At 43.4% G+C, this 247,862-nt stretch overlaps 1 protein-coding gene across 3 annotated transcripts; it reads left to right on the forward strand.

Annotated features, from left to right (window-relative positions):
• The first annotated feature begins 12,823 nt into the window (after positions 1–12,823).
• Positions 12,824–156,929, forward strand: RB1CC1 (RB1 inducible coiled-coil 1). 3 transcript variants are annotated; one of them, XM_074987180.1, is made up of 24 exons: positions 12,824–13,028; positions 27,460–27,579; positions 40,149–40,278; positions 48,287–48,413; positions 49,879–50,049; positions 60,609–60,811; positions 61,464–61,899; positions 68,879–69,049; positions 81,252–81,436; positions 82,980–83,166; positions 83,263–83,344; positions 86,574–86,635; positions 88,107–88,210; positions 89,904–90,030; positions 100,679–102,579; positions 111,806–111,965; positions 114,610–114,718; positions 114,850–115,090; positions 119,611–119,665; positions 121,155–121,202; positions 135,317–135,375; positions 144,303–144,439; positions 155,001–155,071; positions 155,756–156,926. In XM_074987180.1, exons 3-24 carry the CDS (start codon positions 40,208–40,210, stop codon positions 155,831–155,833), a joined length of 4,785 nt encoding a protein of 1,594 aa, XP_074843281.1. In that variant the 5' UTR covers positions 12,824–13,028; positions 27,460–27,579; positions 40,149–40,207; the 3' UTR covers positions 155,834–156,926. The 3 variants fall into 3 exon arrangements, with proteins under 3 accessions (XP_074843281.1, XP_074843282.1, XP_074843283.1); XM_074987181.1 differs by having other exon boundaries at positions 144,303–144,430; positions 155,756–156,924; XM_074987182.1 differs by lacking the exons at positions 12,824–13,028; positions 27,460–27,579; positions 40,149–40,278; positions 48,287–48,413 and adding an exon at positions 59,531–59,608 and having other exon boundaries at positions 49,930–50,049; positions 155,756–156,929.
• Positions 156,930–247,862: the final 90,933 nt, after the last annotated feature.

The raw sequence follows: 247,862 nt of genomic DNA on the forward strand, positions 1-247,862 counted from the left end.
TGTTTTCCCAAGCTTGTGCCATATGACTTTTCTGCCTCTCTCATTAAAAGTTTCTTTTCTACACTCAGACTCTGTGCTTGTGAGTGAGGAAGCACTGCCTCGATGAGGCTCCCAGGGGTGTGTGAATTTCCCAGGCTACTGGGTGGGGGCTCAAGCCAGAGCTATGTGAGTTGGATGAAAAGGAACCCCTAGATGTTGAACCCGGACCTGGTTGCTGCCTACTCCTTCTTGCAGAAGGGTTACACAAGTTTATATCGGTATCAATAATATCACAAACCCTTCCACATATTCCATACAGCACCATAGTCCTCATTTCCTCTTTTTAGATCAGCACTATCTTTACCATTTTCCAGTCCCCTGGGACATGTTTTATCTCAAGGGAGATTGGTATTAGATGCCCCCTGCCTCTGTCTTGGGCGTACCTATGTTGACTGTTAGTGGCATGCAAACTGAGATCACACATCCCTGAGGAGGTTCAAGAGGTTCTCTGGGTGTAGGTGAAGAAACTCTGTAGGATCTCTCTGGACCCACTGCCGTAATTGTGTGTCACTGCATTGAATATGGGGGACGTGCTATGTATTATGAATATCAATATTGTAGAATGGCAATGAATTATGTCAGAAATGATATGTAAGATATCTGCAAAAAACATTCTAATCTGCCAAATATGATACATTTACTTATATGTTTATGTCACAGTTGTAATTTGGCTTATGGTTAGTATGCTGTGCTTCTGGGTGACATCTACAGGCCATCTGGTAATGCATTACCTAGCAGATTTGCTGGCCCATCAAGGACCATCAGCTATTCAACTGATCCACTGAGAGAAGGCAAGGGTTATACTCATCAAGGCAAGTAGGGGCATGCCTATGGGCAGAAGGTTTAAGGTTCCAGCCTACATGATGGGTAGTTTATATATGGGACAAGGAACTAAAAGCCAAATGGCAAAAATAATGTAAAAGGCAGATGCATATTCTCCATGTTGTCTTCAGTCCTGCTTCTTATCTCTGCAGTAATCTTTTTACAACTGAAATTCTGAACAAAGAACGGAATGACCTATCCAAAGTGTGGATGTGTTCCAGAGAGACCTTCAAGCCACTAACTCATAAGTCCTGCTAGGACCTGGATGGACTTTGAAGTCTTCAGAGTTATGTGACTGTTTTACTGTTTAACATCTGTTCTTGGTTTTTTTTTCTTCTTTATAATAACCCTTTTAGTTTTAGACACTAAAGCTGTGTTTACATTACAGAGTTCTGTCGACAGAAGTCACTGCCAATAGATATTTCCTGACAGAATCTCTGTCTACAGAACACGTCCACGCCTAATACAGGCTCCCCTTGTCAACACCCTCTGTTCACAGAGAGTGTTCAGACTGCCCAGTCCTGTGTCAACAGAACAGCCGACCGAAAGCCATGCAAACAGGGCAACCCAGTGAACCAGAAGCCCCCGGAGAATTTACACCATTTTTCTGCTGACAGAATCTGTCAACAGAGGTGCTGTACCTAACATGGTCAAGACAGAACTCTGCTGGGAAACTGCTGTGCTCTTTTGACAGATTCTCAGCAGAATGCATTTGTAGTGTGGACGCTCCATAGTCTTGTCGACAGAAGGCCTATTCTGTTGACAAAACTTTGTAGTGTAGACACAGCTCAAAGGATTGACTGGCAGCATGGCATTTGGGGTAAGATCCAAGTCTAAACAGACCTGGTAATGTGGCTGGCCCTCAGGGATCAGAAGAACATGGTGTACATGTGAGCAGAGTTTCTTGAAGTCACTTGTCCCTGTACTGGACCTAGGTGTTGACTGGGAGCCAGAGAACTGGAATGCAATAAAGGGGTGCTATGATGCAGTGCGGGAGAGATAGGGCTTCTCAATAATCAATGTGGGAAATCAGAAGCACAGTTTGTGACTGGTTAGAGAATCTAACTCCGAACACTGGTGGGTAACACTGAAGTATCTGTTCTTTTGTAACCTGCCCTGACAATGCATTTCCAGTGATGCCTTCCCCCAGGCATGCTTGGTCACAGCAGAATAAAAACAGACTCGGTGTTGCAGAATGGGACAGATTCAGGATCAGGGACAGCGCTGGGGGAGTTGTAGGGGCTATAGCCACCCCAAAGTTTGCCTTAGATCAGTTTAGTTACCCTTTCTAGAACAAATGTTGACAATTATGCAGAAGTACTCGACCACAGCATGGTATGATTTTGATGCTCTTACTGCTGTGCTGGTACTGGTAGTCTTCAGAGCTGGGCACACAGTCAGCACGCTCCAGAATCCCAGTTCTGAGATCAGTGCTGTTGCCAGCAGCAAAGCATAAGTCAGAGTGATTATGTTATTGGTTCTAGGAAGTGGTTGAATGATTATTATCATGCATTAGTATAAAGAAGAGGACATGGAATGTTAAATCTATTGAAAATTCTTTTGTTAATTGGTACTGTGTTTTATATATAACATGATGCTTATAAATGCAGTTAATACGGCATCTGTTGGTGTGAACATTCTGACTGTGGCAGAATGTTTGCAAAAGGAAATGTAAAGGGCCCGTTAGCCACTTATTGAGCATGGGGAAAGGATGTGGGCATGGAAAAAACAGAAGGAGGGAGCAAGCAGGGTGAGAGATATGGAAAAGAGAGGTGGGTGAAAAATAGGGATGGGGATCACAGATGCGGGCAGAGGCGCATCAGTAAGGAGAGGGATCTATATTGTGGGAATGAGAGGATTCAAAGCAGAGCGTGCATACGGGAGGGGGATCGCAGAGGGGAGAGGAGCTACTGCAGCTAGAAGGCACAAGAAGGATGCAATATCATGGGCACACTAAGAAGAATGTTGCAAGGAGTGCAGAGGCAGTGTCACTTTCTGGGCCTCACTGGGTAGACTGGAAATGTTAAAGAGAACAGAGGACAGAAGATCCTCGGGTAACACTGCACAGGTGATAGGAATAAGGGGATTTCAATGTTGTCAGGGTCCTTTTGAAAAGGACCCCCATGTAGATGAGCTGTGGGCAAGCGAACCGCGGCATAGTAATGAGGTGCTGAATAGTCATTTCAGCTGTGCATTAGTATTCTTCGATTTGGCCATTAGCATGGCCATTTTGAAGTTTTTTGTAAGTGTAGACACAGCCTGGATGTATGGGTTTGAACATGCTGGCTCTGGCAAAATTTTAGTAACGTTACAGGACTACTGGCTTCTTACTGAAACTTAGTGGAGTTTTTCAATTTGCCATCTCCCAGTACCAAAGAAAGGGGAAGGGTCAATGAGAAATGAGGACCAGCAGACTACCAACCCACAGGCCAATGCTCCAGGTCAGACCAATTGACAGGGTAGGCAGCCCAACAATGGAGTCAGGGGTTGCAAGTCCCATCCTTATTTTTTTAAACTGGTTTCCATTTAATAGATTGCATTTGCTTTGAACTAGATGCAATAATTACTGGGTCAGGAAAGTGTCTAGTGTGGAGCAAATACCTTGTTTTAATTGGCTAATGGCAAGAATGGGGGTCAAGTCCCCAGAAATCTGGGGCCTAGTCTTGTCAGGGTTACAAGGTCTCTGCCACAAGGTCAGGAAAGCATCTGGCTAAAGGGAGTGGGAGTGAGGATTCAGATGCTTTTGCGAGCCAGTACCACTGAGGTAGTGTTTAAGACAGGAAAGTTCCCCCACAGCAGCGGGACCATTCCCTGACTTACGTATTTCTTTGCATGTAGTTGTATTGAACACATACCATTTGCTTGCACATAGTTTACTAATCAAGCCAGAAAGTTCCGTATCAGTGACTTGTATCAACCAGGCTCAGGTCCATAGAACAGAAGGTGACATTGTAGACTGAGTGCAGGCTGGGTACGCTCTCCATCTTTCCCTCATCTCCCCAGGGCTTCCTGTCCATCTAGGGCCAGGATTAGTGCTGTGGTGCCGAGATGGAGAATTATTCACCATTCCTCCAATTTTTATGCCATCCTGTTTGCCCTTTCTAACTATTAGCATAACGTAAGCTTTCTTCCAGTCTTCTGAACTTCACCAGGGTTCTATTAGTGATTTTCTTTTCTTCTTTAATAAAAAAACAGGTTGCACCTCCCTTATCTGGCATGCTTGGGACCTGACAGGCCCCAAACAAAAGAATTTGCTGGGCTGGGGGAGGCCCAGGGCTTCTGCTGTGAGACAGCCCTGTGCGCCTGGGGATGCTGCGGCTCCAGCCTGTCTCCCTTGGGACATTGGCCCCAGCCCAGCCCAGCCCAGCCTCCACAGGGCTCCAGCCCTGCCCCCCAGCTGCTGCAAGGCTATCAGGGGCTCTGGCTCTGTTCCTTGGCCCCACAAGGCGGGGGCGGGGGGAGCATGCTCCTGCTCCTACCCAGCTTCTGCAGGACAGGAGGGAGCTCCGGTTTCAGCCCCATCCTGGTACTCTCTGATCCTGGAACATCTATGGTCCTGCCAGATCATGGATGTTGCCAGAGAGAGTATCAGATTTGAGAGGCGCAAACTCCATTACGTAACAGAGGACCACAAACAGATCCCTGAGGGACCCCATTAGAAACACACCTACCCAGTGATGACTCCCCATTCACAGTTACCTTTTGAGACCTAACAAATACCCAGTGTTTATTCCATTTAACATGCCGTGTTGATTTTGGATCATTCTAGCTACTAATATAAAAGTGTCTTGCACTGCTGTTGCCTAACGAGAATGTAGGTATTACACTGATAAGAACAGAAGCTACACATGATCTTAGCCCTAAAAAGGTCACCTACACTATTATTAACCAATTTGTAATCTTATAAGAAAAAGAGACCACATTTACCATTAACTAATGATTGGCACTACTTATATTACCATCCTTTAGTTCTTTATTAAACAAATGTTGAATAAACTGCTCCATTATATTGCTCAGGATTGGGATTAGATTAGCAGATTTATATCACTATGTGGGTCATCCTGTTTACCTCTTCTAATTACTAGCATGACAAAATTTCTTCCGGTATTCTGGAACTTCATTAGGGTTCCAAGACTTATTGAAAGTCAACATTACTAGCCCAGCAAGCTCCTTAACCTACTATTTTAACATTCTTGCCTGCAAGTCATCAGGACATGCTGATTTTAAAATGTCTAGCATTACTCTTATCCTCCTGAGAAAGTGGAAGAATGAAAAGTGTTATCTTATGTTTTCCCTTCCACAAATACAGAAGAAAATATTTTTGAACACTTCTGTCTTTTTTTCTGCATTATTGTGGATAATTTTACCATTTCCAACTAATAATGGTCCAACATCATGTTTAGGATCTGAAGAAGAGGGTCTGCCCCACTGAAGCTCATCACCTAATAAAAGCGCTACATGACTGCTTGTTTGTTTAATTATGTTTAGGATTATTTTTGTTCCTAATGTAGTTCAAACACTCCTTATTCTCCTTAATTCTGCTACAATTTTCTCCTTTTCTCTTTGCTTTATCAGTTTGCTATAATCTGCAGTTTTCTATGTTACTGTCAAATTTCCCTTCTTCCACTGTGCTCCAGGTCACATCACTCCCTCAGATTTGGTCTGGCCAATCCTTTGTTGTGGCAGAATGGCAGCTAATCCCATATTGGGTGACACTGTGACTGCTTGTATCGTAGCATCCGATTACAGGCACAGGTCCATAGGACAGAAAGTGACATTGCAGACTGAGTGCAGCCTGGGAACACTCTCGACCTTTCCCTCACCTCCCTAGGGTCTCCTGTCCCTCAGTGGCTAGAATTAGGGCTATGGTGTCTGAGGTGGAGAATTCATATAGGTGATGATGGGTTGCTGATCAAATGAGTTCACTTTCTTGATATGACTAAGGATAAAATCCTCAGTGATGAATACATGGACCATATTATCCCTGGTGTACAGGGTGATACTCATGGACAGCTAATCAGGACAGAGCAAGCAGAATAGAGGGATGTCCATTTCCCACCTGGGTTTAGTCACTAATAAGGCTCCAAGAGAACATGAATTAATTATTCACCTTTCATACTCATTAGGTAGCTTTGTTAGCAATGAAGTACAGCTTCTCTGTTCCATGTATTACTTCTTCATTGGTGAAACTGTGCATGTGGTTAGGTCATATGGCCTGGGGACATTAATGGCTAAGTGTCACATGAAGTCTGCTTTTCAACTGCTCCTAGAACATATGCTGCGTTTCAAACTCTTGGAGTTTTCTTTTAGGGCACAATTTTATTTTGAGAAAGTTACGCCTATGGGCTGTCAAGTATCCTGTTTAATATTTGAAAAATATAGTACAATGTTGCACTGAGCAGTGATGCAGGCAGCTGGTCTAGACCAAATTGTGCATTAATTAGATGCTTTTTTGTTTGTGGGATGGGCAGGACTGGATGATTATGCTCACTTGTTGGACATATTTCAGTCCTTAGCTAAAACTTGTGGTACCCCTAGAGCAGGAAAAAACAGAGGAACCTTCCACTACATTGACTTACCTAGAGATTGATTTAGACCAGTGGTCGGCAATTGAAATAGCAAGAAGAGACATTTTTTTTTAAACTTGGTAAAAAGCTCAGTAACTCAAGAGCTTTAATGCATGTGAATATGAGACAGTGCCTAAAAAAAGCATCAAACAATACTTTCTGAAACCCCTAATTTTAGAACAGCACACACTCAATCATTTGTAAAGTGATATATGTTTGCTGCAGGATGTTTACAAAGTTTTCCGTTTACCAATATTTTGGTGTGGTTTTTAGCTGCTGGGTTTCTTTGGAGTATCATTCAATGTTTGGAGAGTAGGCTGTCATTTTCATTTTCAAGCAGGACTGTAGACTTTCATCATTCAGTTGGCTTTTCATTTTATTATGTATTCAAATTTGAATGTATTCACTTCATGGAAATCACCCCATGTATTTCAAATTCGTATTTGAAAATGCTTGCACAATTAAATAGATCCAAAGATGAACAGGATACCAAATACATTTCTCTTCATGTTACTATAGGATCCAAAGAATTCCAGACTTCAGACATAATTTGGTCTTGTTTTTTAAGATCAAGCATTTCAGCCCATCTTTGTTGAAGTAGCGGGATAGATTTCTGTCTTTCTAGATCTTCGAGTTCAATCACCAAGCCCCTGAATTTAGAAGTCCACATGTCTTTGTCCTGTAAATCAGCCATTTCCACTTTCAGTTCTGCTAGGTACACTCCTGGAAATGTTGAAAAGTTGAATGCAGAGATACCAATTTCAAAGGGTTTCAACACAAATGACAAAATTGCCTTTTCCCTTCTAAATTCCTAGAATCTCTCCACAAAGGCTTCTTGCATTTTTAGTATCATGTTTTTTAGATTCACTATGTTTAGCTCATACTTTGTAGCCTCTTTGAATTGCTTCAGGGACAGGAAATGAATCAGCCAATCTGTGTCAATGTCGCTCGCAAAATATGTTTTTGCTCAAATGATAGCACCTCTTCTAAAAGCAAGAGAACACTATTTCCCTTTCCTAGTAGCTTTCTGTTAAGACCATTTAAATGTGAGATGATGTCCACCATGAACTGAAATGTCTCTGGCCGCATAGGATCTATCAGCTCCGCAGAGTCAGTGGTGATATTTGCTGCTGTTTTTAGAGTTCAATCCCTCACCGTCTTTGCAGATGACAGATCTCTAATTTTCTGAACAATTTCATTTTTGTTTTTGAAATCACTGTACAGTTGTTCTGATACTTTGATAAAGCACTCCTTTATATATTCATCAGCCACAAATGGATTTGCTGCAAGCTTCCTTTTCCTTTTCAAAATCAAGACTTAATTAGCAACATGATGAAAACAGATACCGTAAAGCCAGCAAGTAAAGGACACTAATACAGCCCTAGGCTTCTCTCTTGCTTGTAATGAGTTGAGTGATGTTGATGACATTGCGCAAGTTGCCCTTCTCGGCAGATAGGTGAGTTCTGAAGGACCCCAAGAGGAGTTTATTAAGTTGTTTTTGCTCAAAGGCCAAACAGAAGAATTTTTTCAGCAGCATCGACTGCCTAAAAATAAAAGAAATAAACACCAGACACATCACCTCAGTTGCAACTGATGGGGCACCAGGTACAAAAGGGGCACACCAGAGGTTTGCTTCTCTGTTGCAGAAAACATCCCACAATGTACTGCACATATTAAAGGGCGTTATCCAACGTTTTGCGATCGCATATTGTTTGCAATTTAGATATGATCGGCTCGTTGTTGGGCTTTTATATGTTCACTGTTTATTGAAAATAATCAGGTTTTTTTTTTTTTTTAAACTTTTCAATTATAATGTCAGGAGCCACAAAGTCCTTAAAGAGCCGCACACAGCTCTGGAGCCACAGATTGCAGACCCCTTAAATTTGACACAGTGGCAGGCATATCACAACTCCTGCAGGATACACTATGGACAGCTTAAGCAGTTTAACCCAACATTTCAGAGGACTACGTTAATGATGGGCTCCGTTTGAAAGCCATCCAAAACAGCATGTAATAATGCATGTTCATTTTCATCATCTGAATCAGATGCCACCAACATAAAGATGATTTTCTTTTTTGGTGGTTCAGGTTTTATAGTTTCTGCATTGGAGTGTTTAAAAATTTTAACAGCATGTTTCATATCTCTGCATAATCATATTTTGGAAGCCACTTTAATTTTTAAATTGTGGGTCAAGTGCTGTAACTACCTTTAGAATTCTCATGTTGATATTTTATTTGCATTTTGTCAGCGAAAATGTTCTTAAATTGCTAAACATATGTGCTGGCTACCACCCAAGACTGCTATAATATGAAATATATGGTAGAGTATGGATAACAGCACAGACTCGGAAGCATATAATTCTTTCCCCACCAAAGCGTTTAGTCACAAATTTAATAGATTTGTAAGCGTCACCAGCATAGAAGCATATCGTCTTGAATGGTAGGTGAAATATGCAGGGGTATCCAAACATTTAGTAGATCTGGCCTGTAAATATCCTGCAATGCCATCTACAATACCATGTCAATGCCTCTTCTCGCTTCCAGTTGGCATTGTAAATAAGAAGTGGGGAACATGATTTCTCATAAATGTAAACAGACTCGTTTGTCTTAGTGATTGGCTGAATAAGAAATAAGACTGAGTGAACTTGTAGGGTCTAAAAATAAAATTGTATGCAATTATGTAAATATACTGTACATTTGTAAGTTGCATTGCTCTACAGAACTGAAATGGGGTGAACTGATAAATACTGCTTTGTCTTTCTTACTGTGCAAATATTTGTAAGAAATAATATAAATTGAGTGCTGTACACTTAGTATTCCATAATGTAACTGAAATTAACACATTAGAAAATGTAGAAAAAGCATTCAAAATCATTTAAATTGGTACTCCAGTATGGTTTAACAATGCTATTAATCACAATGAATATTGTAAATCAAAGAAACAGAGAGGAAGCCGAGCTAGTCTATACACTATCAAAATAAAAAGCAGTCAAGTAGCACTTTAAAGACTAGCAAAATAGTTTATTAGGTGAGCTTTCGTGGGACAGACCCACTTCTTCAGACCGTAGCCAGACCAGAACAGACTCAATATTTAAGGCACAGAGAACCAAACACAGTAAGCAAGGAGGACAAATCAGAAAAAGATAATTAAGATGAGCAAATCAGAGAGTGGAGGGGTGGGGCGGGAAGGTCAAGTCACGATAGGGGCTTGTCTGCATACTTGGCTCAATCTAATTCTTGACCTTCCCCCCCACCTCTGTCCCACGAAAGCTCACCTAATAAACTATTTTGCTAGTCTTTAAAGTGCTACTTGACTGCTTTTTGTTTTGATTGTAAATCAAGTTACTTTGTTTTGAGTTAATTGCTTGAGATGCTATTTGTCAACAGCCCTAATTTTTATTTCTGATTTTATAAGCAAGCAGTTTTTAAATGAGGTATAACTTAGAGTATGCAAAACAAATAAGACTCCTGAAAGGGGTACAGTGGTTTAAAAAGAATAAGACACACTGGTTTAATGAATAGTAAATTTAATATTAATACAGCATTACAAACTCTTCCCATAGCTGTTGGTAGGTATCCCTTACCTCTAATCTGTTATTTCCTTTTTCACAGCTATGCCAGTATAAATACCATTAACCATTAACTAATACAAAAGGTGTTACAAGTTGTTTGTAAACTTTTTCAGACAGGATCTTTAAAAAATGTCTAATGAGATGCTTCCATGCTAACCAGTCATAAGCCACCACACCCTTAGCAAGATTATGAAGTGATCCAAGAATAAACCAGATCAACCTGTTTTGCTGTTACAAAACAAAAAAGCAGTCATGTAGTACTTTTAAGACTAACAAAATAATTTATTAGGTGATGAGCTTTCATGGGACAGACCCAATTCTTCAGATCGGGAAATACTGCTGAAAGTGAACTGACACAACAAATATATAACCAAGATAGGAGATAAAAATGAAAACTGACAAATCAGCAAAATAGGACAGAAGGAGGAACAGAGGGCTAAGGATTGGGAGGAGGGGGAAGAAAACTACTTACTGCAAGTGTCTATTTAGTTAAGTGGTTTGACTGAGATCACTATCGATATCAAAGATGGGGAAGTGGTCTTTGCAATGTGTTAGGTAATTGCTATCTCTGTTAAGACCAAGATGCAAAGTGTCAAATTTGAGAGTACTGGAATTTATTAATCAAAAACTTTTTTGGGGGGGAAGCGGACACATGTAATATTACTTCCCTTTATAATTTGTTTTATTTAGGTCGGTAATCTTGACCCCATTATTGCTAATAGTCATGTCAAGGGTGAAGTTTTTCCATTAGTTACACGTAAGATGTGCTGTAACTCACCTAATGTGGTATTCTATCAATAGCCAATGTAATACTGTCATAGCGTGGCTAGAACTGACTAATGGGGTGTGCCTACACTGGGAACTAACTTCAAAGTTAGGCACTACTTCGAAGTAGCCACCAGAGTCTACACACATTTTTCCCTTACTTCAAAGTAGGGAGCTCAACTTCAAAGTCCTTACTCCATTCCCATGAATGGGGTAGTGCCCTACTTCAAAGTTTAACATTGAAGTAGGGTGTGTGTAGACTCTTGACTTCAAAGTTGCTTACTTCACAGTTGTACTTCAAAGTAAGCAACTTCTAAGTTATTTTTGTAGTGTAGACACAGCCAGCATGTTTAAAAATTAGTTTATGAATCTAATCCCAAATCCAGAAGCTATTCGTACAGACTCTTGTCTACGTGGTGATATGTACACCTGGAATGGCTGCTGCATAGCAGGAGGCAATATAAGCACTAATATCTCTGCTTTCCAGAACCCATCACTGCTTCCTGAAATGGCTTCTACCAGCAGCTATTCAATACAGGCAACCACTTCAACTTTCTCTTTATTCCCTGCCTAGAAATAGCTTGAATATGAAAAGGAAGGATGTTTTCAGCCAAGGAGTAGCCAGTCATGAAACCTTTAAAGTACATCCAACCACGTTGACCTTTAATTCAGGCACAGTCTAGTCTATGAGAGATAGTACAAAACCCATATACAATAACAAGATTGATAAGGTGGAGAATAACTACAGATCCAGGAGGGAAAAAAAAAGACTAGTGGACTAGTTACTATACTGATATTGTACTGAACTGGGTTATTTCAGAATAGTGTAGTTTTTTACAAAACAAAAGAAAAGGTGAAACAAAGGGAGAACAGTGTCAGGGCACAGAATTGGGTAGGGACAAAGATAAGGGAAATGTGGAATGGTGAGAATTTGACACAGCAAGATAGGCTCTTGTTGGAATGTGAGGGCAGGTCTAAAGCTGTATGTCCTCCTGGAACTAGGAAGGAAACTCCCAGCTTGTGTAGTCATACAGATGCATCAGTGAGCAAGAGGATTAAAAAACAGTAGTGCAGCAGGGAAAGGAGAGCCAGTGCTGAGTGTCAGGGTGGGCTAGCTGTCCTCTCCCCAGTGCGTTCAGGCAGGTTACTTGCTACAGGTAGCCAACAAGGCCACTAGCAGCTGTCGCTGCCAGCCTGGAACCCCTATTCCTTATGTCTACACAAGCTAGACATCAGACACCCAGTTCCAACTGTAGCAAGGCCACTCAGTTCCAGTGTGGCAGAGGCCAGCAGAAAAGAGTGCCACATGAGACAAAGACCACTGAATGGGCATAAGTGGTAGCAGTAGCTGGGCCCTCCCCTCAGTCTCTTCTCTCTCCCGGTTCCTCACTCGCATCCCCGCTGCCATAGACCTCGCTGCTCTCACCACAGCCCCACCCCCGCCCAGGGTCACGCAAGTTATCGGGCCCACTACAACCTGGTAACACGCCTCCCCGCCACGCCAGACTTCGAGCCTGGGCTGCCCTCCACCGGTGAGGTGTCCCCTGCCCCGGGCTGCCAGCTGGCCCTCGCGGGAGTCCTGCGCTTCCACGCCAAGTCCCGCGTTTACGCAAAAGTGCTGCGTGGGAGACCCGGGCAGCCACGCGGCTGGGGCTGCAGGTGGGGCTCCGCGTCCCGGCCGCCTCTCAGGCGCGGGGCTCCCCGGCCCCCTCCCACCAGGCCGCAGCCTCCCAGCCGTGTGGGTGCGCGCCCCGCAAACCCTCCCCCAACAACTCCAACCCTCCCCCTACCCTGGGGCTCGGGCGCACACCCCGCATCTTCCTCCGGGCACCAGCCCCGCTCACGCTCACACGCCCGGCTGCCCCGCGCTCCCGCCGCTTCAACGCTCTTCCGCGGCCCCCTCCGCCCACGCCCTCCCGCCAAGCCTCCTCCCTCCCATTCGCCCCCGGGCGGCGCTCAGTCCCGCGCCCGCCTTCTCTCGCTGGTTCCCCTCCCGGCTTCCCTTCACCCAGCATGCCCTGCGCCGGAAGAGAGTGACGACAATAACAAACAGCGGCAGCGGCTGCGCTAGGAGGGCAGCGGCGGGGCTCGAGCGGCGCCCGGACTGTCCCAGCAGCCCCGCCTGTTTCCACTCGGGTCCGACGTCTTTTCCCCCTCCCCCCCCCCCAGCGAAGCAGCGGGGCGCGGCCGCAGCGCGCCGCAGCGAGGAGCCGCTGCCGCCCGCCACCGCAGGATGGTGCGCGGGGTCGCCTCGCCGCCGAGGGTGAGTGTCATCCGGGCAAGGGACCGCGCAGCCCCCTGCTGAGTGCTGGTGGGGGAGGGAGCTAGTGGGGGAGGCTGGCGCCGCCCCTGCCCCAGGGCGGGGGCTCCTCTTGGCAGGATGGTGGGGCGCGGGGCGGGTGGCTGCTCGGGCCCGTCTCCCGCAGCGCGCCCGACTGGCAGCCACTGGGCGCGACGGAGCAGGAGCGAGTGGGGAGGAGGTGGGAGCTGGGGTCCCGGTGAAAATGAGCTGCCCTCGGTGCGAGCCGGCGAGGGCCAGGGTCTTCTGGCTGCTTGACAGAGGATGTTTGTAAACAGCTGGAGGGAGCGGGGTTGTCAGGGCAGCGGGAGTGGCGGGGCGGTGTGCTCCCGCCACTAGCGGGACGGGGATTCGCCCTGAAGTTACTACAGGGAATGACTCAGCCTGTCCACGCTTCTGTGCTCGCCTTTGAAAACAGTCAAACCCTGTAAGAAGCGTTAGGGCTCCTTAGCAAGGGTGCTAGTGTGACTTTGTCTCCAGCTTCTGCTTTTCTCCTAGGTTGTAGGAATCCTATGTTGTCTACTGCTCTTTCACCTGGCGACTCTCGTCATTACTTCTTAAGAATACTTTCAAAGCATGAAGTACTTTTCATTTTATTTCTGTCTTGTTCAGGGTTCATCTGCCTGTTTTCTTGTGATTGTTTGTTTGTGTAAATGATTGGGAACAGATTTCGCAGGGTAATGTATTTTGATATTAAGTAGTTGAGCACTTTTAAAATTAAAAGGAATAATGCATCAGATTTTCCCAAAATATCTTAGTCTTATATTTTGTAACACATTTCCACATTGGACTGCTCCATAGCATTCTACTGTGAATTTCTGGCTGAAATGTAGGATACATCCATTGCTGTTTGTTAGAAAAGGCCCTAATCCTGTGAACATTCGTAAATTTTAGTGTGCATGTTAGTAGTGTGCTCATGTTAGTGAAAATTAAGCACATGTTTAAGTAATTGTATTATTAGAACCAACTAGACAGATTACTCAGTCAGTCTCTTTCTCTTCACCATAATGCTGTTCATCCATCTGTTATATTTTCACATCCTGAAGTCTGACCTGAAAGCACCTTCTTTCCTGATCTCTGCAGTTATCAAATCAAATACATTATAGATCTCACCCTTTCATATTAAAACTTAAACCTTTTGGTTAAGTAACTTTTACCTAACAGTTGAGAACTTTTGAGACACCTTAAGTGGGAGAGTTGACTGAAAATGCTTATGTGGGAACCATATGAAGTGAATGCAGTTACAACTGAGATAATTGATATATAGTAAGACTTAAAAAGTCTTCATGCCTGTGACAGGTTATGAAGCTTTCCTTGAGGAATGTGTGTGCCTAACTTTGCTATTTATGCAGAATGTAAGCATTCTTTTAAAACTCTTCTGAGAATTATTTTTTTGTTAATCTTCCAAATATGAATTGATGGCAAACTGGATGCAGTGTGACATTCGTTAGTCTGTAGACAAACTGGGCCTGTACGCCTCCTACTTTTCATGTGACTGCTTGGGAGAAGTGGAGGAAAACCCAGAACTGAAGTTTTTAATAAAGGAGGAGGAAGACGTAGGTAGCTGAGAAGAGCAGAGTAACAGAGACACTTTCCTACTGCTGCTAATGCATACACACAGAGCAGCCAGGAAACTTTAAGAGAAGCAAGGGAGAGTAAAGAGGTTGGAGGGAGGATAAAAATCCATTTCTTTCTTTCATTAGATAGTAGCAGGTGGGCAAACATCACATCTATCTAACAGCTACCATCCAGAAGCTGATATGAAAAAAGGATTGAACCCTGGTAGAAATGCCCCTGACTTTTTCTTTCCCAGCAGTACAGACGTGGTAAGTGGGTTACTGCTCATCACTTTATTACTCTAGATTTTCCTGGTTCAGCTGACCTGCATGCACTGCAGAGAAAGCAATCTGAAGATCAGTTAGGACCATTTATAAAATACAGCTCCTTTTTTCCCCATCTCACAGTGAATATTTTGCCTTTCTGTGTACTCCTTCTAGACTGGAGTGGCAATATGAAAATGACAGTCTATCAGGCTTAATCTTTGGTGGGCTCACACTACTGTATTTTCCTGGGTCTCTGCAGTATTGGGCAATCACAGTTTTTGTTGGCTGCGCATTGTCATTCACAGCTGGTGGGGGAAGAGGGAAGTGGTGCCCTGCTTCCTGCCACTCCCATTGGCTGCGAACGGAGGCACACATAAATATAGAGTTGGGGGCTGCCAGCGACTAACCCTGGTGGACCAAATCTAGCCTGCGATCCAGTATTTGTCCATCCATTTTAGACTGGAAGGTTACAGTTACACTACAGCGCTCTGACAGAAGTCACTGTCAGAACATATTTCCCAATAAAACTTCTGTCAACAGAGCGCAGCCACACACTAAAGCCAATCAGGAGCTGACTATGCTCCATCGACAGAGGACCTGGACTGCCCGGCTGCTATCTTGACGAAACAGGCACACAGAAGCATGGTGATAAGGCTGCCCATTGTTCTGAATGTCCTGTCTGTTGAGAGAAGCCTCCCTTCCCCCCACCCCCCCCAGTGTCTACACAGCTTTTTTGTTGATGTTATTTGTCGACAACAGTGTTATGCCTGAGAGGCAGTGCAGAGTTTTGTCGACAAATTGTTGACAAAATGCATTTTGCATGTGGACATTCCACCAGTTTTGTCAACAAAACCAGGTAATTTAGACAAAGCTTTCCAGGAAATAGACTACGCTTGATAAACATAGTGTCTGCTCTTAATAAATAGCAATGAATAGAAGTTTTAGAGCATAAATCTTTCAGTGTTTGAGAACTGTTCTGGAGGGGCTGCATCTAAAAATGACGCTATTCTCCATGTCCATTTAGATTGTCTACAGCAGTTATTAAATGGATAAATTGAAATGTACACAGAAGTTAAATGAGTGGGTAGCTAGCGTATGCTCACGTAAGTCTCCAACAGTATTCATATACTCTTGGTTCCAACCAAATGGTATTCAGAGCTGTGATCTTGAGGTAAATCTACTAATAAAATTCAGCTGGTCAAATGAATTTGAAAATCGACAGGTTAAACTCAGTCTTCTTGGAAACGTGTACACTTTTGTCATACTATTTTGGCTTTTGTTTTAGATGCTAGGATGAGGCATTTTTCAATGTTATATATATTTAAAACTTTTTTGGTACATATTAGCCACGTTTTTTTTCTGCCACCCTAGGAATAAACTGGAATTGGAAACAGATACTATGTATTAGTGAAATAATACTGTTGGGTGGAAAGGAGATTCTTTTCAGAGTTGTTAAATATGGTTCTTATTTGATTAATTGGTTAATTGAAATATTGTCCATTATTGTGGAAAAATCAGTGTAAAAATATTTTTGCCCCGGTGAAGCTAGTAAGGTAAAATATGTGATGTTTTGAGCATGTTTGTGCAAGTCCTCACTGTTGTCAAAGGCTTGTCATGTATTTGGTGATGGTAATTATATATGCTAGAAAAGAACATGCACTAATGAAACAGGAAGGGATTGAGACCTTTAGAACGAGGACAATGCATAGTTTTTAATCCAGTCACCCAATTAGGCATAAATAGAAGGTAGTTGGCATTTAGAACATTATTTATAAATGTATCTGTAGAGCTCAAAAAGTTTACCATCCTTATATCAGAGATGAAGAAGGAAGTTTTGCCATGGGGGGTTAAGTAATTTTTTCAAGAAAATATAGGATGCTAGAATTAGGATGCTTTCTCTATTACATTTTGAAGTACCTTACAGTAGGCCCCTGACTTATTTGTAGGTTGCATTCCTGGGCAACCACGCATTAGTCAAATTTTGCGTAAGTTGGGGCTTGGTGAGGAAGGGGCCCTGCTACCTTTGCATCCCCTGGTCCTGGCTGCATCTGGCTCCCTGCTTCTGTGAGTGGTGGGGAGCTCAGAGCCAGGTGCAGCAGTGCTGGACAGTTTCCTAGCTCCTGGGAGTGGCAGGGAGCTGGGAACCAGGCGGCAGCCTGGATCACTTTGGCTTGCAGGAGCTGGGAAACTGACCAGCACTGCTGTACCTGATTCCCATCTCCCCTCCACTCACTGGAGCCAGGAAACTGACCAGCACCAGTCAGTTTCCCAGCTCCAGCAGGCAGAGGGAAGGCAGGAGCCGGGCTGCCGCCTGGTTCCCAGCTCCCCACAGCTCACAATTTCAACTTGTGTTACTGTGAGAAATCTGTAAATCAAAATCATGTATGTTGGGGGGCAGGGTCTACTGTACACATGTACAGCTCATGTAGATGGGTAGCGTGCTTGTTAACTCATGGTTAGCACACCGAGAGTATATTGTATTATTTTGAGCCTGTGATCTGGATCGACTATCTGTTGAATTAGGTGTAGAATGTGACCCAATACCAGAAACTTAACAAAGTTCTAAATGTCTGTATGAGACCTACTTTTTGGGCTGGAGCTCTTTGGTATTTCAAAAGGAAAGAAAAAAAAGTGTGTTCTTGGAAAAGGTTTTCTGAGGACTAGATGTATTTAAAATATATTAGGGGTGCACCTCGTTACACACGATAGTAAACAAGATTGTATAGGGATGGAAGATTTAATATTAGGAGTAAAAACACAGTTTTAAAACTGTTTCTTACTTTGAATTATTATAATAGTTAAACATGTAAGGAAAGGGGATGAATTATATAATGGGAATTATTACTACTTTTCCATGTAATGGTGGAAACTAACAGAAAGGTGAAGTATATACCCTGTTTGCCTAATTGGAAATTCTCACATCTGTAGTTATTAACATGCAGGAGCTTGGACTAGGTGATCATGAGTGGGAGTTTTAGGGCAAGCACTAAGTCTGCTTCAAAGAGAACTTCCTTTTTGCTTGAATATTATCAGGATGTTTCTCCAGGACAAAGGCCTTGGTCTGCAGTTTTTTCGGTCTGGCGGTAGGCGGTGATAGGCCGATACAGATACAATGTAAGTAATACCCGGTAATTGGGAGAGCAACTGGAAAGCAACACAGGGATTGTATCTTCCCCTTTGATTTAAAAGGGTCTATGCCTAGCCTTTTGTTCAAGGTGGTAATATAGGATTCTGGCAGGATTTCCTGCTCCTATTATATGATCTGTAAAATCTCATTAAGTTCTTTTTATTTATATATTTTTTAAAAACTTGTATTTATCACAGGAGATGTGGGGAATGGGTCCTGCTGCTAGCAGAAGTGGCAGGAAACACTGGGAATGAGTGACAAAGCAAACCCACTGCACCAGCAACTCCAGTCCTAGTGGGCTGGTCTTGCATCTTCTCCAGGCATTGCAACCTGACAGGTGGTGTTGCAGTGCCACTGACTCAGATTAAACGTGTCTACCCATCCTATCATGATAGAGGGTCAGAGAGCCAAATTTGAATGAGTGGCACTACAACACTATACACCAGACTGCAACATCTGCCATGGGGATAGGAGTTGCCCTGTGGTATAAGTTTGTTTTATCTTGTTTTTATAGTTAAATTGAGGTTCATGTATTTTAATAATGCAACATTCTGATGATCAGGGTAGCTGTCTTTTAGGGGTGTCCCGGAAGTTGCCTTTCTCTTGGGCACAGTAATTGCTGATGTCCTCCATGTATTTGTCAATTGCTGCAGTGTATTCTGCAGAAGACTTTATCTGAAATGTAGGGGGAAATTGCTGCAAAATGCCATAGCTTGGTTGTTGGTGGAATATTCCACCATAGGCATGGGGTCTTTACTTATCAGTGATCCTCACTGACTCTGTATGCTTGTAGAATGCAAGGTTTCTGGCATTACCTATAGAGCTCTTAAAGGCCTGAGACCTTCTTACATAGGGAGAGAGAAGGTCTCCCAGATATTTCTGCATTCGGGATAAGCAAAGGTGCATGAGCTGGAGCTCTGGTGTAAAATAAAGACAAGGTGAGGGAGGGAGAGAAGTGTGTTGTTTTGTAGAGTGTTTTCTGAGGGCCTTTTGATTTTTTGGAACTAGGTTTTTCACTCATATAAAAAGTGATCGTGTGGGGGTATCTCATCCAGTGTAGGATGACTTGTGTCAGAGAGGTAGCAGTGTTATTGTGTATCTTCAAAAACAAGTCCTGTGGCACCTTATAGACTAACAAAAATTTTGGAGCATAAGCTCATGCATCTAACAAAGCTGGTCTTTGCCCATGAAAGCTTATGCTCCAAATTTCTGTTAATGCGGGATGAGTTCACCCCATACATAATTCTGCCAGACTGTTCTTGGTCTCAGGACTGTAAGGCCCAGCAACCTGAATCAATAGAATCAACCTGGCTCTGAGCCATAAGGCCTAGGGGCCCATCAGGGAAGTGGGCCACAACGTAGGGGTGGGTGGTGACTATGGTAGAGTGACCCAGAGCCTCCCTGCTAGGGCCCTAGCAGTGGCACTGTTCCACCATAGAACTAGCAGCCAGCCTCTCACAGGACTATAGTCATGTCCTCCCTGCGTGCTGCTCCCCCCCTTGTTCTGGGTGTGCTTCCTACAATGTCCCTGGGAGTTGACCCCAACTATGCCTCTGATCATCTCAGCTAGTGTGGTTTCTACTGTCTCTGGTCACTCTTGGGCATCCATATGTACTCAGGTGATTGTGTGGGTCTCAATGCCTCTGGTTTCTGCAGTTGGGGATTGCAGCTGTTTCTCAGCTGGAACCAGCAAGAAGCATCCTTCTTCTTCAGCACTGAGTCCCATCCGACATGGGCTGCCCCTTTTTATACTAGTGCTGCACCTTGAACATGTCTACTGGAGACATGAGGGCGAGGCTTGCTCAGCCCACAGCAAGGAATTAACACTTCACCATCAAGTGTGATGCGAGTTTATCCCATCACATGAAGTAATGCACATGCAGCGATTTCTTTTTAGGGATTTCTGTAAAGCCATATCTCTTAGTTTAAAGAAGGGTGCAGGGAGACGTTATAATGATAGCTGATGGCTGACAAAGAAAATTGTTTCATTCTTTTAACTGCTCCTGACTTTTTTGTTGGCATGGTCAGATGAAAGTTGTGGTATTAGGAGGAGGTAATTTTAGTAATTGTGTTTTTTAAAGGCTTTTATGATACAGCTAAAATACAAAGTCAGCTCAAACTAACAGTGTTGTATTCAGATAACTCTTATCTCCACAAGGATGTGAGGCAGTTAGTCTAGGGTTCAGCGTGTAAAATTGTGCCTCACTTCCCTTTTCAATTGTGTTCTACCATTCGTTTTATAAAACTAACACTTTATATATGTAATTAGTTTGTTCAGGTTATCCAGTGCTTGTGTAAGGTTTCATGTTGTTTCATGCACTGGAACGTGTTGCCTAGAGAAGTGGTGGATTCTTCATTCCTAGAGATTTTTATGTCCTGGTTTGACAAGGTCCAGGCTGGGATGACTTAGTGAGGGTTGATCCTGCTTGAAGCAAGGGGCTGGACTAGATGACCTCCTGAGGTCCCCTCCAGCCCTGTGATTCTATGATTTTATTGTCATGTGTGTATGTATTCTATTGGAGTTTTCATCCATATGGGATTACTTACTTTATGTATGGTTTGTAAAGCATATGTCACCTGTTAGTGGCCCTATGGCAGGAGGTGGTTGAAGAGGAAATTTCTCCATGTTATTCTTTCTGAACATAGTGTTACTTCTTTCCTAACTCTTGATATATTTGTTTAATTAGCTGAATGGAAACTTGTTGATTTTAGTACAAATTAATGAGGACCATAAAATTAGCTTCTGTCTACATATTGGGTAAATGTCAATCTCTTGTGGTGGAGGGTTGGGATTAGGAGCAGGAAATGTGGTGTGTTAATAATGTGCTCACCTTCATTTTCTTTCCCCCCGTGAACCTGCATTTTAAGCAACTATTTCATCTTCCTTCCTGTCTTACTGGGAGCAAAACCGCTCTCAGTTTGGTGGTGTGAAACTGAGTAGAATTTGTTGTCATCTTTGTAAATTCATTCTACAGTCAAAACATTTCTGGTTAACTGTGTAACTACATGGTTTCTACTACTGTCTCTGCTCTGGTACAGTGTGCGTCCTATGAAACTTGTTGATCATGCCATGGATAAATACTTGAGAAGCATTTAAACAATTCCCTCCTCTCTTTTTTGTAATGGCACGTATAATAAAACCCCCATTTATGCAATTTCGACTTGTGTGTTACTTGGATTAACGTGAATCAAACTCATGAGTGACAGGGAGCTGGGAACCAGGCAGCAGCTTGGCTCCCGACTCCCGTCTACTTGCAGGAGCTGGAAAACTGACCAGCACTGCTGCGCTGGTGAGGAGCAGGGAGCCAGGTTGCTGTCTGGTTCATGCCTTCCCCCCGCCCCCACAAGTCCCAGGAGCTGAGAGCCAGGCTGCCAGCTGGTTTGCAGCTCCCTGGCAGTCCCAGGAGCTGGGAAACTGATCAGCGCATTAGCACTGGTCAATTTCAAGGCTCCCCCCGACTTGTGGAAAATTCAATTTACATATGGTTACACAGGAATACAACCTGCGTGTAAGGGGGAGTTTGCTGTGTTTGGTATTACATGTCTTGCTGTTGCAGTGTATGTTTTTAAAATAGATTTTTAGTTGCCTAAACCTTGTATAGGTCTTTGAACACATAATATGCGTGATTGCTAACCGATATCAGTCCTGAGATACTCTCCAAGCATATCCAAAGTATCTTCATAAAAACAGTGACACAGTAGAATTAAATTCCTCACTCTTACATGGGAGGGCACTATGTCCAAGTGTACTAAGCCCAGGTTTCTCCCATTAATGTAAATCTCCCATTACACTGGCTCAAGTCTCTGTTGCTTCAGATGGCTTAGTTCAAGTAATTGACCAATTACCCCCTTATGGAGTGTTCTGCAAGTGGAAAAGTAATTGTTACTCTTTGGCCAGATTCTATAAGTAAGCACACTTTAAAAAAACAAAGTTCAAGTACATCTGGACTTAGACACTTGCAGTTACCTGAGAAAGTGTGTGTGTTGGCGGGGGGGGAGTGAAAATTCCTAGAAAGGGACAAAAAATGGTACAATTTAAATTCTTGGAGAATAGTCATAGCACACTTAACTCCATAGTGCTCACTCTTACCTTAATTTTCTTTAAAATCTTCAGTGTCTAATATACTGCCCAAGATCTCCTGATAATTAAAGTCTGCTTAATCTGAGGTTTGAATGCAGTGTAGGTCATAGTCTAACTGCTGCTACGATTGAGGTGTTGCATGTACACTCCCACGCATATGTACACAAACAGTTCTGGAGCAGGAGTAAAAGGTCACATTAGTGTCACTCATCTGCAAGTCTCTCTCATTGAAGGATGAGGCTTTAGAAACTTTTTTCTCCCCTCCCCTTCTAAAAACAGTGATTGCACGAGGAGCTTCAACCAGTGTTCTCCCAGAATAAGGTTCTCATCCAAATAAAATGAAGGAAGATACAAAGATCTCAAAGGAGATGCTCACCAAAGGAGAGCATAAAATTATGTAGAAGATTATATTCTATACACTGCCAATATTTCCTGTTTCCCAGGGTGAGGATTGTCTTGGAACATTAAAGAGCCTCAACCCCTTCACTTTTATAAACTGAAGTTTAAATGGTGTATCTTGTACCATCAGGTGTTAAGTGTTAAACACACAATTGGGCATTTTACAAAGCCACATATACAAACTGCATGTTTAGGCTTTGAAATATTGTATTAGATTTTTGTCAGTAAACAGTGCTTTAGAACTCAGTGTACTGGGCTCCTTTGGCCTTGCTGGAGTGACCCTGCCCATAGTGCTGCCATGGGTGGGTGGGGCTCCAGCACCTCTGGAGCAGCCTGTATCTGTAGCTGCTTGGGTTGGAGCAATTCCTTTTCATGGCATCTGTGGGCTCACAGAAGGGCGGGGACGATCCAGCCAGGCCAGAGCAGTTGCCATCTGTGGTGGGGGGCTTCCCCAGCTGCCCCCTCCCCTGGGGCCACCACAGACAGGACTCCTTCGGCCCAGACTGCTTACCCACAATGGCCTTGTGGGTCTGCAGCAACCCTCTGTCTGTGGTAGGTGTGTGGGGGGCTGCTCAAGCCCATACCAGTTAACTGGTTACACTTTAACATCCTAACTTCAGAGGTAGGCAGCTGAATAGCTGTGGTCGTAATGTTGGCTGAGTGTTCAGCTCTGACGGCAGCAGTGCAGAAATAATGGTGGTAATACCATATCTATGTTGCCCTTACTTCTGTACTTGCTTTTCAGAACTGGGTGGCCAGAGAGTTGTGGTTGCTGACAAAGGGCCAAGCTCTACAGGCAGCAGTACCATACCATGCCATCCTTAGTGCTGTGCTGCCGCCGGTAGCTCTGCCTTCAGAGCTGGTTTCCTGGCCAGCAGCCACTGCTGTCCAGCTCTGAAGCAATGCCTCTGCCAGGAGCTATGCAGAAGTAAGGGTAGAAATACTGCAACCCCAATGCAATAATCTTGTGACCTTCATGCCACAATGACATTTCAAATTTAAGTATCTGAAATCAATAAATTTACCATTTTAAAAATCCTATGATATGAAATTGACCAAAAATGGACCATGAATTTGGTAGTACCCTACATGTTTGGCATGTCAGAGACTCCTGAAGTGTCTGCTGGTTTTAAACATGGTAGTGTGCTGAGTCCATTTCTCTCAGTCTTATCTAGGGAGTTAATTACTAGAAGAAGGAAGCCAGTGAATTGGGGAAGGAAGGAGGGAAATGGGAGGTGGTGAGGGAGGGGAGAGAGAGAGAGAACTGATCTATGCTGATAGATTTGTCCCGTTTGATTGACAACAAAGAGGAATTGGCAATTAACAGAGTGGGCATCTGTGTTTGAAGGAAACACAAAGTGAAGCTATGCAAGTAAGAAAGGTGGAAGAAGAGCTGTTGATAGAAGTTTCTGAAGAGATGCTGAATCAAAAGAAAAAATTTGTGTAGTTTGGAGGTATGCTTCGAGCTAATGTAGAGGGATGTGGAGAACTGAAAAGAGCCGAGTACACATTGGCCACAGTGAAAAAGGTGTCAGGAGTACTGTCGAATCAGCAACTAAAGTAACGTACTGAAAGGGGAAGCTTATTATTGTATTTTTGTCTCTGCCTGCTCTGTAGTTTGTAAACAGCGGGTCTTGAGGGTGTGAAAGAAAAGAAAATGTAGATAGTAGACTATATTCTAAGGAGGAGGGCAGACAAATTGGTTGGGGAAAAAAAATAAAGTGAAGATGAACTCAAGGCTCTCAGTGATGGACAGGCTGAAAAGCCCGTGTTTGAGCTAGGTTGGACATGTGACAAGAACGGGAGAAGAATGACCAGCAAAGAGAGCATGCATTAAAGAGGATAGTAAGAGAGGACACAGAAAACCAAGGATACAAAAACTTCATCAAGAGAATATTGAAGAGAAAACAACCGGAACACCAAGAGCTATGAACTCATGCTATGGATTGGAGGACATGGGGAGAAATTGTATGCTTCTCTGACACTGTGTACACAGTAAAAGGAATCCTAGGGAAGAGAGAAATTTGTGTCAAACTCTGTTTGGAGGGAAATTTGAATTTTACAATCTGACAGATTGCTGCCACACGTGAAAGGAGATTGCTCTTTCAGTCCATTCTGTAGACAGAGAATGGCCGAACTGCTTGGCTGCTCTCTTGACATAACAGCTAGCTGGAAGCACACTAGACATGGTTGCTTGGTGACCTGGAAGTCCTGTCTGTTGACAGAGGGCCCCCCCCCAAGCATCCACACGGCTGTTTTGTCAACATATTCTGTCGAGAAATGCGTTGTGCCTCATGGAGGAGAGGCAGAAGGTAGTCAAGAAAAGTGCTGAGTTCTGTCGGTGATGTGTTTAACAGAATGCATTTTTAGTGTGGACGTTCCCCGTGTTATGTCGACAAAAACCTTTTAGTGTAGAAGTAGCCAAAATGTACAAGAAAACATTATTTTATCAAATAATTCAACATTCAGTATGGTGGCTAAGAAAACAGGATTTTCATTTAAAACTGAATGACTTATTAAAGAAAGTATTATCTACGATTAGTAAATTGAACTTACTGTTTGTCACAATGTCTATCAAGATTTTAGAATCCACAGCTCTCATCCTTATACCTTCACCCTGTTTTATTCTCATGGATTGGAAGAGGGGAAACAAGCTTTCCTGCTTTTTTTTTGGAACTGACTTGAGGTTTTTTAACATTGAATAAACTAGTTGTTGAATTAAACTAGTTAAATTGAAATGAAGAAAATGGTCTGTACTTGAAGATGTAACAGGTGTCAAAAAACCCAAGTTCCATGTGCTTAGGTAGTGACGTGCACCAGTCTAGTAGTTTTACTTTACATAAGAACATCATAATGGGCATATTGGTCCAAAGCACTGGTTCATCTAGTCCAGTATACCATCCTCTGGCAGTGTCCAGTCCCAGGTGCTTCAGAGGAACTTAATGGAACAGAGCAATTATCAAGTAATCCAGCTTCTGGAAATCAGAGGTCAGGGACACCCAGAACATAGATAACCAGGGATGCAATACTGGGCAAAGGGTCAGCAACCTTTAAGAGGCAGGGTGCTGAAATTTGTCCTTGTGACTTCTACATGTGTTCCAAGTGCCGCATAAATTCAAGATGCAGAGTTTTACTATTCAGGTGGTGGTTAGTAGCATTAGCTGGTCTTTTGTTAATTGACGGGCAGCATGCTGACCCCAATGTAGGCTAATAGCCATTGATGGACCTCTTTGCCATGAACTTGTTTAATTCTTTTTTAACACCATTATAATTTTGGCCTTAATAACACTCCTTTTCAATGAATTGCATAGGTTGTCTATAGATTGTGTGAAGAAGCAGTTCCTCTTTGTTTTAAACCTGGTGCTTATTCACTTCATTGGGTGGCTTCTTTTTTTTTTTTTTTTCCTGTTATCTGAAGAGGTGTATAACTTGGCACATCCACTCACTTTGCTACATTGCAGCTCCTGCCACCACGAGTGGACAGGAATGGGTGCCCACCCTTTCCCAGGCTTTCGAGTATTCCGGGTTGGATTGCGAATATGCTCTGGCTTATAGATGGCCTGCGGGCCGTTGGTTTGAGACCTTTGATTTACATATTGCATCAGGCTTGGAATGCTATAGGGTTTATGGTGTTACAAAAAAATTGGCATTGTAAAAACATCATTGAAGGCATACATTATCTCTAAAATTGTCCCAGGTTTTCAGGGTTGTCACTAAATGACAAAAAAAAATCTTCATTTTACAATATTTTGAGATCTAAACTGATTTAGTAATTGGACTTCTATTGCAAACTCCTCACACAAAATAGTTAAAATGTGCAGGACATCAACATATAACATGGTTAACTTGTATCTGATTTTTTTTTTCTGTTAGATATTTACATATTTCTTTCTGCTGTATTGTTTTACCTTCACTGTTTTTTTAATATTTACTTTTTTCTTGTACTTAATGTTTTTCTATTGCCTGTCTGCTGTAGCAAGTTTTATGTTTAAATTGTAGATTAGCCCTTAAACTTGTATAATTTATAATTATTGTGTTTTGTTTGGAGATCTCATTTATAGAATTCCCCTGATCACATGTTAGGTTGTGACTTTCTTGTACCTTCAGAATCTGGTCTGAGACCCTTCTCTGTTTTTGTCTTTCCACTTTGTGTTGGTCACTTTTTTTGTCTCCTTTCTCTCTCTCCCTTCTCTGTCACACACGATAACCTATCTGCTCATAGGAGTGCCCCTAAAAAGTAAAATGTTAAGCAGTCAGCACTAATATTAAAAGTTGAAGTAGATTTAAAAAAATCCAAAACTGCGTCTTATTTTGTGTAGTGGGTTTTTTATACATGAGTACTCAATTAAGTATTTTAGTATGGTCTAGTAAAAACAATACTATTGGGAAGTATGTGAACAAACACTTGCATATTTTATGTTTAAACTGAAGCACTGGTTCTCAGTTTCTTTGGAATATTTCCCATTTCCTCACTTGTAGAAGAATCTGCTGGATATTGAATTTTCTCCTCCTAATGTATCTTAAGTTATAATGTAGTGGAGGTTTCTGTCTCAAGTTTAATCTAGTAGGTCTAAAAAATTTAATTACATATCTGCTTTTACAGCAATTATCTGATCTTTAGGTAGTCTGACTCTTTGTATTTAGTGAAAAAAGTTGTTGAAAATGTAATTCTTAAAACAAATATTAAGCAAAAAGGAAATTTTAACTGATTTTTAAAGGCAAAACCTCAGAGATCAAACCCTTTAATATGACAGGCTGGTGGATGAATGGAAGTATAATGAAGTTTTATATTTTATAAAGCAATAGCTTTTTATGTCACAAAATTAGAGTAGTTAAATGTTCTTTGTAACATGGATACATCAGTTTACTCTTCTGGAGTGGAGTGCTGGCAATAAAAAGTTTATTGTTCAGTTTTAACCAACGTTTTATGGATATTCATAGTTGTATCATGTCTTTTCTTTCCAGGTCTTTTACTCTCATTTTGAACAGTCATACCATTCTGTTGCCAAAATTAACTGAAGCAAATATGCACCTTATTATCCTACTGTGTTGAAAGAAGGCGGTAGCTCTGCATAGCTCCTGAAGGTAATAGTTTTCTCCTTTTGAAGCTGGTAAAGTCTACTGTGTGATAGCTATCCTATACATTGGCTTATTATTTTTGTTTTAATCCATTTTAAGAAATAGCTGTACTACTTCTGTCATTGATTATGAAAGAATTCTGAGGATGAAGTTAACCCCTGTGTTTAGGGGCATTAAAGAGCTTTTGGTCCCACTTACCCAGCAAGTCTTATTTAAATCTGTAAAACATTGCTCATTTTCCACATTAGTGCTAAAGGAGTCTTGTACGAGCTCTCTGCATAGGGATAAATTTCATCCTGAGAGACTAGATGGTGTTTAGAACCAGTAGTAGTTTCCATACCGAAACATCAGAGGATAATTCCTGCTGGGCTTTGTTTGAATGTTTTGTCAAGTAAGTTTGTGTTTGTATGTGATTTTATATAAACAGTTTTATCTTCTTCATCATTGAGATTGAAATATGATCATGAAAACAATTTACTGTAACTGTATTTATGGACACTGATTTATAACTAAAATGTGACTTTTAAGATTTGGAATTATAGCAGTGATTGCTAGTCTGTTCTTCAACTTCCACCAGCTCATTCCACAGGTTCAGTTTTGTTGCGGGTGTGCTTTTTTCTCTCTAATGAAAATTAGAATTCAATTCAATGATTTACATGGGATTCAATTAGTGGAAGTGAGAGGAGAATGGGGAGTACTGTGTGTAATGCTACTGTGTTGCTTTCCACTTAAAAACAGTGTTTTAATCTTTGAACTCCAGATGTGAAAATAGAGATGTTTGACTATTTTGTGCATTTTCTATTCTGGAAAAGCTCATGTTTCTAGATTTGAGAGGGGAGATTTTTTTTCTGGAGTTTTCAGGAGCTACCCTTTTTAGTGGTAGCTAGTTTCCTTGTTGCAGTTCTCTCTGCCACCTTCTATTTCAATTTCTGCTTATTCTGATGTCTTTCCCACACTTCCATTTGTGTTAGGCTCTCTTTTTCCCTTTGTATTTTATATTTAGTGTCTGTATACAAAAGAGAAGAGTGTTTTGTTTGGTAATAACCTGAAGTTTGAATTTAAAGAAATATAATTATATTACCATATCCCTCGGTTTGGACACACTTCAAAGTTAATATTATGCTGGAATAGGTGTGTCCAAGTTATATACTGTTATAACTAGTGAAATTCTTCCAAGTAGACAAGACCTAACTTTTCAGAAGTCCTCTAGCAGCAGAGCTCTGGCTATTTATATCACAAAATTAGAGTAGTTAAATGTGTTTTGAAATGCATTTTGAAATTACTCTTACATTGTTTACTGGCTCAAAATTGCTACTTATTTGAAAGAGGTACCTCACAAGTTCTGATTCTCCAGAGCCAAATACCAATGTGCAGCTAAAGACAGGAGAAGAGAGAAGGGGAAAAAATGTGTGTTTTGTTTAGATAATGGGATATTAGTGATTGTTTTTAACTCTGGCAAAATTTATAGTTTTTTGTAATTGTTGAATCTGTGGGAAGACCCGGATTCAACAGCAATTTTGTCTTTCTCCCAGACATGCTTAGTTTGCAAACAGAACAACCTTGAGACAATTTAGGAAGATAACAAATCCAGCTTTTAAACAAAAGCAAGAGTTCCCAGCCTGTATTTGGTGTTTTTTAGTATTACACTTGAACCTCTTTAATCCAGCAGTTTTGGGAAATAGGCTATGCCAGACTATAGAATTTTCTGGACCATGTGTGTTCACCATAATAAATGGTAAATAAAGTCTATTACTAAGGCTTTTGTAGGTACAGACCACTATAGAGTACTGTACATCTATAACATGTTATAAGAGTAAGTCCTTAGTACATTGTATTTAATTTGTTTTCTTGGGGTGGGGGTATGAGATCTGGTAAGGAGGGGGCAAGAGCTGGGGTGATGGTGCAGGGTCTGAGAGGGAGGGAGGGTGGTGTCTGGACATGATGAGGATGGGAGTGGGGCACTTCCAGGGATGTGATTTTGCATCCTCTACCACTCCCAGACACTGCCACCACCATGCCCAATGGCTGTGATTCATGGCCAATGGGAGTATTTGGGGTAGGGGGCAAAGCCTCCAGACAAGCCCTTTTCTGTACTGCCATTTTCTGGTCAGGGGAATTAAGGAAGAGTCTGTAAGGAAGAGCCTGAATACAGCTTTCCTGGATCTGGAATATGAGACTTGCGACTCCCATCCCCCTACAGTGGGAAGCCCAGACGGGTACACCAGCCTGGATCACCAACACCAAATTAAGGGGTTCAAGGACATTTTGAATGGGTGTTTAATCTTTTGTTTTTTCAGAATTTGGGGGGAGAAATTGAATTGCCCATAGGCTTTAGACACATGACTCTTTCCTGTAGATAGGACAGATCATATTGAGTATACTGTGCCAACCAAGAACACTGTTACAGACCTGGAGACATTTTTTGATTGCATGAGGTGTAGATATTGAAGGATGTGGGAAAGTGCTTGGTAGAACAAAACACACTTCCATACACTGCTGGTTTGCTGAGGCATACGGCCAATGCATGTGATGTTAAGTTGCATTATACGCCTGACTTAATTTAACTGGTTCTAAAAGGAGATTGGTGTGATTGAAGTGTGGGTATTCACATCCACTGATGCAGTATTCAGAGGTGATGCCGTGGATCAAAATGTATTCCTAAAGCTGAATGTTCTTCTTCGAGTGGTCCCCGTGGGTGCTCCACAGTAGGTGTCGGGCTCGCTCCGGCGCCGCAGCTTGGAAAATCTTCAGCAGTCTCTGTCGGGTCGCGCATGCGCCGATGCGCGTCAGCTCTTCGCGCGCTTACGGTCACGTGCGCGATCCGGTCCCCGCCAGTTCCTTCTCAACCGCCAACGGCTGCAGACGGAATCCTCTCCGGCTCCAATGCCTGAGACGCATAAATCTTATTTTTTTCTCGTGTTAATAGTTTTTAACAGTTCATAGTTAGCAGTTCTATAGTTATTATAGTTAGTTACTCTGTTAAAAGTTGTTAAAAGTTAAAGACTATCTTAAAACCTCAGCGGCTGCCTCCGGGCGGGCCCGCTGCTCTTGTTTGTCGGCCTTTAAAGGCCAACGGTTATTAACATCACCTAAGAGACTGTTAAGTGTGCTATTAGCACCTAAGGACTCAGAGTTAAGTTTTAACAATGCCATCCCCTGGCTTTAAGAAGTGTGAATCTTGCTGGGAGGCCATGCCTGCTTTGGATGGCCATAGCAGCTGCATACGGTGCTTTGGGGAGACGCACGTTCCCCAGAAGTGCCCCCACTGTTCCAAGTTGACTAATAGAGCTAGAAAAGATAGAGAAATGAGGCTGAAGATGCTGTTAGTTGACAAAGCACTTCAGCCTGCCTCATTGGAGGCAACGCATGCGGAGGGTTCTTCAGGACTGCACAAGAGGAAGGCTGCCTCTTTGACCTCCTCTGCGCAGAAGAAAAGAAGAGCCTCGCCTACTCGATCCCTGCCCCTTACTGTTGGGAGCGGGACGAGTGTAACAAAGGGCCCGCGCACGCTGGCTTCCTCCACTGGTAAAGCCGCGGCGCATGCAACCACTCAAGGCCCTGCAGCTACCGGGGAGACGGCACCGAAAGCCGTGCGGGCACTAGTCAGTCCGGCACCGGCTACTGCGGCACCGATCGAGACTTCCCCAGAGGCACCGGGATCGACGGCACCGAGGACATCGGCACCGGCGACGACGGCACCGGGAGCAGTGGAAATCAGCATGACACCTGCTCCAGTACCAAGTTCACCGACAAGACCACCCGAGAGGGTAAAGGCTAAAACGAAGACCAGGCACCACAGCCCCTCTCCTGAGGTAATTGCGCTGCCTCTGTCACCACGATCACCACTGGAGATTCGACGGGCAGCAACACCTTCAGCCTGCCACAGACGTCCTCCTCCTTTTCTTCGGAGTCCATCCCAGGGGTCTGCACGCTTTTCTCCATCATCTAGCAGAGATCCCTATGAGTCTTCTCACAGAGGCTCTCCTTGTACGTCGATATCATCTCGGAGGTCTCGACATTCCAGGCATCACCCTTACATCCTTGGGTCATGGTCCAGGTCTCCATCGCCGGTCCCCTGTCCCTGTTGCTACAACCGCCATCATTGTGCGGGGCGTCGGCATAGGAGGTTGACGTCTCACTATGGATCCCCGTCGACCACCCCTCAACGCCACAGTGTTCTGCTTCCACCTGGGGGAACACCACGAGTTCCCCAATCAGAGGCTGGGTCTAAAGGCATTGAACCCCACCTCGAAATTCCACAAAGGCAATCACATCAATACAGCCGGGATCCAGAGGAATTGGAGGAGAGATACCATAGTGATGCTTCCTCATCCTCGCCAGACGAGTCTGTGGTCCCTGGAGACATTTCTCCCCCAGATGACCTGAAACATTTCCAGGAGCTGTTCAAACGAGTAGCTCAATCCCAAGATATTCAAGTGGCGGAGGTGCAGGAGAAACACCACAGACTCCTTAAAAACCTCAGGCCTCCATCTTCTTCTAAAATTGCTATTCCTCTGGACGATGCAATCATGGAGGCAGCCACTAATATATGGCAGACTCCAGCATCCGCTCCTCCTACCAACAAAAGAGCGGACAAAAAGTACTTCGTCCCTGCGAAAGGTATGGAATTTCTATTTAGTCATCCACAGCCAAACTCGCTAGTGGCTGAATCGTCCCAACACGGGTCCAAATCGTCCCAGTACAAATCTGGGGGATTGGACAAGGACATAAAGAAGCTGGATCTTCTGGGTAGAAAAGCCTACTCCTCCTCTACTCTGTTGCTCCGCATGGCCAACTATGCCGCTCATTTGTCGAATCACAATTTCGACAACTATTCCAAGCTTACTGCCCTTATGGACTTCCTTCCGGAGGATAAAAGGCCAATTCTTAAGGCAATTGTGCAAGAGGGTTACGCGGCTTCTCAAGCGGGCATGCAGATTGCACTGGATGTGGCGGACACAGCAGCCCGCGCCGTGGCCACTGCTGTGGTAATGCGGAGAGAGTAATGGCTTCGCACATCCGGCATTCCAAAGGAGTTACAGGTCAAAATTGCAGACCTCCCCTTCGACAAAATAAAATTGTTTGTTGAATCGACCGACTCAGTCCTACACTCGAGCAAAGATTCCAGAGCAACACTTCGGACTTTGGGGATATATACCCCACTGTTCAGAAGGAAGAAATTTTATCCTCAGCAACGCCATTATGGTTACCAACAGCAATGTACCCAATTTCAACGGGGGTATGATCAGGGATGTCATCAACAAACACATTATAAGGGCCCTAGGCGCCGGCCTCAGCAGGGCAACGCCTCCGCGGGGCAAAGTGCAAGACAGCAAGTTTGACGGGTATGTCGAGGGCCGCGAAGCCAAGACTGTACCTCAGTGCCAACCTCAGTACATGTTCCATCACCGACTCAAGCCATTTTACCCACAATGGAAAAGCATCATGTCAGACAAGTGGGTATTGGAGATTGTAAACACGGGATACACGATCCCCTTCCAGTCTTTACCTCCACCAAATCCTCCCACCGCACCCCTTCTCAGAGACTCCTCTCACCTACGGGAATTAAGGCGGGAGGTGGACCACCTCCTATTCATAGGGGCAGTGGAGAGAGTACCGGAACAATTTCAAGGCAAAGGGTTCTACTCCAGGTATTTCGTGACGGAAAAGAAGACAGGAGGGTGGAGACCCATTTTGGATCTACGCGCACTGAACCAGTACCTACGCAAACAGCGCTTCAAAATGACTACGATGGCTTCAATAATCACGGTACTAGACCATGGCGATTGGTTTGCAGCCTTCGACTTACAGGATGCGTATTTTCATATCGCAATTCATCCAGCCCACAGGCGTTTCCTCTGGTTCCTTGTGGGCACAGATCATTTCCAGTACAGAGTTCTCCCATTCGGACTCTCTTCAGCACCCAGAGTCTTCACCAAGACCTTAGCGGTGGTGTCAGCATACCTACACAGACAGGGAGTTTTCATTTTCCCGTACCTGGACGATTGCCTGCTAAAGGGAACTTCCCGGGCGGAGGTATTACGGATGATACACATCACCACAAAAACATTTACCTCACTGGGCCTCATCATCAATTTCTCAAAGTCAAAGACCGACCCCACGCAAAATATAGAGTTTATAGGGGCTCGGATAGACTCAGTCACGTCAAGGGTGTATTTACCCGAGGCTCGTTTTTCATGCCATCGAATCTATCGTACAACTACTAACGTACAGCCCCACTGTTCCAGTTCTCACGTGCTTACAACTGTTGGGGCATATGTCAACCACCACGTTTGTGGTGCAAAACAGCAGGCTTCATATGCAAGGATAGCAGCATTGATTGGCAACCGTATACAAACCCTCAATCCACACCGTCCACAAGAGGGTGTCACTTACAACAGAGGCACGAAGCTCGCTAACATGGTGGGGAAACCCCAAGAATCTCCTAACAGGGGTGCCCTTCCGCCAACTGCAAATTACTGTGTTCATTACAACAGATGCCTCCCATATGGGATGGGGGGCTCACATGGACAACAAAACCACTCAAGGATTATGGTCCCCCGCGGAGAAGACACTGCACATAAACATATTAGAGCTCAGGGCAGTGTTCAATGCGTGCAGGCATTTTCACAATTATCTGCGCGGAAAAATAGTCGGCGTGAATACCGACAACACCACCACCATGTTTTATATAAACCGACGGGGGGAGCCAGGTCTCGTACGCTTTGTGCGGAGTCAGTCTGACTCTGGAACTGGTGCATCACCAACAATATAATCATAAAGGCTTCATACCTACCAGGGGTCCACAACATCAAGGCGGACCAACTCAGCAGACTCTTTGCGCCCACTCACGGGTGGCTGATCCGTTCAGACCTACTTCATCTGCGGAACACCTGGTGGGGTTTTCCCCAAATGGACTTGTTCGCCACCCGAGAAAACAAGAAATGTCCCCAGTACTGCTCCAGAGCGGGCATGGGACAGGAGTCTTTGGGGGACGCCTTCATGATCCCATGGAAGGGCCCTCTACTTTATGCGTTCCCTCCCACGACACTTATACACAAGGTCTTGGAGAAGGCCAGAAGGGAGAAAGCATGCATGATACTCATAGTCCCAACCTGGGACCGGCAACAGTGGTTCCCATTGCTTTTACGCATGGCTCAACATCAGCCATTTCCCCTACCAACAGTACTGGACATTCTCACTCAGGCTTGGGGGTCAATACTGCACCCGCACCCGAAGAGACTTCGGCTACAAGCATGGCTAATCCATGGCTAAGCGCCTTAGAGACTACATGCTCAGAGGGAGTACAACAAGTCCTTGAATGTAGTCGGAGAACTTCCACCAGAAAGACTTATCAGCACGAATGGTTGCGTTTTTCCAAATAGTGTTCCTCCAGGCAACTAATACCCCAGGACGCCACCATACCTACGATTCTGGATTATTTGCTACATCTCAAACAAAACAGACTTTCGCTATCCTCTATAAAGGTGCATCTGGCGGCTATATCAGCGTTTCGGCATGAAGAGGATGGATCAACCACATTTGCCCATCCTGTTGTCTCGCGTTTCCTAAAGGGGTTGTTGAATCTGTACCCCCCTCGGAAACCAATACCGCCGTCATGGAGTTTAGACCTAGTTCTACACACCCTCTCGGGACCGCCCTTTGAACCATTGGCTACGGTCCCCCTTTGACTACTTACTGTTAAAATGACTTTCCTGCTGGCAATCATGTCAGCTCTCAGAGTGAGCGAACTCGCGGCCATAATGTCCACACCACCCTGCACGATCTTCTCAAAAGAAGCGGTGGTCTTACGATTACACCCAGCCTTCGTTCCGAAGGTCTCTTCAGACTTTCATATCAACGAGCCAATAGTGCTGCCCTCGTTCTATCCTAAGCCTCACAACTCAAATGAAGAGGCACGGTTGCACTTACTTGACGTAAGAAGGGCACTGGCCTTCTACATCGATAGAACTAAACCTTTCTGGAAAACGGACAAACTACTGGTGTCCATTGCATCCAGGTCAAAAGGAGAAATGCTATCTTCACAGAGGATTTCAAATCACATTGTGTCTTGCATAAGACCGTGTTACGAGATTTGCAAGACTCCTCTGCCAGTTCCACCAAGAGCCCACGCTACTAGGGTGATGGCGGCGTCAACGGCCTTCTTCGAAGGCATCGCGCTGAGAGATATCTGCAGAGCAGTGACGTGGTCTTCTTATGACACCTTCGCCAAGCACTACGCCATGCACAGGATGCTTGATGAGGATACATGCCTGTCAACAGCAGTCCTTTCACGGGCAAGCTGCGCATAAATCGGGTACCCACCTCCTTTTTCGGGGGGAGGGTTACTGCTGGGTAGTCACCTACTGTGGAGCACCCACGGGGACCACTCGAAGAAGAAAGAGAAGTTACTCACCTGTGTAGTAACGATGGTTCTTCGAGATGTGTCCCCGTGGGTGCTCCACTACCCACCCGTTCCTCCCTACTTCGGAGCTCTGTTTGTGTGTTTTTCAGGGGTGTCCGGAGCGGTTGATCAGGAACTGGCGGGGACTGGATCGCGCATGTGACCGTAAGCGCGCGAAGAGCCGACGCACGTCGGCGCATGTGTGACCCGACAGAGACTGCTGAAGATTTTCCGAGCTGCGGCGCCGGGGCGAGCCTGACACCTACTGTGGAGCACCCATGGGGACACATCTCGAAGAACCATCGTTACTACACAGGTGAGTAACTTCTCTTTCTTCAGCCTGAAGAGTTCAGGGGAGGGAGACTTGTTCCCTCTGGCTATGTCTACAGTACAGCGATCTGTCAACAGAAGTTACTGTCGGAAGAGATCTTATGACAAAACATCTGTCAGTAGATCACGTCCACACACAAAAGTGGATTGAAAAAGTGATCTACTGTGTCGACAGAGTGGCCGAACTGCCCGTCCCAATCTCGACAAAATGGCCAACCAGAAGCACAGGGGACAGGAACGGCTGGTGATGCAGAAGCCCTTCCTGTCGACAGAGGGCCCACCAGAGTATTTACATGGCTTTTTTGTCCACAGATTCTGTGGAGAAAGGCATTGTGCCTCATGGGGGAGAGGCAGAAGGATGTCCACAAATGTGCTGAGTTCTTCGTCAGTATGTTGACAGAATGCATTTCTAGTGTGGATGCTCCATGGGTTTTGTTGACAAAATGCTGGTTTTGTCTACAAAACCCTCTAGTCTAGATACAGCCGGTGTGTACAAGGCAGAGAAAAAGAAATAGCTTGAAGGAAAAAGTGTTACACATTCTTTCAGTTCTGTGTCTACATTGCAGATGTACTGTTCTGGCATTGCATAAAAAGATTAGCAGCTGTTCAAAAACAAAGTGATGTATTTTTTGTTATATTTATATTACCATAGTGCTTAAGAGCCCTAGTAGTGGGTTAGGTTCCCATTGTGTTGGTGATTATATAGACGAAAAGTCCCTGCCCCAAAGAGCTTGCTTTCTCTTATTGCTCTGCCAGTGACTCTACTGTGTGAGGCATGGTTTCAGTCCAAGGAAAGACCTAGGATTCAATAGAAATACACACATTTTCATTTTAGGCTGCATTTATCCTTCTGCTAGATAGAGGAGTCAGAAGTGCAGCCCACTACAGACTCAAAAGTGAAACAAAATAAAAACAAGAATGAACAGACAGACCAGAAGGGACAGGGATTATTATAAAGAACAAAAGGTGTCAACTATAGGTATGTCCACACAGTGGAAATTGTGCATGGTTTAGCCTAACTTCATACTAGACTGAATGCTGCTAGTATGGGCAAAAGTTCTAGTGAAGACCACTGTATTGTGGGCTTCAGTGTAGGCCATTGGTTTTCAAATTGTGGTCGGTGGACCACGAGTGGTTTGTGGCCACCGTGCAGGTAGACCACAAGGCCCAGGGCTTACCCTCCCCCACCATGGGGAGCCAGTGGCGTGGCTCCATTTCCCCAGTGCCCCTTACCTCAGTGAGTTTCTTACAGCAGTTTCCTGGTGTGGGGTAGCTCCATGCCTTGTGGGCTGGATCCAGCTTGTGGGGGAAGAAGTGGTTGTATGTACTGGTGTTCACCTCCCCCTGTTTGAGGGGGGGAACGCAGTGCTGGAAATTGCATGTAGGAGGGTTTCCTTGCTGCTCCTATTGGTCCGTTACAGCCAGTGGGAGCAGCAGAGGGTGGTACCTGGGAGCGGCAGGGAGTGCAGAGTCAGGTAAGTCCCCACCTCCCCAACTCCCCTCATATCCAGCCCTATACCTCTATCCCCTGCACGTTCCCCCCCACACACACTTCCCATCCAGCTCCCTCAGCTCCTGGACCCTCCTCCCAACCAGCTCTTGAATCTCCCACCCCAACCTGCTTTTGCACCTTCTCTTGTTCCTGCACCTTCCCACTTATTCAGTCAATCTACCCCCCAGCTTGCATCTTCCCCACCTTCCAGACCTCCCACCCTCAGTCCTCTCCTGCTGGGCAGACCTCCACTCCCAGCCTGCTCCAGCACCCTGCCTCCCATCTAGACTTCCTCCTGCACCCCCATCCCTATCCCACTCCCTGAGAGCCCCCTCCTGCACATTGAATCCCTCTTATTCAATCTCACCCCAGAGCCTGGGGGGTTGGTGGGGCTCTCAAAATCTACTAACTTCAGGACTCCAAAAGAGTTAATGTGGCCTGTGGGAGGCCCTGAATCTTGGTCCTCCCTGCTGCCTTTCCCTTGCCCCTCCTGCTATGGAGCTGGATTGCCAGGGCAGTGAGTTATCTCAGTTGCAGGCCACATCATGAGGGTTAGGGGTGTGTGTGTGTTTTGTAGGGGGTCAATGCCTCTCTCTTTTTGTAGCTCTTGACAGAATTTTCTGTAGAACCCAAAAAAGGTTCTCTATCCCTGCCATAAATAAAAACAGTATTTAAACCTTTTATTGGACATACATTAATATTTTATTTTATTTAAAATAAAGTCTGGTAAACTAATATGATAAAGTTAAAGTTATTTATGCCCTCTTATGTTATAGCTCCAGTAGCCTAACAGAAATATTTTAACATATTTTGAAATAAACAAAAGCATTTTGTCATTGTGGGTGGTGACTAGTGGTCCGGGGAAAAGTTTGCGCTGAACAGGATGGTCCAGGGTCCAAAAAAGTTTGAGAACCACTTGTGTAGGTTAATGAGCTGCGTATGATCTCAGGGTGTGTGCCAGGTTTATTTTACTCACTCATACTTCATTACTGCTAGTGCTGTTGCAGCAGCACTCAAGCTAGCTCAGGTAGGTAAGCCTCTGCAACTTTTGCTGTGTAGATGTACCCTATATCAGGGCATATTACTGGAGAACTGGAGGACGCCAGGCAGCCAATCCACTGTAAGGTGAATGCCAGTAAAAATAAGAGTGGGATATACTGCCCTAACCTTTCTTGTCCATATATTTAAAATGGATTTATGACCAAATTCTGACCGACAAAAACTGGATACAAAGCTAAAGCCATTTAAAAGGTTGGTAGTTAGTCCAAGTTAGTTGTTGAGGGTTTTGTGTGCTAAAAGAGGACATGAGTAAAACATGATGATGAACTACAGATAGATATATATATATATATGCATGAGATGTAAGCAAATGTTGAGTTTGTATGATGGGCTTTTATGTTTATTATGTACAATACAGTAAAACCTTGAGATACCATAATCAAGTTGCCCATGTCTCAGGTTAATGCAACTGCTGTCCTTGACTGTAGTGGGGAAACCGCTCCTGCCAGGGGCAGCAGCCTGACTCTTGCCGTGCCTGACAGGGGCGGCAGCCACAGCTGTCGAGGGCGGCATAGCAAGTCAGGCTGCTGGCCCTGACAGGAGCAGGAAACTGCTGCTGTCAGGGACGGCAGCCTGACTTGCAACTGTTGCCCCACAGGAGTGGTTTCCTGTCGGGGGCAGCCATGTGTCACACTGCCATCCCTGACAGGAGTGGTTTCCCGGTCTCCGGAGTGGCAGGGAGCTGGGAACTAGGTGGCAGCCTGGCTTCTGGCTCCCCTTCACTTGCAGATTCAGGAAATTGAGCAGGGCAGCAGCCCTGATTAGTTTCTTGGATCCAAGGAGCTGAGGGGGGCTGGGAGCCAGGAAACTGCTCATTTTCCCCTCTCTGCAAGTGGTGGGGGGCCGGGGGCCAGGGGCCAGGCTGCCCGCTGGTTCCCGGCTCTTTACCACTCTGGGAGCCAGGAAACTGATGAGGTCCCCTCATCTTGCATGCAAATTCAAGTTATGCGAGGGATGCAGAAATGCAACTCCTGCATAACTCGAGGGTTTACTTTAACTGTATAATTTTTATTTCATACTACTAAAGCAAATAGGCACAAAAGAGTCCTACACAGTAAATGGTAGTATTCTCGCCGTCTACTGCAGATGATTTGGGAGTAATTGCATCAGTTCTTCCACAATGCAGATGTACTGACCTTAACCCATCATGAACCTTTCCAGTATCTTGTCAGTTGTAAGATTTTAAGATCTCATGAGTTGCTTTTTGTGGTTGAGCTAACTTCCCAGTTTTTTTTCTTTAAAAAAGTGAGTTTACTGTAAGTGATATGCTGTGTTTGTGTTTCTTTGCAGTTTCTAAATGATACTACCAAAGTGGAAGGTATAAACTTCAGGAACATAAATAAATCATCATGAAGTTGTATGTATTTCTGGTCAACACTGGAACTACCCTCACCTTTGATACAGAACTTGCAGTACAGAAGTAAGAAAAATGGGTGAATGACTGTATTTTTTGGTTTAAAATAAAGCCTGTTTGCTAGGCAGACTACTGATAGTATCCTTTATGTTTGAGCAGCAGCACTACAGTTTTACCTGTATGTTTTAGACTAATTAATACTCATTTTAATTATTCACTACTACAGGTTGAAACTCTCTAATCTGACACCCTGGGGCCTGCCCTGTGCTGAACTAAAGAAGTTTCCAAACCAGGGAAAGTCAATGCAGAATGTTAGAGGGTCCCCATAGGTTTGGAAAGCAGGGTTGTGTTGAGTGGGAGAATCACATGATAAATTCTCTGCTGGGTGCAAAAGTTGTGGATATCTGGAGACGTTGACAGATTTGCAGGCGGTGCTGGGGTTAAGCCAGGGGAGCTGGTGGTGTGGCAAAGGCAGGTACCAGTGATACAGGAAAAATAGGAGAGAGGCCTTGGCTGCCAAATATAGACTGCTAGACAGGAGACAAAGATTTCAGGATATCCATGGTGGTACCATTCTTTGAAGTGTTTCTAATTCTACGTGCAGGGCCAGGTAGACAGGCAGAACTGTAGAGTCTCAATGCTTGGATGGTGTAGAAAGGACAGTTTTATATTTATTAGGGAGGGAGGAGCCTGTACAGTAAGTATGGGGGTGTACCTAAACCAAAACAGAACCAGATTGCTGGCATGTGAATTGAAAATATTGTAGAGGAGTTTTTAAACTAAGGGCTGGCTGAGAGAGAGTCAGCCATTGTGGAGAAGCTCACAGTTTGGACAGATACATCCCTTGTGGGAGATCTGTTAATGGGTATTCTCTATACCCTAGTAAAGAGATGAGGGCTTAAAGTGATGATGTATAGGGGGAGTTGAAGAGAAACAGTTAGATGAAAAATACAAATTTATGTGTTCTGTGATAAGTCACAAAGCTATCTGTAAATATGTCTCTCAGATATAGCAGAGCACCAGTCACTGGAAGGGAAGACAAATAATACTGACTTTTGTAAGTGCTTGTGTATTAATTCACGAATCTGAATATTAAGACTGATGACCTTGAGTGCCTGTATTAAATGAGGTATTAAATATTGATATAATAACCATCACAGAAACTTAGTGGGACTGTGATAATCAATAGGGCATAGTAATATCAGGTTACAAAATATATATGAATGACAAAGTACCCTGTTGGACTGTGGGTGGGGGGAAAAAAGCATACAATCAAATATAGTAATATTAAATCAATCAGATTGTACCACATAATCTTTATGGATAGAAATTCCATGTGTTTCTGACTATGCTGATTATGAAATGCTCAGAGATTAGAGAGGCTAGAAAACGCACCTGTCACCATATAGCATGGATATGTGCCATTTCAGGATAGGATGTAGAAGTCAAATTTCTAGATAGCATTAATTGCTACTTTTTGAGCAGAGCTAAACAGAGTAAAATTGGCAGTTAAAGGCGAAAAAGCATTCTTTAAAAATTGGAAGTCCTGTCCTACTGAGAAAAATAGAAAGGAGCATAAACTCTATCAAGTCAAGTATTAAAATATAATTAGGCAGGCCAGAAAGCAATGTGAAAATCAAGTAGCAAGAGAGAAAAAAAAAAAAAAACAAAAGCAAAAAATTTAAGTATGTCAGAGGCAGGAAGCCTGCGATACCATCCTTGGGGCCTCTAGAGAACTGAGATGCCAGCCAAGCACTAAAGGAAGTTAAGTTTGTTGTGGAGAAGTTAAATTAATTCTTTACATCAGTTCTTCACAACATAATCATTCCCACATCTGAGCTATTTTTTCTGGGTGACAAATCTGAGCAACTGTTCCAAACTGAGTTGTCAGTGGAGGTGGTTTTGGAACAAATTAATAAATTAAACAATAATAAATTCCCAGGGACAGATGGTACTTCTACAAGAAGCACTAAAAGGACTCAAATACAAAACTTAAGAACTCCTAGCTTTGTATGTAGCCTATCATTTAAATCCGCCTCTGAATCAGATGACTGGAGCATAGCTACTGTGACACCAGTTTTTAAAAAAGGCTCCAAAGGTGATCAGGGCAATTAGAGGCCAGTGAGGCTGATTTTCAGTAACAGGCACATTGTTTGAAGCTCTAGAAAAGAACTAGAATGGTGAGCAGTAAAAATAGCAGGGTCCTTTGTGACTTTTTCAAAGGGAAATTATACCGCACCAGTCAACTAGAATTCTTTGAAAGGATCAACAAATGTGTGTTACAATTGATTTAGTGTATAGGGACTTCTTCGAAGCCTTTTGACGAGGTCTCTCACCAAGGCTCTTCAGCAAAGTAAGCAAATGTGATGAGAAGGATGGTCCTGTCATAGGCCGCTTAAGAGAGCATGGGAACTAACTGAGTTTTTAGAATGGAGAGAGGTAGAAATAGCAGGATCCTTCAAAGATCTGTACTAGGTCCAGTGTCGTTCAACATATTCATTAATAATCTAGAAAAGGGAGTAAAACAGGCTGTGGCCACGCTACACAGTGACATTGAAATGGCTTATCCCTATCCGTTATTTCGAAATAAGTGGCACGGAATCGACTACACATGAAATGCGGATTGATGTTGCGATCTGCAACATCGAAAAGACTCCCAGTCATTTTGAAATGGAGCAGCTACACAACCACAGCTTCATTTTGAAATAACAGGGCAGGAAATGCTAAGGGTAGGGTCAAGTGGCCGACAGGCCCTTCCTGGAGCACAGGAGAGCCAACCCCTTAAAGGGCTCCTCTCAAACACATCCTCCATGCACATGCTGAGGACCATGGATGCTTGCAGCATACATCCTTCAGCACAGCACTTGGAAGAGCCTTGGTTAGCCACCACACCACTTCCGGCCATGGACCCGCATCACTTCACTGACAGGGACGCCTTGAACATCATGGCCATCCTGACAGCGTGCCATATGGGGCTATGTGCTGCCCAACTCGTGGCCAACCTCCTGCAGGCTCCCCCCACGGTGCATCCGAAGCACTCCCTGTTCCAGCCCCGTCGTCGCCTCTCTCAGTACCCCACCAGTGGGGAATGGTGGGACGACATTGTCCTTGGAGAGTGGGACAATGGCCAGTGGGTCTGCAACTTCCAGATGACTCAGGCCACCTTCATGGAGCTCTGCCATTGGCTGGCACCAGCACTTCGCCACCAGGGCACCCGCATGTGGCCCGCACTCCCCCTGGAGAAAGGAGTGGCCATTGCTCTGTGGAAGCTGGCCACCCTGGACAGCACCCACTCGGTCAGCCACCGATTTGGGGTGGGGAAGGCCGCCGTCGGGGTCGTCCTCCTTGAGGTAAGGCACCCGGGGTCACACACCCATGGCGAGGTCCCTGGGAGTGGGGTCCCATGGAAGGGGTTTCCAGGGAGTGGGGCCCCGGGGAGGGGGCCCCCACATGCTACCACACACTCACAGGCACCTGTGCCCTCTACCCTACAGGTTGTTGCTGCCATCAACAGGATCCTCCTGCACCGCCTGATCCTCCTTGGGGAGGTGGATGCTGCCATGGCTGGCTTCCAGCAGCTAGGATTCCTCAACTGCATCGGTACATTGGACAGTACCCACATCGCCATCCAGGCCCCACCACACAGCCGGGAATGGTACATCAACCGAAAGGGCTGCCACTGCGTCGTCCTCCAGGCCCTCATGGATGCCCAAGGACATTTCACCGACATCTGTGTGGGCTGGCTGGGCAGGGCCCACGATGCCTGTGTCCTGCGGAGCTCGTGGCTCGGCTGTAGGATGGCAGAGGGTACCTACATTCCCCCACGGGAGTTGCTGGTGGAGGACATAACCGTGCCCCCTGTGCATCGTTGCCGATGCTGCCTACCCAATCCAGGCCTGGCTAATGCGCCCCACCCGCGACACCCAGTGAGAGCCAGGACCTCTTCAATACCCCCCTCAACTAGGTCAGGAACACTGTGGACTGGGCATTTGGCCGTCTGAAGGCTCATTTCAGGTGCCTCCTGATGCGCCTGGAGGTAGGCCTGCCCAGCGTGCTTGCGGTCGTGAGCGCCTGCTATGCACTGCATAACCTCGTGGAGAGCAAGCAGGAGCTCTTTGTGGCACACTGGGCAGCTGAGGCCATGCGGCACTATGAGCAGCGAGATGCGGTCCCGTGTCACCAGGTGCACCAGGATGGGGTGCGAGTGCGGGAGGCCCTCTGGGACACCTTTGCCTGGGGGACCCCATGACCTGGCCCGGCTCACACCACGCAACCTCCTCCCTCCCCCATTCTCACCCCTGCCCCACCAGCACCCCCCTTGCCATTCCCACCTGAGGCAGGACACATAGCACCGTTAAATAAATTGAAGTGCTATGCTTAGAACATAAAGAATGTGTGACTATTTACGGGGGAAGTTGGGGGGTTGAACTATTTACATGGGGGATGGGGGTGAACTATATACATGGGGAGGTGGGGGTCTCAATCCTCTGTCGGAGTGTCTGGTTGGATGCCACATTGGCCCCTGAAGCTACAGCCGCCCCGGGTCCTGGGACCACGGCAGGGCTGGGATGGGGCAGGTGGAACAGGGATGTAGGGCTGGACTGGGGTATCTAGGGGCTCAGATTGCGGGGAGGAGTGTGGGAGCCACAGATGGGCAGGGCTGGCCTGGCTACAGCCAGCGCACCAGCTCCCGCTGCTCGGCAGGGGACATGTTCGCTTGGAGCAGAGCTGCAGGGCTGGGAGGGGGTGAAGGGGTGCAGAGGGGCTGGGGAACAGTGAGGAGCTGAGGAAGAGGGGGGTGGTGGGGAAGGGGGGAGGCTGGGGCAGAGGGGTTGGTGGGGAAGAGGAGGGTACCAGGGAGGAAGTGGGGGCTGGGGCAGAAGAGGGTGCTGCAGGAAAGGCCATTCATGGGGCGGGTGGCTGGGTCAGGCGGTTGGTGACGGCCTGGGTCAGGGTGTCGAGATACCCAGTCCCAGGCTGCCCGCTCCAGGGAGAGCCATTCCCTCAGCAAGTGGTTTTGCTCCCGCCATGCAACCATGAGGCCTGCCGCCAGATCATCTGCCCAGCTGCGGTGGCAGTGGCTTCTCTCACCAAGGTGCCCTGTTCAGGGAGGTGTCTCCCCCCTTGCCCTCCTCTGCTGCTGCGGGGCTCCTGGGCACGGCCAGGGGGCTGGGGTGGCTGGCAGATGTTGAGGCTGTGAAGACATAAGGGGAGAGGGTGGTGCCCCGTCAGTCATGAGCCCGGATACTGTGGGCCAGCAGCCTTGTCCCCACCGCCATCCCACCCTGTTTGTGGTGAGGCGCTCTGTGGCGGCCTGTCTTCTGTGGGGTCCATCAATGCAGGGCTGTTAGAGTGGCTGCCCCAGCCCTCCCGGGCTTCTGACCCTCATGGCAGCCCATGGCCCCATGCGCCGCCCCCCAAGCCCTCCCCGGCAAGGATGACAGCCATCTCTGGGTCCCTGGCCCATGGCTGTGTGCCCAGGCCCCTACCGGCTGCATTGGGGACTGCCCCCCGACCCGGCATGACCAGGGCACCCCACACCCAGTCCTACCTGAAGGTTCGTTGGGTGGTTCAGGGGAGGCCCGGGTGGAGGTAGCCCGGCTAGGGCCCTTGGAGGGCTTGGCCATGCACAGCAGTCCCTCGCTCCCGCTGTCACTGTCCCTGGTGCCAGCAGGTACTTTGGGGCCTGCTGTAGGGGGGCCATCAAGGGTCCTGTCTGGGGCTCCTTGCCCTGCCCCTCTGGCTCTTCCGTGTCCAGGGTCTTCTCGAGTAGTGCAGCCTCTCTGGGTTCCAGCAGCTGGTGGAGCTCCCTGAAGTCGGGGCAGGTGGCCGGCGCTGCTCCTGACTGCCTGGCTGAGTCCCTTGCTCAGGCATAGCCCTGGCGCAGCTCCTTGACTTAGGAGTGGACCAGGTTGGAGTTCCGGAGGGGGTGGCCCCTTGTCGCGAGGTTGTTGGCGAGGCGGGTGAAGGCGTCCGTGTTTCTCTTCCGCCCCTCCATCCTGAGCAGGATATCATGGTCCCCCCAGAGAGCCAGCAGGTCCTGGACTTCAGCTTCCAACCAGAAGGCCCTCCCCTCCTCTTTGGGGGCTGCCCAGAGGCCTGGGAGCCCCGCCGCCCAGACCCCTTGGCTCAACAGGGATCCTGGGGGTCTTGGCTGCTGGCCATCGGTCCGGCCACGGAGGGGTTTGCTTTCTGGGGGTACTGGGGAGTGTAGTCTGGTCACCTTGTGCTCCTATGTTTGCCAGCACACTCTCAGCTTCCTGCATGGGGTTTCTGTGTCTTTAAGCTTGAAGGCATCTGCAGATGACAGCCATAGAGCTCTGGCTGCTGGTGGGAGGGGCTGGCTCTGTGGAGGACTTTTCATTTTGAAATGGCAGTCAGGGAGCGGCTACATGCATTTAATTTCAAAATTAATATCGAAAGGAGGGGAATAACAATTTTGAAATGAACGCCTTTTAATTTGCTCTCCTGCTCATTTTGAAATTGCCCCTTATTTCGAAATAATTTTCGAAATGAGCTGCTAGTGTGGTCACAGCCTAAGGGGTGAAGGTTTGCAGATGATACAGAATTACTCAAGATAGTAGTCTAAAGCAGATTGCCAGAGTTGCAATAGAATTTCACCAACTGGATGATTGGGCAACAAAAAGGGCAGAGGAAATAAAGTGTTGCTAAATGCAAAGTAATGCACTTTAGAAAACAATCTGAACTATACATACAAAATGCTGTGATATAAATAAGTTGCTGCATTCCGAGAAAAAGATCCTGTTGTAATTTGTGACTAGTTGTCCGAAAACATTTGCTCAGTGATCACTGGCAGGGAAGAAAGTGAACAGAATGATAGGAACATTTAGGAAAAGAATTGATGATAACAGAACATATCAAAACCACTATAGAACCTTGTAGTACACCTACCCCTTGAATACTGGATGTAATTCCGACCAGTTCATCTCAAAATTAATATGTTAACTTGGAAAAAGGTGCATGAAAGGGCAATGCAATGGTGAAGGATATGGAATAGCTTCCATATAAGGAGAGATTTAAAAAGATTGATACACTTCAGTCTAGAAAAGAAATAATTGGGGGGTGGGGATACTACAGAATGTGTAAAATCATGGACTAGCTGGATGAAGAGTTTGTTCCTATAGGACTATCCTTTTAACTACTCTAGTACAGTAAACTCCTATCTGGCAGCCCTGGCACCAGGAGGTTTCTAGATATCCAAACGTTCTAGTTAATAGAGAGCAGCTGAGGGGGGGCACAGATGCGGGCAGGGACATTGCCCCCCATAACAAAGTTCAACCCCTTCTCCCCCACCCCACATTCTAGTGCTGGCTCATGGTCAACTGCTGCCCTTGCCTTGTTGGTGGGGATGGTGTGGAGCTGCTTGAAGATGATGATGAGGTTGTCTGCCACTGATTTAAATGAAAATAGATCAAAGCAAGTTACTAAGCCCCTCCCCCACCCAAAAGTGCAACTACACCTAGTGTGCTAAGAGAAATTTTCACAAATCATAATTCCTCACCCTAATTTGTTACAAAAAATAATTCCTCAGGTAAAATCTTCCAAGTCAGAGCTGATATTTTCTCTGGCCTGAGTCTGACAGCTTCTCCTGTCATTAGTTTTCCAGTCTCTGGGTGTTTATGTGGGGGAGGGATAGCTCAGTGGCTTGCGCAATGGCCTGCTAAACCCAGGGTGGTGAGCTCAATCCTTGAAGAGGCCTTTTTAGGGGTCTGGGGCAAATAGATTAACACAAATACAAAAAATCTGTTAGGGGTGGTGTTTAGCCCTGCCAAAAGGGTAGGGGACTGGACTCAATGATCTCCCAAGGTCCCTTCCAGTTCCATAAGCTGCATATATTTGAGTTTTGCACATTCATATTCAAAAACAAATTTCCACTAAAAATATGGGGACAGAACATAACACTGCAATGAAGTATTTTGCCCTTACTCACAATTACATTTTTTCCCTACTATTGTTAAAAGTCAAAAATTACTTTGAATGTAGCAGTATTTTGTATCAGAGATCAGTTGTTTAAAGCTTAATACTAAAGTTCATGTTTTCTTTTTCCTTTTAGTGTGTCCGACCTTAAACATGCAATCCAAACCAAGTATAAGATTGCCATTCAGCACCAGGTGCTGGTTGTCAATGGAGGGGAGTGTATGGCAGCAGATAGAAAAGTCTGTAGTTACAGTGCTGGAACAGTAAGTGCATATTATATTCTGTCTTTGTCCCTTTAACAAGGCTGAAGTGGACCCCTCGGGCTTCTGCCATTCCTGTGCTCACAGATCAGCTAGAGACCTCTTCTGTGTTGCAGAGCTTTCTATTGAATGTGCTCATTCCCACCACCATATGTACAGAGCTTCCAATCTGCAGCCTCAGGGAGTGCTAGTTTTTTGAAGTTAGGAGTACAGCCCATGACTCCTTGGCTCCTCCCTTTTCTCTTTCCCTTTACTTTGTTCCTGCCAGCCTTATGTAGTATCCTAGTTAATGAGGCCAGCAGCTACTTTCCATAACCAGTTAGGGATTGGGCTGCTTCAACCAATTTAATTATTCTTATAAATTAGGTCTGTTATGACAGAGGTTCAGGCTGTTCCCGGCCAGCAACCTATCTCATAAATAGAATTCATGACCATGAAAAATGTCATAGACTTTTAAATCTGGATTTTTGTGTACTTTAACCCTGTGCTATGCTGATTTCACAGAGGAGACCAGAGTGTCAAATGCAAAAGAGAGTTGCCAGGGTTATTTTGAGGAGGGGGGCATTGTGGTATTGTCATCGTTACATCTGTACTGCCTTTAGAGCTCGACAGCCGGAGCGCAGCATCTGCTTGCTAGGTGCCCCGCTCTGAATGCAGCAATCTGCCATCAGCAGCACAGAGGGGAGATAATGCCATATCATGACACGCTGATTTCTGTACTGCTGCCTTCAGCGTTGGTTGGCGGGACAGTGGCGGCTATTGAGTGAGGGCCAAACTCTGCAGATAGCAGCACAGAAGTAAGGGTGACAACACCATACCTTACAGCCTTTACTTCTGCAGTGGCGGCAGCAGCTTTACTTTCAAAGATGTTGTCACTCTGCTACTCTCCACCTATCCAATTCTGAAGGCAGAGCTGTCCTTACTTGTGTGCTGCTGCTGATAGTAGTACTACAGTTCTCCTCATTCCCACACCACCACCCTAACCTTATGGCGCTCCCTGCAATGCCTTTTTGTGGTCAGGACTCCTAGAATTACAGTACCATGAAATTTCAGATTTAAATAGCTAAAATCATGAAATCTACTACTTTTAAAATGCAGCGTCCATGAAACTGACCAAAAATGAACCAAGAATTCGATAGGGCCATACTTGTAAAACAAAGTGTTGAAGAGAAGTGGGAGTTACAGTTATCTAGTGATGTGTGGGCTTTTTTGGAGGGGCGGGGGGCTGGGCGGGAGGATAGGTGTCAGGGTAGTGCTTTTTTTCCCTCTAGAGACATCATTCTTTCTTGTATTTAATATTGGAAAATTAGTGATTATCTGTCTCACATATGCAATACTCAGAAGTAATTTTCTATGTGTACTTGTGTAAGGTATGCTATTCCTAAACATGCTAGTGTAATTAGTTAATTGTACTCTAGGCATGTTTTATTTACTCAGCAATCTGTATGAGGATATTCTTATAATACAGGACACAAACCCAATTTTCCTGTTCAACAAAGAGATGATCTTATGTGAACGCCCACCTGCTATTCCTAAAACCACGTTTTCAGCAGAGAACGAGATGGAATTAAAAGTTGAAGAGTCTCTCATGATGCCTGCAGTTTTTCACACGGTAGCTTCACGGACACAGCTTGCTGTGGTAAGTTATATATGAATCCTTGAGGATTCAGTGGATTTAAAACAAATTAGAATAACTGTCACATCAGTAATAACTCGAGGTTAGTAGTCTGCTAGTAATAGTTTTTTTGGATGCTTCAATTTCAAGTTTGGATGTACTGAAGTACGCTAAGGTCTCCTGTATCTTGTTGTCACTTGAAGAATCTTAGGAGCATCTCAACATCTCCTCTCTCTTTGAGAGAGTTTCGTTGTTGGCCTATTAATAAACTCTTCCTAAACAATGGGAGCTGGGACCAACAAATTTGTTATGAGGCTTCCTCTTACCATAAAGCAAGGTAAGGGTTCGGTTGTGCCAGGAGAATGGGATGTCTCTGGAAAGGAATTGCTTCTCATACAACCAAAACAGGAACGAGACAAGATTCACAAGACAGGTGAAAGAGGCTGGGTGCCTCCCCTTTGTCCCTGAGACTGTCCCAGCCTTGAGTCTGCCCCTGGTCTCCAGGCACCCTTTATAGAGGTAAATGGGACTAAAAATCTCCCTTCTCCCTCACCCTCTGTTCATACAGAAACATTGTTGGCTGTTCCTCTTCGTCGTGGAGTGAGGGGAAAGTGCACAGTTTGCGATGTTCCTCATTCTGGCTGAGGGGCGCAGGGGGTGGATGAACCTGGGACATGCAATCCTCCATTGGCTGAGCCTTATGAAGCTGCAACAGGCATGGGCAGGTGCTTCTCACCTGACCCCATGCTACTGTGGTGAGACAGTGCTAGGGTAGTGCATCCCACCCTAAAGCAACTATTTAAATGAAGAAAAACAAAAGTTAATTGAGTTAAGAACTAGAGCGATGTTGGTTAAATCTTCTAGTAAATTATAGTTGTGATCACCTCCCCTGGGTGGACTTGAGGTATGCCTAATCTCTTAACTCTTCTGCCTGGGCGCTCTCTCACAGTGCTGTGCTAGTGACAAGCAGCAAACCTCTCCAGGAACAGCTGTCACTCAGTGCAGCAGCATATGGAGCCCCACACTTAGCTAGATTGGAAGCAGTCATACAAAGCCACTCATGAATCACACAGAGTAAAGGACAAACCAGTTTTCTGCAACTCCCCAGCCTTGCACTCCCCAACTATACTGTCTTACTCTGATCAGAAGCCTTACCAGTGTAAGTTTATTACCCTGTCTGCCTCTCTCTTTTAATGTGGAGAGGACATGCACCCACCTTTGAACTTGAGCTGAGATTTCACAGGGATTTCAACCAAATTGCACTGTTTTAGATAAATTGTAAAACAATTATTAACTGTGGAAAAATAGATTTTAATTAATACATGGTAGGCAGAAGAGGTTGGAGATGTTATGAGAAAAAAAATAGAAGATAAGCACAGGTGTAAATTTTAAACAGTATTACACAAGACAATATGTAGATTGAGCAATTTTCTCAAACCACTGGATGCTGCAGTTCTTAATGCTCAGTCCTCTCTTGAGCCTGGACCAGTTTCCTTAGTTGAAGTTTTTGTATTCCCACTGTTGTTGTTTCTAGTGTTGCCAGGGAGGTAAAAAAAGGCCAAGGGAAGATCCAAGTGTCTTTTATATCCTCAGTCCATGTACATAGAAGACAGTTACCCAGACATGTAGGCTTTGCTGAATCAATAGGTTGAGCAACCCTTCAAGTGTGGTCTGATGTAACTGAGTCATTGAATTGAGTAGGCCACATTTTGTTGTTCTTGGGCAACTGTAATTGAATTTTAAATCCTGCTACCCTGCTAATTAAGTTGTTGAACACCCTTCCTGGGTGAAGGTACCTTGTATGTCCTTAGCAAACTGGAAGCAGATTTTAACAACAACCATACAACAGCATCACAAATTAATATACATTAAATGATGCAAATATTTGCACAGGACAGCAGAAAATAACCTTTCGTATAATATCTGACATTGCATGTCTTCTGTAAAGCATCACAACCATAGATGAATGATGAATATGGGAGTCACAGGGTGCCATTTTGAGGCACAATGCATCATATAGAGCTTCCATTTTTGTGGATTCATATTTGCTATGTGTATTGTATTCTGTATCTTCATTGTACTCAGGTAATTTGTATTGCATGTAATAAACAAGTGCAGCTTGTTACATAATGGTTATACAAATTCTTCCTTTCAATAGGATTCTAGTAGAGTGTCTGTCCTAGCACTAAAATGTTCTCTCATTTCTGGTGACTGATGCAGCTGGTGCAGTTCAAAATAAAATATGTCAACATTTTTGGAATAAAAGTGCTAAATATGACACAACAGTATTAATAGGAATTGTGGTGTTCATGTTCTGAGCTTGATGCACTCTCCCATGTGGGTTTCTTCCCTTACCGTCTAATTTGTCACCCAAAGAAGAACTTTGTTACCAACCTGACTTTGATGTATCTTTAGAGAGCACATGGGGAAATCTTTGGCCTAATGAGGCCAAACTTACTCTAGTATTCTGGGGATGGAAAAAGATAAGATATAAGCCTTTTTGCCCACACCTACACTTGACTTTCTTGCACTGGCTATGTCTGCACTAGAGAATTCTGTCAACAAAGCACCACTTTTGTTGACAAAATTTGTGGAGTTCCCACACTAAAAATACATGCTTTTCTTGACAGAGCCATGTTGATGCTATGCAGGGGACCTCTGTTGACAGACAGTGCTTCAGGGTCACCAGGCAGCCTGCTGAGTTTCCGGTCGGCAGCTCTGTAGAGAGAACAGCTGGGCAGTTCAACCACTCTCTGTCAACAGAGCAGATTGACAGTGCGATCTGCTTTTGCGTGTGACCGCGATCTGTCACCAGAAGTTTTGTCAGAAGATATCTTCTGACAGTAACTTCTGTTAACAGAAGACTGTAGTGTAGACAGAGCCACTGAGTCTGTACAGGAAAGGGAATTTCCCGTCTCCCTCAGGAAGAAAGGTGGTTCAATTCAATGGCACTCCCAGCTTTTCTGAAGCTCAGCACCCACTTGTAAACCTTGATGGGCTGTTGCAATCGAGAGACTGCCCCACATACCGTGGGATCTACTGCAGTGGTATGGGCTCAGAAATGAGATTACATATGCTTTGAACAGAGCTGAATAGCTAGGGAAATGCAACTGGTGAGGGTGAGTCAATACATCCCTTCTAAAAGACCCACATCACTTCCCCTATAGCCTATGGGAACCAGAGCGTGAGGGGTGGTATTTGGGGATCATGAGTTGTAAGTAGGGTGGATTGAGTTAAATCATTGATTTAAATCACATTTCTTGCTAATATTTCTTCACTTATTTTTCAAACAATGGCGCAACTCTGACCACTAAAATATGTTAATTTACAACTCAGTACATTTTAACATCCAAAGATATGCTTTCTATAATTATTTTAGATACTTGATTTTTATTACTTTATGAAATAGTACATAATACTCGTTATCTGTGTCAAGTTTCACATGCATCAGCAATACATTAAGAATGGTAAGAACTAAATCATACACACAAACACAGTAGCACTTGTATTTTATTAAACTAAATCCTAAATGTTACATAAATGTTTCACATTTGCAGTTGTATCAGTCTCCTAAGTTGCTGGCTGATGTATCATGTCCTTTCATCAGTGCCTCTTGAAGTGCCACTAAATTTTCACAGCATCAGCATTGTTACAGCAATTTCTCTGAAGTTTAAGGTTATGTATTATAGGTTTCTGTGTACAGAGCATAGCTTCTACATTCGTCTTTAATCCAGTGTTAGATATTTTAGATGAGATACTTCATCTATTTAATTTTTTTCCGTAAAGTTTTATCAGAATAGGGGGGTATGTTTTTAATAAATTGTTTAAAACTATCAATCACAGAATTCCATTGAACATTTTGTGGGAAAATTAGTTTGTATCTTCCTACTCTCCTCAGCAAAGCTGAAGTAAATGGCTGTTATGTTGGTGTTTTCGACTTCAACAACTTTTTTTTTTCCCCTGTAGAATGTGTACTAAGTCTTTGGCTAGAAGTTGCACTCACTGCACAGACGCATACTTCTCTTTCTTTTTCTGAGTATCTTCTTATCTTTGCCATGTTTGCAGCATCGTGTGACAAAACTTCACACGTGACAGTTGATTTTTTTTTCTAACCTTTATTGCAACTTTCTTCTTCTGTCACACTTCATTAAAATATTCTGTTGTATGGGCATTTCCCAAAGTCTGAATTGTTTCTAAAAGATACTCAGCCCCATCTTCTGCTGTCACACAGGCACATATTACTGGATTATTGTGTGCCTTGTTCCACCCATTGAGACTTAAACTAGCAAATTTCGCCTCAGTATTACTTGCACGCTATTCATCTTGCAGCTTGCACATTGTATCTTGCAAGCTTCCAATAGTGTCTGCTCTACCAGGTGCAGTGTAGCTTGGTCATAAGCACTTAACCATGTCATTGAGGATGTTTATAGTTAACAATGTGAAAAAGGAGAATTTGGCTGTGTCTACACTACAAAAATAACTTCGAAGTAAGCAACTTCAAAGTAGAGCATCTACACACACCCTACTTCGAAGTTACTTTGGGATTGGAGTAAGGATTTTGAAGTTGGGCTCCCTACTTGGAAGTTAACTTCAAAGTAAGGGAAAATGGGTGGAGACTCTCTGCTGGCTGCTTCGATGTAGTGCCTATCTTCAAAGTTAACTTTGAAGTTAGTTCCTAGTGTAGATGCATCCTTTGTGGCATAAATGAACTAAGCAGTCTTTTTATCTATGGTATCTTGTTGGTATTTGGTGGTCCTCACTACAAAACTATCCATTATGTTGATTTTACTGAATGGTTGAAATCTTTTGCTTGCTACTGATACTTTGTTGTCTGAAATATGTTTAGTTGCAGCCCTGCAGCTAACAGTACCAAGGAATGACTCTGAAATCATTGCAGATAAACAGTCTGAGTCATTTATGGTTAAGTGGGATCCTGAAACAAAATTCAAAAATGATTTTTGAACAGTTGTTCTCAATTCCTCTGATTTTATTATTCAGTTAATCACTTGCATCTTTTTTCAGCAAGGGTTCTGATCCAATTCCAAGTTACCAAAAAGCTAAGACTGACTGAACTTAAATTTGGGGTAAGCCCATTGAATTCACCAGTACAGTACAAGCTTTATTACCTGGCCTCCTTGGGGTTCCGGGGATGTCAGATAATACAATGTGCCATTTTTTTGAGCTGTGGCCAGCAGCAGTGCTAATCTATGCCCCTGGCCAGGCAGTGGGAAGCCACCTCCTCTCCCTCCCTCCCTCCCTCTCTCCCAGCCAGGCAGCTAGCTTTGCTCTGCCCCCCTGGCTGGGCAGCCCACCTGGTTGGCATGCCAATTAACTGAATGTGCCGGTTATCTGAGTTTGGGATAACAGTTTTTAATGTACTTCTCTTTTTTGAGAAAAGGAATATAGGATGGGGTTCCCTTGGGAAAGCTGATGCCAAAATAAAATAGGGAAGAGACTTAAGGCATTCCTTATAAGCTTTGGCCATGATATTTCAAAATAAAGAGCACATACTACATATTGTAAAGATAAGAAAATGACAATGGCAACTGTAAACTCTACATTACTCCATACTGCAGCTTTCTGTACTGTATGCGTGGGTAAACCCAGTTAAGTAATTAAAAATGCCTTAAGGATAAGCTAAACTACACTTTTTTCCCCCCTGGGAACATGCTAGCAAACTGTCCCACAAAAGCTCATCACCTAATAAATCATTTCGTTAGTCTTTAAAGTGCTACATGACTGCTGGTTTGTTTTGTTAGAATGCAGACTAACACAGCTACCTCTCCGTTACTAAAAGATATAGTCTTGAAGAATGATGTATTGCAAAGTGAATTTTTTAAGTTACTGAGGAATTGATCCACGTTGTTCTTCAGACATAGCCACATCTTCATCCACATAATTTTCTCCCAGTAATCGCTTTTCCATATGATTTAATTCTCACAGTGGGGACCCACATCTCCTTCTTGCACTACTTACTCTTGATAGATTTTTCCTTTTCAACCCTGCGAAGGGATTTCTTTAAAATATTCCCACGTAGGATCTGTCTTAAGCCTAGATGTCATGACACATTTTCTGTGGGGGAATATAGTAAACTGCGTGTGTGCTGAATTATTTCTTCCCTTTCTTTTTTTCCCCCAGTGTGCTCCACTGTTCCTTTCTACTTTGCCTCTGTTCTTTCCTGTATTTTATCTCTGTATTATCTCTATATTATCTATTTTGTCTTTACTAACTCCTCTGCCTTGCTTGGCCCTGCTTCACCACCACATGCGCACAGAACAGCAACAGTCCTATTCAGCCTGTCTTTCTTTGCAAATATGACTTCATTCTGCTGAGAAACAGAAACTGAAAGCCCAGAACTTTCAAGAAGCAAGAGCTGATAGTTTGATTTGACAGACTAGAGTCATTGATTCATTTTTATGAGACTTTAAGTGTTGGTTTAGCATGCCAGTAACCTGTAATCTTAAATACTTTTTAAAAAGAATCCAACTTAAATAGAAAAAAAAAAATTAAATTAAAATAATTGATTTTTATACACCCTGCCCAAGAGCCTTCAGTGAGGGGCATTGTTAAAGGCTTTCTGAAAATCTGTGTGCACTGCATCCACTGGATCCTCCCGTTTGTGTGCTTGTTGACGCCCTCAAAGAATTATGGTGTATTGATAAGGTGTGATTGTTTATTTTTAAAAAAAATAGTTGATTCTTCCCCAACAAATTACATTCATTTATTTCTCTGACAATTTTGTTCTTTATTGTAGTTTCAGCCACGTTTCCTAGTACTGAAGTCAGGCTTACTGGATTGTAATTGCAAGGATCACCTCTGGAGTCCTTTTTAAAAGTTGGGGTGACAACAGCTATCTTCAGTTCTTGTAGTACAGAAGTTAATTTACAATCTGCATTTAGTAGTTCTGCAGTATCACATTTGAGTTTCTTTCTGACTCCGGAGTGAATATCATCTGGTCTTGGTAACTTAATACTGTTTAGTTAACCAGTTTGTTCCAAAAAAATCTCTAACGATACTTCAGTCTGTGACAGTTCCTCAGATTTGTCACCTAAAAAGAGTGGCTCAGGTTTGGTAATTTCCCTCACATCCTCAGCCATGAAGACCGACACAAAGAATTCGTTTTGTTTCTCTGTAATGGCCTTTTCATTCTTGAGTGCTCCTTTAGCAGCTTGACCTTCCAGTGGCCACTTTGGTGGTTTAGCAAGCTTCCTGTTTCTCATGTATGTAAACAAATGAGATTTTGGCTAGCCATTTTTCAAATTCTTTTTTGGTCTTCCAAATTATGTTTTTACACTTCATTTGCCAGAGTTTATGCTCCTTTCTATCTTCCTTGCTAGGATTTAGCATCCAGTTTTTAAAGGTTGCCTTTTTGTCTCTCTTGCGTCATCTTGTACTTTTTATCCGAGGTGGCACTTTGTTTGTTTGGTTCTCTTTTTATGTTTTTTTTTTTAATTTGTGTTATGCATTTAAGTTGAACCTCTATTTATAGTGAATTTAAAAAGTTTCTATGCAGCTTTCAGAAATTTCACTTTTGGCACTGTAGCTTTTAAATTTCTGTTTAACTTCCTCATTTTTGTGTAGTCCCTCTTTCAGAAATTAAATTCTGCAGTGCTGGGCTGCTATGGTGTTTGCTCTTCCCCAAAGATGTTATATTTGATTATATTTTAATCACTATTACCAAGCAGCCACCTCTTGGACCAGACCCTGTGTTTCACTTAGGCCTGAATTGAGATTTGCTTCTCCTCTTGTGGGTTTCAGCACTAGCTGTCATTTAAATTGTCAAGGAACTTTTTTCTGTATTCCATCCTGAGGTGACATGCACCTTGTCAAAATGGGAGAGTTGAAATCTGCTGTTAGAGTTTTTTATGTTTATAGCCTATTTACTCTCCCTCAGCATTTCACAGTCACTATCACCATTCTGGTCAGGTGGTCTGCAATATATCACTACTGCTATATTCTTGTTGTGAAATCATGGAGCCAGAAGGCTTATGATGCTTCCAGTGCATGGACTCTCGAGAAGACTGAAGCAAAATATCAGAAATGAACTCAGGACATATCCTCACCAAATGACATAAAGAGATATTGGCTGCAGTAGATACCTCCTTTCTGACAATCTAGCAGTGCTAGAATAGTTTTTGATCTCTAGTGATTTCTCCTGGGACAAACAAATTATTTACTGTTGTTATAAACAGAGGTGTATCTGGAGTACTGGAATGCAGAAAGCATCCAGCCTTTTTTCGTCCATAGTGAGAGCTGGTCTTACTCAGATGGTCATTAAGATAATAAGGGCAAATCTCTGATTTTAGACTTCTCAGCATCTTCAGTGTACCCCCATTTCATTGTTTTCAGTTGAAGGAACTGCTCTGTAAATCTTTTTGTGTTTGTGTATGTCAGATACTCATTTTGTTCTCTTTAATTATCCTTGCAATCTTGGAGATCTTTGTATAGACTCATTTTTTGGGTGAAAAGAAGAACAGAACTGCGTGATGTCAGAAGATAAATGTTTTCTTTATACACAGTTACCCTGTGGTGAGCACATTTGGGAGTTCACTGTCTTGATACCTTGTTCTTAGTTATGTTCTTTCATATATATTTTGTGGGGTGAACTATTCTTTCTTCTAGTGCCTTAGTATGACAACTGGATAGCAGCAGTTTCAGTTTTCTGCCAGACTTTTGGACAACTCCTGAAGTTTCTGATGAACAGAAATAAATTTAGAATGTATCTCCAAAATATGTTTTGTATATCTAAGTGTTTTTAACTGCTTGGTAGACACTACTAAGAAATGTTCAGGTTTTCCTACAGACCCTGTAAATAAACAGCTTTATAAACACAGGTACTACCCAAGCACTCATTTTGCTGATCGTATGAAAGATATCAATGTTCAAAAAAGTTGTCAAGTTGCATGTAGTGGGATATTGTAATGATGCTAGAGACTTGAAGAAGGATCTGAAAAGTTTCCTGTTTGTAACTCTGGAGTGACTTACTTGATGTTTTAAAGATGATTCTAACTTTTTTTTTGAGAGCCCTTCTTGTTTAAAGGCATTTAGGTCTTGCTGCTTTCAGTTTTGCAACATCTGTCTGATTTATGGGCCAGTCTCATTTTCAGAAGGAATTTAGGCAAGTAGGAGTTAAACTCTGATTTGACTATCCCTGGGAGACATGCACCTTTTTAAAAATATTAGGCTTCCAAAGCAGGTGTTACAGTACTGACTGTGGCAATTTCCACCTAACTTTAAAAGTCTTAGAAAAAATGTTAAGCAATTTGTTCTAGGAAGATTCATCTACCATTTTTTACTTCTCAAATCTTATGCCTATGTGTTTGGGTTTTAATATTGATCTCCCCATATTTGGATAACTTATAAAAAGAAAATCAATCTTATTCTAGCTTCCACACACAAAGTTGTACATGTGTACAGTTGACCATGGATGATGTGCAGTCACAGCTTATTTAAGTGTGGAATCTACAATAAGTATCACTGTTTTCTTTCCTTTCTTTTTTCATAGGTAGAGAGGTTGATATTAAAACCAAACACATAAGAAATGTCCTCCTGGTTATACTTAACAGAATATGCAACTTCAAAGGTATGTAAAGATTGGGGTTTAAACTAAAGAACTCTCTTATATGTAATTTTCTTCCCTAAATGTAAACACCTTTTTTGTTCTAAACTGTTATCTGTAAATTAGCACATTTTTATTTGTCATTACAATAGGAACATTTGCAGTTCCTGAACTTGAAATGCAAAACAAGACTAGTTGTCAGGGGACAGCATAACTTCAGTACATTGTGAATAGGATGTGGAACTTTTAATCTCTACAGTTGATTAAGCTGCATTTTGGACTAATGCTAATAAAACTGTTAAGCTCTTAAGACATGAAATCATTTGTGATAGTGTCCATTTGCCTCATGGGCATTTTTCATTGCTACTCATATTGCGTCGTGTCTGTTAAGAATTCAGTCTTCCTTTGATTAACGTCCTTTATACCCTTTTCCCAATTTGCCCTCCTACATTCTCCTTGTTTTGCTGTTTCCCAAGCTATCTTTTTACACTTAGTTCTGCCTGCTCTTTGTTATGATCCAGATAATCTTTTTTCCATCAAATGTTTTCCCTCCTTAAGTTTCCCTCTTTTGCAAAGGCCATACTTCAGTAAATATATAGCATAATACATATGTGCATAGAAGTGATATGTAGACTGCTTTCATGTTTTAATCTGATTTCTGTTGGAACAATATTGATTAATTTATGTTGTATATTTCTTGGGACCAGAAATGTTTTTCTTTCTTTGGAATTAGTATGTCATTTAATAAACAATCTGAATAAATTGAGTTTGTTATATAACACACTTTTTGTTAAAAAATAGACATATAAAGGAGGTTTGTATTATTTTCAGTGTTTTTTAGTGAGGGAGGCCAAACTGTCAATATTTAAACAGGTCCTTTTAGACTTCGTATTTAATTTTCTGTTAGGCATCACAGTCCATATTTTTTGAAGTATGAAAAACATTTGAATACTGCATGAAGGTTTGGATTGATAACTTAATTCCGTGAATTTACTGTTGTTTTTCTTCTTTCTCTTTTCCTTAGGAAATGTATGAAGTTGCCAAGAAGCTTTGTTCCTTTTGTGAAGGTCTGGTCCATGATGAACATCTTCAGCACCAAGGCTGGGCTGCCATAATGGCAAATTTGGAAGATTGCACATATTCTTATCAAAAGCTGCTTTTCAAGTTTGAAAATGCATATTCAAATTATCTGCAGTCTATAGATGATATTAAGCTGAAACTCACACAGTAGGTTTGCTGTTAGACTCTTCAATAAGAACGTGCCCTACAAAATCATATTTCAAAATAAGTTTTTAATGGTTTTGTATTTCCATAATTAATTCTTAGTAAGCCAAGAGAAGACTGAATTGTGTACATTTTTACTGCTTTTGTTGTAGCTGGTATCATGCAGCCTCAATACATTGTATCATACTTAACACATTGGAACATTCACTTCTTATAGTTTTCTTAAACTTGAGTAAACTTTAAGAGTTGAGCAAAATTTTACCGGCTGGAACTACTGCACTAACTATTAGCATGCAGACATTTTAAAGATTTTACAATTGAAATTAAGATTTTATACCAGGGCTATAATATTTTCATTGGCATTGAAAACATAGGTATGAGAGTCAACATTTTAGCAAATGGGAAAAGGCAAATAATACTTTTTTAACTATATCGTTCAGCTATGATGTTATTCAGAAAATACTTCATAACAAGTATGTAACAATATAAGCAGTGTCTCAGGGAAACATGTTGAAGAAGTAGCTTACATTATCATCAGTTAATGTTACATTAGTGATTAATATCACTAATGATTTTTGTTATTACTAACCTATCTTAAACTTATTTTGTAAGATTGGTTTCTTGATAGATGATTTGTTTGTCCTTTATTTTAAAGCTTGGGGACAGCTGTTTCTATAATGGCCAAGATCCCACTGCTGGAATGCCTAACTAGGCATAGTTACAGAGAGTGTTTAGAAAGATTGGATTCTTCTGTTGAGCGTGCAGGGGCAGAAAGTGAAGAAACTGAAGAAGAAAAGTCTCCTGAACTGGTTCTTTCTTGTGATACACCTAGAGTGAACAATATATCTCTTTTAGCCTCATTTTGCAAGTCAGTGGAACATTCAGCCCTGGAGAACACAGGTCCTGGAATTGTCAAAGAAAATAGGGAATCCGGTGAAAACACTATAATTGAGGACAGTAGAACTTCAGAGGAAGTTAACGAGAGTGATCTGCCTTCCTTCAACGTCTCTCTGTTGGACTGGATAAATGTTCAAGATAGACCTAACGATGTGGAATCGTTAGTCAGAAAATGTTTTGATTCTATGAGCAGAGTAAGTTGACACTTAAAAATGCATTACTGAAGTAATAGGAATTTCCCATTTAATCTTACTGTTTGGTTTCCAGAGACTAGTGTTCTTGGAATAAATGCTTATCTGCACCTACCCCCTCTTTTAAAAAAAAAAAAAAAAATTGTTTCTGATGCAACTTTCTGTATTTGGAACAAACAAAATGAGGAAGAAAAAGTTAGAGGGCTGCCTATTTTGAAAATTTGACTGTCCTTAAAATTGTTATAATATCATGAGAATAATTCTCTACAATATTTTTAAAAGCATGTATTTTGTGACTAGGTAACACATTTTTTGTTTCCTTCACCAAGTTTGTGATGTTACCTATCTGACAAATACACCAAAACCTGTGGTGTAATCAAGGACATTCATGGTCCCACTGATGTAGAACACATTATATGTTAAACAAAAAAGATTAAATCCTCTGGCATATTAAAACACAGGAAAAAATTGAGACCATTAAATGAGTTATGACATTTTCTACCAGCAGATGGATACACACACAGTCTCAGAGTAGCGTATATCTTGCTGGGTGCGCTATTTCTGTCTCCAGTGGGGAAGCACCTTTCTTTTAATACTCTATAGTGAATGCTGTCATATCTGGCAGCCCTGGGACTGGGAGGTTGCTGGATATTCAAATATTCTGGATAATAGAGAGATATATCTAGCAATGTATAACACTAAAGAAAAACAAGATTAGACATTAAGAAACAAACAAAAATGTATGCAGAGTACTTTATTTACAAACCACAGTAGTATTGTATGCAGTAAACGTATACTGTATTTGCTGGATTTGTATTTTTCCTTCATTATACTGTACTTATGTCAAATGTAACTAAAATGTACTTACGGTTAAAATGCCAGTTGTTTGAGAGTTCTGGATGATAGAATGCTGGGTATGAAAGAGTTTAATGTAAGTGGTTGGTTGATAGTGACTTTATCTTTTTCTTAACTTTGACTAGTGATCGTTCTAGCCTGTTACAAACCTCTTCATCATGAATCCTTCATTTCTTACTTTTCTAGTTGTGACATATAATTCTTAGTTAAAAATAGATGTTTTAAATTCTATATTTTATCTTGGGATCATAGTTATGAATTAATTATGGTTGTGCAACTCCAGTAAAATAAGCTCTGCACAAACCAGATAAAATATAAACATATGTAAAATATAAATATATCTGGTATCAACAGGAGGAGCGTGGGGGCACTCTGTATGTTTGTACAGTTGATATTTGAGCCAGCCTGAAGGAGTACAAGCTAAAGATTCTCTAGATAGAAGTTTTTCCTAGCTGGTGCCAACTAGTATCATATCAGCTGGTCTCATCATTTCAGAGGAACCAACTTTCTCCCAGTCTGGAATTGCAGAGGTTAACCCAACTGCTAAATTACCCAATTTCCTCTTGGCTGTGTCTACACGGGCACAAATCTTTGAAATAGCCATATTTAGAAGATTACTAATGAGGCGCTGAATTGAATATCCAGCGCCTCCTTAACATTAGGATGCTTCTGGCCGCGGTGCTTTGAAAGCGCTGCTTTTGAAAGCGCGTGGCTTGGTGTGGCTACACGGGGGTCCTTTTTTAAAGGACCCTGCACCTTTTGAAATCCCCTTATTCCGATCAGTGAGTGGGATAAGAGGATTTCAAAAGGTGCAGGGTCCTTTTGAAAAGGACCCCTGTGTAGCTGCATCGAGCTGTGCGCTTTCGAAAGTGCCGCTTTCAAAGCGCCGCGGCTGGAAGCGTCCTAATGCTAATGAGGCGCTGAATATTCAATTCAGCGCCTCATTAGTAATCTTTGAAATGTCCATTAGCATGGCTAGTTCGAAGATTTGTGCCCATGTAGACACACCCCTTGAGAGCTATGCAAGTGATGATATATAATTGAAGATTGGACATACTTTAGATTTAATTAGGATTGCTAAATTTTATTTGCAAAGAACCTAAGTTGCGATCCCCGCACTCCATTTGTTTGACTTTTTAGAAGAACTAATACCTTTTCAGGATGATTCTAAGGTGGGGGGGAAACTCCTACCCAATGGTCTGAATCTGGACGGGGGCTTTTCTGGATTCATCCCCCAAGTTCAGGGCTCCCCTCCCCAGCATCTGGCTCATCTGTGGTGGGTGGTATGGAGTTCCAAGCCTCATGAACAAGACCCAGGCATGTTGGGGCTGGAATCCAGCCCATGGGCTCTGCTGGGGAAGAGAGGGGCAGGAAGCGGCACCACCACCATTGTTTCTCTTCCCCCTCCCCCGGCCAGGGGAGCAGCAGTGTAGCACTGTCTGGAGAGAGGCTTCCCCTGCCTGGTCTGATTGGCTGGAATTCTGGCCAGTCAGAGTAGCGGGAGAGGGTGTTGCCTGGGAGTGTGGGAGAAAAGCCTCTCCAGGAAGCTCTTCTCTATGCTGGTCTTCCCCCAGCTGGTGGAAGGGGTGGCAGTGGTGATATTGGATGGAGATAAGTGCCCCCCCGCCCTCCCGGCTCCTGCATACTCCTCCTGCCCAGCCTGTCCTATGCCCACCCTACTCCTTCACATTCCCACCCAAACTTTGCCACCCCCACCCTCAGGTTGTTCCTGCTCACTCCCTCTCACCCAGACCTCCTACCCTTAGGCTGTTCCTGCACCCTTCCTCCTGCTCAGACCCTGCACCTGCTTCCCAGCTGCCACCTCCCACTCACTGAACCACCCCATTTTTGGTCTTACCTACATTTCCCCAGAAGCGTTAATCTGGCCTCTGTGCCCTCTTCTCTGTTATCCCCTGCCCCTCCCCCCCATCCTTTGTGGTGGAGGATGAGGAGAGTATGACTGCTCAGTCAGGGGCAATTTCGTCTCACTTATATGTCACCTGACTGATTTTTTTTTTTCCATGGCTCAGTAGCTCCTGATCTAGAAAAATTTCCCACTTGCTTTTCTAAGGCTTCTGTGGCCTGTTTTACCTTTGTGATTTCATCACAGTTGAAGAGAGGATATGTAGCAGAAGTATTGCAATGCCCCATTGTATTGTACCTGGCTTGTCATATGAAAACTTTCTGAGTCTACAGTCAGTTCAAATGTTTTCCAACTGTCCACCTTGACTGCTATGCATGATGCTTACTCCTTGCTTTCAACTGCTTATACGGAGATCTAGACATAAGATGCAGAGTGCAGCTTTTTATAAAAACAGTTGACCACAAGGAACTAGTGTAGTTCCTTGTAGAAGGGATTGGGTGCTACACAAATAAGAGCGGGGAAGGAAAGGAGCTACCACACACAAACTGTTGTCTACTGGAGGAAGAGCCACATCCTGAAAATGGAACTAAAATCAAAGGCAGTATGAGAAGTTTAAGAGTGGGCAGAGGGGAGATCACACAGCAAGGTAGTATACCTGAAGGAGTAAAACGAGAGAAACACAGACGACCTTTTGGAACAAAAATAAAAACACTGGTTTTCCTTTAGTTAAAATAATGTATTGTCCTAATACTACTTTTCCATGCAAACAGCTGTTCTGTTTGCCGCAAGGATGATATATAATTATGAATGGGATGGTGGTTGGAAGGAGGATCCAGCTGAAGACTGTTAGGAAAATCTTTGATCACCCTTAGTACAAATCTTTCATTTAGAAAGACATGACATGATTTTTACAACTGCCTTCCATGACATTTCAAAAAGCTTTAGAACAAATAATGAAATATTGTATCATTTGAAAACAACTGTACATCCTTGGTGACTCCAGTGCAAGAGTTGGACGCGACCATCGGTCCTGGTCTATCTGCCTCAATCATCACGGTATAGGGAAAATGAACGAAAATGGTCAAAGACTTCTTGAATTCAGCTCTCAGAATCAGCTCTGCAATACTAATACTTTCCTTAACTTGAAAGCGTGTCACAAGGTTTCATGGCACCAGCCCGCATCCAGTCAGTGGCATCAGCTTGATCTTGTATGCAAGGAACACCTCATTGTCATCAAATTTACATGTACGTACCCCAGCGCTGATTGAGACACTTATCGCTCCTTGATCATCAGCAGAGTGAATACCATCCCAAGGAAACTTTATGACAAAGGAATGCAGAAAACCAAAGATCCGTACTCTCAATACCAGAGACGTGCTGACATGCTCTGTCTTCACAGATGAATTCACTTGCAAAATGGAACACAAATCTGACCAACAAACTATTGATGAAACGTGGTGCGTGCTGAGAGATGCATTGTTCAAATGTGCCAAATCTGCCTTTGGAACATATAAATTCTCTAATAAAGACTAGATGGATGAAAATGCTGTCATTCTTAGGCCTCTTCTTGAAGAAAAACACAAGGCACATCTGAATAACATAAAGAACCCATCACAAAGCACAAGAGATCAACTTTGACATTCAAGATCTGCTCTTCAGAGAGAATGTAGGTGGTGTACAAACAAGTATTGGGCTGATCTTTGCTCAGATATTTAAAAGGCATCTGATTTGGGCAACCTGAAAACTGTGTGTGATGGATTGAAGAAAGCACTCGGACCAAACATTACCAAAGTCGCCCCACTCAAGTGTTCAAATGGACAGGTGATCACAGATAAAAAGATGCAGATGTCCAGGTGGGTGGAACCCTACTCAAGTCTTTATTCCCATAAGTGTACAATACAACCTGAACTTGACAGTCTCATCCCAACTCTTCCAGAAATGTCAGAGCTAGATACAGAGCCAATGGAGGAGGAACTTTCTCAAGCTTTTGATGCTCTCTCCAATGGAAAAGTGCAAGGAAACAACAGAATCCCAGCTGAAGTCCTGAAGGCAAACAAAGCTGTGCACATTTCCTTCCTCCATGACTTACTCCTAAAATGCTGGAGAGCAGATGATGTGCCAAATGACATGAAGGACACAAACAACATCACTCTCTATAAAAACTGAAGTGACAAGAGTGACTGCAACAACTGCAGGGGCATCTCTTTACTGAGCGTCACAGGAAAAGCATTTGCCCATGTCATTCTCAAACACCTGCAAAAACTCAGATTGAGTCTATCCAGAAACACAATGTGGCTTCAGGGTTGGCAGGTCAACAGTGACGTGATTTTCTCTCTTTGACAACTACAGGAAAAATTCAGAGAACAAGGAAAGCTGTTGTTTGTAGCATTTGTGGACTTAACAAAGGTATTTGACTCAGTTAGTAGACCATGGCTATGCAGAGTGTTAACCAAGATTGGCTGCCCACTGACCCAACTCAGGCTCATAACGTCCTTTCTTGAAAATGTGAAAGCAACAGTGCAATGTGATGGCTCTACATTAGAACTGTTTGTGGTGAACAGCAGAGTCAAACAAAGGTATTTGTCTACCCTCTTCGGCAAGGTCAAACAAGGGTATCCCTACCCTCTTCAGCATGTTCTTCTCAGTTCTACTAAATTGTGCATTTCAAAACTCATGCAGTGATGTATTTCTCCACTCAAGATTGGATGGCTCTCTCTACCAACATGGCAAGGCTCAAAGCCAAAACTAAGGTCAGGAAAGTCCTTATTAGGTAGCTCCTCTTTGCAGATGATACAGCTCTTGTCATTCATAATGAAGACATGCTACAGTCATTGATGGATTCTCTACCCAGAGCTTGCAAGTTGTTTTCCCTTGACATAAGTGTGAAGAAAACTGTTGTATCCACTCAAGAGATACCTCAGCGACCCAGTGTCATTCTGGATAACAGCCCATTAGATGGGGTTCAACAGTTCTGTTACATAAGATCTACTGTCACCACACACACATCTATGGACAAAGAACAGAACATCAGAATCGGGAAGGCAGCTATTATTTTTGGCAGACTCGTGAAACGAGCATGAAACAATCCTCAACTGACAGTGAAAACAAAGATACTAATCTACCAGGCATGTGTATTGAGTATCCTGCTATATGGATCTGAGACATGGAACACCTACTTGAACCAGCAGAAAAAAATTGAACAACTTCCATCTGACTGCTGCCTCCTCAGAATTATGAATATCGACTGGCAAGATAAAGTTTCAGATGTGGATGTCCTGTCAAGATCTGGCATACGCAGCCTCATAGCGGTCCTCAACAGCAGAAGACTAGGATGACTCGGTCATGTGAGAAGAATGGGTGATGAATGTCTTCCCAAAGAAATCCTCTTTGGTGAACTGTCATGTGGGTTGAGAACAAGACGAAGACCAAAGCTAAGATTCAAGGATATATGCAAAGACTCCATGAAAAAATTAAACATCGATCTCAACTCCAGGGAATCTGCATCATCAGATTACAATACCTGGCAACAATTCTGAGGAGTAAAGGGACTTTGAAGTAGCGCGGGCATTTCGGAGTACCTGTGGCTGACCCACAGCTACGTGCAAGCCAGCACTTTGAAGTTTGGCACTTTGAAGTTGTCATGGGGGAGATTTAGCTTAATGAAGTGCTTCATATGCACCACAGCACTTTATTAGTAATCTCCCAACACCCAAATGAACATGCCCCCTTTGTAGTGGCGGCTAGTCTGGGCACAGGCTAAGAGTTTTAAACTTACAAACCTATGGCCTCTGATTAACATCACTCAGTTTTTTTGTTTGTGAATATATCTGCATATTCTGTGAGAAGCTGGCACTTTACTTTTCCTTTTTTAAAAAATTAATATCTATTCCATTTTCAACTATCTGGATTGCATAGTGTAATAGTTCCCAAACTATTTCTAGTTTTATGGCATGTCGTTACCAAGGCTAAATTGTAAAACAGCTTTGAAACTTCTCTAGGCTTTCGTGTAGACATTCTGTGAGAGAGCATTTTGTTTTATATGTAACGTATTCACTCCATTTTTTAAATATATCATGTTGTGGATTTTTTTTGTTTTGTTTTGTTTTGTTTTGTTTTTGCTCCTGGACCAATTATTCAATAGTAGGGTTCTGATTATCTCTTTTTAAATGAGTTGCAGCCTATTGTATACCGTGTAAGTATCTTTTAAAAAGTCACTAAATCTATTTACAATAAATACAGTCTTTCTTTTCTTCTGTCTTTTAGCTTGATCCCAGGATCATTCAGCCCTTCTTGGTAGAATGTCGACAAACTATTGCCAAACTTGATAATCAAAACATGAAGGCAATTAAAGGGCTTGAGGACAGGCTTTATGCGTTGGATCAGATGATAGCTAGCTGCAGCAGACTGGTAAATGAACAAAAAGACCTTGCTCAGGTAACTTTTATTTTTCTTAGGGTGGGGGAACTAGGTTAATCTACAACAGTACTCTAATAAAACAATTAAATATATATTTTTTGAACAGCTTACAACATATTTAACATTATGCACAAGAGTATTACAAAATCATAACTGAGTTTTTATTATGATAGAAGGTGCATTTTCCTTAGTGGTGGGTGTTTTTTTTTGGTTACGTCTCATGTTCTAAAATATAAGCTTTTGGGCTGAAATTTCAGCCTATAGAGGCAAACTTGATAATTTTATTTGGTAGTTTTAAGTTATAGGTGAATACATAATGCTGGATCAACATATCAAGTTAAAATTTTATGGGAACTGTTATTTTGAATGTCTCACATTTTTGTATTTAAATTTTTGACTGTTTTCATTATCATTTTTAGCATCATCTGATGCCTAGTCCTGAGTAAATTGCAAATCTGTTTAATGAAGACCACTTTTCTCCTCTCTCTTTCATCAAAGTTATTTCTTCTTCGAGTGTCCCCGTGGGTGCTCCACATTAGGTGTCGGGCTTGCCCGGCGCCGCATATCGGATCTTCCAAGTAGTTTCTGCCGGACCGCGCATGCGCCGGTGCGCGCCGCTCCCCCGCGCGCTCCCGGCCATGTGCGCGATCCGGTCCCCGCCAGTTCCTCTTAACCGCCGTCGGCTGCAGACGGAATCCAACTAGGCTAAGGCCAAGTAGCGTATTCAATGTCTTTATCTGTTTTTCTTTAAAGTTTTTTTCAGGCACTTAGGCTACTACGAGTTAGCCGGTTGTTATTTTGTAAAAAAAAAAAAAAACAAAAAAAAAACAAACAACAACGAACAAGCTACGAGCGGGACAGCTCAGCCAGTCCCAGTAACAAGCGCCGGAGGCCAGGAGCTAGGGCCATCAGCCCTCCTGCTAAGGCAGGCCATCGGATGGGGAAAACGGCACAAAGAAGGTGCTAAGTACCCACTTAAAAACTCAAAGACTCACCAACAATGTCCTCTTCAGGCTTTAAAAAAAAAAAAAAACGTGAGTCCTGCCGAGAGGCGATGCCAGTGTCCGATGGGCACAGTCTATGCATAAGGTGCCTGGGGGAGTCCCATGTGGCACAGAAATGCGCCTTCTGCGCTAAATTAACAACCAGAGCACGGAGGGACAGGGAGATGAGGATAAAAATGCTGCTTCTTGATAAGGCCCTCCAGCCAGAAGCGCCGGAGCGGCCGCAGCAGGAGGGACCCTCCGGGGCCCTTAAAAGGAAAGCTGCCTCCCTCACTCCATCAGCGCAGAAACGGAGGAAAGTATCTCCAGCCCGATCCCTGCCGGCAGCAACAGCGAGCGGGACGGGAGGAGCAAACAGCCCCCAGCCGCAGCAACAGCTGATCGGCGGCGGCACGGAGAGCCACGTGGAAACGGCTCAGCCTCCGATACTCAGCCAGCCACCCCGCACCGCAGGCAGGGTGGCGGCTAAACAAGCGCCGGTACCGGTGGCACCGCAGGCAGCGGCACCGACCCCCGGGGAACCGGCGGTGCAGAGCGCGCAGGCACGCAGCCTGCCGGCACCGGAGGACACCGCACATGCGGCACCGCCCTCGAGCGTGCCGAGCTCGGTGCGGACGGGGCCGGAATCCCCTGTATGCTCCCCAGCCCGATCCCTGCCGGCAGCAACAGCGAGCGGGACGGGAGGAGCGGGCAGCCCCCAGCCGCAGCAACAGCTGATCGGCGGCGGCACAGAGAGCCACGTGGAAGCGGCTCAGTCTCCGATAATCAGCCAGCCGCCCCGCACCGCAGGCAGGGCGGCGGCTAAACAAGCGCCGGTACCGGCGGCACCGCAGGCAGCGGCACCGACCCCCGGGGAACCGGCGGTGCAGAGCGCGCAGGCACTCAGCCTGCCGGCACTGGAGGACACCGCACGTGCGGCACCGCCCTTGAGCGTGCCGAGCTCGGTGCGGACGCCGGAATCCCCTGTATGCCCCCCAGCCCGATCCCTGCCGGCAGCAACAGCGAGCGGGACGGGAGGAGCGAGCAGCCCCCAGCCGCAGCAACAGCTGATCGGCGGCGGCACGAAGAGCCACGTGCAAGCGGCTCAGCCTCCGATAATCAGCCAGCCGCCCCGCACCGCAGGCAGGGCGGCGGCTAAACAAGCGCCGGTACCACCGACCCCCGGAAAACCGGCAGTGCAGAGCGCGCAGGCACGCAGCCTGCCGGCACCGAAGGACACCGCACGTGCGGCACCGCCTTCGAGTGTGCCGAGCTCGGTGCGGACGGGGCCGGGATCCCCTGTATGTCAGGGGCGGAGTTACCTCCTCAAGGGAGGGGGAAGACTGCACACAAGAGGAGGCATTGCAGCCCCTCTCCGCACAGGGCTGTGGAGTTGCTTTCTCACAGCCCTCCGCTATGTTGCAGACTCCAACTAGAAGGCAGGGGTCCCCCCCCAGCCTACCCGGAGCCCCCTTCTCCATTTCTGCAACCAGCCTCACCCTGGCTGGGACCACGCAGGGCATAGACACCATCGGCAATCTACTAGGAAAAAATCCCTACAAACGATCTCGTACCCCGAGGGCAATTGCGACCGGGGACAGAGACTTAAGCATCTCAGGGGGGACTGGTTATGGAACCCCGAGATTTTTCCTCGCAAACCTCTAGTGAGAGGGTGTACCATAATCAGCGGGAACCGGAAGGGTCCAGGGAGACGTACCCCAGCGGTTCCTCGCTCTCCTCCCCGGATGAGGCTACGGCCCCGGGGGACGTCCATCCTCCGGACGATCTCAAACAGTTCCAAGAGCTGTTTTACGAGGGTGGCCTTCACGCAAGGCATCCAGACAGCAAAGGTGCAAGAGCAACACCATAAGCTCCTCAAAAATCTGAGACCTCCGGCCTCCTCCAAAATAGCAATACCGCTGATGACGCAATCTTGGAGTCTGCCACTATGATATGGCAGACTCCTGCGACTATTCCGCCTGTCCACAACAGAGCGGGAAAAAAAAAAAAAAATACTTCGTGCCGACGAAGGGCATGGAGTTCCTGTTCAGCCACCCACAACCAAATTCTTTGGTGGTGGAGTCGTCGCAACGTGGGGGAACAGACAAACATGCCAAAAAGCTAGAGCTGTTGGGCAGAAAGGTCTACTCCTCCTCCACGCTACTGTTGCCAATGGCAAATTACGCAGCGCATCTAGCGAACCATAATTTCGACAACCACATTAGGTTAACCTCCCTCATGGACTCGCTTCCAGAGGGCACGAAACCAGTGCTCAAGGCCATCATCCGACCATTTTATAACCAGTGGCAAAGGATCACCACAGACAAATGGGTGCTTGAGGTCATAGCCATGGGGTACGCCATCCCCTCCCAGTTGCTCCCACCGCCATGACCTCCACCCGGGGCACCACCTCCAGGAGGCCTCCCATGTAGCGAGGCTCAAGCAGGAGGTAGACCATCTCATGCTTGTAGGGGCAGTGGAAAGAGTGCCGGAGCAACTGCAAGGGAGAGGGTTCTACTCGAGGTACTTCCTCACGGGGAGGTCCATCTTAGATTTTCGAGGCCTCACCGGTACCTGCGCAAGCAACGCTTTCGGATGATCACAAACGCCTCCATCCTTACGGCACTAGACGATGGAGATTGGTTCGCAGCCCTCGACTTACAAGGTCCTACCGTTTGGGCTCTCCTCAGCCCCCAGAGTCTTCACCAAGACCTTGGCAGTGGTGTCAGCCTACCTGCACAGACAGGGGGTATTTATATTCCAGTATCTGGATGACTGCCTACTCAAAGGGGCCTCGAAGGAGGAGGTACTACGCATAATATGTGTCACAGCAGGCACGTTCTCTTCGCTCGGCCTGCTTATCAATCTGACAAAATCAAAGATAGACCCCACACAGGACATAGAGTTCGTAGGGGCACGCATAAATTCTATTACAGCGAGGGCGTATCTCCCAGAGACTCGCTTTCGGGCCATCGGCTCCCTCGCGCAAGGCTTCACCTTCAGCCCTATGGTGCCGGTTCTGACGTGCTTACAGCCGCTGGGCCACATGGCAGCAGCGACGTTTCGTAGAACAGAACGCCAGGTTACACATGCGCAGCATGCAGCACTGGCTGGCGAGCGTATACAAACCGGCAGCACACACTGTTCACAGGATGGCGTCGCCCACAACAGAGGTGCGCAAATCCCTGCAATGGTGGGTAAACCCCGGGAACCTGCTAACAAGGGTACCCTTCCACCAACCACACGTATTGGTTTTTCTTACTACAGATGCCTCCCTCATAGGGTGGGGAGCACACATGGGCGAAGAGGTGACGCAAGGGCTGTGGTCCTCCATGGAGCAGTCACTGCACACAAATATACTGGAGCTCAGAGCAGTGTTCAACGCCTGCAGACACTTTCAAGACCAAATGAAAGGCAAGGTAGTCGGGATCAGTACAGACGATACCTCCACCATGTTTTATATAAATCGGCAAGGAGGAGCTCGGTCCCGTGCCTTATGTGTAGAAGCAGTCCGGTTGTGGAACTGCTGCATCGCCAACAATATAACCTTGAAAGCCTCGTACTTACCAGGCGCTCGCAATGTGAAGGCAGACCAGCTGAGCAGGCGTTTCGCACTCACGCACGAGTGGCAGATCCGTCCCGATCTGCTGCAACCGATTTTTCCACGCATGGGGTTTTCCCCAGATAGACCTGTTTGCTGCTTAGCACAACAAGAAGTGCCCACGATTCTGCTCCAGGGCAGGACTGGGACGGGGGCCCCTGAGGGACGCCTTCGTGATCTCATGGAGGGGCCCCCTGCTTTACGCTTTCCCTCCCACAGTGCTCATCCACAAAGTGTTGCACAAAGCCAGGAGGGAAGGAACCTGAATGATCCCGATAGTCCCAACGTGGGATCGACAGCAATGGTTCCCCCTACTCCTGTGCATGTCAGACCGGCCACCGATGTCCCCTCCGGTGGCGCTGGATCTGCTCACACAAGCCCAGGGGTCCATAGTGCATCCGCACCCCCAAGGCCTGCGACTACAAACGTGGTTAATCCATGGCTCAGCTCCCTAGAGAGCACATGTACGGAGGAAGTGCAGCAAGTCCTAGAAAGTAGCAGGAGGACTTCCACCAGGAAGACCTACAAGCAGAAATGGACTCGCTTTACGGCATGGTGTTCTACCAAACAGCTAGCCCCCTTTCAGTGCCTATGGCTGTGATATTAGAGTATTTACTGGACCTCAAGAGAGGAGGACTCTCGCTATCCTCGTTTCAGGTCCACCTGGCCGCCATTTTGGCGTTCAGACACGAAGAGGAAGGGCACACGGTGTTCGCCCATCCCATGGTTACCAGGTTCTTCAAAGGACTGGTAAGCCTATACCCCCCTCAGAAACCGCTTCCACCTCCGTGGAACTTGGACCTGGTGCTTAATGCGAAAAGGGGACCACCGTTCGAGCCTTTGGCCACGGTTTCCCTCCGCCTCCTTATGATGAAGACGACCTTTCTTCTCGCAATCACGTCAGCTCGCAAGGTGAGCGAGCTTGAGGCAGTTATGGCAACGCCACCCTGCGCTGTTTTTCCAAGGAGGCGGTAACCATACGGCTGCATCCAGCCCTTGTTCCTAAAGTTTCTTTCTGAGTTTCATACTAACGAACCTATTGTTTACCCTTGTTTATCCAAAGCCTCATAACTCTAACAAGGAGGCGCGCCTACACCTCCTGGACGTGAGAAGGCGCTAGCTTTCTATATGGACAGGACCAAGTCCTTCTGGAGAACGGATAGGCTCCTAGTCTCTATCGCTCCCAAATCAAAAGGAGAATGTCTCTCTTCGCAGAGAATCTCTAAGCACATCGTATCTTGCATAAAAATGTGCTACGAACTCAAAAAGACTCCTTTACTGGCCACGCCCAGGGCTCATTCCACTGGGGCGGTGGCAGCATCAACAGCCTTTTTTTCAAGGGCGTTCCGCTAAAAGACATTTGCAGAGTGGCGACCTGGTCCTCCTGTGACACCTTCGCCAAACATTACGCCCTTCACAGGGTATTCCAAGAGGATACCCGTCTCTCGGCAGCGGTCCTCTCGGGGACAAGCTGCACATAATCCGATTACCCACCTCCTATCTTGGGTTACTGCTGGGTAGTCACCTAATGTGGAGCACCCACGGGGACACTCGAAGAAGAAAGAAAGGTTACTCACCGTAGTAACGGTGGTTCTTCGAGATGTGTCCCCGTGGGTGCTCCACTACCCGCCCATCCTCCCCGCTCCGGATCTCTGTTTAGTGTTTTGCAGGAGCATCCGAGGCGGTTGGTCAAGGAACTGGCGGGGACCGGATCGCGCACATGGCCGGGAGCGCGCGGGGGAGCGGCGCGCACTGGCGCATGCGCGGTCCGGCAGAAACTGCTTGGAAGATCCGATCTGCGGCACCGGGCGAGCCCGACACCTAATGTGGAGCACCCACGGGGACACATCTCGAAGAACCACCGTTACTACGGTGAGTAACCTTTCTTTTCCCATTTGTCTGAGCTCTTTGGTATGAGTGGGAAATGCAAGATGCTAAGCAGAAAATCATCCCTGAGTATGAAAAAGTTAGCATAAATTAATGAAGGGAACTAACTAGACACAAGGAGAAGACTATGACCAGCTGAGCTAAAGAAGTTTTTTTTTTTTAAATACATTAGGAATATAGTGGGAACAGAATCAATCCTGTGAATAGTATTGGTTCATTACTAAATGGAAATAGTAAAATTATCTATAATCATGCAGAAAAAGACAGAAGTGTGCCATAAATATTGGTTCTTTATTGGGGGTGGGAATTAAATATTTTCTGATATGGTGGGGATGAGAGTCTTTCCATTGTGCTAGTATCCCTGGAAGATATTAAACAGAAGCTATGAAAGTCAGATGTTTATAAAGCAGCAGAGCCAGATGACTTTCATGCAAGAATTAAAAAAAAAAAAAGAAAAAAAAAAAAGGCTGAGGAAGTCACTGGACTTAATGTTGATTTTCAAGAATCCATTATTTTTTGCTGATGACACAAATTGGGGGGGTGGTAAAGAAGCAAAACAATATACTGATTCAGAGCAGTCTGTATCACCTTGTTAAAATAAGCTCAAACAACATTAATTTTAATATGGGTACATTTAAATGTTATGTCAAAGAATGAACAATGTGGGCCATACTTAGAGGGTGAGGGACTATTTCCTCAGAACCAATGACTCTGAGAAAGATATTGTGGGTCGCAGTAGGTGAATCAGTTGAACATGAGCTCACAGTGTGATGCTGTGACTGAGAAAGCTAATGTGGTTCTGGGAAGCATCAAGAGGAATTTTGAGTAAAGTGGAGAGGTTATGGTACTTTTGTATTTGGCACTGGTGTGACTGCTGCTGGAATATTCTGTCAGTTTCTGGTCCCCAGCAGTTAAATAAATTGGAGAGGGATCAGAGAAGAGCCACAAAAATGATTTAGCATTTGGAAAACGTGCTTCTAGTGAGATATTCAAAGGGCTGAATCTATTTAGTGTAAGAACTGTGTTTGAGGAATAGCGTAACTTGCCTCTGAAGTAGTAAGGGACTTTATAGCTGTGAGGAAATAAGGATTTAGGTCCTTGAAAACAGGTCATTTAGAAACTGATAAGTAGTGTGTGTTTTGGGTTTGTTACTGATTATAATGGAGGCGGGGAAAATATGGAATGTGTATACAAGAGCTAATTAATATCATGGAGTGAAAGGACAAAATTTGTTAAGGATATGAAGTTTCAAAACATGACACAGTCCCTTTATTAATATATGAACACATTTAACTGCTCTATGAAAAACCGTTCTGAGAAATGAGTTGCCTTGGGTTTATACCAAAAGGATGAGAGAGTCCTTTCACTTTAATCATCCTTCATGGCTGAAATTAACTTTTTCATGTTTTTGCCACTTGTTTAGGTGTGGGTTTTTTTTTCCTTCATTGTGCTGAGATTTTGAAAGTAGATTAGAGAGTTTCATGCTCTTGGGTTTCATTAGAGCTTGGGTAAAAAAATGCCATTAAGGGAATGATTAAAACCTAAAAAGATATTTAAGAAAAAGTCTGAACTGTTAACATTAGGTCATTTCAAAACATTTTTTAACTAAAGGTTTACCAATCAGTAACGAAAGAGGAAAACCAAGTAGTGGTGTTGCAGTTGCAGTTTACTACTTTATGCTTCCAAGAGCAGTAAATAACCATTTATTAAGATTTTTTTAAGGTATTGTATATCAAAAAACATCCCAACTATGTATATCAGAGGGAACTACATCATCATCATCATCAATAACCGTGGGTTCTGTGCCCATTGGTGTCTGATGCCTCTCTTACTATTTCCTTCCATCTTTCCCTGTCCAGTGCAGAGTGGCTTAGTTTCTGTAGACTAGATTCCCACCAATCTACCACATCATGTAGCCATTATCTGTGGGGTCTGCCACTCCTGTTCGAACCATCTATTATGCTGAATACTAGGGGTCTTGATTTTCCGTTCGTCATTAATTCTGCAAATATGTCCAAATAGTTGTAGCTTCCATTTTATAACCTTCTGCAGCAGGTTCTCTTTTGGCTGTATCTTCCTATATAATTCCTCATTGGTGACCTTCGGCATCCATCCTATTCTCAGAATCTTTCTGTAACAACTCCTTTTGAATGCCAATATTCTTCTTTTCAAATCTTTCGTTATCACCCATGTCTCACATCTGTACAACATGTTACTGAATACACACGTTTTCAAGACACCCAGCTTCATTCTTAAGCTAATTGCTTTGCTTTTCCAGATCTTATTCATCAACTTCAAACTCGCTCTTGCTTTCGCTATTCTAGTCGCTATTTCCTTCTTACAGTCTAGATCATATGTTATGTTGATCCCCAGATATGTGAACTTCTCTACATTTTCTAGTTCAGTGCCATCCACACTGATCTCCCTTCCTATTTCCTTATCTCCAAATACCATGTTTTTGTTTTATCGATGTTCATAATCAGTCCGTACCACTTCCCTTCTTCGATTAACACCTGCACCCTTTTCGCGAGTTTCTCCTCATCTTTCTCACTGATAACTATATCATCCGCGAACCTCAAGTTGTTAATTCTTTTCCCATGCACAGATATCCCTTCTACCTCTTCCTTGATCTTGTCCATCGCTCTCTCCAGATGTGCGATGAAGATACTTGGTGATACTGGATCTCCTTGTCTCGTACCTCTACTTGTTTTAAACCAACTTCCCAACTCCCTGCATGTTCTGACCGCTGCCTCCGCGTTATCATTGATATCTTTCAAGAACCGTATTAGTCTGTTATCCACTCCGTATGACTCCAACACCGCCCAGGTCACCTTCTGATCTATACTGCCAAATGCCTTTTGAAAATCGAAGAAGGAAGTGTATACTAAATTAGCTATTTATTATTCAAGAGAGATTGTCATTGTAGATAGTTCTCTGAAAACATCCACTCAGTGTGAATCAGCCGTCAAAAAAGGAAATAGAATGTTAGGTATCATTAGGAAAGGGATAGAGAATAAGACAGAGAATATCTTATTGCCTCTGTATATTCATTGTATGCTTAAATCTTGAATATTGCATGCAGAATGTTTGACTCATCTCAGAAAGGTATCTTGGCCTTGGAAAAATTCAAAATAGGGCACCAAAAATGATTAAGGGTATGAAATGGCTGACATATAAGGAGAAGTTAAAAAGACTGGGATTTCTGAGCTTGAAAAAGAAACAACTAAGCTCAGAAGGGGGCGTAGTATGATTGTGATTTATAAAATTGTAATATGATAGAAAAAGTGGATAAAGTGCTGTTTACTCCTTTTCATTATGCAAGAGCTATGGGTCACCAAATGGAATTAATAGGCCCATTTAAAACAAGCCAAAGTAAATATTTCATCACACAACACATAATCAACCTGTGGAACTCCTTGGGTTCAAAAAAGAGCTATATAAATTCATGGAGGATACACCCATCAATAGCTATTAGTCATCATGAGCAGGAGTTGTGTCCATAACCTCTGATTGTTAGAAGCTGGGAAGGGGCAACAAGGGATGGGTCACTTGAACCTGTTCTGTTTGTTTCCTCTGAAGCACCTTACACTGGTTGCTGTCAAAAGACAGGATACTGAACTAAATGGATCTTTAGTCTGACCTAGTATGGCTGTTATGTTCTGAGCCATGGTAAAGTACTAGAACAATTGAACAAATTTTTAACATTGGCAAGCTATCTGTTTTTAGCAAATTGTGTTTTTAAGAAGTTACAAAATTTGGTGAAAAGGCACTAACTTGGAACAATAGTTAAGACTTATTAAAAAAATCAGTAATAGATTTACTATTGTCACCTGCTTAGCCGATAGTTTCTTAGCCACTTTGGTGGAGATTTTTAAGGAGCCAAATGTCTGGTAACCCGTCCTGAAAGTTGATGTCTGTCATTCGTGCCTTTTGAAAAGCTCTACCTTCATTCTGATTCTCCTGTAGGCCTTCCTGCTCCAACTAACAGTTTTGGAAATGATGTGGACAATGACACTAAGGCTATGTCTACACTAGCCAAAAACTTGGAAATTGCCATGCAAATGGCCATTTCAAAGTTTACTAATGAAGCACTGAAATACATATTCAGCGCCTCATTAGCATGTGGACAGCCGCAGCACTTCAAAATTGATGCGGCTTGCCGCTGCGCAGCTCATCCAGACGGATGAGCAGATGGGAATAAGGGGACATCGAAGTAGGTGGGGTCCTTTCGAAAAGGAGCCCCATCTCGACGAGCTGCGCGGCGGTGAGCCACGTCAATTTCGAAGTGCCGCGGCCACCCGCATGCTAATGAGGCGCTGAATATATATTTCAGCGCTTCATTAGTAAACTTCGAAATGGCCATTTATGTGGCCATTTCAAAGTTTTTGGCTAGTGTAGACACGGCCTAAAAGGTGTTTTTGTGTTGCATGTCTAAGTTTCAGTGACTTAGTGGTTTGTAGTACCATTATTTGCCTTCATAGTTTGAACCTCTGGAAGCATGTTATACCAATTCTGCAGAGAATTAATGGGCTCTCTCTTTGATTTAGGAGCAGATCAGTATGTTAACTTTGCTTACTACAACTGTGCTTGGTTTGTATTCTGACTGAGAATGTATCTCACTCCCTGTTTGGCACCATGGTAATTAATCTCATCTGGCTTGTTCAGACTGCACGCACGCGAAAATATAGTTTTAATTTTACAAAAATATTGTAAATAACTTCTAAGTTGTTTATGTATATGTGTCAAAATAGTATTTGTCAGTCACTTGACTTGGCTGCACTTTGATTTCTAGGCAGAAAATATTTTAATTATTTACCATGTAGGAATCAGTTAATGCAAGCATTCAAGCACAAGCCAAGAGTAAACATTACTTTCTGGGTTAACAGAATTTTTAAGACTATTTTCCACCTTTGAAAGCTGGGAATTAATTATCTTTGTGTGTATAGTTATGGTCAATAGGTGGCATTACATAATAAGAATATAAGAGTACTATTACAGGACTATGAAAACCACTCCTGTTGTGCAGAATCATTGAAATAAATCTGCTTATGCTTAGCTATTTTATTTTTCATTTATTTTGGCCAACAAAATGAACATTATATTTTAAAGTTTGAATATTTTGTTACATCAAATAGGTAGGGAGGTAGTTCATGTTATTGAGCATAGTTGTCCATGAGATAATCTGTTCTGATGCAAGTGATAAGAAAAAGGTGTCTGATTAAAGCAACTACATAATTGGTATGACTTTAGCCTATAAGTACAGAGACATAATTTTATTGCAAGAGTTGACTAAACATCTTAATATTCAAAAAGGACTAATGTGTCATTTTCCATATTGATGTCAGAAAATATTCTATCTGCACTTTGTTGTATAGATGAGTATAGTTAGAAGAAGAAAATACAGTGTCCTGTATGCTCTCTTGCTTGCTGTTGGTTGCTAAATTAGCTCATTTACAAAACAGCACCAGTCTTTGTTGATAATATTTAAATGTAGTGTTTTGGGTATTTTTCTTTCTATATTGTTGGTAATTAATAGGATTTTATTTAAGGAATAAAACCTGGAATAATACCACCTTTTTCCACTAATCACATCATATCTCAGAGTGATACCAGATAAGTTTGTGTTCTTGCTTATTCTGTCTATAAAGATCTAAAAGCAAACAGAGTCACTGATGTGGAACCAAGTAAGACAGGAGCCTTCTTCATTTTGGCATAAAGATCCGCTTAACAAGCCTTTCTCTTCTTTTAGGGATTTTTGGCTAATCAGAAGAGAGCTGAGAACTTGAAGGATCCTTCTGTGCTACCTGATTTGTGTTTGAGTCATGCAAATCAGCTGATGATTATGCTAACTAATCACAGGAAACTGTTAGATATTAAACAGAAATGTACCACTGCCAAACAAGAGCTTGCAAATAATCTACAAGTCAGATTAAAGTAAGTGATGTCAGGTTATTTAGCGCTCTTTTATGTCACTGGAGTTTTATCATGTAAAATGTCATATGAAAAATCTTAAGTACAGTAAGTATTTACAGATATTTTTCTGAATTAATTCATTTAAGGTTTTTTTTTTTTTGAAATAGGAAATGTGATGAAGTTTGAAATTACACATTATATGATACCTTTGATGTGAATCAGACACAGTAGTCTGGCTTAATATGTTTTTTAATACAATAGTTAATGCTATTTTCTTGTACCTTAATATAATTCAGATTGGTGAAAACATTTCAAGGAATTGTCAGTAAGTGGACACGATGTCTCATGTGAACTATCGTAAGCAATGATGTAGATTTTAGTGCTCTAAAAGTGGAGCAGTGCTTTCAGAATATATGTTTTGAATAGAATACTTTTCAGCAGTTTGTAATAAGATAAAATAATTTATACTGATTTGTGATTTACTTACATTATGTTAATACAAAAATTTCATGCAGTGACAACCTAGAAAAATGAAAGCATTGTCTAACATTTACAATATGAGACAGATGTCATCCAAAACTAAATGGTAATTACTATAATCACATTCAGCCTTACTCAATGGAAAATAGTGTCTTGCGCCCTTTTCAGCTCTCCTATATGTTTCTTGGCATTGTCAGCATAAATGATATGAATAAAAACCAGGGGCATTGATTAATACAGTTAACTCACATGATTAACTTAAAAAATTAATTGCAATTAATTGCACTATTAAACAATAGAATACCAGTTGAAGTTTATTAATTTGACATTTTTCTGCATTTTCAAATATATTGATTTCTGTTACCACATATAATGCAAAGTATACAGTGCTCACTTTATTGTTCATTGCAAATATTTGCACTGTAAAAATGATAAACTAAATACATATTTTTTTTCAGTTCACCTAGTACTAGTACTGTAGTGCAATCTCTTTATCTTGAAATTATAACTTAAAAATGTAGCTTTTTTTGGTTACGTAACTCCACTCAAAAACAAAAGAACGTAACATTGTAAATGCTACAGTTGCACTCAGTCCTATTTCTCATTCTGCCAATTGCTATGATAAATTTAAAAAAAAAGTAAGCAGTCAAGTGCACTTTAAAGACTAACAAAATAATTTACTGCAAAACCCTAGCTACCAAATACAGAAAATGAACATTTTACCAGTGGCATCTGACTTGTGATGATGAAAATGAATATGCATTAATATGCTGTACTTTAGATTGTTATTGAGCAAAATCCATCATCAGCCTGGGTGCATGTCCTCTGAAATTGTGGTTAAAGCATGAAGGGTCATATGAATCTTCAGCACATCTGGCATGTAAATATTTGCTTTTTCATGAAATGCATATATTGTCCACAGTATAAACAAATAAATAGGTGACTGATCAACAGCTATCATTTTAAAAGCAAAATGAGACCCCAGGGAAAAAATAATCCAGGGTGTGAACGTAATTATGATCAATGTGCATCAGTACAAACCTTGCTTTCCTTTTAAAAATCTGATGTATGCTTTATTCTGCAGGTGGTGTTGCTTTGTGATGCTTCACGCGGATCAAGATGGAGAGAAGCTGCAAGCCTTGTTTCGCCTTGTAACAGAGCTGCTAGAAAGAGTGAAGATCGTAGAGGCTCTCAGTACTGTTCCTCAAATGTACTGTTTAGCTGTTGTTGAGGTTGTAAGGAGGAAAATGTTTATAAAACACTACAGAGAGGTAAGCAAGTTAAATAAATGATTTCAGGGGTCTGCCTTTGTGTGATCATTAAGAACTGACTTACTGTGCTAACTGCATGTGTTTTCCTTCTTTTAGTGGGCTGCTGCTTTAATAAGAGATGGGAAACATCTATATGAAGCTGAAAAAGCAAAAAGGGAATCTTTTGGGAAATTGTTTAGTAAGTGGTTTTCTCTTTTGTAATTTTAGTTACAACTACCATGTTATTTTCTGTAGTTTTCAAACAAAAAATGCTTTGTAGTGATAGGGATATCTTAATAGTTTGTGAGTTAGACACACCCAGAACAATATGGACTGTAACTAAATGTTTATGCAAATAACTTTAAATTGGATATGTACAAAAATATTAAAAGTTTTCTTTCCACTGTTAAAAAGTAAATTATTAATCCTTGCCATATATTTTCTTTAAAATACTATTAGAAATTCTCAGTTAATTTAAAATCTTTTTTAAAAAAATCTTCTGTTATTTAATCTTTTTACATATTAATGCAACAGCTGTTTAAACTAAGGCTACATCTACACTATGTAATAAAATTGATTTTTCATAAAGTTGACTTTTTAACCTCAATCTTATGAACTCAAAGTTAGTTTGTCCACATAGTTAGTTGTTAGATGTTCTGGTAATTTGACTTACTGTTTCTCTGCATCTCTCTTGCCTTATCTAACTTCGACTGTGTGAACAATGCATTGTGGGTACCTATCCCACAGTGCCTTAGCTCTGTTGCATTCCATGGATTTTGTACCACTGGGGTGTGGGGGAAAAATTTGCTGCAGTTGCTTGTGGGTATTTTGATGTCACTATCCCAAAATGTAGAGTGCACTTACAGAATTCAGAGCACCCACTGACCATGTGAAAAAAGACCAGGAGATCAAGCCATTTTCTCCAACACACAGCTAACACAAGCATGGGTGCTTAAATGCTTCAAGTCATTGCACAGGACATCACAGCAACTTCCCAGAATGTCACACAGTTTATCTTTTGATGACGAAGGCAGTGGGCTGAGATGGTGGCTGACGATGACGATTAAGATGTGGGAGAGGAAATCACTCAGCTGCAGACCAGGAAATTATGAATGACTGCTGCCCTGGATGCGTTGCAAACTGGAGTGGCGGTTTTGGACTTGTGAAACCAGCACAAGCAGGTGGAACCACATCGTGTTGGAGTCCTGGGACAACAAGCAGTGGGTGCAGAATTTCTGGATGATCAAGTCCACTTTTATGAAACTTTGTGATTTGCTGGTTTCTGCCCTGAAACACAGTACCGCAAGAATGAGACCAGCTGTAATGGTTAAGCAGCAGGAAGAAGGGTGAAGAGCTCTGGACTGTAAGGAATGGCTTCCTCAGGCCCCTGCTGGCTGCCTCTGTCCTTCTCGCCATTGCCCTCCTCCTCCTGCCCGCCACCAGGCTTAGCTACCCTCGGGCACCTCAGTTTCCAGAAAATGGCTTCTTGAGGAGTCCAAATTAAGTAGGGGTATTGTGATTGGGTCCCTCCCAAGAATCACCTCCAGCTGTTCATCGTACGAGCACAGCTTTAGAGATTCCTCAGACCTCCCATTGAGTTCTGAATGAACTTTGTGATAAGCCTGCTAGAGTTTTTTCACCTTCACTGGACATTGCTGAGCATCCCGGGAATAACCACTGTCGATCAGCCCATGCAAAATCTTTTAATAAATATCTACATTTTGCTTGGATGCTCATTATGCATTCATGCTGGAGCTCTCTTGCGACCCTAAGAACTCAGATCACAAATCTGAGTACTTATGATGGCAATAGATGGCCAATGACATGATACAATGCGATGGCTAATGATGCACTATGATGGTTAATGATGTGATGGCTACCAGTGTGATGGCCAAAAGAAATTCTGGCTTTCAGGCAACCTTTAAATTTCCTGTGCCTGCTGGTGATGAATTCAACTTCATGGGCTTCTTGTGATCTACTTCCTGCGCACCTGGAGAGAAGCAGAGATGGAAGCAGCCAGAGTGGACAAGCATGGGGCATTGAGGGGTACATATGGACACCTCTGGAGGCTAATAAAGTCGATTTAAAGATATGGCATTTCCACACTAGCCTTAATTCGAAATTTTAAATTAGAATTTGATGCTATGCCTTGTCGCTTTTGATGATGATATAATATCGACCTTAGCGGGGGCCCTAAGATCAACCTAATGGTATTTATAGTGAAGCCATTGACATTGTAAAATCGAGCTAATAACTGCCTTAAATTCAGCTTTATCATGTATTGTAGACATAGCCTAATTTATACAAAAGTCTGTTTTAATCTGATATAAGTAACTTTTTGATGTCGATGCTTAATGTTCATTGGTACTTGTCCTGTGCTTTACAGAAAGAACAACGAAAAGGTCTTTCCTGAAGAACATTTGGGCAAACACTTGAAATAGTGGGCAAAAGGATTAAAAAAAGGAAGAACAGAGTTTGGGGGGGAAAAAAAACCAAAAGCCTTTTGGTGGGAATTGTGAGGCACCATGGTTGGATGGCCCTGTAGTGAAAAGGCAAAGAGCAGAGTGGACCTGGATTGCTTGGAACAGTGGTTGGAAGCCTGGAGAGGCAGCTATGTGTAAACGGCAAAGCTATTTCGGTATCCCTCAGTATCCTGAAATAGTTCCTCCGTTTCTCACCTGCTGTTCCAGCATACATGTAGTCCTCATTGCAGGAGTAAGGGATGCCTCGAAATAACACATTATTCCAACATTTGGCATTGTTTAGGCAGTGCTAAATGCCGAAACAGCCTATTTTGAAATAAACTCAAAATAGGATATGCAATATTATTAGTGCTAATTGCGTATTCTATTTCAAGTTTACGGTGCTGTGTAGACATAGCCCTGGGGTGGTAGGTGGGGAGTCTGAGGAACCAGCAGGAGCAGTGTGGAGAATGGGTGGGGAGCCTGGATGGACAGCAGTGGTCAGGAGTGCCAAAATACAAGTTTGCTCAGGGCACCTTTTTGTCTAATGCTGGCTTGCTGGAAAGCTGGTTATTCACTTATTTTGCTCTACTATATTAAATTCAAGGAAAACAAAGAGTGTTAGATACTGTTTGAGGGGGCGGGGAAGCTTACAGTAAAAAGGGACATTTGAAGGAAACTCAAAAGAGAAGACATTTGGAGATCTACAAGAAGATGATTTTGGGGCGTTAAGGGCCATCGTGAAAAAGAAAATGGATTGAGTTGGGGAAAGAATTCTCGCATGCTTTTTGGTCTGAAATCCTGCAGTCATGTGACTTTATCTGTGGAAGAATGCAGTCATGTAGCCAGTTGCCATAGTTTGTACAACATTTACATATGCAATAGATATTGGATTTCCATCCTTGTGGTGAGTTTGAATATTGTGCGCCTGACTACTAAATAACCAAAGTTTGTTTCTTTGCACAGGGAAGTCTTTTTTAAGGAATCGTTTGTTTAGGGGTCTTGACTCTTGGCCTCCATCCTTTTGTGTATGTATTACCTGCTATACCCTCGCTTACCTTTGTAAACTTGCGACTTTGTCATGTGTCTTTATAACCATAATTTCTGTAGGAAAATCATAATCCGAATTTTCCCTTGCCAGCTAAGTCAAAGTTAATTTGCAAGTCTATCAGTTAATTTGCTTCCTAGATGGGAAATTTTTTCCTCAAAGTTAAGCAAAAATCGGTTTTCAGATGTTTAAAACTAAAATATTACCAATCTCTCAAGTGAAGGAGGTTGCTGGATAGCATTTTTGAATTTTTGTTTTTGAGTAGCACATTTTAAACCTGTTTTGTACTGAGCTATGAGTTCAGAATACCTGTACTGACTTTTTCTGTAGAGATAATATAAAACAAAGATGTAAGCTGTGTACTGACACTTTATTTTGAACTGTGTTCACTGCTGGCAATGGTGATGCTGTGGAAAGAGACAACTTGGTACTCTTCTTTTTAGAGTCAAATTAAAACTTGGTGGGATTATAAATACAGATATTTTTAATGAGGGAGAAAAATAAGGTACCGAAGTAAGTAGATACTAGTATGATGATCTACTCTTACCTGCCCAACAGTGCCGAGATCGGCTGGGGACAAGGTTGGGGCGGGGGGGTAGTCCAGCTCCCTGTCCCTTCTAGGGGTGGGGTCAAGGGTGGAAGGGGCAGGACTTATGGCAGTCAGCCTTGCTCCCCCACCCTCCCAGCACCACACGCAGAGTGGTGGCACAGTGCTCCACGGGGATTAAAAGAGGCTAGGGGGCAACTGCCCCCTTTCCCCTCCCCACATCAGTGCACCTGCATCTGCATAAAACAGCCATAGAATTTATTGGGTGATAAAAGCAAACAGATAGTTGTTGGTTTTTTTCACATATTCTATGCATGGTGGAATAGAACGTATTCACCATATTAAATTGTCTGAAGTGGCTAGCAAATTAATATGACTTGGCTGGACAAGTTTCTGCTTTAATTTGATTTATCTCGTTTAACTCTAATGATGGCATGTCACCATGTTTTGGATTATTATGAATGTTGCTTGCCATTATATTTCTGACTTTGTATCCCATAAAGTATTTTTTCAGTATTTTAATTTTTTGGTATTTTGTAATAGCATACCATGCATGGTAAAAAAGGATATACTCTTTTAGTACAGTAACTCCTTAATTAAGTTAATATTCAGCTGTTTATTCAACAGCATGCTAACTTTCAACCCTCTGCTCTCCCTTTTCCCCAATCTTATATATCGTGTTTGATTAAAAAACTTGGAAAAACTGCTACTCACGGCATCATAAGTAAGCTTAATAAATCTAACTTAGTTCAAATAGACTTTTCAAATATGAGCTGAGTTTTCTAGCAGAAGAATAAAAACATTTAAGCGCCTGCAGATTTTTAAAAAATCAGCACTGTAGCAATAAAGTCATCTTGACTATACACATCACTTTATCATTGTGTAATTTTTCTCTTTTGTACAGACACGAAAGCCTCGCAGGTTTGACAGTGAGCTTCCGGATATCTCATTAACTGACTTACAGTTTCTGCAGTCTTTTTGTCCTTCAGAAGTGCAACCATTACTCAGGTAAATGCCTCTAGTGTACTTAACTCTGGGCAGAATGGAAATTACAGAATACAAAACAAGCACACACCTAATATCTCCATCTTGGGGTGCAGGGAGTGAGTAAAAGAAATTTGGTAGCATTGTCTGGCTAGGCCAGCAGAAGGTCAAGAGACACTGGATGTCATGTCAGCAGACCATCTGACAGACATCTGCATTAGCACACCTGCTAGTAAAAGGGCCAACAGACAATACTTTGTCCCAGAAGAACAGATGGACTGTCACTTCTCTCACCCACAGCCAAAGTCCATAGTGGTGCAAGTTGCAGACGCTGACACCACAAGATAAAAACAAAAAAGCAGTCCAGTAGCACTTCAAAGACTAACAAAATTATCTATTAGGTGATGAGCTTTCATGGGACAAACCCACTTCTTCAGATCATAGCCATACTAGAACAGACTCAATATTTAAGGCACAGAGAACCAAAAATAGTAATTAAGGTTGACAAATCAGAAAAATATTATCAAGGTGAGCAAATCAGAGAATGTAAAAAGTTAGACATGTTTGGTATTAAAATAAACTCTTCAACCACACTGTCTGATATAAGTTGCTAACTTTTTTGCCCTCTTGGCTAATTTTAGCAATAAACATTAGTGGTTCAGGCACTTCACTGGTTTGCCAAAATCTCTTCACATAACAGAATTCTCTTTAAAATCTTTTTTGTAACAGTTTCCATCAAGCTTTTAGGGAATACTTTTCTTTTGAGATCACCATTTGTTATTGCTATAAATTGCTTGTGAAATAAAGGCAGACAATAAGATGTCAAACTGTTAAATTAATATTACATTTATTGTGAATCTAAAGTCATTGAAAATGTTTAATGTAATATTTTGCACACACAAACTTTGGTTAAGACTTTAGTAATTTTGTCTTGTTTAATGCTTTATCTGTTTTTGCATATAAACTTTATTTCCTTTTGTTACTCTTAATTGAACTTTAAGCACATTGTGTTACTGTTGCTTTTTGTGTTCATGTGTAATTTAAAAGAATTGAAGTTGGGGAAACAGGCAGGTATTGAGGCTTGACACAATGCATTTGCAGCATGATCACAACAAACTCATCATCCTGTCTTTTTGTTTACACAGCACCAAGAGTTCAGCTATTAAGAAGTAATCTTTTTTCCAAAGTCTTATTGTAATATTTTTTAGAAAAATGTTTGTGGGGTAGCAAGGCTGTATTAAATTCTGTTAGCTTTGGTAGTGTATCTTAATTATCATATACCTCTCCAGTCCATTTCCTTTGAAAAACAGCTGAGAAATCACTTGTAATTTGATCTACTTTGCTTATAGTACTCATCACTTCTTAGGGTTATTGTAAGTATATGTATTGCTCATAAACATCTCCTCTTGAGGAGAAGAGGTTGTGGAGGCAGAACGTAACCTGGAGTTATCCTAAAATTTCTTAGAAATAGTATCTCAAAAATAAGTTTTGTTTTTTTTTTGTCATTTGAAAGAACGTCATCAATGACTTAAAGTTGATAATGTAAAGAACCTACAGCAAAGATGTTGCCTTAGTTTGTTTCCTGCAAAGCTGCTGAAATAAAGAAAATGAATAATTCATGATTGGATTGATTACTGTAACTATAACTTTTACATTTAATTTGTGACACTGTAATATTGAAGATATTTCAATTTTAAAATGCTTTCTGTTTTTGAAGGGTTCCCATACTGTGTGATTTTGAACCTCTTCACCAGCATGTACTTGCTCTACATAACCTGGTAAAAGCAGCACAAAGTTTGGATGAAATGTCACAGACTATTACAGATCTGCTGAATGAGCAAAAGGTATGTTATTTTCCTTTGGTAAGGTTTTATGATAAAAGAATATTTTCATTAATTTTTTTGAAAAAGTTTCTCATTGATCTTTTTGATACTGAAGAAAAGAAGGTTATTTGCCACTTTGGTCGTGTATGTTTTTTTTACATTTTTTTGCATAGGACTGAAGAGAAAAAGTCTAATTATATGCAACCAAATATTTTCATATTCTAAGCTCCTCAGTGAGAGCAAAATGGTGGTATTTTGGAAAAAATGCAAGAAGCATAGCACCTCAGAGTTTACTGTTAATTTGACTTCAAATGTGGAAATGTTACATTTATCAAACTTCTGTGTACAATGTGTACATTGCTGCTTTTTGCCTTTTGATTTCATAGTTAGATAACTGAATAGTAAAATTAATGTAAACAGATTCTTTTTGTTTTAATGATCTTATTTTCCTTTTTGTTATTGTTTCCTCTTTGGCCTGAGAAGTTAGCCATTATTTGGGTCCTTGATGGGTTGTTTCCATTAGGATAAATTAACTGCAGACTATGATATATCACTGGTGCAGTCAAGTTTATTCACAGAGTGTACATGAAGTCTTGTTTCTCTTGATTGTAAGTAACAACAGGTAATTTCCCTGCTTCATTTACAAGGCTGCCTTCCCAGGGAATCCAAGGAGTGCTGTCCTTCTGCTACCTCTCGAAGCACTGTCATGACAGCTGTCACTTTCTGCCCCCAAATGCACACTGTTTGATAAGCAATCCTTAGGCCAAGTCTACACTGCAGGGGAAGGTGAAATTCCAGGTACACAATTTCAGCTATGTTAATGACATAGCTGTAGCCAATGTACCTTAATTCAGGCTTTTGTGCTGTCTCCACTAAGGGAGGTTGATGGGAGCCTTTTGGCTGATGTTCCCTCTAATCTCTTCCATTCACGTGCAATTTTTTTTCAACTGTGTGTGAAACAGATGTTTTTATGTTCACTGAGGCGTGTGCACCACCAGTCAAAACACAAAACCCAGCGGTGGGTGCTCTGCTAATCATTTGGGTGTATCTCTCCTGAGAAGCTGCACAGGTGCACAACTTACAGGGAACACTTGGCTCTCCCCAGCTCCCCTCCTTCTCACAGCATTTGAGTGTGCTCAGGTGGCAAGGCTATGTAAGAGAGGCTTTGGCACCTTTGTTGTTTAAATTCCTTCCAACTGCTGCAATGTTTGCATGTGAGATCTGGTGTTCTTTGAGTAGCATCTTTGTGGGTGCCTCACTTTAGATGTACATGTGCCCCAGCACCTTTAATTAGAGAGTTTTTGTGGAAATGCCTGTTCAGCCTATGCATGCAGCCTACTCTCCTTGTGCCCCACACCAATGGTATATATGCTGTGTGGCAAACCAGCCTCAGTTGTTCCTCAATAGCCTTTGGCCAGAGACAGAGCCTGGCATGTGCCTGCTTATTGTGTATCTAGAAGAATGGGGCAGGAGGAGGGGAAGGGAAGAGGAGGGCAGGGTACAGGAGTGGATGATGAGCTGGGAAGGTCAGTGCATCATCATACAGTATAACCATTTGGATATTAACAGACTTCTGGCATTAATGGATGCATCTTCCTGTTATTAGTTTGTTAAATTGAGGGTTTGCTGCATGTGAAATTATTCAGGAGGAATTTTCTTGGTTTTATGTGCACGCTCTGCCTCTTCAGTTATAACTGCATCAGCGTGTGGTCTAGACGAGTGTTTCTTAAGCTTTCTGAGACTACGGAACACGAAACAATAATATTTTTATGAGGAATGCTTATGAAAAGTTTCTTAAAAAATTGTTGTCAAACAAAAACAATCAGAGAGCAACAACATATACAGGGAAAACAAAATGAAGTAGCAATGAAGAAGTAACATTGTATCTGCTTTTAAAAAAAGCAGAAAATATATACCATCAGTGTATGATATCAAAAAAGTGTCAGACACTCACAACACACCTGCAAGTTGTTCACAGAATACCAGTTGTTCCATGGAATATAATTTAATAAATACTGGTCTAGATCAGGTTTTCAGCCTTCCAGTACCATAAATAAAGGCTGAGGGGGAGGGAATTGGATTTCCCAAGCAGAAAATTGTTGTCTTCCATACCCTTAAATATGTACATAGCCAGCTACCAAGGGCTACGTCTACACTTGAAGCCTACATCGAAATAGCTTATTTCGATGTAGCAACATCGAAATAGGGTATTTCGATGAGTAACATCTACACGTCCTCCAGGGCTGGCAACGTCGATGTTCAACTTCGATGTTGCACAGCACCACATCGAAATAGGCGCTGCGAGGGAACGTCTACACGCCAAAGTAGCACACATCGAAATAAGGGTGCCAGGCACAGCTGCAGACAGCATCACAGGGCGGACTCAACAGCAAGCCACTCCCTTAAAGGGCCCCTCCCAGACACAGTTGCACTAAACAACACAAGATCCACAGAGCCGACAACTGGTTGCAGACCCTGTGCCTGCAGCATGGATCCCCAGCTGCGGCAGCAGCAGCCAGAAGCCCTGGGCTAAGGGCTGCTGCCCACGGTGACCATAGAGCCCCGCAGGGGCTGGAGAGAGAGCGTCTCTCAACCCCTCAGCTGATGGCTGCCATGGCGGACCCCACTATTTCGAAGTTGCGGGACGTGCAACGACTACACGTGCCCTACTTCGACGTTGAACGTCGAAGTAGGGTGCTATCCCCATCTCCTGATGAGGATAGCGGCTTCGACGTCTCGCCGCCTAACGTCGAAGTTAACTTCAAAATAGCGCCCGACGCGTGTACCCGTGACGGGCGCTATTTCGAAGTTAGTGCCGCTACTTCGAAGTAGCGTGCACGTGTAGACACGGCTAAGGAGTTATGGCCTGTAGTCAGAGTTCTCAACTTTATTTTTTCTGAGCCTCCCTTCTGCCAATATGCTATAAAAACCGCACAGCCCACTTATGCTACAACAACTGATTCTGAATATAAAAGTCAGGACTGGCAAGATATGTGTGTATTGGGGGGCGGGGGGGATATAGGGTAGCAAGCAGGGGGATTAGCTGAGGCCATATGTCACAGGGTCGCCCATGAAGTTACTGAGACTTTGACTTCAGCTGAATAAGGCAGGGTTTTGGCTTTCTGTCATATCCTAGCTTTTTAACATTGGCCTGCTTGATGGACATCCTGAAGCCTGCTTACTCCCCTCCCACAGGAGGTGCTGGAGTCCTGGTTAAGAACTGGTGGCCTATTTAGTGCAGAAATGGATGAGATACTTTGATCCACAGACAATGGCTAGGACGTGTCTCTTTATAGAAAGAGGCTGTCTATTCCTGCTATCAGGTAACACAAGAAGTATATTTCAAAGTCTTCATTGTTGTAGTATAAGCAGAGGAGGCTGTCTTAGTATTAACAGCACCCTCAATAGCAAACATCTTTGCAGACACAAGAGAGGAAGAAATCCTAAAAACCTCATATAAAGACAAAACTCTTTAGTCACAGCTTCCTTTACCAAATACCAGGCCATGGGTTTGACAAGTTAATTGAGAGCTTTGAACCAATTTTTGGTAGAGGAGAATTTGAGCCCAAATTTTACAATGCATAGACTACTATTACTTTGGACAAATATTTTTAGACACAGTAAAAGAAAGGTTATACCATCCAATTCAAAGCCTCTATGCAAGCCCCTCATCCTCTCCTTTTTCAGGAATTCTTCCCACATAGGGCTATTAACAACAACAGGCTCTTCTGAGTACAGGAGCAGTAGAATGAGTACTTGTGAATTCCACTAAGAGTTTTACCCCTTTACTCCAGATAAATCAGGAAACTTCAGCTGTCTCTAATCATTCTGGCCCTTTTTGCTTTAGATTGGTGCACTGCTCTTAAACCAAGAGGTATATTTCCAATCCCTATAAGGATATCCCACCAACAGTATCTCCTGGGTTCAGACCATATATGTATTATTTTTAAATCTGTCTATTGTTTCCAAGGTTTTTATCAGGTCCCAGTCTTGTGATATATTATGTGTGTGGAGTCAGCAGTCCATCTACACTCAGTGAATTGTAGGATCAGAGCCAAAATTGACAGAACAAATTGTAGAAGGAAGGAAAGAAGGCTTCATTTATACTTCAGACAGCAAAAATAGCTTAAAATACTATTCTAATTGCCCTAGATGAATGTCCTGTTAAGACCTCTATTTTATTCTTTGAACATGTTTTAAGTAGCATATCATTGGCATGGTATACACATTTAAATAGTCCTAGAAATATCTACAGTATGTACAGTATTATAGGTTTTAGTATTTAAGAATGCTCATGTTCTTCAAATTGTTCGAAGATATTGATCATTTTCTAAACATTCTCAAAGCTCATAATTTCTACTCCTAAATTCTTGAGTTCCTGATTTATAAAAAAATCAATATTACTTTTTGTTTAGAGCGGTGGTTCTTAACGTTTACTGCAGCTTGCACCCCTTTGGTTCTCAAAATATGTTCTTGCACACCTTATCAAAAATCAAATGTTGAGATTGGGGGTGAGGGCTATGCACTTTTAAATGCATGTTAAATATATGTAAAATAGTTTTATGTTATTACTCACCACAAATAAAACTAAAGGAGGCATACAGAGATACACAGGTGCTACCCAGAGATGATGTGAAGTTTTGCTGTGGAAGTAAACTGTAACCAATGCACTAACAGTCATCAACTAACTGAATTCAAACATAGGTTTGATGAAACAAAGTAGTTGTCCTTAACATGTGTCTGCTTAATCTGTGTTTTCGATGATTTACCTTCTAAAAAAATATGGCATGTCTCACATCCCCAGAAGGGGCATCAGGCACCCCCAGGGGGTGCGTGCACCCCAGGTTTAAGAACCACAGTTGTAGTATGTTTCTTGTTTTTCATGTTGTATTAAAGAACACAGACGCTGTGTCACTCTGTATAGGTTTAACGTCCCTGGTCTCTGATGACAGAATTTGCCAGACCAAGAGAGGTCCAGGACTCCCTGGGTTGCCAAGGGGATTAGGCCTCCAGCCCTGAGCTCTGGTGGGGGCTCTGGCTGCAGCCCCCAACTGCAGCTGGAACTCCAGTGGGGTATCCATCCCTACCTCAACCCCTGTCCCACAGATGGGGGTCTGACCCCAGCCCCAGGTCTCTGGTCCTGCAACATGCTGTTGTTGGGTAAGAGAGTACTGGATGTAAGAAGTTCACCCTAAACTTTTATTTTATTAATTTCTATTTTGGAAGCTCATCCTCACCACCTCCGCCCCCCAATCCTTTCTTGTTACTCTAAATTGTTCTATGCGCTTACCAAAAATGATTGTCATACTTTCTCAAGTCACTATGTGAACAAAGATAAGCCAGGTCAGTATTTGAGTGAGAGATGTCCAAAGAGAGAGATTTAAGGAGAGATTTTGATCACAAAGTAACCTTATACCCTATGAATAGGTAAATAATCACCATGTCAGTGTGATGTTAAAATCTCTGTACTGTAGAACCTCAGAGTTAGAAACCCCTTGGGAAGGGAAGTTGTTCATAACTCAAAGCAAAGCTTTATAGTTGGTGTTCCCTTTAATTTTTCCATCCCAGGGCAGAATATAATTTTTACATGCCCCAAGGCATGTATTGGTGTACCTCACAAGTGGAAACACATTTTGGGTATCTGTGGGCACTCTGCTAATCTGCTTGGCAGCGCCTGAATCTCTCCTGGGCGGCTACCCAAGCGCTCACCTTACAGGGAACACTACTATAGTTACTTCAAAAGTTTACAACTGAACGTTGATTTAATGTAGCTTTGAAATTTTACTATGAAAGAAAAATGCTGCTTTTAACAATTTTAATTTAAATAACACAAACAGAGAAAGAGTTTATTTACCTTGTCAAATCTTGTTTTTTATAATTTCTGCTGCTGTGCGCCTACTTCCAGTGCCAAGCTGTGGTGCTCATAATTTTGAGGCTCTGTTGTATTAAGTGAGACTGGATCTCATTCAGGATGAAAAAATATATACAGTAAACCCTCCATTTTATGGACCCCAATTTAGCAGACTTCAGGAACAATGGGTGTCTGCCAGCTCTCCACTTCCCCCATTGTTTCAGAAGTCTGCTTAACTGGGACCCATAAATCCTAACCCTCCCCCCAAAAAATAGTATGTATGATGACTTGCTGCTGCGACGGCTGGTGGGGATGTCGGTTCCAACCACCGGAGCTGCCACGCACTCCTCCCACCAGGGGTGGGGTGCATACGCGGGCAGACAGCACTCACGTATGTACTCTACTGCTGGTGGGAGGAGAGTGTGTCAGCTCCAGAGGCAACTCCTCCAGGCCCCAACAGAGCCTCCAGCGGTGGTGGCTCCTCCTGCCACGGTGAGGCCCCCAGCCACAGACAGGGCCCCCAGCTGCGGCGGTGAGTGACGGGCTTTTTTTTGGTGTGGGGAAGAGACTGATGGTGGGGTAGGCAGTAAACTCTGATTTAACAGACTTTTGGGTTTAATGGACACCCCTCCCCTCATTAGTCCGTAAAATTGAGGGTTAACTGTATTTGTAAATATATTTTTCTTTTCCAGCTCAGATATGGGAGAGAGGGATGGGATAGGTGGGTGTGCATGCACTTTGGTACCTAAATAAAACTTTTTTAAAAAGCATGACTGACATGAAGTAGACCAAGCAACCTTGTAAACTTATTGTGTATTCTTTTCTCCCTCCCTCCTGCTGTTTCTGCTCAGTGCCTCTGTTTTTTGATCAGTTCTGAAAAGAGGCCATGTATCTGGGATGTGCCACACAAATTTTGCATAGTTTAATTCAAGTCAAATTATTATTAATCTTTAAAGGATGCTTCTAGTCTTACCTAAACTGTGGTGTTAAGACTGCTACATTCTTTGCATTTCAGATTTCTGAAATCCCTAGGACCTCCTAACCTTACATGTCTGTGAAGTGATATTTACTGTGCTCACTCTGACATCAGTACTGGCTCATGTTCATCAAAATGTGTTTCTGGTTTGGCCAATTTTAAACATATTTAAGTGTTTCTAATGCATATTTCTAAAAGCATCTGTTGTGAATCCTGATGCTTGTCACTACAGCAGGGGTCCTGCAACTTTAAGAGGTTTTAGTGGAAGAAATGACTTACATTTCAATTTAACCCCGAAGGAAAAGATGTTCAATAACAGTATCAAATATGAGGCAATTCTTTTAAGAAAAATAGTTTTTCTTTTTGGTGACCACTCTTCTTTTAATATGTAAATCGCCTCATTTGTTCATAGCTAAAAGGGCATACTGAATAAGACTACAGGAAATCCCTCCTGTTGCAAACAAGGGCAGCATACTTTTTCAGACAGTGGCTAGATGCAGAAGAGATGCATGAACACTCTTGAATATACCTAATACTATTACTCTTTCTAATTTCCACTTGGAATTCTGCCACATTTCTTGAAACTTTGAGGTAGATATGTGTTTGGTGCTAGTGAATCTACAAATGGTATTTCTGTTGACCACAGAGAAGTCAAGGCTCTCTCGTGCCCCATCTTTTTGATAATTGAGCGCTCATATAATAAGATTCTGCAGCATGCAGGATTGCCATCTGTTTTCTAACATTTATAATTGAAGTCAATCTTCTGAAAGTGAACCAATGGAGGGCAGAAAAGAGCAATACAGTAATTTTAATTGCCCTGCTTTGTTTTCCAATTCTTCAGGTAGTGCTAACATCATTAGGGCCCTAATCCTGCAGCAAAGTCATGTGGGCATGAGTTTCATGAAAATGGATACTTTTTACAACACTGAGGTCTAAAAAATTAGTTCTGACATAAGGACATCAGTGTTCTTTGAAAAATTTCTACTTCATCAGTGGATGCCTCTTGTATATTAAAGGTATAAAGTGCAACATATGATTAAAAATGATAGCTAAAAGAAGATGTTTGGCTCATGATGAGAGTATCTAGTCTTTAAAGAAAATTATTAGTAACTAGCTTTAAAATTGTTGGGGGTGGTACAGAATTTATATTATGTTGAAAATATTTGGGTTTTTTTCCATCAGTTTTAAATTTTGTTGCCTTTTTAAATTTGGAATGCCTTGCTCTTAAATATAATAGATAAACAAGATTGTACAGTTGGCCTTCAGATGTGACACTAAATATTATAAATATGCCTTTAATTAAATTCATTTTGATTTCTACTTGCATATTCCCTTGGGATACAGAGATTTCTCTTACAATTCTGCTGTTTGGCACACATGTGAAGGGTCTGTGTGGATGAAATATGAGTAATTTATGTTCCTCTTTTTTTTAATGGCTGGACATGAGCTCGCTGGGATTACAGCAGCATATCAATGAGAATTTGAAGTGCTTTGCAATTCCGCACTAATGAAAAAGTTTCTTTGTGACTAGATTCCTATAGTAGAATATTTACAAATTCCCCGTCATTCAAGTTAACTAAAAGATACACAATGTAAAATAGGGTTCTAACCACTGTTACAGAATGTTCAGTTAAAAATAAAACTGTATTCAGAAAATTATTAGTATTTGACAGTTGTTAGTCCTGGAGAATACAGTACTGGAGTTAGGCTTCCATGCAAAACATAGATTCTGCCTTTTTTGGGGTCAGCCTTGACCTAGAAGAAGCTAATTTCATCTCTGTTCATTCAGTCCTATCCTGTTTTGCTAATTGTCACGATTTCACTTGTTGCTAATTTGTAGTGATTTCAGCAGGTCAGAATGTTTCAGACAGTTAGCTTCTCTGAAAAATGCATTTTTGGTTGACCGAAAGCTGTTCATAACCCACACATGAATCTGCCAAATAGTTACAACCAAAACCAACAAACTTTTCAGGCCTTGAATAGGAGGAGGAGGAGGAAGTCTTTCTTATAACCAATTTAGAGCTCTCACTTGACATTTGTGAGGCTCAGGTTTGATTTCCCTTTCTGCGGAGAAAGGCTTTTAATTTGTGCGTTCATGTTGCAGGAGTTGTCCCTAGCTCCTGGGCTTTCTCAGGCTGTTTCATTTTGAAGAAATAATTAGTCATTGAATCAGGGCCTAGAATTTCAATCCTCCACCTCTTATGAGGCTATCCTAAACAGTAGGCTATAGTGTAATTCTCTCACTTTCTCTCTGGCCCAGTAACTCTATTCTCATTCACAGTAGCAATTTATAGTAGTTCTCCACATCAGATAGAGGAAGAAACAGCACTCTGGTCTCCCACGTCCCAGGTGAGTGGGACAAATAAAACACAGATTTTTTTTTGAATTCACTGATTATTATCAACCTGATCCAATTTTTTGGAACTGCTAAATAAAAATTCAGTTATTCATTCAACTCTAGTAGTGATGGGGCTTTTGTGATTCAGAACTGAAAACCTGTTTTGAGACATGCAAAATAATTTTCATTAGCATCAGAAATGACTTTACATTACCTAATCTAGATATTCTTAGCCCATGAACCCTTGTTTTATCAGGGAAAGGGATTCAGGACTTGGTGGCTTATCCTACCCAACTGGGATAAGCTTCTCTCTCTCATTCAAGAATCTGCCCTCTTCAGGCTCATGAGATTCAAAGTGAGACTACCCTTGGATTCTTTGGAGTATATAAAAAAAACTTGCCAAGACCACTTGTTTCAGTCCACTTCAGAAGGGAAAGTTCCAGGAAGTTAGGTGAGCCAGCTTTGTCTGAATTGTACCATTCTGACAGCAGAAAATGGATATAATGGGTAAATTAATTTTGTCTTCAGTGTTTTAAAGAGTGTGGCCAGTTTCCAGAGTTCCATAACAAAGGATAAACTTTGTCCAGTATTTAAAGAAAGAGAGGGGCAACCCAAATAGTCATTTTGAGAAGGATAGTCATGTTGAGAAGGAAAATAATCAAGTAGGCTATTTTTCATTCTAGTGTGCCCTTCTGTGTCTTATCCATTGACAGCCCACATTGTTCCATTTTTCTGAGCCTCTGAAAAAGAGAAGAAACCTGATTTGCTTTTAATGCCTCTCTTACTATAGATGAGTATTACTACATTAAAAATTTTTTACAAACATTTTGGTATTTTTATTGATGAAATATTAAATTATTAGTTATAAAATTGATTAACAGTTGATTCAGAAGAAGAAAGGCAGTTGTGTGCAAAGAGAAGCCTTCATTAGACATATTTTGCTTCATCTACATATCTTATCCTATTCATATGATAAAGTACATCATTAATCAACTTTTTCATTAACACTTTCAGAAAACCAAGTTCAAACAGTAGTAGAAAACAAAGAACAATAGCAAAGATCATTAATTTTCATATCAAATATGTGATGGTTTCCTTAATTTCTTAGCCGATAGCATTTTTGGCAACTTTTAGCACTTCCACACGTTCATACAATATATACAATTATTTTGCAGTACTTAAATTATTCTTCAAGTACTTCACAATCACACTAATCATAGTAAGTTTGTGTAAACATATAATCAATTTTACATGCACAGAACACTTTCTAACTAGAACTTCTAGGAAAGAAGCTGAAATTGTCAAAACCATTTGAGGTTTACGTTGCCTTAACTTTTTAGTGTCAGTTTTTAAAGAGTTATATGCACAATGATTCTGATACTTGTTAGTATGCTATCACATTATTTTTATTTGCTGTGAGAGAGACAAGTTTTAGCTAAATCTTGGAGTTAAAAATATTAATCATTCAGTTTGTAAAGTTTTGTCTTAAATTTTATACCTGCAGGTCTCCAATAGTCAAGCATCCCCACAATCTGCTACTACACCAAGGATGGAAAGTGCTAAAGGAAACACAATTGCTACCTCTTCTAGAACTCCTCCATCACTCAGTCATCAGGGTCCCTTATGTCCTCCCGTGTGTCCCCCAGCTCCGTTAGATGAATTGTCTCCGGACAGCATTGATGCTCAAACATTTGATTTTGAAACAATCGCTCATCCGAACTTAGAGCAAGCCCTTGAGCAAGGGTCTTTAGACTTGGATTCACTAGCAGAAAGCCCAGAATCTGATTTTAAGTCAGCAGTGACTGAATTTGTAATAGAGGAAAATCCGTCATCTCCTAATATTGTAAGTGATCCACAGAGTCCAGAAATGATGGTGGAATCCCTCTATTCTTCAGTTATCAATGCAATAGACAGTAGACGTATGCAAGACACAAATGTTTGTGTTAAGGAAGATTCTCTAAATGCTCGCATGAAGAAATGTAGAGGAGTTGCGCAGGAATCACGGTTTAATTTAAGAAACATAAAAGAAGACCTTTGCCACTTTAGAACATTTGTACAGAAAGAGCAGTGTGACTTCTCAAATTCTTTAAAATGTACATCGGTAGAAATAAGGAATGTTATACAAAAGGTAAAACTTTCACTTGAAAAAACACTAAAAGATAAACATCAAAAAGAATTGCAGTCTTTGAAAAGTGAGTATGAAACTAGAATTGATACATTACTAGAAGATGTGGAGGAAAACAAAAAGAAGATTAAAAAGTTAAAGGTAGACTTAGTAAGTCTCGAAGAAGTTTTGCAAAGTAAAGATAATGAATTTGCCATGGTGAAGAATGAAAAAGAAGCTGTTGTTTGTCTGCAGAATGAGAGAAACCAAAAATTACTTGCATTGGAAGGGCAAATGAAGGATCAGAATAGTGAAATTAAAGAACTGAGGCAGTCACGTGAGATGATATTGGAAGATCTGAAAAAGCTTCAGATTGAAAATGATGAAAAGATTCAGCTTCTGAGAGCAGAATTTCAGAGTTTGGAGCAAAGTCATCTTAAAGAATTGGAAAACAATCTACAAATGAGGCATGCACAGGAATCTGAAAAATTAATAGCAGAGCACAAGGATTGTTTAGATAAGCTACAAAAAGAAAATCAAGAGAGATTGGAACAAATGAAGGAATCTCATTCAGCTGTTCTCCAAGAGAAAGATCTACAGATAGAGGAATTAAAGCTCAAAGTTACTGATCTCTTTGACTTGAGGTGCAAATTAGAAGTTGAACTTGCACTGAAGGAAGCAGAAACAGATGAAATGAAGATGTTGTTGGAAGAAAGTAAAACTCAGCAACAGGAGATCCTAAAGTCCCTTATTGATAAAGAAACTGAAAATTTGAGAAGGGAGTTAGAAAAATTAAACCATAAGATACAAGTTAATAATGATGAATATCAAATGGGTCTTGCAGAACTAAGAACTTTAATGACAATTGAGAAAGATCAGTGCATTTCAGAATTAGTAGACAGACATGAAGAAGAAGCAAATAAACTTAAAACTGAATTAAATAAAATAACCTCTTTGTATCAAAAAGCTTTCGAAATAGAAAAACGTCTCAAAGAGCAAATAATAGAACTACAGAGTAAGTTAGAAGTGGAAGCAAATGCCGTAGAAAAGCAAAAAGAGGAAAAAGTGGCTTTGTGTGAACAGAAGGACAAATTTGAAGCTGTTATCCGTAATCTCAAGGAGGAAAAAGAACTGTTAATAACTCACCAAGAACAGGAAAGAAAACTACTCGTACAAAAGCTCAGTAGTGAAAAAGAGGAGGCAATACAAGTAACCCTTAAGGAGTTTGAATTACAAAGGGAAGCTGTTGAAAAAGAACTCTTGGAAAAAATACAACTACTTCAGATGCAAGTAAATCAGAGGTACTGTAAGAATTCAATAATACTTTGTTAGTGATCTAAAAATAAGATTATTCAACAATTCTTGTGGCTTACTGCATTTTGAAGGTAATCTTCAGTACAATACCGCCTTTCCTATACATTTTATGATGAAATTTAACTGAAATTTTTGTTTGTTTCAAACTGTTCAGACTCATACATGGCAACATTTTTTGCATCAGTGGACTCTAGTAACTCAAGATATTTTGTAGTGCTAGGTTACATTACAGTACTTTCCAGAATACTAAGGAACTTTAAAATGAGTGGTGGATGTAAAACCTCATTTAATACAAGCTTTTTTTTTTAAAAAAAATCAGTATATGTAATTAATCTTACAGTCTGAAACATATGAAAAGCCTTTTTGTTTTTAATAGGGCTTTTGAAATTTATCTTCATACACTGTACATCACGTGGAGATCCTATAGACAAGCAGAGTTTGGTAGTACATTTGAAACATCATACCTTTTTTATGCTTTCATTTGGGGTATGCAGCATTACTTTTTAACCATCTTGTCTGTTGAAAGGGCTTTTATATGGTATGTGGAAGCTGCTTTAAGAGACTATTCCTTTCTTGGCAATCAACCAGGCACTTACTGACAGTAGATAAACCAGCCACCTGCCAGCTGTTCCATAATACCTTATGTGAAATACATCATCCTAGCCTAATACATAGCCTAATAGGGTTCATTCTGAATTTCTTAGTTCTGAGAGGACTTCAAAAAAAAAAAAAAAGTGTATGCCATATTTGCTATAGTAATGCATGCATTCTTTTGTGGAGGACCTAGAGGGCTATTTTTAAAATAATCTAGGGTTACAAATCATGCATATTTAAGTATAGATTTTCAAATAATGTACACACTTTTTAAAGGTATCTTCCTTTTTAGATTGAAGGAATTGTGTGCTTTCATATGTCACTATTTTCTGTCTTTGAGCCCATTTCCACTCCTGTTGAAGTCAATGGCAAAGCTAAAGTAAGAAATGGTGACTTGCTTCATCTTTTAGACACAGAAATGTGCTCATTGGGGGGCTTGTCTCCACTGTATGTTGGATCAGTGCTACAGTGGTTGATCTACCAGTTGTTGATTTCTCATATCTGCTTAGACACAATAAAATCAATGAGTGCTCTTCTGTCGAATGCAATATTCCACCAGTATAAGAAAAGAAGCTGGAATCAATGAGAAAGCAACCCCCACAAACCATACTGTGTGGAAGACTCTGCAGTATGTGCCTTCAGCTGTGCTAGTTGCATAGCTGAAGTTGTATGGGGTAGATAGACAGAGGAACGGGGGTGCTAGTGTAGAAAAGGCCAGGGTATACAGTTTTATAAGTTTTGTTTGTTTGTTTTGAAGACTTTTATTGGAAAGTTCTTTTATTCTTGTACTTTTAGCGTGAACAAAGTGAAAGAGCAAGCAGGTTTACCAGTTAGTATACAGTCAAATCTGAAAAAAAAATATAATTTCTGATATGAAAGTTACAATGATTTCAAAAATGCATATTGTCTGTTTTTCAAAAAGGGGTGGGAATTTTGATTTAAATAAAGGTAATCAAACATATTTTTTTCCTCACACTCCATTAGTTTTAGACTTGGTGTTACACTTTTAAAGTCTTGGACTTATTTAAAATACCTTTATAGTTGATAATGAGTGAGATCACATAGGCATGCAAGGAAAGAGGAGGATGGGAGAAAATGAGTTGCTTATTTCCTATTATTAGTTGTTTAAATATAGATTGTAAATCTAAAAGGGTTTGTTGGTTCCAGTATTAATAACTGTGAAATGCAACTAATCAGTTTCTTCTGCTCACAGGCAGCTGTTGCTTTGTATGCAATTAAAATAACACAAAATGTAGTTTTGAGAATGAGAAGACATTTGCATAAAGTATGCTGGTCACAGAGATGCGAATGGAAGATGTGCTTGGAGAAGTGTATGCAAACTGAGTGTCATGACTAGCATGGCAGTGTATATGATAGGAGACGAGTTTCATTTATTGACTTTCAGATATGAACCTTGATGCAGGAAGATTTTGAAAGATTCTAGAGGTCTGGGGAAATGTCTCCAGATTGTGAACATTGGCAATGGAGACTAGAGTTATCAGTAGTAGTAGAATATGAAGGGAGTGAAGAGCATTTAGGAATAAAGATGACTTAAACTGAAGTTGTTCATTTATGTTAAGGTTAGAACTGATAAAGTACCTTCCGTTGGTATGTTTCAGACATGATGATCTACAGAACTGGACTGAAAGAGAGGCCAAGAGTGAAGCACATTTGGAAGTGATCAGCATGCAGATAACGGCTTAATTTGTGTCTGCATGCTGTCATATAGGAATAAGATGTGCAAAGAATGGATTATCAGTATATAATGGAGGCTTGTTGGATCCCATCAGCAAGGGAGCAAAGGGAATAGGAGGGACTGCTGAAGAAATGCTTAGTGTAGTAGTCATATAAGTAAGAAAACAAGAACAGTGCGATGCAGGGTCATTCGTAGAATGATGTGGAGCCCCAGACAATCCTCCCTCCCTGGTCCTGCCTCTACTCTGCGCCCATTCCAACCTTTCTGTCAGCCGCCTTCCCCAGTGATGCTGGGAGCTGGTAGAGCAGTGTGTGCTCGTGTCCGGTTCCATTACTTCCCACTGCCATATGACTAAAGGTTAGATAGTGGCATGCTTCCAGGAAACCAGTGATATGGCAATATCTGGGTTTTTTTTTTTTTCAGGAAATAGAAGAGTCTAATTATGGTAAGTTACTGGACAGATCTTTGGTCAAGACTTATGTACAGAAATCTGAGAAAACCACTGCAGATCAAGGACAAAAGCACAGGTGTTCAAAAGTAAATCGTGTGAAATCAGAGAACAGCTATCTCTTAATGAAAATATGATCAGGAAACTGGATGCTTTTGGCTGCAGAGAACATGTACACTATTGGTTGCAAAGAATACAAAAAAAATCTTTAACTTCTGTATTGTCAAATACAGGTTGAAGCTTTCTAATTTGGCACCCTCAGGACCTGACTAGTGCCGGATAAGAAAATTTGCCAAATCATAGGAGATCGGTATTGTCTAGCAGCATTACCAACACTTCCACTGCTTATTGGGCTCTTAAAAGACATTCAGGAGGTAAATTATAGCTAAGCAAAAAGAACACTGAGTACCAAGAGTGGTGGCTGTAAAGATACTTTATGGAACCATGGGAAACTTGGCCATGCACATAAATGTGATCCAACTAACTAAAATCATGCCAGATTATAGATGTTGCTGGGCAAGAGAGTTCTGAATTAGAGAGGTTCAAGCTGTACATTTAAACAAAATATACGTATTTGGTTAAACTCATGAGAAAATGTGAAAGGCTTCTGGGAAAAAAGTAAAACCGTGTATATGTTTTAAGGGACGTTTAAAAGAAATCTGCCAAACACTTTTTAAAAATTAAACTTGTAATCACTTTCTTCTTTCTTTTTAAAAATAACAGGGAGTCGTTTTCAGAACTAATTAACTAAAGAGGTCATGGAAAACAAATACAGGGAAAAATACAAAATGCTCCCCAGCCTTCTTTTCCTATTGCTGCATCCATTTACCAAATGGTGGAAGTGAAAATTGATGATCATGATGATGATGGAAATTGATGCATAAGTGTGACAAAAAACATCAGTCCAGTCTGTTTAATCAGATCACTTTTCACATTTAAATAATGTTTTGGCACACCTGTGCATATATAAGGATGCATACATTCGTATGTTGAACAAAGCCCATCCTCCTTTTTTTTTTAACCAGGTTTTCTGTTAATTCCAGAATTATATATTTTGACTAGCTCCATTAAACTCCATTGAATGGAGCTAGTCTCATTTTAAAGTACATATGAAATTTAGAAAGGATCATTATCTCTATCTTAAGGAATATGCCAAATACCCGTTTAGTCATAGACTGTGTATTTGCTACCTGAGTGTACTTGCACATTGTTGGACAAGAGTAGGACTTAATGGCCCCAGCTTGTATTGAATTGCAGTTCATCTGCTGGCCACCTAAATGTTTTCTCAGCATGGAAATTAATCAGCATTATGGAGGCAGTAGTGAACTTCTCTCCATAGTGAAATTTAAGTTGAATTTTGCACTGGGAGCAGGGATTAAAATTCTTAGTTATATATGAAACATACAAAAATATCTTCTCCAAAGTTATGACACATTGTAAATGAATTTTCTGAGAGCTTGTGAGAATAACTTATTTTAGGATCCATTATCTCTTTTTTTCCCTTCAGTGGTCACTCCAACTTTCCCCTGTAGCAGCAGCATACACTTTACATGAAGGCATATTAAGAACATAATAATGGCCCTTAGTGGATCAGACCAAAGGCCCACCTAGAACAGCATCCTGTCTGCCGACAGTGGCCAATGCCAGGTGCCTCAGAGGGGGTGGACTGAAGACAATGACGAAGCATCTTGTGTCCTGCCATCCGTTTTCCAGCCTCTGACAAACAGAGGCCAGGGACACCATTCCTATACCCTGGCTAATAGCCTTTTATGGACCTAATCTCCATGAATTTGTCTAGCTCTTCTTTGAACTCTCTCATAGTCCTAGCTTTCACAGCCTCCTCTGGCAATGAGTTCTACAGGTTGACTGTGTGCTGTGTGAAAAAAATCTTTCTTTTTATTAGTTGTAAACCTGTTACCCATTAATTTCATTTAGTGTCCTCTAGTTCTTATATGATGGGAACAAGTAAATACTTTTTCTTTATTCACCCTCTCCACACTGCTCATGATTTTATATACTTCTGTCATATCCCCCCTCAGTCTCCTCTTTTCTCAACTGGAAAGTCCCAGTCTCTTATTCTCTCCTCATATGGGACCCATTCCAAACCCCTAATCAGTAAAGTTGCCCTTTTCTGAATCTTTTCTAATGCCAAAATATCTTTTTTGATGTGAGGAGATCACATCTGTTTAGAGTGTTCAAGATGTGGGTGCACCATAGTTTTATAAAGGAGCAGTAAACTATTCTTTGTCTTATTTTCTATCTCTTTTTTAATAATTGCTAACATCCTATTTTCTTTTTTGACTGCCGCTGCACACAGTGTGGATGTTTTCATAGAACTATCCATGATAACCCCAAGATCTCTTTCCTGACTAGCTGTAACTAAGTGGGCCCCCATCATATTGAATGTATACTTGGGGTTATTTTTTCCAACATGCATTACTTGACACTTATCCACGTTAAATTTCATTTGCTGGTATTAATGTTTGTAGACCCATACTAATTAAAGTGATATTATGTTATATGTTGTTACTTTGTATTCAGGGTTAAAAAGTTAATGATAATTCATTATGGAATGTAGAAAAACTTTTTTCCCATATTTCTCAACCCTTCTTCCCCAGAAGGCACACAGTTTTCCATATTTCAAGAATATAAATAAATTTAGAGTGTCTTGAATAAAGAAGAAGGGAAAGTCTAAACAGCATCTTAAAATTTTCAGCAGGAACTTTTTTTTTATTTAAACTAAGGTCAGATCTAGACTACTGATTTATATTGACACAGCTACATAGTTTAGGGGTGAGACAAATCCATTCCCCCAAGCAACATATTTACACCAACTTACTGCCTCTTCAACCCCCCGCCGCAGTCCCTCTTCCCCCAGTGTACATAATACTACGTCAATAGGAAAGCCTGTCATGTTGACATATCTACTGTCTCCCCGGGAAGTACTTTCAGTAAATATATCTGTGGTCTCTCGAGGGGCACACACTTAAGGGTTTCCCATTCCGAGCCATCACCTCCCTTGGGCAGACACCTTCATCTTTCTCCCTCTTGACTGACGGTTTTGAGGTTGTGTAACTCCCTGGTTTTATACTGCGGTGTCCCCAGCAAGGCAGATTGCCCAGACAGGCAAGCTCCTGCATTTGGCTTTCTCTCTGAAGTCTATCTGACCAGAATATTGCCCGCAGTTACAAATTACCACATAGCTCCTTCTAAGCAAGCTTATTTATTCCTAAAATGAAAGCATTTCAGAGAAAACATAAAAGCTGCCAAAGAATCTACACATTTTAAAAGCTTAACAGAGGTCACCTTCACTCTTACGTGTAGATTCTTTGGCAGCTTTTATGTTTTCTCTGCAATGCTTCAGTCCTCAAGGATTTTGTTGTTGTTGTTCCCTCCCACCCACCTTGAAGAGAAGTCCTGTCCTTTTGGTGGGTTAACAGAAAAAAGGCCCTGACACAGTTTAAACTTGGGCTATTTTATTTTATTTGCCTGTTTGTTTCTGAAGAATCCAGTTTGAACTAGTATATGCAAACCCCCACAGAAGCTGGTAAGATGGCTGATTTGCTGTAAGCACTGTGCACAGTTTTAGTTCCTAGAGAAGCTGTAGTTGCCCCCTCATACAGAGTAGAATACAATTACATGTAAGCCACTTAAAAAAAAAAAAAAAAGAAACAAAAGCAAAGGGTCCCCCAAAAAGTTGCCCTGTCACAATCGGTTCCTCATTTCTCTCTTCACAATTCTCAGGACATTAACAGTTTTATAAATTATATGTAAGGTCCTACTAAATTTTAATGTTTAGGATCCTGTAGTATTATGCTTCTATTACAGCATTTTTTTGTTTTTTGTTTGTTTGTTTGTTTTTTGATTAGGTTAGTTTGCACAGCCCACAATTTTGCATACATTTGGAGATTTACTGTGTACTTATTTCCCCATTATTAAAGTAGAACCCCAGTTACATCAGCTAACAGTTGGGTGGGGCTCAGAGTATAAGCCCTGTACATTAATGGCTGGCATACAGTTGCAAGAAAATGTCTGCTTATCTCCAAAAAAAAACCAAAGGTGGGGGCGCAGAGTGAGGCATGACATGATATTAGAATATTTAAGAGAAATTTTCTGGAACAATATAAACACATACGTCTCTTCTGGCTTTTCATGTCTTGTCCACAACTCAGCTACAATTATGTGACAACAATCCTGTAATTCAAATAGGGATTTAAATATATAACAATGAGGAAGAATATTCAGTTGTGTCACTCGGGGAAAACCAAATAAATGTTAGTGTGCACAGTGGGTCGCCAACGTGTCAGAACAGTCTCTCTGCCTGGAAACTTCAAAATCAAGAAAAATCAGCCAAATTACAAAACATCTATAATTCCATGTAAGTTAGCATCTCCCATTCATTAGCATGAAAAACAGCTAAAGGTAGGACTAGAGAGGTTCCACTAGCATGCTGTAACAGCCATTTTTGTAGTAGTCATGATTGACAAATCAACCTGTTGCAGTAGCTGGGTGGTATTCAGAGCCATTTAATGCATTTAAAAGTACCAGCTCTTAAATTACAGTGCCAGAAGCATTTATGGTAGTGTTCTTTGTTTTAATAAGTCTTTAAAACAGAATAAATTCTACATAACTTATCCCCACAGCTTGATCTTCTGTTCAGGCTTGAATTGCTATTACCTCATCACAGTCATAACTGTAGGGCCAGCTATGACAACTGTCTAATTAGCTTGAAATCCAGCTATAGAGTATAATAAATTAACTCTTTAATGAGAAGTTGTAGGATTTTTTAGTTGCATCTCTGGCTTGTAACATTTGAGATGTTTTAACACATTTGTATACATTTCCAACAGGATTGTTAAGCAACAAGTCTTAACAGCATAACAAACACTGAAAAAGTATTCTGTGAAACAGTAAACCTGTCTTGAGAGACTGTCTCAGTCTCTCTATTTTGATGAAATTTTTGTTTTATTTTATATTTGTTAGAAGGCTGTCTTCATTGAGCAGTCAGTGTTGGTTCTTTCAAATGACTTTTTAAGACTGGTGTCTCTGTATAAATGGAAGTTAGATTTTTTTTCAAAAGCTACATTCTCTGAATACAGAGGGAAAGGCATATTTTTAAGGCATTGTCACAGATCATCCTGTTATTCCAAATTATTGAATCACATTTAACAGTCTAAATTTAATTTTCAAATTGAAATAAGTGAAATTGAATGAGAACAATGTGTTCAAAATTGTACTGTTCTTGAACAGTGTGTTTTGGAGTCAGATTTAAGTAATTCCACATGGAGAGCTTGAACTAGGAGTAGAACAAACAACAGTAATTAGACTGATATCTCTATCTGCCTATAAGTTTTAAAACATGCTTGTTTTTATCTTTGAGAGAATGTTATAAAGAGAAAAAGTGTAGGAATAGAACTGATTGCTTAAAATATATTTATAGAATATTCAAAGAATTTTTTTATTATTCTAAGTAGAAAAATCAATATTAAACAACCAGCAAAACCTTGTAGGCAAAATATGGACTGCAGGTTGAAACTCTTGTTCAGCAACATCCATCATCTTATGCGTATCATGGGTTTGGCCAAGTTTCTTGCAGTCCCATAAAGTCTGTTTACAGCCACCAGTCCTGGCTATGAGCGTTCTGTGTTTATTTATCTCCAGGCTACCCCTAAATGTCTTGTAAGAGCCCAATATGCAGTGGAAATCTTGGTAATGCTGCTAGAAAAAAACTCCTGTGATTCAGCAAATTCTCTTGTTTGGCATTGGTCAGGTCCCCAAGGTGATGGACTAGAGTTCATCAACCTGTACTTCCTTCTCTAAAGATACAGTCCACCAGAATTCTCACTCTTAAATTTCAGTTTCTTAGAACTCATCTAAATTTTGAAGTTTTTTTCACCCCTAAGGACAGCAGTAACTATATGGAATAAAAACCAGACTCATTAGTAGCAGTTGCCAACAATTCTCAAACCTAAATGTCTGCCCTTGGAACCCTCATCAGTTTCAGTTGGGCACCATCAATGAACTCTGGAAAGGAGCAGTCTTTGTTTTTGTTTTGTTCCCCCATCTTATGTGCAATCTACGTTATTAATAAATAAAAGCTTGCTTCAGCACTTTAAGCACCTTCAGTGGCTGTCCTGTCTCTTGAGATTTATTTCTCAATGCCTTTCTGCTTGTTTTGACGCCTAATTCCTTTACTTCAAAGCTTGCTTTGAAATTTATTGCCTATTTTTAGGTTTTTCCTGCTTACAGACTGAAAACATTTAAGTGTAGGGGTCTGTGTTTCAGGGTTATTTCTTCATATTTCATGGCTTCAAGCCATGTCCATGTAGCCAAATGACAACTGTAACAGACAGGCATATCAACTGCTCTTTGTTTATAGTAAGAAAGGAGGAGAGTTTGCCTTTGCTTATTTTTATTTATTCTTGAACTGTATTTCTATAATCCATATTTAAATTCTGAAAATTTTCTTTTAAAGTCCTCCTGTTGAATTATCTGCTGCATCAAGCTTGGTTGCTGAGCTTCAAGAAAAGCTTGAGGAAGAAAAAATGAAATTTTTGGAGCAACTTGAAGAGCAAGAAAAGAGAAAGAATGAAGAAATGCAAAACTTTAGAATGTCTTTAACTGCAGAACAGCAGGTATAGGAGTCATCAAATTTGATATAGTCTTTTGGGGGTTTTAGAGAATTTTTATTTCTGCCATTTTTAATTTTTCTGGTATTTCTTAAATTCTCATTGTCATTTCACAACTTATTGTGTACGGTTAGATCAAATTTCCCAGTTTAGGAATGGAGTTGGAATTTTATCAGCATATACTGTGGGACTTCAGTGAAAGCAGTCTATTTTAGGGGAGGTGTTGCCTTGTTATGGCTTTTTCTGTAAGCTTGTTTCTTTAACCATAACTCTTCTGTAGCCAAGAAGGCTGCATGTGAGCTCCAAGATGAGCTCCATTAAACGTAACTTCTGATTTATTGTAAGGTATTTCTTCCCATCACCAAGCAGTTCATTGTGACATGACCGTTCAGAAATACCCAATCAAGTAAACACTGAATTTTGGAATCAGATTGAACCTCCAAATTTGTGTTTCACTGCAGATTTATAAAAATCTCTATAGGTACCCATCCTAGACACAAGGATTCTTTGTGGTGCATGCTGTACCTTGCAGCTTTATCTCATTAATGGATTGAAAAGGGAGCTCCAATTTAGGACCTCTTCTTGTTTCCACAGTATCAATATGACACAAGGACTGAAGCACAACAGTATTTCCAGGTCCTTTGAGCTATCCAGTTTTTTGCACTGCCATCAGTGACTAGGTGCAGAGAAAGAGATTGAGCAGTAGGTAAAATCTTCATGGACAAATGAAAATTTTCTAAAAGATGTGGGTCTGCGAATATACTGAAACCAGACCAGGCACTACACAGTAAATAGTCTGAGCAGTAACTGAGGTTGAAGTGCTTGACATCTCCAATCATTTTCAGTATTGTAGGCTGTGAATGAAGTGCAGAAAGGAGCTGCCCATCCATACCTTCTCTTTACAGGATTTTAATATTTCATGGCCACAGAACAAATGATGATTAATAAGGTTTTGTGCAGTAAGTTTGCTTTTATAGGATTTTTGCAACCTTAGTGTGTCAGTATATAGCATGCCATGTTCCCCATCAGAAGCAGAGCAGTTGAGGAAAGATCTCACTTAAGACATTCTGTTAAAATCTCCACGCTCTAATTGCCAACAAATTGTTGCCTCATCCTACCCATGTAAGAAGTATATTGTAGCAGGGGAAATAAAAAAACAGACCCTGCAAAATGCGTCGATTTTGTTTTGCCAATCATTGTTGTTCTTCTGTGTTCAGTATCTTAAAAAGTTGCTTGTTTTAGTTTTCAGTGAAATAATGAAGTTTGCTGTGCTATATACAGTACAGACACAGGGAAGACACATTCCTTGCCCCAGAGAACTTACATCCTTTAGGCACTGAAACAGATTACTAGTAAGAGAAAAGGGATACAGCTTGCTGAACAAATCAAGGTGATGACTGGTACACATCTGTCAGTTTCTTGTCTTAATTTTTTTCAGTACATAATTTAATATATCTAGTTGCTCCTCTACTTAGCTATTGGTTGGTGGTGTTTTATGAAATGCATCATAAGTAGGTCTTAAAAAGGAATATGAATGAAGAGCTATAAAGTGAAGAAAAGAAAAGTTTGATCTTGATCCAGTGCAGAAAGGGAAAACCAATGAAACAATTCATGGAGAAGTATGACACTGACATATAATTTAATGAAAGTAACCAGCATCTATTTTGTTAGAAGTTATTTGTGCTAAGTAGCCACGATGCCTACTAATGTTTGCTCGTTAATCTGAACACCTGCTTAGCATTGGGACATGCTACCTTTCAAAGCTTTGTGTGGTGCTCCAAAATCCATTTCTAGTTCATTCAGCATTTTAATATTTTAATGTAATAATATGAATGTCATATTATGCTTATCTGTAATTATAAGTAACTTAGTTTAGTACAAAATCCGTACAACATTCACTGTAATCATAAAAATAAGACTGGTCCTGAGAACAGTTTGGTACTAGACTTGTCAAGAACCAGAAACGTACAGCTCTGGTATTTTAATTCACCCGTATCCATGAATATAAAAGGCCTTATTCACAGCTAGTCTATTTTGTGATTATTCCGTTAGTACAGGACTACACGGCTATGTCTCTTCTTGCCCTGTACTTCGAAGGTGGCACGGTAATCAGGGTGATGGGAGATTACTAATGAAGTGCTGCGATGAGTATGCAGCACTTCATTAGGCTAATTCTCTCCCGTGGCAATTTCAAAGTGTCAAACTTTGAAGTGCCAGCATGCTGTGTAGCCGCAGGCACTTCGAAGTGCCTGCACTGCTTCGAAATTGCCATGGGAGAGAATTAGCCTAGTGAATGCTACATATTCATTGCAGCACTTCATTAGTAATCTCCCATCACCCTGATTACCGTGCCCCCTTTGAAGTATGGGGCAAGTATAGATGTAGCCCAAATGTATAGCATATGACACAAAACAAAATTAGAAGTGACCCTTACCCAAATTTAAATCCAGTAAAAACAAGCAGGGAAACATTTGCAGTATGCGAAACACATATCAAAAAATGCTTATTTGAGCTGATTTTCTTTGTCTCCTAGTTTAGTTTGGGGAACTGCAAATGGCAATACTGTAGGTTGTTCCTTTTTTCTGTCTTACATATTTTGCTATCATTTATGTTCTTCTGCTTCTGTATGATGTTACTTCTGACTTTTCAGACCAATTTTAACACCGTGCTGACAAGAGAAAAAATGAAAAAAGAAAATATAATAAATGATCTCAGTGACAAATTAAAAAAAATCACAGAACAGCAAGAAAGAGATAAGGGTAAGTAAATATTCTATCAATTTGGCTAGATTTTAAATTAGTCTACATTTGGTTTAAATGCAAATAATTGTTATGATATCCTCAGCTGTGTTTTTAAATAAGAATCTGTACATATTTCTATTATCATGTAGATTTGATTGAAACACTTTCTGAAGATCGTGCTCGATTACTGGAAGAGAAGAAAAAGCTTGAAGAGGAAGCGAATAATCTGAGAAGCAGTAATTTTATTCCATCAGCATATTTACCTACAGTTTCAGAATCCTGTGATGCCTGTTCATCTGATTTCCCAGATGAAACAGAGAGAATGGCTTCAGAGATTACAGATGAAGGAAGGCTGGATTCTGCAATGGAGACTAGCATGATGGCCACGCAGTGAGTACAATTCGTCTAAGGCCCTAGGTACCTGGTTAGGGATGCTTGTACTTCCTGCCCATGCAAACTGCAGCTGTACATGCTCCATACAGGTCACCCTGGCAGCAAATTAAAAATTCCTTCCTATTGTCAAAAAAAAAAAAAAAACCAACTACCGCAATGCTCACAACAAACAAACAAAAAATGGTCCTACCTTAGTCCCAGGAGTGGGAATGACCGAACGGGACTCAGGAATGGGCTCCAGCCAGATGAACAGAGTTCATATACCTTTCTCAAGATACACGGGGGCCAAAAGTTTACCTGAGTCCTTGCAGTTCAGATGTTTTTTCCCCATCTCTTAGTTCTGAGTGGAGGGGCAAGACCATAAAAGGAACCATTACCTCTTTTTCCTGCCAGTCCACACAAAAAAACCCAGTTTGTAGTGGATATATTTTGGTCATCTGTGGAGAACTGGCTGAGTATGTGGTGTTGATTCCTTCTTTACAACTGCAAAATAACGTTACAAGAATGTAAAACACAAATGTTACTTATGTTACTTTTCCATGTAAACAAGTGCTGCTGTTGTCATAGGGAAGTTATTGAATCACTAGTGGTAGGTGAGATGATCATACACATTTTGGCATATAGGAGGGAGGATTAAGCCAGACAGTATCAAATGGGTGAAGGAGCAATCATCTTATTAAGGTTTATCCCCATTACTGGGGAGAAAAAAAAATCAGGAACCTGGAATTAATGATTTTTTTTCTCTTAGTTCTTTCACTCAGATGTCGTTTTTCTATTTATTTATATTTATTCATAGTGGTCTGGTCAACTTGAGATACTCAGAATTGAATCATTCTTCAAGTGATTGCTCTTGTCCATTCCACTTCAGGTGTGTGTGCTCTTACCACATGCACCAATGCTGGAAGTTTTTCCCTTAGCATTGTTCATAAAGAAGACACTCTGGTGACCTCTTGTGTGGCACCCTCATGTTGTGGTATAAGGGGCACCACCTTGTCTTCCCACTCTCCGTTCCTTCTTGGTGCCAGTGATATTGCTGGAATGTTCTGCTGCCTTGTGCGATGTTTGCTTATGTAGTTCAGCTTGAGGAACTTTTTCTGTAATACAGTTAATAGTTATCCCTCAGTATAATTACTATTAATTAGAATTAGTTTGACACAGACAGGACCTTACCTAGGGCTGGGGCATATCCTAGTCCTGGTTTTACACTTCTCTTTTCATTACACCATTCTATCACTCTGTGCAAGTGGACTTTTTTTTTTATTAAGCCTTTATTTCTGTATCATATCATCTTGCCCAGTCTGTGACTTATGGTCTGTTCTGCAGACTACATAGATCTTGAAGGAAACTCGGTTTTGTTACTAGTATCTAAGCTGTGCTCCTTATTTCTACCCCAAGAAAGTCACTGTGAAAGAAGCTAAGTGGTTTAGCTCTCTCTCAGTTTGTTTTTCACCTGGGGGGGAGGAAAAAAAAGGCAAAAAGTAAGAAGGGAAGCTTTCGTCCTGTCTTAACCCTCCTTCCTTTCTTGGTCTTTTGGTGTCCTGCCACCTCATAAAGGCAAAAAACATGTTAGGCAGCATTTTCAGACAGTTCAGAAATAGTGAGGTCTGGCAGGCCTCCCGGTAGTCCTCTGACACGCGGTGCCACAGAAAGGAGCTCTGGGTCAGATGGGAGTAATGGGACCTCATAGTTGCTCTCCTTCTCTGACAGTGACAGAGAGGGTGTGAGGCCTTTTGGTGAGTAGAAGGAACATAGACCACTAGGAGTCATACCTTTGCAAGGCAGAGATTTCCCCTGGCATGTTCAGGGAGTAAATTGCTCAAACGCGCACATACATACCCCACAGAAATGAAACTCTGCCAATACTGGATCTAGTGGGTTTTTTTTTTTTCACCCTCCTCAACTCCAGTCAGTCCGTTAGAGACTTCTAGCCCCTCAGATTAATCTCAGGAAGGTAATTTTGTTTTTTGGGCTTGGTAGAAACAGTTCTTGTAGAGCTTCATGTCCCTAATGTAGTTGTAGGGACAGATTCTCCATTGCCCAAGCAAATTTCCCAGAACATTGGAAGACATGAGCTTCTCTTTTTAGCTGTGCAAATTAAGTCAGTCAAGAATCTTTAAACCCACTGACCGAAAAGGAAAATAGAATATTTAAGTCAGTATAGATCCTCTTTTGCTGATGCCAATCTAATCATGACCAGTCATCAAAGAAAATAAAGAAACATTTTGCTGTTCTTGACAGGTTTGAGAAAGTATGTTACAATGTGACAATCACAACCGACAGTTAAAGTAAGAAATTTAAAAAGTACCCTAGTGCTTTAAATAGTTCCTTTCAACATGTAAATGAGACATGGCCCTTCATTAAAGGATGTTGTTCAAGTGAAGACCATTACCCCTCTTAAGAAATGGGGAAACCCTTAGCAAAAGACCATAATGTTTTGCAAAGTTAGAGAACCCAAAGCTTTTATCCAAGATTGATGAGCTCGTAGCTGACTTTGCAAGACAGATGGTGATCTCGGTCAAGGGGAACTTGACTCCAAAACACATCCCACCCTGGGTGAAGCTCAGTATAAAAGAGTTAGATTTTTTTTTAAAGCATCTGAATCTGCTCACCAGGCATGACATAATGTCAAGTCCCCATTCTTCAAGTAATCCACCATTAGCATGATAGACAGGATGTAGAATGTGTTGACGTGCTCCACAGTTCAGCTATCAGATACTCAAATATTGTGCTTGTACAAGCCTGTCTAAATGAAAAGCACGCCCACATCATATTACCAACCAAAATAGTAAGACCTTTTGGAACAAAGGCAAGGTTGTTTGTTTGTTTTATGGGCTCTCACCACATCGCCCTTTCAAGTGCATTCTCTATCTGCAAGACCTGTTAATTACTCTGTCATATCTGTGGTAGTCTGTTTGTCATCGGTGGTGCTTCAAATTTTGGATGCTGTTGCATGACAAAAAAGATGGCCACAATTGGATTCTACTGTCTATATTTCTCATAAAATTCTTTTCTCCCCCTACTCACTGATCGTTCCATCAAATACAGACCTTAGCATAAATGTGGCTATGCTCACAGCTTTCAAAAGTATATCCTACGAACATGGAATCAGTCTTTAAATCAAATTTATAGTCATCTCTTTTTGCCTGTGAGCATTTGATGCTACTGTGGACGGATGGGGAAAAAAATATGTAGTTGAATCATGTTAATCATCTGACATGTTGAGGGATTTAGAGTTCACAAACTATTTCTTCTGTGGTATCACCTTGGGGAGAAAGTGGTCTTTGAAGCTCTTTATTAAGATCTTTATGAAAGACTGCCAAATGTTTTTAGTACCATTTGGGAGTACAGGTAGACCCTCTCAAATCCAGAATTCTCGTTCAACAACATCTGTAATCCAGCATGATTTTAGTTAGCTAGATGAGCGCTTATCATGGGTGTGGCCAAGTTCCCATGGTCCCTTAAAGTTTGTTTACAGCTGCCAGTCCTGGCTGTCAGTGTTCTTTGCTGTTATTTAGCTGTATCTTGCCCCTAAATGTCTTCTAAGAACCCAGTAAGCAGTGGAAGTGTTGGTGCTAAACAGTATCGACCTCCCATAGTCTGGCAAATTCTCTTGCCCAGCACTGATCATATCCCAAGGGTGCTGGATGAGGGCAGTTCAACCTGTAATATGCTGCCAGAACCAGTTTCCAATCATTATAAGTCATTCTACTTCTAATCTGCATTAACTTTTTCTATTCTTGCTGCTATGTTGTATTGCTGATTACTTTCCCCACCTTGGATTATGTTAGGATTCAGAATCTTAAAAATTTAATGTCTGGTAACTTCCTTTCTGAAATTAACTTCTCATTCAGTCTGGCCTGCCCACTCTGAGTTCCTATGGGGATCCAGGAAGTCATTTTACTTAGCAATCCTCTCTTCTTATGGGTGGAAATGTTAACAGTTTTAATTATAGTTGGTGTTATTTCTTGCTACTTTGAAGTATTTCTAAAGCTCTGGAAGAGTTCTAGCATATAGAAATGAGGGGTTTTGCTTTGTGCTGGACTTCCCTAGCATCACTTGAAAACCTTTGAAATCCACACAGACTGAGACACAACATTACCCCATTAGTGACAGACAGACAGAAAATTTCTGGGTACTAAATTGTTAATTTAACTTGTACATAACACAGGAAAGGAAAACTAAGAAATAATAATACTGGTGCATATACCGAGAGAGGGGAAAAAAAACAAAGGCAGACATATTGATTCTTGCATCATAAGGACAACAGTATATGTTATTTGCCATTAAATATGGGCAATTTTGCTTTCAAATGTATATTAAGTATTTCAAACAGTAACTTCAGATTTTTATTGTTGTCATGTTGTTATTCTATATTACTTTTTAATAGCACAAATATACTGGTATCTATTTCCCCAAAAACCTTACCTTCCAGTAGACAAACATTTTGGAAAAGAGAACTTCACTTTTTCGTATTTTCTTAACCTCTGAAGTGTTGTTTTTTTTTCCTTTTTCCTTAGTGAAAACATCCATATGTTGTCTAAAGAAAAACAGAGGATAATGGTGTTAGAAAGAGTGAGTAGATTCTTTTCTAATCTATTCATTCAGTTCCTTCATGATATCTAAAATGCTTCAAAGATAAGTATCTGTGTGAAGTTGTGGTGGAGAAAATACTTATTAAATTTTGGGTACATGATTGTTTGTAAAGGAATGTGTCTTTTCCAAGAAATAATGGGATTGATTTTCATTTACCTTAAGATGAATTCACACCATTCTCATAGTTTACAAGATATTAAAGTGGATCTTTATATAATTTACTCCCACTTTAAGGACCACTCACACTTTATAGTATGTTCAGTAGGCTTTATATGAATGAGAATCAGATTGAAGCTAATATTTTGCATTTTAAGTAGTTGTAACATGGTTTTTACTGTTTTTGTTTGATACCAGAGAAAATTAACCAAGGAATTAACAGAGGGGACTATCTGGGTTTTGTAGAGAATAGTGGATGTTTTCAGTAATATTAAAGGAATTAATTCTGTCAAGTGATCCAGAGATTAAATAAATTCCATGCAAGTGACTGCTGGCCAATTTTTCTTTTCATATGTTGATCCAAGTTATGTTTACTCTTCTCAAAACAAGGCGATTAAAACACTGAGACACAAAGTATGAGAAATGCTTGAAACTAATTTCAGGAATAAAGCAAAATAATTTCAGTCGCTTCTCGGGTACTATATTAATTTATATAATTTTAATTAAAGTCTAATGTACTGTAACCCTGATGTGACAATTCTTTAAAATAAAACAGAAACATTGGCTATAGAACAGTAAATGTTTCTTATAATACAGTCCAACTATTTTGTATGTTTTTATATGCAGTGTTGTAGCCTAGAATGTCAGTTCATTAATCAGGAAATTAGATTGTGATTTCCACTTTGTAAATCATTCTTTGTGTTTTATTTGAGTATTGCTTTGGACAGAGTCTCTGGCTGATTGGATTTTGTAGGTAAAGTCACAGCTGTGTAACTACTCCCACTGGTGAAAGGCTGGGAACAGCATCAAAAATATCTGCTATTTTTAATTGATTAGGCATTTTTAAAGTATAAATCTGAAAGGTTTAACAACCCACTTCCAGTTTCCTTTTTTTGCCTCCAATCCCACTCCAGCTGCCTTCCTTTCTTTTCAGGGTTAGGCTTAGTTTTACTTCATTTAAAATTCTATTTTAAGCTGCAAGCTAGCTCCTGGTTCAATAGCATCAATCAGATTGCCTATGTTTCATGTTAAAACTCTAGTAGGAGAAGAACGATTACGCTTGCCCCCAGTATCTTGCCAATAGGCTCATTAGCAGAGTTATTCTAACTTTAAATGGCTGCACCTTTTTGCTTGTGAGGAGATTGTAAAAGTTTTCCTGAAATTCTGAAACCTACAACAAAAACTAGGTGGTGCATGGACAATGGAATGCTCATCAGTTTAGAACTAGTTGGTATTAATTTAAAGGTTTATGGTACATAATGAACATAAATATTTAAAAAGGTTATTTATTTTAGATTATTTTCTCCTACAGACGCTGCAGCTTAAAGAAGAGGAAAATAAGCGATTAAATCAAAGATTGGTAAGTACATTAAATGTGTGCATTTCTTGGTTCCAGAAATAAACACGAATTTTAAAAATGGCATCTCTAAGTCTCTGAACACCTTAAAATTTTATGTGCAAAATAGAACAAAGCAAGGAAAAGAAACAGTGGAAATCAAGAGTAATCTAATTTCATGTAAGATTTTTTGTTGTTGGAGACAAGTGAGAGTATTCCCTAGAAAACAAGTTGGAGTCAAGTGGGTAGGTGAGATGAAAGCAAAAGGAGTATTCAACTCATGTAGAGTATACAAACCAAATCACTCTCTTTGAAATGACAGGTGAAGAGAATTAACTCTAATGGCCATGTTTTTAATATGGTAATCTGCCAAAAAAACACTTTCACATCAGTTGTTTGTGCAAGTAGTGGACATTTAGTATCTACCTTTTGGGAAAAAAATTACATGTGTTATAGATTATATTAGCTTTTAAAAAAATAATTTACTCAAAAACAAGGTCAGAACTCTGTGAGGGAATAGAGATGAGACAGGAGATGTAGCAGTTGAGATGGAGCTTGTGGATAAGTCAGACTGTGGTGCGTGTAAATTGTATGAGGGCAAGGGAGACCAGATAGCAAAGGAGAAAAATCAAGATGGTGTGCAGGGTAATAGGCACCTATCCAAGACAGAGCCCCAGATATTGAGATTGTCCCTATAAGATGAGGACACCTCGTCACCCTAATGTGTCCATGCAATTCACACTACTGCTCAGATTTCAGTTGAGGGGAATAGATGGAGGGGAAAGTGCTTACTTTGGTGTAAGTGCTACAAGAAAATGGAAGGCTGGTCTTGGGTGCTTGACACAATATTCATTTTAAGTATCAGAGGGGTAGCTGTGTTCGTCTGTATCTGCAAAAGCAATGAGGGGTCCCGTGGCACCTTATAGACTAACAGAAATGTATGAGCATAAGCTTTCGTGGGCAAAGACCCACTTCGTCAGATGCAGGTGTGGGTCTTTGCCCACGAAAGCTTATGCTCATTCATTTCTGTAGTCTATAAGGTGCCACAGGACCCCTCGTTGCCATATGCATTTTGCGTAGACGTGCTATTTCGAAATAAACTATTCTAGAAAATCTCTTCCGGAATAGCTTATTCTGAAATAATGCTGCTGTGTAGATATAGCCTTCAAATCCAGTTTGTGCTGTCCCTTCCCAATCATAAAGAGGATCTGCCTGTACTTGGATGTTTTTCAGTTCCGGGCTACTACGGAGGGAAAGGCAGCCTCCAGCAGAGCCTGGTCAGAAACCCATAGCAAAGCTGAAACTTAAATTGAAGTTTCTTTAACTCTTTTTTAATTTAGTTGTAAGGAGCAGAAAAGAGAATTTGGTTGGCTAACTTGAGTTCTTTAATTCTGGTGAGCTGACTCAAGTTCATGAGTTCTCCAACAACATAGTCCCTGGCTGTACTTTGTTTCTATATGACTTTGATTTCTCTTACATAGCTATATATAAACTTTTTTGTTGCAAGCTGTTGCATAACACAACTCATTCTTTTCTTGGTAAGTGCAATTAATGTTAATTATAACACATGGCAAGGACTCCGAATAACGTACAATAAAAACATCTAACTTTAAAAAGGCAGGTCTGTTACAGCTGGTTGCTTAAAATAATGAACATCCTCTATTCCTTGTCTAATTTACTTTGTCCAGTTACTTCCTTTTTTCTTTCCTTAAAATCAAAGAATTTAATGTATAATTTATTTTGCATCATTGGTGCCATATTGCAACTGGGCCTGCAAAGGTTACTACTCAGGGAATTCTGCACCACTTCATAATGTAAAATTTTGCTGAAATTAATATTGTGCATGCAGAATTTCCTTTCCTCCCACCACACACCCGCCCCAAAATGGGCTGCAGACCTGTCGTCATCACTAGGAGCCACTGTACCCAGCAGAGGCTAGCTCACAAATAGAAGACATGGCCTGGAGTTGCAGGTGGAGAGTGTACAGAGGAGTTCCCAGCAAGCCCTGAAGGAGGAGGGCTTCCTTCCTTCAGGCTTCATATAGGAAATGCTGTGCGAGCCCTGACCCCCGCTATCAGGCAGTGTGTCAGGCTGTGTCTTGGATGGAGGATCCCGGCAGCTGGCTTCTGGCAGGCTGGGGGTGTGAGTGTCTGGGGTGAAGGAGGCTACCTTTTGGTCTCTGGGAGGGTGAGGGATCTGGGAGTCCTTTACCTCTCTGCTGGTAGGTACAGAGTGAGAAGTGTCTGGGCCAGGAATGGGTCACAGCTGGCCTCTGGTGGGGAAGGTAGTGGCAGTATCTGGGCCAGGGAAGTATTTTGAAATGAATTATCAAAAAGAAAAAGAAAAGAAAAAAGAAACTGCCATGAGTATACAATGTTATTTCAATAAACAAAATATGCAGAATTTTGCAAAGTTAAAAAATATTGTGTGCAGAATTTTTATTTTTTGCATAGAATTCTGCAAGGAGTAATCAGTGTACTAGATATGGGACAGGGTAGAACTGTGACTGAATATGGAGTCATTGTCCTTTGCTAATGCCATCAGTGGAACTAGGTTTCTGGAAAGATGTTGCATTTGTTTGAAAGGATAGTGATGCTGTTGCTTCCTCCCACCCATTGTCCCCAAATTATAGTCTGTCCACCTGCCTCCAGTGCATGGCTGTGGTTTAAAGACTCAGTCCAGCCACCAAGATTGGGCATGTCTTCACAAATTATGTATGAACTGGAATGCATTAATTCTGTATTTGTGAAGTACTGTGCATCTTTTGTAGTGTGTTTATAGCCAGTTGTTGGTAATTATGGTATACTTCACAGGTCTAAACTGCTCTCACATTGTATATAATATGTTTTTTCTAATTCCCCTCCCACCCTTTTAATAAAATCTTGATTATGTAAACTTGTTAGGATAGCAATGCAGGTAGGGGTCCTCTGTACATTGTTTCAGTTCCTTAATGGGATTAAGCATGTCTGGAGATTTCTGCAAAACTGTATAGAAAAGCTGGGCCTGCTGGGAGGTTCAGAAGCTCTCCACCAAGATATTAGCCTATCTTTAAAGGGAGCAGTGGGTTTTTTATGAGCTCAAGCATTCAGGAAGGATCTAATAAAGGCTTCTTTTCCTGTTTCTGCAGGCTTGTGGGGTTCTGTCCCTTTTTTATTATTTTATTTACCCCTCTTGCCCAAACAGGATCCTAAAGCTATGTTGGGAAAACAGTCATTGCATCATGTGACTGCACTGGGAGATCAAAGGTCATATCCTTGAGCTCCCAGGACAGCAGAAGGAAGCAATGAAATATCATTACACTCTTGAGAGGAGAGAATGCATCTCACCGCCTTCCATTTTCAACAGTATTATGTTCATGTAGATATAGGAGTGCTTTGAATGATGAGTGATTTTTGAGATCTCACACCCTCTCCCAGCCCACTACTGAGAGCTGCTACCACTGTTTCTTGTCTTTGGTACTTTGAGAACTGAAATGTCTTAACACTTCTGTAAGTCTGGTAAGAGACTGGATTTAAAATTTATGCCTATTTGTGTAGCAATTAAATTACCACTTCCATATGAATAGTTTGTTTGAATTAATTCCAGGAACATTGTGGTAAACAAAACCTCAAAATAGCTTTCTCAGCTGCTAATGTTCATTTTGGCATAAAATAAATAGCAGATGTAAGACTTCTTTCACAAGTGCAGAGATCCTTAGCCAAAAATTAGAAGGCTTCCTGTGAAATAGTTAATAAAACTTTGGTATGACTTACCTAATGACTTATCTTACCTATCAGTTTGTGTTTTGGGGACCGGAGGGAATGATACAAAACAATGTCCCACTATATAAACTGTTTTGTACAGGTGACTATTCACTTTATTACTTGTTTTCATCACTTCTTTGTCAACATTTTTTTAAATCCATAATTAGATAATGAAATCTCCTTGAGAGTCAGTCACTCTGCTTGGAAGGACAAAAAAAAAGGCTTTGCTTATATCAGGCTAGTGATTAGTGATAGGACCACTGTTTAGGCAAAATTTAGTCATGCCAGTGTCACACCATGAAGTGGTACTTGATTAATTCTTGTTAGAGATATGCATAGATTAAAGTCTTGGTTCCTGACCTATTGGTTCTAGACTGAGTGCTTCAACATGGAGCTAGAGAGATTTCCTCTGAACATGAGAAGAGATAATTTTTCTTCATAACTTACTCATTTCTTGGTCTTACTGTTGAGCTTTCCAACTTTTCTGGGAATTAATGGGACTACATTGGAACCTCAGAGTTATGATCACCTTAGGAATAGAAGTTGTTTGTAGTTCTGAATATTGTGGTTGTTCATTCAGACGTTTACAGCTGAACATTGACTTTGTGTGAAACTTAAAAATGCTAAACAAAATCTGCTTTTAACCATCTATTTGAAAGAAAGAAGCACAGAAACAATTTCCTTACATTGTCAAATCTTGTTTTATATTATCTCTTGGCTTTTATTAGTTTATAAGTAATAGGTGTGGGTTTTGTGGGTTTGTGTGTTATGTTGTGGGTTTTTTGGTTTGTTTTTGTTTGTCTCTGCTGCTTCCTGATTGCACTCTTTGTTCCAATGAGGTGTGTGGGTTACTAGCCTGTTCATACCTCTGAGGTTTAGTGTATATTAGTTGCATTTCCTTGCATTGCTGAACAGCCATCAGAGGGTAATAATTTTTGGTGACTACTAAGCTGAACATGGTTTGGAACCCACAGCCTAGAGAAGGGCCTCATATCCTATTATAAATCCCTTAAACCAGTCCACGCGCATTTGAATTTATTCTATTACTTGTGACTTAGAACTCAGTGTGCTAGCTGATAAAATTATTACACAGGGATCTGAATCACCACTGCATTTTTCTGATTTTACATCAGTGCATCAATAAAGTTAAAAATATCTGTCTGGGAATTGGGAAAGGGAGCAAACACTTGGAGCGTTTTGTTGAAAAAAAATCTACTTCTCTAAAGGAACAGGTAGCAATCAAACTGTTGCGACATAGGTTCTGGAGGAGACCAAGAACTAACATCTATTAATTACAAAAATAGGTATGATGTTGTTGCAGTTAAGCTACTTTTCCACGTGAAGAAAACTTGCATATTTACCTGGCCTTTCTTGGTAGAGTGTCATATCTCAAATTATATTTGTGAAACGGAGAAGTCCTGAAGTTACTTGAATGTTTAGGTACGTATGTAGATATAAATAGATTCAGATGCATGAAATGTTATTTTAGGAAAACGTCATAAACAGTGACCCAGAGTTTGCTTAAAAATTGCATCACTCATGGAAATCTAATTTTCACATTATAAACTGTCTGTGATGCCTCTTTTAATGGATGAAGCTGAGAATGAAGGTTGGACAATCTGTGAAATATGTTCTCTGACAAGGATTCATTTATAGTGTTACTCAATTATTGGGTAAATCCATTGGCATTTATTTCAGCCTCATTGTTGATAAAACAGCTGAGGAAGAAGTTTCCTTTTGTAGAGAACAAACTAGTGGCTCAGTCTAGCAAATATGAAATAGACTGAGCAATAAAACAAAAGGCAAATATAAATTTCTGTCCAGTTGATTGCATGCTGAAAAGGGGCTTTCCTGAACTAAATCCTTGTGCTAATGAGAGCTTAAAAATAATTTGGTGAGTGCTTGCTATTATAAAAGAGACACACAATTCCTCAGTACTGAAGATGGGACTTGTTCCTTTGTGGGTTATTTGCGACATTCTATACACAAGAGAAGGCATTCAGTGGTTTACCGTTCCACACAAAAAACTGCCTGGAGGAATTCGAAGATTTTGAAGGTTAATGTGAGATTCTCACACCTGTTTCTGCCCTGGTATACCAAGTAAAAGTGCCTATACAGCATATAGGGATTCTTTTCGTTCCAGCCTAAAAGGAGAATTCTCGCCCCCCAATATAGAAACTGAAGCTGTGTCTACACAATAGCAACATAGCTGTGGTGTTGCAGCTGTGCCATTGGAACACTATGGCCACGTCTACACTAGCACACTACGTCGAAGTAGCCTATTTCGAAGTAAGGACATTGAAATAGGCTACTTTGACGCATATCGTCTACACGTCCTCCAGAGCTGGTGCCATTGACATTCAACGTCGAAGTAGCGATGGGGAACATCAAAAGGAGCCACCCCGGAAGGAAATGTGGAGTGTCCACACACAGAAGCGCTCCCTGTTGAAATAAGGGGCCAGCAAAGCTCCAAGCAGCTCCCTTAAAGGGCCCCTACCAGACACACTTGCCCTGCACAACACAGGATCCACAGAGCTGACAACTGGTTGCAGACCCTGTGCATGCAGCATGGACCCCCAGCTGCAGCAGCAGCCAGAAACCCTGGGCTAAGGGCTGCTGCACGCGGTGACCATAGAGTTCCACAGGGGCTGGACGGAGTGTCTCTCAACCCCTCAGCTGATGGCCGCAATGGAGGACCCTGCTATTTCGAAGTAGCAGGATGCGGATCGTCTACACACACCCTCCTTTGACGTTGAATGTCAAAGTAGGGCGCTATTCCCATCTTTGGATGGGAATAGCAATTTTGACATCTCGCTGCCTAATGTCGATTTCAACGTTGAAATAGCACACGGTGCACGTAGACACAACACGTGCTATTTCGACATTGTGCCAGCTACTTCGAAGTAGCGGGCTAGTGTAGACGCACCCTATAGCTGTAGATGCTTCCTTCATTGGTGAAAGGCACTACTAACAACTCCAGTAGCATAGCTTAGATCAACTTTTTAGCAGAATATAGACCTACCCTGTCTGCTATAACCATAGCTAAATATGGACTGGGTGTTCTGTACTAAGCTTTAGATGTTCCAGATTCTATCCTGCCTGCTGAAGACTGATCTGTTGGTGTTGCACTAAGTAGTTTTAAAACAAAAATTAAGTAACTGTATGAAAACTGTTAAAATGTTGTTTATATAAAAAACCAAGAAATGTAAGGCTTTGACTTTACAAATCTGAAAATAGCAAGATATCTTTCTCAAGTATAGCAACTTGTGCAGGACACTTTGACTTTGGCAAACTGGGAAAAAAAATTTAAACTATTTTTAGACATTTGATAGGTTCCAAATTGGTGATGAACTTTCGGTGGGTGTGGAGGAGACTTATTTGTACTTTATGGATGATTCAAAGGTGACGTAGTCACCCATGTGTAGCAGTTCTCAAAGTTAATCTGATTTTTAGACCATATGACAGAATGATACCAGAAATGTCATAATTAAAAGTTTAGTACTTGCCAATTTTGAACTGCTTTCCGCTCTAGTCTCTTCACCCTTCTCCAAACTTTCTATTTCTGCTCTTACTTTAAGATGATGTGAGAAATTAGTCATGAAGGGACTTCCAAACTTGCAAAGAGCACTGATATGTTTTTTAGGAGAAATCTGTCGATAGGACACGTTATATCTTGCATACTGACAAGAGTTAGATTCCTGTCCTGTGAATATTTACACAACATGTGGGTAGCTGTGTTAGTCTGTAATTTAAAAAACAAGCAGTCCTGTGACATCTTAGAAACTAACAATATTTTTTAGTCATGAGCATTTGTGAGTACAACCTACTACTTTTAAACACAGTGGGATTGCCTGCATGCATTTGTGGGCTAGAGGCCATTTAGGCTATGTCTACATGGTGGACGTTATTTCGGGATATGAAGGTATCCCAAAAAAGCTGCCCATGGCTAAGCAATGCACCCGTTGTTTCAAAACAGTTTTTGAGATAATGGGTATAGCGCAAATTGCGTCGCTTATTTCAAGCTTAGGGTGCCATGTAGACGTAGCCTTAGAGACCTTCTAAACACTCAGCTGTACCTTTAACAAGTTGACCTGGTCAAATTAAAGGATAAATTTTAAATAAAGGTATTAAATAATAAGAAATATTTACTTATCTGTATAAGCAAGATCATGTTTACTCAGTGGCAAGTTGGATTCTAGTTTTGCTGAAAAGTATTTAAAATTACGGTAGTAATCTAGGAATTCTGTGACTACTTTTACTACATTAGAAAAGGAGATATAAATAGAATTAAATATAAAACTCTAATTCAGTAAGTGCTATGTGTTCTTCTTCCAAGGAGCCTGAGGGCGCTCCCCCTTAGGTTTGTCAGTTCTGCTGCACCCCTGGTTAGAATCTTTTTGTGTAGCAGTTTTTCTCACCTAGCTGCCCTTGCACAGAGTGTGTGGCAGCCTGTCACCTCAGTTCTTTTCTGATCTCTGCTGGCTCTGGTTGCAGATCCTTATCTCTCCCTCAGCCACCTCAGGAAAAGAAATAAGCAATTCTGTGATTAGCGAAATAATACCTCAACAAACATTGGAAGATCATTTAAAACAAAAGGAGGAAGAAGAACAAGAAGAAAACACTATTAGGGAAAGCCACTCCACAGCCAGTCTGGTTAATGGAGCAGTCTTTAACACATAGGGACCATATGAACTGCCCCTCCATGTACAGTCCTTGAGGGGTTGACAGTTCAGAAGACTTCGCTCCTCTTGAGTCCTGTACTAAATGGGAAATCACCTGGAGGCAAGAAAAGGTCCCATGCTTCATTGTGATCTGTCTCCCCGAGTGCCCACAAGTCAGCCACCAAACACCGCGCTGCCACCCTCCCCACAGCTAAGAGGACAACCTTGGTGTCCTTGCCAGAAGGGCAACAAAAGGAGAGGGCCCTCCCCTCCTCTGCCAAAACAGGCAGCCAAAGCAGGCAACCGTTAAGGCAGTGCAGAAGAAGAAGGTAACTGAAGAGTGCATACCAGCTCCTGCACTTATGCCTCAGTACCTGCAGGTGGCAGCGCTAAGAAACCAGCACAGGCAAGGTGCACCAGAAACACCATACTTCCTGCACCGAGGCAAGGAGTCCTGCTAACAGTGCCGCTCCGCTGTTCATACTACACTGCCTCAGAGGATTTATTTGTCAGTTCAGTGCCAGGCATGGCTCTGCTGAGTGAGAGCTTTTTACATAGTCCAAGGCTCTCTCACTCTCACACGCCAGCTACAGACCTGGCTTGGTCTTCAGTTAGAGGATGACAGACCACCTCAGAAAAGAGCAAAGTGGCACACTAAGCCTTTACATACATAACAGTGGCAGAAACAATGGGCTTCACCTTTGCTATCTGCTTGGCCCTACTGGCACCCTCCATGGGTGGCGTTCAGACACCAGCCTCTCTCACAGCCACTCCCAGTACCTTGCCATAACCCACATCCCAGTATGGAATCGTGTATTAGTTTGGACTTCTCTGACACAGAGGATTATGACTCTCAGATTAGAGAGGAAGATCATTCAAACACTCTTCTTCCATCATGTCTTTTTGCTATCCTCCACAGCCTCAATAATTCAGCCTTCCACCTCAGCTGATAACTCTAGATCCTTCCACAACCTATACAGAAGAGTCTTGGATAAACTCAAGATTCCCCTCTCAACCTTGAGGGATACTAAACACAAACTAACATACTCTATTCCACACAGAATAGACTGGTAATACCTGTCAATGAAGCGCTGTTGGGTTCCGCTAAAATCCTCTGGAACACCCCAGCCTCTGTCACACCACTGTCAAAGTGACTGGAACTCAAATACTATGTAGCCTCAGAAGGCTCAGAGTTCCTCTTCTTGCTTCCACCCTTGAATTCTTTCATAGTGGATACTGTAAACCAGAAGGGCAGACATTATAACACCTGAATCAGCCCCAGTGACAAAGACTGGAAAAGGCTGGACACAATGGGGAAGAAATTGTACCGCTCAGCTAGCCTCCAGTTTCTCATTAGCAACTACATGGCATTACTAGCGAATGATGCACATCACATATTTGGCAAGATTAACACCTTTATTGAGGCCATTCCAATCAATAGACCAATACAAAGACCTCGTAGTTGAGGGCTCCTTAATTGCAAGAATGGCATTAGTCTACCCTAGATGTAGCAGACACAGCAGCCAGGTCTCTAGCATCATCAGTAGTCATGAGGTGGGTGTCCTGACTGCAACTCTTTGGATTTACCAAGAAGGTCCAAGCCATTGTTGAAGACCTTCCTTTTGAGATGTCCTGTCTCTTCTTGGAAAGCACCAACGAAGGTTTGCAATCCTTCAAAGAGTTGTGTCACCTTCTGCACCTTGGGAATTCAAACAGTCACTGTAAAGCACAACAACAACAAACAATATAATGACAAATATAAACCACCATTTAACACCAGACGATATGACAGTAGATGACACCAAAATCAGGATAGGAGGAGACAGGCATCAAGCCAGTCTCTGACACAGCAGGCTCCAGCCTGCCATTCATTTTGAAGTTTTGGTCAAAAGTTGGGACAGCGCCCTTAAATTGCAGGCCCCCACACAGAGCCACACACCATCTCTGCGGCAAGGCTAGCATCATTCTGCCCTACTTTGTGAGCCATCATGACCGATTGCTGCATGTTATAAATCGTACAGAATGGTTATATGATTCCATTCCTCTCCAACCCGTTTCCCCATTCCTCTTCAGGAACCCTTCTCACCAGACTGTGCTGCTGCAAGAAGTACAGCACCTATGGCTGGGGACCATAGAACAGGTACCTACCAAGCACAGATTGTTCTTTACACAGAAGAAAATGGGGATAGTATGGGAAAACCCATGTACACCGCCCCCAGTTTTACTCCAGATTAGACCACAGTTCACAGGGGGATGCATTCAACATCACATGGAATGCTTCTTTAGTGTATGCATTCCCATTGATGCCTCTCATCTGGAGAGCTGGGGCCAAGATAAAGCAGGTTGGAGCTTGGATCATAGCCCAGACAAACCTGGTTCTCCGAACAGATGCTCCTGTCCACACATCCACCACACCTTCTTCCTCCCATGCAGATGCTCTTGACCCAGGAGAACGGGTCCATCTGTCAACCATTTGTGGGTCACCTTCACCACCATACGTGATTCCTGGTTGGCTAACAGAATTAGAGCTTGGTTATCCTCCCCAGGCCCACTTGGTCCTCAAAAACAGCAGGGAGCCTGCAACCAGAAACACATATTCACAAAAATAGCAGCGTTTTGTATGTGACCCTATGCGAGCAGGGATACCATATATACTTAACTACTTACTCCACCTACAAACAAACTTATCCATAACCACTGTTAGGGTTCACGAGCCACCATATCAGCTTTCCACCTGCCAGAGCAAAAGACTACTCAGTGTTTACCCACCCCTGCATAAAACTGTGCCTGAAGAGCCTTTGCAACACATATCCACCAATCAAAGAATCAACACCGGCTTGGGTCCTTAACCTGGTTCTCAGAGCCCTAATGGGGAAATCATTTGAACCCTTGGCCACCTGCTTTGTACTAGATCTCTCTGTGAAAGTAGCCTTCCTTGTACCAGTAACCTCAGCATGGAGGGTAGAAGAAATCCGAGCACTCGTGACTGCACCACCATACACAATCTGTCATAAGGAGAAGGTGATCCTACAAACCCACCCTAAATTCCTCCTCCAAGTACTTACCTCATTCCAGTGCAATGAACCAGTGTACTTAACTGTGCTCTTCCTCAAACTGCACACCTTTTGACATCTGCCATTGTTCAAGTTGAAGGCTAGGAGAAGGGCCACGTATTTGAAATTTCTCCTTCCTACTTCCCACGGGTGCATCTGAATAAGGGACAGTGAGGAAATGGCTCACCAGTTGACTCTAGTTAGTGAGTGGGAATTTGCAATGCTATTATAGCAAAGGAAATGGGGAGTATCCACTGTCTCCATGAATACAGAAGGTTATGATGGTTATAAAAATAGAGATTTTGTAAGTTGTGGTTTTTATGAAGTACCAGTATGACATTTTATTTTAGACCAAAACCTGTCTAGAAAGAAGTGTTGATACACTAATTGAATTCTATAAGCATCCTATGATTGACTTTTTTCATCTCATGCTTGCTGTGAAGTATCATACCAAGTTACTTAATTAAAAAAACGGCCTAATATTGGCTTGTTACTGTCATATTAAGGGTTTAAATCTCTCATGTTATTAGGCAGAGCAATATTGAATTCAAAGTACTGATGAAAATATTTTGATTCCTGTACTATTGAACGTGGCTCAGTATTCAGAAATCTGTTCTTTAGAGGGTTTAATTTTTTTTTAAATAAACCTGCAGCCTTGTACTTAGCTGTACAAGACAGTTTGTTTCTGATAGTACAGAATATGAGGAGTAAGAGTTAACTACTTTAGTTCTCAGGTGAACTAAAGTGATTTGCAGTTAATTTCACCTCTGTGTCTGAAGTATTACATCCAATCTCAGCTCTGTCTTTAACCACTTGAGAGCACTCCTTGTGGTATTGGATTTAGCTGTCATTTGAAGCTGAGCGAAAGGAAGGAACCCAGAGGAGCCAAGCCAACTCCAACTCCCATTGAACATTAATGGGAACTAGTAATCTTAAACCTTTACTCATGTAAGTGCCCTAATCAACAAGGCAGTTACACATCTTTCCAAGAAGAGTTGTTTTTAAAGTACATAGATCTGTGCTTTTCATTGTGTATATTTGCATAGTTGAAAATGATTTCTTCTGAGGCTTTCTTTTGCTTTTGATTGTTTCTCTGAAATTAACTTCTTTGGCAGAAACTCATTTTTATTTTCAGGGAAGAAACGAGGAAAGGGAATAAGTGGCTGGGAAAGGTGTCTTTCACAGTGCAGTGATTGCAGCAGAGATTTGCTTAGCCAATATATGGAACTTTTTTATTAATCATTTTGTCAAAAATTAGACCATATTTAAATCACCTTGTTATGCATAAAAAAGCAGGTTACTACTATCTGAAAATGTTGCATTGAACTGTCCCTAGAAGTTTTCCATATAGGATGAGAAAAGAGGAGGTAACCTCTGTTTGGCACTTAGCGTTAATCAATGAAGACACATCTGCAGCCATGTCCACTGACGGCGGGAGCAAAGGGCCCCAGGTCTTTTTGAACTACCGCAGCTGCACTGCTCTGGCTGCATGTGACTGTGAGCTAGTGGCAGGGGTGTGCCCAGCTCTGCAGTCTGGGTGACTTCAAGAGCTGACTGCTCTTGGCCCAGCCCCTTCTGCTCTCAGCCTCATTCCTTCTGCGGGGCATGGAGCAGGGTCCACAGCAGCTATCAGCCCTGCTATCTGCAGCACAGAAGTAATGCAGTGAAAATTGCCCTTCATTTCTTATAGGTAAAATTGTGATACAGTACTGTGAGATATCTTTGACATACTACTTTGGGCAAGAGGAATTATTTAAAAAAAATAAATAAACAAAAATAAGCAAAAAGCCATTCTCATTCCTCAAATGAGGCATCTACTGCTACTGTCCTCTGGTTTTACTGAGTATAAATTCTTGAACCTCAACTGTTTCATCTTCAGTGTTTGCTAATATGCTTTCCACCTCCTCTGCAGCATTGCTGCATCACTTCCATCTCTGCGGAAACTCTCATCGTTGTTTTCAGCTCCTTTCAACCTGGTCTCCATAAATCTTATCCTGCTCACATCAGCGTATGATAAATGCCATCTTCCAGTTTCTTGCAAACAGAAGTAGCTTAAGGATTGGGTACACTGTAATCAAATGCTTTCATTTACTCAGTAATTATTGCAGGTTTTAATCCAAGATTGTCCTGATTGTTTTTAGACCCTTCTATAAAGTTTGTGCTCTTCCTTGCTCCTTTCTCTTATCTAGCTTTGTCAAGTTCTCTGACCCTTCACATAGTCCTCCCCTAGTTAGTAACAAAGTATCTGTCTGTTCAACTGCCTACTCTCTGTAGTAGCTTCTTATGCCTCAGTGATGCTCTGCTTATTTGCATGTCTAAAAATATCTTTGTCTTAAGTTATCCTTCACTCTGATATTAACTCTTCAAAATGTTTTGGGATATAGTTTCATAGGCCATACAAAATTTTTGTGTGTTATAATTATTACTTACCAACTGTCTAATGTTTCAATCCCTGTCCAAGAAAGCTTACATTTTAAAACAACTGTAGCAAAATGCAAGACAAAACAGTGTGCACGCAAGCAAAAATTATGGTAATAAATACGTGTTGCGTTTAATTCAATATTTCTATCATTTTTTTTATTTCTGTATGAACTGTCAAAATTGCCATTTATCTAAAATATATACTGCACCAAAATTGGCCAATGTTTTATGGTTGTTTGCTTTTCTATTTGTTTTTCCAGATGTCCCAAAGCATGTCTTCAGTATCTTCAAGACATTCTGAAAAAATAGCTATCAGGGAGTAAGTATATTTTTACTCTCAAATTTTGTTCTTTATATGACTCTGCATTTTATGTCTTCACTAACAAATATACATATAAAATATGTGGAATTAATGTGCCATAATTCTTTTCAGCATCTTAACCTCAAATTCATATCTGAGACTAAAATGAATTTCTTTAATAATAAATCTTTGTTAAATGTATGGTTCTTTATGTACTTTTACTATCAATCTTTCAGTAATAATCCATGTAGTTACAAATATAACTTTTGAAGTATAACTTCATCACTAGCATTTGGTTATATTCCCATTTCATGGCTTTTCTGTAATGATCAATCTGTTTGGGGATTTTGGTTATGATTTTATATCCAGGAAATACTTATTCCATTCATAATAATCAGTGCTAAAAAATGATCATGTGAATTGCTAAGCTTACTTCTGAAAATGCCTTTTTTCAGAGTTTTGTATCATAGTAACTGGTTAAATGGTATTTATAATTGGAGACAAGTCATTGACTCACAGATGTTAATTACCTTTTTGATGTTAACTTTGGATTTCACTGTTGGTGTATACTCTGAGGTCATCCTTTTCTTTAAGGTATCCTATTCTGTGGTTAGTACCCACATCTGATAATATGAATTCATATCGTTACTTATCGTGAGAAAGCGGTGTTTCAGTTAAGTGCTAGGCAGTTTTATCATGATTAAGAACAAGCAAAATAATTAACTATGACAATTATTATTAAGCAGAGGGACATCTGAGATGTTGGAGCTGAACTGGGAAGGTTATGTCTTGATGTAGTTCTGTGGCTGTATTTTATTACATATCTATCTTATAGATTCATTGAGGAAAGATGAGAGGTTGTGTTGAAAGTGGTTCATGAAGGGAGTGCTGCTAGTTTGCTTCCTCGCTTGAGAGAAGCTTTATCCCACTCTTTCCTCTGATTCCTCGGAAGCAGGAAAATACTCTTTCAGGCTTGGCTGGTTTCAGTCCGCTATTGTCCTTTCACTGACTCATGGATTGGTCTTAGTAATGTCTTGAGCGCATGTAGTCTGTTAAATCATATGCTATATATATTTAATTGTCTTTGTTCCTGTGGCAGGAAATTTTCAGCATCTCTAAAGTTTTAATGATTTCTTTTATTCAGTCTATTTTCTTAAATGTCACTTGAGTTCCATAAAGCTTAATACCAGTAGAAATGTGGCTTGAGATGGGTCTGTAAACTTATCATCCTGGTGGAACATTTTGTATTGTGTGTTCTACAGCAGAAGTTTATTAGCATACTGAGGCATGGTCAGTACTATGAAATTACAGAACGGTAGCTGTGTTAGTCTATACAATAAACCCTCAATTTTATGGACCCTGATTTAGTGGACTTGAGGAACAGCAAAGTCCTCTGGGGTCCATAAAATCTTACCCCACCCCCAAAAAAAATGTTAAGAGACTTACTGCTGCCACAGCCTGGAGTAGCTGCCACCTCCTGCACTGGAACTGCCACATGCTCCTTCCAAGAGAGATGGGGTTTGTACATGGGCAGACTGGCACTCAATCATGTGCCCCAGTCCCGCTGGGAGGAGCATGTGGTGGCCCCTCCAGCTGCACATGGCAAGGCAGCTCCTTCAGGGGTGATGGCTCTGGGGAGTGGCAAGGGTTTTTTTTTTGGGTGGGGGGTAGTGGGGCTGGGGGAGCCTGGCGTTGATGGGTGGGGAGTAAACCCTTGCATTTAATGGACTTTCAGGAATAGCAGACACCTCCACCCATTAGTCTTAAATTTAGGGTTTACTGTATCTTCACACACAAAAAAGGTCCTGTAGCCCTTTAAAGTCTAACACAATGATTGATTAGGTGATAAGCTTTCATGGGACAGACAAGAATTTCCAGATCTGAAGAAGTGGGTCTGTCCCAAAACAGCTCATCACCTAATCAATCATTTTGTTGGTCTTTAAAGTGCTACAGGACTGCTTTTTTGTACTACGAAATTAGTTCAGTATAAAAACATCAGATACAGATATGAAAAAATCCCCCACCCCCCAGCAACAAATAAACTGAGGTGGCACCCATTGTGGAATTCTCCTGTCAACCTACCTAGCACTTCTAAGGGATGTGGAGTACCTGTACTGATAGGAGAAAAGCATCAGAGAGGTAGCCGACTTAGTCTGTATCTTCAAAAACAAGAAGTCCTGTGGCACCTTATAGACTAACAGTTATTTTGGAGCATAAGTTCTTCTTTGAGTGGTCCCCATGGTTGCACCACAGTAGGTGTCAGGCTTGCCCTGGCGCCGCAGATCGGAAAATTTTTAGCAGTCTCCGTCGGGTTGCGCATGTGCCAATGTGCGCCGGTACTTCGCGCACCTTCAGTCACATGCGCGATCCGGTCCCCACCAGTTCCTTCTCAACCGCCAGCAGCTGCAGATGGATTCCACTCCGGCTCCAACACCTGAGAAAGATAAAACTATCTTTTAATTTTGTTAATCTTGTTAATAGTTATTAGTTTGATAGCTTAGTTAGAATTGTTAAAGTTGTTCTGTTAAATGTAGATATAGTTTAAAAAAAAAAAAGGAGAGAGAGAAGAACGGAGGCGGCCGCCTTAAGCGGTCTGCTATCCTAAAAGCCGCGAACGTTATCTTTTTTCCAGGACTGATTTAGTTGTTAAGTGCCCTATTAACATTTAAAGACTTAAACGCCCGGGCCGAGATGTCCTCGCCGGGGTTTAAGAAATGTGCGTCATGCCGCGAGGCCATGCCTGCCTCAGATGGGCATAGTGAGTGCATTCGTTGCCTCGGGGAGACCCACGTTCCACAAAAGTGTCCTCACTGCTCCAAGCTCATGGCCAGAGCCAGAAAGTACAGGGAAATAAGGCTGAAAATGATTTTATTTGATAAGGCCCTCCAGCCTGAACAATTGGAGAAGCCCCATAAAGAGGGGCCCTCAGGGTCGCACAAGAGGAAGGTGGTTTCCCTAACCTCCTCTGTACAGAAGAAAAGGAAGCTTTCTCTGGCTCGATCCTTGCTGGTAACACCTGCGAGCAGGACGAGCGGAGCACAGGGCTCTGACCCGCAGGCTGCTCAAAGCGGGATGACTGTAGCACACACAGCTGTGCCGGGGCCTCCGACCATTAAGCAGTTGGCACCGGGGGCACCGCAGGTGCCGGAATCGGCGGCACTGACTCCCATGGCACCGAGCCCTGCGGCACTGACAGCACTGGAGCAGGGGTGCCCGGCACGGGACCCAACGGTGCTGGAGGAAGCTACCCGCGCGGTGCTGTGCACAGGGGCACCGAGCGCGGCACCCACAATGGCGTTGAGGTCCCTGGCATGGGAGGGGACGGCGCCTGCTTCACAGGGACGGGGAAAAGTAAAAGCCAAAACCCGGCACCGCAGCCCATCCCTGGAGGCTACCACGTTGCCGTTATCACCTAGCTCTCCCCCAGAAATACATCAGGCAGCAACTCCAGTGGCCTGCTTCAGGCCTCCATCCCCGTTCCTTCAATCACCACCCCCCTGGCTCAGACAACCTTCACCAATCTCCAGTAGGGACCCCATGAATACTATCACAGAGCATCTCTGCCACTCTCAGTGTCATCACGGAGGTCACGCTCATCTAGACCCCATGTGTACGTTTTCCGATCGTGGTCCAGATCCCCATCACCGGGCCCTTGCCCCTGCTGTTATGGCCATCCCTACCATATCGAACACCGGCACAGGGGGTCCAGGTCCAGGGGTAGATCCCCACCCACACCTCGCCAACACCCCTTCACACAGTCTCGCTCCATGAGAAGAAAACAGCCTTCTCAGGCAGACGTTGGTCCACAGGCCCTGGACCTCCTCTCTGAGTCCTCAAAAGGGCAAGCATATGAACAAATCCAGGAATCGGAGGAATTAGAGGAGGTATATCATAGTGACGCCTCTTCGTCCTCCCCAGATGAGGGGATTGTCCCTGGGGATATTCCACCCCCCCCCGCCCCCCCCCGGCCAGACAACCTTAGGCAATTCCAAGAACTATTCAAGAGAGTAGCACAAACACAGGGCATTCAATATAAATCAGGAGGGTCAGAAAAAGACGCGAGGAAATTAGACACGCTCGGTAGGAAGGTCTTCTTCTTCCTGTACCTTGCTACTCAGAATGGCAAACTCTGCAGCACACCTGTCAAACCACAACTTCGACAATTATTCCAGACTTACTTCCCTCATGGATTTCCTCCTAGAGGATAAGAAACCGGTGCTGAAAGCGATTGTCCAAGAGGGCGACGTGGCCTCACAAACAGGAGTCCAGATTGCCCTGGACATGGCAGACACGGCAGCACGCTCCATAGCCACAGCAGTGGTAATGCATAGGGAATCGTGACTCCAGACGTCCGGCATTCCCAGAGATCTGCAAACAAAAATTGTAGACCTTCCATTTGATAAACAGAAGTTTAGGGCCCCCAGCAGGGTCGCACACCCTTGAGGCAAGCCCTGAGACAGCAAGTTTGACGGGTATGTCGAGGACTGCAATATCAACGCCATCCCTCAATGCCAATCCCAGCACATGTTCCATCATCGGCTCAAACCGTTGTACTCTCAATGGCAAAACATCACCACAGACAAATGGGTACTGGAGATTATAGCCACAAGATACACGATCCCCTTCCAATCACTACCTCCACCGAAACCGCCCACCCAGCCCTTCTTCAAGGACCCCTCCCACAAGACAAGGTTAAAACAGGAGGTAGACCATCTCATGTTCATAGGGGCAATGGAGAGAGTTCCGGAACAATTCCAAGGGAAAGGGTTCTACTCACGGTACTTCCTAACAGAGAAGAAGACAGAAGGCTGGAGGCCAATCCTGGACCTTCGGGCCCTCAACCGGCATCTGCGCAAACAGCGTTTCAGGATGATTACAATTGCCTCCGGATGATGGAGACTGGTTTCCAGCCCTCGACTTGCAGGACGCGTATTTTCATATAACTATTCACCTGGCACACAGACATTTCCTCCACTTCACAGTAGGCAGGGAGCACTTCCAATACAGAGTTCTTCCGTTCGGTCTCTCTTCGGCGCCCAGAGTGTTCACCAAAACACTGGCGGTAGTATCAGCTTACCTACACAGACAGGATGTGTTCATTTTTCCATACCTGAACGACTGCCTACTGAAAGGGGCCTCAAAGGCAGAGGTCCTACGCATGATACACATCACTACAAACACATTCGCCTCATTGGGCCTAGTTATCAACCTCTCGAAATCAAAGACCGAGCCTACGCAGAATATAGAGTTTTTAGGGGCATGCATAGACTCTACTACATCAAGAGTATACTTGCCCGAGGCCTGTTCCCACACCATCAAATCCCTGGTACAAGTGATGATGTACAGCCCCACAGTGCCAATCCTAACATGTCTCCAACTGTTGGGGCACATGGCGACCACCACGTTCGTGGTACAGAATGCCAGGCTGCATATGCAGGGCCTGCAGCACTGGCTGGCAAGCGTTTACAAACCAATAGTCCATACCATCCACAGGGCCGTATCACCCACAGAGGAGGTGCACAGGTCACTGGCATGGTGGGCAGATCCCAAGAACTTACTAGTAGGGGTACCCTTCCACCAACCACAAATCGCGGTTTTTCTTATGACAGACACATCCCACATAGGATGGGGAGCGCACATCGGCAACAAAGTAACTCAGCGGCTATGGTCCCCCGCAGAAAAGACATTGCACATAAACATACTAGAACTCAGAGCAGTGTTCAATGCGTGCAGACGTTTTCGGAAATACCTGCACGGCAAAGTAGTCGGGATAAATACTGACAACACCACCACCATGTTTTATATCAACCGGCAAGGAGGAGCCAGATCCCATGCGCTATGCGCAGAGGCAGTCCAGTTGTGGAACTGGTGCATTGTCAACAGTATAAGGCTGAAAGCCTCATACATAGCCGGTGTCCACAATGTGAAGGAGGACCAGCTAAGCAGGCGATTTGCGCTCACGCACGAGTGGCAGATCCGTGCCTATCTGCTCCGACAAGTTTTTCACAAATGGGGGGTTCCCCAAATTGATCTGTTTGCCACTTACAACAACAAACAATGCCCTCAGTACTGCTCCGGAGCAGGCATAGGGCAGGGATCCTTGGGGGACACCTTCACGGTGCCATGGAAGGGCCCTCTACTCTATGCGTTCCTTCCTATGACACTCATTCACAAGGTTCTAGAGAAAGCCAAAAGAGAGAGAGCACGCATAATACTGATAGTCCCAACCTGGGACCAACAGCAATGGTTTCCTCCGCTTCTGCGCATGTCATGCCGCCCACCACTCCCCCTACCGGTAGCGCCGGACCTTCTCACGCAGGCTCGGGGTCCATAGTGCACCCACACCCTCAAAGACTCCGCCTACAGGCGTGGCTAATCCATGGCTCAGCACCTTAGAGAGCACATGTTCGGAGCGAGTGAAACACGTCTTGAAGTCCAGTTGAAGGACTTCCACCAGAAGGACTTAAGCGCAGAAGTGGAAACGATTCATCTCCTGGTGCTCTTCCGAACAGTTGGCTCCTCAGGGCGTCCCTATAACTACAATTCTAGAATACCTGCTGGAGCTAAAACAAGATGGACTCTCCCTATTCTCTCTAAAGGTCCATCTTGCAGCTATATCAGCGTTTCAATATAAAGAGGAAGGGCCAACCATATTCGCCCATCCTATGGTCACACAGTTCCTGGAGGGGCTGGTTAACCTGTACCCCCTCGGAAACCGCTGTCGCCATCATGGAGTTTGGACTTGGTCTTCCACACGCTGTCGGGACCACCCTTTGAACCATTGGCCACGGTACCCCTCCGGCTACTTACCCTGAAAACAACCTTCCTTCTCGCCATCATGTCAGCCTGCAGGGTGAGCGAACTCGCAGCAATAATGGCAATGCCACCCTGCACAGTAGTCTCAAAAGAAGTGGTGATCTTATGATTACACCCGGCTTTCCTTCCAAAGGTTTCCTCACAGTTCCACATTAACGAACCAATAGTATTACCCTCATTTTATCCTAAGCCTCACAACTCTAGCAAAGAGGCGCGGCTGCACCTGCTAGACGTAAGGAGGGCGTTGGCCTTTTACGTAGACAAAACTAAGCCCTTCCGGAAAACGGACAGACTCCTGGTGTCTCTCGCACCCAGGTTGAAAGGGGAAGGCCTATCCTCACAAAGAATTTCAGATCACATCGTATCCTGCATAAGACTCTGTTATGAGCTGAGTAAGACCCCTCTGCTAGTTCCGCCCAGGGCTCACTCCACCAAAGCGATGGCAGCATCGACAGCCTTCTTGAAAGGCATCGCACTAAAAGACATCTGCAGAGTGGTGACTTGGTCATCTTACAACACCTTTGCCAAGCATTATGCCATACACCGGGTGTTCGATGAGGATACACGCCTATCAACAGCAGTCCTATCAAGGGCAAGCTGCACATAAGCAGACACCCACCTCCTTAATTGGGGTCACTGCTGGGTAGTCACCTACTCTGGAGCATCCACGGGGACCACTCGAAGAAGAAAGAGAAGTTACTCACCTGTGTAATAACGATGGTTCTTCGAGATGTGTCCCCGTGTGTGGTCCACTACCCGCCCATCCTCCCCGCTTCGGAGCTCTGTTTTTCGAGTTTTTCAGAAGCATCCGGGGCGGTTGGTCAAGGAACTGGCAGGGACCGGATCGCGCATGTGACTGAAGGCGTGCGAAGGACTGGCGCACATTGGCGCATGCGCAACCCGACGGAGACTGCTAAAAATTTTCCAATCTGCGGCGCCGGGGCGAACCTGACACCTACTGTGGAGCACCCACGGGGACACATCTTGAAGAACCATCATTACTACACAGGTGAGTAACTTCTCTCTTTCGTGGGCAAAGACCCGCTTCATGCAGCTGACAAAGCGGGTCTTTGCTCACGAAAGCTTATACTCCAAAATATCTGTTAGTCTATAAGGTGCCACAGGACTGCTTGTTGCTTTTGATAGGAGAAAATGTCTGCAGCTTCATTTTAGGTGTAGACTAAGTGCTTAATGCACTGCTAATGGAGAGCTTTTGGAGACTTTACAAGTAATTCACAGGACAAGATAAAGAGTATCAAAACAAAAAAGCAGTAAAGTAGCACTTTAAAGATTAACAAAATAGTTTATTAGGTGAACTTTTGTGGGACAGACCGACTTCTTCAGACCAAAGCCAGACCAGAACAGACTCAATATTTAAGGCACAGAGAACCAAAAGTAGTAATCAAGGTTGACAAATTGGAAAAAAAATTATCAAGGTGAGCAAATCAGAGAGTAGAGGGAAGAGGGAGGAGGGGAGTCAATAATTAGATTAAGCCAAGTTTGCAAAAGAGCCCCTATAATGACCCAGAAAATTCACATCCCGTCATTATAGGGGCTCTTTTGCAAACTTGGCTTAATCTAATTATTGACTCCCCTCCTCCCCCTTCCCTCTACTCTCTGATTTGCTCACCTTGATAATTTTTTTTCCAATTTGTCAACCTTGATTACTACTTTTGGTTCTCTGTGCCTTAAATATTGAGTCTGTTCTGGTCTGGCTTTGGTCTGAAAAAGTGGGTCTGTCCCACGAAAGCTCACCTAATAAATTATTTTGTTTGTCTTTAAAGTGCTAGTTGACTGCTTTTTTGTTTTGATAGTATGTAGACTAGCACGGCTTTCTCTCTGTTACTAACATGAAGAGTGTGAAGGTGGAAAAACCTGTTTTCAGGTGAAGATCAAAGATATGTCATACCAGATCTTTGATTTTCACCTGAAATCATGAGGAGCTGATACTTTCCTCATAGGAAACCTAGTACTTTATTAAAAAGTTTATAGATATGCATAAATTTTAAACTGTGTTTCCAACCATTTTAAGTAGCTTTATGTAATGCTTGGGAAAGTGCTTTAGCAATTAGATGTTCCATACTGTATTTTTATATTTTTTCCTGTTAAGTGTACCTTGTTTTGTTCAGTTTTCAGGTTGGCGATTTAGTTCTCATTATCTTGGATGAGCGCCATGACAACTATGTATTGTTTACTGTCAGTCCAACATTGTATTTCTTGCATTCAGAATCTCTTGCTGCGCTGGATCTCAAACCAGGTGAGTGCGGTAAGTGTCAAATAACTAGGTGAAGCATAATGTTCTAAGGCACTTAAAATGATGTTTTAACCTTATTTTTCTAATAGCTGTTTAATAGGTGTATGTTTTAGCTATGGACATAATACATATATGTAAGAAAAGTTGTAATTAATCTTACATTCAGACTTCCATTATAGCTTCATTCTGTAATTGTCTGTTTTTCTTCTAGTTAGAACTTTTTCAGGTTACTTTTTTCCCCCAAAAGTTAGTATTTTGGATTGTTAGATCAAAATGCATTAATCTTTTCAAATTTAGGCTGTAAAACAAATTTAACACTATATTTCTGCATACATACATGCACAACTCATGCATGTATTATATAAAATTAACATGAGTCTTAGTCATGTTATTATTTATGGAACTAAAATAACTAGAAAGTATTTATGATGGCTTGGTAAGTCTGTCTTTGTGCTCCTACACATTGAAATTCTCTCATCTGGCACTGTCTTGTCCAGCGACATCTCTGGTACGGCTGGACCAGAGAGTGCCTGGACGAGAGAGCTCCAGCTGCATGGCTGGTGGCAGGGCCCCACTAGCAAATCACTCTGGGAAGCCCCACTGCAGGAGCTCCACCCAGGCTGGGGAGCCCCACCAGTAGCCCACAGTGGCAGCCCAGCCAGGGCAGAGGAGCCCCACGGGCCCATGGCAGGGAGCCAGGCCAAAGAATCTAGCTGAGGCGTGGAGTCCGATGGGGACCCCTGGCCAGCAGCCCAGTGGCAGGGAGCCTGGCAAGAGTGAAGCTGGTGACAACGAGATGATGAGCTGGGCCAGCAGTGCCATAAAAGCCACTCATTTGGGACCACTCAAATCCCAAGGATGCCAGACGAGATAGATACAACAACCTGTACTAGCTGTGCATTTCCTTAAGGTTTTTTGTTTGTTTGAAGAGCACAGCGTGCCTCATGCATATGGTGCATGAGGTCACACTATTTAGAGCAGTGGCTCCCAAACTTTTCGGCATCATGCGCCCTCTTTTGATTTTTGTGAAATCCTCATGCCCCCCCCATCTCTTCTTTACCATCATCCACCCCCCTTTTAACAAAAAAATCAATTCATAATTTAAAATATAAACAAAATCTTGATATAGAATGTTATTTAAAATTAAAAATAAGCACAAATATAGTTTCTCATGACTCAAAAAATTAATAAAAATAAAACTTAACAGCAGAAACAAATGAATTTAATGTGAAAGACGATGCTGCATTTTCTTCATAAGTTGGGAAATCCTAGGAGACCAAGTACGGACCATCCAGGCTAATGACACACGCCGTACCTTGTGAGTGCCTGGCACAGCCCAGGCTAGCCAGCTGTCTGAGCCCTGTGCCAGCCGCTTGCCTACCCAAGCCCCCACGCTGCCATGGCCAACTGGCTGCCTGAGCCCCCACACTGCCCGGTCCAGCCACCCAAGCCACCTGTCCGAGCCTCAGTGCTTCCAGGGCCAGCAGCCCGAGCCCCAGCACTGCCAGGGCCAGCCACCTGAGCTGCCTGCAAACTGCCTGCCTGAGCCATGGGCCAGCCACCCATGAGCCACCCGCCCACTCAAGCCCATCCCCACCCCTCCTCCAAACCTAGGCACCCCCAGCCACCCATCTAACCCCATCCTCCTCCTACCCAACCCAACCCAACCCACACTCACTCACCTTTGCAAGAAGTAGGTAGCTCCATGTGGGCCTTCACCGGCTGCTTGCTTTTTACAGTGGCTGCGCCAGGTCACCCACGTGAAAAGGTAGGAGCTGAAAGCCAGAAGCAAGGGCTGGCTCTTTCTTGGGGTAGGGGAAATGACAGAGGGTGAGGGGGGAGGCAGTGACCTCTTGCGCCCCCCACCCTGAATTTCTTCCCCTCCCCCCCACCCCGGGGGGCATGCCCCGCATTTTGGAAAACTCTGATTTAGAGGATGCATTTTGTAGGGTAAACTTGTGTTCTCCATGTATGAAGGCATATTGTGCAAATCAAAGTAGCATCTTTGGTGCTCTAGAAATCTCTGCAACCCCATGTGCTGATGGTGAACCTCCTTTGGTGATTCTGTCTAAAACTAGGGAACTACTGCTTTAGGTATTTATTAATACCTTGTGTTCCAAGTTTAGCAAAGCAGGATTTTTCTGTGTTCAAGATTTTTGTAAAGTACTTACCACAGTTCTCCCTCAATAATGCTTAGGAAAGTGCAGTTTCCTTTCTGTATGGTATTTGGCTGTGTCTACACTAGAGAGTTTTGTTGACAGGAGGGGCCTTCTGTCAACATAACTCAGGGAGCATCTGCACACGAAGCGTTCTGTTCGGAGTCTCAACAGAACTCTGCATTTGTCTCGACAGTGTTATCCCTTGAAAATTTGAGGAATAACGCTTCCGTCGACAGAAGTGCAGCGTAGACGCTTTTGTTGACCGAGAGGGTCCTCCATGGCATTGGCCAACTGGGGCCAGGAGGTGCTCTGTCCACCATAATCAGGGCTCTCTGGTCTGGTCTTCCAGCCACGCTTAAAGACACAGGGGACCCAGGAAGCCCCATTCCAGGAAGTAGACACCGTGGCAGCAGCCCAGTCTTCATTCTGTTCACAGGCACACCCCAGCACCACAGAGCAACAGCTGGAAAGATGGCTTGGGCACCCAGAGACCCCCCCCCCCCGGACCCTCCTGGGACCCTCCCCCCACAAGGGGTTGCAGTGTCCACCCTGGACCAAGAAGAAGCAGGTGCCCTCCTGCTCTGGGACAGAAATAGAAGACCCGCTGGCCCTGTGGGATAACAAGGACCTGCTGCTTGACACCAGAGCCAGGTCGCACAATGCCCCAGGCTACACCAATGTCGCCAAAGCCCTGACAGAACATGGCCACCCCACCCGCTCTTTGGAACTAGTGCAGGTGAAGGTGAAAGAGCTGCGCCAGGGCTATATGAAGGCCTGGGATGTGAAGCGGCGGCTGGGGGCAGCCACAGCCTTGTGCCCGTTCTACAAGGAGCTCCACCGTTCCACGGGGATGACAGTGGCTCCCCCATGAGGAAACGCTTGGCACCAGCAGAGGTGGGACTCTGCATCCCCAAGCGAGCTGGACCTGGATTCCCAGCAGGTGCCCACTGTCCAGAGGGACTCAGACGCCTCAACCAAGGAGCAGCTGGTCATTGTCCTGGACTCCGGCCCTTCCAGCAGGGTGACCTCCGGGCGTCCCAGTATCTCTTCCTGGGCTCCGGCGAGTGCTGCAGGGGGACACACCCAGGCTGGGGTGAGGCTGGCACAGGTCCGCTGCAGGGGCAGCACCCTCACGAGTTGACAGCGCCCCAGGCCCCACATATGCCGTATGCTCTGCCACCTCACTGCCTATGCTGGGATGCCCACCGGTCAGGCACCCCCTAGCCCACCAGCCCAGTGGGCGTGGGTGCCCGGGAGGGTCGCCATGTTCCCGCACAGCAGGGCAGGGCCGTGCAGGACAGGTGTGTCCTGTGCGCAGGGACCGCTGATCACGGTGGATTGTGGGGTGTGCCCCAGGGGGGCCCATGGTGGGAGGGGCTCACCCTGCTCCCTTTCTTCCCTACAGCCGCACCATCAGACGCCCATGCCATCCTGTCCCACAGCTTGCCAGGCCCAGCCATCCTGGTGCCAGGACCAGCTCCTGCCAGCCCCAGAGCATCCACCGGGGGCTGACCACACCACCGACCTTGGGGCAGCCATGGGCAGACAGGGTCTGCCACAGCGGGGGAGGATGAGGCCTTGCAAGCGTTTACGGCAGCCATGCACCAGCAAAATGAGTTGCTGGAGTGGCAGGTGCATGGCGAGGAGGCCTGGCATGCCTGTAAGAGGGAGAGGGACACGCGGGAGCAGGCTTGGAGGGAATGGTGCTGGGCGGAGCTCATGGGCCACGTGGCCACATTGATGGGCGACAGTGACTGGCAGCTATCCCCTCCGTCTTCCCTGCCTCCAGTCCAGGCTGCCCAGCTCCCCCTGTCCTTCCTTCCCCCTCCACCTCTTCTGCCCCATCACCCCTCCCCCAGGCAGTCCTTCACCTGGCAGCCTGCTTAATGTTTACCATCAGCACCCAGGCCCCTCCCCCCATGCCAGACCCCACCATCCCACCAGGCTCCCCCTGCCAGCTCTGAGACCGCCAAAGTCCCCCCCATCCCTGCACCACCCTGTTCTCCAAGTCCCTTCCCAGCCCCGACATGGTCCCCAAACACAGGGCAGGAGGGGATCGCATGGATGCTGTGGGTCCTGGCTCCCTACCCCCCATTGCCTCCATATATGTATACAGTCAGTTTCTGTGACGTTTCCACACTGTCCATGTTACAGGTGTTTATTTTCTGTTAAAAACAAGTGATCACTTACATGCAGCAGCCATTGTGTTCAATAAACCTCCCATGTCCCTCATCAGTGGTGGGGGAATGAGGGCTGTTTGTGCAGGGGGGGGAAGGGGCAGGTCTTGGGGCCCAGGATCTCAGGATGGGGTGGCATGCAAAGGATCATTGAGGGGCACGGGCGATGCTCTCCCAGAGGGCCTCCTTTATACGCACCCTGTCGTGGTGGGCCTGGTGGTTGGGTGCTGCGCCCAGCTGCTCATACATAGGGGCAGCATTGGACAGTCAGCCCTGGAGGAAGTCCTCATTTTTGTTCTCCACTCTATTGTGGCACGCACAGCACGCACCCACCACTTGCGGGACGTTCTACACCCCCGTATCTAGCCACGTGAGCAGGCCTCTGAATCAACCCTCCAAACGTCCGTCCACTCAATTGTCAACCAGGCCCGGTTGAGGTGGGCATTGAATAACTCCTGAGAGGCATCCACGTGGCTGGTGTATGGCCTCATGAGCCAGGACAGAGGAGGGGTATGCTGCGTCTGCCATGATGCAGCACAGCCTAGTGGTATCCTCCGTGAGCATCTCCTGTTGGGGCACACAGGTGAACTCTGACAGAGACTCGAGTTCCTAAAAATCTGTGTGCTATGGGCCCTGCCCGACCAGCTGACCCACACTTCAGTGAAGCATCCCCGGTGGTCCGCCAGGGCCTGCTTGATGACCGAGTGGTACCTCTTGCAGTTCACAAACTGGCCCTCACTGTGGTCTGGGGCATGGATGAGAATGTGTGTGCCATCAAGTGCACTGATGCAGTTTGGGAATCCAAGGGTCACGAAGCCAGCCACGACTGTCTCCACCTCTCTGCGCCAGACGACCGTCCACAGCAAGACGTGGTTGATGGCCCTGATGACCTGCAAGGAATGGAAACCAGGCACACACGTGAAGGGCTGAGGGGACTGATCAATGGCTCTCCAACCCCCTGGGGCCCTCCTGTCCCCCCAGACCCCCCCCACCATGATGGGCATGTGCTAGGGTGGGAGAGCACATTGCCCCAGGGATGGGGCTCCCCTCTCAGCCCACCACCCCTTTCCCCACAGCCCCCTGGAGTCCCTCCATGGTGAGCCCCATCCCTGCCTCCCTGGGCGAGGCCTGGGGACCCAATGTGCCTTACCTGCATTATCACAACCCCAAGAGCGGACTTGCCCACTCCAAACTGATTCCTGACTGAGCAGTAACTGTCCAGGATGGCAAGTTTCCATAGGGTCATGGCCACACGTTTCTTGACGAGGATGGCGCATCACAGGGGCAAGCCAGATGCAGAGCTCGAGGAATGTGGCTTTGCACATCCAAAAGTTCTGGACCCAGTGTCGGTCATCCCATTCTGCCAGCATGACCCGGTCCCACCAGTCGGGTACCACCATGTCTACCCGATGGTTGGGACAGCGGGAGGCACCACTACCGTACTTGGTGCAGGGCCCCTGATGCTGGTGGCAGGGGCATGCAGGCCTCCAGAACAAGTAAGTGACCACAGTGGCCAGGATGAGCGAGAGCTGCTGCAGCTGCTCCGGGGTCCAGGGCATGTCTGAGGTCTGGCTCGGAGCAGGGGCTGCTGCAGGTGTCATGCTGTCACTGCTCCTGCCTGTGTCATCCCTCCTGGGTCTGCACAGGCTCGGGGCTGCAGGGAGCGGCTGTTGTGGGAGGAGCCCTTTCAGGGTGCACGGCGGTGGCCTATCTGGAAGGGCTTGCCAACCATGTGACCCTTGTCTGCAGGCTTCCAGGTCCCCATCTCTCGACAGAGAAGCTTGGCTGTGTGGATGCACTCTGTTGACAGTGGATCACTGTGCGGAGCCTCTTATAGGTGCAGATGCACTCTGTCGACAAAGGTTTTGTTAACACAACTCTGTTGGCAGCACTGTCAACATAATTCTAGGGTAGACATAGCCTTCGTGTTTATTCACATCAGTGTTCCTGGTGTTTTGAGTGGGTCCATGAAATGTGTATTTAAAGGTGAACTTTTAAAGTAGCTAGGCCATTGAAAATCTCTGCAATGCAAAGGCCATGGCCTCTCAAAATCTGTTCACTGTGCCCCCTAGTTTGGGATGCAATAAACATTACCTAGTACCTCTCCTAGAATGTTCATAAAGCTCCACAGGTATCAGAAGGAAAACTGCCACCATAGAACATTTTCTCCATTAGCAAACCATGCCATGTAGTAATAATGAATGATGCTAGGACAGATTGCACCTCTGAAAACTGGCACTCTCTGGTCCAGTAACTGGACCATGGATGCTCCTGGTTCAGTGTGTCCAGGAGCAGAAGATCAGGGTGCCAGCTGCAAGGAGGTGGGCAACCCAGGCCAGAGACAGTAAGGAGCCACCATTGGAGCCCTGCAGCAGCAGCACAATGCTGGGAGTGAGAGCCCCAAGCCAGAGCTGGAGCTCTGTGGCAATAGTGTGGGCTGGGCTGGAGCTCTCCTGTAGCTCCAGGGAGGCTGGGACTGGGGCTGAAGCCCCACAGCAGTGGTGTGGGCTGGGTCAGAGGCTCGCTGCTGGCTGGAAGAACCCATGGCCAAGTCTGGAGCCCCACATGTGGACCAGACTAGAGTCCTGCTGCAGAGCCAGGGAACTTGGGACTTGGCTCGGAGACCTGCACCGGCAGTGTGAGGGCTTGGGCCAGGGTCAGAGTCCTAAGGTAGGCCTGTGAGATCTGAGGCTGGAGTTGTAGCTCCTCAGGGGCTGGGGCTGGAGCCCTGGTGCAGTGCAGGGCTGGAGCCCCCAGAACAGGTAGTTGGGGTTTTATTGCTGGAGTCCCACAGCAAGCCTGGGCTACTCAGAACATAGCAGGTGGGCAAGGATGTGGGGGAAGGAGGAGCCAAAGCAGGCACTTTGGCGCCAGTGTCATGGGACATCCCCTGGTCTGTCAAATTCTTTAATTTGGGAATGATCAGGTCCCAGCCATGCTGGGCCAGGGAGGTGCAACCTGTAACTGTTTGTTAGCAAAATAAGTACATAGTTCCCAAAAATGCACCAAACTCTTTGAAGTACAGAAACTGTGCTGAAAATTTTGGACTGATTATGTGTCTGCTATAAAACAGGTTGAACTCCCACATCAAATACAAAACAGAATGCATCCTTAACAGTGACATCAGAGTCACACAACCATGATTATGAAATAAGGGTAAAGGAACCCACATATCCAAACAAATGTGGCTTTTTTTTTCCCCCCTTCAATTCATTTTGCTAGCCGTTATTTTACAAATATAGGTTCCGTAAAGATGCCCAGCAAAGAGAAGATTGGTAATAAGCCCCTTCCACTCCTACATCTGGGAGCATAAGGAGTGTACAATTCTGAGCACGAATTTTATTGTACTTTTTTTAAATCTGAAGATATTTTATTTTTGTAATTATAGGTATGTACACATTCCCCACACCCAGTAATGTTACTTGTTGGAAGGATGGTACTCTCCCTTCATTATTAAGGTTGCTAGACAATTTCCATTAAAAGGACCCTATTGTCTACATTCAGCCAATCAGATTTCTGCCTCGTTTTTATAAAGCAGGCATTTAATGTTTCCCAGTTAGGGAGTGATCCCCTGTGGGGCAGCTGTGAGTAGCCTATATGAATGGGGCAGGGAGGAGGAAACAGTGAGGCAAGGAAAGCTACATGACCTTGCATTTGTGGACCCATCCAAACATAGCTGATGTTAAGTGGCATGTAGCTCCTTCAGCATTGCCTATCTTCCTGCCTTTTCGTTCAAGAGCGTATCTGGGCAAAGTTGCCGCTTACATGTCATAGAATCATGAAATACTAGAACTGAAAGGAATGTCAAGAGATCAAGTCCAATCCCCTGCGCTCATGGGAGGACGAAGTATTATCTAGACCATCCTTGATGGGTGTTTTGTCTCGCTTGTGCTTGGAAATCTCCAATGATGGAGATTCCACAACCTCCCTAGGTATTTATTCCAGTACTTAACCACCCTGTCACATTGGAAGTTTTTCCTAATGTCCAATCTAAACTGCTGTTGCTCCAATTTAAGCCCATTTCTTCCTATCCTATTCTCAGAAGTCAAGAAGCAAATTTTTTTCTCCTCCTCATAACACCCTTTTGGGTACTTGAAAGCTGTTACCGTGCTCACTCTCTGTCACGTTTAGCTTGTGGTCACTATGACCCAAAGTACAGTGGCACAGAAGGCCATTGGCCAAGTGGCCAGAGCTTGTCTGGGATCTGAGCCAAGGACCTGTTGCACGCTAAATGAGATTCATGCCCCTAGCCCAACAAGCTACCCTTCTGTATGAAACAGTGCACTCAAGTAGCAGCCCTAACGTCACCAAAAGATTCCCCGTCCCCCGAAAAGCAAGCCAGAAAAAGTTGTTGAAAAGGAGCAGAAAACAGAAAAGAGGTGTGGGAGAGAATGGATAGGTAAAGGAAAGGTGGTAAATTGCCCATCTTTGGTTAATCACACACAGGGTTTGTACAAAAATATAAACATAATGCACATACAAACATCTTTTAACTTCCCAGAAGTAGCTTCTCAATTTGAAATTTGTTATGGTTCTACTAATGCCAGAAATAAATTTCAGTGTGTGGATCCATCACACAATGTAAAGGGTATTGAAACTTCATTAAAAGTAGGTTTGGGAAATGGTCCTCTCTGTGTTTTTCTGCGTGAATCTGTCAAATAAAAGATTAAAAATAGTGACTTGTAACATGGAGAGGAGACTGTGCATGCAATCTTTCTTTTTTTATGCGAGTTTTAAGTTATTTGTCACAGATTTAATAACTTCTGGGAATGCTGTGCAGATTGGTTGCAGGCACAATAATAGACAAAGCATCTCACAAAGAAAACAAATACAGTGTGGTTCTTGCAAATACTGCTGATTTAGAGGCACACTGCAAGTGCTACGTACTTAAGGAAACCTTTGAAAATCATTTCTATTTGCCTTGTACACATTTTAACATTAACTGGAAAGGTCAAACCTTTGTAATTTAAGATTATATTCCATTACCACCTTTCTATTTCTAAAGCAGCTTTGTTTTCTCCACCAGTTGCAGATTTTGCTACTTGAGGATCTGCAATGTCTGTGTCTCGGGGCCCCCAAATTTGGAAGAACTAGGACTGTAAAGTAGAATCTCAGCTTTCCTTTTCCTAAGTGTTTCCAGCCCATTTCCTTACAAAGACATCTTTGGGAGTGTAAACTGAGTGCTACTATTGTGTGCTTGAGTTCAGGGAAACACAACTTGAGTGCTAGGTTTAAAGAAACAAGCTCTTGGACTGCACATATGCAGCAGAAAGCTGAGGGAAATGAGAGATCACTACCATTGTTTAATATGAATTCCTAAAAACACAAATTCACAATCTTCCTTGTATGCTATGTTTTTTTACTGATGGATCATGAGTCTTCTGTTCTAGTCCGAGCCCAAACAGGTAAACCCAAAGCTAGGAATTGATACTATGTGGAGATGCCATCTATGCACCCTTTACAGCAGCAAGGAATGGTAGGATAAGACACTCTACGCACCAGAGTGATTGTGGTGATTGTTTCGGGGGTATCTGCTCTCAATATAGCCAGAATTAGCCAGTTGCAGTGGAGTACTTTGGCCAGTTAATTTAAATATCTTTCCCTAGGCTGCATAGTGAATCAGTTTGCAGACACTATATTAAAAATCAGTGATTTCTGGCTTCTAGTCTAACGCTTCAACAACAGTATTTTTTATTAATATGTACATTTGAAAATTTATCATATGCATAGTATGTATACCACATGATTAATTACTTTCACACCTTTTTTGAGATCTTCCTTCAACAATGGCTGACCATTTGAAGAGAATAAAATAGCACTTGGCAATTTTGTAATGAGTGTTAGATGAGCATGTGTTTTCTAGATGCTGTGGTAATAGAGATGTACTTAAATAGTCATCATGACGAGTTTTGTTACCAATTTGTCTCACTAGAATAATTCTAATTTCTACTTGTCCTGTTGTTTCTAAAGCTCTTGTAACTTTGGTTTTAATGTTTATACAAGTTCATCATTTCAGCTTTTCAAAAATTGCTTCTACTTAGGAAATCAAAGTATTGCAGTGTAGAAGATCATAGCCAAAATTTTTCAAGTATGTAAGTGCATGGTCCCTGTGAAAATAAAATCGTTTTGATTCAGAAAGTTAACTTTGTAGCACCCATGTTTGAAAAATGCTGGCTCTTCTCTTTCAGGGAGCAATACATCATATGTAATTAAAATAATTGTTTTCTTTCCACTTAGCTTCAGGTGCATCTAGAAGACCTTGGGTGCTAGGAAAAGTAATGGAAAAGGAATATTGCCAGGCAAAAAAGGTAAGGAAATATTACCAATAAATATGAAATTAGTAAAATCAATTATGAAGGAAAATGGGTCCAGACTGTGTTACTTTTATTATTGATTGCTACTCTGTCTCCTCAAGTAGCACCATTTAAGTGAATGAGACTATATATGCAGTCAGTAAATATGGAAGAATCTAGCCTGTGTTACCTGTGATGGTAATATTCACACAGATAGATTCCTGACTGAGCGTGTTTATACTTGTTTTTATCGATTAATTGAAAATGTCATGTGTGCATCAAAAAGGGAATTTGGGGGAGTAGTTTATTGTGCATGTTATACTGACCTTTGCTTTTTGTGAGCTGTTTTGGAGAGACTGCATAATTGAGGTGAAAAATACTCATTTTTAAATGGTTTTGATCTCTGAGCAATTGCTGCATCACAAGGCCAGAGGACTGAACCCTCCAGCAGCACGGAGCAGCCACTAATAACACTAGCCAATCAGTGCATCTCCCTATTAAGGATGAACTATCATTGGCCAGTCTGACTTGTCAGTTCAAATAAATAGGGTTGTCTATTCTGCCTCAATGTACCAGTTTTATGAGTGCAGAGGGTGAAAATAACTTCTTGCTCTAAAATATCTTAATGAAAGAATTAAAAAATAAAACAACATTTTTGGTATGTAATTTGAAGTAACTGTATTTATTTTCCCCATTTAGGCACAAAACAGATTTAAAGTTCCTTTGGGTACAAAATTCTACAGAGTGAAAGCAGTGCCGTGGAACAAAAAAGTATAACGCAGTGGAAACTCCGTTCATTCTGTCTCATTTTTTCCTGGCTTCTCCTTCAATGCCCATTCATCGCTCTAAGTAGCAGGCCATCTTTTTATACTGAGGTCATGTGACAATATGATTCACAGATATACTACTTTTACTTTTTAATGGGCTCCATTTTAGAAACAAGAGTTACATTAAAAGCCCTTACCCCATAACTTCCAGTTTTTTATCCAGATAACTTTAGGAGTGTGGACCAAAGGAGTTCATTTTCTCAAAGGGCAAACCTTGTGCATCATGGCTGTTTATTAGCCATATTAATTGCCTGTTAAATATACATTAGGTTGTATTTAGATGTTAAATGTTAGTTACCATTATTACCAGCATATGTCCTTTTGTGAAATCATTTAAGTACTTGCTCTCTTTAACAGATTCTTTATAATATGTATAAATTCATCAGCTATTTAAAGAGGAGTGTTCATTGCATGCCAATAATCATAATTTATCTTCAACATGAGTTTGCCTCAGTAGATGACTAAAAATAACTACTGCATCTTTTTCATTGAATTATAAAGCCCTGTAATGTTTAAAAAAAACTTGTAATTTGATGGGCTGATCTGAAAATCAGTCACAGCTCTATCTGCAATCTTCAAAAGCACTTTTCATGGATTGATCACATAGATTCTGAAGGGAAGAATCGCTGTGCTGTTAGATTTAAAGTGAAGCACGTGAAACTTCCCAACAACACAGAAGTCTTGTATCATTCTATTTAGAAAAATCATATTGATGAAAATTGTATTTCACGGTTGAGTTTCAGGAAAAAACCTCATTGTACATTAACCATACAAGAGTCATTTAAGTAACAAATTATTGTAATTGTAAAACACATGTAGAATTTTAAAACAATAAAGATTTGAACCTGTAAATGTCTGAATAATATGTGCCTTTTTAAATGTCTGCTTCATAAAGAATCCAGTAAATATGGACAGGATGTTACAGCCTCTCAATCATAGCTTACTCTTGTACATTTTTGAATAATTTGAAATGTCTGTATTTTCCCAAAAAAGGAAACACCATTCTGCTTTGAGTGCTTTCTTGTCAATTGCATTCTAGATACACATGTGCCTTGTGTGCTGTCATTGAAGATTCTTGCCTTAGCAGTATCTGTAAGGTAAGCAGGGGCACATTCTTCAATGCTGTGCAAGTGTATAGTATACCCCCCAATTTATGCTGGGGACAGGGGAGTTCATTCTTGTACAACCCCCCTTAAGTCTAAATTTGCGCAACTCAGAGGAGCCAGGAAACTGACCAGCGCAGCAGAAGCAGCAACACTGGTCAGTTTCCTGTCTCCTAGGAGAGGTGGACAGCGGAGAGTCTGGCTCTGGGCTGACTGCTGCTCACAGGACAGGGGAAACTAACCAGCACTGATGTGCTGCTCAGTTTTCCTGCTCCTCTCAGGGGAGGCAGCCAAGAGTCAGGCTGCCGCCCCTGATAGGAGTGGTTTCCCTGCTCCTCTCAGGGTGGCAGTCTGACTCTCGGCTGCCACCTCAGACAGGGTTTCCCCACTCTTATCAGGGTGGCAGCTGCTTCTGTCAGTGGCTGCAGCCAAGAGTCAGGGTTTCAGCTACCGCGACTGACAGGGGCGGGGAAACTGACCTGGGCAGCAGCTGTGGTCAGTCTCCTGGCTCCAGCGAGTGGAGGGGAACCAGGAACCAGGGGGCAGCTGCCCTGGTCAGTTTCCCGTCTCTGCAAGTGGAGGGGAATGGGGAGCCAGGCTGCTGCCTGGTTCCCAACTCCCTGCTGCTTGCTCAAACCAGGAAACTGACCAGCACAGAAACACTGGTCAGTTTCCCTGCTCCTGTCAGTGGCTGCAGCCTAACTCTCGCCATCCCTGGTAGGAGCAGAGAAACTGTTCTTGTTGGGGTGGCAGCCTGACAGAAGCAGGGAAACTGCTCCTGTCGGGCAGTGAGATTCACGCAGCTGTCCCTGACAAGCAGTTTCTCTGCTTCTGTCAGGGGTGGCATCTTGGCTGATGCCACTGACAGAAGCAGTAAACCTCTTTTGTCAGTGGCGGCAGCCAAATCAGCTGCCACCTATGACAGAAGCTGGGAGTTAGAGCAGCATAACAGTGCTGGTCAGTTTTCCCACTCCTCTGAGTGGTGGGAAGCCGTGCCAGGTGCCAGCTCCCCACCACTCAGAGGAGCATTAACCGAAGATACACACAACTCTAGTGCGCATATCTCCGGGTGTCTACTGTATAGTTATATCAGGTGCAGCTGGTCTGATGCTCTTTCAGTTTCTTTTCGCAGCCTGTGGTGGTTAGTGAGAGAGTTTTTCCTTTCACAGCAAGGACTAAGAGTTTTGCCTCTTCTGACTCAGAGCCTTAGGTTGTGTCTACACTGCAGTCTGCTTTTGGAAGTGGAATGCAAATGAGAAAGATCAGAAATGTAGATGATGCATGGATATACATATCTCACACCTCATTTGCATATTTCCATGTAGTCACACTGCTGGAAGAGGCTTTTCTGGAAGCCAAAACACCCGTGTGGACAGGTTTCCTTCGAAAACAAACCCTGTTTTCGAAAGAGCCCCTCTTCCAGAAACAAAATCAGAAGAAGTGTTCTTTTGAAAATGTGCCTTGTTTTTGAAGGAACACTGTCTACACAGCTGTTTTTTGCTTCTGGAAAAGCCTCCTCCGAAAGAGTGACTGCCTGAGAATATGCAAATGAGGTGTGAGATATGTAAATATGTGCCTTATCTGTATTTTCAGTCTTGCTTAGTTGCATTCTGCTTCCAAAAGTGGACTGCAATATAGATGTAGCCTTAGTCTTGTGAAGTTAGTTTGTAGGAGTTAGTGGTAAGTGCAGTGTAATTAGCTATTGACCAGTGACACTCTTTCCTTCAAATTCATACGATTCTAGGTTCAAAAGCCTGACCAAAGATTATACTTCAGTTTGGTTTCTTTTGTAATTATTCCTCCTGGGCCCAATCCTGATCCACAAATTCACCAGTATTTCTGAGAGGGAAAGCAATCCCAACAGCAGCTTGGTCTAGAGCTGCTCTGCTAGTCTCTGTCTACATGTCTAGATTGAAGAGATCTGCCGGTAAAAGATACCCAAATGTGTTGCCCAATTTGCATATCTCCTGCCAATAATTCTGTGGGGAGAGACTTTCCCAACATTTGGCCCATCTACATGGGGCCAAATATGGGAAAAACCCCTCTGCTGACACTTCTTCATGAAATGAGGATTTCCAGGATGTCGGCAGAGGGGTCCTGGCGTGACAGACTTCTGTCAGGAGACCTCCGGGCTCCCAACAGAAACCTGCAAGCTAGACATAGCCTTCCATATGTGGAATCAGATTTCTCCACCTCCATTGCTTTATAACCCAGGGTGGAATGCAGACAAGCAAAAGTTGCCCCAGTGATTCTTCTTGAAGAGAAAGGAACTCTGTGACTGGAGAGCTCTGTCTGAGAGAGGGCAAGACAGTCAAGCAGTGCCCAGCCTCTGAAAGACAAGGGCTTGTTCACAGTTCTGAATCAAAGCTCTCACTGACTCAAAAACATATGCTCCCTAGCCTCAGTGGTGGTGAAAAGAGTAGCACAGCCCATGAGACCACTTCCTTATCCTGTCTTGACCACACATATCTGGGTTTTCCAACTGAGCTGCTGGCTCTTCGGTCTCTTCCATACAGGTTAGTTCATGGGGGGGTTATTGTAGCTTCAACACTTACTTTTTGGGGTTTCACAAAACTCAGCCACAGAGTGGCTGCTCAGATACCTAAACCAGATACCAGGATTGGTCAGGTTAGGGTAGCACTCCCCTATGTAAGAACAAGGTCACATCTACACTTCACTGCCCTTCTGGAAGGGCATGCTAATGAGCAAAGGAGAACATTCAGATGAGGCATGGATTTAAATATCTTGCACCTCATTTTCATATTTCGGAAGGTCTTGCTTGCAGAAGAGCCTTTTCCAGAAGCAAAAGCAACCACTTAGAGGGGTTCCCTCAGAAGAACCCCCACCTCCCTTTCTGGAAGACTCCTTTTCCTCAAACATTTGAGAAATAAAGGCTCTTCCAGAAGGGAACCCCTCTGCATGGCTGTTATTGTTTCCAGAAAGGCTCTTCTGAAAACAAGCTCTCCTGGGAATACGCAAATGAGGTGTGAGATGTTTAAATCTGTGCCTAATTTGAATGTTCCCCTTCCCTCATTAGTGTGCCCCTTCCAGAAGGGTGGTGCAGTGTAAATGTGGCCGAAATCTGTCTGTTCTTTTTAATTTTCTGTTATAAACTAAGCAGCAAGTCGCTTAACTGTGGATACTTCTGCGGATCATTGACTTGATAGTCTGATAAAATCTGCTAATATCCTGTCATCTTACATTTGAACAGAAAGAGAGAGGGACTTTGAACATGTAGTGTGAAAGTAGCCTTTCAGTTCTGCTTCTAAATCTTTAGCAGATATAATCATCTCTCTTTTTCCTAATCCAAGCACATAATGATAATGGAACAGTAAAGAGCAATTGCTATCACACCTGTGATAATTCTTCAAGCTTGGAACAAGAAGTCCTTTAGAGTGTGAAAAGTAACTACGTAAAACACCTAAAGAAATAAAGCACTGTAATTATTGATCAGAAATGCAGACTGTGAAAAGGAAAAGTCCTTCCTGTTTAATATTCACTGTTTAAAAAGAATGTCAGGATGCAGACTATTATTGTTAAATGAAGTCATACTTCTAGAATATAAACAATCAGCAATAGCCTGATTTTTTTGAATATTTGTCATGTGTTTCATTTTGTAATCTTTATGTATATTTAAAATGGAAATGCTGTCAAACAAAATGCTAACATGTTCGGTAATGATTCTTAACAGTCATTTAAAAATATTTCGTTTACATACTTTATAGATGGTGCAGCCTTGCTAATTCCTGGAACTATGAATGTTATGCATCACCTTTATGTTTCATCTTGCCCCACAATAATAAAACCTTATATCTATCGTTCTGTTTGCCCAGGATAGAGGAGGGACTAGATTTTATAACAGGCATTTTTTCATTGCTGATTTGCGTGATTCCGTGTACACTAGCCTCATTGCAAGTCACTGATCCTTTTCAAAGGCAAAATATGCTGCTGGTTGAATATGTTTTAATCTGCCAGTCTGACCTTTGAACGGTGATGGATCTGCTTTCAAATGAGTGGCAAACTAAAAAGGAATGAAGACTTGAGATACAAAATCCAAAAATTGTTGAAAGGAACGTTTTATTCTATCTAATTTTACACATGTGCTAAAGGTGAAACCCATATACCAGGTACGCCAGGATAAAATGATTTCTTCTTCGAGTGTCCCCGTGGATGCTCCACAATAGGTGTCGGGCTCGCCTGGCGCCGCAGATTGGATCTTCCAAGCAGTTTCTGCCGGACCGCGCATGCGCCGGCGCGCGCCGCTCCCTTGCGCGCTCCTGGCCATGTGTGCGATCCGGTCCCCACCAGTTCCTCTTAACCGCCGTCGGCTGCAGACGGAATCTGAACTAGGCTAAGGCCAAGTTAGCGTATTCAATGGTTTTAACTGTTTTTTCTTTAAAGTTTTCAAGTTCTTAGGCTACTGCAAGTTAGCCGGTTGTTGTTTTTCAAAAAAAAAAAAAAAAAAAAAACAGACAGCAAGCGGGACAGCTTTCAGTCCAGTCCCAGTAACAAGCGCCGGAGGCCAGGAGCATAGGGCCATCAGCCCTCCTGCTGCGGCAGGCCATCAGAAGGGGAAAACAGCACAGAGAAGGTGCTAAGTACCCGTTTAACAACTGAAAGACTCACCAACAATGTCCTCTTCAGGATTTAAGAAATGTGAGTCCTGCCGAGAGGCAATGCCAGCGTCTGATGGGCACAGTCTATGCATAAGGTGCCTTGGGGAGTCCCATGTTACACAGAAATGCTCCTTCTGTGCAAAGCTAACAGCCAGAGCAAGGAGGGACAGGGAGATAAGGCTTAAAATGCTGCTCTTCGACAAGGCCCTCCAGCCAGACGTGCCGGAGCGGCCGCAGCAGGAGGGACCCTCCGGGGCCCATAAAAGGAAAGCTGCCTCCCTCACCCCATCAGCGCAAAAACGGAGGAAAGCCTCCCCAGCCCGATCCCTGCCGGCAGCAACAGCGAGCGGGACGGGAGGAGCGAGCAGCCCCCAGCCGCAGCAACAGCTGATCGGCGGCGGCACGGAGAGCCACGTGGAAGCGGCTCAGCCTCCGATAATCAAGCAGCCGCCCCGCACCGCAGGCAGGGCGGCGGCTAAACAAGCGCCGGTACCGGCGGCACCGCAAGCAGCGGCACCGACCCCCGGGGAACCGGTGGTGCAGAGCGTGCAGGCACGCAGCCTGCAGGCACCGGAGGACACAGCACATGCGGCACCGCCCTCGAGCGTGCCGAGCACGGCGCGGACGGGGCAGAGATCCCCTACACGCCAAGGGGCGGAGTTACCTCCTCAAGGGAGGGGGAAGGCTGCACACAAGACGAGGCGTCGCAGCCCCTCTCCAGACAGGGCTGTGGAGTTGCTTTCTCACAGCCCTCCGCTTATGTTGCAGACTCCAACCAGAAGGCAGGGGTCCCCCCTAGCCTACCCGGAGCCCCCTTCTCCATTTTTGCAACCAGCCTTGCCCTGGCTGGGACCACCTTCACCCTTCCTGGGGTTTGAACCGCTGGAATACTATTCAAAATCGCTCTCTCCAGTGTCCCAGATCTCTTGACGATCTCGCTCCCCTAGACGCAGAGGGTATGCACAAAGGGAGTGGTCTAGGTCACCTTCCCAAGAACAGTGCCTATACTGCTGTGGTCGCCCCTACCATGCGGGGCATAGACACCATCGGCAATCTACTAGGGAAAGATCCCCACAGACGATCTCGTATCCCCGAGGGCAATTGCGACTGGGGACAGAGACTCCAGCATCTCAGGGGGGAATGGTTATGGAACCCTGAGATTTTCCCTCGCAAACCTCTAGTGAGAGGGTGTACCATCACCAACAGGAACCGGAAGGGTCCAGAGAGGCGTACCCCAGCGGTTCCTCGCTCTCCTCCCCGGACGAGGCTACGGCCCCAGGGGACGTCCATCCCCCGGACGATCTCAAACAGTTTCAAGAGCTTTTTAAGAGGGTGGCCTTCACGCAAGGCATCCAGACAGCAGAGGTGCAAGAACACCATAAGCTCCTCAAAAATCTGAGACCTCCGGCCTCCTCCAAAGTAGCAATACCGCTTGATGAAGCAATCTTGGAGTCCGCCACTATAATATGGCAGACCCCTGCGACTATTCCGCCTGTCCACAAGAGAGCGGATAAGAAATACTTCGTGCCGGCGAAGGGCATGGAGCTCCTGTTCAGCCACCCACAGCCAAATTCCTTGGTGGTGGAGTCGTCGCAACAAAGATCAAAGACATCCCAATTCAGGACAGGGGGAACAGACAAAGATGCCAAGAAGCTAGAGCTGTTCGGCAGAAAGGTCTACTCCTCCTCCACTCTAATGTTGCGAATGGCAAATTACGCAGCACATTTAGCGAACCATAATTTCGACAACTATACTAGGTTAACCTCCCTCATGGACTCGCTTCCAGAGGACAAGAAGTCGGTGCTCAAGGCCATCGTGCAAGAAGGCTACGCGGCCTCGAGGACGGGAGTTCAGATCGCCCTGGACGTTGCGGACACAGCAGCACGTTCCACAGCTACGGCAGTGGTGATGCGAAGGGAGTCCTGGCTCCAGACTTCGGGTATACCGAGGGATCTGCAGGCAAAGATAGTTGACCTTCCCTTCGACTCGCAGAAGCTGTTTGCTGAATCAACCGACTCGGTCCTTCATTCCAGTAAAGATTCAAGAGCCACACTTAGGACCCTGGGGATTTACACCCCTCCATACAGAAAGAAAAAGTACTACCCTCAACAAAGACGGTACCAGTACCAGCAACAGCATCCCCAGTACCACAGGGGTTACGAGCAAGGGCGACATCAACAGCACCAGCAGTACAGAACTCCCAGGCGACGTTCACAACAGAGCCGTGCGTCCTCGGGGCAGGGCCAAAGGCCACAAGTTTGACACACAGATCCAGGGCTGCGCCATCACTACCATCGCCCAAGGTCATCCGAAGCGGCTATTCCACCATCGCCGCCGACCATTCTACGACCAGTGGCAAAGGATCACCACAGACAAATGGGTGCTGGAGATCATAGCCACGGGGTACGCCATCCCCTTCCAGTCACTCCCACCGCCACGACCTCCACCCAGGCCCCACCTCCAGGAGGCCTCCCATGTAGCAAGGCTCAAGCAGGAGGTAGACCATCTCATGCTCATAGGGGCAGTGGAAAGAGTGCCGGAGCAACTGCAAGGAAAAGGGTTCTACTCGAGGTACTTCCTCACGGAGAAAAAGACAGGAGGCTGGAGGCCCATCTTAGATCTTCGCGGCCTCAACCGGTACGTGCGCAAGCAGCGCTTTCGGATGATCACAATCGCCTCCATCCTTACAGCACTGGACGATGGAGACTGGTTCGCAGCCCTCGATTTACAAGACGCGTACTTCCACATAACTATCCATCCGGCTCACCGGCGATTCCTCCAGTTCATGGTAGGCAACGAACACTTCCAATACAAGGTCCTACCATTTGGCCTCTCCTCGGCCCCCAGAGTCTTCACCAAGACCTTGGCAGTGGTGTCAGCCTACCTGCACAGATAGGGGGTATTTATATTCCCATATCTGGATGACTGCCTGCTCAAAGGGGCCTCGAAGGGGGAGGTACTACCATGATACGTGTCACAGCAAACACGTTCTCTTCACTCGGCCTGGTTATCAATCTGGCAAAATCAAAAATAGACCCCACACAGGACATAGAGTTCATAGGGGCTCGCATAACTCTGTTACAGCGAGAGTATATCTACCAGAGGCTCGCTTTCGGGCCATCGGCTCCCTCGTGCAGGTCATCACCTTCAGCCCTACGGTGCCGGTCTTGACGTGCTTACAGCTGCTGGGCCACATGGCAGCGGCGACGTTCGTAGTACAAAACGCCAGGTTACACATACGCAGCATGCAGCACTGGCTGGCGAGCGTATACAAACCAGCAGTACACACCGTTCACAGGGTGGTGTCGCCCACAGTGGAGGTGCGCAAATCCCTGCAATGGTGGGTAAACCCCAGGAACTTGCTAACAGGGGTACCCTTCCACCAGCCACAAATATCGGTTTTTCTCACTACAGATGCCTCCCTCATAGGGTGGGGAGTGCACATGGGCGAAGAGGTGACTCAAGGACTGTGGTCATCCACGGAGCAGTCACTACACATAAATATACTGGAGCTCAGAGCAGTGTTCAACGCCTGCAGACACTTTCGAGACCATATACAAGGCAAAGTCGTCGGGATCAGTACAGACAATATCTCCACCATGTTTTATATAAACAGGCAAGGAGGAGCTCGATCCCGTGCCTTATGCGCGGAAGCAGTCCGCTTATGGAACTGGTGCATCGCCAACAATATAATCTTGAAAGCCTCATACTTACCAGGTGCGCACAATGTGAAGGCAGACCAGCTGAGCAGGCGTTGTGCACTCACACACGAGTGGCAGATCCGTCCTGATCTGCTACGGCCGATTTTCCATGCATGGGGTTTTCCCCAGATAGACCTGTTTGCCACTCAGCATAACAAGAAGTGCCCACGATTCTGCTCCAGGGCAGGACTGGGATGGGGGTCCCTGGGGGACACGTTCGCGATCCCGTGGAGGGGCCCCCTGCTTTATGCTTTTCCTCCCACAGTGCTGATCCACAAAGTCTTGCAGAAAGCCAGGAGGGAAGGGGCCCGGATGATCCTGATAGTCCCAACGTGGGATCGACAACAATGGTTCCCCCTACCCCTGCGCATGTCGGACCGTCCACTGATGCCTCTTCCGGTGGCACCGGATCTGCTCACGCAAGCCCAGGGGTCCATAGTGCACCTGCACCCCCAAAGCCTGCGACTGCAAGCGTGGTTAATCCATGGCTCAGCTCCCTAGAGAGCACATGCACAGAGGAAGTGCAGCAAGTCCTAGAAAGTAGCAGGAGGACTTCCACCAGGAAGACCTACAAGCAGAAATGGACTCGCTTCACGGCTTGGTGTTCTACCAAACAGCTGGTCCCCCTTTCGGTGCCTATACCTACAATACTAGAGTATTTACTGGACCTCAAGAGAGGAGGACTCTCGCTATCCTCGTTGAAGGTCCACCTTGCCACCATTTCGGCGTTCAGACACGAGGAGGAAGAGCACACGGTGTTCGCCCATCCTATGGTTACCAGGTTCCTCAAAGGGTTGGTAAACCTATACCCCCCTCGGAAACCGATTCCACCTTCGTGGAACTTGGACCTGGTGCTTACCGCGCTAATGGGACCACCATTCGAGCCCTTGGCCACGGTCCCCCTCCGCCTCCTTACGATAAAGACGACCTTTCTTCTTGCAATTACGTCAGCTCGCAGGGTGAGCGAGCTTGCGGCAGTCATGGCAACGCCACCCTGCACTGTTTTTTCCAAGGAGGCGGTAACCATACGGCTGCATCCAGCCTTTGTTCCCAAAGTTTCTTCTGAGTTTCACATTAACGAACCTATTGTTCTACCCTTGTTTTATCCAAAGCCTCATGACTCCAACGAAGAGGCGCGCCTACACCTCCCGGACGTGAGGAGGGCGCTAGCCTTCTACGTAGACAGGACCAAGTCCTTCCGGAAAATGGATAGACTCCTAGTCTCCCTCGCTCCCAAATCGAAAGGAGAAGGTCTCTCCTCGCAGAGAATCTCAAAGCACATTGTATCCTGCATAAAAATGTGCTACGAGCTCAAAAAGACTCCTTTATTGGCCACTCCCAGGGCTCATTCCACTCGGGCGGTGGCGGCATCAACAGCCTTTTTCAAGGGCATTGCGTTAAAAGACATTTGCAGAGCGGTGACCTGGTCATCCTATGACACCTTCGCCAAACATTACGCCCTTCACAGGGTATTCCAAGAGGATACCCATCTCTCTACAGCGGTCCTCTCAGGGACAAGCTGCACGTAATCCGATTACCCACCTCCTATCTTGGGTTACTGCTGGGTAGTCACCTATTGTGGAGCACCCACGGGGACACTCGAAGAAGAAAGACAGGTTACTCACCGTAGTAACGGTGGTTCTTCGAGATGTGTCCCCGTGGGTGCTCCACTACCCGCCCATCCTCCCCGCTTCGGATCTCTGTTAGTGTTTTGCAGGGGCATCCGAGGCGGTTGGTCAAGGAACTGGCGGGGACCGGATCGCGCACATGACCAGGAGCGCGCAAGGGAGCGGCGCGGTCCGGCACATGCGCGGTCTGGCAGAAACTGCTTGGAAGATCCAATCTGCGGCGCCGGGCAAGCCCGACACCTATTGTGGAGCACCCACGGGGACACATCTCGAAGAACCACCGTTACTACGGTGAGTAACCTGTCTTTGTTTGTTCCAGTCATGGATTTTTCTATGCCGCAAGAATTCCCAGCTGCTTATTTAGAACTGTTTCTTTGCACCACTTTTGTTGAACCAGTGAGCAAAAGTCAGTATATGGCAATACTTATGGTTCAGTTATGGATCCTGTGGTTGTAAGGTGGCATTGGGGGTGGAACCACCTGCGCATAAATATGTTTACTTATGAAAAGTATAGTAATTTCTGAAAAAGACTTCATACATGTAGGCTATGTGGTTAAATTTTTCTCAGACACTAGCATCCTTTATGCACATGCATAGGAAACAGGACCAAGGACCCAGTAATACCACTTTTGTGACTGCCCCTTGTCTCCCACTACTCTTCAGAATGTGTTTGTACCTTGAAGTGAGCGCCTTAAGGGTGGGTCCCCCTTTCCCATGCAGTTGGAGGCATTGCTTAGATGGAAGAGAAACTGGCTAAACAGTGCTGTATTAGTTTCAGTAAAATTATCATACTGAGCCAGCAATACCATGTAGTGCTCACCCAGTACTCTGCATTTTCAATTAACTGCTAAAAAGAGGCATTTGAATCATTCCGAGCATATATGCTGAAATGTTTAATTTTAATAACAAGGGAGTTTATCACATATCTCCTACTTGGTTTTTTAAACTTCAGTGACATTTCTATATGCCATCATTAACATTCACTGAAGCTGTTCTGTGCTTTTCCAGGCAGTCCATCGTAACAGTATAATAATGATAAATAGCAATAAGTGGTAAACAATTGTAAATATTTTTAGCATCCATTGTAATAAAATTATTAATGTCTTCTAAAAGTTTATCAGGTTCTGGAAGGAATTTCTGGTCAGAAAAGGGAAACCCACCCCAGAATAGCCAATATTTAGGGCACCCGCCTGGGATGTGAGACAACCAGACTCAAAGTTCGGGGATTCAAACCTTCATTTCCTGCATACCAGGGGAGTGCCCCAACAGGCGTTCTATTGGCTACTCTTGAGTTGGAGGGTTCTTTTTTCACACAAAATAAAAAACAAAACAAAAAAAAATTGGAAAGTTGTTTACTCTTGAGAAAGAGAATTCTTGTTTTCTAACTATGGTAATGACACCTACATGTAACCATCTATGAACTCTATTGTAATTTAGCATAAGTTAATGTACATTTTGAGCACTTAATGCAGGTTGAGCTTGGTAGTCAGTTTGACAATGCTAGTATGTTAACATGATTAACAAGGTCATATTTGTTTACTGAAAAATTAAAGTAATTCTGTTTTAAATTTTTGAATGTTGCAACAGTTTGAACTTCTGTTTCTGTAAAACTGCATACTTCTTCCCTTGAATGGTAGGTTGAAAGTGGTGGGTACAGAAAATTTTTAGATTGCTTGTTTTTTCCAAAACCAAATCATTGCCATGAATTAATAGTAGGCATTAGTATGTTTTCATCATGAAATGGTGTTTCAATTTCAAACACTGTGAATCATTGTGATTAGCTGCTGGAGGACTTTTCATTACCATATTTATTCCCAGAAAACACAGTTTATTTTTATTATTTGTACAAACTGACAAATTTCATTTCGTAGAAGCACCAGAAGCCTCTGGCATTGCATTTATGGAAGGTTATTTGTGTTACTTAGTAATTGGCCACTCATTTTTGTCTTGTGCCTTATCAAGGCTGCCTTGGTTATTCCTCAACAGCTGCTTGTCTCATTGCCTCTTATCTAGTTATTTATCTCAAAATGCTTTTCTCAATAGATGTCCCTCCCTGTGTCTCAAGTTTAATCTGGATTTGTCCCAAAATTATTGCATGAGAAAGCCAACATAAATCTTCTCTTGTTCAATTCCTCTGCAAAAGACTTAGCTGTGTGTGAACTCTCATGCGTGAAGAAATTGGGAGCTCCACACTCAAAGGATTGCAGTGCTTTTCATATCCAGATCTTGTCTCCAAAGCAGACTGTTTTTCTTATCACTTAATCCTCCAATTCTTACCACATCACTAAGGGTGAGGATTTCCAGTAAACCCTCAATTTAATGTACTATAATAGGGAGGAAAGGGGTGCCTGTAACTGCTGAAAGTCCATTAGATCCAAACTGTTTATACTGTATGATGATGCACTGACCTTCCCACCCCATCACTCATGCCTGTCTTCCGCCCCCTCTTCCCTTCCCTCCTCCTGCCCCATTCTTCCCCTCACACCTCCATCTCCTTCTCCCAATTACCAGGAGAGGAGCTGCATGCCAGCCTGGCTCCTTCCACCTCCTCTGGCTCTCAACATCCTCAGCACTGTGGCCTCAGTAGCGTTGGTGGCCTCTCCGGCCTCGATGCCTCACCATGGTGGCAGCCGCAGCTACTCCGGAGGCTCTTCTAGCCCCAGTGACAGGTCCAGCTCTGGCTTCTCTGGTGAGTTGCCGGCATTTATTTAGGTGCGAGGGGGCCTGGAGGACAGTGTCCATTATTTCTGGGGTTTGTTACATTAAGGATTTACTGTACTGCCTTTTGTAATGTATTCTGATACCTGCGAATGCAAAGTGTTATATATGTCTGCAGCAGGGGCTGTCATTTACACTGTGTAGCATCTAGAACAAAAGGGGCCCTAACATGTTTGGCTTCTAGACCCTACTGAAATACTAAAGTTAAATATTATATTTCATTGATCCAATTCTTTTAAATATGCTTCTTTTCAGTTCCTGTGAGGTTGTTGCCTCATCTGTGTGGGATCAGGTGGGGTGCCTGGGACTAATTTACAGTCTCTGATCATTTATTTCTCTTCCTCCACACTGAATATTGAGATTCAGGTTATTTCATATGATTGGGTCTGTCAATGAGGGAATGTTCTGTTCTGTAGCGATTGGTCAAAATTCATATTAATGGCTTTGATTTTTTCATACATACGTGCCAAGTGCATCATGGTTAAAGTTACATAAATTAACATGTGAAACTAACACTGCCTACAATTTGAAACCCATAGATAACAAAGAGACATTTTTTTCATGTAAATGATTTATTCATCAAAAAAATATATGGATTAAGGTTAACTGAAGCAATCCATGACGTCAGGTTAACTTCACTGAATTATTTTGGGAGGACGGAAATAGATGGGGATATACCTATCTCATAGAACAGGAAGGGACTGTGCAGGGTCATCAAGTGCAGTCCCCTGCATGACCTATCACCTTCTCTGATAAATTTTTTTTTTTTTTTAATCTATTAACACCAGACTCCTAAATAGGCCCCTCAAGGACTGAGCTCACAACCCTGGGTTTAGCAGGCCCATTCTCTGTTCTTAAGGGCCAAAGTGATTTGTTTGGTAATTTTAAAATTAAATGCTTAGAGTTTGCATTGTGAAAAGTGGTTTCAGTTTGGAAAGAGGTTTCATTTTTGAATTTACCTCAGTTTTGTAGGGGAAAAAATAAGGGATTTTTAAAGCCATGGAAACTGACCATGGTATTTAGTTTGACTCAGAGTTACAGTAACCATCTGTCCCGTACTAGGTGGGATGGTCCCATATTTGGGACACCAAAAAGGCTTCCCTACTTATTTTTTAGAAGTGGATAATTGTCCCATATCTGGGCCCTCCACTGCTGACCTTTTCCAGCAGCAGCTGCGCAGGGGCAGCTGCCGGCAGGAGTCCCTTCTCCAAGTCTCGGGGAAGCATGGGAGCGTGGGTGGCTGCTGTGTACCGGCTGCTTCCCCAGGACTTGGGGAATACTGGCGGCTGCCACTTTCCTGGGGAGCACTGGGGGCTGCTGCTTCCGTGGGGCTCCCGGGGCAGGCCAGCAGCTGCCACTTTCCCAGAGAGCACTGGTGGCTGCTGCTTCCCGGGGCTCCTCAGGAGCGCTGGTGGCTGCTGCTTCCTTGGGCTTCCAGGGAGGACTGATGGCTGCTGCCTCCTTCCCAGCTCCCTGGGGCTTGGTGGAGCCAGGAGGAGCCGTCCCTCTTCCCTATATCTCCCTGTCCTATATTTGAGACAGGAAGATATGGTGCCCGACTCAGTGATTTCTTTTCGTTTCGCCAAATTAAAATAGTTGTGGTTTGACTGATTTGACCCAGTTCAAAATCTTTAGCAGACAAAATAACAAACCTGTCCTGGCAGGAGAGAATGACCATGTGAGAACTGAGAGGTGTGAGACTGTGATCAACACAAGCCAATCCTGTGGGCAATGCTGAAGTATTTTATCTTATTCACTATACTGTCACCTGATAATCTAGCTCATCTTCAGAAGCACCTTCCCCACAGACCAACATATCAGCTCAATGTGGCTCCCTGTTGTGTCAGAACAAGAGATGCAAAACCTGCAGACGTCTTCACTGCTAAAATGATCAGTATCCCCAGAACACTCTTATCAAGACATCAGTCAGAGCATGTGGTGTACCTTGTCCAGTGCACTAAATGCTCTGACAACAAGTATGTGGATGAAACCAGGCAATGACTATGTTATGAAATATATTTGCATAGCAAAATAAGACAAAAATGTAGATCACCTGTGGGTGAACATTTTTCACAAAGCAATCACTCTGATCTGAGTCCTCATCCTGAAAGGAACCCTGTGAAACATTTTCAAAAGACTAGCATAGGAAGAGTTAGGGCAAGACGAATAAGAAAATGAACTGTCGTTTTCCTGAATAGAAATCACCTTTTGCACCACAATCCACATACTACAGTAACCAAAAGATTTCTGTGCACAGCAAAACTATTGAGCTCTTCAATCCACTGCATCAAAAACCTCAAACATGTCTGAAATGCTTGCTTTAGAAAGTGTTTATAGGTATGTAACACTTACCTTTTTCATAAGACATGAACGATCAAAGCTTCTTCTTCGAGTGGTCCCCGTGGGTGCTCCACCATAGGTGTCGGACTCGCCACAGCGCCACAGCTCAGAATTTTTCAGCAGTCTCCGTCGGGTCACGCATGTGCCGATGCGCGTCGGTCCTTCGCGTGCTTACAATCACGTGTGCGATCTGGTCCCCGCCAGTTCCTTCTCAACCGCCAACGGCTGCAGACGGAATCCTCTCCAGCTCCAACGCCTGAGACAGATAAACTCTATTTACTTGTCGCTATAGTTATAATTATAGTTAATAGTTATCTAGTTATTATAGTTTTACAGTGTACATAGTTTTAAAGGAAGGGGAGTGAGAGAAAGGACTCAGCGGCCGCCTTCGGGCGGGCCTGCTATTTGAAACCCCTTCAACGTTGCTTATCTAACTGTTAACTGTTCTTGATTGCTGCCTTAATAGGCTGCTAAGTGCCCTGTTAGTACTAAGATCTTAAAGACTTAAAACCAAACAATGTCTTCACCGGGTTTTAAAAAGTGTGAAGCGTGCCGGGAGGCCATGCCCGCTTTGGACGGGCACAGTAAATGCATTCGGTGCCTCGGGGAAGCCCATGTCCCCCAAAAGTGTCCTCATTGCTCTAAGTTAACAACTAGAGCTCGAAAGGACAGAGAGATGAGGCTCAAAATGTTTCCTTTTGATAGGGCCCTTCAGCCCGCAACATCGGAAAAGCCCCATGAGGAGGGCTCCTCAGTTTCACACAAGAGGAAGGCGGCTTCTCTAACCTACTCTGTGCACAAGAAGAGGAAAGCTTCACCAGCTCGATCCCTGCCAGTTACCTCTCTGAGCGGGACGAGCGGAGCACGGGGCCCGGGCCCGCTGGCCTCTTCTGTTGGGAAGGCTGCAGCGCATGTGCCCGTGCGGGGGCTCCTAAGGAAACGGCACCGAAGGCCGTGCAGGCACCGGAAAGATCGGCACCAGCTGCCGCGGCACCGGGCCTCACGGCTCCGACGGCACCGGAGCGAGAACACCCGGCACGGAGTCCAGCAGTGCCAGACGAGTCTCCCCGCCGAGGACAACGGCACTGACCGTGGCACCGGGGGCAATGGAAACCAGCACAGCACCGACTATGGTGCCGAGCCCTCTGGCACCGATCAGACTTCCTGCGGCACCCGAGTGGGGGGAAAGCAAAAGCAAAGACCCGGCACTGCAGCCCATCCCCTGAGGTTATTGTGCTGCCATTATCACCGCGATCTCCCCCAGAGATTCAATGGGCAACAACCCTATCTGCCTGCCGCAGGGTCCGATCTCCTTTTCTTCAACAGCCATCTCCTAGATATGGGCATTTTTCCCCAGCTTCAAACAGGGATCCCTCTGAATACTATCGCAGGGGATCCCTGCCCATGTCAGTATTATCTCGACGGTCACATCATTCTGCTCATCGTCCCTACGTTTTCAGGTCCTGGTCCAGGTCCCCATCACCGGGACCTTGCCCTTGTTGTTATGGTCGTCATCACTATACGGGGCATCGACACAGAAGTTCTGCATCTCGACGTAGATCCCCATCAACACCTCGCCAGTATCTCAGTGCACAGCTTCAACCTGGGGGAACACTACAAGTTTCCCAATCCGAGACTGGTTCAAAGGATTTGGAACCCCATCTATAAACTTCAAAGTACAACCATATGTACATAGTCAGGAGCCCGAGGATTTAGAGGAGAGGTATCACAGCGATGCCTCCTCGTCCTCCCCAGATGAAGCTGTTGTTCCTGGGGATATCTCTCCCCCAGATGACCTAAAGCAATTTCAAGAGCTGTTCAAAAGGGTGGCTCAATCACAAGACATTCAAGTGGCAGGGGTACAGGAGAAACACCATAAACTCCTCAAAAACCTCAGACCTCCAGCTTCATCTAAGATAGCCATACCACTGGATGATGCAATTTTGGAGTCAGCCACTAACATATGGCAGACCCCAGCCTCCATCCCTCCTACTAACAAGAGGGCAGATAAAAAGTACTTTGTCCCTGCCAAGGGTATGGAATTCCTGTTCAGTTACCCACAGCCTAATTCACTAGTGGTTGAATCCTCTTAACACAGAGCCAAAACGTCCCAGTATAAATCTGGAGGGTCAGACAAGGATGTAAAGAAATTAGACCTCCTTGGCAGAAAGGTTTATTCGTCATCTACTTTACTGCTACGGATGGCGAACTACGCTGTTCATTTGTCTAACCACAATTTCAACAACTATTCTAAGCTTACCTCCCTCATGGATTTCCTCCCAGAGGATATTTAAAAAAAAAACAACCGGTCCTCAAGGCAATTGTTCAAGAAGGATATGCAGCTTCTCGAGCAGGAGTCCAGATTGCCCTGTTGTTCCGCAGCCACCGCGGTGGTGATGCGCAGGGAATCGTGGCTCCAGACGTCAGGCATTCCCAAGGATCTTCAAGTAAAAATCGCAGATCTTCCCTTTGACAGACAAAAATTATTTGCAGAATCAACTGACTCAGTTCTACACTCTAGTAAGGACTCGAGAGCTACACTTAGAACCCTGGGTATTTATACCCCACCATACAGAAGAAAGAAATTTTATACGCAGCAGCGGCGTTACAGCTATCAACCACAACGCACTCATTTCAACGTGGGTACGATTGGGGCGCCAACAACAGTCGCAACAGTACAAGGCCCATAGACGTCGACCACAGCAGGGCCGCGCCCCCTCTGGACAAAACATAAGACAGCAGGTTTGACGGGTATGTCGGGGACCGCAAAGCCAACACCATCTCTCAGTGCCAATCTGAACACGTTTCACCATCGACTCAAGCCATTCTACTCGCAATGGCAAAGAATCACTACAGACAAATGGGTATTGGACGTTACAGCCACGGGGTATACAATCCCCTTTCAATCGTTGCTGCTGCCGAATCCTCCCACCGGGCCCCTTCTCAGAGACCCTTCTCACCACATAAAATTAAAGCAAGAGGTGGACCACCTCTTATTCATAGGGGCGGTGGAGAGAGTACCGGAACAATTCCAGGGAAAAGGCTTCTATTCTCGGTACTACTTAACACAGAAAAAGACAGGAGGTTGGAGACCCATCCTGAATTTAAGGGCCCTCAATCAGTATCTGCACAGGCAACACCTCAAAATGACTACAATGGCTTCCATAATCATGGCACTAGTTGATGGAGACTGGTTTGCAGCCCTCGACTTACAGGATGCATATTTACATATCACAATTCATCTGGTGCACAGGCATTTTCTCCGGTTCACAGTGGGCAAAGAGCATTTCCAGTACAGAGTCCTTCCATTCGGCCTCTCTTCGGCACCAAGAGTTTTCACCAAAACCCTAGCGGTCGTATCAGCATACCTGCACAGACAGGGCGTCTTCATTTTTCCGTATTTGGACGACTGCCTGTTAAAAGGAACTTCCAAAGCGGAGGTCTTGCGGATGATAAACATCACCACAAGCACATTTGCCTCACTGGGCCTCATTATCAACCTCTCAAAGTCAAAAACCGAGCCCTCACAAAACATAGAATTTATAGGAGCCCGAATAGACTCGGTTACATCAAGGGCATACTTGCCCGATGCCCGTTTTCGGGCCATCAAATCTCTGATACAAATAATAACGTACAGCCCCACTGTTCCAGTCTTAACATGTCTACAGTTGCTGGGGCACATGGCAACCACCACGTTTGTGGTACAAAACGCCAGACTGCATATGTGAGCCTTGCAGCATTGGGTACCGACCGTGTACAAACCATCCCGTTCCGTTCACAGCATGGTATCACCTACAGTGAAGGTGCGGAGGTCATTGGCATGGTGGGCAAACCCCCAAAACCTGCCAGTAGGGGTGCCTTTCCGCCAACCTCAAGTTACCGTTTTTCTCACAACAGATGCATCCCATATGGGATGGGGAGCGCACATGAACAACAAGACCACTCAAGGTTTATGGTCCCCCATAGAGAAAACACTGCATATAAACATACTAGAGCTCAGAGCAGTGTTCAACGCGTGCAGACACTTTCGGCACTACCTCCGTGGGAACGTAGTTGTGGTAAATACCGACAACACCTCCACTATGTTTTATATAAACCGACAAGGAGGGGCCAGATCTCATGCACTCTGCGCGGAGGCTGTCTGATTGTGGAACTGGTGCATTGCCAACAACATAACCATATGAGCTTCATAAAGGCGGACCAGCTCGGCAGGCACTTTGCGCCCACACACGAGTGGCAGATCCGTCCCAACCTGCTTCGTTGAGTGTTTCGCAAATGGGGATTTCCCCAAATTGATTTATTCGCCACTTATGAAAACAAGAAATGTCCCCAGTACTGCTCCAGAGCGTGCATGGGACAAGGATCTTGGGGGACGCCTTCATGATCCCATGGAAGGGCCCTCTACTCTATGTGTTTCCCCCCACAGCACTCATACACAAGGTTTTGGAGAAAGGAGGGAGGGAGGGAGCATGCATGATTCTCATAGGTCCCACCTGGGACCGACAACAATGGTTCCTGCTACTTCTACGCATGGCGTGTCGCCAAACGCTTCCCCTACCGGCGGCACCCGACCTTCTCACACAGGCTTGAGGGTCGATACTGCGTCCGCACCCACAGGGGCTCTGCCTACAGGCATGGTTAATCCATGGCTCAGTGCTTTAGAGAGTACATGTTCAGAGGGAGTAAGGAAAGTCCTGGAATGTAGTCGAAGGACTTCCACCAGAAGGACTTATGAGCACAAGTGGACGCGTGTTACCTCCTGGTGCTCTTCCGAGCAATTGACGCCTCTGGACGCCCCTATAACCAAAATTCTGGATTACCTACTAGAACTAAAACAAAAGGGACTCTCTCTGTCATCCATAAAGTTTCATCTTGCGGCTTTTCGACACAAAGAGGAAGGAGCAACCATTTTCGCCCATCCTGTTGTCATGCGATTCTTAAACTGGTGGCAAATTTGTATCCCCCTCGGAAACCAATACCGCCACCGTGGAGTTTGGACTTGGTCCTCCACACGCTGTCGGGACCGCCCTTCGAGCCATTGGCTACGGTTTCCCTTCGGCTACTTACCATGAAAACAACCTTCCTGCTTGCAATCACGTCAGCTCGCCGGGTGAGTGAACTTGCGGCGATGATGGCCACGCCGCCCTGCACAGTGTTCTCAAAGGAAGCAGTGGTCTTGAGATTACACCCAGCCTTTGTTCCAAAGGTCTCTTCAGACTTCCATATTAACGAACTGATAATACTTCCCTTGTTCTACCCAAAGCCTCACAACTCAAGCGAAGAGGCTCAGCTGCACTTATTAGATGTAAGAAGGGCGTTAGCCTTCTACATAGATAGGAATAAGCCTTTCCGGAAAACGGACAGACTCCTGGTGTCCCTTGCACCCAGGTCAAAAGGGGAAGGCCGACCCTCGCAAAGGATTTCAAGCCACATCGTCGCATGTATAACACTGTGCTATGAGCTTCATAAGACTACGCTACCAGTTCCGCTCAGGGCTCACTCCACTAGAGCGATGGCGGCATTGATGGCCTTCTTCAAAGGAATCACACTGAGGGACATCTGCAGAGCGGCGACTTGGTCATCCTACGACACTTTCGCCAAGCACTACACCATGCACAGGATGATGGATGAGGATAAGCACCTGTCGACAGCAGCCCTTTCAAGGGCAAGCTGCGCATAAATCGGGTACCCACCTCCTTTTTAGGGGGGGGGTTACTGCTGGGTAGTCACCTACAGTGGAGCACCCACGGGGACCACTCGAAGAAGAAAGAGAAGTTACTCACCTGTGTAGTAACGATGGTTCTTCGAGATGTGTCCCCGTGGGTGCTCCACTACCCACCCATCCTCCCAACTTCGGAGCTCTGTTTTTAGTATTTTTTCAAAGGCATCCGGAGTGGTTGATCAGGAACTGGCGGGGACCGGATCGCGCAAGTGACCGTAAGCGCGCGAAGGACTGACGCACATTGGCGCATGTGCGACCCGACGGAGACTGCTGAAAAATTTAGAGCTGCGGCGCCGGGGCGAGCCCGACACCTACGGTGGAGCACCCACGGGGACACATCTCGAAGAACCATCGTTACTACACAGGTGAGTAACTTCTCTTTCCTATCTACGAAGGATAGGTGGCATTAAATGGAAGTGAATAATCTGTGTTTGAACATCTGTTTTTTATACTACTTCAATCTTTAAAGTAATTCAAAAATTGATGTATTTTTTGTGACAATTATTACAAGGATTTATGATATTCAGAAGTGTGGTTTACCAGAATAAATAATTTTAATTTCACAAAAGTATCTGAATGTAAGTGGAATTTATTCCCATATTAAGCTTATTTTCTGTCAGATTGCACAAGAAAAACTTACTGAAACTGTTATAGAAAACTAATAATTTATCCATTTGGGTTTTTTCCCCCTCAAAAATTTCAGAAGAGCTTTAGCTCATTTTTATAGGGTATGCATTCTACTATAAACTTGAAAGGCAATAAAACAGTGGTATAAATCAGAACAAAGGATAGCTTGATGGTTTGAGCATTCGCCTTGTAAGCCTAGGGTTGGGAGCTCCATTTTGAGGAGCCTGTTTAAGGGCTCTGGGGTTAATAGATTTAAAAAAAAAAAAAAAATTAGGGAAGGTGCTTGGTCCTGCTGAGAGGGCAGAGGACTGGATTTTTTGATGACTTCTCAAGGTCCCTTCCAGCTCTGTGAGATATGTATGAAGTCCACTGAAGTATGGAGTCTGTTCTATCTACTTCACTGAGATTCCAAGTTGACAGTCTATCCTGAAAAGCCACATTAGTCTGTCCTTGCAAACCACGCCATCCTGAATACCTTAAAGACTGCTTTCTTTGGTATACTAAAGAGCACACAGCTGCCTCTTTTATTTTTGTATGCTTTAGTTTTTGTCCAACTTCCTTTATACAGAGTAAACTGGAGTTTGTGAATGAGAACCGTATGCTGCTTTAAAGGTAATCAATCAACAAAATGCTTAAGCACTAAAATGCTTTTGTTTAATGTTGGTTCTTGAAATTTTCATTGTATTACTAATCCTTACGTTTGTTATCTCTGAGTAACCTCTTGTTCTCAGACATGAAGATTTATGAGAAATATGATGCATTCACTGAATATTTTTCCACTGAGCTTCGACAAATAATAGGCCAGCAAGCTCCTAAAGCTTTCCAAATTAAGTAAAAATGTGTATGGTATATTTAAATAGCGACTTCAGTGTAGAAGAACTGCCAGGCCCTTTACAAACTAGAAACCATAGTTCTGTGGGTGTATGTTAGATTCCAATGTTAAAATATTACAATTAAAATTATATATTAAAATACTAGAAATGCTGCAGTGTAAAGAAACAATGAAATTATCATTGCCCATACTTTTAAAAGAGGTGTGAACTGCAATTGGGCTTCCAGAAACTAAGGGACAGGCCTGTAGGAGGCAAACTGCTCTGAGCACTGGACCCCATGTGATTATGCTTGGAAACTGGTCAAAAACAACATGCAACTGAAATTAGAAAAGCTGTTTTATCTAATGTAGAAGTGAGAAGCTTGAGGTTGTGTATTTTGTTTCTTTTGTGTGAAACTTGCGCGTGTTAGCTCTCCTGGCTATTTTCTCTTTGCATCTGTGGCTTTTCGATTTACATTTTGATTATTATGATTATTTTCATCCCTAGCAAGTGTCTATTGTGTGAAATGTGTGTGCCAAAGTAAGCTGGTGTCCGAGCTGGTTCCATGCCTTCAGGGGAATGATAAATCCACAGGAGATTGGTCCAAGTATCTTGTTAAGAACTTGAGGAGAATCGATCTGGGAAGGCTCAGGTTTGGAAACATGTCAGTGTCATCCTGCAAGGAGTTCCTAAGCTAGTGAGAGCTGGGGTGAGACCTTATGCTTGCAAACAAGCTACTCATGTTGGTCAGAACCACAGCTGCACAGCACTGAGGCATTCAACTTTACAGGGAAGGCGGTGAATGATCAGGGTCAAGGGTCCTTAAGGACCCTTTTGTGGCTCCCAATTCTGTAATTACAAAGTTAAAAAAAATTTCCTGGCTATTTTCAAAAAATGGTGAATGTTTAAAATCCCAACAATGAACAACTCATATCTAAATAGCAAATGATATGTGATCTCAAAACATTGGATAACTCCCCCTAGCGCTCTCCAGAGCCAGAGAGAAGGTTCAGGAGTGAAAGTCAGGAAAACAGTGATACAAACACACATGCAAAGTTTGAGGAAATGGAATATATAACACATTTGTAAACATCCTGCAGTAAATATGCATTGCATTAAAAATCATTGTGTGCATGCTATTCTTAAAATAGAGGTTACAAAAGTATGCTTTGACATTATTTATTAAGGCCTGTATCATATTCACATTCACTGCCTCTTGGATTAGTGAGTTTTTTAGTGAATTGAAAAAAAATGGCTCTTTCTGCTATTTTGGTTGCCTATCTCTGGTCTGAGTGGTCCCCAAAATGTCAGAGTCAGTTAAGCATAGTCTTGAACAGTGCGAGGAAACGATTTCTGATCAATATCACATCTGGCAGACAAAGGATAAGATCCAATGGCTGGAAAGTATAGCTTGACAAAATTCACACTGGGAATAAGGTTCAAATGTTTAACAGTGGGGATACTGATGTGTTCAATAGTTTGAAACTTTTCCCCATTCACTCATTTTGTATTTTTCCATCTGGCAAAAACTAGCTTTTTTTCACATGAAGATGAAATTAACACATCTGTTCTTGTTAAACAACAAGTGACATGCTATCCATGAGAAACATCTTGGAGTGCCGTCATCTAATGCCAGCATAATTCTAATAGATGTTTCTTGTCACTTCACTGCTGATGCATAGCTAAATAGGTCGGGGGGGGGGAGAAAATAACATATTTTTAGAGCCCATTCTAGCAAATCTCAGCATATACTCAACTCCTTTTGTTGGTGCAGGAGGTTAAATTTTAGATCTAAAACCTATAGCCATAAATGTTTACTTACAGAACTTTTAATTTTCCTACAGCTTTGAACTTTCAATTAAATTATAGGTAGATGGTTGGTGAAAACATCTGGAGTTAGATAAGATTATTGTTAAATGAAAAATGTTGTAAAAGAGAGAAACTATTAAGTTTTGGGGCATAAATTATTCTGTAAATCATTTGGACAGGGATAAGTCTGTACAATTCCACAGATGTCCATTTGGGGTTCTTCCATCTTGTTGGAACACTTGCATAGTTACCTTCTTTCAGCAATAGGGTAATGGATTGGTCAGATCGTTTTATTAGCTGTATTCTTATGAGTCTGTATTCTTATGAGATACATAGCTTAAAAAGGACATTATATTTGCTCTTCTGATTTTTACAAGAATTGTCTGTTAGTATTAAATACAGTAAATGTTTTTTGTTTTTTTTTCCTGCTGTATTCATACTATCTGCCCAAAATTTGTCTAAATGAGAAAATGCCCTTTGTGTGCTGCTTCCATTACTTAGCTGATTATTGCAAAATGCAGCTCCTATGATTATATTTTGGGCCTGATCCCCTTTCTGCTGATTTGAATGGCAGAGTTCCACTAGACTTCAATGGCTAGGCCCCTTTAAAACATAGTTGATTCTTTCCAGTACATTGCTGAAATTGCTTGTGTCAAAATCAGCTGGCAGCTCTGTTCAGATAGAAACCAAATTACAACAAGTCTTAGCAGAATAATCACAAATGTATTTCTGCTCCAGATGAGCCTATAGAATGTTCTTTTGTTGTCCAGGTTTCTGTGTTTTGTCAGTGGCATACATTCCATAACAGCGATGCACAGAAGCATATTTTATGGCCAAAGTTCTGCTGCTTTAGTCATTTGTTTGATAGGTTTTGCCTGTTGATAATTAGTAGCACATTGAGGTTTTGTGTTACACAGTAAAGTAATTATCTACCCAATAACATCATTCCCCATGTGGTCCTTCACCGGTGAATTCAGTTCCCCAAGAATTCAGTTTGTCTCTGTGCATTGTGGGCACTATATATTAGATGATTTTTAGTGTTTCAGTTACAGAATGAAAAGGCGTATGATGAAGTGCAATTTGACTACATCTTTGCTTGAAGTCTGGGACCACAGCAAAAGGTGTATTTTGTATGTAGTTCGTCTTCATGTATGTTTGCGCTAAACTGCACTGATGTCTGTGACTATCCCAGTTGCTGGCACAACTTTTAGAAGCAGTGGCTTGTGGGATATTTAGAAAGTCCTGGGAGCTAGCTGGCCATAGCATACACTGAATCACCTAGAACAGGACAAGGAGAGTCATATGCTAACAAACCCAAATGAGCAGCTCAGTATATGGAAGGAATACTCTGAAGAGCTACTGAATGACCCTGCCCACATGGAACCTCCAGAGTCTCCACCTGCAAACGTATCTCTGCAAATTAACAGCAACAGACCTACAAAAGGAGAAATCAGGAAAGCCATTGTCCATCTGAAAAATGGAAAAGCACCTGGTCCAGACAACATCCCTACAGAAGCAATAAAGGCAGGTAGTGAGATATCAGTCAAAATGATGAATAATTTGTTTGGGAAAATTTGGGACACTGATGAAATCCCACAAGACTGGAAACATGGCTACCTTATCAAGCTTTCAAAGAAAGGAACCTGAAGGAATGTAAGAACTGAAGGGGCATCATGTTGCTGTCTGTTCCAGGAAAAGTGTTCAATAGGATTATCTTGGAGAGAACGAAGACAGGAATTGACAGACAGCTCAGGGAAATACAGGCTGGCTGCCAAAGCCAGAGATCTTGTACTGGCCAATAACAACTCTGAGTGACCATGGAAAAGTCGCTTGAGTGTAACTCCCCCTTGTACATAACCTTCATTGACGTTGAAAAAGCCTTTGAAAGTGTTGATAGAGACATTTTATGGAATCTGCTACAACACTGTGCCATCCCATCCAAAGCTGTTATCCTGATCTATTCAACATACAAACCCTTCATATGACAAATTGTTCACAATGGTGTCTTGACAAAATCCTTCAGCGTACTCTCAGGAGTGAGACAAGGGTGCTTACTGTCACCTTTCCTGTTCTTGATCACAATGGACTGGATTATGATCAGAACGGATGGCCATTAATGGGGCATTCAGTGGACGGTTTTCAAACAATTAAAGGACATTGATTTTGCAGATGATACCCTTTTTTCACACAAATATGAAAGCATGGAAGAAAGGTTGCAAGACTAGACAAAACTGCCTCAATGACTGAACTGAGCATCAACAAGGGAAGCACCAAGATAATGAGGCTCAATCAGTTCAACACCACCACCATCACACTGGGAGGGGATGACCTGGAAGATGTAGAGCGGTTCACCTACTTGGGGAGTATCATGGGCAGAGATGGACGGACAGACAATGATGTCACTGCCAGAAGAGGGAAAGCAACAGTTGAATTCAAGACACTTCGTTCCAGATGAAGATCACAAATAATATCTGCAAAGATAAAGCTGCAGCCCTTAAACACAAATATGAAGTGTTCTCTTGTATGGATGTGAAACCTGGAGTACTAAAGTCTTCAGATCACAAGCTAGAGACATTCATAAACAGATGCCTGAGGTACATCCTTCACATCAAATGACAAGACTTGGTCACAGACGAGGAGCTTTGAAACAGAGCAGGACAAGAACCACTTGACGTTCAAATCAAGAGAATAAAGTGGGGATGGCTAGACAACGCTCTCAGAAAACCATCATCCAGCATAGTCCATCAAGCTCTCAAATATAACCCACAAGGAAAATGCCAAAGAGGAAGACCTTGGATAATGTGGAGATCTATAGAGACTGAAAGACAAAAACTGAGCTACTGCTGGAGCCAGCTAGAAGTTTTATCCTGAGACAGAGTGAAATGGAGGAGATTTGTTGATGATCCATGCTCCACCCAGATTACAAGGGTTTAAGTCAAGTCTGAGAGTACCTCTGTATGTCCCCAGAAAGAGGTGGTATTTCCAAATCCTTTCTCAAAATGGAGGTCTGGCTGAATGCTCAGTTTTTGCTCCTTGATCACAAGAGTAGATTGAAGTTGTGGATGGTACAGAACTCTAGCTGAATGATGCTTAATGCAGAGGCCAACAGTGCAAAGAGATGTTGCAATAGTTATGCACCCACCATTGCTTGAGAAGTTTAAGATTCATGTATTAATTGAGAATGGTGTCTCCCAAAAGATGTGTAGCTGGCAAGGAGCACTTTTGGGAGACACCTAAACTGTATAAGAAACACCCAGTAAACTTAGCATTATAAGGTCTTGGTGAAGGATAAATTAAAGAAGTGCAAAAAACTTGGGAGACATTTCACCGAGATCACTCAAACTGGAGAGATGTCCTACACAATGGTCCCATGTTAGAATTTTCCCACAAAAAACTGAGAAGGACAAGGGACAGGAGGGAGGAGAGACTGTCTTCCAGTCATCGTCAACAGACTTCTGCTGTACCTAGAGGCATCAATCTTCACTGTTATAGAATTTGTGGATCAAGGAAAGGCCTTATAGGCCACCTGAGGAGCTACAACTCCCATGGAAGATGATCATACTCAGCAATGACTGGTCCCCCATCGTCATCACCCAGTAAGCAGAGAGATTAATGAATGTTAATCGATGACTTCCTGTGATCTCTTCCAGCCCTAGGATTCTACAAATGAAATATGACACATACGTAAATCTAAGCTATTACTACATCACTTCCCACTTTCCCCTTTCCAAAGCAATTCAGACGCCATGGCTAGGGCTACGCTGAGCCATAGTGCCAGCAACTTGGTGCAAATGAGCGGTCTCAAAAATGCAAATGGATGCTCATTTTCATGGCTAGTTTGCATATTCACACAAGATCACCCTCCCGGCAGAGGCTGCTGCTGGCTGAAAACAAGCAGTGTAGGCATGGTTCTGACAGCAAACCCCCTTTTGTTGGCAGCTCCTTATCCCTGATTTTTTCCAGGCATAAAGGGATGCCAATGAGGGGATGGGGTTTTGCCAGTAGACCCATGTCTACACTGCTTGTTTTCTGCCAGCAGCAGCCTCTGCTGGCAGGGTGATCTAGCATGAACATGAAAAGTATCCATATGACTATGCAAATAACATCTGTTTGCATTCTTGAGACCACTCATTTGCATCAAGCTGGCGGTGCTATGGCTCAGTGTAGCCCTAGCCCATATGTATAACTCTTGTCATTAATACAGCCAGTAAATTATGCCCTCCCCCAAATTAGTCTTCAATTTTATTGTTAAATAACGTTTTGTTTGTTGCTGTTATAAACAAGTAGCTAATATAAGCTAATGCCAGCTGTAACCACCACATACTAGTCTTGGGTTACTAATGTGAAACCACTTAACTAAATCCCCAACAATAGTTACCTGACAAGTGGAAAAGCAATTACAGCACATTTGTTTTCACCTGTTTAATTTTATATATTACGGAAAGTCACATCGCTCTTTTTATGTTTTGTTTTGGGGGGGTTGTTGATATATTTAGCTTCATGTCTACATTTGCTTATAAGAAGACTCAAATATACATGAAAATGATGAGCTAAAGTTCTGATCCAAGAGAGGGTTATTACTCAAGTTGCAAAGAAACTGTATAAATCATGTGGCTGTTTATGAGCTTCTCCTTCAGTAGCATAATAGCTAAAAAATGTAGAGACTGGAAGGAATCTTTTGTAACATCACAAAGGAATTTCTTTGCTTATTTTACTGAAAAGAACAAAACTGAAGTATTAATCACATAAATGTTTTTATATGCAACAGGTGTCACTACCTTTAATGATTTTATTTTGTAATGGGACAGAGCTTCCTTCTGTTGGACTACAGCTGAATTATGAAAAGAGATCTAAAGTTTAGAAAAGTGGGCAATAAGAACGTTCTAGTAGCTAAAATATTTTGCTGCATTATAATTGAGAAATTACTGAACCTGGCTGGTGGTAAACCCACAAAATCACTAGAAAATATGATTTAAAAGTATGGCATAGTGCAGGTATGTATATGTTAGCTGTATAGGTCTGGTATGGTAATCATTAAGGAAAACAAACTACGTAACATTAATAAACCAATAACAATAATAACGAGTATGCAATGTTTCTGAGCATGCCTAATGACTCAGTCTGATCTGAGTACTTCTGCAATTAATGAATTTCATGAGCTTTTTCCTTAGCCAAACTGACTGCCAAGTGCTTACTAACCAATACATGGTGTTTGGAGTGACATCATAACCAAGATGGCACAAGTACTTCCTACAACAGGCAACAGATTAAGAAAGGTGTAGTGGCATTAGAACAATTTGTACATTGGGGAAGATGAAAGCCATTCAACAAAATGATAAACCCCAGCGTCCCTCATTCCAACATCCCTGGACAGCTGCCCTTCACAGCCTCTCTTCATATTGACATGAGTGGACATAAAACTTAATGTTTCCTTCAATAAAGTTAATATTATGATTTTTAGTAGATTTGTATTGATAAGTTCATTTGCTAAGATTGTGATCATGTGAATGAATAAATACCTGTAGGCATTTTTGTGTTTATGGGATATCCCATTGGCTGCAGGGATACTCAGCACATGGCTAAAGGTTTGTTAGTGTGGACTGAGGTGCAGGATCAGGGGTTCAGTACATTTTTCTTGTTGGATTTTAGGCTTCATTGTCATAGGAGAGTTGTAGAACTGTGTTGTTTTTAAAACCAACAAAAGGGTTTTATGTTTTCTTTGGGAAAGAAATGGACAAAGCACGTGTCTCTGTAATTTTGCTTATTCAGGTTTTTATTGTTGTTCTGCTATGATACTCCCAAGTATTTCCATAACACAACATACATTGGGCAGCTTTTTAATACTAGACATTTTTAAATTCATCCTGAAGATGGAAGGTTTCCTAATTATTATAGTGACCCAGCAGCCCCACTGGTAGTTGGAGGTTGTACCATGGCTTTTGTTTAAAGATCAATCTTTTTAATTCCTCTAAAGGAGAAATGCTTAGGGTACATTTACATTCGGGTAGAAAGTCAATTTCCAATACACAATTCTAGTCACGCCATTAGTGTAGCTAGAATCAATGTATCAGAATTGACTTCCTTACCCTGTGTAGATCAGAGTTCTTCAGGCTTGCACCAACATCCTGTACTCCACGCCATAGTGTGGAGTACCAGAGTCCACAGCTGAGCCCAAGAGAGATCTATTTTGCAGCATCTTAACACACATGGCAAAATCAAACTACGGAAGATCAACCAGAGCATGCTGACCCCCCACTAACTAGAGATTGACTGTGTGTTGGTGCTCATTGAATTTTTGTGCATACTCCTGTGGAATACAGAGTAAGATCAGTAACTCAGATTACAGGTTACTTGAGCATGGGATTGCAATCAAAATGGTCTGTCTCACATTTTATCCCAAAGCGGTGCATGGCACCCAATACCTCTTTGCAGAACCCAGAGAGCATGAGTAAGTGACCTAACATGCTATGGTTTAGCAGTAAGCACTTTGGCTAAAAAAGTTAAATGAGTAACCTGTACCCCCTAACGCCTAACTACATTAGCACATTGGAAATACTGATTGTGATGCACCCTCCCATACTTGATGGAGAATGGGTTATGAGAATAAATATGCATAGCTCAGAGATGCTTTAAAAATGCATCTTGTAACCTATCTTTTTCGATGGCACAATCTTCTGCATCTGTATCCTATTTTTGTACATGTATCCTTTTTGTATTGTCTGCATATTTGTATTCCAAATGTTCATAAAGACCTCAACAGAAGGTGTGGCTACCATATTGCAAGTCAATCCATAGCTGAAGAACTTTGCTGTCCATGTTCAAACCGTTTAGCTGGCAATGGCTAAATTCCTAGCAAGGATAGGGGCAGATGATTTCATCTTTGAGTATCCCTTTACACAAAAAGAACAATGGAATTCCATTCACAGGAAAAGGTATAAAGGGCTCCTCGATCTTTTGTCTTCAGCCCAAATTGGAAATTGCCTGACACACCCTAAGAGAGAGAGAGAACTTTACTGGAGACCCAGGTCAGTCCTGAAAAATTCACCTGATATAAAGGAAACAGTTTAGGGCAATTTTGCACAAGAATAGAAATAGCTACATGTTTTCTCTTTTGTTTAATTTGGTAACTCATTTTGACCATTCGGTTTTCTTAGAACCACTTAAATCCCACTGTTTTGCTTAACAAAAAACTCTTCTGTTTATAATCAAATCCAGTATAAATTATTATTAACTGGAGAGAGTTACTGCAGTGCATACCTCCTGTCATTGATAAATGAAGCTTACCTAAAATTTGCACAGAGAGAGATTTATTTGGGCTTTGATCCCTTCTGGGGGTTGATTGCCCAGGTGCTGTGTCCTAGAACGGCATTTGTCCAGAGCTGTGCTTAATCAGTGTCTGCATTGCTCTGCAGGGGACAGGGAGAAGTAGTAACTCCAAATCTGTGCCTTGGCTGGGGGAAACCACAAGATCTGGCTCAGAAAGGACAGGGCAGTAGGGTGTCCCAGAGAGCAAGAAAGTGTGTGTCAGTGGCCTGCTCAGCACACCAGGGGACATCCTAAAGGATCTTCTGTGACTGCACCCTGTCACACCGATCAAGTAACTAATGCAAATAGCTGTCAACAATCAAAAACCCAGTTATGGTTTCCTAAATAGCCACATGTGGATTGCCTTAATAAAATATGTCCACAGATAAAAGAGGCATAAAAACTGGCACATTTATGTGTACAGTTGGGATTTCAGAATGACACAGTAGCTGGCAGTCAAAACCTTCATTGCCGCTTATGGTGACCTCCACTGGCTGGTCTGTTCTATCTTGGTTTTCAACAATATGTGATGTTGGGAGAATGTCAAGTTTCCGTCAATTGTGTTGTAATTTATAGTCATTTATTGCTCAATATTTTTTTCATTTGTGGCTGGCTTTGTTTCTTGGTTAAGTTTGTTAGGGTTCTGTGTGTGTCCAGCTAATCTCAAATTAAATCTGAATAAACTTCTAACATAGTTTGAGTGATGAACTTGATATTTGTGACTGTCAGTATAATTTTTCTCTCTCAAATCTTTTCAAGACTATGCAGACATTATGGTGATTCACTTGGATGAAAATGGTCTTGGCCTTATTTCTGGTTTATACCTCATATGAGAGCAAATTTGGCCCACATCAGAGATTCATGTCTAGGAGTTGTGAAAGTTTCCCATGAATTGGCTGAGCTTCTGAAGCACTGCTACAGGGACTGTGTGAAAGCTGTTAATTAGTGTTAGGAGGACATCGGGGAAATTGGTGAGTTCATGATGAAGCAGGACATTGGTACTGTATTGAAGACAGAAAATATTACAAGATCTGACATTCACTGTTTCTTGGAGATGGGTTACATCTGTTGGACAAAGATCAGAGGATCTTTCTCTCAAACACAACCGTCAATATTTTGGAACAGAAATCCTATCTGTGATTTCTGTCACTGGCCCTGCCAGAAACTCCACCTTAGAACAATTTTGAAACATGATCAGGAACACAATTCCACTGTCACACAAGCATCTTATGCTCTGGCTACTGCATGTAAGCAAGGTTATTTGGGACAGAGGTGTAGGGGAAGAAATGTCAATAGAAACAGTATACTAGAGAGTGAAAATCTCAGGGAAACATGTTCAGTGCTGGCAGCAAGATGAGGGGAGGGCAGGTTAGAGAGGGGAACACCCCAAATGAGCTAGGGTTGTGACTGGGAAAAGTACACTAAAGAAGGGGTGGTGGGGTCAACTTGATAAGGATGAGGATGTGGTCTAACTGGCTAAGTATGGAAGAACACATGTACAGTTACCTAAATGCTTCTTACCAGCAACATATAGTGTTTCCTGTTCAAAAAACTTGGTATTTCAATGAGAAAAATTATGTTAATGCAGAGTTCGGATTGCTTGGTGGTATGTTGTCACCCTGCAAAATACTGAGTTGAGCAGAACTCACTTTTGAAAACCAGGCAATGCACAGTTAACATTTCCCATACAACTTTAACTCTTTCCTCTTTCAGCAATAGTTGAATATGTCCTGTTGATGGACACACCTTTACACTTCCAGGTCCATGCTTGCTGACTTGTATCAGTGGTTCACCCCTTTCTACAAACTTTTCACCTCTGCTACAGAACTGCATCTAACAAAATTGAAGGAAAAATGGGGGAAAATGTTGATATTCTACTTTCCATCTGTTTCTTTGGAGCCAGCAATAATCAATGGGAATTATTTTTGTGCACTTCAGAACTAGTCAATGTGTAAGATGAAGTATATCTACACTAAATTTGGGCCTCCCTGATAAAGGTGTGTATGTGACACAAGTCAAGGCTAGTAGGAATAGCCAATTAGATTTCTAATGGTATTGATGTTGCTGGAATTGCTGTAGCAGGTGCTGATATAGTGAATCTAGAGAAGACCCAGTAAACCAATGGCAGAGCACTCTCAGTACTCCACCTTTCTGAGAAGCGTAAGGTGAAGAACATGCCCCATCAACTCCATACAGTGAAGACACTGTGGTAAGTAGACCAAAGCTCTGTGAGCTATTATTCATGTAGCTGGAGTAATGTAACTTAGGTCAACTTACTCCAGTTGTGAAGATACTTCCTAATCAAGGAACCCACTCACTGTTGTTTTATTTCAACTGTGTTCAGAGAAGCATGAATCAGATTCTCTGCATGTTTTTGTGCATAAAAATGACTATGCCAAAAATACAGCTGATGCCTCTCACTAATTTATCATCCATCAGAAACAACCCTGCAAGGCCCCACATTTTGGCGACCTGCACCACTTTAAGGGGCAACAAAATCCTGGAAAGAGTATTCTCAGTAGGCTTTGTTCTTAACAAGTGCTTGGTAAGGTTCATGCTGGAAATACCTGACACCTTATACAATGTTAAAACACTAAACATGAAAAATGAGAGAACAGATACATTAGTCAGTGTTTCAGAAAGAAAAGAAGTCAGAGTGGCTAATGCATCTACCAAAGTAAAGGTGAAGTATTTTTCCTTTTTAAGTAGCCAGGGTATTAGGAAACACCTTACCAGATAGCCACATTAACCATAAATATTCCCCATGACACAGTCTTGAAATAGACCCTTTCCTTGAATTAGAAAGTGACCACTGGCAGCAGGAACAATCCAGAAGAAGAGAAGCTAATGAAAAAACTTCTGACTCTCTTCCAATATTGATTTTAAAGAGTCATGATTTCAGTGCGAATGGTTTCTATTAATGTCTTGTTAAGATGAAATTTTGATTCCCCCAACATCTGCAATGCTGTGAACAAGCCCTTAGTTAGCGCACAACAAACATGCTGCCAATATTCCTCCAGTGGCTGGATACAGGACAGTAACAGAAGATCTTGCAAGACTATGCCATAGTCAACTTGACCACAAAAATATAACAAGGGCCTGTATTAACATTGTTTCTTTAAAAACAACAACATATGCTCAAGAACAGTACAGCGAAATATACTGAATGTACAGGGCAGGCAGCCCATCCTCAGTTATTTTATATTAGACGTATCATTTTGATGGGCATGTGTTCATTTATAAGGAATGCAAGTGGAATACATGGAATTCGAAAGAGTCCAATGAAAATAACCTTAATGATTGTTTTTCTTACCTATCCTTTGTAAACAAAATCCCTTAAGAATTGATCCTGGAAACCTTCAAGTCAGCTGAAGTCTGTGATGTCCGTAGCTTTGTTCTATGTAACTTCAAAGTTGAATCTAAAACATAAAAATTAAGAACAAATCAGAAATTGGCTTTATTTACCCATGGGAGAGTTAATTATTGATCTTTAAGGCTAAAAGTTATTGTACTTGAGGCCAAGCACACACACACAATTTTATTTAAAAGGGACTAAATCCTACAGAGCAGAGGCACAATGAGTACTGAAGCCAGTAGGAGTTTTGAGTTCAGGTGAGGATAGCTGGATTTGGTCCTTTGCAAACGTGTTCTTATATAAGTTTAGTTCACCTACTGCATTGTGCAGAAATAGTAAAGGCCCCCAATGGCTCTGACCTTAAAGGCCCCTTTGCTGGAATTCATGTGATGTAAAGTAAACCTACTTTTAATCTTAGTTTCAGAATGATTTTGGATATTTTTCTACATTTTCCAAAATATTGGTTTCAATTACAACACAAGCTACTAATTGTTCACTGTTCAATTTATTTTTATTATAAATATTTGCACCATGAACATGATAAACAAAAGAAATAGTATTTCTCAATCACCTCCTACAGGGACGGCATTGTGATCTCATTGTCATGAAAGTGCAACTTACAAAAGGTAGCTTTTTGTTACCTAACACCACCCAGCAACAAATCAATGCAAAACTTTAGAGCCTTAAATAGGCCCCTCTTGGTCCCACTTCTTGTTCAGTCAGTCAGTAAGACAAATAAGTATGTTTACATTTATGGGAAATAATGCTGCCCACTTATTCACGTCATCAAAAAGTGAGAACAGGTGCTAGCATGGGACTTTTGTAGCTGGCAATACAAGGTTTTCATGTACTAGATATACCAGCCATTCACATGCTCCTTCATACTTCAGCCACTGTTTAACAGGTCATGCTTCCATGCTGATCATGCTTTAAAAAAATAAAACCCCAAAACACTGCATTAGTTACATTTGTGCCTGAAACTGCATGGGGGGAAATTATGTCTCCAGTTTTAGTCTACCTTCATTCAGCCTTATATGTCATGTTTTAATAATCTTGGATGATGACTCAACACTTTCAATGAAGATTTGACTAACCCAAAAAAAGGTACCAATGTGACATTTCTAAAGATAGCCATAGCATTCAATTCAAAGCTTAAGATTCTGAAGTGCCTTCTAAAATCTGGGATGGATGAAATGTGCAGTATCCTTTTAGAAGTCTTAAAAAAGCAGCACTCTGTTACAGAATCCAAATTACCAAAAGAAAAAAAATCAACTTTTTGCTGGTGGCATCCGACTCTCATGATGAAAATGAACATGGGCTGGTCTGCACTTTGGACTTTTATCAAGCAGAACCTGTCATTAAGCAGGGACACATCTGCTAGAATGGTGGTTGAAGTATGAAGGGAGAAATCTTTTGTGCACCGGGAAAGTAAATACCTCGTGATCAGTGGCACCAACAGCCACCGTGGGCCCCAGTACAAGGTGGGAGGGGGACCCAGTTTTGCACCCTGGAAGGGGTGGGGCCAAGGGCAGTAAGCTATCAGCACCATCTGGACCGCTGCACTGGGCCTCCTCAGAGGTGTGTCTCTGGAGAAGTGCTGCTTTGGCACTTAAAAGGGACCAAGCTCTCTGGCCACTGTTACCGAGACCAGGACCCAGGGCAACTGCCCCCTTTCCCTCTCCATCCCCCATCAGCAGGCACTTGTGATGCCTAATAGTGTCATGTAAATACCTGCTCTCACCTTCAGGTGACATTGTGGCAGCATTATGTTCTGCAAATGTAAACAAACTTCTTTTGTTTGTGAATTGTGTGAGAATTGGCTTGTTTGTCTGAACAAGAAATAGGACAGCATGGACTTCAAGGTTCTAAAGTTTTGCATACTTCTGCATTTGTAAGTTCAACTTTCATGATGAAGAGATTGCACTACAGTACTTTTTATGATGTGAATTGAAAAATAACATTTCTTTTATTTTTACGGTACAAATATTTGTAACCAAAAATAGAGTGATCACTTTGTACTTGAAATCAATCTATTTGAAAAAGTAGAAAACATCCACAAATATTTAAATAGATGTTATTCCATCATGCTTTGTGATTAATTTTTAATTGCTTGACAACCCAGATTTCAATAAATTATTTTTGTAGCTTGCATTTATGAGAGAAATCTATGTAATCAGGAAAAATGCAGTAGTAACTGCTGTTAAATAAAAATGCTGGTTGGCGATCTGGAAATCAGTGGACAGACTCTACTTATAGAGTCATAGAATTCTAGAGCTGGAAGGGACCTCAGGAGGTCATCTAGTCCAGCCCCCTGCCTAAAACAGGATGAACCTTATCTAAATCACCCCAGCCATGACAATGTCAAGCTGGGACGTAAAAACCTCTAGGGATGGAGATTCCATCACCTCTCTTGGTAACACGTTCCAGTGCTTCACCACCCGCCTGGTGAAATAGTTTTTCCTAATATCCAACATACACCTCTCTCTCTGTAACTTCAGACCATGGTACTTTTTTTTGTCATCTGTCACCATTGAGAACAGTCTCTCTCCATCCTCTTTAGACTGCTATCAAATCTCCCCTGTCTTCTGCAAACTAAATAAGCCCAAATCTCTCAGCCTCTCCTCATAGGTCATGTGCTCCAGACCCCTAACCTTTTTTGTTACCCTCGCTGAAACCTCTCCAATGTGTCCACATCCTTTCTATACTGGGGTGGGGGAGGCCCAAAACTGGATGCAATACTCCAGATGAGGCCTCACCAGTGCCGAGTAGAGGGGAATAACTTCTTTAGATCTTCTGGAAATGCTTCTCCTCATGCACCCCAATATGCCATTAGCCTTCTTGGCTACAAGGGCACAGTGTTGACTCATATCCAGCCTCTCATCCACTGTAATCCTCAGGTCCTTGTGTGCTGCACTCCTACTTAGCCAGTTGGTCCCCAACCTGTAACAGCACCTGGGATTTTTCTGTCCCAGGTACAGGACTCCACGCTTGTCCTTTTTGAACCTCATCAAATTTCTTTTGGCTCAATACTCCAATTTGTCTAGGTCACTCAGGACCCAATCCCTACCCTCCAATGTATCTACCCTGACCCCCTACCTTAGTGTCATCTGAAAATTTGCTGAGGGTGCAATTCATCCACTCATCCAGGTCATTAATAAAGATGTTGAACAGTACTTGCCCTAAAACTGATCCTTGGGGCACTTCACTTGAAACTGAGCCATTGCCCACTGGGCCCATCTGTCAGTTCAGTTTTCTATCCATCTTACAGTCCAGGTCTCCAATCCCTACCCCCTTAACCTATGGGCAAGAATATTGTGGGATACTGTATCAAAAGCTTTGCTAAAGTCAAGGTATGTCACATCTATTGACTTTTCCAAGTCCACAGAGCCAGTTACCTCATCATAGAAGCTAATCTGATTGGCCAGGCATGACTTACTCTTGGTGAATCTTTGTTGACTACTCTTGATCGTTTTCCCCTCTTCTAAGTGCTCCAAAATGGATTCCTTGAGGATTCCCTCCATAATTCTTCCAGTGACTGAGGTGAGGCTGACTGGTCTATAGTTCCCTGGATAGTCCTTCTTTCCTTTTTTAAAGATGGGCACTACATTTGCCTTCTTCCAATCATTCGGGACCTCTCCTGATGTCCACATATTTTCAAAGATAATACCCAAAGTCTCTGCAGTGATACCTGCCAATTCCCTCAGTACCCTTGGATGCATTAAATCCAGACCATGGATTTGTGGGTCTAGCTTTTCTAAATTAGCTCTCAACCCATTCTTTCCCCACCAAGGGCTGCCCACCTCCTTCCCATACTGCATTGCCTAGGTCTGTAGTTGGGGACCTGACCTTGTCCGTGAAGACTGAGGCAAAAAAAGCATTGAGTACCTCAGTCTTTCCCATATCATCTGTCACCAGGTTACCTTCCTCATCCAGTAATGGTCCCACACCCTCCCTGATAACCCTCTTATTGTTTACATACCTGTAGAAGCCCTTCTTGTTGCCCTTAACATTCGTTGCTAACTGCAGTTCCAGTTGTGCTTTTGCTTTTCTGATTACCCCCTGGCATTCTCCAGCCATATATTTACACTCCTCCCTACTCATCTGTCCAAGTTTCCACTTCTTATACGCATCCTTCTTGAGTTTAAGCTCACCAAGGATTTCCCTGGTAAGCCAAGCTGGTTGCTTACCATACTTGCTTTTCTTATTGTGCATTGGAATGGTTTATTACTGTGCCTTCCATAAGACCTCTTTAAAATACTGCCAGTTCTCCTGAACTCCTTTCCCCTTCATATTAGCTTCCCAGGGGATCCTGCCTATCAGATCTCTCAGGGTGTCGAAGTCTGCTCTTCTGAAATCAAGGGTCTGTATGTTACTGTTCATCTTTCTTCCTTTTGTTAGAATCCTGAAATCTACCATCTGATGATCACTGGTCGCAACCCACTTGTATTTCTCCTACTATTTCTTCTTTGTTTGTGAACAGCTGGTCATGCTGCACATGGCCCCTGGTTATTTCCTTCAGCACTTGTATCAGAAAGTTATCCCCAACGTTCTCCAGAAACTTCCTGGATTGTTTGTGTGCTGCTCTATTGGTCTCCCAACAAATATCAGGGTTATTATAGTCTCCCAAGAGACCCAGCACCTGTGATTTGGCAGCTTCTCTTAGTTGTCTGAAGAAAGTCTTGTCTACCTCACCTACCTTATCTGGTGTCCTATAGCAGACACCAAACACTACATTGCCTGCGTTGGTTCCGCTTCTAAGCTTAACCCAAAGGCACTCCGCTGTCACTTCTCCTTCCATAAACTGGAGCTCTGAACGAGCATACTGCTCTCTCACATAAATCGCAACTCCTCCCCCTTTTCTCCCCTGCCTGCCCTTCCTGAACAGTTTGTACCCTTCTGTGACAGTGCTCCAGTTATGTGAGTCATCCACAAGGTTTCCATTATTCTAATCAGCTCATACTTCTTTGACTGCACCAGGGCCTCTAATTCTTCCTGTTTGTTTCCCACGCTTCTTGCATTCGTGTACAAACACCTTAGATAATAAGGTGATTGGCCTACTTTCTCCTTTCGAACCAGTGGTCCTCCTTTGTTGTACCTTCTTTCTTCCCCACTTACCTCAGGGCTTGGGTTGCCATCCCCCAGCAAACCTAGGGGGGATGGCAACCTCCTCACTAGGTTTGCAAGCCTGCCCACAAAGATTCTCTTTCCTCTCTTCCTTAAGTGGATCCCGTCACTTCCTAGCAATCTTTGCTCTTGAAACAGAATCCCATGGGTGAAGAAACCAAATCTCTCTCTCTGACACCACCTGTACAACCACACATTTACTTCTACCTGGACCTCTTCCTTCAACAGGGAGTATGGATCAGAATAACATTTGCGCTCCATATTCTTTGATATTTCTTCCCAGAGAACTGCCATCCCTAGGACTGCTGATCCCATGCTTTCCAGCCAGTAGTGTCGTCTTCTGATCCCTTTTCTGAGAGCTCTCTGCCACAGCATTCTCCACTATATCACCCAAGCAGAGAGCTTATAAGCAGTTGCTTACCGCTACAGGAACTGGAGATAAGTGAATTGGCTTTTGTCTCCTGGAGGTTACATGTGTCCTGTTTTCTTCCTCTGTTTCTGCTGCCCTCCTCAGTTGCTCAGTCTGCTGTGCCTGTAGTGCTAAATGATGCCTTCTATTGAGGAAATCTTTACCTTCTCTGATTGACCGAGGGGGTGATATTTGTGCCTCAAGTCCTCTAACCTTTCCTTCCAAGATGACAAACAACTTGCACTTGGTACATACAAAATCCCTTCTATCTTCCGGGAGGAAAACAAACATAGCACATGCTGTGCATGTCACAACAGCTGAGTTGTCAGTAAACTTGTCACTATCCATTTTTTCTCCCTTTCTTCAGGAAATTTGCTCAGAAGATATTACAGCTGTTTTGCAGGGCAGAAGAGAAGTAAAACTATAAAATCAGAAATCAAATAATAATATGGGGCTTCTCACCAGGCGAACTCGCAGGCAAACTCCCCTGTTTGCAGCTCCCAGCTGGTCACATTCCTGCTGGTTGGTAGCCTCTGGCTTGTGACACCTTCTTTCCTTTGGTCTCTCCTACCCTTGGTGTGTCACAGGTGGACGGACGGACGGACGGACGGACGGATGGACGGACACAGAGCCTACAGTCCATTTTACAATTTACAGGCCAACATGCCATGAAACAAAACTAAAAGTTAAAGGCCAAGACTACCTGATTGTGTTACTTATTTGTGCTCCTTTAAAAACATATTTTGAAATTTACGGTATTTTAAAACTCGTTAAAAGCCTCTCCTAATGCTGTCTCAACAAAATAAAATGCCTTTTGCATCTTTCCGGAGCCTGTCAAATATTATTTAGCCTTAACTCTCTTCAAGCTTCCAGTATTACACATCATCTTGAACCATAGTGACCTGTAGAATAGTAACAGAGAGTAAGCCGTGCTAGTGTATACACTATCAAAAACAAAAATCGGTCAAAACAAAACAAAAAAAAAAAACCCAAAAAAAAACCAACAAAAAAAAAAGCTACTTGACTGCTTTTTGTCATGGTGACCTGTGTGTTTCAAAGGTGTTCAGCTTAACTAGAGGAAAAATTCACTTTTGGCCTTTTTCCCCACCCCCAGTGGCTGCCCTGTGATTGTGAACAGTAGGGCAAGGCAAGAGGTTTGCTGGGAAACACACACACACATAGAATTAGAGAGGTGAAAATGATATGCTTTGCTAACCTAAGGTGACTGCTTAACTTGACTGATGTCACTGACAAAGCTGCCTGTAACTTGAATGGGATCAGGATTTCATCATAAAATATTTGCTAAAACAGGATGAAAGACCAACAACTGGGATGATGCCATTACGTAGACTCCACTTCATTTCTTTTTATGTGGCACCAGTGCCAATTAAACAATCAAATGCCAGATGTGCTGAGACTACATACAGTTTAGGGTTACATACTCTTAGAAGCAAGCACTGTGGTAGGAGTTACACTTCCAGTGCCATTTAGCTTTACATATTAATCTCCAAAAGTTCCCCGGGGTGCATAAAAGCCAATAAACGTGAGAGTTAAAAAAAGAACAGAGACATGACTCTAGCTGGTGGAAATTGCACCCCAGGTGGAATCAGCCTTATTTAGCAAAGTATAAACTTCCCTTTTTTCCTAAACATCGCAGACATTATGGAATTTGCAGCTGAGACAGATGAGTACTACAGCTCACACAAGCTGTTCGAAGAACTGCATTACAGACAGATGGGGTAATAACTAATACAAAGGTAGGACAAAACATTCCATCCAGAAGGAAAGGGGGAGGGAGACATAAGAATACTGAGTTAAACCTATGAACAAGATTTTCCTCCTGATGAAGGCCTAATGGCACAATGGGTAGCAATCAGTGACAGCTATTACCTAACACAGAGGTCAGCAACCTTTCCAAGGTGTAGCACCAAAATTTGACCTTTTGGGCTCTATCTACCGTTCGAGTGCCAGTGATACTTTTTAAAGTCACTAATAGTCCTACTTACAACAGCTGCATTAATAAAGTAAGATGCAGAGCTTTACCATTTAAGTGAGGGTTAGTAGTATTAGCTGGTCTTTTGTTAATCTGCAGGTGGCTTGGCTTTCAGCAAGCTCCTGGCTACACGGGGGAGAAGGGGTGGGACTGAGCCTTTGCCTTGAGTGCAGATGACAATTGGCTCATTTGTCACTCTTGGCAACTGTGCTGGTGGTTGTTGAGCCCTTGCCTGACACCTCATCTTCCTGGAGTGCCTGGACCCACCCTTTACAAACTGAATGGCTTACCAGGGAATGTAATAACAAATTCCACTGAGATGAAACCAGCTGGGAGAAAGATTGTGCAGCTCAAATAAGCATTCTTTCCCCTCCCACATTCAACTGTCATTCCAACCTCACCATCTTCACAAACCAACCCTGAAACCAATTTTCTGAAATTTCAGAATGTGAGTAATACCAGGATAAAAAACTCACTTCAAACATCAGCTGTAATGACAGTACGAACACCTGTGATGATAAGCTAGCAGGATGATGTAATATCATCTAGAGTAAGTCTAAGGTTTGCACAGTAACACCTGGATATATCTCCCCCACCACCACTATGAATACGAGTCACCCTCATTGAAATTATTTGGCCCCATGTCACAAGGCAGACAGGAGGCAATGGAAGGAGTTTAATTGGGCCAAAACTTTATTCACTTAAAATATCTGTGAGTACCAGGCAACCGGTTGTACAGTTCTGGTCATCATCTGTCCCATAATCATTTCCAAATCACAAACCTGGTCCCAGGCACATTGGGGTAGTGTCCCACCATCCTTCCCTGGCCTGGTGGGGCAGGGAGGTCAGCGCCCCATTTTTCTTCTTGGAGGTGACCTAACCCCTCCCTTCCTTAGCTCCCTTGAAGATAGATGGGAAAAGGAGGCCCCTGGGCTTCACAGCCTAGAAGACATAGGATCCTCTCTCCACCACCACGTCCCTCAGCTCCCTTCAGGCTGTTTCTTTCAAAACCCTTTCCAATCTGTTATATCCAATAACAGTAACCTTACCACACAGAGTATCTGAACCATATCCATCAGAAGGAGCTCTTTAAATGAGCAATACTGATGTTCTTCCAGGTAGCTGGACAAAAGACCCCATTACATGAAGGTTGAGGTGGGTACATTGTTTTTTGTAATGCAGAGAAGAACAAACACAGCTGTGGAAATTTTAAAGAGTTTCAGTAAGTAACAACAACCAAGCATCTTGGAAAGCCATATCCCTGCTAACTCTTGTTAACCAAAAGAAGTTCTCTATATGTTTAGTAAGATATTGTAATATCCTGTGAAAGGTATGTAAATGTTAAATATTCAGATTTGCTGCTATAGTACACACAGTTGCTTTGCTTTGTCCTTCAAAGGTGTACCTTGACAAAATAATACGCGTAAATGATAAATATGTACAGAAGCAACCATTAATTGGCTTACAGAAATAAAGCATGCCCATTGGTGATTTAAATACATCGGCTATATCACACCCTGCCGTGTTTCTCTAAATTATATTTATCCTGCACTAATAACTTTAATTGTGGGAAAATTAGACAATAAGATCTTCAGACAAAACAATATAAATATGAATGAATAATTAAAAAAGGAAAGCCTAATTTTCAAAGGCTGGGTCATTAAAAGGACATTCAACATGTGTATTTGTTATTGTGCCTGTGTACCCCTACGTTTACTCCTTTCAAAGAATTATGACACATTTTTTACAAAATGTGCCGTGTATGGCATCACTTGAATACTCATGATTTGCTCATTATCGGCTGGTAAAATATATGCAGCAACGTCATATATATGAAGTCATGAGATTCTGTTGTATATTATTGGGCTATATACCCCCGTGTTCTAGAGGGCACTCAGAAACCAATTACCCGGAAATATCATCCAATGTCATTTCTCAGTGAGATCAAATGATCTACCACTTGATTAAGTGATCGTTCTTCTGCAGGAGAGAAGCTATGGAAAATATATCTGCACTTTGACAAAGCAGCACCTTAAGATTCGTGTCCACGCAGACTTTCCTGAACATCAGCTGGAGCTGATTCTTGCACAAGAGAGAGGTCAATAAAAGGAAACGCCACCCATTCCTCCCCCCACCAAAATCTTCTTGTCAGTTTTCTCTCTTCCCAAGGCATCTACAACTCTTAAAGAAGCATGCGACTGGTGGGAGCTCCTGAGTGAAGAGTTCAGCCAGCAAGACTGTTGGAACTTGTGGTTAGCGAGACCATTGCTTTGAATTCTCTTGGCTTGTCAAGTTAGGTGTTAGTTGCATTTTACGTTTTATTTCTGTATAACCCATTCTGGCTTTTAGGCCTCAGTCCTTGTAATCACTTAAAATCTTTCCATAGTGAATAAACTTGTTTCATCTAAACCAGAGTGTTTAGACTAAAGTGTTTAGGGAACTTCGTTTGGGATATTGGGATTTGTGCATCTCATTTTCTGTTACTAAAATGAGGGACTCAATATGAGCTTGTGTTTTTCGGGTGAGACTGAGCTGTACAAGGTGCACATTTCTAATGGACAGGCTAGGAGTAAGAGCTACTGGTTTTGCTAGGCAGTGTATTTCATAAGTAGCTAACCATAGCACCCACACTATGTAGCTGGGTGTGATTTACCTGCTGGATCAGACCATGAGTGGTTTTGCTCACATTGAAGCTATGTAAAAGCTGCCTCACTTGGAGAATTGAGAACATGCAGCTGTCCATCAAGAGCAGGGATGGATGATAAGAGGCCTGGACCACCAGACACTTTATTTACCTCTGCATTCACAGATATGGCCACTTGCAGATCCCATTGGAAGTAGATCACCAGGTGGCCCAGTACATGTTGCTTACGACAGCTCCCATTGGTGGAGCTGTGAGCAGTTATGCCTGTGCATGTGCAGGCAAAAAGAGGGTTTATTGGCACATGAGGGGCTAACTCTGGTAAACTGTGTCTGGCCCACAGGCTGCTTATTGCCCACCGCATTCTAGAGTGTACCCTGGGGAAGTGTCACAGTTCTGCTCAAACCAGCCTTAACTTGGGTAAACCTAAAACAAGATGTGATTAAAGCCACGTTATACGTATTTAGTGAACCTGAGAAATTTTAGCTCTATGATCCAGCTAATAGAATCTGATAAAAGTACAGTTCAACATTTACATGGAATTGAATATGCATATCCCACTAGTTTTATGACAGAAACCAGGGAAAATGTGACTAAGGCTGCTTCTACACTCTCTCTCATCAGAGGTGGCATGGCAATGAGACAAGCCGAAGCCGGCTAATGAGGTGCATATCGAGCACCTCATTAGCATAATGGTGGCTGCACGAATTTCAAAGTGCAGACTTCGAATTGCAGATTGACAGTGAAGGTGGGGGCAGCTTCAAAACAAGCGCCCCACTTTGACATTCCCTCATTCCCACAAAGCTAGATTGGATTAAGGGAATATCAAAGTGGGGTGCTTATTTTGAAGCTGCCCCCATCTTCACTGTCAATCTGCAATTCGAAGTTTGCACTTCAAAATTTGTGTGGCTGCCATTATGCTAATGAGGTGCTGAATATGCATGTTAGCACTCCATTAGCCTGCTTCGAATTGCTTCATTACAATGTTGCCTCCAATGGGAGAGCGAGAGCGCAGAAGCAGCATGACATTCTAGACTGGGAGTGGGCAACCCATGGCTCTTGAGCTGCATTGGCTCTTTGATAAATGAAATGCAGCTCCTGCATCATGCCACATTCCCAGAATGCTGCTCAGCGCATGTGCCCCATAGCCTGGAGGGAAAAGCACATGGCAGTGGCTCTGGTGAGTTTCAGGCATAATGGATATTGGATTGAGGGAGGCTGGGGGTGCTTGGCTCTGGGGGAGAAAAGTGGGATTGGGTTTGAGAGAGGGCTTGTGGTGCCTGGATCTGGGGAGTGGAGGGTGATTGCATTAGAGTTGGGGTGGGGGGGAGGCAGGGAATGCCTGGCTTTGGGGAAGCGGGGGCAATGAGCCATGTATTGTCTGTCTGTCTATAAAAAGAAATATATAATACATGGCTCTTCACACTTTATGCACAGCTATTTTGGCTCTTAGTCTGTAACTGGCTGGCCACCCTTGCTCTAGATCAAAGATTATTTTACTTGTCAGTTCATGATCAAGATATGGATGGAATTTCCATCCATAAAAGCAGCATGACAAAGAGTACATGAATATTTTTACCAGTAGCTAATGTTTCCATTCACAGAGGAGAGCTCAAAACCCACAAAGAAAGTGCTGTTATGCTTAAGAGTCAGGAAAATGTCAGTGTGCATATGTCAGAAAATATAAACGAGATTCCCCCAAAAACCTTTCACCTTCGATTTGTACATCATGATAGAGACAACTGCATAATGCAGAGTGTTCATACTGATATTAAACAGACGTAGTGGGAGCATTGCATATTATCCTGCAACCTTTATGCTGCACTCAAGTCAGGCGCAAAACTTCCACTGATGTCAGTGGGAGTTCACTGTGTGTGCATTTTGAAATATCACTTAGCTATTTCAAAATAGCATTTCCAGTCCATAGAGGTACAGTCTTCCCCTGCCTTATGAGGGTAATTTGTTCTTGAAAAACTCCTCTTAGGGCGAATTCTTATAAGTCAAAAATGTAATTACCATTAATTTCAATGGGGAAAAATGTTATGCATTCCTGAGCCCCAGAATTTATACCCATTTATGCTAAAACACCACCAAATCCCATTAAAATGAACACAATTACTTCAATAGTTAACATTAGCTATCATAACACAACCTAACAAGGCATTTTCCCTTCATTAATTACTCTACAATATGTCCGTTTACCTACAGAGACAGGGGAATGGAAATCGAAGAGCACCTGGGAGGGGGGCGCAAAGCCGGGTAGGCACAGGGAGGCAGCCCGGACTGAGCGTAGCTTAGGTTAAGTGGGGAGGGGACAGCGTTAGGGGCTGGCTGCGTGGAGAGCTAGGCAGACACAGGAGGCCCCCACTTGGCAAGGGGCGATGCCTCGCTCGTGTGGGGCTGCACGGCACAGAGGCCCCGCCAGCAGTGGCGGAGGCACTAAATGCAAAGGAATGCCACAGGCGGCAAGCGGTGCCTGAAGCACAGCTGCACAGAGAGGGCAGCGGCAGCCCCTTAGCCACCCAGGGAGCAAGTGGCAGGGGTGGGGCCAGGATGGGCTGCGCACCCAGCAGCCACGTCTCGTGGGAGCACCTGGGAACCTGCGGCCGCTGGCTGGGCTGGGGCACGCAGCTGCTGCAGAGCTGAGATGGAGACCCAGAGAAGCCACAGGTAAAGGCTGGGCCGGGGGCTCCGCGAAATCACCGCCAGGCGCTGCGGAGAGACACGTCAGGTGGGATGCAGCTGCGGGCAGCCGTTGCCTGGGAGTTAAGTTGCAGTGAGTAACATGCATGTGGCGGGCAGCTGTGTCTTCATCCCTCGCCAAACCCACCCAGGTTCTTTGTGCTGCACGTCAGCTGAGGAACTGGGTGTAATGGTGTTCAGCTGTGCCTTCAGCCCTCCCAAACCTGCCTGGATTGCCTATGCCACATGTGCACTGTAGACCAGCGAGTATCAGTGAGCAGCAGCTGTACCTTCAGTCCACCCACCCCCGGGTTCCCTGTGCTGCATGTCTGCTGCTGACGTGGGTGTAGTGGCAGGCAGGAGTGTCTTCAGTGCTCCCACAACCTGCCTGGGTTCCCTGTGCCACATGTCTGCAGCAGACTTGGACATATCGGTGGGCAGCTGTGCCATGAGCCCTCCCCCAACCCACCTGGTTCCATCAGCCACGTGTCCGCTGTGGACTTGGGTGTACTGGTGGGCAGCAGTGCCTTCAGCCCTCCCACAACCAGGCCAGGTTTTCTGTGCTGCATGTTCACTATTGATCAGGGAGTATCAGTAGGAGGCTGTTCCTTCACCCCCCCACCCCAACCCTCACGGGTTCCCTGTGCCACATGTCCACTGCAGATCTGGGCGTAGTGACGGTTTCCCTGTGCTACGTGTCTGCTGTGGACCTGGGTGTAGCAGCAGGCAGCTGTGCCTTCAGCCCTACCCCAACCCACCTGGTTCCATCAGCCACATATCTGCTGTGGACCTGGACGTAGCGGTGGGCTGCTGTGCCTTCAGTGCTCTCCCGGCCCACCCAGGTTCCCTGTGCTGCATGCCCACTGTGGACCTGGGTGTATTGGTGGGTAGCTGTGCCTTCAGCACTCCCGCACTCCACCCGGGTTCCCTGTGCTGCAGACCTGGGAATATCAGTGGGCAGCTGTGCCTTCAGCCATCTGTCAACCCCCACAATCATTTGTGTTCCCACCACTCTTGCATGCCACAAAATCACACTGAGCTCAAAGGAGTTATTTTATTTTCGGGGAAGGAGAGGCTTAAGTGGCAGGGAAAAGAAGCCTTCTCAAGGCTGCTTAAATAGCCTTCTTCAGTGGCCCTTGGGGCTAGAGCAGCAGGCTATCCTTGCCCTCCCTCCTCACATTTGGGGACTGCAAGGATGGGGGTTGGGCAACCTCTCTTCAGGGGACTCCGGGCAGCAAGTATTGGCTCCTGACGTGCTGTTTTGGGAGTCCCTCTGCAGCTGCAGCAGGTCGCCCAGGACCTCTGTTTGCTCAGCACCGTGATTACAAACTTTGCCCCGGCCTCATTCTTCTTTGCACTTCCTGTTGCTGGCAGTCCAGCATTCGCTGACACCACTAAGCTGTTCTATGAAGCCACTGAGCAGTATCCTTTGTCAGCTTAGTGTGTTCTGCTTCATTCCACTCCATGTGCTGCATGATGACATCCTGCCTGCACATCTTTCTCTTCTGGCCCTCTCTCCTCCACTGGGCATGGCAGCGGGAAAGTGAAGGTGAAAATTAAGAGACAATTCACATAATGTGCTTTCAAATGGAATGAATGCATCTGCTCTACTCTACTCTACTCTACGCATCCTTCAGTCTGCGTAGACTATGGATCGCACCCTTCATAACTCCATTTAAGACAGTCATTTGCAGCGTTGACTGTGACTGTGGAGGTCCACTCGAAAGTGACATCAACATCTGCTGCATATGTAGTGGGTGTCTGGCAGGTACTTGCTGTCCTTTCTACGGGCTTGCTTCTACTCTGCCAGCTGTCTGATCTTCATCTCGCCCTTCTGAAGGCCCTTGTGTAGTTCCTGCTTCTAGCTGCTCTGGTCATCTGCCAGCTCTTCCCAACTATCTACCTCCTTGATGTCCTTTACAGACATCTTTATAGCGCAACTGGGGGCGTCCAGGAGGTCTTTTGCCAGAGGCTAGCTCTCCGTACAGGATGTCCTTTGGGATCCTTCCATCATTCATCCTGTGGATGTGGCCAAGCCCGCAGAGCCACAGCTGCCTGAGGAGGGTATGCTTGGTTGAAATTCCAGCTTGCTCGAGGACGGCGGTGTTGGTCACTCTGTCCTTCCATGATATCCCAAGAATGCGCCTGAGGCAGCGCAAGTGGAAGACATTCAGCCTCTTCTCCTGGCGGGCGTACAAGGTCCAAGACTCGCAGCCGTAGAGGAGGGCGCTGAGGATGCAGGCTCTGTAGACTTGCATTTTGGTGTGAGTGTACAGCTTGTTGTTGTTCCACACTCTCTTGCTAAGTCTGAACAGAGTTGTGGCTGCTTTTCCAATCCTCCTGTTTAGCTCAGTCTCCAGCGACAGGTGTCAGTGATGGTGGAGCTGAGGTAAGTAAACTAGTGGATGACCTCTAGCATGTAATTGTCAGTGCTGATTGATGGAGGTTCAGCAACATCCTGACCAAGTACATTTGTCTTCTCTGGGCTGATGGTAAGCCCGAAGTCCTTGCATGCTTTGGAGAACTGATCCAGCAGTCTTGGAAGCTGGCTTTCTATGTGTGTCACTACAGCAGCATCGTCTGTGAACAGCATGTCTCTAATGAGCACTTCCCGCACCTTAGACTTAGCCTTCAGCCTTGCAAGATTAAACAGTTTTCTGTCAGATCTTGTGTGCAAAAAGATGCCCTCTGTTGGGGACCCAGAGGCATGCTTCAGTAGGGGTGCGAAGAAGCACTCCTGAAGAGTGTCGGAGCAAGGACACATCCTTGTTTGACGCCACTCCTGATGCTGAAGGCATACGAGGATGTGCCGTCATATTGGATGTTTCCTCTTGTGTCTTTGTGGAAAGACTGTATCATCTTGAGTAGCCGTGGTGGACAGCCTATCTTGTGGAGCAATTTAAACAGTCCATCCCTACTGACCGAGTTGAAAGCCTTGGTCAGGTCGATGAAAGTGACATAGTGTGGCTTCCTCTGCTCCCTGCATTTCTCCTGCAGCTGCCTCAGGGAGAAGATCATGTCAATGGTAGATCTCTCAGTGCGGAATCTGCACTGGGATTCAGGATACAACCTCACAGCAAGCTTCTGGAGTCTGCCGAGGGTGACACGAGTGAACAATTTACCAGTGATACTTAGGAGGGAGATTCCATGGTAATTGTTGCAGTCATGTCTGTCTCCTTTGTTCTTATACAAGGTTATGATGTTGGCATCCTGCATATCCTGTGGAACCTCACCCGCTCTCTAGCACAGGCACAGCAGCTCATGTAGGGGTTCCAGGAGTGTGTCCAAGGCACACTTGATTACCTCTGGTGGAATACCATCCTGGCCTGGGGCCTTTCCTACTGCAGTGCTGTCAATAGGTTTCTTCAATGAATGGGTCTCTGTGTCCACTATCAGGGAAAGTTTCTTTTTGAAAGGCCACTAAAGGCTTATTAAGGATGGGATAGTAAGCATGCATTTCACAATACATCATTTACCATCACTTATCCAGCACATTTCTTTGTGGATAGGGTAAGCTATAAGCAATTGTCCTTTTTTTGGGGAGGAAGAGGAGGGCTACAGAGTAGGGGAAGTTGGATGGTGAGAGGGGATGGTGGGGAAGGGTTTGATTTTAGCCATGTGGACAGCTGCATGGGGGGGGGATCCCTTTGAAATAAAAATAAAAAATAAAATACAATAAAAATAAAAAGGAATTCTGGGTGGAAAGGGACATAGGAGGGGAAACACCCAGCAAAGCCTGCAAACTGCATTGAGGGGTGGGGAATGGAGGACCCTCTGGCTGTTGCAGGGAAATGTAGAAGGGCGGGAACCATGTTAAAAAAATTGATGCAAATTTCTGTGCTTTTCTAGGTTGCCAAATAAGACATCACTCTCCTAAAACTAACAGATATGGACAAAGAACACATGTTCATGCTGTGTGACCACAAGCCTGGAAAATTTGCTAAAATGTTGTGTGGCGCCATGACACCAGATCGTTATCTGGCTGCCTGGCAAGGTGTGCTACTGTGGAAGCCACAAGAAGTCAGGCCTGCCCCAGAACCTTGTGAAAAAAATACAAGAGTGCCTGGATGAGGCCTTTGAGGAGATCTCCAAAAAGGAGAAGTGCTTTTACTCCAAGAAACATCAGCACACTGTTCTGAGGGGCATAGGACCATAGCAAACCAGTACCCTTACCCAACCCTATAGCTATACCCACCCCCACCCACTTCTAGCATTCAGAATAAATACTCACCCAAACATCTTGGTTCAGGGGTCTTGGGGACCAGCATGGATGGGACTGGTTGCAGCTCTATGGTGAAGAACTCTGGGCTGTCAGGAACAACTTCCTCGATCCTCTGCTCATTGCCCCCTTCCTTCTCTGCATTGGCCTCTTCCTCTGGGGCACCCATATCCTCTTGGCTTACCCTAAACTCCTGACCAGGGCCTCTACAAGCATCATAATTAAGAACGGGCTCTATGGTGGGGTTGCTTCCCATATGTATGTGCAGCTGTTCATAATAAGGGCTGCCCCTGACCGCTGGTTGGCTTCTGGACACTTTGATAGGCCTGCTGAAGTTCTTTCACCTTCACCTGGCATTGTATACAGTCCCGGGAGTAACCTCTAGTGGTCAACTCCCATGACATCTGATCATAGATTCCTGCTTCCCTCTTTGACACCCAAAGTCTCTTCACCACCAATTGGTTCCCCCAAATCACAAGAAGATACAGAATCTCCTGGTGGGTTCACGTTGGAGCTCTTCTGACAGCCTGAGAAGTACTAGGCAGATCACGACTCAGAGTGCTCATGATTGCAGGAGACATTTACCAATGCAATTGCTACTGAGGCAGTACGATGGCTACCAATACGGTGCGATGCAATGGGCAAAGGAATTTTTTCTTTATGGGCAGCCTTTATATTTGCAGGCCTGAGCACTGCTGAATTCTAATTTAAATTCTAATTCAATCAAAAATTCACAGGATTCCCGTGACCTTCTTCCTGTGCACCTGGATGGAGAGCATCAGAGAAGGAAGTGACCATACATGAAGGGTCACCGTGTAGCTTTGTGGGATACATATGAGACACTTCTGGAAGCTAACAAATTTGAACTAAGGACATGGCGCTTCCACACTAGTCTTTTTTTGAAATTTTTAAATGTGAAATTGCCACTATACCCATTGTGTAATATCGACATTTTATTATCTGTATTAGGGCTCAATAAATCGAGCTAATGGTATTTACAGTGAAGTCAGTGATGTTTTAATATCAAGCTAACTCCTTTAAATTTGATTTTATCTTGTAGTGTAGACACAGCCTCTGTAGTATAGACATACCCCATATGTGTACACACACATATATACCTCCACTACCATTGATTGGACATAAGCAACACATGGCAAAAAATAGTAATTATGAAAGATAGGTAACTGAGTTTTATTGAACTTGCCTAGCAGGAACAAAAAGAAAATATATCAGGAGAAATTTCTAGTGGAAAGATAATAGGCTTATTAATAAATGAGGAAGAATACTGAAGAGGAAATGAAGAAATCCAATAAAAATCGGTCTTTGACAAGAACTTTGTAGAAAATACCCTTATGGAAAAACACTGCAGAATTTAATTGGGATCAAAACAACAGGTTTCTATGAAAATGTCTCTAATACATGTACAATTTGATAGTGAGTTATACTTTGCTATAGAATTCTCTTGCTTTGCTTTTAAAATCTATGGAAATATTATTTTAAATGAATTATAAGGGTTTTAGTTGACAGGGAAATTTAGAATTTCAAAATGATAGTTTTATGATAGCTATCTTCTAACTGCGGATAAACAAACATTTTGAAAAACTGAATATATGCTAGTTCTAGGTGACACAATCTCAGAGCTTTAAGGAAATTAGCACATGAATTTCCCAAAGCACTGACACGAGGCCATTCCTAACGGGGTATGGGCCAGGGACAACTGACCCCCACACCAGGCACAGAGCCTGGGCAACTCCTCCTGCCACAGGTCCCATGTTACCACTTCCCCAAAGTACCACCCCTGCTCTTTCCACTCCTCCTCTCCCTGCCCCAGCTCCAACCCCTTCTTTCTCCTCTATGTTCCGTCTCTGGAGCTCCTCCCCCAGGTATGTGACCTAGGGGATTACTGAGGGGGCTGGTACTGGGTGGCAGCAATGGTTGCCCCCCCAACTCCTGCACTCATCGTGATAGTGGGAACCTGGGAAGTGGAGCAATGCAAGCAGCAGCTTGTGCCATTCCTTCACCGTCTCCCAGCCAGGTCATTCTGCTTCACCTCAGAGGCATGAAGTGGAGCATATGGGCTCGCTTTGCTCCCCCAGGTGCAGGACTCAGGGGAGTAGGCTGGGAGTGGGTGGCAGAACAGCACAGGCTGCTGTGTGTATCACTCCACTTCCCAGGCTCCTGCCACCAGCATGAGTGTGTGGCTGGGGGGCCAACCCCTCCTGTGACCCACACCAACTCACCTTCAGGTAATCCCCCAGGCTCTCCTGGGCTCCACATGCTGCCACAAAAAGGTGTGGGGGGGTGTCCCATCCGTAGGATGGGTGGAGTGTCTGCTTTGGGGGCCCCTGAAGCATGTGTCTTGGGGTGGCCCCTCTGAACCGAGCTATGGATGGAATGGTTTTTGCTGCCAATTGTGTTCGAAAAGTCAGAGCCATTCATAAGATTTCCACAATTCGCTTTATTTCATCATGTTCCCTCAAGAAAGGATCCACTATAGGCAGCTCAATGAAAATCTCTCCTCAGTGTAGCAACAGAGAGATAGCCATGTTAGTCTATATACTATCAGAACAAAAAGGCAGTCCGGTAGCACTAGAAACACTAACAAAATAATTTATTAGGCGATGAGCTTCCATGGGATAGGCCCACTGCTATGGTCTGAAGAAGTGGGTCTGTCCCACGAAAGCTCACCACCTAATAAATTATTCTGTTAGTCTTTCAAGTGCTACTGGACTGCTTTTTTACTCCGCAGTGTGTAACTATTGTTAAAATAAAAGTTAAGATGACTATGGAATGGGAGGGTGAATATATAAAGAATATTATAGTGCCTTTGTATTAATCTAGGCTGCTCTGGTCACCTCATCTCAGAGAGGATATTGAAGAATTAGGAGTTCAGAGAAAAAGAATTAAAGGCCTAGAAAAAAAAACAGTTATATGAAGAGAGGTTGAAAAGCTTTGGGTTTTTTATCTTGGAAAGAAGATGAATAAGCGGGGTCAGGAAATCAACAAATACAATAATAAATGGTCTAGAGAAGGTAGCTCAGGACCATCTGTCTCGCGTAGCCCCATACCACATGGACAACTGAACACTCAACCGAATTAATGTTGAGAAATTCAAAACTGATAAAAACAAATTACTTTTTCACACAAAGTGTAATTGAATTGTGGAACTCATGGTTAGAGGAAGCCCAAGAATGGAGTAAGATTCAAAAAGCAGTTAGATAAATACTTATAGGGATACTAAAAATATGCAGTATTGTTATAATTAATGCTCACAACATTGGAAGATGCTTGAAATCTTGTGCTTCCGCAAAACCCAAGTATTATAACAGGATGAGACCAAAAGTTGGGAGGACAGAGAACCCCACATCTGTCTGTTTTGGGGATCTCACATTTCTCTCTGAAGCGTCTGGGGTCAGCAGCTGCCAGAGCGAGGATAACGGTCTAGATGTATCTCATGTCTGATCCTGTGTGTTTCTGTGACAAATTCTATTTAGCTTGTGAAATTTTCTAGAAGTTAAGAACTCTCCTGTTTAGCCCAAATGACATGCATGCCAAGCAAGAGGGGCACAGGCCACTAGAAGTGGTTATACAAACTACAAAAACAGAAAAAGGGTTGGAGTATATTGGCTTCTGGGAAAAGAAACATGGTCATTTAACATACCGTGTTTTTATAAAAGCAGTCATATAAATTAAATCTTCTGAAAGATAATAAGAGAAATCGCCAATTAACATCATACCTCATACCCACAACACATGCCCATGAACACATATACACACTCAATTACCCTTTTGCTGGTGGTCTGCCATTACTTCTGTGGCACTGCCATTGTCCACTGATATTCCTTGTCAGTGTGAAGCCATATGTTACAGTCACATGTGACAGCACAGCAGGTGTGTTCTCTCCAGCTGCATCTGCTTGATGCAGCGCTAACTTGGTTCAACAACCCATTTCTGTTTTCTCTTTGAAATGCAGTGTTACGAAGTTGTGGAACATATTAGTGAGCAACAAGATGTAAATCAGAAACAGGACATAAAAGAGCATACAAGTATTGTCAGATGATGTGTATTAATAGCATGTCTCAAACCCAGGCAAGGGGTTTCCTAAGTCTCAATCAGGCATCTGGATAAGGGTAAATGATCACTGAGAAGCCTAAGCCAGAGGCATATTGCATCCACCACCTGATAAGATGGCTCCCCTTTCTGCCTGAGCTTGTAGTTACAGTCCATATCCACATTAGTGCCTCCTGCTTCATGACTGACAAGTATATACATACCAAGTGCAGAAAGTAATACACAGTGTTTAAAATCTGTTGACAAAAGGAACACTACAATGTTCTCAATTTTTTACCATTTTTCCAAACATAAACATCTTCTGGTTTGGAGCCCTGAGCCCACTGTTTTAGTTAAATGAAAACAGCTGTGTCCCATTATGTCTTTGGAAAGGCAGCGGAGTGAGGTCCACTAGCAGTAAGGAAATCACAAAATTGCAGCGTGGTTACACCAAGGTAGAAGGGGGATTGGAGGGAGACTTCTCCATCTGCCTTTTTGGAATGATCCTTGGGAATTGTCTTCTGTCTCTTTGAGGGCCATGTATCTGCCCCTGACTCCTCTCTCCAAGTGCCAAGAATACCATAGACTAGTATTGACAAAACTCTTACAGGCAAAACAAAGAAGTCTGATCTTTCAGGGCATGAGTTTTCATTAACAGTTTATGAAAACTGAGTGTCATTGAATATAGGGAGAGTGCAATCGGGAGCTTGCATTGAAGAGGTTGATCATTGTGGGTGCTGGAGAACCTGATTTAGGTTGTGGAGCTGATTAGACGCTGAAGGGATTAAAAATTGACAGCTTCAGTACAAACAGAATATGTCAGGAAACTGGAACAGTCCTAACCCCTGCTCCCAGATTTTTGGTCCTCTTACTCATTTACTAGAAGTGCGTATAATATGTGAAGACAGAGCAGGCAAATGTTATTAATTTGGCACAATCCATGCAGGGAGAAATTAAAGGGCTCTTTGAATCTGTTCATGACTTGCAAAAGTAGGATAATTCAGTTTGCTTCCATCCTTTACTTTGGAGCTGCTGACTTTTTTCATTTCCAGGGTGTTCTTTCAAACTTCTGCATGCATATCCAACTTAAAGCTCAAAAGAATACCATCAGGCAGGGTGCTGGTTCGGTTGAAGACTGTATGCTGGGTTTTGGGTGTGATTCTTGGTCATGTTGTAACGATTCAGAATAAAATCCTGGTCCCACTGACGCCAATGTAGATTTGTCACTGAGTTCAGTGAGACCAAGATTTTACCCTGTGTCTTGATCTTTTTAGAGTTTGATCAGTGAAAAAATAGAATGAGGAGGAAAATAGATAATTCTGGGTCCTGAGATAGTGTCATTGACTGCCTTTGTTGCAACATCTCTTCTTTTTGTATGGCAATTCTTATGATCTTTGGTATTTTACTTAAATCCCAGTTCCTGCAATTAATATAATCCTATACAAATATCAATCTTCCTTCCTTCCTTCCTTCCGAAAGCAAGTGTCCAACTCTTATGGGGTCAAGGAAAGTTTGAAAAATATGACCTGAGTGTACCCTTATGAATCATAAAGGTCAGATACCATAAGACCAGCCCCCCAACCAAAAAAAATCTGAGTATATTATTGTAAAAATGTCTCCTATTTTTAACTAATAACTTTTTTGGGATGGACTGTTTCCTGATATTTGCATGTCTGGGTTTGTCAATACTGGGTAGCTCAGTAGTTCCTTACAGACTGGTAAATTTCATAATATTGAAAATCATACGAAAAATCCAAGCTCTCGTGTCTGCAGAACTGGGCTAGAAATCTCAGAAAGACCAACTTTTCCAAAGAGTTTTGGTGCTTTCACTCTGAGCATTGCATAGAAATGGAAAACAGCAGAGCTCAGCGGCAATGTTAAAAGGCGAGTTCATTTTTAAATTCCTAAAAGAGTTATAATATTTTTTCCTGCACAAGCTTGTCCATTCCTTAGTGCTTGTCAGCATCATTGAAAATAGGGATATTTAGCTGGTGTTTTTATTTTTAGCGAGCAGCGCTCATTCCTTCATTCTTTTATGAAGGATTATTTGTGTGATGTGTCACCCCAGATGTAAAAAATTTGCAAATTAAAACAGATGCAAGGAGAGAATGGCAAACATTTGGGTGCCAGAGATGCACAGCTGGTGGGTATTCTGTTAGTAATGTGATGAGGGCAGCAATTGCTTTATTTATGGTGAGTTGGAAGCGGATCCCACAGGCTAAAGGTAGAACAGGACAGGAACATAATCACTGTCATACTGGATGAGACCCAAAGTGCAGCTAATCCATTATCTTGTCTCTGAGATTGGCCAATATTTGATGCTGCAGAGGAAAGTATAAGCACCCCCAATAGGCAGCTTTGATGTAATTTGCTCCTAATATTAGGTGTCATCCCGATCTCTAGTTATTAGACGTTAGTTTAAATTAGGGCTGTCAAATGGTTTAAAGATAATCAAGATTAATTGCAGTTTTAATCAAAATGTTAATAACAGAGTACCACTTATTTAAATATTTTGGATATTTTCTACATTTCCAAATACACTGATTCTCATCTTATTAGGTTTTTTTTTTTTTGACAATAGATGCACACTTATTCTGTAAAGAGCAGTCAATAAATGTTTTTATTAATGATTTATTATGGTGCTAAAGATTATTCTGAAACTAATTTTGATCTGGCCCTTAACTGTAGATGTCTTTGCATGGATCCCAACAGGGAAGGCCAGTTTTGCAAGTGAGAAAAGCAGCAGCTATATTTGGGTCTGACCCAAAGTCCATTGAAAGACCATCGCTGATGGTAATGGGCTTTGGATCAGGGTGAGTGAACATAAACTGTCGAAAGCCACACTTAGGTGCTTAACTGTGGAAATGGCAATGCAAGATGTGAGGGTTGGGTAACAGGCAAACCTGACTGATAATGGCGCTCAAGTGTGAACCTCAGTCTGCAAATACCAGTGTTGGCTGTAATATTTATAAATTGTGTTATTTTCCAGATTTCCAGGAATTTCAAAGTGGGAAACATTATTTCTGAAAATGGCCATGAAATGCACAGTGTGAGAAAACAACTGAACTGTTGCATTAACATCAGTTGCAGGAAATTTGTGAGCAAAGCACAATATGGGCTTCACATATCTGAACATTAGAAAAGCATAAATTAATTAGAAACAGTTGGTGGGGTGATATGAGTGTGAGATCACCCTTAACTTGCTGGAGTGTTTTGAAGACATGCCCTAATGAAATCATAAACAGAAACCCCCCCCCACATATTTGGATTTTTAGAAAGCAATTTCCAAACTTTCATCTCAGATGCTATCATCACTGACTAGGCTAATGAATGATGTATGAAAGAACTTATTGGCTGAATAACTGCCTCAAACAGTAATTAAATGAAAGCGTCAAGAGTGTCTGGAACACCACAAGGAACAGTCCTAGCGTTGTTTGGGTTCATAAGAACACAATGTCTTAGATTTCGTCTGCAAATGTAAAAATCTAAAGCACTGAGAAAAAAATATAAGCCTGAGAAGCACGAGGTCATTGCTGCTGCGGGTAAGCAACATAGCCAGCTTTTTCAGCTGAGGAGCAATGTGGTGTATATATTCACACATTTCAGTTTTAATTTGGTGTACCATCCAACAACAAAACCAATATGCTCTGGTCACTTTTACACAATGTAAGCCTCAAAGTAATCGGTACTAAAATTCTGTATCTGCCTAAAACCAACACCATTTGTTGGTAACAAAATAATCAGTCACCGTACATGCCCTCTTTGTTTCATCTACCAGCATTGACAATTTTAGGCATGGTACAAAACAAGAGTACACACATTAGACCTCTGATCAGGGATCTGAATTAATTTCCTACCCTCACTGCCTGTTTGGTTTTACTTATCAGCCTTACTAGAACGCATAAATGTCTGCGGCTTAGAGTCCTGATTATACCTATCAGTGTTTTCTGCTGACTGGTTAACTTAATTGCATCTTGCTTGTGGGCTAAAATCAGGAAGGCTGGCCAGTTTGCTTTGGGTAAATGAGGTCCTACGACATTGTTTTCCTAAATTACCAGCTCTGATGATGACTTTATACAAGAGGTGAATGTAGCTATAGGATTTCTTTGGTGTGAAGATGTGAAGTTAGGTGGCAGTAGAATGGTTATGACAGTGCATAAAATTCCTGACATATGCAAGCATCTGAGGAGCCTTTATTCATGCTATATTGGATTTTTAACTCATACTTCCTGAGATTTTTGTGAACTTAAACGTGTAGTAGGGGGAACTGGCAGTATCATATCTTACCAAGGAATGTGGTAGGCTCACACATCCTCACTTGAGATCTTTAAAGTATGATACAGCTCAGATATATTTTGGGCTTGTTGAAAGTTCTTTGACTTGTGTTATGCAGGGATTTATCATGATTGTCCCATGTAGCCTTAAAACCTATGAATCCAGCTTTTTGTGTGCGGTGTAGCAGAGCTTCGGCTTTGCGTCAGGAAGTCCTGTGTTTCCATGCAGTTAATGTTTGCCTCAGAGGTTTGCTGTGACCCACAACATAGCTTCTCTCCCTTTTGGGAGGCAAGGGTCACAATCTACTGAGCCACCATCCCTATCGGCCAGTCAGTGGGTTTGGGGTGAAACTCCCTCTGTGGTTTCAGTCCTCCCATTATCAGAGATTGTCTCTGTAGTGGTGTGGGGAGGGCTGGGGTGGAACCCAGACCTATCCTCTACTCTGGTTTCCATCCCAGGGACCTGGCTGGCAATGGCAACCAGGAGTTTTTTCCTCCACTACCAAAGCTACAGCCCTTCCTTGGGCCACTTCTTTAAACAGCCCCTCTCAGCACTCTCTCCTGGCTGACCACACACTGTCACCCTTCCTGACCACGCCTTTTCACAATATACCTCTTCACTCCCTGTCCATAATGCCTCACCCTCCCTGAGGGGAAGTCTTCCAAACTGGCCCTGCAGGTCCTTAATGGTTTGCAGGTGTTCTCTCTCTTGCTTCTGGCAAGCTCTTTAATAGGCTCCAGGTGTTGGCCTGACTGAATTGACTCCAGCACCCTCCTGATTGCACTGCGTCAGCCCCTGCCCTTTGTACTCTAGGAACAATCCCAGAATTCAAATAGTCACACAGGGAATAGAAAACTTCATTCAGTGGCCAATATATTTACCTTCTAGCAAGCTACTGTAGTCAACGAGTCTGGGTCTGTCACAGCAGATAATAAAAAGTTTCAGCTGTTAGACCTTCTTAGTACCTTAAATAGGTGATTTAACATTTTTTTTGCTACTGTTTTAAATTATTCTTTTAATGCAAGCATATTTTTAAAATATCACCTTCCTGGTGCAAATTGGTCCTTGGTGCAGATTTTCCATCTGCAAAAGAAGTAAAAGGAAAAAAAGAGACACCCTGCAATTTCTCTTTGCAAACAGTGGCAGAAAGATCCTGTGCATCAAGAACTAAATTCCCATAAGAATACAGTACTTTATGACTGTTTGTGCTACTTGCAGACCATCCTTATGTTTACATATCATTTGAATAAGAAAGCCGCACCTGTGATAAATCTCCTGTGGCTTTCAAAGTCTAAGCATTTAAAAGTGATACAGACAGAAGTGGAGTAATCAAAATAAATTGCTATTACCAGTATTTTTATTTTTCAGGCACCCAGTCACATGTTAGGACACTCTTAGGAACAAATGCCATACAGAGTACATCAAACAGTAAAATGATTTTTTCTTTGATATTGCTTTAAAAATAACAAGCTATCTTGCTTTAAACTAAATCTGCTCAAAACATTTAACCTATTGGGAATCATTACTAGACATGGTTTTTAAATTATCCGAGTGTGAGATCTGCTGCTTCTGTGGGATGCTTGCATAAGCTGCTGCCATATATTACATTTAACAGGCAGTCTCGGGGAAGTGTGAGCATCAGTGTAACATATGCTGAAGATTTCACACTGGATTTGTGATCCTGCAAGGTAGTGAATGCTTCCATGAAGGGCTGAACTCCCCTCCACTCCCAGGGATGCTGGTGGAGGTTGGGAGTTCTCAGTGCCTTAATGGACGGGGCCACGAATTCCTTTTGCACATGACCATTCCACCACAATCTTCAAAGAGAGCTGATGGCTTCTGACTTCCTGTAATTGGAGAAACTGCCACAAAGGCTCAGTTGCATAAGGAAATGTAATAATATAGTAAAAGAACTGCATGTAGCAGGCACAGTATATTTTTGGGACAAGGCCTCTAGTTAGAACATAAAATCTCCTTAAAATCACCCTTTTGTATCCCAGCAGAGACTCTCATCCTTGTTATACAAATGTGCCTTTCAAATACCTTAGAAAAAAATGAGACTTTACAAATACACTGCCTTGAGGTATTCCTCTTTACGAATGAATCATCTAACAAATGTAACCTTTTTCCTATCTGTGAATCATTTTGAAAATGTTATTCTGGCTTCATTGAACATATTTCCTGAATGCTAGATTATCTGAACAGAATTCAGATTCTGGGATGTTTGCAAACTGTTCACTTTAGCTATTCACTATATACTATCAGTAATTCACCACTGGCTTGTGGCTTCCTGATTCACAGTCATACATGGGAGAGAAATTTTTGGCTGTGAAGGAATGGTGCTAAGAAGCAGCTACTCACATTGTATTTTCCCTTCAAACATCGGGGCTATCTTTGCCTGAAAAGTAAGTAAGAGTTAACACTGCTGAGAGGAGCATTAAGTTGAGATCAGTGACAGCGACTTCCTTTGGAGATGCAAGAAAAGTTATGACATGAATATTCTAAAATATGGAGGTTTCCTGAGCACTGCTGAGAGAACCAAAGTTGGGCAAATTGCTTAAAACACAGCCACTTACAGCCACAGACTGGGGTTCCTCCACTGTAAGGCAAAACAGACCAGACACAAAGAGCACCTCTGCTGCCTTCGTGTCCAGCAAGAGGTTACACAATCAAATCCCTCAGGCTCTCCAGGCTCCTTGGTGCCCAAATCAATATCCCTCTATACATGGATAAGAGGTTCTGAAAACCAGTTTAATCAAATCCACACAGGTCTTTACTGTCTCCAAAAGGACCAGCCACATTCCAGGTCAATATGTACTTAGGTCTTACCTAAAACATTATGCAGTGCCAATCCTTTAGAATCTAAAACCTAAAGGTTTATTAATAAAAAGAAAGAAAGACTAGGATGAGAGTAAAGATTGTTAAAGTGGACAAATTACCTATATCAGTCATAAATTCCTTGATGCAGGCTGCTGAGAATGGAGTAGGTTGCTCTCTTAATAGTCACTGGAATGCATCCTTTTGTAGACTGGGTCACCAGTTCATTCAGGTTCAATTCATAGCAGAGATGTTCCTGGAGATTGGAGATAAAATGAAGATTAGAGACCAAATAGGTACTGCAGAAAAGAAGGTGGGATCTCAGGGTCCTCTTTATACCCTTGCCCATGTAGAGGGAAAACCATTGTTACTCTCTGTCTGGAAGCATGTTTACAATGGAGACTCACTTGATCAGGTAACCTGTCCATGTCTCTTTCTTGCTCATTCTGCCATTGGCCGCATGCCAGATGACACGTCCCAGCTGAATTCCTGAAGTGTGGATTGGAGTCTGATGAGGCCCTTTCTCTGTTAAGTATATCTTCAACTGGCTAAGAGGCTGCCACAGCTCCTGTTGCTTAATTCTGGGAGTTCACATTTCTAATACAAGTACAGAGCTAATCTTACAACTTCACGTAGAAAAATGGTACAGATGTATAGGCAGCATGAACAGGTTCAGAGAGCTTTCATTAGACACCTCACCTGGCCCACTTGTCACAAGATTTGGTGCCAACTGAAGATGGTGGTTACAATAATGGTTCTCGTGTTCTTGTTAAAATCCAGTAATGTGACAGATGTCACTGGAAGAGCTGGCATCTGAAGGAAGCACAATTCTTGGAGCATGGACAGAATAGGCAGCAACTTTAAAGGACAAATCCATATGTGTGGAGACTCTGAGTGTTCATTTTCAGGGCCAGACAACACTTTTTTTTTCCTGACCCTTTAGTTCTGAAGGTTTCTTCTCAACTAAGTGAGACTAACATGCGTGAAACTTGGGGCAGTGGGGAGAAAGCCATGCAAAAGTATCCTAAAGAAGTTTTAACAGTTCTTTTTCTCTCCTGCAGGCTTTCTTGGGTCCATAGTATTTTAAAATAGGATCTGCCATTAAAACATGAATCTTTATGCAGAAATTCCTCTTTTGTGTGTCATGCCTAAATCACGGGACAACTTAATCTAAACGAAACCAAACTGAATTCATGGATGTCGTCTTTGCTGCTGATACATGTATTTCCATTTGTCTTAAGGCACTTAGGTGGGCTGGGACAAACAAGAAGAATCAAGTCTTAACTATTAAATGGAGCGGGTCCTCTAACCTGTGGATTAGCAATCAAGATAAAATGTTACTCACTCTATTCAGTAATCCTGCAGATCTATACATTGCAAAATCACTTGGGAGCTGTAATTTTGTCTTCAAGCATTCAAGTAAGCCATTGATATAATGTTAAGCTTTTGGTCAGTATTTGATAAGTTACTTATGATTTTGTAAAATTTTGCAAAGACTCCATCTGGACCTAAGGATTAATTAGAGAGGTGCATTTTAAAGTGATTTTCCATTTCCTCAACAGGGAGAGATTTTGAAGATTCATTATCAATATTTTATAGGCTTAGTAACACACAGTATAAGAGCTCCTCATTTGCTAGGGGATTGTTTGTGGATTAGAGGTCATCAATACCTTGGAAGCAGTATAGATTTTTGTAGAAACTCCCAGTCTCTTGTGTGATAGACATGGTATTGGAAACCTATTGTCTGGAGCCAATTTTAAAAAACAATAGGCTCCAATTATATTGCCTGATTTGCTGCCTTCTTTTGCGAAAAAATTGTGCCTAATTATTCTTGGCCCATAATGAGTCCTATTTTGTTATTTAATTAGGTGTTAAAATTCCATCTAACATTTATTGGTCACATTTATGTATAGCTGGTGATGATGTGTTTTGTGAGAGTCTGTTTAAGCTGTTTCATTCATCTGGTAGGTTCTATTTGTTGGGTTTCATGTTTTAAAAGTGTGCTGAAGAAAATGTATTTAGATGTCTTTAATTACTATTTTAAAAGCTCTCCAGTTGGTATTTAATAATCTTTTTGATGTATCATTCAACTTTGTATAGACAGTGATCTTGTATGATATTTTATATATATAAACTATATATATAATTATAGCATATAATTATTATAACAGTGATCTTATATGTTATTACATTAAAGCATTCAGGTACCTCTAATGCCAAACAACTAATTTAGTAACAGAGAAGTAGCCATGTTAGTCTGTATCCTAAGAAAACAAAACAGTAGTGCTGTAACACTTTAAAAACTAGCAATAATTCATTAGGTGGTGAGGTATATAGGGAGATATATGTATATATACACACCACATATACACATGGTAATTTATATGACTAGACTAAAATTATACCTCTGTTGATTAATTCAGATTGAGATACTCTTCAGTTTTATAACGATCAAGCTAAAATTAATTTGTGCTTCTTTTATTGTTGACAATAAAAATATGGAAGTCAAGAAAAATTATTGCTATAAATTTTCCAAGGGAATTAATGAAATATTATGCCATTTCAGACATTAAATTAAAAAATCCAGATATAAAAATATAGATTAATCTTTTTATTTGTTCATTTTTTTAATTTTCTTCATAGCATAATCTGATCTGAGATTAATTTTTCTTGATTGGAAACTTGATCCAATTTTTTCTACTTTTTAAAATGATGCTAGTATTTCCCCTATTAAGTTATTATATGTTGGTATTCAAAAGAGTTTTGAGAACAAATCAGCTGATTAACAAAACAAAAATAAGCAGTTATATAGCACTTTAAAGACTAACAAAATAATTTGTTAGGTGATGAGCTTTCGTGTGGCAGACCTACTTCAGATCTGGAGATAGTGTACTGGAAGTGTAAATTAAGTGACTTGCCTGAGATCACCATGAATATCAAAGATGGAAAGCTGTCTTTGTAATAAGTATCAGAGAGGTAGCCATGTTAGTCTGTAGCTTCAAAAACAACAAGAAGGCTTGTGGCACCTTAAAGACTAACAGCTATGTTGGAGCATAAACTTTCATGGGCAAAGACCCGCTTCATCAGATGCGTGATTTGCGGGGGTTATATGCCATCATGTGCCAGCAATGCCCCAATGCAATTTACATTGGCCAAACTGGACAGTCCATCTGTAAAAGAATAAATGGACATAAATCAGACATCAGGAATGGTGATGTACAGAAGCCTGTGGGGGAACACTTCAGTCTCCCTGGACGCTCAGTGGCAGATTTAAGGGTGACAGTCCTGAAACAAAGAAATTTAAAAAATCAGATGGAGGGAGAAATCTCTGAGCTGCAAATTTGACTCCATTAACCAAGGATTAAACAGAGACTGGGAGTGGCTCGCAGCTTACAAAGGCAGATTTTCTGCCTTGGGTGTTAATATCTCCCCACTAGACTCTGACAAAGGCTCACATCCCCCGTCTGATCTGACTTGTTTTTGCCTCTTTTGGTAAGTACTATTGATACTGGGCAATTTCCACCTTGCTGAATAGACCTTGTCAGCTCTGGCCCTCCCTCTTACTGGGACCCCACTCTTTAAATACCCCCCTGAAACCACCCCCTCACTCATGCATCTGATGAAGTGGGTCTTTGCCCACGAAAGCTTATGCTCTAAAATACCTGTTAGTCTATAAGGTGCCACAAGACTCTCTGTCTTTGTAATGTAAGGTAATTGCTATCTCTATTAAGACCAAGTCACAAAGTATTGAATTTGAGCATAAACTCTATTTCACGTTTCCCTTTGTAATCTGATGTTAAAGTCTCTTTGTTTTTAAGATGCATACTCTCAGGTCTTAACAGTGTGGCCCACTCCTTTCGCATTACAAAGACAGTAAGTAATTTTCTCTCCCACTTCTCTCCCCGCTTCACCCCCCATTTGTCAGTTTTCTTTTCAATTTTTTTTGTCTGTATCTCTCTGTTATATACTCATCATGTCAGTTCACTTCCAGCACCATTTCCAGTAGAGTGCTATCTCCAGATCTAAGTAGTGGATCTAAGCATTTCTCATCTAATAAATTATTGTTAGTCTTTAAAGTGCTACGTGGCTGCAGTTTTGTTTTGTTAGGATACAGCCTAACACAGCTACCTCTCTGTTACAAAATTAGTTGGTTGGCATTAGAGGTACATGGATATTTTAATGCAATAACAGTGCCCTTCATGAGACTACTGATTATTATAGGTTTCTGGGTTCTCTTTTAATCTCTGTGATTTTTAGAATGTGTGTTTTCTTCTCAGCTGTATTTTAGCATTGCATAATGTCGATCAGATGCATGGAGTTCTTTTAAGACATAAGTATCTGTTCTGTTTTTATTTAGAAGGAAGCAGTAGAAAGGAGTTTATAACAGCAAAACATCCCATACACAGCTAATATTTTTAACAGAATGCGTGGATAAAGAGAATTAGTAGGAGTGACTCCAGCAGATTTCTGTACACCACATTTATATCCTAATCAGGGGGTCTGATTTTTTCAGTAGAAACTTCAATATGTCAGTTTCTTTATATCCTTTGTAGGTCATAACAAGCTAAGTAGGACTTATTACATTTCATGCTCCTGCTTGGGGTCAGACTCCTGTATGCAAAAAGTAATTACCATGACTATACAGTGCTCTGTTAATTGCAGCAGTTGTGGTTTGTTGATAAACTAATTAAATCCACATGTTGAAAGTAATCAACCTCAGGTCCCTGAACAGAGACATTAAATCATTTAAAATTAAGACGGTATCCCACAATTAGATCTTCTGAAACCTTTATTTGGAGTGTTAGTGATAAAAGGGGTGGAAAATGAACTATGCATTTCAGTCAAAGAGTTGTTTTCTGCTGTATGGCTTTTTTAAAGTTGTGAGCTATTTAATTGCATTTCTCTGCTTTTGTTGCAAACAGACTGGAAAGTGTAAACGCTGTTTTTGGTACACCTCTGACTCGTGGCTAACAACATTGTTAAACTTCTATATTTGCCACTTTATCAAAGCATTATTTTTGGTAGGGGAAATTACAGGAAGCCCTTTGTTTCTTACAAAAAGGCGTTATTATTTTTCAAAGACTATCCCATGAGGCTGTAATTAGCTTGTGAATTATTTTATTTTTAGAACGTGCAATTCAAGGAAGATGTGTAGCTTTCACAAAATGTTCACAAATGGTAAAATGAGAATTATTCATGACACTTTCATGTTTATTCTTCCATGTTGAGTTGGATGGACCCTTTCAACACCTGACCTGATAGTCGGAGGAGAGAATAAAAGCATCACTTTACTGATATCTGCTGAGAAACCATTCAGAAGTGTCTGATCTTTTCTAAACAGCTGCATATAGGGCACTGGGTAAGAAGAGATCCAACCTACTCACAAGCCTCCAAATCAGTGCTATATCCACCTGTATCTAAATGCTTCCATAATGGGTCTGCTGGTTACTATTTTGTTTTTTAAATGAATTTTTAGAGCTGATGGAAGATAACTAGGCAGCCCTGAAGACTAAAGACACCTGTTTGTCTACAGAAGAGGTATAACATGGACAGAAATGCTGGAAATTTCTCCCATGCAACCAGTGATATGCCGCAAGCTATACGCTCTAGAGAAGAGAGCAATGTGGAATCTCCTTGTCCTGTTCAGTGTCTCTGGCACTGCCGTTAGAGCCACTTGAACCATTTTCTCTGATGTGTCTCTTGGAATGGTTGTGAGACCACAAGTCATTTGACAGTCCATTAAGTTACCAAATAAGCATCATGATTTCTCAGATCATAATGGTTTTTGGTCCACACTGATCTGGGCTGGATTTGAACCAGTGGACTGGAACTCATTCTGTATTTTTAAGCTTTTATTAATGCCATGTTTAACTGTCTACATTTAAGGTCAGTTAAAAACACTGTAAAGGGATTTTCAAAAGTGCAGCCTAATCTCAGAAACTTTTTTCTTTAAACTAGTAACTTGTTCTTGAAGATGCCCTTTGGTAAAAGACAACTTTAGCATGGGAATAGTTCCATTAAAATTAATAAGCTTAAGTGCTTTGCAGATAAGGCCCCTTGTTTGCTGGCACAAACCCATGAGGTAAATGTCCATAAACTTAAATACGTGATGGGTGGCGTGGGTGAGTTTTTTCAGTCAAGTAGCACATCTGCTGAAAAATATAATTTTGGCCAAATAAAAAAGGAGATTTTTTTTTAAAAATTTCAATTGCCCCCACCCAACATTTTGTTTTGTTTTGAAATATCATTTGGAAGTGAAGTTCAGACAGTTTTGTTTGACCTGACCAAGGGCGCTCTCAGAGACCAGAGAGGCCTGGGCCACTTCCAGCTTTTCAGGCCCCTAGCCATAACAAAGATACAAAATGAGTACTTGAAAACAAAAGACAGCATCAATAAAAGTGAGACATAATTTGAATATTTTTTAATGTAACAAATGCTTTTCTAGCCCTTTTCTGGACACATAGTCCATTTATTTGAAAAAACATCTTGCTTTCATGCAATGTGACACTATATTAAGCTCAGTGAGTCCATTGAAATACTCTTGTCTCATAAATGAATGAGGATTTTGTTTAAATTTGAGCCCCCTTTGAGCCTGAGGTCAATTCCAAATGGTTCTGTCCCCCCGACTCCTGCCCCCATGTCTCCTGCCTGAAAACATTTTTTGTTTTTTTTTTTGTTTGTTTTTTTGATAGAAAATGCAAAATAACTAGCTTTGGTTCAAGATGACCATAGTTTTGGGTCAAACCCAGCAAATTAAAAAAATCAGCTCTGTTTATGGGTCCGAGGAAGAAAATAGCTAACAAAGTAACAAAAATGCAAATTTCCTGAATCATTATTTTTCTTTCCCTATTTTTACACTGTGTCTTTTCCACCCAACCCCGACTTCATTCCCAAAATGTTGCCTGGCAGTAGTGTAGCTAACAGATCTGGGTCATTCAAGCATCCTTGTTTATTCCCTGCAAGACAAACAACGATTAATTGGTCTCCATTGGCTGGAATTTTATAGATTTATTTTCTAAATGAGTCTGGTTAGTAAGTAATGTATTGATGCAGACAGCAACACAACATCACACTGTATCACATATGACAATGAGTTTTGACTCCATGTAAAGCAAAGAAGCATAAATGTATATTCCCTACCCTACACCAATGAGGGCTACGTCTCTGAACATTAAATAAGACCATTCTTAGTAAACAAAAAGATATGTACACAGAGTTTATTAAAAAATGGAGCTCAGCTCACCTTCTGCAGTGAAGATCATGGTCAGAACCTCTGCTGAGATTGAGAACCAGTAGCCAGGATCTTCAACAGTTTCCTTTTTTTTTAAGTGTTCGTGGATCATTTCTATGCGGGCAGTTATAATAAAACTACCCAGCCACTATAGGAGGATATTCCAACATACAAAAACCAGAATGGCCGAAGAATACATCATTCATTTTTAAAAAAGTACCCAAAATGATCGCTCACATCCAGCAAAAGGACCCCTTGGACTGAGATAATGTTGTAATGTGACAGTAGCAGGATCACCCAGTGGAGTAATTTGAGTTTTGTGTTACAAAACTGTGTTTCCGTTGGTTGCTGTTGCCTGTCCCACCTCCTAAAGGCTTTCCTGTGGGGGTAGACATTGGCAGATTAGCCACAGCCCTATATGGCCCATGCTTAGGGTCTCTGGTCAGCTGGAGGGCCCCAGAGCCCCAGTCAGATGGGAAACCTGGGTAGCAGCACTGGTAGGCATTCATGGTGGTGGCCTTCAGTGCCCCTGCTCCCAGACAGCAGCCAAAGGGCAGCCAGGGATGGCCATACTACCCTGAACACCAGCAGAAGCTGGGGTGAGGGAAGGCAACTGGGCAAGCCTCTAGCACACAACCCTGTTCCTTGCAGAAGAGCGGGGGTAGCAGGGGAAAAACCAACAGTGAGATTCCTGCTACTGCCCTGAGACTGGAGAAGCTCTCACTATCTACCATGGTCTTAGGCTTGGGGCACTCTCACGCTTTGTTGAGGCCTGGGACTGTGGCGAGAGGGGAACAGCGCTTCTGTGGCCTAGAGGATACAGTGAGAGTACAGAAAGTAGCAAATGGGTTGCAGGATGTCAATGAGGAGAACAGAATGAGGGGATCCTAGGTGGAAAAGGGCTGGGAAGGGGAAAGGGGGTGGGACAATAGGTGGCAGGGTCAGAACAGGACAGGACTGTGGGTTTAGTGGGTGGGAAGGAGCACTTGCCAGCTATCTGGAAGACAAGGGGATCAGGACAGATGGGAAACCTGGGATTAGCTGGGCACAGTTTTTGATGACTCTTACAGAAAAATTGTAGATCTTTTGGTGTGTTATCTGGTTTAATGGGGGCTATCTATTAAGACCCCGCTCGATGGCTATGTGGTAGGGCTCTATGGTGGTGCAATAAATTACTTGTTAGGAATTGTAATGAGTGTGACATGGTGATGAGTTAGAACAAGAACTATAGAGGCAAAGTCACCTGACCTCTTAAACAGGGCGACATTGTATAAACTTTGTAATGCCTGATGCAAGCAAATGTGTCATTGACTGTAACATAAATATATTGGTGCACCTGATCATAGCTGCAGCGGTTTTTTTTATCAGTAAAGATCAATATGGGCAAGTAAAACCTGGAGCCTACAGTTTGCCAGTAAATTGTCAGGCAAATGAAACTAGTGGTGATTTGTTTTAAATTCAGTCATGAAAATGTTTTGACAGTTATTAAGTTTGTTCCTGGAAGTCTTGAAACACAGCAAAAGTGCAATCACATTTTAGTCACCTTGGCAGTATCTACACTAGGATCTTACTTCAAAGTTAACTTTGAAGTAAGGGGCTACTTTGAAGTAGCCTGCAGAGCATCTACACACAATTTCTCTTACTTCAAAGTTAACTTTGAAGTAAGGGAGGCGAACTTTGAAGTCCTTACTCCATTCCTGGGAGTGGAGTAGCACCCTACTTTGAAGTTTAACTTTGAAATGGGGTGTGCGTACATGCTCTGCACGCAGTACTTTGAAGTAAGGGGTCCGCCATGACGGCAACCCCTCAAGGGCACAGAAACACTCCAGCCAGCCCAGGCAGGGCTCTGTGGCCCTGCCGGACACCTGACAGGAAGCAGGTCCCTGGCAACTCCAGGCAGGAATCTGAGAGCGTGCCACAAGCAGAGGCAACACGAGCTCCCACTTGGACAGCCCCCGCACAATGCACCAGCCAGTGCCCACACCCCAGCTACCTTGGCAGCATGGAAGGACACCCCTACCCCCCCTAGAGACCCCGGATGACACCTCGGAGGGCTCACAGTGCCTGGGCAAGGCATGTGACAAGAGGGGCCTCTCCCGGACTGAGGGGGAATTGAACTACTTCCTCACTCTGTGGGGGGAGGTGTTGGTCTTTCAGGAAACTGGCGACTGCCAGTGCAACACAGAGGCCTATGACAGGCTGGCCAGGGGGCTCACTGCCCGAGGCCACCCAAGTTGCACCGGGGACAGCATCTGGACCAAAGTTCTGTAAAGCCTGGGATTCTGGGAACTGGTAGGGGGGCATGGCCAGCCTACTGCCCCCACTATGGGGAGCTGCATCAACTCCTGGGTCCTAGGGAGGTGTCTGCTCCACACCACCTGGTAGACACAACCTCTGCCCCTGTAGACATGGCTGACAAGGTGGGCCCCTCGAGCCCCACCAGCCCCACACACAGGGATCGGCCCAATGAGACCGAGGGTGATGAAGAGGAGCGCAGTGACAGGAACCAGGAACCTGGTCTTTGCCCTTCCCTCCAGGACAACCAGCCAGGCCTCCTCCACCCAAGAATTGCCTGAGCTCCTGAAGGTTACAGCCGGTAGGTACGGGGTGATCAGGATGTCGCAGAGCCTGGGGATGGGCTCCCCATTGGGAACAGCCCTGCAGCCCACATGCACAGGGAAGGAGGGGGGCACCGAACACAGCTCAACCCTCACCAGGTGGGAACCCCTCAGTGCCTGGGATCCCATGGGGCCCCCAGGCCATCGGACCTCAGGGGAGCGGGGTGGGAGCCAGTGGAGCAGGACCTCCGGCCCCCGCGGTTGGTACACTCTACTCACGGGCCATCCTCCTGTCCCCTTCTGTCTCCACAGGTCTGCCATCTGGGAGCCGTTCCAGCACATCTGAGAGGGCCACAGCTGCAGGGAACCAGGAAACCACCCCATTGCCCCAGCCCGCGTCTCTGATGGTAGTCTTGCCCACCCCAAATTGATGGCCGATGGACTGGTGGCTCTCTGGGCTGGCCAGCCTCCAGAATGCAATAACAACCCTCTTCTGCAATGGGAGCAGAGGCCACATCCATGTGTCCCAGTGCTGGAGGACTGGGGTGAGCCTGTGGCAGAGGTCCTCAAATGTCCACCAGATCATTCGAAAGTTCCTCAGCCACCGCTCATTCTTCCAGTCCCCCAGCACCAGCTGGTCCCACCATTCGGTGCTGATGGCAAAGGCCCATCAGCTGGATCATGGGGGGCAGGGAGGGGGTGGCAGGAAGCAGGACCCTGCCAAGGGCCTGGAAGATGTGGCCCATGCAACCGGCCTGTGCATGCTGCTGGAAGATGACGGCAAGAAGCATGGCCAGCAGGCTCACCACAGTGGTCAGGAGGTCCTCCTGGAAAAGCACCTGTCCAGGCATATTCTTCAGGTCTGCTCCTGAGTGCATAGTCTGCCCTGCCGTGTGCAGCCTGGCAGCCTTGAGCATGTGCAAGATTGGAGGTGTTGAGAGGGGCCCTTTAAGGGGTCAGCTGGCTGTGAGCCTGGAAGGGCTTGTCAGCCATGTGACCCCTGCCTGCATCATTTCCTGGCCTCTTACTTTGAATTATAGGCTGTTGCTGTGTAGAAGCTTCATTTTGAAGTACAGGGACTCTACTTCGAAGTGAGGGTGGGCTGCTTTTTGTGTGTAGATGCTCAACTTCGAAGTTGCTTAAAGTTGTACTTCGAGTTAAGCAACTTTGAAGTTGTTTTGTAGTGTAGACATAGCCCCTGTGATTCATACCATGAAAAAGCTATCTGCATGGCCAGTATTCCTAATGAATTTATAGCAGTTAACTAATCCTCATGTGATGACTGAAAACCTTTATTTTCAGTCTACACCTATTAAAAAACTCAGGGATATGATTAGTTTTTCAGTGTAGTCCTTTGTGTTTCTCATTTAAATTCAGCCCATGCAGACAGTAATGAAAGCCACTGTCACAAATGGGACAGGCCAGTCAGACCTAGTGGTCAGAGCTGTAATTGGAGTCAGGCCAAGTCAGGTACCAGGATGTCATAGTGTGAGACAGGCATTGAGGTTCAAACTCAAGAGACTTGAAGGGCCAGATTACAAGGCCTTCTGGGTCAGGCACCATGTTATAGACAGCAGCTGAAGAGCTCAAGCTAAGGACAATCCAGGCTCAGAAACCAGATTCTAGGAACCGACACAAGCAGGGTCTGCAACAGATATAAGCTGCGTCTACACGTGCATGCTACTTCGAAGTAGCGGCACCAACTTCGAAATAGCGCCCGTCGCGTCTGCACGCGTCGGGCGCTATTTCAAAGTTAACTTCGACGTTAGGCGGTGAGACGTCGAAGTCGCTAACCTCATGAGGAGATAGGAATAGCGCCCTACTTCGACGTTCAACATCGAAGTAGGGACCGTGTAGACGATCCGCGTCCCACAACGTCGAAATTGCTGGGTCCTCCATGGCGGCCATCAGCTGGGGGGTTGAGAGATGCTCTCTCTCCAGCCCCTGCGGGGCTCTATGGTCACTGTGGGCAGCAGCCCTTAGCCCAGGGCTTCTGGCTGCTTCTGCGGCAGCTGGGGATCTATGCTGCAGGCACAGGGTCTGCAACCAGTTGTCAGCTCTGTGTATCTTGTGTTGTTTAGTGCAACTGTGTCTGGGAGGGGCCCTTTAAGGGAGCGGCTGGCTGTTGAGTCCACCCTGTGACCCTGTCTGCAGCTGTGCCTGGCATCCCTATTTCGATGTGTGCTACTTTGACGTGTAGACGTTCCCTCGCTGCGCCTATTTCGATGTTGGGCTGAGCAACGTCGAAGTTGAACATCGACGTTGCCGGCCCTGGAGGACGTGTAGACGTTATTCATCGAAATAGCCTATTTCGATGTCGCAACATCGAAATAAGCTATTTCGATGTTGGCTGCACGTGTAGACGTAGCCATAGTCTGTATTATTGTCCCATCATGGCTTCCTGGTTTAAGTACTGGTGCCAACCAGTGAGTGGGCTGCCAAAGGCTGCCATACTCAAGCCCTGCTGGGTAGTATTTCCTGCCAGGCCCAGCTTCACAGGGCTCCTCCTCTGGGAGCTCAGTACAAGCCATCATTAGCAGTCTGGGGCTACGTCTACACGTGCACCCAACTTCGAAATAGCTTATTTCGATGTTGCGACATCGAAATAGGCTATTTCGATGAATAACGTCTACACGTCCTCCAGGGCTGGCAATGTCGATGTTCAGCTTCGACGTTGCTCAGCCCAACATCGAAATAGGCGCAGCGAGGGAACGTCTACACGCCAAAGTAGCACACATCGAAATAAGGGAGCCAGGCACAGCTGCAGACAGGGTCACGGGGTGGACTCAACAGCAAGTCGCTCCCTTAAAGGGCCCCTCCCAGACACACTTTCATTAAACAGTGCAAGATACACAGAGCCAACAACTAGTTGCAGACCCTGTATATGCAGCACGGACCCCCAGCTGCAGCAGCAGCAGCCAGAAGCCCTGGGCTAAGGGCTGCTGCCCACGGTGACCACAGAGCCCCGCAAGGGCTGGAGAGAGAGTATCTCTCAACCCCCCAGCTGATGGCCGCCATGGAGGACCCCGCTATTTTGATGTTGCGGGACGCGGATCATCTACACGTCCGTACTTCGATGTTGAACGTAGAAGTAGGGCGCTATTCCCATCCGCTCATGGGGTTAGCGACTTCGACGTCTCGCCGCCTAACGTCGATTTCAACTTCGAAATAGCGCCCAACACGTGTAGACGTGACGGGCGCTATTTCGAAGTTACTGCCGCTACTTCGAAGTAGCGTGCACGTGTAGACGCAGCCTGGTAGTATCAGCATCACAGAACCCTAAGGTTCTAGCTTTGCAGATTCTTACAACCAACTTGTAAGACATTCTGTTGACATTTTGCTTTGTTCTCAGTGCCCAGGTTCATAGAATTATATAAGACTAGGGTTGGAATAGAACTTTGGAGGTCCTCCAGTCCAACTGCCTGCTCAAAGCACAGTCAACTCTGTCTAATTCATTCCACCCAGGACTTTGTCAAACCTGGCCTTAAAAACCTCTAAGAATGGAGAGTCCACCACCTCCCCAGATAACCCATTCCAGAGCTTCACCACTTTCCTAGTGAAATAGTTTTTCCTAATTTTCAGCCTAGACCTCCCCCACTGCCACTTGAGACCACTGCCTCTTGTTCTCTTCTCTGCCACTACTGAGAATAATAGGGCTCCATCCACTTTGGAACCCCTCTCCCCTTTCAGGAAGTTGAATGCTGCTATCAAATCCACCTTCATTCTCCTCTTTTGCAGAATAAATAAGCCCAGTTCCCCCAACCTCTCCTCATAAGTCATGTGCTCCATCAGCTAAACATTTTCTCTGACATCTGCTAGACTTTCTCCCATTTGTCCACATCTAATGGACCGCCAATGCAGCCCACTATGCTCCCACTAATGCCGCCCACAATGCTATTACTTTACTTTCACTAGAGACCACCCCAGGAGTACACTCATGTATTTTATTAAATGCAGTGTTTGGATTAAAGGAAAAGTAGTTTCAAGTGCACACACACGTCCTCCAGCATTCATACACTTACACAGGTGAAGAGTTGCACAGAGACAATGGAGAAAGCCAAGTCATAATGGCTCCAATGTGTCTGCCTGCTGCTATGAATCCAGGGTGGTAGGAATCATAGAATCACAGAGCTGGAAGGGACCTCAAGAGGCCATCAAGTCCAGCCCACTGCCCCAAGCAGGATCAACCCCAGCTAAGTCATCCCAGCCATGATGATGTCCAGCCAGGACTTAAAAATGTCCAGGGATGGAGATTCCACCACCTCCCTAGGCAATGCATTCCAGTGTTTCACCCCTTTCCCACCCCAGTGAAGTAGTTTTTCCTAATATCCAACCTACTCCCCTTCTTCTGTAACTTCAGACCATTACCCCTTGTTCTGCTGTCTATCCCCATTGAAAACAGGTTTTCTCCATCCCTGTAAGAGGATCCCTTCAGGAAGTTGAAGGCTGCTATTAAATCACCCCTGTCTTCTCTTCTTCAAAGTAAATAAGCTCAAATCCCTCAGCCTCTCCTCATAGGTCATGTCCTCCAGCCCCTTAATAATTTTTGTTGCTCTCTGCTGAACCTGCTCCAGCACATCCACATCCTTTTTATACTGGGGGGCCCAAATTTGGACACAATACTCCAAACATGGCCTCACCAGTGCCAAATAGTGGGGAAGGCATATGGAAATCTAAATGTGTGGTTAAACTGCACTGTGAGATATTCATCATGAAGGAATCTCTTTTAGCCCAAATAGTAAGATTTAAATGATAAATTATTATACCAGAAACCTTCTTGGCACAAAGAATTTCCTCATGAGATTATAGCCGTATCTACATGTGCACGCTACTTCGAAGTAGCGGCACTAACTTCGAAATAGCGCCCGTCACAGCTACACGTGTTGGGCGCTATTTCGATGTTAACATCAACGTTAGGTGGCGAGACGTCGAAGCCGCTAACCCCATGAGGGGATGGGAATAGTGCCCTACTTCGAAGTTGAACGTCGAAGTAGGGCACGTGTAGACAATCCACGTCCCGCAACATTGAAATAGCGGGGTCCGCCATGGTGGCCATCAGCTGAGGGGTTGAGAGACGCTCTCTCCAGCCCCTGCAGGGCTCTATGGTCACCGTGTGCAGCAGCCCTTAGCCCAGGGCTTCTGGCTGCTGCTGCGGCAGCTGGGGATCCATGGTCTGCAACCAGTTGTCGGCTCTGTGGATCTTGTGTTGTTTAGTGCAACTGTGTCTGGGAGGGGCCCTTTAAGGGAGCGGCTTGCTGTTGAGTCCACCCTGTGACCCTGTCTGCAGCTGTGCCTGGCACCCTTATTTCGATGTGTGCTACTTTGGTGTGTAGACAGTACCTCGCAGCGCCTATTTCGATGTGGTGCTGCGCAACGTCGATGTTGAACGTCGACTTTGCCAGCCCTGGAGGACGTGTAGACGTTATTCATCGAAATAGCCTATTTCGATGTTGCTACATCGAAATAAGCTACTTCGATGTAGGCTTCACATGTCGACGTAGCTTATGAGAGATAAAATAACATGAAAGGAGAATATAATGTCTTTGATTACAGAATTAGAATTAGCTGTTTGTTTAATTTATGAATTTTAACAATGAAAATATTTCACATGAAAAAAATTTGTGAACTCTATAGATCATCACAATGTCATCTAAAATCTTCTGATGATAACCATCAATAAATACAGTTTTATCCCTCTGTTATATCCACTTTTCAAAGTAAGTGTTTTAATTTGGATAAGAAATGTTTTATATTTTATTTGCTTAAGTCCCCTCATGATAACATAGAAACTAGATTAGAATCATGAGCACAAGGCAGGCTGAAGTCTCTTGTTTGGCATCTTTGGAACCTGAATAGTGCCAGACGAGAGAATTTGCTGTATGACGAGAGGTCAAAATTTTTAGCACATTACCAATGCTTCCACTGCTTACTGGGCTCTTAGAAGATATTTAGGAGTAAAGCACAGCTAAATAACAGCAGAGAACACTGAGAACCAGGACTGGTGGCTATATACAAATGTTATGGGACCAAGAGAAACTTGGCCAAACCCATGATATGTGGTCCTCTGGTTAACTAAAACTATGCTGTATTACAAATGTTGCCAGATGAGAGAGTTCTTTGTGACAGCAGAAAAACAGAGATTTTTCCTTTGTCATTTGACACACCCTTCAGAATGTACTGACAAAGATGTGTGCTATAGAGGATCTGTGTGGTTAAATTTAGACTTTTGGGGGATTCTAAACACCCTGAAACGTGAAGACGTTCTGATCTAGGACTTCATTTTAGACTGTTTCCTGGTTGCTTGACCGGTGGGTCCAGATGTGCTGGGGCACCCAGAGGGGAACCTGAGAGTGCCCTGGTCAGGGGGGCCCCATGGCTCTGAGGGGGCTGCCCAGCCACCCGAGTAGGTCGGGTACAGCTGCGGCGATAGTGCAGAACATTGACAGCAGGGTCTCCAGGATGAGTGTGTCCTCATGAAGGAATTGCTGCTGTGCCTTCATCCTGGAGCATGAGTGGGGTCTTCTTGGCTGGGGACAGCTGGGCAGCACTCAGCTTGTGTGGGGTGGAGGGTGGCGGGAGGGGCCCTTTAAGGGAGCGGTTGGCTGGAAGGGCTTGTCGGCTATGGGACCCATTCCGCGGCATTTCCTGCCTCCCTTCTTTCATAGAAGAGCTTGGAGCTGTGTGGACACACCCTTTTGAAAGACCAGGGCAGCACTTTGAAACGGCGGATCAACCTATCATTCTGCTATTGGCATGTGGTCCTTCCCTTTCAACAGCCGCTATTTTGACCTTCAGATGTTGATTTTTGCCCTTTCGAAAGGGTGCTCACATGTAGACTCAGCTTTTATAATTGAATATACGAGTAAGAAACAGAAGGCTGAATTTCTAAAAATAAAACAGAATGGCCCTTATATGAAAAGGAGTAGAAGTTTATGCTTTGATCAAAAGCTTATGACAGGCTGAATGTTTGTGCAGAAACTTTGGTAATGTCAGTTTTGCCAATAAAACCAATAAATAAGGAGGGATCTATACCAGAGTTTTTATATAGACACCTACACCTTACTTTGTGCACTGATGAACATATTAAAATGAGATTTACATTCATGTCAAGTAAAGAGGTTCTATTGATTTTTGCAAAAAAAAAAATATTGTGATAACAGAAGCACTCAGAGGCACTTACAGAGACTGAGACCTTAACGTTCCAGGCACTGCATAAACAGTTTAGTGGAACGGTCACTGGTTGGAAGATCTTGAAATCTAAATAGATTAGCCAGTCAAAGGGTGGAATTATTGATTTTATACTGGATTTTTGCATGTTAAAGAGACTAATGCTCATAAAATGTTCCAGAACTGTTTGTAAATGAGGATACTTCGCTCTCCTTGTGGAAAAAAGTGAATTAATTTCTATAGAAAACAAAATGGACTCGAGTACTCTTAAAGATAGATATTTTCATATCTGATTATCAGAATAAGAGCCCAACATTTTTCAGTTGTGCTGAGCACACACATTCTCCATTGACTTCACTTCTGGTGCCTCTATATATATATATTGGCTGTCTAACTTTAGGCACCTAACTGTGGAAATTTTGGCCCTAATGTTTCAATGTCAACTGAAAAATTGCATTGTGATACTTTAGATATATCCTACGAACACTTATGGACATGAGAATATTCATGTGCTTAAAGTTAAATAAAGTTTGTTAAATAAATGAGTACATCTTTCTGAACTCAGGCCTCAGACAGATGAGAGGGAAAGGGACATTAGACAGGATTACTCATCCTCTTGCTTGCTTTATAATTGTATAATTCCAATTGCTGGGGCACTTTTTGTCATAGGATTTGAAAAGAAAGACCAAGACATTGGGCTGAGAGCCTTCAAAAAGATAATCAAGCTTTTTAATGATACTAGTTTTCAGTTCTTAATGAGCTGAGGAGAGACCTCCAGTTATCCATGAAATTCAGAATAGTATGAAAAAAGATTGCATAATCCAATAAATACAGATCTGGCAGTTGTTTTGAGATCGTGGAACACTTGACCAGTTTAAGAATTTTCTAAGATACTAGCTGCGTCTACACGTGCCAGCTACTTTGAAGTAGCTGCGCCAACTTCGAAATAGCGCCTGCCATGTCTACACGTGGCAAGCGCTATTTTGAAGTTGAAATCGATGTAAGGCGGTGAGACGTTGAAGTCACTAACCCCATCAGGGGATGGGAATAGCGCCCTACTTCGACGCTGAATGTCGAAGTAGGGCACGTGTAGCCGATCCATGTCCCGCAACATCGAAAAAGTGGCGTCCGCCATGGCGGCCATCAGCTGAGGGGTTGAGAGATGCTCTCTCCAGCCCCTGAGCTCTATGGTCGCCGCGTGCAGCGGCCCCTGAAAGCTCCCCGCCCCCCTGCGTTCCTGTGCAGGAAGCTGACAGCACGTGCAGGCGGCAGCACTGCCACGCTGCCAGCCTGCATGCCCTTCTGCAGCCCCAGTCCACCACCCCCGCAGCAATGGCCGCTCACCAGCCCCCCAAGCGCCCCCAGGGCACCCCCCCAAGCAGATCCAGGGCTCCTAGGCAGCCAGCCAGCCTGGGAAAAGGCAGCAGGGCACCTCCTAGACGGAGGCCAAGATCCGGGACCTGCTGGGGCTCTGGGGCAAGGAGGAGGTGCTCCAGGTAATAGGGAGCAAGAGGCGGAATGCAGATGTGTTCGCTGGGCTGGCTGAGGGCCTGGCTGCCTGGGATCACCCTGCCTGCACTCCTGACCACGTCAGGAGTAAGGTTAAGGAGCTGCGGCAGGGTTACTCCTGGGCCCGGGATGTGGCCAGCCGATCTGGGGCCACCCCGCCACTTGCCCCTTTTACAGGGAGCTCAGGTCCATCCTGAGCCCCTGGTACACCTCCTCCCAGCCGGCCACTTTTGACACCTCGGCTGATGAGCACCAGCAGGCCCCAGAGATGGAGTCCACCCTGGAGGCAAGCCCTGCACCCCAGGGCCCCCTCCAGGAGCCCACCCCTGGGATGATGGATGAGGAGGAGGGGGAATCCTCCTCCAGCGATGGGGGGATCCACATCGTCCTCCCGTCCCAGAGCTCCAGCAGGGTGTCCGCCCAGAGGGTGTCCCCTGACCATGGGAGCGGACCGTCAGGTATGTACCCCTGCTGGTGCACACCCCCAGGGTTAAGGGGCGGGGACAACAGACATGACCAGGGCCCTCCACATGCCCAGATGACCATGGCCTCAAGGACAACAGTGGCATGTCCCTCAGAAGAGTGCATCAGCCCCTGCCCCCCTGCAGGACGGCACCATGCCCCATCCCTAGGGATGGGGGGAGCGGAACCTAGGGTCCCCCGGATGGGGGGGACACGCATCATCAGCAGCATCATCTCCCGGGGACAGAGATGGGGAACCAGCAGCAGAGGGGTGGGGAGACAAGGGCCACGGGTCGGGGCCCACATTAACGGCTGTCTCCACTCTTCTTCCCCCCGTGTTCCACAGCTGCACCATCGGAGGGCCCAGAGACTACCAGCAAGGTGTCCGTGGTCCCGGAGAGCCCACCGGGGCCATCCCAGCAGGCCAGCCCCTCGGCGGAGCACCAACTAGCCCCAGGAAGAGGCTGACGGAGGAGGAGCCACCAGAGGACAGCGACAGACCCCCAGCTGCTCATGACCCTCCGGCGTCAGCTGGCGGTGTCAGAGCGGCGCTTGCGGGTGGAGAAGCAGTGGCTGGAGCTCCAGGAGCGAGCGCTCGCCTGGCGCCAGGAGGCATGGGGGGCCTTCATGCGCACATTCGAGCACATAGCGGAATACCTGACCCCCATGCCGTGCTGCCTGCCGCTCTGCCCGCCACTCTGCCCGCCGATCCAACCGCCATCCCACCGCCGTCCGCCACCCTGGGGCCTTCCGCCGAGGGGGACCTGGGGTCTGCAGACACCCGCCGGCCATATCTGCCGGTTCACCCATCCCCCACCCAGCCTCAGCCAGGGTTCAGGCCGAGGCGAGGGTTGCGCCCTCCAACCCCGGGCGCCGGACAGTAGAGGGATGCGGGGCCGAGGATGTGGCGCCCCCCTCCTTTGTACATATCTCTGATTATTTGTATATAGTTTGTGTTGGACCCCTGTTCTTTTATGGTACCTGCCCGCCCATGTAAATAGTTCCCCCCTTTTGTTCTGTATATATATATATATATATATATATATATATATATAGTATTAATAAGAGAATTCACTGTTTTTTGGTTTCAAAAACAACAGGTCCATTTTTATTTGCAAGAAAAGTGTGGGGGGGTGCTCTTGGGTGCTCTGTGGTGTGGGTGTGGGGGCAGGGAGTGTTATGGAGGATGGGGGTGTGTGCAGTGGGTGGCCTGCCAGTGTTCACCCAGCGGCCTGGTCGAAATGGGCCCGCAGGGCCTCCCAGACCCTGATCCCCTCAGGGTCCACCTGGTGACTGGGGGCAGCGGGTGGCTGCACATCGGCCCTGCCAGCCTCCACAGCCCAGCCCTGGAAGAATGCCTCCCCCTTGCTCTCCACCAGGTTGTGGAGTGCGCTGCATGTGCCCACAACCTGGGGGGATGTTGGTGGGGCCTGCATCCAATCGGGTGAGGAGACACCTCCAGTGCCCTTTGAGGTGGCCAAAAGCGCACTCGACCACCTGGTGTGCATGGTTCAAGTGCATGTTGAAGTGCTCCTGGCTGGCTGAGAGATGGCCTGTGTAAGGGTGCATGAGCCAGGGCCGGAGGGGGTATGCAGCGTCTGCGACGACACAGAGGGGCATGGTGGTGTCCCCTACAGGGATCTCCCGCTGGGGGATGTAGGTCCTCGCCTCCAGCCAGCGGCACAGGCCCGTATTCCTGAACACCCGGACGTTGTGGGTGCTGCCAGGCCACCCAACATAAATGTCCAGGAAGCGGTCCCGCCTGGCCACCAAGGCCTGGAGAACCACCGAATAGTAGCCCTTCCTGTTCAGGAAGTGTCCTCTGCTGTGCTCCGGAGCACGGATGGGGATATGGGTCCCATCCAGAGCCCCAAAGCAATTTGGGAAGCCCAGGCAGGCAAACCCCGCAATGGCGGCATCCGGGTCCCCAAGCCACATGAGCCTGTGGAGGAGCAGGGCGTTGATGGTGCAGACGACCTGCAGGGGAAGGACATGGGAGAGCACCAGTGAGGGGTGTGCTGGGTGTGTCTGGCCCTCCACCCCAGGGCTCCCTCCCCCAGGCCTCCCCCCGCCCAGGGCTCCCTCCCCCAGGCCCCCCCCGGGTCCTCTTACCTCCATGAGGACAGCCCCAATGGTGGCATTGCCCACGCCAAACTGCTGCCCTATGGATCTGTAGCTGTCTGGAGTGGCCAGCTTCCAGACAGAGATGCCAACCCATTTCTCAACCATGGGGGCACGCCGCATGGAGGTGTCCTGGTGCCTCAGGGCGGGGATGAGCCACTGGCAGAGCTCCAGGAAAGTCTGACGGCTCATGCGGAAGTTCTGGAGCCAGCGCTCATTGTCCCACTTGCCGAGCACCAGCTGCTCCCACCAGTCTGTGCTCGTGGGGTAGCTCCACAGCCAGCGGCGTGTGTGGTGGTGGGGGGGGTGTCGGAGGGCAGCAAGGTCTGGGGCTGCTTCCTCCTCCCCTGGGGGCAGCTACTCTTCTGCGAATAGAAGGTGGTCAGCTGCCTCCTGCGTAGCATTGAGCAGGGCAAGCACTGCTCCTGCAGGGGCGGGTGGGTGGACCTCTGGCTGCTGCTGCGGCTGCTGCTGCTGCTGCTGCTGCTGGGGGTCCATACTGCCTCGACGGGGTGTTCGTGCCTGTGGCTCTGCAGACCGCGTGCTGTGCAGGCTGCATGTGTCTGGGAGGGGCCCTTTAAGGGAGCGGCTTGCTGTTGCCCTGGAAGTGCTAGTCTGCCCTGTGACCCTGTCTGCAGCTGTTCCTGGCACCCTTATTTCGATGTGGGCCGTTTTGGCGTGTTGACGCTCCCCTGCAGCACCTACTTTGAAGTAGTGCTGCCCAACATCGACGGCACCAGCCCTGGAGAACGTGTAGCTGCTATTCATTGAAATAGCTTATTTCGATTTCGCTACATCGAAATAAGCTATTTCGATGTAGCATACACGTGTAGACGTAGGTACTACGGCACAAAAATGCAGTGGTTCTCTCTTGTGCTCATCTTTCCCTTTCTGAGTCCAGACAGCTATGCATATGAATTATTTAAATATACTGAGTTTGGGAAGAAGCTTTTTGGATTTGTTAAAAAATATGGTCATGTTACTTGCCTATTTGTCTTCTTACATTCTTTGTCATTTATTTGTAATCTGTATTTTGATTTTCTTCTGTTGCTTTTGTGAAAGTTTTCATTGATATGAGCAAATAAACAAAATGAAATTTCTAATTCTTCAGGTTAAAGCACATTGGTTCACCCCACAAATGACAATGGGTTGCAACACATAATTTTAATTCAGTCCACAGAACTAGTAAAGAAACTAATGCTGTTTAAAGGGTAAATAAATATTTCTATGACACCAGGCTGATATTCTTCTTACATATAACAGTGGAATTATTAGTGGGGTTTTCTATAAAGAAACAAAATGAAACACATTCTTTACTCTTTTTGTACTGAAACAGATTATCTTTTTTCCCCATAAATCATACTTTATCCTATTCAGTATTTCATGTAGGTGGGTGTTAGTCCTACTTACAAAGTGTTTGGTAGACTCTTTCTGTTTTGATTTACAAAACAAAAATTGATTGACCAGGATTACAAAAATGAAATGTTACTGTCTAAGTCATATATTTTGCCTTCACCATGTTTCAGTTATCACTTTCTGAAGTATATATATATAAACTTTGGTTAAAACATATGCCTCCTTGGTGATGATGTTATTGGGCCACTCTACCTTGAATGATGCCTTAGAATATGTTCTAACTACTTCTGCTAGTCAATCGGGTCAGTCATGCAGTTAGCTGTGATGCTCAGAGTACCTCCCAGATCTGAAGACAAGCTCAAGAGGGTTTCACTCTCATCAACAGAAGTTGGACCAACAGATACTATCGCAGACACCCTGTCTCCTTAATCATCATCATCAATAACTGTGGGCTCAGCACCCAGTGGTGTCTGATGCCTCTCTCACGATTTCCTTCCATCTTTTCCTTTACAGTGAGGAGTGGCTTAGTTTCTGTAGACGAGCTCTGCACCAATCTATTGCATCATGTACCCATTCTCTGTGGGGTCTGCCTCACCAGTTCAAACCATCCATTTTAACCTCCTTGGTAATTCACTCAATAGGAGGGAGAAAGGGATAACCTACTAGTTATTGTTCAAAAGAAGGTGCCACAGGGTGAATAATTAGCATCAGAAAGCACTACATCACTCTCCAGAGACCCTCAGTATTAAACAATCATGTAGTAATCAGTCTCAGAAAAGAGACCAGTAAGCAGCTTAGTGGATCAATGTTATCGTTAAACCCTCAAGGGTCAGAATTAATTCACATACTCTTTAAGAGAATGTAGAAAAAAAGATATTGCCATTCTCTTCCTTAGGAGGCTTAAGAGGTTCAGGGAGGCATGAAAGGTCTTGTAGGCTTTCCTAAGAGTTATCCAGCTCAAATTTATAGGGTGCACCAAAAAGCTGTTTCTACAGAGATTACGAGAGTTCATTCAGTGATTCCACTTCATTATTTGTCAGTTCACAGAAAACTTATCAATGAGGACCTCGCTTCTGTTAGGGGATTAGCTGCTATTTTTAAAGTGAGCTATAAAGCCCAGATATAAGAATCTGAGTGAAATGGTTATAATATTTGTCATTTGTGATCATGCTCCCTCCTCACTTGGTTTTGAACTCCTCAGTAAGAGAAAAAAGAGAAAATCTCTCTGGACTAGAGAAATGTATTATTTGCTTGGGAGTGACAATATATTTTTGCATGGTGACAAGTATCAGAGGCGTAGCTGAGTTGGTCTGAATCTTCAAAAACAACAAGAAGTCCTGTGTCACCTTATAGACTAAGAGATATTTTGGAGCATAAGCTTTCATGGTCAAAGACCCGCTTCATCAGGGGTCTGACAAAGATGGTCTTTGCCCACAAAAGCTTATGCTCCAAAATATCTTTTAGGCTGTAAGGTGCCACAGGACTTCTTGTTTTTGAATATATTTTTGTGCACTTAGCATGTTTCAAAATGAAGTTGCCATATCCATAGGAAATCATTAATCAGTTTCCTAGTAACAAGATGCAAGATTGTAAGATGTTTATGGAAGCAACCATCTTTTTCTTCTGCACCTGGCTGTTGACAGACTTCACCGGGCCTTGAAAAATGGGTGTGTGTGTATGCTGAGGGTGAGGCTTGGCTCTGGGACACTGCAACCCAGGGACCTTGCGTGGAAGGGGCAGCCAGGCTCAGCCCAGCACCACCTGGACAATGCTGCTTCTTCCTCATACAGCCCTCAGTGCTGTGTGGGGCTCCAGAGGAGATTTAAGGGACCCATGGGTGCAGCCACAGTAGTGTCCCAGAGCCCCAGACCCTTTTCAATTGCTGGGCACCAAGGAAACTGGGCCCCAAGGAAACTGGCCCCTTCACTCATCCACATCAGTGGCTTTGGTTCTGTGTTTGAACAGCACAATGAGCCCTGATCCAGGACTAAGGCTCTTGGGTGGTACCACAGTATAAATCATGCATGCCATAAATGTGTGTCATCAATTTAATTTTCTGCCTGGGGACTGAGTTACATTGCTGAAGAGAAACGTGCTTGCTTATCAGACCTATTGTGCACAGTAATAAAACCCCTTTCCCCACACATCCATTTCTCCTGAACTAGGTTAGTATTCACTCTCTGTGAAGGATTTTTTGAGAAAGATTTTTTGGAATTCCTCCCTAAAAATGATCTCAACTCTCACAGTGCACAAGGTTTGTCAGCCTTGAATGAAATTGCTTGAAGTTATCTGTAGCCTGTTCTACTGAGTTGTTGCCCTGCAGCGTGGTTGTGTGTGCTAATGAGTATAATGGTGATTTCAGGGTTACGATGATCTAGAGTAGACCCAGGGAGATCAAAGTGGAGAGGCTCAAAGGGCTATACAGTTTTGTAAAGGGGGCACAGCAGAATAGGCTGCTGGGTCTCAGGCTCACCCATCTCAATAAAAATATTGAAATATGTTACTGTTTTTATGTATGTGTATTCACATTTATGAGGCAAATAATAAAGGTTTTACATTCTACATACTTATTTTCTTACACATGCTAAAATATTACTTTTCATATGACCATAATCAAAATTTCCATCAGTTTGGATTATATTAGACAGGTCCGGGGCTAATAGCAGGGACTAAAAGTAGGACCTGAAGTAGAAAGTTTGCTCACCCCAGATCTAACCCAGCAATTCTTTTTTTTTTTTAATTACTCAGTGCAGTGCAATTTAAGAGCAAGCTCTTTTTTGTTGACTGCCTTTTTTCCAAATGCTTGATGCCATTCATGCCTTGTGAAAGGGATTGGCTTCTATCAAAGACAAAGTCTCGAGTTAAGGAGATAATATATGACCGAGTGCAGCTTTTGAGGCATGTCTCTCTGTTTTTTTTTCGTTTTGTATTTTTTTTAATTGCGAGGTGTATTTACTTACAGGCTATATCTACTCTAGTGAGTTTTTTCAAAAAAGCTGGGGGTGGGTCTTTTGAAAAATCCTGTGGAGCATCTATACACAAAATGAATTCTTTCAATATTAATTCAGAAGAATATTGCACTTTTTCCATCGGTCCTCTTCTTCTGAGAGACAGAGCACCTGTTTTCTGAAAGATTCTTTCTGAAAAAAAGTGCATAGAAACACTGTGGGCCCTTTATTTGAAAGAGCAGTCCTCTAAGGTGCCCGATTTTTTGATCTGCGACATTTCTTGGCCCGTTGTTTCGAAAAAGCAGCCGGGGTGTGGTCGCTCTCAATTGAAAGAGTGGCTTGATTTTTTGATTTTTTGATCCACTTTCTTGTGTGTGGTTGCAATCATTCAAAAGAAGTTTTTTTTGGAAGAAATCTTCTGAAACAACTTCTTTTGAAGGACTGCCAGAGTGTGGGACTTCACTTTTATTATTAAGATCTTTACCCACATTGCTTTAACTTCCATTTCTCTAAATCCTCCAGTATTCATTGTGCAGCTTGGTTCTCTGACTATTTGCTGTTCCTCCAATTTTGATGTTATCCACAATTTGATTGAAATTTAATTTGCAAAGATACACTGGTCAAGACTGAATAAGCCATGCAGCATGCTCTGGCAGCAGACTATTACTGCAGACCAATAAGTGCTTCATCACTGTGTTAGAAGTAGCACAGTGAAGCACTGTCGACCACCATCCATCCATATGATCAGAACTACTCCTCTAAGTTGAAAGGTGAATGGTAGATGCCAAAGCTGAAAGGGCTTGTGTGACACATAAGTCTCTTGGCCAAGCGTGTTCTGTTCTTTGCAAATCACTTTTGTCTCAGACTTGACAAACTCACTACATCAAATGCATGGCTTACAGAATATTTGTCCATAAAGCAATATGTAAGGTCCATTGAAAGTCTGCAACTTATTGATAATCATAATTATGATGTGTTTATGTGCACAGGTAATATTTAAGGAATAATGTAACAATGTTGATGTTTATGCTATTATGGCTTATGGTTGAAAGGAGTCACCAGGAAGTAATATTATTCAGTGATGGCCTATTCATGCAGGAGGGAGTTGCCATTCCCCCTGATTAGGTGGTGGAGTAATGCAAGACTTATTGGCTATTATTGCCCCATAACAGAACAATGGACTATCATCAAAGACAACAGCAAACAACCAAAATCTTTTGAAAGGAGAAATGCCAGGGTATCATGCTATCTATGAATAAAGACAGAAAGCTCTGTCAGTGTAATGGAGTGGAGAGAGGCACTTGGGATCCAGAAACTGAGGAGACATTTCTGGAATGGGGTGTTTTTGATGAAAGTCTTGATGCTGGATTCAGTGAAGCCAGCCACCTCTGCAACTTACTGCACATTGAGGGAAACTTTACTCTGTTACCTAGAAATGATCATCATTAATAAGTGTTGAGCCTAAGTCACGTTATAATTTTGTTTCTCAGTGAAATTATTTGCTTCCATTGATATCTCTGGTTTATAGTGGAATTGCTCTTTTCTTAAAGAACCCTTTTCTGTTTCCTGTAGAAGCCCCATGTGTTCTATAGGAGCAGTAGTTTAAGTTAAAATCGGTGGGACGCTACTCCTTTGGGGGGCAGAAGATCTGGGATTGCTATTAGTAGCCATGTTAGGAGCTAGATATCATAGATGAACGATGAAGGAGGCTTTGGGGTGGGGCTGCACCTCTTGCTGTCTTGAAAGGCTTAGATAGGGTTGGTATAGCCTGACACAGAGTGCTTGAATGGTTCAAGGGCTGGTGGTGATAGGCAGCTAACAGTCAGTTACCAAAAGCAAGACTCCCTCATGGTGGAGGCAAGGGTGAAAAGGTGACCATCAATCCTGGGTACCCAAAGAACTGTCAAAGCTTGTTTACCAGACCATAAATTTCTGAAAAGTTGCAAAAGCTCAAATTAGCTTAAAAATGAAAAACTGTCTAAAAAATGGATGGTGACAAAGAATCAAAGAGATATAATGCCCACATTGCTTCTTTAAGGCTACCTGCTAGTCTAGACATTGCTCTGATTTATGCCTGGCTAGCTAATACTCTGATCTGTGCCTGGCATAAAGTAAAATCTTTTCTATCAAGAAGAAAATTATTATTTTAGAAGCTTTTATATTAGAAGGAAATATTATTTGTCTCATCACCTCTTCAGATCTATCTATCTATCTATCTATCTATCTCTTTGACACAAGACAAGGGGGAAAATTATCTAAATTCATTACATTGCAGCAGATCACTTATTTGTCCAAATCATGACATTCCATATTAGACAGCTGGACTCTGATCTTGCCTTCCAGAAAGACAGTTAACGTCTGGCATTGATGACTGCTATGAATCATAGATAGAAAACTGGGTCAAATAGTAAGAAAGAGTAACAAGCATTGTTCCCTGTAAACCAGTGATTCCCAAACTTTTTGGCGTCATGCCTTCCTTTTGATATTTGAGAAACCTTCATGCTGCTCACCTCTTCTTTACCATCATCCCATTCCCCTTTTAAGAAAAAAAAATAATAATAATTTAAAATAAACACAAAAATGGATATAAAATGTTACTAAAATAAAAATAAGCACAAATAGTTTTTATTGGCCCAAATATTTAATAAAAATGTAATTTAATATCAGAAACAGCAGAAACA

The sequence above is a fragment of the Carettochelys insculpta genome, chromosome 2 (genome assembly GCF_033958435.1).
Source record: "Carettochelys insculpta isolate YL-2023 chromosome 2, ASM3395843v1, whole genome shotgun sequence".
In the NCBI taxonomy this organism is placed as follows: domain Eukaryota; kingdom Metazoa; phylum Chordata; order Testudines; family Carettochelyidae; genus Carettochelys; species Carettochelys insculpta.

Coding starts and splice junctions, on each gene's coding strand:
- RB1CC1 (XM_074987180.1), top strand. CDS start 40,208: ATGAAGTTGTATGTATTTCTGGTCAACACTGGAACTACCCTCACCTTT. Junction 40,279..48,286: donor ACAGAACTTGCAGTACAGAA/GTAAGAAAAATG, acceptor TTTTCCTTTTAG/TGTGTCCGACCTTAAACATG. Junction 115,091..119,610: donor ACTAGCATGATGGCCACGCA/GTGAGTACAATT, acceptor CTTTTTCCTTAG/TGAAAACATCCATATGTTGT.